The sequence below is a fragment of the Oryctolagus cuniculus genome, chromosome 7 (assembly GCF_051225735.1).
Source record: "Oryctolagus cuniculus isolate XC-2025 breed Fujian yellow rabbit chromosome 7, ASM5122573v1, whole genome shotgun sequence".
NCBI lineage: Eukaryota > Metazoa > Chordata > Mammalia > Lagomorpha > Leporidae > Oryctolagus > Oryctolagus cuniculus.
In genome coordinates, this window is record NC_142873.1 from 119,270,252 (window position 1) to 119,547,676 (window position 277,425).

The 277,425-nt window shown below is 57.1% G+C and overlaps 3 protein-coding genes across 10 annotated transcripts; 2 read left to right on the forward strand and 1 right to left on the reverse strand.

Annotated features, from left to right (window-relative positions):
- Positions 1-66,249: 66,249 nt before the first annotated feature.
- SSBP3 (single stranded DNA binding protein 3) lies at positions 66,250-220,091 on the forward strand. Of its 3 annotated transcripts, XM_008265216.5 has the most exons (18): positions 66,496-66,692; positions 67,553-67,625; positions 67,834-67,895; positions 70,179-70,263; positions 179,956-180,045; positions 200,240-200,320; positions 201,262-201,321; positions 205,162-205,228; positions 205,325-205,401; positions 209,643-209,707; positions 210,296-210,344; positions 210,860-210,895; positions 211,634-211,688; positions 212,939-213,009; positions 217,678-217,756; positions 217,873-217,901; positions 217,985-218,086; positions 218,420-220,091. In XM_008265216.5, the coding sequence occupies exons 1-18, from the start codon at positions 66,637-66,639 to the stop codon at positions 218,447-218,449; spliced, it is 1,167 nt and encodes a 388-aa protein (XP_008263438.2). In that variant the 5' UTR covers positions 66,496-66,636; the 3' UTR covers positions 218,450-220,091. The 3 variants fall into 3 exon arrangements, with proteins under 3 accessions (XP_017201764.2, XP_008263438.2, XP_017201765.2); XM_017346275.4 differs by lacking the exon at positions 200,240-200,320 and having other exon boundaries at positions 66,250-66,692; XM_017346276.4 differs by lacking the exons at positions 200,240-200,320; positions 201,262-201,321.
- A 7,675-nt stretch (positions 220,092-227,766) lies between these two features.
- On the reverse strand, positions 227,767-243,304 carry MRPL37 (mitochondrial ribosomal protein L37). Its single transcript, XM_002715967.6, has 7 exons — positions 242,891-243,304; positions 237,967-238,150; positions 237,760-237,875; positions 234,197-234,382; positions 232,337-232,494; positions 229,244-229,447; positions 227,767-227,952 (listed from the first exon to the last, which is right to left on the reverse strand). The coding sequence occupies exons 1-7, from the start codon at positions 243,234-243,236 to the stop codon at positions 227,875-227,877; spliced, it is 1,272 nt and encodes a 423-aa protein (XP_002716013.3). The 5' UTR covers positions 243,237-243,304; the 3' UTR covers positions 227,767-227,874.
- Positions 243,305-243,437: 133 nt separating this feature from the next.
- On the forward strand, positions 243,438-271,067 carry CYB5RL (cytochrome b5 reductase like). 6 transcript variants are annotated; one of them, XM_089300572.1, is made up of 7 exons: positions 243,438-243,496; positions 246,720-247,021; positions 249,536-249,684; positions 252,218-252,305; positions 257,747-257,851; positions 260,730-260,933; positions 267,444-271,067. In XM_089300572.1, the coding sequence occupies exons 2-7, from the start codon at positions 246,779-246,781 to the stop codon at positions 267,645-267,647; spliced, it is 993 nt and encodes a 330-aa protein (XP_089156698.1). In that variant the 5' UTR covers positions 243,438-243,496; positions 246,720-246,778; the 3' UTR covers positions 267,648-271,067. The 6 variants fall into 6 exon arrangements, with proteins under 6 accessions (XP_089156698.1, XP_051712413.3, XP_089156702.1 ...); XM_089300575.1 differs by lacking the exon at positions 249,536-249,684 and having other exon boundaries at positions 243,449-243,496; XM_089300573.1 differs by lacking the exons at positions 243,438-243,496; positions 246,720-247,021 and adding an exon at positions 248,164-248,421.
- Positions 271,068-277,425: the final 6,358 nt, after the last annotated feature.

Consider the following 277,425-nt stretch of genomic DNA (forward strand, 5'->3'; position numbering starts at 1 on the left):
TGGCGCTCGAGAGGTCCACACGGTGGTCACTGCGGCCGCCGCAACGCTGCGGACACAGCACCCGGGACCAGACCCAAACCCCAAACCTTCGAAGACCCCTCACCGCCCCGGCTACGACGAGCCGCCTCCAAGGGCCCCTAGGGGGCAGTGTTGCCCCGAGCTTAGGCTGCGCCGCCGCCGTCCCCGCCCCAGCGAGCGCCCGAGAATACCGAGTTCTGGGAATGCGGGCCACCCCCGGCACACTCGCCGCCCCCGCCGCGCCCCAGCCCCGGGGGCTCCCGCGCCGCGCGCAGCCCGCTCGGTGCGGGCCGGCTGCCGGCGGAACGCCGCGCGCGGGGACCCCGTTAGTGTTTGGGTCTTTATTGCAGGGCTGGGGGCACTTTGCAGCCCAGGCGGCTCGCGCGGACGGGGTGGGTATGGCTGTGCTCAGAGATCCGTGGGAGAAGCTGGCAGGGCGCAGCGGCTTGTTCTCCCGAGAACCTGTCAGCGGCCTCCCCGTCACCTCTATATCCCGCAGTGCCTCCCCCAGACCTATCTCCAGGAACCCTCCCCTCCCCGACCGCTCCGAGACGCGCCCCGGGGCGAGGGGTCCAGGCTACAGCGCTCAAGGTTCCCGACCCCACCACCTACCAGCAACGGCAGCAGCCTCGCCTTCCCCAACCCCAGAGGCCGGGACGCAGCCTCGACCTGAGGGGGCTGCAACTGGGGGCGATTTGTGCTGTGCCCACCACCCCCCACCGCTCCCCCAGTGGGGGAGCCATGGTCAGGGGCCGCAGTGGAGGCGGTCAACGGAGGGAGAGCCCCGCTCAAGTTTGCTCCAACAGTTTAGGGGGGGGGGATTTTAAAACCCCGGGCCCACCGAGCAGACTTTTTAAAAAATCATAATTGAAAACATCTCGAAGTCGGGGCCGCCAGAAGCGGGCCCGCTCCCCGCCCCCCGCCCCATCCCCCTCCCCTGCTCCCCGGAGTCCGATGAAGTCATGATAAGTAGGCTGCAGAAAGAAAAAAAAAAGTGGGGGGTGGGCTGCAGGGCCTGGGGGGCACGGGGGTCCCGGGCTGGGGCCCCGCGCGGACACAGTTTGGATACTATGGTTACGCGATCCGACCCAAACAGCGAAGGCGCACAACAATAGCGGCCGCCAGAGGAGGAAATTCCTTCCGGGGTGGACGGCGCGGGGGGAGGGGCGCCTGGCTGGAACGCCGAGGCGGCGGCTCGGCCAATCAGCGCGCGGCCGCCGGCGGTTTCAAGGTGCCCCGCGCCGCGCTGCCCCCCGCCCCCCGCGCGCTGCGCTCGGGCGCTGGAATTGCTGAGACGTTTCCCCGCACGCGCCCGGGTAACCCTGCGGGGGCTGCTGCCCGGGCCGCCCCCCGCCCGCCGAGCCCGCCGCCCTCGGAAGGCCGAGCGTTCCGCTGCAGGAGCTGCTGGAGCTCGGGGGAGGGTGGGGGGGGGAGAGAAACCCCTACACACCAGCCCCTGCCTACGGGCTGATTCCTGCACAAGCCTGTTTTCTATTTTAAAGCATGTCTCAAGAAAAAAATGAGAGAGGCAAAGAGAGAAGGGAGCAAGGAGGGCCACCCCCAACTCAGGACTCTTGTGAGGCTCTGATCCCCGGCTCGCTGGTCTCGGGGGCTATTACAGAATGAGCTGGGTTACTGATAGTGGCAGTTTTGCCCGGGCATCCGGGGTGCAGAGGTGCAAGGGCGAAGCTGACATTCGCAAGCCCCCACCACCGTCACATTAATGTGACCTGCCGTGGAAGGGGCCGCAGGAACCACGGGCTCTGCCTAGCCCCTGACTCGGGGTTGATGGCAGTGCTCAGTGGGGAGACTGTGCCCGCTTCCCCCCCACCTGCAACGGACTCTGTGCCCGAGACCCCGGCCTGGCACGCGGTGTTTTCCTGCCCCCTGCCAATACCCTAAGCCGGCCTGCTGGGCACTGGGAGCACCCGATGGGTCCTGTTCCTGTTTGAAGCTCCTGAACCAGGTTTCTGCTTCCTGCTGCTTTCTGGGCACGGAGCACCACTTCCATGAGCAGTGCGTGCCTTTTCACTCGGTGCGTAGTGAGAGCCTCTGGAAAGATCTCGTGTTCAGAAAGTATTTTCCGCCCTCCCACTTTCTCTCTCCCTCTCTTCATATATAATGGGGATAGCCCTAATTCTCCAGTTCCCCGTGTGTCTCTTTATAAATAAAGAATGAGATTTTATTAATTATGCACGTACAGTATCTGCAAGCAGATTGCTCTGTCTCTTGATGCTTAATAAAGAAAAAAAAGGGAAAAACCCTCCACACTGAAGCTGGGTTTTTTTTCCCCTGCAAGCAAACAAAAACTTCAAGGAGCCATATGTCCTCCAAGAGGGGAGAGGAAGGCAGAAGTTGGAGAGAGCATGGTGGGAGGGATGAGGAGGGGGCGCTTTGCAGGTCTTCCAGGCAGCTGAAGGCAGATTTCCAGTTGCCTGCCTCAGGTTTGTGTTTGAACTGCCCGTCTGAAAACACACCAAGGCTGGCCTGGGCATTTGTGCGCGGGGCGGGATGGGCAGCTGTTAATAGTAAACAGGAAACCAGCGAGCAGAGAGCTGGCGGCAGCCCCATTCCTCCTCTCAGTCCTGCCCCTCCTCGGAGCCCCTGAACCCCAGAGCTCTCAAAACACACTTAGTGTCTGGGCATTCGTGCCCGGCACAGTTCCTGGCACACACTAAGGGCTCGACCCCTGTTTGCCCATGGAATGGTTGGATATGGAAAAGGAAAAGGGGCAGGGGAATGCTTGCGCAAGTGGTGGGGGCTCCGGCTGGGGCTCCATGCCTAGGAGGGGCAGGAGTTGGAACTTCTCTCTCTGATGAGCCGGTCGGGATGGGGGCCCCTAAGGTTTCTGGCCAAGGAGATGAGCCAGCAGAGCACTGCAAAGCTCCAGGGGACCAGAGAGGCACAGGCACATCAGTGAGTAGGCAGAGCCCCTGTGGCCAGAGAGACACACACAGAGGGGAGGTGGGGGCGTGGCACACGGAGGGCAGGGGGTCCCGGGAGAGTTTGGGTTGAACACATTCTGGTTCCAGTTGGGAACAGGGACTGGAGTGACACAAGGACTTCTGCAGACTGGGCACCTTCAGCTGACGTTTGCAAAGCAGGGGAAAGAAATTCAGGACCCCACAGGAGCTGCCTAAAACTTCCCACAGAGTGCTGCGTCCAAGGCGATCGCAGGGCTGCCGAAGGTCAGGGGCCAGCCAGGGGTCCCGCAGCCAGGTGGCTGCTGGGGGGCCGGCGGGGGTGGGGGTGGACGCTCCATCCCATGGTTTCCGCACCACAGCCCCTCGCGGGGACAGACGGCCTCTCCCCCAGCCTGGGGCCCACCAGGCTTCCCGAAAAAAGGGTGAATGACACTGGGTGTGCGTTGCGCAAGCTCAGAATGTTTTTCTGAAGGGAAAGACTGGATGCGGTGTCTCCTGCCTATGAGAGGCCGTGTTCCACCGAGGAGCTGAAGCACACGGGCGAGATGGTGCTGGCTGTGCTTACCACACAGCAGTCAAGCTCGGTCTTGTTGCCCGAGCCCTGGCATCCGCGCTGTAATTTGGGGAGCACTTAGTCTCCCGACCGTGGGTGGGGGCGGCTGTCTGACTTCTCTATGCATCCTCCTAATTAAAAAGAACCAGGATCCTTTCGGCCGACGTGTTAAAGGTCATCTCCTGCACTGAAGGAAACACAGGCGTGCGATGCTTTCGGGGCTTGGGGAGCTGGGACCCAGATAGAGCATGAGCCCACCAGTCGGGAAGAGTCACGCCCTGATATGTGACCTTGGGCCAAGCCCTTGGTCTGCCCATAGACCGGAGGCTGGGTGAAGTTCAAGGACTTTCTTGTTCTGTCATTGTAAGTGATGGGCCCAAGGGGGCCTCGGGTCACTGGAGTTGGTGCCTGACCCCAAGCCAGCCACCATGCCTGTGTCCTGCCCCACTTCCGGTTGTGAATGGAAGTCCCAAACAGCAAACCACCTCTAGACCACGAAGGTCCCCAAATAACCAACAGGTCATTTCCCATAGACAGCGTCCAAGCAGCAACACCGTAGGGTCAGAAACTACCCAGGCTGGAAGGCCACCAGGTCCAGAGCACTGAGGATCTACCCAGGCCCTCTTCAACATCCCAGGCTAATGTCTATCCAGTCCCCTGCTTGAATGCCACAAGTGACAGGGAGCTCACTACCACCAGTTATAAACACTTTAAAAAATAGATTAATAATTTATTTGAAAGGGGGAGAGAGAGAGAAAAAAAAAATCTTCCATCTGCTCATTCACTCCCCAAATGGCTACAACAACCAGGGTTGGCCCTCTGGAATCAGAAGCTGCATCCAGGTCTCCCATGTGGGTGGCAGGGGCCCAAGCACCTGAGCGATCACTGGCCACCTCCCAGGGTGCACATTAGCAGGAAGCTGGCTTGCAAGCAGCACAGCTGGGACTCCAACGGGCACTCCCATATGGGATGCTGCCATCACAAGTGGTGGCCACAACACCTGCCCCACCTATGAACTCTAGCACAGGCCATCCCAGCTATTTGCTGCTCGCGTCTGCCAAGATGTCCTGCAAACCACTCAAAGTCAGGGTGCGCTCAGATGGAACTCTTGATGTCATTAACAGTCCTGCGTGTCCCTCTTCTTGCTAGGCGTGCTGGCTCGGAAAACTGGCACCTGCAGCCAGAAACTTGGGAGCTGTACTTGAACCCCTCAACCTCTAGCCCGCCAGTCTCCAAATCCCAGCGTCCACCTGCTTACCAAGTCCCTGCAGCTGGTCCCCATTCATCCCCGTGGCCCTGCCGTCACCCACCCTGCCTCAACTGCTCTTCTCTCCTTAGTCCCTTACAAATCATTCCCCCACTGCCTGCAGGAGGGCTCCCTCTGAAGCCTGCACCAGAAGACAGCATTCCTCTGCTTATAAATACACAATGACCCATGTTGCCCACACAACCCAAGCCCAAATTCCTTAGCACATTATTCAAGGCCTTTCTTGACCTGGCTCCAGGTACACAAGCAACCCCACTGCTCACTCTTCCCAGCTGACTTAGCCTCCGCTCCAGCCGCACCAGAGGGCTTGCTCTTCCTGAATGTTCTTTGTTCTCGCATGCCTGTGTGTCTTTGTTCATGCTGTGCCCTCTACCTGGGGGCAGCGAAGAATGAAAGAAATGAAAACTGCAGGATGCCTGCCCTGGCAGAGCCCAGCTCCGGAGTGGCCCCATCCGGTCTGGTGACGCCTACCTTGCTGGTGTGCACGAGAAATCCCCGCCACGTGGCCAGTCCAAGTGTTAGGGCCGCGAGTGCAATCCACCTGCCAGATTGCAAAGACCCAGTGTCCAAAATCATGCGGGCCAGCCTGCTGACTGTGGCTTTGTGTTGATCAGCTAGGTGTGATATTTGGGATCTGTTCGGTTTAATAAAGTCCATTATCAACAGTCATTTCACCTGCACCTTTTCTCTCTGTAAATGGTGACTGCTAGAGGATTGGCAATGACACATGTGGTTTTCTGATGTGACTGACACGGGGTCTCCAGGACAGTGCTGTGAAACCCAGAAGTTAGGCTAACAGGACAGGAGACACACACTGAGCATCAGGGCAGCAGGGTGGGGAACCAGGCTGCAGGAAGGACCAGTCAGCGTGTGCAGCGCCACCGTGAGCGCATGGAGCAGTTCAGGCCCTGCTGTTACCAGCCGCTTTCTCTGTGGAGCCTGGGCTGGGCCTTCCTGGGGCCCCAGCCCCTCCACGTCCCTGTGCCCTCACTGATCAGTCTGCGCGGCGCGCCCCTTCCCACGCTGCCCCCTGCCTGGGCCTCGAGGGCAGTGCCCGCTTCCCCGCAGCTGTGTCCTGGGGTCTGGGGCATGGGCAGAGTGAATGCCTTTGTTCGGCAAACCTTTCCCACGACCTTTCCCACCACTTCCTTCCGCACCCCCACGCGCTCCCAGGCACGCCTGTCTCCAGCCTGGGTTTCACCCTCTGAGCACCGCTCAGGGCAGCACTTAGGTGTTGGGGTATCTTGTCTACACCTCTGCATGCTCCTGTGAGGTAGGGTCTACGTGTCTCCATTTTCATACCGTGAGGAACCTGAGGCTCAGAGGTGCAGTGACCTACCAGAGGTTGCACAGCAGGCCCTGCAGCCCCCAGGCCTTTGCAGGTTTTCCTGAGGACACTCCCAGGTGACCAGAACACTCTCTGCGCACCCCCCCCCCCACACACACAAACACTGGCTCCCTGCCTTGTCCTCCCTTGAGGCCCCTTCTGCTGTGAGAGGCCACAGCTTCACTCAGACCCCAGCGGCAGGGAGGGCTCCCTGCCCCACAGGCTGTGAGGGGAAGCACCCCCTCCCTAGATGCCGCCCAGCACCGAGCACCCCGCCCCCAGCCTTGGAAGGGAGCTGGGAGGAAAAGAGAAACCCACCGGGGCCTCTGGGGCACAGCCCTGGAGGAGCCCCGGTGTTTGGTTTCAATTAGGAGGACAAATTCCAGGAAGCCAGGCCAGTGCTGGGGGATGGGGGTGCACAGAGCAGGGCTGAGAAAGGGGAAGCTCCTGGAATCTGGCCTGGGCCTTGGGAAGAGGCTCCCGTAGGGCTGAGGGGCCACACGGGGAAGCTGTGTGGCCTGTGGGGTGAGGCCGGAGTTCCAGTTCACGGTCACCACCTAATGGCACACTGCATGGTGGGAAGAGTGTGGGCAGGTGTCTGGTGCCTACTGGGCTCTTAGGGGCACCCCAGCCCTGGGGCCAGCTTTGCTCGGCTCCGCCTTAGGCTGCAGGCAACAGTGCCACAGGCTCCATACCCAAGACACACAAGCCAGGGGCCTGTGGACAGCCCAGGAGCATCAGGTGCCGACCGGCAATGCTGCGCAGTGTGGCCGGCATGAGGGCACCTGCAAGAAGCCCAGCAGAACGGGAAAGCAGACTGGGAAGGACGCCGTCTGTCCGGGTCACGCCTGGCACACAGGAAGCTCCCCCTAGGTATTTGCAGAATTAATGGGTAATCGCTCTTCTGGGAAATTTCAGAGAAAACGTCTTAGAAATGGGGGCCGGCGCCGCGGCTCACTAGGCTAATCCTCCGCCTAGCGGCGCCGGCACACCAGGTTCTAGTCCCGGTCGGGGCGCCGGATTCTGTCCTGGTTGCCCCTCTTCCAGGCCAGCCCTCTGCTGTGGCCACGGAGTGCAGTGGAGGATGGCCCAGGTGCTTGGGCCCTGCACCCCATGGGAGACCAGGAAAAGCCCCTGGCTCCTGGCTCCTGCCATCGGATCAGCGCGGTGCGCCGCAGCGCGCTGGCCGCGGCGGCCATTGGAGGGTGAACCAACGGCAAAAGGAAGACCTTTCTCTCTGTCTCTCTCTCTCACTGTCCACTCTGTCAAAAAAATAAAAAAAAAATTAAAAAAAAAAAGAAATGGGGTGCAACTAAGCAGGTTTTAGGAAACGAATAAAAGCCCAGAGACCCAGAAAAGAATGGGCATTCCACGGAGAGGGAACAGCTGAGGCAGAGACAAGGCAGCAAGAAGCAGGTGGCAACAGCCATTGATTCATTCATTCAGCAGATATCGACGGCCTGCCCGTGAGGTTCCAAGCACTGTGCTCAGCAGATCACTGTGTGGACTGGAAGGAGATAAGCTGGAGGGGTAGGCAGGGGCCAGGCCATGGTGGGGGTGGGGGCGGGCCTGTGTGTCTTGCACAAGGGAGCCCCATCTCTGCCCCCAAGCTGCGGGGAGGTGGGGAGGAGCACTCTCTCCTGGGACCCACAGCTCAGTCCTGCTTTCCTTTGCCAGGTGGCTTGGCTACCCACTGGGCCCAGCTTCTCAACTGGCCCCACCTCTGGTCAGAAATCCTGGATGCCTGGGTTGGTAAATGACCTTGAGTGTGTCTTGTCCTGGACAAAAGGGCTGGGATGGAGGCAGTCTCCCGATGTGTGGGACAGATATATCCAGCAGGATGGGAGATGAGATCAAGGAGTCCACAGACCTGGCCATACAGAAATGGAACCTCAGGGCCAGTGTTGCAGGCAGCAGGTCAAGTTGCTGCTTGTGACACTGGCATCCTGTATCAGAGCACCAGTTTGAGTCCTGCCTGCTCCGCCCCTGATTCAGCTCCCTGCTAATGCGCCTGGGAAGGCAGCACGAGACGGCTCAACTGCTTGGGCCCTGCACCCATGTGGGAGACCTTGATGGAGTTCCTGTTTCCTGACTTCGGCCTGGCCCCGCCTCAACTGTTACAGTCATTTGGAGTGAATCAGTGCGTGGACGATGTCTCTCTCTCCTTTCTCTGTCTCTGTCGCTGTGTCTTTCAAATAAAGAAATAAATCTTAACCTCAACCCCATCTGCATCAAAGTAATTCTGGTTAAGTGAAAGACGGAGAAAGGTTCAGCTTGGGCTGAGCACCGTCTTTAGCACTTGTGGCTCTGCATAACAAACAGGACGGCCTCTAGAACTGGTTCATTTTCCCTGCATTTATATTTACCTTGTTTCTAGAAATCCATACCAGCTTCCCATTTAGAGCACTGACACGGCTTCCTTGTTAAATAAAGTTCTGCAAAACTGAGTTAAAGAAAAGCTCCAGGTAGAAGAGACAGCGGACAGGGCAGCAACATCGAAGGTGGTACCAGGACCAGACTTCGGGCAAGCACCACGCAACAGCACCTCTGACTCCTCACATCCCACATCCGTCACTTTCCTAGGATTCCGACCAGAGACTCAGACTTTCTCTATCTTTTCAATTTTCGATTGTTGAAAGGTAGAGAGACAGAGACAGATCTCCCATGTGCTGGTTCACTCCCTAAATGCCCACTTCCACAGAACCCGGGCCAGCCAGAAGCCAGGAGCCTGGCTTTCAATCTGGTTGTCCAACACAAGTGGCAAAAACCAAAGTACTGGAGCCATCACTTGCTACCTCTCAGGGTACACATTAGCAGGAGGTTGGAACTGGAGGTAGAACCAGGACTCAACCCAAGCACTGCAGTACAGGATGCAGGCATCCCAAGCAGCATCTTTTTTTTTTTTTTCTTAAAAAAGATTTTTTTTTTATTTGAAAGAGTTACACAGAGAAAGAGAGGCTGAGAGAGAGTCTTCCATCTGCTGGTTCATTCCTCAATTGGCCGCAACCGTCCAAAGCCAAGAGCCAGGAGCTTCTTCTGGGTCTCCCGCATGGATGCAGGGGCGGCCCAAGGACTTGGGCTATCTTCCACTGCTTCCCCAGACCATAGCAGAGAGCTGGATCGGAATGCCGGTGCTGCAGGCGCTGGCTTTACCTGCTACGCCACAGCACCGGCCCCCCTAAGCAGCGTCATAACCACTGCATCAAAACCCCACCTAGGGTGTCTTTTAAAACAGCAAGAATATAGGCATTTCACAGGGCATTTAATGATGAAACCAACTGTTCACCAAGGAATTTTCCTTCGCAAATTTCAATGCCAGCTGCAACGGCCACACCTGCTGTGAAGCAGAGGTGAGGAAGGAACCCAAGCTGGGGTGGGGGGGCCTAGGACATGGTCAAGCTCATCTGATTCTGGGGGGCCTTTAGGGACGGAACTCTTGAGACTTCCGGGAGCCCAGAGTTGACAACAGCTGTCCGGAGGCCGCTGAGCAGAATGGCCTTCCAGGCATTAGGGAGTGGCGCTGATGACACCAAAGACCAGTGAGGACCCCCCTCACCCTGGGGAAAAGGTGGAGCTGCTTGGGTGATGGCCAGGGTTCTTTGCCATCTTCCCCAAGCTGTCTGTCACGGGCCCCATCTATCTGGCTGACTCTCTGTGGGTTCCCAGGGACCCTGAGCCGTCCCTGGCTGACGGTGTGCCTATCTTCCCCCAGATGGAGAGACAGGGGCACGAGGCCTGGCACCAGGGAGTGCTCTATGCAGCCTGGCTGAGTTGCAGAGGGTGCAAGTTGGCACACATGGGGGTGATGTCCGCTCTGATATCCAGCTTGCATGAGGGCCCGCTTCCTCCGCTGAGTCTCCTGTAGGCGAATGTGCCCCTGAAAAGCTTCGGGGGTGGGTGCTGTGGTGCAGCGGGGTGAACTGCTCCTCAGGACGCCCCGATCGCTCACTGCAGTGCCTGGCTGTCCCAGCCACCCCACACTTCCAATCCAGATCTCTGCAGACGTACCTGGGAGGCCGCAGTGGATGCTCCAGGCCTGGAGCCTCTGCTACCGCCGTGGGAGACCCAGATGGAGTTCCTGATTTCTGATTTCAGCCTGGCCCAGCCCCGTCTGTTGCGGTCTTTTGAGGAGTGAACCACAGGGTGGAAGATTCTCTCTCTCTCTCTCTCCCCCCCTCTTTCTCCCCACCTTTCAAATAAATAAATAAATCTTTTAAAAAGAGAAAAGATCCCTAAGAGACAAAAGACAGGCTGAGACCTAACACCAGGTGGATGTGGATTCGAACCACATGAGTATCTGGCTGATTCCTGAGCCAAGCATCCCAGGCAGTAAATGGCGATGCTAACCTCCACCACGGAGGCAGACTGGAGGCCGACCGGGGGTGAGGGATAAAGCAGATACTGTGCGAAAAGCAGCAGCCACAGGGCAGTGCCACACTCACTCGTTAAGTTATGCACGAGTTCAAAGTACAGAAACAGGAACTCACTCGAACCAGGGCAGGGAGGCAGGGAGGGGACCGTTCTTGCGCAGGTGCTTTGGAGTTAGGCTTTGACGAGTAAATAGGAGTTCCCCACTGGATTGCCATGAGGAAGCTGAACAAGGGCCTGGGGGTCCTGTGGGGAGAGCTCTCCCAGCCTCTGCGTGCAGCCGGAGGCTCTGTTCTCTTCCCCTCCCTCGCTCTCTTCCCTGCACACAGACAGAAGGCAGCAAGAACTCTGGAGAACAAAGCAGGGCCCTCCAGAGCTCTGGGAAGAAGTTGACCAAAGGTGTAAAGTGACCTTCGAAGAAGAGTCAAGGGCCCCTTCACCATCAATCAAAAGGTCAGCCGGTTCATCCGGTGTGGCTAAGCCGCTAGGCTCCTTCGACTCCTTCTCCATCCCCAAACCCGCTTCCTTTGTGCTAGGAGGGAGCCCCACCTTGTGTGAGCCGGGGAGGCCCCTCCCCGATTCCTGGCTTTATGTCCAACAGGCTGGGCCGTTGGCCAAGCAGCCCCTTCACTCCCCCTCCAAGGTCCTCCATCTCCCCCTGCAGCTCTGACCCCAGGGCACCAATGCCAAATTGAAAAACAAGGCCCCTTTCCTGGGCCTGGAGGGACAGAGGAGGCAGGGCCCATTTTCTAGGTCAGAGCTCCTTGCCCTTACCCCTCCCCTCGCCCATGTTTTTCAAAACTAGACCTTGGGGAGAGAGGAGGAGGGAGAGTGTGGATGCTCACGTCTGAGCCTGGGAGAGTGTGTGTGTGTGTGTGTGTGTGTGTTGCCTGTGGAGAGAGAAGGGGAGAGAGGGAGGGAGGGAGAGAGCACAGAGCCTGGGAGTGTGTGTGTGTGTGTGACTGCGTGATTGTGCAGGAGAGAGACTGTGGGGTGTGTGTGTGTGTGTGTGTGTGTGTGGAGCTGCAGCACAAGCTGTACCTTAAAGGCACAGCCCCTGCCTCTGCCTGCTCCCCTCTACCTCCACCCCCAGCCAGAGCCACCTCCCCACCAGCATGAGCCAGGAACCACAGCAGGGCCTGTCCCCAGCGACTGGAGCCAGCCGCAGGGAGGCCAGCCCAGCCCGCTCAGAACCAACCTCCCCTCCCCACTCCACGGCTGAGGCTGAGCGCTCAGGCATGGGTCCTGTAGGAGCAAGCAGGAGAAAGGGGCTTTATTCCTGAGCAAAGCCGGCCTCCCCTGAGAATGGGGGCTGGGGCCAGAGGAGGCCCAGCTCCAGGCAAGACCGCCAGGCTGCGATGCCCGCCCTGGGCTTGCTGGGGTGGGCCGAGGCTCCAGCAGGGGCACAGAGCTGCTTGCCTTCCCGTGGGGGCCCTGGAGGGTGTGGGTAGAGGCCCGGCAGCCACCAGGGTCCTTGCTCAAAGGCTCCTGCCTGGGGCCCAGCTCTAGGTAGCTCTGAAGACAGGGCTGTTTTCTTCTCCCAGCAACCCGCCTCCTCCCCTGATTCTCAAGCTGGGTTTTGGCCCCCAAGTGGCTGGCAGGAGGTGAAAGGTGGCACGCTGGGCTCCCACTCCCGGGGTGTGACCCTGACCAGGTCCCTCTACCTCTATGGGCTGCGGTTTTCCCTCTTCACTTTGGAGACTCCACCAACAAACCCAGCCGACGGACCCCGAGCCCACGGTCCCCGATCCGGGGCTCCACCTGCATCCTCCCGGCCCTATCCCAGAGCCACAACAGTAGCGTGGGCTTAAGTATCCGTGGAAATCTCTGGGGCCAAGTTCACAGCAGAGGAAACTGAGGCAGGAAGGGGCAATTGGAGGTGGTGAATTTCCCAAGAAGCCCCGGGGGTCAGAGCCCAAACCCCGACAGGAGCCCGGGTGCCCTGGCCCCAATTCCAGCTCGGCAGCGCAGCCGCAGCCGGGGTCGCACAGGGAACAGCGGGGGAGGAGGAGGAGGAGGAGCCGGGGCGCAAGGCAGGCCGACCCCGAGGGCCCCTTCCGGCCCCTCCCCCAGCCTGCGCACCGTCCCGCCACCTGCTCCCCCGCCCGCCGGGGCGGTGCCGCCGCCCCCGTCCCCATGGCAACGCGCGGCCCCGGCCGGCCCGCCTGGCCTCGCAGCCGCCGCCGGGCAGCCCATCTGGCCCCAAGCCCGACCCAGCTGGGCCACCCGAAGCCGGGCTCGCCGGGGGCCCTCACAGCCCCGTGGCGGCCAGAATCAGGGAAGCCGCGCCGGGCGTCGAGCTCCTCCCGTAGCCGTCGAGATGGCTCAGAAGCCACTCGGTCTTCTGGGACCTGGCATTCTAGCGGTGGAGACAGAGTAAGCCCGGCTCAGTGTCCACCCACTGTGGCCAGGAAGCAGCATCCCCACAAGTGTGACCCTAGGCATTTGGCTTAACCTGTTAGGTATCTAAAAAAATGGAGATGGTCTTACAAACTGCCGAGTTTGCACTCCATAAATATCTGCCATTATTATAACCGCAGGCTGCCGGTCTGCCCCTAGAGGCAGGAGTGGGAGGGTCCTACCCAGCCTGGAGGCAGCACAGGGGGCTTCTTGGAGGAGGGGATGCTGGTTGGAACCTAGCCGTTAGAAGCCAAGAAGAAAAGGAACAGCATCTGCGGAGGCAGAGAGAGGGAAAGGGGGAGGTGGCCAGGGAGCGCGGCAGAGCCTGGCGGTGTTGCTGGCGTGTAGAGGGGCTTGGCTTTTTGTGGAGGGCACTGGGACAAGAGGGATTGAAGGGTTTTACACGCAGGTGACATGCGGCCCCTTGTTTTTCCAGAGAGCATGCTGGGTACCCCATGGGGAATGGCGGGGGGGGGGGGGGGACAAGGGAAAGTGGAGACAGGATCCTACAGGAGACAAGGCAGCACCAAGACAGAGGGGCTGCAAGTGGGGTGGCCCATGGGGCTCAGGTGCTTGGTGTGGGCAGAGGCGGGGGTAGAAGACTGGGCTGGGCAGCAGGATGATGGGGGGGGGGGGGAGCCATCCAGTCCCGGGACACTTCATTGTGGAGCCGGGAGGCCTGGGTTTTGGAGATCTGCGTGGGAGATATTGAGGCTGGGTGGGGAAAAGACCCTCCAGGGGCAGCAGGGTGTGCAGGCCCTGGCCGGGTCACCTGCCACCTCCACGGAGAACAGTGCTGGCCCCTCCTGATGCAGTCGCAACCTGAGGGCCCAGTCTGTCCTGAAGGGACCCAGGAATCCGGAGCCAGCATACACATGGGCTGTTACCTCTTCCTGAGCTTCTTGGGGCTGGAGAGGGTTGCTTGGGGGTGAGGAAAGGCAGAGGGATGAGGAAAGGAGGGTTTGCTGCAGCTCAGCTGTCTGAGCCCAGACGCTTACCAGCTGCAAGGACCCAGGAGGTCCTGGTATCCCCGCCCCCCCCGGGGGGGTGGGGCTCCCTGGGCAGGGCTACTATGAGAACTAACCTGGCTGCTGGACCCTGAGCTCCCAGCCTGGCCTCCGGCACAAGTACAATGCAAGGTCCAAGATCCTGCCCCAGGAAGAGAAAGAGGAATATGGATTTCCCGAGTGGGCCCGGGAACCCAGGAGTGAGACTGGCCCTCCACTGGCTCAAAGGCTGCGGCTGCCCACCTGATACAGGCGCGCCCTGGCATGGCAGCCCGGGCAAGGGTCACCAAGGCAGCCCTCCCACCAGCTTCCCCTCTCCCCAGTGACTTCAACCTTCACATCCAGGGTTCTGTGTAGACACGTGTGGACCCTGGCCCTGTGTCCGGATCCTGGCCACATCTGTTCCTGTTCAGGCACACACCTGTGGCACAGCCCCTTGGGAAGAGTCCCAGGGCCTAGGAGTGGCTCAGGGCCTGGGGCAGGGAATTCCAGATCCCCGGTACCTGGAACATGACCTGGAATGGTGAGCTTGGCTCCCAGGAAGCTACAGCCCCCTGGCCCCTCACACAGCTCACTGGGGCCACAGTAGGCCAGGCATGGGGGAAACCCGCAACAGGGCTCAGAACACGGCACCTGCTGCTCTTCCTGGGTACCCTCCCCACCGAGGCCCTCAGGGTAGCTCACGGATTCCCAGCGGCCACATCATCGGGCTGCAAGCCACAGTGTCCCTCTGTCTGACCGGCTGAGGTCACCTCCAACTTCGTCTCTGGCTCCAGCCAGCCTTGGCTGGCCCCACGGAGGCCAGCCACCTCCCCCATTTGTCAGAGCAGTGTTATGATTCTTTTTTTTTCTAATTAATATATTTATTTGAAGGACAGAGTTACAGATAAAGAGAGGGGCAGAGGGGGAGAGACAGAGAGAGAACTTCCAAATGCTGCTTCATTCCCCAGCGGCTGGGGCTGAGCCAGGCCAAAGCCAGGAGCCAGGAGCTTCTTCCGGATCTCCCACTTGGGTGCAGGGGCACAAGGACTTGGGCCATCTCCTGCTTTCCCAGGCACTCTAGCGGGGAGCTGGGTTGGAAGTGGAGCAACCATGACTCAAACTAGCGGGCATAGAGATGCTGGCACCGAAGACCGCGACTTTAACCCTATGAGCTACAGCACAAACTCCCATTATCCCCTCCCCTTTTATTTTAAATAATTTATAGAGTTTTCGTTGCTTATACTACTTCGCACACCTGGGGTTAGTTCTCTAGTTTGCATCTAGTAGCAGATTCTCCAGGGGTTTGGGGACCGGTTACTTTTTTTTAAAAAAAATTTGTTTATTTGAGAGGTAGAATTATAGATAGTGAGAGGGAGAGACAGAGAGAAAGGTCTTCTATCCACTGGTTTATTCCCCAAATGGCCGCAATGGCCAGAGCAGGGCGATTCCAAGCCAGGAGCCAGGAACTTCTTCCGGGTCTCCCACACGGGTGCAAGGGCCCAAGTGAGTGCTTGGGCCATTGTCTACTGCTTTCCCAGGCCACAAGCAAAGAGCAGGATCGGAAGAGAAGCAGCCGAGCTCCCATATGGGATTCTGGTGCCACAGAAGGAGGATTCAACTGTGCCACTGCGCTGGCCCCTTGTTTCCTTTTTAAAATGAAGAAACTGATAGGTGTTTGGTGCTGCAGTTAAGATGCCTCTTGGAACACCACATCTCACGTGCCAGTGCCTGGATTCAAGTCCCAAGTATGCTTCCAATTCCAGCTTCCTGCTACTGGGCACCCTGGGAGGCAGCAGATGGTGGCTCAAGTACTTGGCTCCCTGCCACTTACCTGAGACCCAGATGGAGTTCCTAGCTCCTAGCCCAGTACCGGCTGTTGCAGGCCTTTGAGGGAGTGAACCAGTAGATGGAAGATATTTCTCTCTCTCTCTCTCTCTCTCTCTCTCTCTCTCTAGCTCCTTTCTTCTTTCTCTGCCTTTAAAATAAGTAAAAATAAGGCCGGCGCCACGGCTCACTAGGCTAATCCTCCACCTTGCGGTGCCGGCACACCGGGTTCTAGTCCTGGTCGGGGCACCGGATTCTGTCCCGGTTGCCCCTCTTCCAGGCCAGCTCTCTGCTGTGGCCAGGGAGTGCAGCAGAGGATGGCCCAAGTCCTTGGGCCCTGCACCCCATGGGAGACCAGGATAAGTACCTGGCTGCTGCCATCAGATCAGTGCGGTGTGCCAGCCGCAGCGCGCTGGCCGCGGCGGCCATTGGAGGGTGAACCAACGGCAAAAGGAAGACCTTTCTCTCTGTCTCTCTCTCTCTCTCTCTCACTGTCCACTCTGCCTGTCAAAAAAATAATAAATAAAAATAAATAATCAGAAAAAATAGGAAACAGAGGTTAGAGAAGGTACAGGGAGGAGCTAGCATGTTTGAGCACCTACTGAATGCCAAGCACGAGCACGGGTGCCTTTAAAGACTTGATGTGCACACCCGACAGCCAGTTGGTAGCTCAGGCAGGAGAGGGGATGCCTGTGCCCAGCAGGGAAAGGCTCACCAGCTGATAGGAAGCGGAGCTGGGATTTGAACTCATGCCAATCAGATCCAGCCTGGCCCCAGGGTCCCCCAGGAGGCCTTCAGTACGCATGGCCAGGAGTTGAACAGCTGGAACCCGGGCCTGCCATTCCCAGTGAGGTCCACGGAATGTGAGGAATGCCCACCCCCAGGGCTGGGCCGAGGACAAGGTGACCTTTGGGAGATAAAGTCGAATTCCAGGCCTCGGAAGTAAGACAGACCTGGGGTGGTACCGCCAGGGACCAGGCCCCAGCCTCCTCCCAGATGCCGCAGTTAACACTGGGGCACAGGGCGGGGGTGCCAGGAGGGGAGGATGCTGCTCACACCTCAGCCCCTGCCATCCCCGCCTCAGGGATCTGCCTCCTCCCGCTCTCTGCCAGTGACATGCCAGTTGCATGAGTCTAGCGCTGTCCCCAGCCGCAACCTGCACAGCCACACCTGGAGAGCACTGGAGAACCTCAGCCTTAAGCGACCCAGAGCCAAACTTCCCACACTCCCTCACTACCCTCCCCCCAAAGCTCCTCCCCGGGACTGCCGCCTCCGTGGCCTGCTGGACCACGAGTGGGTCCAGGTGCTGGCCGTGCCTCCTCTTCCTCGCACTGCATGACCACCCGCCATCTGCTAATGCCTGCAGGCTCTCCCTGCGCCCACCCAGCCTCCAGCCCCTCTTCCCTTGCCTGCAGCCCCCCGGGCTCCTGCTGTCTCTGGCAGAATTAGCCTCAATTTCCAGATGAGGGTGTGGCCACTCAGAAAGGAGAGGGGACTTGCCCAGCTGCCAGGAGGCCTTTAGAATTCAATGTAAAATTACATTTGAACTCAGCTAAATTTGAATTTAAGATAAACCAGGCATCAATTGTCAGTGTCCAGTGTATCCCAACCGTTGTATGGAATATACTGAAACTAAAAATGCATTTGCAGTTATCTATCTGAAATGTAAATGTACTGGGTATCATTTATTTCACCTGGCAACCCTAAGCCGGTTCACTTGAAACGCTCCTGTGGGTGGGCTGGTGTTTGGCTTAGCACTCAAGTCACTGCTTTGGATGCCGGCATCCCAATCCTAGTGCCTGAGTTCAAGTACCAGCTCCCTATTTTTTGTTGTTGTTGTTGTTTTAAAGATTTATTTATTTATTTGAAAGGCAGAGTTACAGAGAGTCAGAGAGAGAGGTCTTCCATCCGCTGGTTAACACCCCAGATGGCCGCAACATCTGGAGTCGCACCAATCCGAAGCCAGGAGCCAGGAGCTTCCTCCAGGTCTCCCACATCGGTGCAGGGGCCCAAGGACCTGGGCCATCTTCTACTGCCTTCCCAGGCTATAGCAGAGAGATGGATGGGAAGTGGAGCAGCCAGGACGTGAACTGGCACCCATATGGGATGCCGGCACTGCAGGCAGTGGCTTTACCCACTACACCACAGTGCCGGCACCCCACTTTTATGTTATTTTTTTCAAAGAATTATTTATTTGAAAGGCAGAATGAGAGAGAGAGAGCTTCCATCTACTGGTTCACTCCCTAAATGGCAACAACAGCCAGGCTGGGCCAGGCTGGGCCAGGCTGAAGCCAGGAGCCAGGAACTGCCACTTGTGTGTCAGAGGCCCAAGTACTTGAACCGTCATCTGCTGCATTTCGAGGTGCATTAGTTGGAAGCGGGAAGGGAAGCAGAGCAGCCAGGACTTGAACTAGCTCTCCCATATGGGTGCTAGCGCCCCCAAGCGGCGGCTTAACCTGCTGCACCACAGCACTGCCCCCTAGCTCCACTTCTGATCCTGCTAATGTACACCCTAGGAGGCAGCAAGTAATGGCTCAAGTAGTTGGGTTCCTGCCACCAAACGGCGGATTGAATTCCCAGCTCCTGGCTTTGGACAGCCAGCTGTTGTGGGCATCTAGAGAGAAAATCAGCAGATTGGAGATATTCATATTCTCTCTCTCTCTTTTCTCTCTGCCTTTCAAATAAACAAGTAAATAAAGCTAAGCAGTGCATGTGGGAGGATTTGGTCTACAGTTAAGCTTCCAGTTAGGGCACCTGCATCCCACATCACGGTGCCTGGGTTAGAGGCTTGGCTCTGTTCCTGACTCCTAATTCCAGTTGTTTTTTTTTTTTTAAGATTTATTTATTATTTATTTGAAAGTCAGAGAGAGAAAGAGAGAGAGAGAGAGAAAGTCTTCCATCCGCTGGTTCACTCCCCAATTGGCCGCAATGGCTGAAGCTGCTCCAGTCCAAAGCCAGGAGCCAGGAACCAGGAGCCAGGAGCTTTTCCGGGTCTCCCATGGAGGTGCAGGGGCCCAAGGACTTGGGCCATCCTCCACTACTTTCCCAGGCCATAGCAGAGAGCTAGATCAGAAGTGGAGCAGCCAGGTCTCAAATCAGCACCCATATGGGATGCCCCAGCACTGCAGGCCTTGGCTTTACCCACTACACCACCGTGCCAGCCCCTTCCAGCTTCCTGCTAATGCACACCCTGGGAGGCAGCAGGTGGGTCCCCATACGGAGCTCCTGACTTTAGCCCCACCACCCCGCCTCCTGCAGGGAAAACTCTCCTGCTAGAGCCCCCTCCCCCACTGGTTCCTCTCTGCCTATCTCCTGCTACCCTTCAACTCTTCAAAAATCACTTCCTCCAGGAAGCCTCCTGAAATGGCCCCAGGCTGCGTTATGGTCACTCTGGAATGTGTGGCTTTCAGACCTCCCTTCTCAGAGCTTTGAGTGCCCTGCCCTGCTGCCGTCCCCATCAGTGAGAGCTCTGTGCTCGCCCTGCCCCTGCAGGCTTACCTGGCATTTAGAAGAACTCACTGTGGAACCCGGATAAGCTCACTGCCCTCTCTGAGCCTCAGTCTCCCTCGAGATGAGAAGGGGGCATCCCAGATGGTCCATGAGGCCCCCTTCCCGCTGATGCCCGCTCACCTCAGCCTGACCCTGCACTTGCACCCCAGATTCCAGGCAGGGGCAGAAGACAAGACCCAGCCCTGCCTCCACGTGGCCTTGGCAAGTCCCTGCCCTCTTGCAGTCCAATTTTCTCCTGCGCAGGGCCCTGTAGGAATGGGGGTCCTGTGCATGCCTGGGAAGGCTGTTCGGAGGGGCAGCAACAGCAGAACTGGGCAGCACAGCAGCACGGGCACAAAAGCTGCTCCAAGGCCTGGCTCTTCCCACTCTCCTGCTAGCCTTAGGGTCGGGAGGGGCGCAGCCAGTGGGAGCTGCAGGAGCTCCACGGGGAGGGGGAAGGCTGGGCTGGGAGCGTTCAGGCAAGACTTTAAATCTGGTCTTCACTTTATTTATTTATTTAGTTTTAAAGGACCTGAGCATCTTCTGGGAGAGCCCCAGCGATCAAGCCCGCTGACTGGAGGAGCCACCAAAGGGATTCCCTCATTAGAAGAGTCTCCACGTTCTGCTTAATGGAGAGCGAGCAGCACTTTGGTGGAGGTGGAGCAGCCAGGGGGCCAGGGTCCAAGGAGACCCCGAGGTGAGGGCCTCTGTCCAGCCTTGGGTCCACCAGGTATTCCAAATAAACACAGAGCTCGAGTGAGAGGAGGGTGCTCACCAGCTTTGAGATGAGTTCTTCCACCTCCACCTGCTTGTCCCTGTGGCCAGCGGGCTGCCCTGCCCTGAGACGGCTCTGCCAGTGCGTGGCCAAGGCCTCCCAGGCCCTGGTCCAGCCTCCTCACCTGGGCAGTATGAGACAAGAGGGGGCCCTCCTTCCACGACAGATGGTCGGAGGCGGGAAGTGGTCTCTCCCAGGTGCAGAGTCCCCCGGAAGTGGAGTCTTGCCTCTGAACAGGGGTCTTAAAAGACAAAGCCCTGCCCTGTGCCTTTTCCTCCAGCTGGTCCCTGAGCCCCTCTCCTACCTGCCTCCCAGCCCAGCTAGGCTACTTCCTGTTAGCCGTGAAGCCAGCCAGCCCAACCCCCAGGCCAGAGAGGCAAGAAGAGGAGGGAGGGACGGAACTAACCATCACTGAGCACCTGGCCAGTGCGCCTGCCTGGGCCTCTGTGGCTCACAAGCAGAGCCCATTTACACAGGAGACAGCTGCTCTGCAGGAAGCCACGCAAGCATGGGGAGCCAGCTTTCCTGCCTTCTCTCTAGAGCTCCCAGGTGGATCCAGAAGCTTCCACTGGCCCTGGAGAAGACTTTGCCTCTCGCTGAGGCCGGAAGTCCTAGAGGTGGCTCTGTCATTGGGAGACTGATGCCACTGGGCTGGCCAGACCCTGTCCCGAACCTGCAAGTGAACTTAGGCAAGTCACCGCACCTTCCCAGGCTGCCTCTGTCCCTTTGCCCTCTGACCTTTCCCCCCAGGGTGCGGTGACAGTGCTTGGGCTAGGAGCTGGGAGCTAGACTTGATGACAGATTCCTTTCTGCTGTCCCCTGGCTGGGTGGTGAGAGTCCAGCCACTCCCCTCTCTGCATGTCACTCCTGTCCCTGTAAAGTGGGGGGATGGGGCCATCCCCACGGGCTTTTCTGAGGCCTGGGAGAGGATGGCACAGAGGGTGGGTGAAAGTGGGGAGAAACCCGAGGGGCAGTGAGTGTGAGTCAGCGCCCACTCCTAGGCAAGTGACTCTCCCCCACCCCAACCACTGCCTCTGAGGCCACAGCACGCCCAGGCCACCTCTCTAGACTCCTCCCGCCCTCCTGTATCCTGGCAATGCAGAGCTGCAGACCCTGGGCGCTGCTCTTCCCTTCCTGGGCTGGGGCTCCCACCCCCACCCCACCCCCAGAACAAAAGGGACATCTGACATTCTTTGTCACTCTCTGCAGCTGGGACCTGCCACCTTCCCCCTAGTCCTGGCCCAGCTCTCTGGGGAGGCTCTGCAGACAAGAGGGAGGGAGGGGCCTTAAAGGAGCAGAGCCTACTTTCAGACCAGGCTCCCCACCCCAAGATCAGAATTAGCAGGAAGGAAACCAGATGGGGGACTGTGGCAAGAGCAGGGGTCCCAGTCACATACTTTGTCTGGGGTTGGGTCAGGGCTAAATTGGGGCTGAACCCCCTCCTGCTGGCTCCCAGCCACACACTCGCTTCATTAACGGACTTCTCAGTCTGTTTTACAAGAAGCAGTCCTAGCCCTGTCCCTTCTTGCTATGTGGCCCTGAGTGAGTGCCTTTTCCTCTCTGGACTTTGCCTTGCTCTTGTGAACTACGGGGAAGAACCGGAAGGTCAGTTGCATGAGAGATGTCCTGAGCCAGGCCCTAGCCAGTTGCCAGGGTGCCAGAGACAAGCCGCGTGCCCAGCATCTAGCTCTTGGGGTCCAACAGAGAGAAGCACAAAATCACTCCTGAGGTCAGAGGCTGTTTCCGCTAGAGTAGGGACCCTGAAATGATGGACAGGAGCCAGTCTCCCTCTCCTGCACTCCCGGAGAATCTACAGGGCTTTGACCGCCTTCCTCTAACACCAGCTTGGGAGACAAACAAGAGCAGAGAGACAAGCCCTTACTTTTATAGAGAATCAGGCTACAGGCACACAGGGGGTGGCGCTGACCAGCCTTGGGAGCGAGGAGTCTGCCAACTGATGTCTCGTGGAACGAGATGGAATGGGGACCATGGGTGTCTTCACCCAGCACCGATGGGCTGTGGTAACGCTGGGGTGGTGGGGAGGGGAAGACAGCTGAGCAAGGGAGGATGCACAGTGCCACCAGGCTGGGCTTCAGTTTGGCTGCGGCTGGGGTGAGCCTGAGCAGAGGAGAGCGAGCGAGGAGACCCCCGGGTCTTGGCTCCTGGCTAAGGAGCTGTCGTGTGGGGGCAGAGGAGCCACGGGAGGAGTCTGTGGCCAGCAGTGTTTATTCACTTCTGTTGTGGTCCAGGCGATTGGGGGGGAGGGGGCGCAGAGACCACAGACGCTGGACAGGTTGCTTCCCACAAAGGAGCCACACGCGGCCTGGACTCGCGGTGGGGGCAGGGCGGGGCTGCACGGTGGAGCCCAGCAATATTCCTCCCGGGGAAAGAGGGGAAGTGAGCAGGGAGATGAAGCAGGGAGAGGAAATGAAAGATTAAGTGCATAAAGGCCAGAAAGCTCAGCACCGTCCAGGCCGGATGCATCCCGCTTTATAGATACATTTACGTCCTAGGAGGCCCCCCAGGCCTGATGGACCAGCGAGAGCAGCCACCCAGGGAGGCACCGGGGACCCTGGGTTACAAGGGACCCCTCGTGCCCTTGTGGTCTCTTCTTGGCACCCCCTCACCTCGCCCCAGCTCCTCCCCACTGGCTGCCAGCCCAGCTGGAAGCAATTGTGGGAGCCCCCAGCCTGGAGAGCCGCATCCCGCAAAGGGCCCTGGTAAATAGCAGCCCACACCCCAGACGGCCTGCAGCACCCCCTGCCCCCCTTGCAGCCCCCTGCCCGGAAATTTAAAACAACTGCTCGACATAGTCTTAAATCCTCCAGGAAGGCGCTTGGGTTGGCAGGCGGGAAGCGTGAGGCTGGCCAGGGCCCTGCCTGGAACTCGCTCCCCTCCCCAGCCCCCACTCCACTCCCCTGGAATAGCCAGCCCCCTTCCTAAAGTCTTGCCATGGCTCCCCAGCCCCTGGGTTTCCTGTGCTGGAGTTCAGTGCTGGGCACTGTGGCTGTCGTTTGTCTGAACCGGCAAGCAGAGCGTGAACTTTGAAAGCCCAGGCCAGCCATGGCCTTGACCCTGCGGAGTCTGCCGCAAGGATGCACAGTGTGCATATGAAGAATGAATCCGTTCTGGGACCCTGGTCTTTGGGTCTCAGCTTCCTCATCTGTCAGATGGGCACTGTAGCTTCTGCCCAGTCTGTTTCCCACCGCTGAGAGAGTTAAGGAAGAACAATTGTGCAAGCTAACAGATCCCGAGGAGGCCCACCTTCCCAGCCTCAGTTTGCCTGTCTGTACAATGAAGAGAGCTAACCCGACTGTAGCCAGGCTGCCTTCAGCTCCTTCAGCGCTAGCTAGGTGGGCGGGGGTGGCGGAGGCATGCTGTCGGGGCAAGAGTCCAGCCTGGGACTTGGAAAGCCACCGTTTTAGCTCCAGTGTGGTCCCTGACTCGCTGCGCGGTATCTTCTCTGAGCCCCAGTTTCCAACTCTGTAAAATGGGAATGGTGCACAGGGCAGGCCTGGAGCAACCTCTAGCGTTCAAGGTCTCCGATGACAGGACAGCACGTGGAGGGCAGTGGGGAGCCCCTGGCGGGCAGGGGACAAGGGTGCCTTGATCGTCCTGTTTCAGACCAGAGTCCTCACCCTGGTAAGCGTGGGACAGAGGTGCAGTATATGGGTGGAGGGGGGAGGGGTCTGGAGCCTGGAAACCAGGAAGGGGCCGTTGCCTTTGCCCAGGCAGCAGCAAATGGTTCCTGGTTCCATACTTGGTTCTCTGCCTCTTTCCAGTATCTCCTACTCTGTAAAACTCACCCAACTTTAAGGACCACCTCCTGCATGAAGTCCTCCAGGAGATCTCTGATGGTTAATCTCCTCCACTGTCCAGTTTCCCAGATGTGTACTGATATACAGGCCCAGTTCAGATGACTGAGGTGTGTGTGTGTGTGTGCGTGTGTGTATATAGACACGCATGTAGGTGCCCTGGGCTGTGGACGCTGAGGTCACCCCGTCATCTCCACCTGAGCTGGCCTCAGGACCTGTGTGCTCGCAGTCCACCCAGCCCCAGCAGAGGCTCTGTCTGGCCACCCAGGGACGATCCCCGTTTTCCATTCCCAGATCAGGACTCTTGGCTCCTTGGGCTCCTTCTGCGGCGCCTCTGCTCATACTCCCTTTCCTGTGCCCCAGGATCATGACCAGCTGTGAAGGGGTGATGCTGGCCAGAGCCCCAGCTCGCTGAGATCCCCACCCCTGGGTCCTACACAGCGGCCTGAATGGCATCCACCCCCCGCCCCTGGGGAGGGACCCGCCTCTGTCCCCTGCGCCCTCCTGCCAGGCCATCCTCCTGGGGCCAGTTTGTCCTCCCTTGAGAGGTGTGCACAAGAGGTGTCATCAGCCCCCCAAGCAGATGGATCGTTCCCAGCCCTTCTCTGCCCCAGGCAAGTCCTGGACAAATCGGCCAGGATCCCTCTCCACTGCCCCACCCCCCGGCCGGGACAGACCTCAGCCAGCAGCCTCCTAGCTTTGATCAATACAGGGCAAGCAGCCAAGACGGCTGCAGGCTCCATCCTCCCAGGAGGCCCCAGCTCAGCCGGGGTCACATGGGGGAGGGGGGCCCAGGCCTGGCTCCAGGGCAGTGGGGGGTGGGGCGGGGCAGGGGAGAGCAGGAAAGGCAGGCATCACACAATCATTCATTCCTGCACCCACTCAGTGCCGCACACACAATTGTTTAGTCCACAAATATTTAGTGAGCACCAGCTATGCACCAGGCAGTGCTGTGGGTGCTGGGTACACAGTAGAGGACCAGACGGCAGCCCTGTGGCACTCCTGTTCCAGTGGACGAAAGGGACACAAATGAGCAAGCAAACACAGCACGAAGGCAGTTTCAAAAGGCGATAAAAATCACATCGTGTGGGGGGACCGAGGGACCGGGGATGGTACGTGGGCAGGGAGCGTGGAGTCTGATCAGCTGACCCTCACGGGGCCCTGGAGCAGAGTCGGGCCCTGGCACTGCAGCGCCGAGCGGCCGCTGGAGGTGGCCGCCCCCACGGAGGGGGCTGTCACTCTGGGAGCTGTGGCTGTGAATGCTCAGTGCTGCGGGAATGAGGATCTCACCCCAAGTGCAGATCCCTGGTGGCACCCACAGCAGTGGCTCGCGTGCCACCAGTGGAGGAAAAGCGTTCTGGACAGAGGGAGCAGCCAGTGCAAAGTCCGAGGCAGAGATGAGCTTGGCCTGTCTGGGCATGGGAAGGGGGAAGGCCAGCATGGTGGGCATGGGGGCGGGCAGAGGCTGTGGCAGAAGTGCCTGTGCCATGCCCTTTCTGCTGAGCGCAGTGGGCTGCGAGAGAGTGACCCAGAGCTCCTCTCATCAGGAGTGTACCTGCTTTCTCGCGGGAAAGGGGGGTGCTATGGGGACAGAGAGAGCAGGTGGAGGCTGGGGAGGGGCTCCGTGGTGGATGGTGGTTTAACGAGGGCAGGACAACGGTGACTCAGAAGAGTGCCAAAGTGATGGGTGGCCTGGGTCCTGTGGGGACCCTCCACTTCTTGGGCTACCGTGGGATGCTGGGGTTATCAAAGCAGGTGAAGCTGGCCCAACACTGTCACAAAGTGGCGGGTAAAACTGTAGCCCATGACACCAGCATCCCATATGGGCACTGGTTCACATCCCAGCTGCTCCATTTCTGACCCAGCTCCCTGCTCATTATCTGGGAAAAGCAGTGGAAGATGACCCAAGTTTCTGGGCCCCTGTCACCCATGTGGGAGACCCGAATGAAGCTCCTTGCTCTTGGCTTCAGCCTGGCCCAGCTCTGGCCATTGCGGCTGTCTAGAGAGTGAACCAGTGAATGGAAGATCTCTCTTCTCTCTCTCTTTCTCTTTCTCTCTCTTTCTCTCTTCCCCTCTCTTTCCCTCCCCCCCCGACCCCTCACCCCTGCTCTGTAATTCTGACTTTCAGAATAAATGAATATCTTAAAAAAAAAAAAAAAAAAAAAAAAGCGTGGGCCAGCGCTGTGGCTCACTAGGCTAATCCTCCACCTGCGGCGCCGGCACACTGGGTTCTAGTCACGGTTGGGGCGCCGGATTCTGTCCCGGTTGCCCCTCTTCCAGTCCAGTTCTCTGCTGTGGCTCGGAAGTACAATGGAGGATGGCCCAAGTGCTTGGGCCCTGCACCCGCATAGGAGACCAGGGGAAGCACCTGGCTCCTGGCTTCAGATCAGCGCAGTGCACCGACTGTAGCGGCCATTGGAGGGTGAACCAACGGTAAAGGAAGACCTCTCTCTCTCTCTCTCTCACTGTCTAACTCTGCCCGTCAAATAAATAAATAAATAAATGAAATAAATAAATATTTTTTTAAAAAAAGTGAAATCGACTTTTCCTAAGCTTAAGGTTCTAGAATTCTGTGGGAGGTTCTAGAATTCCATAAGGAGGAAGCTCAGAGCTCCTGGCTCTGCCCCCCAGCCTGGGCAGGACTCTCCTTTCAGAACCAGTGACCTGAGAGCATCACCTCCGGCTGCGTCTCATGCAGGTGAGGAGACCCCTCCACCAGCCATCACCCCGCCGGGGTTCCCGGAGCGGCTTCCTCGCAGCAGCAGCTCGGGGCCCCTGCGGCGCTGTGGGCCACGCTGATCACCTCTGTGCTCCTGTCTCCACCTGCACCACACAGCATATTGGCCTGTGAGTTATTCTGGGGAGGCTCTCAGATGGGGCCCTTCCCTGCCCCAAGCCTGGCCCCTGTCAGCCGGCAAACATTGCTGTGAATTGTGTCTGGCTCCAGAAAGGTAGAGAGCGAAGTCATTTTGTAGAGTCATAAGGGAAGCACATTTTCCTCCAAGGCCTGGTGCATATGGAGGCATGAGCAGCCTGGGTGTTAGCAGAGCTGAGTTTTGTTTGTGGATATGAACTTGGACCCGTCCCTTCCCATAGCTTGTTCTCTGTTAAAGGGGGATAACCAATTAGATGATATTTTTAAAAATGTTTGTTTATTCATTTTTATTTATTTGAAAGGCAGAGCAAGAAAAGAGGGGGGTTGGCACTGTGGCATAGTGGGTAAAGCCATCACCAGCAGTGCCAGCATACCATATGGGCGCCAGTTTGGGTCCCGGCTGCTCCACTTCCAATCCAGCTCTCTTCTATGGCCTGGGAAAGCAATGGAAGATGGCCAAAGTCCTTAGGTCCTTGTACCCACATGGGAAGACCTGTTGGAAGCTCCTGGCTCCTGGCTTCGGATTGGTGCAGCTTTGGCCATTGCGGTCAGTTGGGGAGTGAACCAGCAGATGGAAGACCTCTGTCTCTCTCTGCCTCTTCTTCTCTCTCTCTCTCTGTGTAATTCTGCCTTTCAAATAAATAAAATAAATCTTTAAAGAGAGAGAGAGAGAGAGAGAGAGAGAGAGAGAGATTCCATTCACTGGTTCACTTCCCAAATGCCTGCAATAACTGAGCCTGGGCCAAATCGAAGCCAGAATCTGGGGAGTCCATCCGGGTCTCCCTTGAAGGTAGCAGGGACTCAGTACTTGGGCCGTCATCGTCTGCCTCCTAGGCACATTAGCAGGAAGTTGGAGCAGAAGCCGCGGAGGAGGCAGGACTCTATTCCAGGTACTCTGATACGGAATGCGGGCATCACAAGTGGCTTCATCCACCGCACCACAATGCCCACCCCTGGATGGCATTTAAGAGCTGTCTAGAGGCTGGCGCCGTGGCTCACTAGACTAATCCTCTGCCTTGCGATGCTGGCACACCGGGTTCTAGTCCCGGTTGGGGCGCCGGATTCTGTCCCGGTTGCCCCTCTTCCAGGCCAGCTCTCTGCAGTGGCCAGGGAGTGCAGTGGAGGATGGCCCAAGTATTTGGGCCCTGCACCCCATGGGAGACCAGGAGAAGTACCTGGCTCCTGCGATCGGATCAGTGCGGTGCGCCGGCTGCAGCGCACCAGTCGCGGCGGCCATTGGAGGGTGAACCAACGGCAAAGGAAGACCTTTCTCTCTGTCTCTCTCACTGTCCACTCTGCCTGTCAAAAAATAAAAAATAAAAAAAAGAGCTGTCTAGGACCAAAATATCATGAGTGCACATTGCCCTTGTTCATTCTTCAAAACCTGAGCCTAGGGATTTTCTGCTTTCTTTTTCTCTGACTCCTGGTCAGAGAATTCCAGAATCTTGGGCTGGAGAAGCCCCTAAAAGTCTAACCAACACCCCCAGCCCCACACCACCAGCTCTGCTGCAATTCCCTTCAACATCACCATCAGTCGATTTTCTGTCTCCAGAACTTGTATACCTCCAAGCATAGGACTCTCACTACCTTCATTAAACCGCATTGTCAGAAAATTCTTCAACGATGGGCCAGTGCTGTGGCGTAGCAGGTAAAACTGCTGCCTGCAGTGCTGGCATCCCATATGGGTGCCGGTTTGAGTCCCGGCTGCTCCATTGCAGCTTCTGTAACTCTGCCTTTCAAATAAATAAATAAATCTTAAAAATAAAGAAAATTCTTCAATTAAACACAAAGATTCTGTGATGATTCTATAAAGGACTTTGTGACTCTTTTCTCACTGTGGGTCTGCCTGTAGTACTGAAGGGAAAAGAGGTAGGAAATAAAACCAAGAGAGAGGAGAGGCCACCTGGCAGGACCACCCGGGACTGTGGAGATGGGGTGAGAGGCCCTCTGCCTGGGGCCTCCCATTGGTCGAATCCACAGGGAACCAGAGGCAAGGTGATACAGTGGGTAGAAGTCAGACTTCTGGGGTGCAGAGCAGGGAGGAGAAAGATAAAGAGCAGGTTTTGGGGAGAGAGCGGTGCCAGCCAAGAATAACCAAGGCGGGGAGGAAGGCAGTGTGTTAGCTCTCCAGGCCAGTGGGGTGTGGAGCCACGGACGTGAAGACAGAACAGTAAGTACTGTATTCACGCTTTAAGTACGTGAAGGAGGAGCCCGGGGAGGGTTTGTGGGGAAGTACTCACATGGAAAAATCCGGAGGATACACAGGCGTTTGGTGGATAGAGAAAAGCGAGAGAACATTCCAGTCCAGCACTTGCGAAGGCTAGAGGTGAGTAAGAACAGAGCCTGTTGGGCAGGGGTGAGCAGCTCTGAGGGGCTGCAGAGTACTAGGAAGATTCCAGAAGCCTATGGAGGGAAAGCTGGAGATGGAGCTCAAAACAAGACAAAGCCACGATGTGTCCATTAATTTATTAAAAATTCATGCTGATCGACCACCTGCTCTTCACCGGGGACTATTCCAGAAGACGGGATCGTGGCTGTTAAAAGCACAGTAAGGGTCCGGATCTCCTGGAACTTACCGTCTAGTTAGGGAGTGGGCAGAGACCAAAGAAGGGGCTAACTGCAGTTGTGATCAGTGCTGTGAAGAAAAATGGAGATTTTCCTCCTGTAACAAGGGACAGACATTGATGGACACTGGTAGTGTAGGTTTTTATTGCTTTTTTAAATTGAAATATAGCTTACAAACATTTGGTTTCCTCAACCTTAAGAGTGTGTTGATCTCTACCACAGTTTGAGTTTCCCGTGTTTGAAGTCTGCATACAAATGCTCCTCAATTTACGATCCAGTCACATCCCAATAACTCCATCGTACGTTGATAATGCATTTAATACACCTGACCTACTGAACCTCAGAACTTAGCTTACCTCACTTTAAACGTGCTCAGAACACTTACACTAGCCTACAGCTGGGCAAAAGTCAGGTAACACAAAGCCTTTTTTATGCTAACGTATCGAGTGCCTCGCGTCATTTGTTGAATGCCTGTGTCTCAGAAATGCTGACGACACAGTATCAGTTGCTTCCCCTGTGCTTGCCTTGCTAACTGGACGCTGGGTCGCGCTGTCGCTGCCCACATCACGAGAGAGGCCTATACCCAACCCAAGAGAAAGAGCCACGCTCCAACCTGATGTATCCCTTCTACTGGACAGGCATTGGTCTCACATCATCACGAAGCTGACAAAACCTTAAGGCCAGCCATAAGCCAGAGACCATCTGTATATAGAATCACAAGGCACAAACAGCACAAACTTGTGTGTGTCTGGCTTCTTGTACCCAGCAGCCCTCCAGGAGAGTCATCTGTGCTGCTGCAGGTAGCAATCTTCTGCTCCAGCGCAGGGCTCTAAGGTACTCCACTGTGCGGATGCACCTGCTTCCATGTATCTATTCTACTGCTGGTGGACATCTGAGTTGCTTCCGATTTTTGGCTATTAGGAATACATGCTGTTAATAGCACTGTCCATTTCTACACATGTCCCTTCTTTTTTTTTTAAGATTCATTTTATTTATTTGAAAGACAGAGTTACAGGGGTGTGTGTGGGAGAGAGAGAGAGAGAGAGAGAGAGAGAGAGAGTCTTTCACCTGTTGGTTCATTCCCCAAATGTCTGCACTAGCCGGGCTGTGCTAAGCTGAAGCCAGGAGTGTGGAATTCCATCTGGGACTGCTCAGTGGAAGCTGAATTGGAAGCTGAACCAGCTCTCATATTGGATGCTAGCATCACAGGTGGTGACTTAACCCTCCGTGCCCTGCCACAATGCCGGCCTCTTATTCATATCTATTGGTGGACAAATACACACTCATTTCTTCGAAGCTTATTGATTTATGTTTATTTATTTGAAAAGCGGAGTGACAGAGAGAGGGAGAGAAAATCTTCCATCTGCTGGTTTACTCCCTGAATGCCTCCAACAGCCAGAGGCTGGCCCAGGTCAAAGGTAACAGCCAGGAACTCCACCCAGGTTTCCTACATGGGTGGCAGGGACCCAAGGACTCAAGACACCATCTGCTGCCTCCCAGAGTGTGCATCAGCAGGAAGATAGATCAGAAGCAGAGGCAGGGCCAGCATCGTGGCGCAGCGAGTTAAGCCGCAGCCTGTGACGTTGGCATCCTGTAGCAAAGCAGCACCAGTTTGAGTCCCAGCTGCCCCTGTCCTGTTTCTGAACCAGCTTCCTGCTAATGTGCCTGGGAAAGCAGCAGAGGATAACTCAACTAGTTGGGCCCCTGCCAACCATGTGGGAGACCCAGATGGAGTTTCAGGCTCCTGGCTTCTGCCTGGCCCTCGAGGTCATTTGGGGAGTGAATCAGTGAATGGAAAATCTTTCTCTTTCTGTCTCTCCCTTTCTCTCCATCACTTTTTCAAATAAGAAAATGCATCTTTTAAAAGAAGAAGAAGGGCAGCAGAGGCGGGCTCACTCCCAGGCATCCGAATCAGCAGCTTAGCTGGTTGTGCCGCAGTGGCCCCTCCTACCCAGTCATTGCTGTTGGACGTGTGCCCGGCAATGGAATTCCCAGGACAGGATGTGCTGCGTATATATTTAGCTTTAGTGGACACTATCGGTTTTCCCAAGTGTTGCACCAACGTGTGCTCCTACTAACAAATGTATGAGAGTTCCACTTGCTTCACGTCCTTGTGAACACTTGAAGCTGTCGGCCCTTTTCATCTTGGCCGCGCTGGTGGACATAGGTAGTATAGTTCACTGTGGTTTAGTCTGCCTTTCGTTGATGAGCAGTGATGCAAAGCCTTACTGATGACTTGGGAAGTGTCTGCTCGAGTCTCCTGCCTAGCTTTTTTAAAGTAGGTTGTCTGGTTTTCTTTTCTGGATACATGAATTCTTTAAATACCCTGGCTATGAGTTCCTTTTTGAGTATCTGCATTGCAAAGATCATCTCCAGTCTCTGGCTTACCTTTTCCCTCTGAATATTATCTTTTTTTTTTTTTTTTTTGACAGGCAGAGTGGACAGTGAGAGAGAGAGACAGAGAGAAAGGTCTTCCTTTTGCCATTGGTTCACCCTCCAATGGCCGCCGCAACTGGTGCGCTGCAGCCGGTGCACCGCACTGATCCGATGGCAGGAGCCAGGTGCTTCTCCTGGTCTCCCATGGGGTGCAGGGCCCAAGCACTTGGGCCATCCTCCACTGCACTCCTGGGCCACAGCAGAGAGCTGGCCTGGAAGAGGGGCAACCGGGACAGAATCCGGCGCCCCGACTGGGACTAGAACCCGGTGTGCCGGCGCCGCAAGGTGGAGGATTAGCCTAGTGAGCCGCGGCGCTGGCCCTTTTTTTCTTTTTTCAAGATTTATTTACTTGAAAGGCAAAGTAACAGAGAAAGAAAGAAAAACAGAGAAAGAAAGATCTTCTATCACCTGGTCACTCCTCAAATGGCTGCAACAGCCAAAGTTAGTCTCCTGGAACTCCATTCTGGTCTCCGATGAGGGTGGCAGGAACCCAAGTACTGGGATCAGCACCCGTGGCCTCCCAGGCACATTAGCAGGAAGCTAGATTGGAGGTGAAGAGTAGCTAGGACTCAAGTCAGGCACCTGGCTATGGGATGCCAGCAGCCCAAGCAGCAGTGTGACCTGCTGTGCCATAATGCCTGCCCCTAGTATCATCTTTTTGTTTTTTAAGATTTATTTATTGGGGCTGGTGCTGTGGCACAGCAGGTTAGGCTGCAACATCAGCATCACACATGGGTGACGGTTCAAATTCTGACTGCTCCACTTCTGATCCAGCTCCCTGCTAATGTGCCTGGGAAAGCAGCAGAGGATTACCTGGGTAGTTGGGCCCCTGCACCCACATGGGAGACCCAGATGAAGCTCCTGGCTTCGGTCAGGCCCAGCTCCAGTAGTTACAGCCATTTGAGAAGTGAACCAGCAGATGGAAGGTCTCTATCTCTCCCTCTCTTGCTGTAACTGTACTTTTCAAAAATATAAGTAAATGTAAAACAAAACAAAACAAAAAAAAGCTTATTTATTTGAAAGGCAGAGTGACAGAAAGGGAAAAACAGAGAGAAAGATCTTTCATCCTTTGGTTCACTCCCCAGATAGCTGCAATGGATGAGGCCAGACCAGGCCAAAGCCTGGAGGCCAAGACCCCATCCAGGTCTCCCATGTGGGTTGCAGGGACCCAAGCACTGAAGTCATCATCCACTACTTTCCCAGGTGCATTATCAGGGATCAGGACCGGAAGTGGAGCAGCTGGGACTTGAACCAGCACTCTGATATGGGATGCCAGCATTGCAAGTGGTAGCTTAACCTTCTGTGTCACGACTTTGGCCCCTACCTTTTTAATTTTTTTAAGACTTATTTATTTGAAAGGCAGAATGACAGAGACAAAGGGAGAAAGAGGGAGAGAAAGAGAGAGAGCTGCCCCAAAAGCCCCAGGGCCGGGCCAGCCCCCAATCAGGAGCCAACAGCTCCAGGAATTCCATCCAGATCTCCCACATGAGTGACAGGGCTCCAAGTACTTGAGCCATCAGCTGCTGCCTCCCAGGGTGTGCATTAGCAGGAAGCTGGGTGGAAAGTGAACAGTCTAACATGGGGAGCAGGCGTCCCAAATTCTATCCTAAGTGCTGTGCCACAATGCTTACTGCAGGGTGCAGGGGCCTGAGGACTTGGGCCATCTTCTACTGCTTTCCCAGGCCATAGCAGAGAGCTGGATTGGAAGTGAAGTAGCCGGGACTCAAATGGGTACCCATACGGGATGCCAGCACTGCAGGTGGCAGCTTTACCCACTACACCACAGTGCTGGCCCCCAAGAGATATTTATTTATTTATTTATTTGAAGGGCAAAGTGGCAGAGAGACAGAAAGATCCTCCATCAGCTGGTTTATTCCCTAAATGGCCTAAGCAGGGAGCCAGGAACTCCATTTGGATTTCAAATTGGCACTCAGACATGTGCCACAATGCCAATCTCTTGTAAAAATTTTTAAATTTATTTTCTATTTGCTTGAAAGGCAGACAGAGAGACAGGGGAGACAAATCTTGCATCCCCAAATGCCTGCAACTACCAGCGCTAGGCCAGGCTGAAGCCAGGAGCCTGGAACTTGATCTGGGTCTCCCCCGTGGATGGCAGAGACCCAGCTACGTGATCGCTCATCTGCTTGCTTCCCAGGATGTGCAATAGCAGGAAGCTGGGTCAGAAGTGGAGCCGGGACTCAAGCCAGGCCCTCTAATAGAGGTTGCACATGTCCCAAGTGGCATCTTAACTACTGTGCCAAGCACCTGCCTGTACTGTGTCTTTAGGTCATTTTGAGAAGACTTGGCGCCCTAACAATACTGAATCTTGCAACTCATTAGCATGATATACCTCTCTGCTCATTTAGGTCTTCTTTTACATCCTGAAGCAATAATTTAAAGTTTTTGTTCTAAGAGTCTTACACATATTTCATTAAATTTACTCCTAGGTAATTGATGTATTGATTTTTTTTTTTTTTTTTTTTTTTTTTTTAGGCAGCATTACAGCCAAAGAGACTACAAGATCTTCTAACCGCTGGTTCACTCACCAGATGGCCACAGTGGGCGGAGTTGGGCTCATCTGAAACCAGGAACCAGAAGCTTCTTCCAGGTCTCCCACACAGATGCAGGGACCCAAGTACTTGGAGCATCTTCCACTGCTTGCCATGTTTATTAGCAGGGCGCTAGATCAGAAGTGGAGCAGCTGGGACTTGAACCAGCACCCATATGGTATGCTGGCACCGCGGGTAGTGGTCTTACCCACTACACCACAATGCTGGCCGCCAAGATAACTCAGTTTTCTAAAATGAGCAAAGGATCTGAATAAACATTTTTCCAAAGTGATACAAAATGACCAGCAAGCATGTGAAACAATTCTTGACACCACTAGTAATTAAGAAATGCAAATTGAACGGGCTCTGTGGCATAGTAGGGCTAAGCCTCCGCCTGCTATGCCGGCATCCCATATGGGCGCCAGTTCGTGTGCCGACTGCTCCTCTTCCAGTCCAGCTCTCTGCTACGGCCTGGAAAAGTAGCAGAGAATGGCCCAAGTGCTTGGGCCCCTGCATCCACGTGGGAGACCAGGAAGAAGCTCCTGGCTCCTGGCTTTGGATTGGTGCAGCTCCAGCCATTGCAGCCATCTGGGAGTAAGCCAACAGATGAAAGACCTTTACCTCTGTCTCTCCCCCTCTCTGTCTGTAACTCTACCTCTCAAATAAATAAATAAAATCTTTTTTTTAAAAAAATAGCAAATCAAAACCACAGTGAGATACCATTTTGAATCCAAAAGGGGTCCATACGGGATGCCAGCATAGCAGGCAGCAGCTTTGCCTGCTACGCCACAATGCCAGCCCTGGTAATTCATGTTCTTGATGCTATTGTAAATGCTATTGTTTTAGAATTTCATTTTATTTTATAATCACTTATAGCTAATATATGAAATGAAATTAATTTTAAGGGATAAATTTTTAAAAGATTTATTTATATATTTATTTGAAAGGCAGAGTTACACAGAGGGGGGAGAGAGAAAGAGAGAGAGAGAGAGAATCTTCATCTGCTGGCTCAATCCCTAAATGACCACAACAGCCAGGGCTTGGCCAGGCCAAAGCCAGGAGCCAGAGCTTCTTCCGGGTCTCCCACGCAGGTACAGGGGCCCAAAAATGTGGGTCATCCTCCACTGCTTTCCCAGGCCACAGCAGAGAGCTGGATCGGAAGTGGAGCAGCCGGGTCTCAAACCGGCGCCCATATGGGATGCCAATGCTTCAGGCCAGGGCATTAACCTGCTGTGCCACAGCACTGGCCCCAATATAACTGTAGGCTTTTTAAAAAAAAATATTTATTTATTTATTTATTTGAAAGTTAGAGTTACACAGAGAGAGGAGAGGCAGAGAGAGAGGTCTTCCATTCGCTGGTTCACTTCTCAGTTGGTCGAAATGGCTGGAGCTAAGCCGATCTGAAGCCAGGAGCCAGAGCTTCTTCTGGGTCTCCACGTGGGTGCAGGGGCCCAAGCACTGGGGCCATCTTCTGCTGCTTTCCCAGATGCATTAGCAGAGAGCTGGAATTGGAAGTGGAGCAGCCAGAAACAAACAGGTTTAACCCACTGTGCCACAATGCCGGCTCCAAAGAAGAAATTTTTTTCAAAAAGATTTGTCTCTCTTTGAAAGACAGAGAGACGGGAGTGGCGGGGGGGGGGGGTGATTTTCCATCTGCTGGTTTACTCCCCAGATGTTCACAACAGCTGGAGCTGGGCCAGGCTAAAGCCAGAATCCAAGAATTCCATCTGGTCTCCCATAAAGGTGTCCAGGAACTCAAGAGCTTGGGCCATCATCTGCTGCCTTCTAGGTACAATGACACGAAGCTGGACAGAAGCAGAACAGGCACTCGGATCTAGGAGGCAGGCGTCCCAAGAGGCGGTTCCACCTATTGTACCACAGCACCCGCCCTAAGTTATTTTTGTATATTTTACTTACATCTGGCAACCTTGACAAATTAATCCCAATGTTTATAAGTATTTTTGGAATTCATATGAACACAATCATACCATTAAAAAAGAATAAAGATTTTACTTCTTTTTTTTTTATTTATTTATTTATTTTTTTATTTTTTTGACAGGCAGAGTGGACAGTGAGAGAGAGAGACAGAGAGAAAGGTCTTCCTTTGCCGTTGGTTCACCCTCCAATGGCCGCCGCGGCCAGCGCGCTGCGGCCGGCGCACCGCGCTGATCCGATGGCAGGAGCCAGGAGCCAGGTGCTTTTCCTGGTCTCCCATGGGGTGCAGGGCCCAAGCACCTGGGCCATCCTCCACTGCACTCCCTGGCCACAGCAGAGGGCTGGCCTGGAAGAGGGGCAACCGGGACAGAATCCGGCGCCCCGACCGGGACTAGAACCCGGTGTGCCGGCGCCGCTAGGCGGAGGATTAGCCTAGTGAGCCGCGGCGCCGGCCTTTACTTCTTTTTTTAAAAAAAGCATTTATTTATTTATTTGAAAGGCAGAGTTTCAGAGAGGGCGAGAGACAGAGAGAGAAGTGAATGAAGAGGGTGAAGTGGGCAGGACTTGGTGATTAGCTAGATTAGAGGGCCGGCGCTGTAGAGCAGTGGATGAAGCCAGCATACCGTGTGGGTGCCACTTCAAGTCTCAGCTGCTCCACTTCCCACCCAGCTCCCTGCTAATGCACCTGGGAAAGCAGCGGAAGTTGGCCCAAGCACTTGAGCCTCTGCCACCCACATGGGAGACCTGGAAGAAGCTCTTGGCTCCTGGCTTTGGCCTGCCATTTGGAGAGGGAACCAAGTGAAGAATCTCTTGCTCTCTGTCTCCCGCCACCACCGTAACTTTGGCTTTCAAATAAAATAAATAAATATGTTTTTAAATTAGAATTGAGATTCATAATCAAATCGGAGCTTCTTATGCGGGAGTCTGAGTGGTTGATGGTGGTGCCATCCTCAGGGAAGTGTGGGTTTTCTTTGGGATGCATCAGAGGGGTGGTGGCCTTGCAGGACGGGAGCTGGGGCGGAGAGGGGGGAGATGTTGACATGGGTGATGACAGAAGGAGGATGCAGGGAGCAAGGCCTGAACACAGTGTTGTCTCCTTGTTAGCTCTCTCTTCTATCCGTGTATCTCTCTGGAGGGGCCTGGGATTGGGGACAGAATTCGGGCTTCCATTTGGAACCTGATAGGGTTATCTGTGAGTTCCTGAGCCACAAGATTCATAAGAAAGAAAAGAGATAGACCTGGCTTTGACTCCCTTTTATCTTCCCTGGCCCTCTGCTTTCTTATCTGTAAAAAGCAGGACCCTCCCTGCCCTCAGCAGGGAGTCCATCCATGGAAACCAAAGAGCAACTTTAAGAAGTGAACTTCCCAGTGATGTCAGAGGCAGTTAACAAGGCTCAGCCCCAGGAACCTTCACACCGGCAGCATGGTGGGTGCCCCCTTTCTATGCAGATCTCTGAAAAGTGGGGCATGAGTGTAAGTGAAGTGGTCGGTGGAATGTTCTAGAAGCACTAGGGCAGGGTGGCAGCACCCACATTGCTGTGTGCGGCATGCATTCCCCCTTTCCAGTGGACAAAGCCTGCTCTTCCTCTCAGGACCTACTCCACTTTACTGCTGGTTCCCGCGAGGCTGGCCAATTATCTCCCGCACAGCGACTGGTCCTGTGGTGGTCACATGATGCAAGCTGGGCCAATAGGAGAAAACCCTGGAATTCTCGGCAGAGTCGTTAGGAGAGACTTGCTGCCTTTTTCATGGGAATCCCTGGGCAGAGAGAGAGAAAGAGGTCTTCATCCGCTAGTTTACTCCCCAAGTGGCTACAGGCCAGAGTTGGGCCAATCAGGAGCCAGGACTTTCTTCCGGGTCTCCCACGTGGATGCAGGGGCCCAAGGACTTGGGCCATCTTCCACTGCTTTCCCAGGCCATAGCAGAGAGGTGGATGGAAAGTGGAGCAGCCGGGATACGAACTGGCGGTCATATGGGATGCTGGTGCTGCAGGCAGCGGCTTTACCCACTGTGCCATGGCGCTGGCTCCCTTTTTGGTCTTTCTTCAACTGCTTTTCTTGTTTTTATTTTGGTTTGGTTTGGTTTGGTTCAGTCTTATTGAATACCCACAGCAACCCTATAAGATAAATAGCATCACTGACCAATTTTAAAGAGGAGAAAACTGACATTTAGAGGAAAAAGTAACTTGGACAAATTTGGAATCCACTGACTGGAGGCCAATGTGGCATAGTGGGTAAAGCCTGTGAAGCCGACATCCATATGGGTACAGGGTCATGTCCTGGCTGCTCCTCTTCCAATCCAGCTCTCCCTAATGCACCTAGGAAAGCATAGAGCCCCTGCACCCGCGTGGGAGACCCAGAGGAAGCTCCTGACTCCTGGCTTCAGATGGGCCCAGCTCAGTCTGTTGCGGCCATTTGGGGAGTGAGCCAGCAGATGGAAGACCTCTCTCCTTCTCTCTGTCTGTGATTCTTCCTATCAAATAAATCTTTTAAAAAAAAAAATAGTAAGACAAAAGGAAAAAAAAAAAAACCATGATTGTTAATGGCTACAACTGTTCCATGATAGGACTGGTGCATTATTAGTTTATTTATGTGTAACTTCCTGTGATTAGAAACCTTTTCCTGTACATCTGTTGTGAGATCCTCTCCTGATGTGAGTGTTCACTCCGCTGGTTGTTTGTTCAGATTAAATCTCAGAAATGTACCTGGAGCCGCTGTGCCCCTCAGCAGGACTGGGCCAGGTGCGGTGCCAGCAGCACGGCCAGGCCCCACAGCCTCTCCAGCACGATTGCATTCCCTTTCCTTTTTTTTTTTTTTTTTTGTTTTTTAAAGATGTATGTATGTATTTAAATCAGAGAGAGAGAAAGCGAGAGAGAGAGAGAGAGAGAGAGAGAGAGAGAAAATCTTCCATCCACTGATTCATTCCCCAAATGGCCGCAACAGTCAGGGCTGGGCTGATTCAAAGCCAGGAGCCAGGAGCTTCTTCTGGGTCTCCTGCATGGGTGCAGGGGCCCAAGGACTTGGGCCATCTTCTACTGCTTTCCCAGGCCATAGCACAAAGCTGGATCAAAACTGGAGTAGCCGGGTCTCAAACCGGCATCCATATGGGATGCAGGCACTGCAGGTGTCGGCTTAACCAGCAACGCCACAATGCGGCCCCTTTATTCCCTTTCTCTAACGTAATGAGTGCCACATCCACACGTCCCCATCTTGTGCAGAATGTGAAAGGCCTCAGATGAGGATAGGGTGGCAGGCTTCTCACTTTCCTGTTATTTTCTTTATTGCTTGCCATTTGGGCATGGGGCCTCATTATAAATCTAATCCATAAGCTGACAGTAGATGAAAATCCAAACGTGATAGAGCAAATGGAAAAAGTAATTGAGAAAATAGGGAAGAGCAAAGAGCTGCTAGCAGAGTGCGCACTCAGGGAGGTGCATATTCAAATCACAGTTCAGGGCTGGCCTGGGGCGCAGCGGGTTAAGCCTGCCTCCTACAACATCTGCATCCCATACTGCAGCACCAGTTCAAGCCCCGGCTGCTACACTGCCTATCCAGCTCCCTGCTGATTTACCTGGGGAAGCAGTGGAAGATGCTTGGGCCCCTGCACCCGCATGGGAGACCTGGATGAGGCTCCTGGCTCCTGGCTTCCTCCTGGCCCAGCTCTAGGCATTGGGACCATTTAGGAAATGAACCAGCAGATGGAAGATACCTTTCTCTCTCTCTCTGTCCCTCTTCTTCTCTGTAACTCCCCCTTTCAAATAATAAATCTTAAAAAAAATTAAATAAATCCAAATAGTGGGGCAGGCATTGTGGCGCTGCTTGGGCTACCACTGCCCATATCAGAGTGGCAGTTCCAGGTCTAGACGCTCTTCTTAGGATCCAGATCCCTGCTAGCAAGGCTGGGAAGGCAGCAGAAGATGGCTCAAGGATTTGAATATCTGCCACCCACCCATGTGAGAGACCTGGATGGAGTTCCTGGCTTTGGCCTAGCCCAGCTCTGACTGTTGCAGCCATTTGGAGAGTGAATCAGTTAATGGAAGATCTCTCATCTCTCTCTCTCTCCCTCTCTCCCTCTCTCCCTCTCTCCCTCTGTCTCTCCCTCTGTCTTTCAAATAAATAAATAAATAAATACATCTTTTTTCAAAAATTCCAGAGAGAATCAAGATTTTGGCATAAATAATGAAACCATGAAGTCCCAGAGGAGAACTTCAATGAATTATTTCTGAATCTAGGAATGAGCAAAGAGTTGGGGGAATGGCATTAACCTCAACACTATAAAAGAAAATAATGATGAATTGGAGAGTATAAAAAACTTCAATTTCCATATGGCAAAAACATTGTAAGCAAAGGCAAAAGACAATTAGTATAGGTGGAAAAATAAGTATAAGTTATTTTGAACACAAGGCCATTTCATTAAAACAGAAATAATCTTCATAAGTTAATAAGATGAACAAATGTCAAAATGGATAAAGCATATGACCAAGTTGCTTGTATAAAAAGAAATACAATAAACATAGCAAAAGGAGGAACAATCTCACTTATAATTAAACTAATGCAAATTAAAGCAGAGATTCCTTTTCACCTATCGGCTTGTCAAGATTAAGAGGGTTGCTAGAACATACCCAGGACAGGATAACTGGAGCACTGATGCGTTCTTAGTGCTGTAGAATTTTAGAAGGCTATATGTTCACTGATATTATGGGATGCTGTTAAAAAGAATGAGCTGTGTCTATTTGTAATACTAAAAGATGTCCAGAATCTATTGTTAAGTGAAAAAAAAAAAGCAGTTACAGAACAGCATATAGAACTTGAATTTGTCTTTAGGAGTGTGGAGAAAGGAGTCTGGTGCTGTGGCACAGAGAGTTAAAGCACCAGTTAAAGTTAAAGGACCGAGTTGAAGTGCCTGCAGCACCAGAACCCCATATGGTTCATATCCTGGCTGCTGGCTTCCGATCCAGCTCCCTGTTAATGGCCTGGGAAAGCAGCAGAAGATGGCCCAAGTTCTTGGGCCCCTGCACCTGCGTGGGAGACCCGGAAGAAGCTCCTGGCTCCTGGCTTCGGATCAGCTCAGCTTTGGCTATTGTGGCCGTCCGGAAAGGGAACCAGCACATGGAAGACCACCACCCCTCCTCTGTAGCTCTTTCTTTCTTTTTTTTTTTTTTTTTCCCCTGTAGCTCTTTCAAGTAATAAATAAAATAAATCTTAAAAAGAAGTGAAAAGGAGTCAGGAGTTTGGCGTAGCAGTTAAGATATCACTTGGGATGCCAGTGCCTTGGTTTCAGTCCCTGCTCTGCTTCTGATCTGGCTCCCTGCTATCATGCACCCTGAGAGGCAGCAGGTGATGGCTCAAGGACCAGGGTCTTTGGGAGAACTGGATTGAGTTCCTGGCTCTTGGTTTTGGTGTGGTGTGGCCCTGGCTGTTTTGGGCATTTGGGGAGTGAGCCACCAGAAGAACCCTGTCTGTCTGTGTCCCTTCCCCTTCCCCTGCCCCTTCTCCTCCCCCCCTCCCCTCCACCCTCTCCCCCTCCCCCTTCCCACCTGCTCCTCCTCCTTCTGCTTCTTCTTTTTCTTTTTCTAAAATAGTTTATTTGAGAGGCAGAGTTAGAGAGAGAGAGAGAGAAAGAGAGAGAGAGGTCTTCCACTGGTATACTCCCCAAATGGCTGTAAAGGCTGGAGCTGGGCAGATCCAAAGCCAGGAGCTTCTTCCGGGTCTCCCACATGGGTGCAGGGGCCCAAGGACTTGGGTCATCCTCTGCTGCTTTTCCAGGCCATAGCAGAGAGCTGGATCAGAAGAGGAGCAGCTGGGACTTGAACCAGCACCCATACAGGATGCCAGCATTGCAGGCAGCAGCTTTACCCACTATGCCACAGAACTAGCCCAGTAAAAAATGTTTAAAGAAATAAAAAGGGAGCCGGCACTATGGTATAGTAAGCGGTAAAGCCATCACCTGTGACACCGGTATGCCATACGGTTCATGTCCCGGCTGCTCCACTTCTGATCCAGTTCCCTGCTAGTGTGCTTGGGAAGCAGTGAAGATGGCCTAAGTGCTTGGGCCTCTGCACCCATGTGGGAGACCTTGAAGAAGCTCCTGGCTCCTGGCTTGCTTCAGATCAACTCAGCTCTGGCCGTTGTGGCCATTTGGGGAGTGAACCAGCATATGGAAGACATCCCTCCCTCTCTCTCTCTCTCTCTCTCTCTCTCTCTCTCTCCTTTTCTAGTAAGCAAATCTTTAAAAATAAATAAATAAATAGGATATGCGCATAAATATGTTTAGAGAAACACGGAGCATATTTGAGGGTGTGCACAGGGAACTAAGAACTGCAAACTGTCAAGTTCACCTGTAGGATCCAACCCGGGCTGGCACCAAAGCTCACTAGGCTAATCTTCTGCCTGCAGTGCCAGCACCCTAGTTCCTAGTCCCGGTTGGGGTGCCGGGTTCTGTCCCGGTTGTTCCTCTTCCAGTCCAGCTCTCTGCTGTAGCCCGGGAAGGCAGTGGAGGATGGCCCAAGTGCTTGCACCCTGCACTCACATGGGAGACCAGGAAGAAGCACCTGGCTCCTGGCTTAGGGTTGGCTCAGGGCCACAATGCACCAGCCGTAGCGGCCATTTTGGGGGTGAACCAATGGAAGGAAGACCTTTCTGTCTCTCTCTCTCACTGTCTAACTCTGCCTGTCAAAAAAAAAAAAAAAAAAAAAAAGGATCCAACTGAGCTCCCTGACCCCTTCCCACTGCCCTCCACGCTCCTTTGTGGTTTACTTTGCTGATTCCTTGTCTACCGTCCACATGTTTCCCATCTGCCTGGTGACTCCTGCACATCCTTCCAGACCCACCCGGGCACGCCCCTCCCTGAGCAGTCTTTCCAAATTTTCCATAATAAAATCCTCCCTCCCTCCCTTGTTTCACCTAGTGTGGCCCCCACCTCAGTCCTTATAATCTCCTGTTCAACTTTAGATTCGCACCCGTCAGCTTTCCCAGACTTGGAGCCCCTTGAGGGTAGAGAAAGCCGACCCCAAGCTCAGCCGATGCTCACGGACTGAAGGCACCAACGCATGCCGTCTCATCTCCATTCTACCAGTTACCTCTTCCTGCGGAGACATCTCCTCGTCATGTTTCTCTAACAGCGACCCTTGGAAGTGTCTGTGGGCCCATTGCTGTGGAGGAGAGCTGACCCCAGTTTGGACATGTGTGAACATACATGCACATGTGCACACATACCTACACACAGTCTTGCATTTCACTGTGTGATTCCATCCTGTGCCTGTAAACTCGTGAAGCCCACCATCAGGGCCAAAAGCAGATCCCCCCCTTAGACAGTCGACCTCTGAGACTCTCTTATAGTTTGGTACAGGACTTTTGATGAGAATGCAAGTATGCCTTTGTCACTGCCAGACAGATGAGAGCAGGTGGACACTGGAAGCCCATGCCCTCATAAGACATGCCTTGGCCCTCCCATGTTGCCAGAAATACCACAGATGGCACAGGTGCTCAGAGAAGCAGTCAAGACCTACGTAGCACCGCGCCGCGGCTCACTAGGCTAATCCTCTGCCTTGCGGCGCCGGCACACCGGGCTCTAATCCCGCTCGGGGCACCAGATTCTGTCCCAGTTGCCCCTCTTCCAGGCCAGCTCTCTGCTGTGGCCAGGGAGTGCAGTGGAGGATGGCCCAAGTGCTTGGGCCCTGCACCCCATGGGAGACCAGGAGAAGCATCTGGCTTCTGCCATCGGATCAGCGCGGTGTATCGGCTGCAGTGCACCAGCCACGGCGGTCATTGGAGGGTGAACCAATGGCAAAAGGAAGACCTTTCTCTCTGTCTCTCTCTCTCTCTCACTGTCCATTCTGCCTGTCCCCCCCCCCCCAAAAAAAAAAAAAACCTACGTAGCCCATATCAGAGTGCCCGGCTTCCACTCCCAATGCCAGCTCCCTATGACACAGACCCTGGGAGTTGCGAGTGGTGACGGCTCAAGCACTTGGGTCCCTGCCACCCCTCTGGGAGGCCTGGATGGAGTTCCTGGTTCCCAGCTCCTGCCTGGCCCAGTCCCAGCCATTCAGGGCCTTTGGGGAGTGAACCAGGGATGGAAGCTCTGTCTCTCTGTCTGTCTGTGCCTCTCAAACAAACACACACCACAGGGAAAACTGGCTGTTATTGCCCTCAGCACTTTTGGAGTTCATTTTATGATGCCATGCACTGCATGCCTTAGGGTTTTTTGGCCTTAAGTGACCGAATCTGACCTCAGCTAATGCGAGCCCAAAAGGAGCCCATGGGAAGGCTGTGGTGAGGCATCCGGAACCGAGACAACAACCACACCCCTGGGTCTTGGCCAGGCACCAGGGAGCCGTTCTGGAAGGCCAGGTGGCAGGCACCAGCACACAAGCTTCCTGGGGCCCGTGTCAGCCGTCTCCGGGCCTGGCCCCACACCTCACGGCACCCCTCTTCTTCCTCCGTGGTCTCTCCTTGTTGTGTGGGAGTCAGCAGTGTCAGTGGCAGCACGTCACAGCCTGCAGCCTCTCACTTCCTGCTCCCAGCTTCCCTGACACTGCCCGCGCCGGTGCCTGTGGGTCCCGGCTGGGCACTTGCATCTGGGAAACCAGGAAAAGCCATGTATTCATCCACTGTGGACAGGAGCTGAGGAACACCCACCTCTCTCTCACTCCCACCCCCTCCAAGACGGCTCTGGGACTCAGCCTCTATTCTAGAAGTTTCCAGTGGGCCGGAGCGTCCAACTGGATAACCCCTGTGTTTGAGTCCTTGTCCTTGCTCCTCTCCCCTGCTCCCTGGAGTCACTTCCCAAATGCCCTTGCTGCTTGAGTCCTGTCTCAGGCTCCAAGTTCAGGGGAGCCCAGGGAAGACAAAGCTGCATTTGGGGATGAGCCACTGACCGTGGACAGCAGGACAACGAAGCACTGATCCCCCCGTCATGGTCTACCGTCTGGTCAGACCAATGGCTGCCCCCCCCCACCATGTTATCCAATGGCAGAGAGACAGCCCCAAGGCAAATGGAGATGCTACCTGAGGGCAATGGGTACCTGCAATGTGTCCCTCCCACGCATCACATCTAAACTCGGCTCCTGGCTCCCATAAAATTTCTTTGTTCCACTTTCTCAGTACGTGGGGCTTCCGTCCCTCTAAATGCCCAGGCCTGCAGGCGGAAGGGACCTCATCCCCTCTCTTCTCCACCATGGCCAAGGGTTGAAACTGCCAGGCTGGGGCCAGGTGGGGACCAGGAGCCTGGAACTCGATCCAGCTCTCCCCTGTGGGTGCAAGAGCCCAAGCACTTGAGCCACCCCCTGCTGCTTTCCCAGGCACTTTATCAGGGAGCTGGATCGGAAGTGGAGCAGCCACGACTCAAATGGGCACCCATATGGGATGCTGGCAACACAGGGGGCGGCCTAACCCACCGGGTCACAACGCCAGTGGCAGGCGCATGTCAGGCCCAGCAGGTCCAATAGGAGCCTGGGCAGGGACACAGGGTTTCTTGCCCTTGCTATTTGCCAGCTCGCCGCCACGGCCTCACCTTATCCACTGGCCCTCTCCCCGGGCGCCCTGGGCTCACTCGTGTGCTCTCACTCTCCTGCCCTCATTGCCCTAGCGACTAGTGTGCTCTGTCTCGGGGATCCTTTTCAACAAACCAGTGCATTCCACGTGGGCTCCCCGGTGCCCTCAACATGAAGTCCTGGCCCCTTCCATGGCACCTGCCCCCACCCCAGCCGCTCCCCTGCCAGCTCTCAGCACTCCTCCCCACCCAGCGGTAGTCAGGGTGCCCTTGGCAGAGACCAGCAGGAGGTGCACTCTCTCCCTTGGCACAGAGGCCACACAAGCCCCAAGTGCTATACCACCAGGAACTCAAAAATGTCCAGGAGCCAGCTCTTCCTGTCTCCTTTCTCTGCCCACCTTGGGCTCAGATTCATTCTCAAGTGGGATCCCCTCGGGCTTGGGAGGCCTTGGTCGCGGATTTGAATTTTAACCCGGAACCGCCAGTATCCTTCGGAGGAAACACGCAGTCTCTTTCTCAGGTCACAAAAGCTTTGCTCAGGAGCTCCCCAGCACAGTCCCCTGCCCCTCACATTGGCCAGCTGCGGTCACACACCTGGTCCTAAACCAGCCACCAGCTACGGCTGGCATTGTGGTGCCATGATCTAGGCCTCTGCTTGCAACGCCAACATCCTGTGTGAGCACTGGTTCCTACAGTTCATACTGGTTCATACAGCTGCTCCATTTCCAATGCAGCTCTGGGAAAGCAGAAGCAGATGGCCCAAACACTAGGATCCCCACTCCCTTGCCACCCAAGTGGGAGACCAGGATGGAGCTCATGGCTCCTGGCTTCAGCCTGGCCTAGCTCCAGCAGTTTCAACCATTTTGGGACTGAACCAGTAGATGGAAGAGTTATCTCTCTCTCTCTCCCTCCCTCCTTCCTACCCTCTCTCTCCTACCCATCACTCAGATTTTCAAAAAAACACAAATAAATATTTGAAAGAGGGTGACTGCATTATGGTGTAGTAGGCTAAGCCTCTACCTGCAGTGCTGGCATCCCACATGGGTGCGGGTTCATGTCCCAGCTGCTTCACTTCTGGTCTAGCTCCCTGCTTATGGCCTGGGAAAGCAGTGGAAGACGGCCCACGGACTTGGTCCCTACCATCCACATGGGAGGTCTGGGTAGAGCTCTGGGATCCTGGCTTTGGCCTGGGTCAACCTAGACCATTACAGCCCTTTAGGGAGTGAACCTGCAGATTCAAGAGCTGCCTCTTTCTCTCTCCCTTTCAAATAAGCAAATCAATTTTGTTCAAAGGAGGTGTTATCTAGATCCCCTCTCCTGAACGTAGGTGAAGCTGTGCTGAAGCGACAGCTTCTGGGGATGGCGCTGTGGCATAGTGGGAAAAGCCACCGTCTGCAGTGCTGGCATCAGGCACCGGTTCGAGTCCCAGCTGCTTCGCTTGTGGTCCAGCTTCCTGCTAATTGGCCTGGGAAAGCAGCCTAGGATGGGCCAACTGCAGCTCCTGGCTCCCAGCGTCAACCAGGCCCAGTCCCGGTTATTGCAGCCATTTGGAGAATGAACCAGTGGACAGAAGATCTCTCTCTTTGTCTCTCCTTCTCTCTCTGTGACTCTACCTCTCAAATAAATAAATACAATCTTGTTTTTAAAGATTGTATTTATTTATTTGAAAGAGTTACACATAGAGAGGAGAGGCAGAGAGAGAGAGGTCTTCGATCCGCTGGTTCACTCCCCAGTTGGCCGCAACAGCGGGAGCTGCTGCGCCGATCCGAAGCCAGGAACCAGGAGCTTCTTCCAGGTCTCCCATGCAGGTGCAGGGGTCCAACGACTTGGACTGTCTTCTACTGCTTTCCCAGGCCATAGCAGAGAGCTGGATTGGAAGAGGAGCAGCCGAGACTAGAACTGGCGCCCATATGGGATGCTGGTGCTTCAGGCCAGGCCATTAACCCACTGAGCCACAGCACCAGCCCCAATAAATACAATCCTTAAAAAGAACCAAAACAACAATAAAACAACAACCAGCCGCCAGCAGCGTAAGTGAGGTGGTGATGGCCGAAGGGGCGGGCCTCTGGGGCGGCGCCCTGCTCCAGTCATTCCTCTTCTGTTCTTCTCCGCACACAAATGTCAAGTGCTCTGGAGCTTCCTGTCTTGCATGTCTCTGCCCCGCCAGCAGTAGGCTCTTAGTGGGAGCTGCCTCTCACTGCCTCTGTCTCCCAATGCCTGGCCCCGGGCTGGCCAGCGGGAGAAAATCAGTGGCACAGACACTGGCCACCCCTGCCATGCCCTGTCCAAGGCCCAGGGAATCCCTGAATGCCAACCAGCAACAATTGGTTACACAACAATAGAACCTGGAGTAATGGGAATTTCTCTGATAAAAAAAAAAAAGTATACACATTTTAGTGGTGGGTGTTTGCTGTTTTTTTTTTTTTTTTTTTTTTTTTTTTTTTTTTTTTTTAATTTTTGACAGGCAGAGTGGACAGTGAGAGACAGAAAGGTCTTCCTTTGCCGTTGGTTCACCCTCCAATGGCCGCCGCGGCCGGCGCACCGCACTGATCTGATGGCAGGAGCCAGGTACTTATCCTGGTCTCCCATGGGGTGCAGGGCCCAAGCACGTGGGCCATCCTCCACTGCACTCCCTGGCCACAGCAGAGAGCTGGCCTGGAAGAGGGGCAACCGGGACAGAATCTGGCGCCCTGATCGGGACTAGAACCCGGTGTGCCGGTGCCGCAAGGTGGAGGATTAGCCTAGTGAGCCACGGCGCCGGCCTTTGCTGTTGTTGTTAACATGTCCCTTGGAACACCTGCTTCCCATGTTGGAATGCATGGATTTGAGTTCTGGCCACTCTGAGTCCAGCTTCCAGCTAATGCACAGACTGGGGGCTGCAGGTGATGATTCAAGTACTCAGGCCCCTGCCACCTCCTGACTTTAGCCTGGCCCAGCCCTGGCTGTTGTGGCCATTTGGGGAATAAATAAGTAGATGGGATATTTTCTCTCTCTCTGCTTTTCAAGTAAATTAATTTTTTTAAAAAATACACAGTTTTACACCTTTTGATTCTTAATAAATTTTTTAAAGATTTATTTTTATTTACTTCAAAGACAGAGCTAGAGAGAGAGATAGAGATAGAGAGAGAGGTCTTCCATCTGCTGGCCCACTCTCCAGATGGCAGCAATGGCTGGAGCTGTGCCGATCTGAAGCCAGGAGCCAGGAGCTTCCTCTGAGTTTCCCACATGGGTGTAGGGGCCCAAGGACATGGGCCATCTTCCACTGCTTTCCCAGCCCACAGCAGAGAGCTGGATGGAAAGAGGAGTAACCGGGACTAGAACCGATGCCCATATGTGATGCTGGCGCTTCAGGCCAGGGCCTTAACCCGCTGCGCCACAGTTCTGGCCCCTAAGATTTGTTTATTTGATAGGCAGAGTTACAGAGAAAAAGAGAGAGATCTTCCATCTGCTGGTTTACTTCCCAAATGGCTGCAATGCCCAGGGCTGGGCCAGGCTAAAGCCAGGAGCTTGGAACTGCTTCCAGGTCTCCCATGTGCATGGCAAGGGCCCAAGCACCTGGACCATCTTTTGCTGCTTTCCCAGGAGTATCTGCAGAGAGCTGGATCAGAAGTAGAGCAGCCAGGACTTGAACCGGCGCCCATAGGAGAAGCTGGAGTCACAGTGGCTTACCTGCTGTGCCACAACGCCAGGCCCAACTCTATAACAAATAGTAAATTAAACGTTTGTAGCTTAATGCAAGAAGCCCTTGGTGAACTTGGAGCCATCGCTCATCGACAGAAGGAAGGGGTATGTCTGGGCGTCACCTGGAACAAGCTTCCCGGCTGTTTGCTTCAGACGCGGTCCCTGCGCTGCCCTGACTGGGGGAGTCAAGGCCCAGGTGCCTGAGGAAGACAGGGTAGGACAGAGGCGGAGCCGCCCTGCGACGTCTGTAACCACGGCATACACTGCGCAGAGAGCCTGGAGTCGGGGTGGTCCTTCCGAAGGGTCCTAAGGGAAAGCAGGTTAGCAGCTGCGCAGTGCAGCCCCAGAGGAGGCATCACCGGGCAGAGGCAGGCCCTGGGAGAGACACTGACCGGAGCGGCACAGGACAGGCACCGGGCTTTGCTTACAGCCCGCCCCCCTGCGCGGCCCTGCCCACTTGCTTCTGCAAAGTCCCGCCCTTTGGGAACGGCTTCTTCAGGTCTCTGGATTGGTTTGTTGGGAGCCCAACAGAGCGGGAGGGCTGAGGCAGAGGATGGTACTGGCTGCAGAACAGACTCAGGGCCTTGGCTGATGCCCGTGGGCACCTTCCTGCAGCATGCGGCCCCTCGCCTTTTGCAACTTGCCCCGGGGAGACCCAGATCCCCAGTGGTGAAGGGGTGGGGCCCTGGGTTGTGGTGCTCCGCTCAGGCCGCGGCTGTGCTTCTTGTCCAGGTGCCAAGAAAACCAGGCCTGGTAGCAGCAGAAGGCACCATGCGTCCCCCCGAGCCTGGCCCACGCTCTCCTCTGTTCTTGTCTCCTGCGGATGCCCAGGCGTAACGACTTTCACCGCAAGGCAAGTTCTTTCCTTGCTGAAGGCCTGTGACCAAAGGGGTTCAGAATGCCCAGGCAGCAGCCGGGCTTGAAAGTTCTGTGTCCCCTGATGTGAACTGTTCCCCTCCGGGACTCCAAGACCCTCAGAGCGGGGCAGCTTTGTGTGACACAGCGGCCCCTGCAGCCACAGGCGGTTCCTCAGAGGAGTGCCCCCGGGCGGCCCCAGACACGTGCCCAGGGCATGGCCGTGAAGCCACACCACAGGGCCCACTGCACCACTGGAGCTTTTTTTTTTTTTTTTTTCTTGACAGGCAGGGTGGACAGTGAGACAGAGAGACAGAGAGAAAGGTCTTCCTTTCCTTTGCCGTTGGTTCACCTTCCAATGGCCGCCTCGGCTGGCGCGCCGCGCTGATCCGATGGCAGGAGCCAGGTACTTCTCCTGGTCTCCTATGGGGTATAGGGCCCAAGCACTTGGGCCATCCTCCACTGCACTCCCTGGCCACAGCAGAGAGCTGGCCTGGAAGAGGGGCAACCGGGACAGAATCCGGCGCCCCGACCAGGACTAGAACCCGGTGTGCTGGCGCCGCAAGGCGGAGGATTAGCCTAGTGAGCCACAGCGCCGGCCTCCAGTGGAGCTTTAATTGCCTTCCCACAAGATGGGGACACCAAGGGCCTCCTGGCACAGATGTTGGGAAGGATGTGAGCTAACGTATGTCAAATATCCTCAAGGTGAGCTCAACAGACATGAGCTTCTCTTTCCTTCATGTCAAGAGCTCCAGAAGTGATCATGTTTTCCTTTTTGCTTTGGCCTCCGGGGAGCTCATATCTGTTTTTCTTCTTTTCCTTCTCCTTCTTCTTCTTCTCCCCTCCCCCTCCCCCTCCCCTTCTCCTCCTTCTATTTTTTGGGACCAGTGCTGTAATGTAGGAGGTTAAGCCACGGGCTGCAGTGTCGGCATCCCATATGGGCACTGGTTCAAGTCTGGCTGCTCCACTTCCAATCCAATTCCCTGCTAACGTGCCTTGGATAACAGCAGAAGATGGCCGAAGTGCTTGGGCCCTCACCACTCATGTATGAGACCTGGAAGAAGTTCCTGGCTCCTGGCTTCAGCCTGCCTCAGCCCTGGTTATTGCAGTCATTTGGGGAGTGAACCAGAGGATGGAAGATCTCTCTCTCTTTGTCTCTCCTTATTTCTCTCTGTAATTCTGCCTATCAAATAATAAATAAATAAATCTTTTAAAAAATAAATAAAAGATGTCTTTACTTTGAAAGAGTTACACATGGGTGGCAGGGGCCCAAGCATTTGGGCCATCTTCCAGTGCTTTTCCCAGGCCGTTAGCAGGGAGCTGGATTGAGAGTGGAGCAACTGGGACTTGAACCAGGACGCTTTTATTTTCAGTCTGTGCTCATTCACATGAGCGTGTTCTTCCTTTCCATTCTCTTCTTATGTCCTTGGTCCTCTTGGTTTCTTTTTTTCTCCTCGACCTTGAACACAACTCCTTCATGGTGAGCTCTTTGAACTGGAACCCTGTTTGCTGAGAAGCCAGGATAAGTCGGTGCCCAGAGAGGAACTCGCTACTCTGGAGTCAGCTCCTTCTCCAAGAAGGACCAACGCCTCGCCTAGCGTGCCACCCCCGCACCCCGCCCAGACCTAGCCAAGCACTCACTCCCGAGTCTTGGATTTGTTTTGGCATCTGCCGTCCCCCGGCACCTGGGTGTGGGAATCTCCCTGCTCCGGAGCTGACTCAGTCCCGACAAGTTGGAGGAATACACGCAGGTACCACGAGGGCACTCATGTCACCGAGTCAGCATCAGCTGCAGGCACTGCTGGGGGTCTTGCTTCTCGCCATCTTCCCAGAGGTCCTGGCCGCCCTGCTGCCCGCCGTGTCAGCTCAGCCAGCAGCCCCACCCTGCTGCTGGGATCCAGCCAGCAAGGGGACAGAGCAGGTGCGGTCCAGACGTCCTGCCTGAGCTGCGTCCTCCACTCCGGGCTGCCCACTCAGTTGGCCCCAACCTCAAGGCATCCGGGGTATTCGGTTGTGGAGTTGGCAGACTCCAGGTGGGCCCGGCTGGGCCGTCTGCCTGGAGATCCCTTCTCTGTCTCCAGGACAATCCCAGGAGCTCCTGTCCCTCACCTCCACAGGCGGCCTCCGCGTGCCATGCCTGCCGCCCAGGTCCCACGGGGCTGGGCAAGATGAACACTCACAAACAACGCTCCCTGCAGATCACCTGAGCACCTTCTTCCGACGCGTTCCGGCTCTCGGCCTCCTCCACCACGTTCCCACTGCTGTGGCTCTGTGACAAGCTCAGGGCTGGGAAGAGCTTCAGCGGTCCTGGACGAGCCAGCTGCTGGGCCTCCCAGTCACCTGCTTCCTCTCGGAAACCGACACTGCCTGGCAAGAGTGAGCTCACGAGCGTGTCCAGGGGAGACTGAAGGGCTGGGCGTGGTGTCTAGGGAGAGACCGCTCCAGTGACAGTGAGGGTGCTGAGTGAGAGGCTGGAGACGGGACCAGCCCCCAAGCCTCTCTCTGCCGCCTGCTGGCTGGGTGACCTGATGAACCACACTTCCTCTCCCAGCCTCAGCTTCCTCCTCTGGGAAGTGGGTGAAATAATACATACTCTTTTTTAAATTTAATTATTTATTTGAAAGACAGAGTGACAGAGAGGGAGAGACAGAAAAAGATCTTCCATTGTTCACTCTCCCAAAAGGTTGCACCAGCCACGGCCAGGCCAAAGCAAGGAGCCAGGAACTCCACCCAGGTCTCCCACATGGATGGCAGAGACCCAGGTATTTGGGCCATCTGCTGCTTTCCCAGGAGCATTAGCAGGCAGCTGGATCGGAAGTGTGGAGTAGCCAGGACTCAAACCAGCACTCTGATATGGATGTGGCCATCCAAAATGGTTATTTAACCTTCTCTGCCCCAACATCTGCTTTGAAAACGGTAGCGGGGGCCAATGCGGTGACATCTGGAAAACCAGTACCATGAACCACTTCCTGATTACATGCTGGCTGTCATCTCGTTTAATCTGCCAGTGAACCTGAAGAGTTCGTGTGAAGACTCCCACTTACAGATGAAGAAACCGAAATTCACAGAAGGTCAGTGACCTGTCAGTGAGTGGCTGGCCCAGATCCCACACTTAGGCTTCTCCGACCCCAAAGTTAGCACCCTTAACCAGCACACAGGATGCGCCGCCAGCGCTGGTGCCAGCCTGGCACACTGCAGGTGCCTCATCCATCTTGACGCATGTTCCCTGGCAACTCCTCTGCACCTGCAGAGAACTCAAAGTGATCACTCACTGTCTAGGGCTCTGTCTGTCTTTCCCCTAAATAATGGCATCAAGACCCCCATTTTCCAATTGAGAAAACAGACTCAGCAAAGCTGAATTACTTGGTCAAGGTAACACAGTAAGAGCTGGAAGGGCCAGCCTTGTGGTACAGTGGGTTAAGCTACACCCTGGTACTGGTTCGAGTCCCAGTTGCTCCACTTCCAACCCAGCTCCCTGCTAATGCACCTGGGAAAGCAGCAGAAGTGACTCAAGTGCTTGGGCCCCTGTCACCCATATGGGAGACCTGCATGGTCCTAGTTTTAGCCTGGGCCAGCCACGGCTGTTGGCAGCCATTTGTGGAGTGAACCAGCTGATGGAAGATTTCTCTCTCTCTCTCCTCTCTCAAATAAATCAATAAATCTTTTTTTTTAAGAATTATTTATTTTATTTATTTGAAATACAGAGTTACAGAGAGAGGTAGAGACATACACAGAGAGAGAGAAAGAAAGATCTTCCATCTGCTGGTTCACTCCACAAAGGACTGCAACGGCCAGAGCTGAACCGATCTGAAGCCAGGAGCCAGGAGCTTCTTCCAGGTCTCCCATGCAGGTGCAGGGGTCCAAGGACTTGGGCCATCTTCTACTGCTTTCCCAGGCCATTAGCAGAGAGCTGGATTGGAAGAGGAGCAACTGGGACTCGAACCAACACCCATATGGGATGCCGGCGCTGCAGGCTGGGGCTTTAACCCACTGCACCACAGCGCTGGCCCATAAATTTTTTTTTTTTTAAGAGACAGAGCTGAGTTTGAATCAGGTTTCCTGTTGGGCTTTCTACCCATGCCTCCTCGTTACACTGTCTCTCAGTTCGAGGCCATCCACAGGGTTGGTTTCCAAGCCTATGCAGCCTCTTTCTCTGAACTCCCTAAATGCTGCCGCCTCTTGTTTCCGGGAACTAGAAACTTCTCTTTCTGGGCCAAAGTCTCAGGCAGGTTCCTGGAGAAGTTGCATGGTGACCAGGGTCACACCAAGGCAGCAAGGGGCTGGGCACAGCACCTCCTCTGGAGGAGTCATTGGAAGGGCTGTCCTCTGGGGTCCTGCTGCTGGGGGGAGGGGAAAGGGGGGATGCACTGGGCAGAGGGAAACAGTGACTTGGGAGCCCGCTGGAGGCATCAGAGACAAGTTGCTGACTCGGCAGTTTTGCTGCGGGCTGCCCACTGCCTGGTCCAGTTTATGATGGTGACGGGGGGCAGGGTGGGCGGCTCTGTGAGGCTGGAGCTGAAGGCTTCAAGTGAGGTTTCCTAAACCCACCAACCTAGGGAACATTTATGGAAAAGAATGCCACAGATGGTTATGTGTGTGTGTGTGTGTGTGCACGCGGGTGTGGGTATGTGGAAGAGAGAGGCAGAGCCATGAGAGAGGGGGAGAGAATGACAGAGATGGAGCAAAAGACATAGGAGACAAAGAAAGAAAAGCAGAGAAAGCAGCAGAAGTGAAAAGATCCAGGAAACAGGATAGGGGGGAGAGAAATGGACAAAGAGGATCCACTTAACAAAGGCCTGTGGAGCACCTAGTGTGTGCCGGGTGCCATCCTGGCACTGGGGTGCAACCGTGGATAAAACACAGTCTCTGCCCTCCTGGGTCTGCCTAATAGGGGAGTAGAGACCAGAGAGAAAGACTGAGCGAGACTGCACAGAGACAGCCAGAGCCAGAGATGAGCCAAAAAGCAGAGTCAGACAGGGATGCAGGCACAGAGAGCAGTGACTGCAGAGCCCGGGCCCCGGGAGCATGGGCAGTGGCATCAATGTTCTGGAGACAGAAGCAGAGTCCTGTGGACAGGGCTGGGAGAAGCTCTTGGCTGTGCACCCACTCTGGGCCAGCGCATGAGTGATCCTGGGTGGTTCCAAAGTCCTCTGAGACAGGACCCTAGCCCTCAAAGACCAGGATGTGTCTTAGGTTCCAGCGACACCAGGTTTAGGCTGTGCCAGGATCGAGTTCCCCCCAGACCCTCTACTACCACCACTCCCCAGACCTGTTGTTCTGGGCTTCCTTGTCCTGAGCGGGCAGGATCCGAGGTGCTCAACAAGCACTTGTGGACTCAGGTTCTGTCACCCGGGTAACCGGAGGCCCAGGCTAACGGGCAGAGCACAGAACTGGGCGCCGGCGATGTGCTCCATGGCGTGTGTGGCCCCACAGTGGTGCTGTCTGTGAATCTCCTGAGAGTAAGTTTCGGAGGAGACCTGTGTTTGAAAGCCGGGACTTTGACGGTCGTCGATGTCTGTTTCCGTGGAAACGGCAATCGAATCAGAGAATGTGCTTGCAAGCTCTGCTCTGGGTGCCCCAGATAGCTGGGGTGCGAGGGCTGCTGCCTGGCACACCACTCTGCTGCTCCGGCAGTGGGGCCCTGGGGTCCTCCCAGCCCCGCCCACAGCGGCAGCTTTGAGCATGGGGCTTGGCAGGGACACCCCCCCCCCACTGGGCAGCCTGTGCTAACCCCGCAGCCCCGCCCTGCACAGTGTCTGGGAGGAGAAAACCTTGCTATCTCTAGAACATCCATCCCCAGGTTAGGATGATTCTGCCAGGCTTTTAATTAATTAATCAATCAATTAATTAGAACGGCAGAGTTATATAGAGAGAGGGAGAGATGGAGGGACAGATCTTCCATCTGCTGGTTCGCTCCCCACATGGCTGCAATGGCCAGGGCTGGGCCAGGCTGAAGCCAGGAGCCTGGAACTCCATCTGGGTCTCCCACTCAGGCCACTCTCTGCTGGTTTCCCAGGCACATTGGCAGGGAGCCGGATCGGAAGTAGAGCAGCCAGGACAGACACTGGTGCTCCGATGGAATGCTGGCATCACAGGCGGTGGCTTAACCCACTGCGCCACAGGCCAGCCCCTGATTCTGCCAGACTTTGCCATGAAACGTGGAGCCTTCCTTTATCCGCACGGGTGGCAGCCAGGTCCTGGGCAGCACAGAGATCGGGACAGCCCTTGCTCCCCTCAGCTGGGCTCCAAGCCCACAGCACTCATGTAGAGGCGGCCAGCAGCTCTCGACGGCCTCACCAGCCTCACCCCTCACCACACCCTCTGGGGTCCATGCACCACCCCACCTGGCCATGGAGCTCTGACCTATGGGCTCCCCCATGCCTCTGTGCACGTATTTCTCCTGGCCTGGGGTCCTGTCACCACCGCTGCTGCCTGCCAGCACCCTCCCATGCTCTGAGTCCATTCCTTGGGGGGCCAGCCCTGCCCTGGGAGGTGAGTGCCCAGAGGTGCTGCGCAGTGAGAAGGCGGTTCTCCATCTGTGCAGGGCGGGAGGGTGGGGGCAGCGCACATGGACCTCTTGCTCACACACACACACACACACACCTGGCATCCAGGACAGTCCCCTGCTGCAGAGGGGGGCAGAGGCCCATGAAGGGCCTTGAATTTTTTTGTGACAAAAACTGGGCTTCATCTTGTATGAACTGGAAGCCAGCACAGAGGTTTTTAAAAATTATTTGTGTGTTGGCCGGTGCCGCGGCTCACTAGGCTAATCCTCCGCCTTGCAGCGTCAGCACACCGGGTTCTAGTCCCGGTCGGGGCACCGGATTCTGTCCCGGTTGCCCCTCTTCCAGGCCAGCTCTCTGCTGTGGCCAGGGAGTGCAGTGGAGGATGGCCCAAGTGCTTGGGCCCTGCACCCCATAGGAGACCAGGAGAAGCACCTGGCTCCTGCCATCGGATCAGCGCGGTGCGCCGGCCGCAGCGCGCTGGCCGTGGTGGCCATTGGAGGGTGAACCAACGGCAAAAGGAAGACCTTTCTCTCTGTCTCTCTCTCTCACTGTCCACTCTGCCTGTCAAAAAAAATTATTTGTGTGTTTTTTTTTAAAGATTTTATTTATTTAATTGAGAGGTAGGGTTATAGACGGTGAGAGGGAAAGACAGAGAGAAAGGTCTTCCATCTTCTGGTTCACTCCCCAGTTGGCCACAACAGCTGGAGCTGGGCCAATCTGAAGCCAGGAGCCAGGAGCTTCTTTTGGGTCTCCCACGCAGGTGCAAGGGCCCAAGGACTTGGGCCATCTTTTACTGCTTTCCCAGGCCATAGCAGAGAGCTGGATTGGAAGAGGAGCAGCTGGGACTAGAACCAGCGCCCATATGGGATGCTGGAACCACAGGCAGAGGCCACAGCACCACAGTGCCAGCCCCTGTGTGTTTATTTGTTTGAGAGGCAGAGACAGAGACAGATAAGCAGAGACAGCTCCCATCTGCTAGGTCACACCCCCAATGCCAAAGACAGGAGCCAGGAACACATTCCAGGTCTCCCACATGGGTGGCAAGGACCCAACTACTTGAACCACCACCTACTGCCTTCCAGGTACGCATTAGCAGAAAGCTGGAACTGGAAGCAGAGCCAGGATTCAAATCCAGCACTCCCATGAAGGATGGACAGGTACCAAGCAATGTCTTCGCCACTGTACCAAATGCCCACAATACAACGCCCCACACTGAACACCTTTCACTCAGCCTAATAATACTTGGTTGCATTTCTTTTCCATAAAAAAAAAACTGTGGTAAGAGACATGTAACATGAACGTCACCATTGTAGTCATTTAAAAAATGAGTTATGTATTTGAAAGGCAGAGTTACAGAGAAAGAGAGAGAGAGGTCTTCCATCCGCTGGTTCACTTCCCAACTGGCCACAACAGTTGGAGCTACACTAATCTGAAGCCAGGAGCCAGAGCTCCTTCCGGGTCTCCCACACTGGTGCAGGGGCCTGAACACTTGGGCCATCTTCCACTGCTTTCTCAGGCCACAGCAGAGAGCTGGATTGGAAGTGGAGCAGCTGGGACTCGAATTGGTGCCCATATGGGATGCTGGCACTGCAGGTGGTGGCTTTCACTATGCCACAGTGTCAGTCTCATCGTAGCCATTTTTAAGTGTGAAGTTCAGGGACATGCAGGGCAATCACATTGGTATGTGACTGTCCCACCCCTGTCTGCAACTCTTCCATCTTCCCAAACGCAAGCACTGCCCTCTGACCTCAGACTCCCACTCCCTCTCCCACCAACCCTGGCAACCACCATTCTTTTTTTTTTTTTTGACAAGTAGAGTTATAGACAGTGAGAGAGAGAGAGAGAGACAGAGAGAAAGGTCTTCCTTCCGTTGGTTCACCCCCCAAATGGCAGCTATGGCTGGCACTGCGCCGATCTGAAGCCAGGAGCCAGGTGATTCCTTCCGGTCTCCCATGTGGGCCCCTCCCAGGCCACAGCGGAGAGCTGGACTGGAAGAGGAGCAACTGGGACTAGAACCTGGCGCCCACATGGGATGCCGGTGCCGCAGGCGGAGGATTAACCAAGTGAGCCACAGCATCAGCCCCGCAACCACCATTCTTTTGCCTCTCTGAAGTTGAGTCCCTGGTGGATGTCACATGGGTGGGACCACACAGTATTTGCCTTTTGTGCCTGGCCTGGTTATTTCACGAGGTGGCTCCAAGGGTCACCCATGCTGTAGCAGGCATCAGAACCACATTCCTTTTTCAAGGCTGAATAGTGTACGCCACGTTTTGTCTATCCACCCATTTGTCCGCGGTTGCTTGGGTTGTTTCCATCTCTTGGCTGCTGGGAATAATGCTGATATGAACATGGAACCCAAATATATCTTCAAGACCCTGCTTTTGCTTCTTTTTTTTTTTTAAAGTTTATTTTGCTTATTTTCATCCATTTGAAAGACAGAGGGAAAGCAAGAGGGGGAGAGAGAGAGAGAGAGAGAGAGAGAAAGAATCTTCTTTCTGTTGATTACTTCCCAAATGCCTGCGCCAGCCAGGATTGGGGGCCTGTGTCGTGGTGCAGCAGGTTAAGCCACTTCTTAGGATGCCAGCGTCTCCCATCTTGAGTGTGTTTTAGAGTCCCGACTACTTTGCTTCTGATCCAGTTCCCCACTAAAGTGCCTGGGAAAGCAGCAGATGATGACCCAAGTACTTGGGCCGCTGCCATCCATGTGGGAGACAAGGGTGGAGTTCCAGGCTTCTGGCTTTGGCCCAGCCCAGCCCAGTGTTACAGCCACTGGGGGAGTGAATCAGTCAATGGAAGTACTCTCTCTCTCTCTCCATCTCGGTCTCTCCCTCTCTCTCTGTTGCTCTGCTTTTCAAATCAATCAATCAATCAAACAACAACCAAAAAGGGCCAAACGGTGCCGTGGTGCAGCAGGTCAGGCTGCCAGCTGTGATGTTGGCATCTCCATGGGAGCGCTGATTCGAGTCCCGGCTGCTCCTCTTCTTCTCCTTCTCCTTCTCCTTCTCCTTCTCCTTCTCCTTCTCCTTCTCCTTCTTCTTTTTTAAGACTTTATGTATTTGAGAGACAGAAAGGTTTTCCATCCGCTGGTTTATTCCCCAAATGGCTGCAACGGCCGGAGCCGAGCCAATCGGAAGAGAAGCAGCCTGGACTAGAACTGGTGCCCATGTGGGATGCTGGCTCTGCAGGCAGAGGCTTAGCCCACGATTCCACAGCACCAGCCCCTGCTCTACCTCTGATCCAGCTCCCTGCTAATGCACCTGGGAAAGCAGGGGACGATGGCCCAAGTGCTTGGGCCCCTGACACCCATGTGGGAGACCCATATGGAGTTCTGGGATCTTGCTTTCGGCCCAGCCCTAGGCATTGTGGCTGTTTGGAGAGTGAATCAGCAGATACAAGATCTTTCTGTCTCTGTGTCTCCTTCCCTTTAAAAGATTTACTTATTTATTTGAGAGGCACAGCGACAGAGAAAGAGGGAGAAGCAGAGAGGGAGGTCTTCCATCCACTGGTTCACTCCCCAAACAGCTGCAATGGCTGTGGCTGGGCCAATCTGAAGCCAGGAGCCAGGAGCTTCCCCTGGGTCTCCCACGTGGATGCAGGGGCCCAAGGACTTGGGCCATCCTCCACTGTTTTCCCAGGCCATTGGCAGGGAGCTGGATTGGAAGTGGAACAGCTGAGACTTGAACCATTACCCATATGGGATGCCGGTACGACAGACGGAAGCTTAACCTACTATGCCACAGTGCCAGCCCCAAGATAAATCTTTAAAAACACAAGTGTCAGGACCAGGCTAGGCCAAAGGCAGGAGCCTGGAAGTCCAGTCGGGTCTTCCACATGGTGACCAGGGCCCAAGTGCTTGAGCCACCTTGTTTTGCCTCCCAGGATGCCTTTGCAGGGAGCTGGATGGGCAGTGGAGGTGCCGGGACTTGAACTGGCACTCTGATGTGGGATGCGGGAGTCCTCAGCAGCGGCTTAGCCCACTGCACCACCACGCCCACCCTTCTGCTTTCCATCTGGCCAGTGCACACCTACAAGCAGGGTTACTGGCTGCTTCGACAATCCAAGAGGAACATTTTGAGGAAGCAGCACAGTTTTGGTGGAGGCTGTGCTATGTGACATTTCTGCCAACAGTGCACGTGGGCTCCGAGCTCTGCATCTTTGTCAGCACTTGATACTTTCTGTTTTTCAACTGGTTCTGTCGACAATAGCCATGAACGGCCAGGTGCAGAGTGGCCAGCCCGGGTCTGAGCCTGGTCGTCATTACAGTAACCTGTTTCCTGCTCTGTTACCTGACAGCACCTCCCCCGAGAAACCAGGGCAAGGGACGTCTTCAGAACTGCAGGGCACTGCTCCGGACAGGAAGACCAGCCGCGAGTAACTCCACCTGGCAGAACTCCCTCCCCGGCCCTGGACATTCCCACACTCCCTTTACAGTTCAAATGTCACCTCCTCAGGGGAGCCCTCCCTGACCACCACCCCTCCCCCGCCAGGTGAGTTGGGCTGCTGTTTGCTCTTAGGGCATCCCCTACAGATTGTTCTTAGCACTTGGCACCCTTGGTAATGGCATATTTTTCACTCAGCCTACTGCATTAACCCTGTCTTTTCCGCTGGGCTGTGAGCTCCGCACAGCGGCTGTGATCATCTGGGCGCTTAAATTCCAGTGAGGGAGAGAGGCAAGAAAAAAATAAACACATACTATGTCAGGTGGCGTTGTTGCTATGGAGAAAAACAGAACAGGATGGGGGCAGGTGCAGCTCTGGAGAGTTCCTTACTGAGGGGGTGTGGGGGTGTGACCCGGAGAGGGGAGGGGCCAGGAGGGAAGCCCTCACCTGGGAGAAAAGGCAGGCGCCGGGCAAAGGCGTGGCAGGAAAGGGAGCCAGGGCTCCTCCTGGCCTGGTTGGGAGCAGGTGGAGCACTGCCCTAGGAGCTCACAAGGACTAAGGGGAAACTCAGAGGCCAGGACCCTGGAGAGGAAGGCGTGGCAGCGCCAGAGACAGGGACAGGGTCTGGCCTGGTACTCCCCGGTGCTTCCCAGCGCCCCGGGCCTCAGGCTGAGCGCATGGTAGCTAGCAATGGCTTTCTGGATAGAACCAACCCTGTTCTCTGCCTGAAGCCTGCTGTGCTGTGACAAACGGCTCAGGACAAGCAGGTGCCAGTGGAAGTCACTGCAAACACTGGATTTTCAGCTTGAACCCACCTGCTTCTTCCCCGGCACTTCTGGCTGCCTTGCTACGGCAGTCACACCGGGAGCCCTCACTTTTCCCTTTACAAAGCACTCCCCACTTGCTGGTCTCTGCTGAGCCCCGCAGCAGCCTCGCGAGAGGCCTCCGTCCGTTGTCCAGAGGGGTCCAGGCCCGTGGGCTCAGCAGCCACTGACTGCCTGCCCACGGCGGGGCTGAGGCCCTGTCAGTCCCTCCCCTCACCCTCCCAGCCTGCCTGCGGCCCTGGCATCAACATCCTCATTGCCCGACCAGGACGCTAGGTGCAGAGAGGGGATGTCACTTGTCCCAAGTCCCTGGGGGCTGGATTCTGCCTTCTTCCCATGGAAGCACTTGGAGCTGGCAGGGAGACTTCTGCTACCAGGGGGCTCGCCAGCCTGGGCCCGAGCCTCCTGGGGGGAGCAGCCTGAGGTCTGATCGGAGGCATCCCTGCCTCTCCAGGGCTGGGCCTGCTGGGGCAGGAGGAGGACGGGCTGAAAGCCCAGCGTCTGCCCCAACAGCCCCAGCCTCTCGGCAACTATGAGGGACACTGAGACAGAGCTGCAGCCAACCAGGGACAGGGAACAAGGCAAATGCAGACTTCTGGGTGGGGCTTGCTGGCCCCAAGGCCCCTTCCCTCAGCGGCTGCCCACACACCTGCTCCGGGAGCTCAGGGCTGCTGTGGCCCCAGTTTCAGGCAGCACAGACAGGAAGAGGAACAGCCGCTCCAGCCTGAGCTTGGAATTCACCTCTCCCGCCTCCCCCCCAACCTCCCGGCCTCTAACCCTCCAACCTGGCCCCTCCTTCTGTCACTTTCACTATTGCTACTGAGCACCAGACAATAGTGGGTCCCTGACCCCAGGAGCCACCTTCCCAGGGTGGGGAAACACACAGTCGGCCCACCCCTGTGCTGTGTGGGCCAGCCCATCAGCCAGGCAGGAGGCAGGGCCAGGGCCAGGGCCGCACACCTGCTCCACACCAGGGGCCCCTGGGAGGCTCTGGGGAGATGCTCCTGCCCAGGGTGGGGTCCGGTGCAGCAGAGGAAGGGACCTTGGGCAGAGGGCTTCACCATGGCAGGGGCTCCATGGGTGGGGGTGTGTGTGGAAGGGTTTTCCTTTGGTTTATTACCCAGGTGCTGGGTACACAGGTGTACACAGTAGGTGTTCAAAAGCCAGGACCTTAAAGGAGGACAGGAAGGGAGGGAGAGAGACCCTGGTCATTCAGTTTCCAGCACCAGGTGTAGCTCAGGTGGGTGGGGCCGGGCCGCGGGGGAGCGCCTCTTCGAAGCCCTTTGTCGAGTTAGCTCCCCACGGGGTGTAGGGCTGGTTTGGGGCTCCCCGGGGCTCCTGCTGCCTACAGCGAGAGTGTTAATGTACACGCAGGTATCTCTCTCACCTGCGCTGGCGCCCAGATGACTCACCACGGAGCCTGCTCCCAGGCTGGTGGGGGAGGCAGACGGTAAACAAGTGGCGACACCATGGGCAGGAGAATGGAGAGCTGCTCCGGAGGCTCCCGAAAACCCGGCCAGAGGGCCAAGGGTGGAGGGGTGGGTTTTGCTGCAGGCGAGAGAGGCAGTGAGGTCCTCCTGGAGGAGAGCCCTGGGGCGTGTGTGTGTGTATGTGTGTGTGTGGGGGGGGGGTGGTTAGCCTTAAAAAAAGGTTCAGGCAGGGGGCTGGGGCAGGAGGTTTTGCAGGCAGAGACAAATCAGGGGCCCCAGATGTGGGAGGTGGAGATGGGGGGCTCAGGGGACAAAGGGAGGTTGGGGCCTTGAATCCTGTTCTGGGTGTTTGGATTAGCTTCTGATCCAATCACAGTGCCAGTGGCCACACACCTAGTTGGGGCTGCTGAGTGGCTCTGCTTCCAGGGCACCCAACAGCTCCCTTCTTGTGGGCAAGCTGGTGGGGGGGGGGTAGGGAAGACACCTCCCTGCTGGCTCCACTGGGGCCCATCCACTTGCCTTTTTTAGCTCCTCCTAGAACCTACCGACGCAGCGGCAGTCTCCTTCCGCGTCAAACCCCACAAAGAGCAGACCACAGGGACAAAGCGCTGGGCACAGGGTCCCTGAACACCACCCCTCTGCTCTCCTCACGCACGCACGCACGCACGCACGCCCTGGAAGGAGGTGCTGGTCCTTTTCCAGGGGTGACTGCTCCCAGAGTGGCAGGCAGTCAAGAGCACGGAGGCTCTCCTAGGCCCCTGTCCTCGCTGCTGGACGAGGAAACTGATGTGTGAGCAGACAGGCTCGAGCTGCAGCCCCACTGCCGACGGCGCCTGGCCAGCCAGAGGGAGCCAGCCCACGGCCTGTGTGCGAGGCCCGGGAAGGGCAGTGTCTCCCTTCGGCCAGGACCTAACCCATGCTCATCATTGTGGGCCTTGCAGACACACGATGAGTCAGGCTTCTGTGAGTCAGTCTGTTGACAAGCCATCCCTGGCCATTCCTAGCCCGTCAAAAATAGAAGGAAGTCCAGGGGAAGGGTAGGAGCAAGCCAATTTAATTAGTGTGGGCTCCAAGGTACCTTAAGTTAGCCCTATTAAATCAAACCGCCTAGGGGAAAAATAACTGTAATTATTTCCTTCTCTCCCCTATCGTTGTATTTCAATTCCCTTCTAACCTCCGTGCTTCCTCCATTCACAAAACAGGCTTTAAAGCAGGGCCTGACAGACACCCCTAGGCTAGCGCTCTGGGTGTGCGTTCTCTGCCCCTTCTCCCTGAGCTCTGGGTCCCCTGGAGAGCAGAGTGAGCCCAGACGGTTGGTTGGTCGCAGGGCCTGGCTGTGTTCTAATTCAGGGAGGCTGTTACACGGAGGAGAGCATTATTCCAAAACTGCAGCCAGTCTCCTTCCTGAACCTATGCAGATCCGTTTGCTGCCGGGAATTTCTTTTAAAAGCCCCTTTTCTCTCTACTACAGAGCAAAATAAGCAAACTTTAATGGTAGGGAATTATTGTTTATTTTGTTGAAATCTAGTTCTGAGTTTTCCTACTTGAAACGTGTTTTCCCCAGGACACTGACCTATCCTTTAATTGTTTGGTGCGAGGCATGTTAGGGGGAGGGGCGTTACTTGTTTATTGGAACAGCGCAGTTAAAAAAAAAAAATCAACCTAGGCTAACAGTTTCAAGGCTCCCCTAAAGATGTATCCAAACAGGCAGCCAATCAGCGCTTACACAGCTTTTTCTGCTTGACTCTTTTAAAGAGACAGTGCCGACAGTGTTTTATCACATTTAAAGAGAACCGCGCTCTAAAAACAGTCTGAAAATGGGGGAGCCTTCCCTTATTCCGCTGGTTTCAGGTTTTGAGAGTCTCCAATGAGAGGCACACAGCGTGTTTTCAGCGTGGACAGGAACAGAGTCAGCAGCAAATAGCTGGGTCACTCTACCAGCACCCCCCCTCAAATTTCCCATTGTACACCTGGGTCACTGACAATGGAAGCCTCCCTTCCCCCCACGCCTGGCTCTCGGCCCCCCGACTCCCCAATTTAGTTCCATTTATCTGAAGTTTGCGGGTACCTATGGCGCGCATTTCGCGTTGTGGGGTGCCCAGGTGACGCCCCCCGCCACCCCCGAATGGCCCCCTTTTTCCCGTGGAGAATCCGAGGGGCTAACTTGCCAGGGTTGGCAAGCCTTGGAAATTTGGGGGAGGAACCACTCTTCCCCCCCTCTGAGCCTAAGTCCCCAATCCCCTCCCTCCGGCTCCCCGAAGCTCGCCGAGGGCCATTTTCGCGCGGCTCCACTTTGGGGTTTTCCAAAGTATTTTAATGATCTAGTAAAGGAGCAGCCGCGCGCCTCGGCGCCGGCTCCAGCAGCTCAGCTCTCAGCGTGCAGCCCCGCGCCCCGCGCTCGGAAGCCAGACTGGGCGAGAGGGAGGACCGGGGGCGGGGCGGGCGGGGGGCCGGGCCGGAGTCTGGGGAGGGGGTCGGGGTCGGAGCCCAGGCGGCGGGCAGCCGAGGGGGAGGACGAGATAAGGGCTGGGCTGGCGCGGGCCGCGGCGGGGGAGGAGAGGGGCAGATAAGGCAGGGGGACGTGGCGGGAGGGAGCGAGCCGCGCGCGGCTTGGGGGTCTGCGCCCCCTCCCCTCGGACGCCTCCGCAGCGCCCCCTGCCCCTCCACCCTCAGCGGTCCACGCCGCGGGAGTGCTGGTCGGGTCCCCGTCTTCTTGGGGGCCTGGAGCTCTCCCATCCCGATTCGGGTCGCCACCCCTCCCCAATCCGCAGTGAAGAGGGGCTCGCGCCCGCGGCCACCCCCCGATCCACCCGCAGGAGCAGGGCAGCGGGGACTGCCGCGGCCGGGCGCTGACAGGGGCGTCCCTGCCGGGCCCGCCCCCGCGCGCGCCGATTGGCCGGGGCGGCCATCAATCGCGGACGTTGACGCCCGCCTCGCTCGCTCGCCCGGGTAGCCACGTTCGGTTGAGCTCCAAGTAGACCAGCGGCAGCGGCGGCGGCAGCAGCGGTGCCGGAGGCGCAGAGGGCGGCGCAGGCGGAGCCGGGCGGGCGCGCGAGCGAGCGAGCGAGCGGGCGAGCGAGCGGGCAGCCGTGCGGGCGGCGGCGGCGGCGGCGGCACCCGAGGCCGAGCCGGCGCGGGAGGAGTTCCAGGGCGATGGGGCCGCGGCCGGGGCTGACGCTTTGACAGCTGGAAAGAGCGCGGAGCCAGCGCCTGGGGGGGAGGGAGGGGAGCGCGGCGAGGAGAGCGCGAGCGAGTGAGCGAGCGCCGGGGAGGGGGCCGGGAGCGTGGGGCAGCTCGGGAGCGCCGGAGCGGTAGCGGCGGCGGCGGCGGCGGCGGGGCTCGGCGCCCTCTTCTCTGCAAACCATGTTTGCCAAAGGCAAAGGCTCGGCGGTGCCCTCGGACGGGCAGGCTCGGGAAAAGTAAGCCTATTTTGCAAGTGGCGGCTGTGCCGCCGCCGGGCTGAGGGCGGGCGGGCGTGCGGGCGGTACGAGGCAGGTGGGCGGGCGGGGGCCGGGCTGCTGCGCCCTCGGGCCCCGGGCCCCGCGCCCTGCGCCTCCTGCCTGGCCCCTTCCCCGAGGCCGCGGCGGGGCGGAGTGGGAGCGCCCATTGTTGGGAGCCGGCGGAGGCTGGGGCGGCGGGGGAGCCGCCGGGGAGGGGGCACTTGGTGGCCGCGTGGAGGGGTGGGCGAGGTCCCGCGCGAGAGCCCGGGCGCCCGCCGCGGCGGCCGCACTTTGCCCACCCGGCGCGGGCAGGGGGGCGCGTGGCTTCTGCAGCCCCACTGGCTCCTTTTGTCCGCCCGCGGCGTGAGGAGTGCGTGCCGGGGGCTTTGTTCGGCCGGGAGCGCTCTTCCCTTTCCCTGTCCTTGGCCTCGGCGCCGGGCTGGGCAGGGACGGCGGCGCCGGCTTGGCCCCAGGCTCGGGGGACAGTTGTTTGGGGGCGGTGGCGAGGGTGGCGCTTTGCTGCCCTCTCCAGAGCGCGCCGAGTCTCCGTGGACCCCCGAAGCTTGGGTAGCGCGGCGGCCGTGGGGTCGGGTGGCTCGCGACTTTGAGAGACCCAGGTGGGTCTGGCCCTCACACCTCTTGGAAGTTCAGGTTGGGGGCTGCTTGGCGGCTCCACGACTGGAGTGGACGCGTCCCTGGGTAGCCACCGCGAGCCGTGGGCACCCTGCAGCCCGGCCTGCGGTCGGGGCCCACAATGGGACGGGGCTGGCGGGGCTGGGAGCCAGCGCCCGGTGTGGTCTGACGCCTTCCGTCTCTCTCTGCCTCTGCCGGCTCTGCAGGTTAGCTTTATACGTCTACGAGTATTTGCTGCACGTCGGAGCACAGAAGTCTGCACAGACCTTCTTATCGGAGGTGAGTGGGGCTCCCCCCCCAGCGCCCAATTTCCTGACACCCCCCCTCCCCACTCTCCTGGAGCCTTTGTTTTCGGGAGCTGCCACTGTGGCCACCATTTTGAATTTTTATCACCTTTTGGCATTTATTGTTAGTTGGTCTTCACAGCCTTTTGGCCCGGCCCCATGCTCTTGGCTTCTCTAAGCTGCCTCTGCTCTCTGCTTTGCAGATTCGATGGGAAAAAAACATCACTTTGGGAGAACCGCCGGGGTTTTTGCACTCGTGGTGGTGGTAAGTTTGTGTGATAGTTGTGTGTGTGTGTGTGTTTTGTTCTGAGCCATGAGTCCAAGGGAACAAAGAGGGGAGGCCCCTCTGCTCCTTGGCCCCCCCGCTTTGCCCAGAGCTAAGCACCACTGGACCCTCAGACCAGGGCTGCTAAGCAGAACGGGCAGAAGCGGCTGCTGCCTAAAGTTCTTTCTTTCTCTTTCCCATCTCGTTGAGAACCCGCAGAACCTGTGAGGCGTCTGCCTGGGATGCCTTGCTTTTCCATCGCACTCTGAAAAGTTCTGGGAGGACTTTTGTCAATTGTGCATGTTGCTTTAATTAGAGGGGTGGGGGCGGGGCTCAGGGGAGGGGGTACTGGGTTTGTTCTGCAACCGGCCTGTCCCTTTTTCTCCTGTGAGCTCAAAACCTTAGAAGGCTTCCTGGAGCCTTTTCCAGGCAGCCTGAGAAAAATCCAACAAGTACTGCAGGCTGCGTTACAGATTCTGATTCGGACTCCCTGGACCTTCCTGTCCTCCCCGCCAAGCATCCCTGAAACCACAGAGCTGAGAACCTTAGCGGGCCCAGAGCCCGCGGTGCAGAGTGCCTGCAGTTTGTGGTTGGGGCCCCCTGTCCAAGTGTTGGGGCCGGTGTGGGTCTGGTCTCAGTGCTGGGTTTGTGGCAGGCTGGGGCGGGGGGCTCTGAGTCGTGGGGAGGGTTTGTCACGCGTGTGTCACTGGGTGATTGGTGGGACATATCGCCGAGGTCTCGGACATCGTTTTGAGAAGGATAATGAAGCAGAGTGGCTTTGGTGTTTCGGTGGAGTTCAGGAAAGCAGAGCGTGGTGTGGAAGGGCTCTTACAGGTTTACCTGGCCTCCAGCTCCGGTTGCTGTTTCAAATCTCTTTGAACAGCAGGAGGATGAAGGGTCTGTTCGAACTTGCGCGGAGAAAATGAGTTTTTAATTACTTCTGCCAACCTCTGAGCTGCCGGTGTCGGAGGCAGTTGGTGTAGCTTAAGGATTCCACCTGTAGGAGTGGGTGATGGGGTTTCCTGCCGTGGCTTGTGGAAGGGAGCGTGTGGATGGCGTGGGCAGGGCCTGAGAGCCCTGGCGCTTGGAGGAACGTGGGTTTGTGAGAAGTTACTTACAAGGGGCCGGGGAATTTGTAGTTTGGAAATCCTCTGCCGGGTGGAGGGCTCACCCAGCGGGTGCAGTTCTCTCTGCCCTGGTGGAAGGCCCCGATTTCCCTGTTACAGCCAGGTCCCCTGAGACTCCTCTGCTGTTGCCTCAGCCCCCAGCAGGTAGAGGCTGATGTGTGGGCTCAGGCCGAGGCGGCCCTGAGAGGCTGGGATCCTGCTAAAGGTTGCCTGGTGTGGTCTGACTGTGGCTGTGGAACTGGGCAGCAGTGTGATTCCTACCCCTTGAGTCTGATGCTTGTCTGGTGGCTGGCAGAGCTGGCTGTTAGAGCGGGGCCGGGAGCCCTGGACCTCAGCGTGTCGGTGTCCACTCCACCCTGCCAGCAGGCTCTGTCTCTGGGCATTGGGCTCCTGGTCTGGAGAGTTTCTAAGGCTCCTTGTTAATGCCGCGAGTGCTATGCGTTTGTCGGTTGTTCTTCTGGTTGATTCAAAGCATTGGAGTGACCACACACAGCTACAGCGGGGGTGTGATAGCCAGGCCTGCTCTCCCCTTCCCCACAGGTGCTCTGAGGAGGGCTGTCTGATTGGGAGAGGACAGGGTGCTTGTGGCTGATTGTAGGGTGTTCCTGGGGGCAGGCCGGGGAGGAGTGGTTCCTGCCCGAGACTTCCTTGGGGGAGGACCTGGGTGCAGTGGGGGTGAGGGTGTTGGCTCTGAGGTTAAGAACCAGTAAGGTTCCTGTGACTGCCAGAGTCAGCCAGATTGCTGTGCCTGTGAACCGTGGTTGCGTCCTGCCTTGGGCAAGTTAGCCTTTTGACAGCATGCAGCCATCTTGGTGTGGGGTGGGAGAAGAAGACCGGCAGGGCCTCCCACCCAGGTCCTGGCCTGGTCCACCTGGGCACCCCTGGCAGGGTTGTACCCACCTCGCTGAGGAGATCCCCTGTGTCACCGAGAGTGGTGGTGAGGCATCCAGCTCCCAGAGGGCACTGGGGGTGACAGGTTTGCCGGAAGGGTTTGGACCCGTTTTGTGTTGGAGGCTGAGTTTGCCCTGGGAAGGCTGGGAAGGCGGGATGGAGCCTTCGGGGACCCTGTGCTCAGCGTTGCATTGTGCACTTGCTGTTGTGTACCCAAGTGATAATTAGTAACCCGATCTTATTTTTTTTTTTTTTTGACTTGCAGTGTATTTTGGGACCTCTACTGTGCAGCCCCTGAAAGGAGAGACACTTGTGAACATTCAAGTGAAGCAAAAGCCTTTCATGATTACGTGAGTAACAGATTTTTAATCCTAGCAGTAATTACGGGGTTGCGTAGCTCTGTCTTCTTTCCTACCAGAAGCAAGTACACAGCCGGTCGGCAGTGGTCTTTCTCTTCTCCCTGCCTTTCTTCCTGTTCCCCTGCCCACCTCCCCGCGGCCCGCCGGGCCGGGCCCTCCTCCTCTGCCAGAGCTCTAACTCGGACTTTCATAATGTTGTCGTCACGCAAAGGAACAGAGATCCCTACCTGGAGAATCGTCACAGCTGTGACTCCTGGGAGGGTAGCTGGGAGCGGGCTGGGCCTCATTGGTTTTGGTTTATCGCCTTGGAGGTTGGGGTGGCAAATGCGAAACTTGAGTCCTGGAGTAGAAAGTTGGTTAAGTGAGGAGTTGGCGAGGCGGGCTCTTGCTTGACTTCACGGAGTCCAGAGCACGCGCGCTCACACCATCGGGGTGAGTGTGAGTGTGAGTGTTGCATCCACGCAGACGTGCGTGCTGAGAGCCTCAGCCAGTCCGTACTCGGATGCCCTCTCTTCTTGCTGGTATTGTATCACTTTCTACCTTGTTGTGCAGTTTGTACGTGGATGAATTTCTTAGGGGTTATGTATAATTATTACGAGCTGTATCTGCCACGTGTTCATCTCTCAGTCTGAGTCTTCCTTCAAAAAAAGGGCTCCAAACCTGGGCGGGAGTCGGACTCCGTGATCCCAAGGAACAGGTGTTACAGCCTGTGTGGGAGAAGGAAGAGGAAGTATCTGTAGGTCCTCCACGGCCTCCTTCCACTTCCACTGCTTCCTGCTTCTGTGGAGGGCTGAGCGTGTGCGCCTGCACAGCAGGTGAGCTCTGGTCTTGCTCTCCTGCAGGAGGCAGGTGGGGGTGGGGCTCACACCCAGGCGTGGAAGTGGTTCCTTGAGCGCCCTCAGGCCCCATCCTCTTGGCCGAGTGCCCTGAAAACGGCCTCGGCGATCAGGACCCTTTCGGCTGAGTGTCAACGGTGGTCAGATGGCGGCGGGTGGAGCACCGAGTGTCGGCGACTGCGCTGGAGGCTTGGCGGTTTGAGAGCAGTCAGCGCGATGATGCAGCGTGGCGTGACGGGAAGGCGAATGCCCTGGAGTGCGCCATGGAGGTTGCCGGCCAGTCCCGGCGCCTTCTTCACGGCTGGCACAGAAGCCGGGGACCAGAACGTTTGGCCTGGTAGCGTTTGAGAGGCAAAAGGAGGGGGTGACCCGTTTGCTTGTGATGTGGTCTCCTGGGAAAATCCCGGCGCTGATGGGAGGGCTGGAGGAGACACAGAGGTGCAAGAGTCATAAAAACAGCTGGTGGTTGTACCTGGCAACTATTTCCCTTAAAGCAGTGGTTACCCAGCTTACTGACAGCTGACCCCAAGTCCCCAGCGGTTGTTCAGCAGTGGTTTTGTGTTAGCGTGGGGGCTGGGTCTGCTGCAAGCGCGTCTCTGGGTAGAGGCCACCTGTGCTGTCCTTTGCAGGGTGCCTCTCGGAGAAGTTGCTGGTTTGTAGCCGGGTTTGGTGCTCGGGTAAATCGTGAGAGATCCCGTCTGGCAGTGGTAGTCTGGTCAGCCTTCTGGAACCAGCGTGATGGCAGGGAGAGTTTGCACGCAGGCGTGCTTCCGGCAGTCGGTTGAGGATCGGCAGTGGAGTTGGGTGGGGCTGGCAGTGACATTTGGAGGATGCTGCGGGGTGGGGGATGAGGTCACGGGGAGTGAGTTCTGTGAGTCACAGTTTTGGGGCTCCCCCTTTTGTGGCCTGGCCCGGGCGTTGGGTCACAGCATGGGGATGATGAAGGTTTTGGAGTAGCATCTGGTTGGAGGGGTGGCAGATGAAGAAATACTTCAAACATTTCTAATGGGAACCCTCTTTCTCTTGGTGCTCAGTCCCTCTGGTCCGTGGCCCCAGGCCCCGGACTCGGGCGCCCTCATTTCTCATTGCTCAGTGACTGCGTAGTTCCTTCCTGGACTGCCTCCTGCCCGGGACACGTTCGCTCCCACCTGTCTGAGCCCTGTCTGTCCTCGAAGGACTGTGACGACCGCACTCCATGCACTGTGGCTGCTGCTTCCTCTCAGTGTCCGTACAGCCACCTCTGCAAAGCTGGGCCACTGCTGTGGCTTCTGTCCTGCAGTTCACTCACCCTGCCAGTGACCCTGGGAGCAGGCATGCTCTTAGCACCATCTTGCAGGGGAAGAAACTGAGGCAGAGAGCTGCTCAGGGGGCCAGCTCGTCACTGACTTGAGTCCATGTTGCCACCTGGCACGGCCCCACAGGCCCGTGGCAGCCATTGCTTACTGCACTTTTCTGGCTAACTTCTTTTTTTTTTTTTTTTTTTTTTTTTGACAGGCAGAGTGGACAGTGAGAGAGAGACAGAGAGAGAAAGGTCTTCCTTTGCCGTTGGTTCACCCTCCAATGGCCGCCGCTGCAGCCGGCGCACCGCGCTGATCCTGGCAGGAGCCAGGAGCCAGGTGCTTTTCCTGGTCTCCCATGGGGTGCAGGGCCCAAGCACCTGGGCCATCCTCCACTGCACTCCCTGGCCATAGCAGAGAGCTGGCCTGGAAGAGGGGCAACCGGGACAGAATCCGGCGCCCCAACCGGGACTAGAACCCGGTGTGCCGGCGCCGCAAGGTGGAGGATTAGCCTATTGAGCCACGGCGCCGGCTCTCTGGCTAACTTCTCATGTGGGTTTGTAGACTGCGGCTTAACCCTCTGTGGCCCGGTGCCAGCTCTGGTGCCTTCTTCAACTGCCAGTCATCCTTTTCTTCCTTTTTTTTTTCTTTTAAATTTTTATTTATTTATTTAAGAGGTAGAGGCCGGCGCCACGGCTCACTAGGCTAATCCTCTGCCTAGCAGCGCCGGCACACCGGGTTCTAGTCCCGGTCGGGGTGCCGGATTCTGTCCCGGTTGCCCCTCTTCCAGGCCAGCCCTCTGCTGTGGCCAGGGAGTGCAGTGGAGGATGGCCCACGTGTTTGGGCCCTGTACCCCATGGGAGACCAGGAAAAGCACCTGGCTCCTGGCTCCTGCCATCGGATCAGTGTGGTGCGCCGGCCGCAGCGCGCCGGCCGCGGCGGCCATTGGAGGGTGAACCAACGGCAAAAGGAAGACCTTTCTCTCTGTCTCTCTCTCTCACTGTCCACTCTGCCTGTCAAAAAAAAAAAAAAAAAAAAAAAAAAAGAGGTAGAGTTATAGACAGTGAGAGAAAGACACAGAGAGGTCTTCCATCTGCTGGTTCACTCCCCAGATGGCTGCAATGGCCGGAGCTGGGCCAATCTGAAACCAGGAGCCAGGAGCTTCTTCTGGGTCTCCCATGTGGGTGCAGAAATCCAAGGACTTGGACCTTCTTCTTTTTATTTTATTTATTTATTTATTTATTTATTTATTTATTTTTTGACAGAGTGGACAGAGAGACAGAGTTTAGAAAGGTCTTCCTTTACTGTTGGTTCACCCTCCAATGGCCGCTGCGGCCAGCACACCATGCTGATCCGAAGCCAGGAGCCAGGTGCTTTTTCTGGTCTCTCATGCGGGTGCAGGGCCCAAGCATTTGGGCCATCCTCCACTGCACTCCCGGGCCACAGCAGAGAGCTGGCCTGGAAGAGGAGCAGTCGGGACAGAGTCCAGTGCCCTGACCGGGACTAGAACCCGGTGTGCCGGCGCCACAGGCAGAGGATTAGCTTATTGAGCCGCGGCGCCGGCCGGACCTTCTGCTGCTGCTTTTCCAGGCCATAGCAGAGAGCTGGATCGGAAGAGGAGCAGCTGGGACTCAAACCGGTGCCCATGTGGGATGCCAGCGCTGCAGGTGGAGGATTAACCTACTGTGCCGGCCCCTTTTCTTCCTTGTGTTCACCAATGTTGCTTTCCTTCTGGTGGCACAAAGTGAGTGGAGTTGGTGAGGTCCCGAAAGGGCTTGAGTGCAGTGGGGGGTCCTTGCTGTGTCTGCTGCACTTTGTGTGACACGCTTGCACAGACGCCGTGTGGCGGCCTCAGGCTGCCTGCCTTGTTGGGTGGGTTCATTCCCACTTCACAGCTGCGGAGACTGAGGCCTGGACTTCGGGTGTTGTATCCTAAGAGCGTGTAACCAGGAGGTGGCAGAGCTGGGACGAAAAACTCCCCATCTTGGAAGCTTCACCTCCCTGCTTTCCACTGCACGTGGAATCCTGCTCGGCTGAGGGAGGGTACCTGCAGGGGAACCGAAGTGTGCCCGCCGCCTGCTCGGTGCCTCGCACGTGCTCAGCGAGGAAATGAACGCCCTGCAGTCAGACCGAAGCCCCTGGGAGGTGCATCGCTGTCCCTGGCCTAGGTGAGGCCTGAACCCCGGGAAGGGAGGCTGCGAACGATGGCTCAAAGCTTTTGGCTGGGAAGAGGTGATGAAAGCTCTGGCCTCGCCTTCCAGAAACACGTGTGTCCTATGAGAGACTTTGCACCTGAGCCTTAGGGGTCTGAGGCCCACTGCTCCAAGCCCCACGCCCCTCTGGGAGCACCAGTGAAGAGCCCAGAGAGTACAGGAGATGTGGAGTCAGTCCCATGGCCTGGGCAAGTTCCCCTCACTTGCCTGCAGACCTGGGGTTCCCTTGCAGCTCAGCGGGGCTGGCTCGCTTACCCGTGTGCTGTCCCCAGCAGGACTGCTGAGCCCTCCCTGCACCCGCGGCTGGGAGACTGTCTCGCAGGAAAGCACCCCAGAGTCGTGTGGGCAGGAGTGAGGTATTTGTGGCTATGTGGCAGGGGTCCAGCATCCTTGGTGGGTTTGAAATAGCAGAGTGATATTTGAGAGGGCTCTCCTTGGATGTGCTGAGCCGAGGTTCCTGGCAGGCAGGGAGTGTCCTGCCCTCCAGAACCCTTTGGGGGAGGGGATGAGAGGGTGTAAAGGGTGGGAGGGGGGGTGGTGGTGGAGGAGGAGGCAGAGGCCTGCAGCTGGGCTGCAAGAAGCTGGGGGAGCGCTCTCCTGTGATAGCCACCCAGAGGTCCTGGCAAGTTCACGACGTTGCCTTTGGCTCTGACCCTTGGCACCCTTATGTGGCGGATTAAAGAAACAACAAAGCACACGCGTCTTTTTCCTGCCCGACTCCCTTCGGGCAGCGTGTTGAACCCCGTCTTTGGGCTCCCACCCTGATTTCTGCAATTCCTCTCAGCCCCCAGAGGCTGCCACCTCCTCCAGCGGCCGCTAATGAAACGTGAAATGAGGAACTGGAGCCGCGTTTTGCCAGAACCAGGGCAGTGTGGCCACCTTAATGGGTTTCAAGTGGCGGCAAGACCCCAAATTACAAATCCTTGCCCTTTTATTTCAAGGCGGGGGGGGGGGGAGTGTGGGGACCCAAACAAAGTTTTTGGCAGTGGTCACTTCATTTGAACTCCCAGGCCAGCAGCGTGCTTCCAGGCTTCTGCATAATGCCATCTTTGTTAGCTCAGCATTTGCAAACTTGGCTGGCGAGTGAGCTGTGTGCCGGCCAGCTCTCGGAGGCCGTGTCCCCTCGGTCAGATGGGCGGCAGCTTCCGGAGCGGGGACCCCAGGCCAAGGGTGCCCGGCCCCCTGCCCTGTGGAGGGAGAGAAGGCGGGGGGCCGTGCCTGAGGCCTGGCAGCCGACACCACGCAGTGTGGCACTAGCTGCAGCCTTTACAATAGCGGCTGAGGGTTTAGCGTATTTAGAAAAATTAATCTGTCTTAGCTCGGCAGTGATTCTGACCACCGCACCAGAGCATTAGGCGGTTCACAGAAACTTCGTGAATACGTGGAGCTGGGAGCTCGGAGCAAGCAGACATCACGATGGTTTGTTTTTTTGATTCACAGGGTAACAGGGTTTTCTGAAGCCCCGTTGGGGTGAGTTTTAGGAGCGTTTCTCTTATGCTTTTCTCTTCCCCTGCACTTTGAAGGGTTTGGGTGTTGACGGGTGCCTTGGTCCCCACTCTGTCACTTCCTGGCTCTGCAGACTGGGTGCCTCAGTCTCCCTGTCTGAGGACTGGGGAAATGGCGAGTCCTTTGCGTGTTGTGAGGGTTTAGAGATTTTGGGATGTTTCCTAATGGAGGATAAAATTAAAGGACAAGTTTATTTTGATGGAAACATTTTTGAAGTCTGTGCTTTTTTTCTTTTCATGTGCACGAATCCTGCGAGTTCTCTGAAGACTTTATGTACAGTGCATGTAAAATGGTAACTTTTACGTAAACACCTGGCTAATGCTCCCAATTTATTTTCCTTGCTCTTTATAGTCCTGAAGTTTTCCTAAAACACCCTCAGCATGGTGGAGAGGTAGCGGCATGTTCTGGGAGAGCAAGTGGCCCCCACGGGCAGGACCCTGGGCCCTCTGCCACTCACACCCTGCTGTGTCCGCGCACCCCGATGTGCCGTGGAGTGCCCTGTCCCCATATCCCAGCTGTCTTGCTTCATCCCCACACCCTCTCGAGGGGCAGAGCTGGCAGTCCTGCCACAGGCTGGCACTGATAAACGCTCCCCCGAGATACCAGCACCCCTTATCCGTGCTGGGCAGAGTGGTCCAGTCCCTTCCCCATCCCCAAGTGTGGCCACTGCACAGCTACATGGCAAGGCCCTGAGGGCTTGTGACTTGGCAGCAGTGTTGAATTTCAGCTTGGCATCCTGTGTTAATGGGGGAGGGGGTGTCCCCGCTTCTCAGGGGCCATCTCCTCACTGTGAAATGGGCGTAGGACAGGTCCAGGTCCCTGTGCCACCCACCATGGGAGTGGCCATAAGGAGGGCCTGGGAAGCTGTCCAGGGAAGTGCTGTGTGGCTGTTAGCAGGGACGTGTGGATGGAAGTCCCTGGATGAGGGGTATGTGTCTTCCTCTTTGGTTTATGTCCTGCTCTGGGCTCACCTTATTTGCTCTTTGTGTGAGGGACCCCGAGAAGGTGAGGTTGGGAATGGGAGGGTGGGCCAGTGCAGGCCCCTGGAGGCTGGTCCTGTGGACTTCTCAGTTGGCCCCCAGGCCAGGAGCGCTGCTGGATTTTGCGGTTGGCTCGCTGTCTACTTGAAGAGACAGGTGCAGGCCAGGATGTGAGACGAGCTTTAAAAGAACTGTGTGGAATGATTTTGTTCTTCTGAGAGGCTGGGACGTAGGTGAGGTGAGCAGGTGAAGAACCCCACCCCTTGTGTCAGTGGGACATGGTTGTGACACAGATGTGAGTAGCACTGTTGCATGAGATGGAACTGGAGGCCATCTAGCCATCTTACAGATAGGTAGACTGAGGCTTAGAGAGGCAAATGCTCCCCTCTGAGGTTGCAGTGGAACGGATCCAGGATACTGTCCTTCGTCACGGGCTGCCCTGCTGTGCCGACAGCTGCATGAACGCTGGGCACCTTAATTAACCCCTGTGCCTTGGTTTCCTCAGGTGGAGAATGGGGTTAATCACATACACCTACCTTATGAGGTTGCCATGGGGATTAAGTGAGCTTACACATGCACGGTGCATACATAACACAGTCGTGCCTGGCACAGTTCAGTGCTGTATAGATGTCTGCTCTTCGTTTTTCTTACCTTGAGTCCAGTGTGAATCCCCTGGCTTGCTTTTTAGAGAAGTTTTATTTATTTGAAGAGCAGAGTATCACAGAGATCTTCTATTTGCTTTTTCCTTCTCCAAATGCCTGCAACAGCCAGGACTGGGCCAGGCTGCAGCTAGGAGCCTGGAACTCCACCTCACTCTCCCATGTTGGCAGGGCCCCAAGTACTCGAGCCATCAGCTGCTGCCTCCTAGAGTGTGCATTAGTAGGAAACTGGACTAGGAAGTGGAGCCGGGACTCAAACCCAAGCCCTCTAAATGGGACGCAGACATCTTAACCACTGAGCCAGATGTTCACCCCATAAATCCTGGAGTTCTTAAAGATCTATCTATCTATCTATCTATCTGAAAGGCAGCATGACAGCGAGAAGAAGGGAGAGGGACAGGTCTTCATCTGCTGGTTCTTTCTCCAAATGGCCACAATGGCTGGGGCTGGGCCAGAGGGAAGCCAGGAGCCAGGAACTCCATCCAGGACCCTCACGTGGATGGCAAGAACCTGAGAACTTGGGCCAGGGCCATCCTCCTCTGCTTTCCCAGGCGCATTAGCAGGGAGCTAGATTGGAAGCTGAGCAGTGGGGACTCCAGCCAGCGCTCCAGTGTGGGGTGCTGGTGTAGCAGCGGCCCCATTCCTGGCGCCGATTTCCTGCGTTTGCAGGGATCGGCGAGTGTGCCTGGGAAGCAGAACCTTCATCTGCTTGCTCACCTGTGCTTTGCTCTGGGTCCTGGGCTCTCAGGCATGCCTGAGCTACTAGCGGGGCGGTCACCTGTGGAGCCCGTGTGCTGAGCGTGAAGGGAGGTGGCGGACGGGTGCCCCTGGCGGACTCCTGGCCTGTGCATGTCCCATCAGCATCTGTTGTCTCCTCCTGCAGCTGCTTCTGTCCTAGGAACCTGGAAGAGGCCTGTTTTCCAGCCGCCTCCGACCCTTCCCGCCTGGGATGGGGGTCTTTGCTCCCCTGCCAGGTGGTCCTTGTGCAGAGCAGATGGCAGCCTGGACCGCGGCTGCTCCCGCCTGGTCCACCTCTGTTTCCCCCCAGGGGCTCTGTGGCTTGCTGCCAGGTGGGGAGCTGCTTCTCCCCTTCTGGACGGAATGCTCCTTGAGGGTAGACACTTTATTTTTCTCCCCTTTGCCGTCCCCATCCCTGACTCTTGAATAAATCCCAAGGTTGGGGACCAGCATTGTGGCTGGGTGGGTTAAGCCATTGCTTGCTTTGCTGGCATTCAAGATAGGGAGCTGGGCTGCTCCACTTCCAATCCAGCTCCTTGCTTAATGTCTGGGAAAGCAGCGGAAGATGGCCAAAGTCCTCGGGCCCGTATCACCCACGTGGGAGACCGGGATAGAGTTCCTGGCTCCTGACTTTGGCCTGGCCCAGCCCTGGCTGTTGCAGGCATTTGGGGAGTGAACCAGTAGGTGGAAGGCCCCTCTCTGCCACTCCGCCTTCCACATTCACACATACATAAATGGATGTTCTAGAAAATATACCGAGGTCAGGGAACAAGACTCTGAGCCGCTAGAGGAGAGGCGGGTCTGCTCCCTGCTCAGGCCTTGGGCGTGTTAAATGCATGTTTTAATGAAGATGGGCAGGCGGCACGTGGTGAGGCGTTGATTGGCCAACTGTGCGTCGTGACCCCGTAGTGCAGAAATCAGCTTAGGGCGTCATGTCTGGCAATTAGGGAAGAAGAAACAAAAACTGTGTGGCACAGAGTAAACAGAAGTAGTGCTTCTAGAAACGTCTGCGTTCAGTGACTGATGCGTGTGTAGACCCAGGCGTGCCCTGGCTTTGCCACGTACCGTCTTCCTTATTGTGGGCTCTGCATGAAGTTGGCAAGCCCTGGAGCGCTGGGGCTGAACCCTGGCTCCTGTAGTTGGGGTGACTCCGTCAAGTGACAGGTGGTCGCAGAGCCTTGGTTTCCGCGTCTGTCACACGAGGGAAATGAGTGTCACCCCAGAGTTGTTGGCATACCACTCCCCCCGGTCCACGATGGTGCCGTTGTCCCTGTGGGTCACTGCCATGGCAGTTGAGCACACAGAAGGCGCTCAGCAGTTGCTTGCTGAGTGAGTGCTGAGTCAGCAGGCGCTCCTTCTTGGCTGCGTGGCACTGTAGCTGGTTTACCCCAAGAGTGGGTATGGCATCGTGTACCAGTGTTTCTAGGCCAGGCCCAGGAAGGCAGCAGCTTGTCCCTGCTGGCGGGCCGTGTGGTGGCCCCAGCATCCCCCGCGCCCTGTGGATGGCATTGTCTTATCAATGAGAATGCTGAGACTAGGTCTCAGGGCATCCTGTCGGAGTGAGGTTGGCCCGGCCTCCCAGATGCCCTGTCCCCTCCTGGGGCAGGCTTGGTGTCCCCCACTGTGTGTGTGTGTGAGTGTGTGTGTGTGTGAGAAGCACCTGACATTTCACTTCCACTGCTCAGTCCTCTGACCTTAAGAAGCACGCTGCTCTCCGGGGCCACGTCCGAGGCTTCCCTCTGGTCTTCCTCTCCCCGGTCACAGAAGGCTGTTGGGGAGGGGAGGCTGCAGGACTGCAGCCCGCCCCGTGCAGCTTCTTCTTGAACTCTTGGGATGGACAGCATAGGGTTTTGCAGGCTGGATGGGCGTAGCGGTTGGTCGGTGGGTGCCAGCGCCTGCCTGGCTCTGTGCCTTGTGGTGCTGGGACTGGCGCAGTGTCAGTGTCATGGACACAGGTCTCTGCGGTACGGGTTCCGAGTCTCTTCCACGGCCTGGGGGAGATCGCTCGTTTGTTCATATGTGACACGCAGTGATGGGAAAGCCGGGCCGGTGTCGCGGGCGTGGAGTGAGGGCGTGCGAGGGAGTTGGGAGAATCATGGTCCCTTCTGAGAGAGCCATTGCAGGTTGGAGCAGACTCTCAAGTCCTGGAATATGAAGGGAGACGGAGCCTCACAGTTTCCAGAGGTGGAGATGAGGCTTGGAGGGGGCTGATGACACGGCCACAGGCTGGCCGCCCGGTCCCCAGTCCCCGGGGGCGGCCACTGGCTTGCATAAACCTCCACCTAGGGGTTGGCCTCTGTATGCGTGTGCACACACACACGTGTGCCATCCTTCAGGAACGTGGCAACTTTGCTTGGGAGAGGCTGAGAGCTTCCTGTGGCTTTGACTGGCGTGCCATGCCAAGGGCGAGGGTGCGGGTGTGGGTGCAGGCGGCCGTGCACGCGTGCCGCCTTCCAGGACAGAAAGCCGTGTGTTCTCTGGAGGCCTTGGCTCCTGGCAGCGCCGCCGCCCGCCAGATCCCGCCCCGAGAGCCCACTTGTGTTACACGAGGCCGTTCTGGCGCGCGAGCCGGGGAGCCGCTTCAAAGGGGATTTTACAGCGTGCCGGGGAGTTTCAGCCACCACCGCGTTATCTCCGAATTGGCCAATTGATGGTTTCAGCAGCGCGTTTCAGCGTCGGGGAAGCCAATACAATTTGAGTTAGTCGTGACGGCTGCCACTTTAAATACCGCAGTGGATTTCTGTCAGCGAGCTAATGCGCGGGATGGGGAATTGCAGAAAACTTGATCACCGGAGCGCGCCAGTCGATGGTGACCTCAAGCTACAGAAAATGAACTGAAATCGAGTTGACTGTCGCCACACACTTTCCTCGGCATTATTTTGCTGGCAGCGGTGTGGGCGTCACAGGGAACCCGGAGGGGTGAGGGTAGGTGGGAAGCCCTTCCTCCGTGCCCCGGGCCCCTTGGCGGGGGGGAGGTTGAGTGGCGGCAGTCAGGGGTCCTGGCTTCCCGGGGCGAGGGTAGCAGCTGTAGAGTGCCAGCTGCACACCAGGCCCTGTTTTCGGTGTGTTTAGGTTTTGTCCTGTGCCTGCACGTGAAGTTCTGCTTTTCTTCCTGGTTTGTAGACAGGGCAGTGGAGACCCTCAGGGGAGCTCAGGCACGTCAAGAGCAGACTTGAGCAGTCTGTTTGCTGCGATGCCACGTGGCCCCCCCCCCCCCCAATAGTCGGCCCCAGCCTTCCCCAGGGAGCTGATGACCCACTGCCCGACTGGGGGCTGGCAGGACGGGGAGCCCTGCTGGGGGGTCAGAGGGCTCCCGGCTGGCGCTGTGCTTCTCTGTGACATGGAGGACTAGGCTGGGTTTTAATGACCTCATCTGGGAGGAAGATGTCTTGCCTTGGGCCTGGGTGCCTTAAAGAAAAGGCTCCCCGTGTCTTCACTCACACGGTCCCTTTTATTAATCCCATGCCACCTCCTGGGCATTCCAGTCTTGAAAATATTTTATTTACAAAGAGAGTGCTTGCATGAGTCACTGTTAATTTTAATGAAGAGAAAGGAAAAGCCAGAATTATAGATGCTGATTAGAGCTTCTGTTTGTTTGTTTATCTAATTTGAGACGTGGTCTCCCATCTGTTGGTTCGCTCCCCTCCCAGGGTGTACAGTAGCAGGAAGCTGGCATCAACGATGAGAGCTGGGACTTGAACCCCAGCACTCTGATGGGGGTGTGGGAGCTGCACTGGGTGCCTGCCCCTGATTCGAGCTCTGGGGATGGGGAGTGCCAGGGTTGGCCCCTGCGTCCGCAGCATGCACTCTGCTGAGGTCCTGGAGCCCCCCAGAGCCTGCTCATCAGGCAGGGTGTGCGAGACGTGCCTGTGAGAACAGGGGGTGCGGGACCCCCGCCTCCTGCCAGACCCAGGTTCTGAGCTGGGCGGCATCCGCTGGAGGAGCTGCAGCCCCTGGACAGCGCTTTCACAAGTAACTTGCTCAGGCCACCCCCACTTGCTGGCTGCGTCCCCTTCACGGGATCCTCGCCGCAGGTCCTAGTTCCTGTGTGGGCACTGCGAGGGATCCCATTGTTTTCTGAAGCAGCAGTCACCAGCATTTATTGCCCGTTTGCCCTGGGTCATGTGTGGCACGTGAACCTGACCTCCAGTCCCTGACACACTACAGGGCAGGGACTGTTGGCCTATTTCTTGGATGAGGAAAACAAGGCTCAACAGAGTGAAGTGACGTGTCCCTGATTATCAAATCCTCAGTAATGGAGCCAGGATTTGACCCAGGGCCCTGTTTTTAGCCTTTGACCCACACTTCTGTTTTGAGAAACTTTGGGAGACGGAGATGTTGGGGTGTGAAATACACTTGAAAATAATTGGAGATTTCAGTAGAAATTTATAAGCGTTGTCTTTTTTTTTTTAAAGGAAAAAAAAATATGTCAGCGACAGTTTGCTTCCCAGAGAGATGAATGCAGATAAACCTATTTTGACTGTTAACTTATTTTGTTGCTTAAAAGCCAGTGACATGTAGCATTGAATTTATTCTTCTTTGCAACATGTAAACGTTTGCCACCTCTTGAGTGACGTGTGTGAGTTTGGGGATTGCCTGTACGTCGGGACGGGGCGCCGCTGCTTGTGGCTGATCCGTGTGCCTGTAGTCGCCGGGGAGCGGCTCATGGGCCATGTGGGCGCCCGTGTGAGGACGGCGCTGGGGCCCAGGCGGGCCCTGAAGTTGGGGTCACGGTGGAGAGCCGCTCGCAGGAGTCTTTGTGACTAGAAGCCTAAATATTTATTCTGTTCTGTCCCTAATGAAAACAAATTGTCAACAGTTGTTCAGTAACTGACTAAATTAAAATCTGTAATTAGTCAATTAGATTAAAGAGTTGGCACAACCTGATTGTATCATGCTGGTTAGGTTATTAAGAGAAAGGGTGTGATTTTTAATTACTGAATGCTAATTTTGACAGTTTCAAATGGAAACAGACGTGTTGTTCCCCCCTTTCCCTAATTCTGAATGGTTTGGAAAGTGAAGACACTCACCGTGTAGATGATGGTTTTTGGGAGGGAGGGAATGCTTGAGGGCCCTTCTGTAGCGGGGCGGGGAGGATTTCCTGCAGGGCCGGTGGGACCCCTCGCTGGCCGGGAAGACCTGTGGCTTGGCACGTGCAGTGTCCTCTTTGCCGGCCGCGAGCCGCTGGAGTTGCACTTTGCACATTTGTGTCACTTGAGTTCTTTCTAAGGGTCTCCCCCGGTCTCTCACTTTCGGGGTTTTTCTGCCCAGGACCCACGTTGACCCTGGCAGACAGAGTCCAGGGAGGAGGTGGCCGTGGCTGGAGTGCGGCAGGATCCTAGTGACAGCCCGTCTGTGTGGGGTGCCTTTTCAGTGTGGCCTCCCAGAGGGGGAGGGCCGGGCGCTGTGAGTGGGTATTGAGTGGCCAGGTGCTCTGGGTCACAGGTGGGTGGGGAGCGGGGAGGGCTCCTGCGCATGGTACTGGGCGGCCTCCAGGGAGGCCTCTTGGCCTGGGCAGAAGATTGAGTCTGGGCATAGGCATAGGGTGGTTGATAGTTACAGGTGTCTGCCGCCGGCCAGGGCAGTGAGCAGTGGGGTGAGCCCTGCCTGCTTTCTGTTGCTCCTGTGGGGGTGCTGTGTTATCACCTCCCCCGCAGCACTGGAACTCAGGACGAGAGGAGCCTGGCAGTGTCCTCACGTGACCTCAACACAGCATGGATCCAGACATGGGCCAGAGGGGCTGTCCTGGCTTCCGGCCGCTCCCCAGGGGGTGGGAGTTGACGGGCTCCCGTGCGGTGCAGTGCACAGGACCGTCTTATCTTAGATGCTTGCATTGTGGGGAACGAGGGGGTGAGAGCGGCCCCTGCCCCAGCACCTCCCCGTCCTGGGGATGAGTGCCCTCCGTGCCCATGTGCACGCCCTGCGCGCCTCTGGGTGCCTTTCGCAGGGCCAGGTCTTCATGGCCCTTTTTGAAGTGCCAGTTAGAAGGGCCTTGAGCTTTCAGCATTGAATATTTAAAGCCGCTGTTGATCCAGAATGTATCGTGCTCCTTTGATAAAGTGACTTCAGCTATCTTGTGTCTGATGGAGGCGGCGCTGGGGCAGCACGAGGAGTGCATGGAGGTGAGCAGCCAGGTTCCAAGCCCCAGCAGGGCGTCCCCCACCGGGGAACCGGCACCGGGTGCCTCCCTTCGCAGCCTGCGTGTGACAGCCTCGCGTGGAGCATGGAGCGTGCACTCCGTGGCGGTGCTGATTTCAGAGAAGGAAGCGGAGAGCCTCAGAGGATGAAAGGGGAGAGAGGCAGCCGGTGGTCTTGGGAAGGCTCCCTCCTTCAGCAGCTGCTCCAGGACACGTGCAGAAGCGAGAGGAATCGAATGAAAGTGGGGGGTATGGAGGGGTGGCGGGTCGTGTGCGTTCCACATTCAGAGTTCTCTCACACTCAGGACCCGCCGCCCAGACTGATCCCACGGGACATGGGACGGAGGTGTGCACGTGTCTGGTGTTTTGGGGGCTTAGGGGTGGTGGCAGTGCTGGGAGAGGGTCTATCCTAAAAGCTGCCTCACGGACGGGTTTGTGGCCCTGGGTAAACAGGGAAGCTTGTAAAACTTGATCTGCTCTCTTCCTGGAGTCAGGTTTTGGCGAAGAGCGGGGGTGTGGACAGAGGCAGCCGAGTGCTTTCGGGCTAGAAGTGTGTGTTCCCGGCACTCGCCATGTCCTTCTTCCTGCCCGCTCTGCCTTCCTGGGCGCCCGCCGCCCTGGCCAGTGCCGGGCAGGGGTGCCTGTGGCTTGTCGCGGCGGCTGGCGGGCGAGCGCGAGGGTGTCCGCGCTCAGGATGACTGTCCACTCCCTTCCTGGCCTACAGGCCACTCTTAGCTTATGATTAAACACATCCTCCTCGTCTCTGCCCCGGAGACCCGGGCAGGCAGCAGGGGGGACCCCTGGCCAGCGCGGAGCTAGACTGTGTCCTGAGCTGTGTGCCCATGGGAGCCGGTCAGGAGCTGGAAGCTCCTGCCCCAGGGAAGCCCACTGCAGAAAAGGAAAGGTTGTGGAGAGGCATGAAGGCAGTGGACCTTGCGCGTGTGAAAAAAATACTTGAGGGAAATTTTGGGATGTTTCTGTGCTTGTTTTAAAATTTATTTATTTATATATTTATTTCAAAGGCAGAGTTAAGGGGGAGGAGGAGGGAGACAGAGAGAGGGGTCTTCCATCTGCTGATTCACTCCCCAAATGGCTGCAACAGCTGGGGCTGGGCCAGATCAAAACCAGGAGCCAGGCACTTCATTCAGGTCTCCCACATGGGCCATCTTCTGCTGCTTTCCCAGGTGCATTAACAGGGAGCTGAGTGAGAAGTGGAGCAGCCCAGGCTTGAACTGGCGACCGTGTGGGATGCCAGCACTGCAGGCAGCAGCTTTACTGGCTGTGCCACAACGCTGGACCCCGTTTCTGTGTTGGGGTGGAGTGTGAACCAGGAGACTTAGATAAGAAACACTGCCAGGCTATAGTTAAGGAGGAGAAGGGCCAAGCTCCCTGCCCCAGGGCCTTTGCACAGGCCATTCTCCCTGCCTGGAGCTCTCTCCCATTCTTTCTCCCCTGGGGTACCTTATTCAGTGTTCCGGTTTTGACACCATTCAAGTCTGAGAAACTTGTCCTAATCCTCTTTGAAGTCCTAGAGGCTGGGCTCCTGGTGGGTCTCATAATACCTGACGGCTCCCGTGTGTCGTGGGGAGGGACCCAGAGGCTGCCCACCTCCCGTGCTGTGTGTGTGTGCAGCTCCCTGCCTCCCTCAGGACCGAGTGCGGCAGCTCCGATCAGCCCTGGCCTTGGTGTTTGCCTTTCTCTCCTCAAGTGGGCCTTTGACGTATCGATGGAGCTTCAGACGTGAAGGGTCCTCAGAGGCGTGTAGGAGAACGCTCGGGGTGCGGGGCGCCCAGCCTCTCGCTGGCTTCTGAGGCCTCTTGGCCTGGAGGCCCCATGACTCTTCTCCCAGCCGGGTACTGCTGCTCATGGAGGAGGTTGGGAGTGGGTGGGGGTCAGGGAGGCCCCGGCACTCAGCCCACATCGGAGGAAGGCAGGCAGGAAGGCAGCCGCTTCTAATTCCCTGGTCCTCGGGCTCGCCGGCCCATCCCTGCAGAGATCTTTGATTGCCGGCCCCCTGTCAGGCAGGACTGGCGATGCTATCGGGCCGTACAAGTCTGCAGTTTTTGACCTTCGCATTATCTGAGCGGACTCCCGTGTGCCGAGCCAAGGATAAGCAAGATTCCAGTGGGGGTGGCCAGGGCCTGCGGCTGCGGCTGCGGCAGGTTGGCTCTGACTGGGAGCAGCTCTTATCTGTTCTCCAGGGAGGGTCGGGCCACACCCTGCTGCAGGAGCTTGTGTGTCTCGCCCAGCCTTCCTGAGGGCCTGGAATGCCTGCCCTCCCTTTAAATGACCACTTTCTGGGAGGACAAGAGGGCATTCTGTCCAGGACGCGCCCCTGGGCGCGCGCACAGCTGCCTGCTCTTCTCAGGTGCTCACAGTCTGGTGGCTCGCTCATCCCCCCACACCGGCAGACCCTTTGCCCGAGAGCTCGTCATCACCCTTCGCCGACTGTGCCCCAGGAAGGCACAGGCACGCTGCCTGGCCTCACCTCCCCCGCGCCCCTGCCCCCGCCTCGGGGTCCGCTGTGGTTTTGGGGTCCCCTGACTCCTGGCTTCCTTCTCTGCAAAGCTGTGGTCAGTGACCCCTCTTGAAGGTCCCGGCCCGGAGGATGGCCCAGAGTGGGGCTCTGCTCCATCGTTCTGGGTGGGGTGGGGTTGGGGGGAGTTTGGACGAAGTGGTGGTCACCGTTGGAGAGCCACAGAGTGGAAGCAGACGGGGCCTGGCCAGGCTCCTGTTCTAGCGGAGTTTTTCAGAATTGGTTTATTGGAAACAAATCCACAGGCACACAAGCTAAGAGAAAGCTTAGGGTGCTCTCAGAGGCCCACGTTCTGGTAGACTTGAGGTAATTTTTTGTAGACTTCACACAGAATTCCCCCTCCCCGTGGTTGGGGGTGGGGTGCACAGCCAGGCTGCGGTTACCTCCAAGGCACAGGTGCGGGCCACAGCGGGCCCCCCTTCCGGTGAGTCAGCCGGTTTGTCCTGGAATGTCCCTCCCCGGGTGAGCGCTGGGGTCATGGGCTGGGGCCTCCTGGGCCGCAGCTTCTCAGGAAGCTGGTGCTGGCCCCGACCAGCCACACCGCCCCCTCCCCCACCCCCGGTTTTTTTTTTTTTTTTTTTCCTGAAAATGTTCTTAACATGGAGCATGTGTCACACAGCGGGGAGACCGGTTCCATCCCAGAGCTGAGTGTGGCGTGATCCTTGGTCTCATTATTTGGCAGGCTGGTTGCCGGGGCCCTGTGCATCCAGGCTGCAAGCCAGACTCAAGCGTTTGGGCCTGGGGCTGAGGAGGAGCCGTGGGGCCGGAGGGAAGGGGCTAGGCTTGCTGAGACAGCCTGTGCCGACCAGAGTGTGTCATGCCCCTCGCTCCTCTGGGCAGCAGTGTCTGCTGCTCCGTGGGGAGGGATCTGCCTGTGACCCTCAGTAGGAGCTGAGGCCAGCACCAGCTTGGCCACCAAGGCGGGGGAGGGGCCTGGAGCAGCTTCTCTGGTTCTGTTGGCTGTGGTGAGAGCCCGCTTCCTGGGGGCTTACAGGCTGCACCTGTGATGGGACCCTCCCCACGCCTCCATTGCAGCACTGACCAGTGGTACCCCTTGCCAAGCACCCGGCCCAGCCCCGGTGCTCACCCGTGTGTGTCACACAGTGGGCAGCGGGGACTTTGTGTGTTCACATGGGACTGGGACTCAGGAGACTCGGAGGGGCTGTGCCTGGCTCGCTGTTGAGCTCAGATGTGTGGGGGCATAAAGAGGCAACAGGAGGAAGCAGGTCCTTGACATGGGCAGGGGGACGGTGGCTGCAGGCAGGGTCGTGGGCTGCCCCGGGGTGGTGACCGCCAGCTTCCCGGCCTCACCTGGGACTGACTCCCCTCCCTCTGCTTGGCTGGTTCCTGGTTGCTCAGGCCAGGTTCGCCCTGTAGATGTAAATCATGATGGGCTCCTGTCTCTCCCTTACTGAAACCAGACCAGAATCCAACAGAAATGGAGACGGATGGCCCTGAGCTGTCCCCTGCCCCGGCCCAGGAGCTGGGGCTGGCCTCCCCCACTCTCCTATGGGCACTGTCACCTTCCCACCCTCTGGAAGAGAGAGCAAGGGACTTAAGGAAAGAAGAGTGCTGAGCGTGGCCCGCCTCTCCTGGGCGGCAGGTACCCTGGCTGTCACTGGCTGACACTTGCGGGCTTTTCTTTTCTCTGAGTAAATAATTCTTTGTCTCTGTTCAGGGTGGTGGAGTGGGGCTGGAGAGGGGTGGCCGATCAAAGGCTGGGGAGAGAACCTGGACGGGCAGCAGGGGCCACTGGGAGAGCCAGGGTCCAGCTGAGGTGGCCGACGTGACACCAGAAGCCGCCTCTGAAAGCGCGTGGCGTGGTGGCGGGTTTCTTGCCAGGGATGTGCGAGTGAAACCTTAGACTGGATGGGGAGTTCCTTCCTCCTAGGAGAAAGCAGGCGCCCTTTTCCTGTCCCTTTGTCTCTTGTCCCCTTTGTCCCAGCCCTCCAGCTCTGCGGCCTCCCCTCCCCCAGCGGTTCCTTCCTTTGTGCCGCGGCCACTCAGCAGCGAAACTTAACTCACCCGAGGCCCGTCCTGGCTTCCAAGCAACAGCCGCGAGTCCAGGTGGCCGCCCCACCAGCTACAAGGAGCCGCTTGGCCACCCTGCCCCGGAGGCGGCTGAGTCCGCAGGTTAGGTGCAGCTGGGCCGAGGCCTCCATCAGGGCCTGAGTGCTCTGGCAGGGGAACAAGGAGAAACCCAGCCCGGGCTTCTGGGGAGTGGAGTGCTCAAATTCATCACAGGGAGGCCTGGCCACCTCCAGGTTCATGGGCAGGCACAGCTTACAGCTTACACAACTTCCAAAAGTCCGTAGGAAATAGAGTTGTGAGTTGATTTTGTTGCAAAACCGTTTTGAAGCCTAGGCATATGGTAGGATCTTCAAAAACTCAAAAAGATTTGTGTGTATGTGCACCCCTAAATGAGCTCACCTGTTAGCCCTGTCGTTTCGGGCGAATGCTTGGAGGCCCTGGCGGGCGGGAGCCCAGAGGACACACTCCTGGCAGAGCCCTGGGCATCTGGTACACTTCACTGTTGCCCGGAGTACCTGCCCCCCACTTCAGACGTTTCTTTTCATTAATTTAACGGTGGCTGTTTAAAATCATATATGATAGGAGCTAACATGCAGACTTGGACCTGCGATGCTCTGCCCTCCGCTCCTGCCTTCCTTCCGATAAGTGCTCCTGACGTCAGGGTCTTACGTGCCGCCGCCAGAGCCTGGTGGTTTTTCCCCCACGGGACTCCCATCCCCACGGTTTCCATCTCAGCCATGGTCATCTGTTGTTCAGCATTGTGGATGATGCTGTCACTGGAATTTGGTCCCTAGCCACAGGAACCCATTAGGACACCGTGACAGTGGCTGTAAAAATGTGGCTCGCAGGTGTCTGTCACTGGAGCTCTGGTTCTCTCGTTCTGATGCTGTGGAAGGCAGGGGCGGGGGTGTGCCAGGTGCTGGCCAGTTGCGTGACCCTGGCGTTTCTCCCAGCCTCAGTATCCTCTCTAGAAAAAGCAGGTGACAGCAGTGCCTAAGGCTCACCTCTCAGGGTTAAGTATGTGAGGAATTCAGACCAGTGCCCTGTATACAGCAAGCACTCAGCACGTTGTTCACCTGGGGAGGCCAGGCTGGTTGGAGCACTCCTGCCCTGAGGGGACATCAGGCCAGGCCTGCAGACCATCCTTGGGGAGAGCCAGGACCAAAATGGGTTTCCATTCTGGGTCTTGGCTGGAGGAGCCGGTCCGGCTTCAGACGAGGGCGCCTCGGTAATGACATAGGTGCGGCCTGTGGCCCCAGCCGGCCGTGGATTGGCCGCCTTCTGAGTGCAGTGCCGGTAGCCCTCCTGGGGACCGTGTATCCAGCAGGTGAGAGAGGACTTTACCAGTCCAAAAACATTGAGGGTTCATCTCTACACGACTTCGGCCTCACAGCTAGCGAAGCCTTGACTGGAGCTGAAGCACAGGTGTCAGGTTCTGCGCGTGTTGCTCACTGTCGTCCTGGACTTTGTTGGCTGCAGGTGACAGATGACACTGGATGCCCGGTCCTCGGTGGGGAGGGTTCCTTGTGGGATGGACGGCATAGCAGTGTGCCACCAGGATGTCCACACTGGCTTGGCCGCTTTGAATATCCACCTGCGACAGCCTGGGTTGCAGGAGCTGGGATTCCCAGTTTAGATGCTTGATGTGACCTGAAGCTGAAAGGCTCAAAAGGGCACCTCAGAAGAAAGGTAGGGCGGCGACAGCGCCTGCAGGAAGCTGTCACCTGGTCGAGACTCCGTGGCCTGTGTGGGCGTTCAGAATGACCTCGTGGCACGAGGGTGTTGCTTGGACCAGGTGTTGCCCTCAGAGTCCTCCATTTCCTGATGGAAAAGAGTGAAATGGACTTGAAACAGGCCTGGTGTTTGGTTACTTAAGCAGCTGTGAGGCCTAGGCAGCCTCCTCCCACCTGGGAACCCCACCCTCGGGGAACATGCAGTGGGTTAGGAGGCCGGCTGAGCTGGCAGAGCAGAGAACCGGGTAAACTGCGTTTCCAGGTGGGATTGTGTGGACCACAGAGCTGGCTCCTAGGAAGGGATGGGGAGCAGGGAGAGAATAGGGCAGAGGCTTGCTTGGGGGAGGGGCCCCGGGAGTGGGTGGCTAAGCCTGGGGGGCGGGGTCGCTATTTGCATAACTGATTGTAGCTGGGGGAGGGGTGGGCCAGGTCTGCACAAAGACTCTGTCTTGGATTCTCCTCTCCCAGCCCTCCTCCCACTTCCCCTGCCTGCCTCCCCTCCTCTCTCTGCAGCCCACCCGCTGCCTGGCCCCTGAGCCTGGCCTGCACCGCCTTGTGGCTTCCCTGGCCAGCCGGTGGCCCTGGGCTGGCCATGCCCTTGGTTCCCTGCAGGCGCCTGAGCCCCAGCGGCAGGCAGGGCTACCGCAGCCTCCTGGAGAGTCCAGATAAAGGCCGGAGGAAGACTGGCTGTGCGGCTCAGGCTCACTGGCTCACTCCCGCACTGTCTATTTCTCTGAACTGGGGCTTTATAAAAACAGTTTCTGTGTGAGCTCCAAGGTGCTGGCTCCTAACAGTCCTTTCTACCTCGGTGGGTTGGAGCCCTCTGGAGGGGCCGCTGGCTGTTGGCCCTTCTGAGGGTTTCCGGGTCAGGAGCAGCAGCTGAGAACGAAAGCAGGAGGGGCTGAGGGCGTCCTGGGGCTTTCTTGGCTGGGGCGGGGAGGGCGGGGTTGACGTGATGGAGAGAACTCAGACCCTTGGCAGCGCCATCTGCTTAGTAACAGTCCCCCACTCCGCCCCCCACCCCTGGCCTGCCAGGTGAACGGACGCAGGCGTGCAGGGAAGAGCCCAAACAGGAGTGAATGCTAAGCGACCTTCATCCACCGCTGGACTTTTCCCTCTGTTTCTCCCGTCTGTGAAACAGTGGCAGTGTGCCTCCGTCAGGCTGTTCTTGATCGTGAGCGCCAGTGTGCTGGGCACCTTGAGCCCCAAGGCTCTGACCAGAGGGTCCTGCCAACATCTGGGGACGGGGAACAGAAGCCAGCGCTGGACTCATCTGCGGGTTGGTGGAGAAGGGTGGGCCATGTGCAGCAGCCAGAGGCGCTGCCTGGAGCCTGCTGTGCTGGGGGGCCGGGTGAGGCGGGGCAGATGGCTCTGGTTGGTCTTCCCCAGGTGCTGTCCCTCCATTCCTGCTCCCTGGTCCCTTGTCCCTGGTCCCTGGCTGTCTCCTTCCCTGAACTGTGCTTGTTCTTAGCCCGGGGCCTCATACTCCTGGTGGGTCCTCTTGGGGGGAGCGTGACTTTGGCTTTGCCAGCTGGCTCCTGCTAGGTGGGCAGGGGTCTTAGGGAGCAGAGAGGGCGAGAGCTTTATGACTGCTTCATTGAGCCCCTGCTCTTCCCCTGCGAGATGGGCATGGCAGTAACAGCCATCAGAGAAGGTTGAGGGCGGTCTGTGAGCAAAATTCACTCCGGGAGGTATTAGGAAGTCTGTATTGATGGTCCCAGAAGGACTTGGAGTAGCGGTGGGAGCCTGGCCTTCCTGCCACGTGGCTGCCAGAGAGACAACTTCCACCTGTTGGTTCACTCCCCAAATGGCCACATAGCCAGGGCTGGGCCAGGCTGAAGCCAGAAGTCAGGAGCTTCATCCTGGTCTCCCACGTGGGTGCAGGGACCCAAGCACTTGGGCCATCTTCTGCTGCTTTCTCAGGCCATTAGCGGGGAGCTGGATCAGAAGTGGAGCAGCTGGGACTCCAGCTGGTACCTTTACTTGCTACACCACGATGCCAGCCCCAGCTTTGGTACTGTGAGACAGGCTGCCAGCACTGTGGGGGAGGGTCTGGAACAGCCCGCCTGTCCTGTGGTCAGGGTGATGGTTTAATAGGGATGATGGGAAGCACACATAGTTGTAATAGGCAGAGGCCACATCTCCAGGATCAGCTGGGACACTCGGCTCAGGCCCCACTCCACCCTGTGGCCAACCCTAGGAGTGCGTGGGGAAGGGTGGGGGTGGGGGTGGCTGCTGAGCTACGTGTTGACATCTTGGGAGACATTCCTGTGGTTTTTTTTTTTTATTATTATTATTTTTCATGTATGCTTAAAATACAGAGTGTCCCCATCCCCCAACCCTTCAACGCCCCTAATATTCCATCCACTGGCTCATCCCCAAATGCCACATGGAAGCCGGGAGACCAGAGCTCCATCTGGGTCTCCCACACGGGTGGCAGGGGCCCAGGCACGTGAGCCATCACCTGTCGCCTCCCAGGGTGCGTGAGCAGGAAGCTGGATTGGAAGCAGGCCTCCAGTGTGGGTTGTGGGTGACCCGAGAGGCAGCGTCACGTGCACCACAACGCCCACCTCCAGTCCTGGGTTTGTAAAAGAGCCCTTTGCTAACTGCCGGAATCCATCCAGGGCACCCCGAGAGGCCCAGACCGGCTGGATTCCCTTCGCCCTTCTGAGCTCTGTAGGCAGCATTGCGAAGGGTGGTACCTGCTTTTTATAGAAGAGGAGACCGAGTCCCAGGCCAGGAAGAGGCCGCCCTGGCTGACGGGAAGGGGCCCCAGAGGCTGCAGAAAATTTCCCTTCGGCCCTCAGTGGCAGGCTACTAGGTCTCACCTGGCTCCCGAGGCCGTTGCCATTAGCAACCAACTTCCCCTGTAGGTTCTGGGGGCCCTGGAGGGGAAGAGGAAAGAAGGTGGAAGTGAGGCTGTCAGGTGACAGTGTGTGAGTGCTGGTGATGCTGCGAGGGCTGTCTGGGGTTCGCTGGGAATTCTTGCCAGTCACAGGGAAGTTACGTGCAGGACGGCTAACACGTGCAAAATCGTGCCCCTGCCCAGGGATGGAGAGGGAGGACAGGGAAGAGAGAATCGCAGGCGGTAAGGTCTACTGGAGTAGCCTTTGCCACCTTCCTGGCTTGGCTGGTCTCCGGCTGTGTGGCCTGGGCCTCAGTGTACCCATCAGTGAAAGAGAAGTCTGGGGCCGGTACCATGGCTCAATAGGTTAATCCTCCGCCTGCAGCTCCAGCACACCGGATTCTAGTCCCGGTTGGGGAGCCGGATTCTGTCCTGGTTGCTCCTCTTCCAGGCCAGCTCTCTGCTGTGGCCAGGGAGTGCAGTGGAGGATGGCCCAAGTGCTTGGGCCCTGCACCCACATGGGAGACCAGGAGAAGCACCCGGCTCCTGCCTTCGGATCAGCGTGGTGCGCCGGCTGCAGCGGCCATTGCAGGGTGAACCAATGGAAAAGGAAGACCTTTCTCTCTCTCTCTCACTGTCCACTCTGCCTGTCAAAAAAAAAAAAAAAAAAAAAAAAAGGAAAGAAGTCAGGATTCAGGGGTGTGATGCCCGGCACCATGCCCGCCACTGCTGAACCCTCGGAGAAGGATGGCGGGCGGAGGAAAGTCGGGAGCCCGTAGTGGGTGGGTTTCCAGTCTCTGGAGTCGTGCCAGAGGCGCGGTCTCAAGGGGGTGCAGAGGGGAGCAGGGGTGGTGTTGACTGTTGTCTAGAAGGGCAGGTGCACTAACCGAGTGCTGGGAGGGAGCACAGGCCAAATCTGAAAGGACCCTGGAGAGGGCGCCCGCGGGCTGCTTCAGGGTCTGCAGAGGCTTCCTGCAAGGGGTACTGCCCCAGGCCACCCAGGGTGAGGAAGAGAGGCAGAGGGGAAGCAGGTGCAGATCTCTGTCTTGGAGGACAGGTATCATCCCATTTTGCGGTTGGAAAACCAAGCCACAGAGAAGTGGAGCCGTCTGTCTCTCAGCATGGTGGACCCCTCCTTGAAGCTGCAAGAGTCAGGCTCCAGAGACCACGCACAGGCGCAGCCACAGGGTCACTGCCTTGCCTGACTCTTGCTGGGAGATGATCATTAACTATTGAGTTAAGCAAATTGGTCTGTTCGCCCTGCCTCACTTCCCTGTAAAATGATTGTGACCCGCATCGTGAACCAAGGGGGGGTTTGTGGACAGCCCTTGCTCTCTGCTGTGCTTTGTGGGAGGGGAGCAGCCCCAGTCTCCCTCACCAGGTGATGGCTACAGGTGGGAACATGATTCATCTTTGTTTTTTTTGTTTGTTTGAATATGTATTTATTTATTTGAAAGAGTTACAGAGGCTGGCGCCGCGGCTCAATAGGCTAATCCTCCGTCTAGCGGCGCTGGCACACCAGGTTCTAGTCCCTGTCGGGGCACCGGATTCTGTCCCGGTTGCCCCTCTTCCAGGCCAGCTCTTTGCTGTGGCCCGGGAGTGCAGTGGAGGATGGCCCAAGTGCTTGGGCCCTGCACCCCACGGGAGACCAGGAGGAGCACCTGGCTCCTGGCTTCAGATCAGCACGGTGCGCCGGCCGCGGCGGCCATTGGAGGGTGAACCAATGGCAAAAGGAAGACCTTTCTCTGTCTGTCTTTCTCACTGTCCACTCTGCCTGTCAAAAAAAAAAAAAAAAAAAAAGTTACAGAGAAGGAGAGTGTGGTATCCTCCATCCAGTGGTTCACTCCCCAAACGGCCACAATAGCCAGGACTGGGCTAGGTCGAAGCCAGGAGCCAGGAGCCTCATCTGGGTCTCCCATGGGGGTGCAGGACCCCAAGCACTTGGGCCATCCTCTGCTGCTTTCCCTGGCACATTAGCAGGGAACTGGATAGGAAGTGGAGCAGCTGGAATGTGGACTGTGCCCTTATAGGATGCTGGTGCCTCAGGCCACGGCTTTCACCCACTGTACCACAGCGCCAGCCCCACTGTTCTGTTCAGTCTTTTTTTTTTTTTTTTTTAAGAGAGATTTATTTATTTATTTGAAAGTCAGAGTTACACAGAGAGAGAGCGGTTTTCCATCCATTGGTTCACTCCCCAATCGGCCGTAATGGCCAGAGCTGCGCTGATCAGAAGCCAGGAGCCAGGAGTTTCTTCCGGGTCTCCCACACAGGTGCAGGGGCCCAAGGACCGGGCCATCTTCTACAGCTTTCCCAGGCTGTCGCAGAAAGCTGGATCGGAAGTGGAGCAGCCGGCACATAAACTGGTGCCCACATGGGATGCCGGCACTGCAGGCGGCGGCTTTACCTGCTATGCCACAGCACCCGCCTCCCTGCCTCCCCCCTGTTCAATCTTAAGGCAGTCATCATCCTCCCCACTCCCCTCCCCCCCAACCTTCCTGTCCCCTTTTGGAGGCCGGGAGGCTGTGGGGCTTGGGCAGGATTAGATAAAATGTGGGCAGAGTGCCCAGCATGGCACTGGCTCTCACTCTGCCCTTGTAAACAGTAGTCATTTTCATTATTGTGCCTTATCTGTCGATAGTAGCAATTATTACACGCGGTCCTCTCATCAGTCCTGCAGGCGACTTTAGCTTCTCTTTGTGAGCGTGGAAGTGGCGTGGAGCATGGAGCACCCGAGCCACACACGGTGGGTGTGTCACAGTGCAGCTCCCACGCTCCTGTGTCACATCCCAGGAAACTGCGCCAGGCTCTCCGGGGTGTGTCCTAAAGATAAGGCGTGCTTGAGATGGCCTTGCAGAGCACGCCAGCTGTTCAAGATGAAGCGTGCTGACGCGTGTGTCTTCCCCCCGGCCGGGCCGTGTCTGTGTCGCCGGCAGTGCAGTGGTCTCAGTGCTGTTGTGTTAACCCACTCCGCCTGTTCTTGACTCTGAATAGCTTGGTCTTGCAGGGGCATTCGACTCCTGTCCAGGGAATTCCGGCAGTGTTTGCCCGCAGGGTGACCCCTGTGGCTCTGGAAGTGATGCTGTGGAACAAGTGGCTGCAGCTCTGGGGACGCCTGGAGACCCTGCCCCGGGGCCTTCAGCCCGTCCCCTTGGGTGACCTCCTGGCGGCAGTGTCGCTGCTCTTCCCCCAGCCCACCGTCACGGGAGGGAGGCGACTGGCCCCGTGGCATTTAACGCTTGTGTGTCTGGGCCACGTGTGCCTTGGCACGATGCCAGGTGCCATTGGGAGGAGCCACTGAAGACACAGGGATCCCTTTATGCCGCATGACGGGGGACGGCGAGCGCGGCTCCGCGCCCGCCCCCAGGTTCGGTATGGAACCAACCGCGCAGCACTGAGAGCTGCCCGCATTCACAGCCGGCATGCGTGTGCATGTCCTCTGTGGATTCGGAAGCCCCTTCAGGGTCGGGTGGAGCTGCAGGGCCACTCCTGGGGAGGAGGACTGTAATCCCTTAGATAGAATGATCCCCAGCCCCGGACACTGTCGACAGTGGTCTCCCATACCCTCCAGCGGTCCTGGGGGTGTGACAGACGGGACTTATCCCGTTTTGTTGATGAAAAGGCAGGTGGCCCGAGTGACTTTGCAGAGTCACACATCCAGTGTACGATGAGGCTAAGGGTGAAAATCCTGTCTGAAGGCTGGTCATGGTGTGCGAGACAGATGGCCGACGCCTGGCGCACGCTCCCGTGTCCCTCCCTCGCTCGTGTCGGACGCGGCAAGTCGGTCACCGCGACTCCCTGCCTGCCGATGCAGGCTCAGTTGTTTGCGTTCTTGTCAGCCATTATCAGTTGAATAGCATATACGTGCAAAGATGGGCCACGGGCGTCCGTAGCACACCCCAGGCTGGAGGCTGGCCAGCAATGTTGTGTGAGTTTCCTGGTGGTTTGGATTTCCAGATAAGTGAGTGTTGGCTCCATGTCACTGGTGAAGCACATGGAAGCCATGTGCCTGTCTCTGGCAGAGCCAGCTGCTCGGGGACCTGCGTGGTGTCTGATGGAGGGAGGGCTGCTGGACGGGGATCGGGGCGTGGTGTAAGGGGGGGCAGGCAAATTGTGGGGACACCCCGCTCTTCACCCTGACTCCTCCATGCATTCGTTTCTCTTGGGCCACCCCAGGGGTGGCTTTCCACCCCGCAGGGGACCCCCATGGATTGTGGCAGTTCTGAGAGTTGGTGGACTAAACAGAGACCAAGAAGTGGCATGCCCGGGATGCTGTGTGTGTGTGTGTGTGTGTGCGCGCGCACACGCGTGTGTGCCATCGCTGGGATTCCCACTGGGGCCACAAGGACGGGGCGGAATTTGCAGACCGCGTGGCAGGTCTGAGCATCTGATCCCCTCTGGACGTCTTCCTACCCCAGGCTTGAGCTGGTGGTTGAGTTTGAAGTCCTCATTCAAGTTGAACCTTGAATTCTGCGCCTGCCCTCGTGCAGGCAGCCCGTGAGAACAGATGACTGTGGAGCTACTTCCCGAGTCTTCTCTGCGCATGCAGACAAAGAAGCCCCGTGCCGTAGTCGCCTAACTCGTGGCTTTCTCTTTTGATCACATAACTCTTCAAACGCCGGCCGATTTCTTGCTGTCAGCCTCTGCGTGGATCTTCGTGACCTTGGTTTTCAGGATGCCTTTTCATCTGTCCACCCAGCTGCACCGTCGCTCTCATCTCCCCAGCGATGGTCACCCCGGCTCCCTGCTGTCCTGCCCACAGGCAGGCCTCCCTGGTTCATCCCCGGCGCCAGTCCCATGCGACTCAAACCTTCGTCTCTTCCAGGAAGCTGGGCCTGGTCCCCCCCGACTTGAGAGGACCTTCCCCTCCACGGGAAATGCAGATTTAAAGAAAGACAGTTGTACTGGTGAGGAGGACCCACAGAGGAGGGTCTGGCTTTTTCTCTCCTTTTATGAAGGAGCCTTTCTCACGTGGGAGCCCAAATAATAAAACAGAGAAGTGGAGCCCTCTGCATGTTCAAGGGGCCTGGGGCACAGAATGCTGCCTTCCGAGCTTTCTGCCTCCGCCCCCAGGGGTTTTGCCAGTGAGGGAGCACAGCTCAGGGTACCGCCACATAGGAGGCAGGATAGGGAGATGAGTCCCTGGTCAGTGGGCTGTGAGGGTCCCCGGGAGGTCCTGCCACCCCCAGGGGGCTTTGTCGTCTGTCGGCATTTCCCAGCTCTTCAGTGAGAGGTTCAGACACGTCTCAGCCAAGGGGGCCACCGTCAGATCTTCGTGGGAAATGTGGGCCAGAGCATTGCCTTTTTTTTTTTTTTTTTTTTTTTAAATTTTTATTTATTTGAGAGGCAGAGTTACAGATAGAGGAAAAGACTGAGAGAGATAGGTCTTTCATCTGCTGGCTCACGCCCCAAATGGCCGCAACGGCTGGAGCTGTGCTGATCTGGAGCCTGGAGCCAGGAGCTTCTTCCAGGTCTCCCATACGGGTGCAGGGGCACAAGGACTTGGGCCATCTTCTGCTGTCCTCCCAGGCCATAGCAGAGAGCTGGATCAGAAGAGGAGCAGCCAGGACACGAACCGGCGCCCATATGGGATGCCGGTGCTGCAGGCAGAGGCCCAGCTCACTACACCACAGCGCCGGCCCCAGAGCGTTGTCTCTAACACAGGACAGCTCAGCTAATAGCTGTTAGCGCCCTGGGATGCGCTGCACATCTCACAAGTGGAGGGGTCGGGGCGAGGTGGCCGAACGGCGTCAAGGACACTGACTCCAGAATGACCACACTGGTTGAGAAGTGCTGGGCAGGGAGCTGCACGGGTTCCGGGTCGGTGCCCGGTTCTTCCCCGAGATGAGGGAGACCGTGGGTGCAGGCGCCAGTGCAAGAACAAGCCCCTTCTCCATCACTCGGACCTTCTCTGCGTCCCTCACCGGGCACCTGTTTTGGTGAAGGGCTCCCGCGGGTCCTGACGCATGGTTAAATGTTCTGCATCCTTTTGAGACTGGGTGCCGTGTCGCTGTTTCCAGTTTTCCCGTTGAGACGTCTCCCATTAAGGTCATTTCCAGTTCTCTCCTGCGGTAAACAGCCCTGTGATGAACATCCCCTTGGCATAGTGCACGCGCCCATGAACGTGCCGCGGTGCTCGGGTGTGGGATGCTTGGGTCCTGCGGTACACGGAGCACACTTGAGAAGCCGAAGCCCGTCAGAGTTGCCAGCACATTGCCTAGCAGTGAGCCGAGTTTTGCTTCCCAGTGTTGTCCCTGGCCAAGGTACTAACAGGCTGCACCTTCCTAGAACAGCCTCGGCCCAGGTGCCCGTACCAGGGAAGTCAGACAGGGGCCTCGTGTCGGTGGCTGTGCTGCCTCGTGTGGCCAGCCTGGCCCCCGTCCCTCTCCACTCACTGTTCGACGCTCGGCTCAAGCGGGGGGGCAGCAGCCTCTGTGGGGACTTGGGACGTATTAATTGATTTAGATTTAGAGGTTTTTGCCTGGGTAAGAGCTCAGTCATGGAGACCCATTTATCTGAATGCTTTTTCTATCCCTGAAACCTTGTGTGAGAGCGCAGATTGGACTTCAGAGACAATAGGGCATCGGGGACCTTGTTTGCAAGAAGGTTTCTGTCTCCTGTTTTATTGCCTGACTTCTGAGTGATGGCTCCGTGTTCTCAGAAGGGGGTTGCGCGAGTGGGGGTGGATGCACAACAGGGGTTGGTGGCATCTTCCCCCCCTTCTTTTGCCCAAGTAGATCGCTTTGGGGAAAGACTTTAACTCATAGATGCAGAATAGAATTAACCCTTGAACACCAGCTGAGGCTCTGGCAGCAAAGGGGGAGCCCAGCCCTCCATGTGTGATCGGTCATGCTGTGTGTGGTTCCCTTCCCAGCACCGGGACTCCGAGGCCCGGAGAGGGTTGCTGGCGGGGCCGTGCCGTTGCCCACAGAAGGGCGGCGACACTAGTGAGCCTGGAAGCCAGGTCTGCCTGAAACCAAAGCCAAGCTGAGACCCAGCTTTTGGTCCAGGAAAATGGAAAATCTCCAGAATCTCACTGGAATTAAGTCTAAGTAGTTTCCACACCTTTTGCAGAAGGTGAGTTTACCATGATTCTTCTTACTAAGCTGTTTATTTTTAATTATACAAGTGATATCCAAGTAGGTTTTGTGCTGAACATTGCCAAAATTTGGAGGTATATAAAACAGAAAAGAAAGAGAATCCTCTGTCCCTCAGTAAGTCCTCTTCCTGCCACCAGGTGCCCGCGCCCTTCCAGACCCCGTCCTGTGCTTTTATGTGCATTCGGATCTTCTTTTCCTTTCCTTTCCTTTTCTTTTTTTTCCTCTCAAGAGGCAGACACAGAGAGCTTCCGTTTGTCAGTTCACTCCCCAGTGCCCACAGTAGCTGGAGCTAGGAACCAGGGACTCCATCCGGGTTTCCTACATAGGTCGCAGGAACCCACCTGTGCGGTCAGCCTTGCCTGCCAAGGTCTGTGTGGCAGAGAGCTGGAGTAGAGAATCACAGCCAGTCACTCTGATGCCGGGCGCAGGGGTCTTGAGGGCCAGGCAGAGCGCACGCCGCACCCTCTCCGTCGGAATCCGGCCCTGACGGCGCTGTCAGTTTGCACGGGGGTGCGGCCCGTGCTTTACCTGCTGTCTTCCATCGCAGCGAGGGGTGATTCGGCGGCAGTGAGCTCTGGGCTGGTTGCCCCTGCTTGGGGCGGTGAAGCATCAGATTCGCCGCGTGTCAGGGCTTTCACCCGAGGGCGTCATGCTGAGAGGAGGGACAGGTGGCTCCGTCTCTCCAGAACAGGGGACGACTTGGGAAACGGTTTCCTGTGACTGCCCGCCGTGCAGGATACCGGAGTGGATATAGTTAGTACCTTGCCTTCACGATGATCGTGTAGGCAACAATGATATAAATAGCCTCGAGTACAAAGCAAGCTGCAAATGCCGTCAGAGGTGCCAGCAGCAGTTGGAGCTCCAGGGAGAGCAGTTAACCCTCTGAGAGAGTGAAGGAAGACTTTCTGGAGGCAGTACGCCCCCCCCCCCCCCAGGGTGTCCTGGGTCCCTACTGATGCTCACATGCATAGCTCTGACTTTGTGCAGCATCCTAAGTACTCTGTTTTCTAACTCGTTTAATCCACATGAGTGACTCCCTGAGAGTAGAACTGTGGTTCGTTTCTCAGATGGGGAAACTGAGGCAGAGAGCAGTCACACAGCTAGGAAGTGCGTGAACCAGGGCCGGAGCCAGTGCTCCTACAGCCAGTTGTGCAGCCCACTGGGTTTCAAACAAGGTCTGGTCCGGAGGAGTGTGGGAGCTGGGGAGCAGGGTGGAGGGCTGGCAGCTGCTGGCAGGCCCAGGAGCTGCCTGGTGTCCAGGTGAGGGGCGATGGTTCATGCCCCAGCCGAAGGTGATAGGTGATTGCTTGCTTGCCACAGATAAGGGAGCACCCTGAGTCACTGCTGTCATGGTGGCAGGCCTCTTCCCAGCCTGTTCTGTCAGTTGAGTGGGAGAGCACCTGCCCACCCGCATACCCACCTGCTGCTTCCTCTCACGGGCCACTCAGTAGCTCCAGGCAGGCTCGTGTTGCTTGCCAGTTGTTTCCCTCCCTGAGCTTCTCAAATAGAAGTTACTATTATTGGCATTTTGGTTACTTCTTTTTAAATTAAAAATCAATTTAAATTAAAAATTTTACTTAGCGTATTTGAAAGGCAGAGATAGATAGATCTCCCATGTGCTAGTTCACTCTGCAAATGCCTGCAGCAGCTGGGGCTGGGCCAGGCTGAAGCCAGGAGCCCAGGACTCCATCCGGGTCTCCCACATGGGTGGCAGGGACCCAGTTAGCTGAGCTGTCACCTGCTGCCTCCCAGGTCAGCAGCAGCAGCAGCAGCAGCAGCAGCAAGATGCTGGAGTCAGACGTGGAGTTGGAACTGAGCCTGTGCGTCCTGATGCAGGATGTGGGTGTCTCAAGTGGTGTCTTAGGCTGAACACCGCCCGGAGCTGGATTGGAGAGCACCTGTCCCTAGGCGTGCCTTATCACCAGCATCTGCCGCACACGAGCGTGCATTCCTTCGCTTCAGGGAGCCCTGCGGCGGCACGACAGAGCACGCCCTCGCCCTCCTGTATCTGGGGCTGCCAAGACCCGTCTGACGTTGGCAGCGCTGCCCTGGCTGCGCCGGTGCCTCACGGCGGCACAATGGGGCTTCTGTCAGGGCGCCAGCTAATTAGCGCTCACCTGGCGGGGCCGCACGCCCTCCTGGTGCAAGGGAAGCTCGTGGGTGCCTTTGTCTTGTGTTAGAAGTGGAGGAAATGTGTTCCATCCTCCTTGCAGCCCCCGTCCTGCCTCCTGAATCCATGGGGGCCCGTGTCCTTCCCGTCCGCACACAGCCTCATATTCCCCGGCTCTTTTTGGGAGAGGTCTGGTGTGTTAACATTTAGCACAAACCTCACTAATTTGGACTCCTGGGGGCAGGGTTGTGTGAGAACCAGGAAAGCTGACAACTGGGAAAGAGAGGCTGCTAGGGTTTGGTCCTGCCAAGTTCGCCGTGGCTGCTGGGAGGAGGGGTGACCATCTGCCGGGCCAGGGAGAGGCGGGATTTGTCATTAGCACATGTGCTTTGGGGTGCGGGGCAGGGGTATTTGTAAAGGGCTTAAAATAGTCTGTTCTTCCAGACACGAGTTTGCGCAGACCCTCCCATGTCCTCTGCCTTCCACCCCCGTTTTTCACATTTCTGATGTTAAACCTGACCCAAGCATTGTTGTGTGTGGGACTTAATTTTGATTTTACTCCTCTCCTTTGTTGGTATTTTTGTTTTTGTTTTTGTGTTAAAGATTGATTGATTTGAACGATAGACAGGGAGAGACAGAGAGAGAGAGATCGGTCTTCCATCTGCTGGTTCACTTCCCCGAATGGCCACAATGGCTGGGGCTGTGCCAGGCCAAAGCCAGGATCCTGGAAGTCCTTCTGGGTCTCCCATGTGGGCCGCAGGGGCCCAAGCACTTGGGTCATCCTCCACTGCCTTCCCAGGAGCGTTAGCAGGGAGCTGCCTCAGAAGAGGAGCAGCTGGGACTGGCGCTCGTATGGGATGCCGGTGCTGCAGGTGGTGGCTTCAGCCCCTGGTGTTTCGTTTCAAGGAACCTCCCGCCTTGCTTTGCGTTAACTACACTGAGCGTGTTTGACTTGCGTGGCGTCCAGCAAAGGTTCTCTGTAAAGGGCCAGGTGGTAAATATTTTAGGCCTTTTATCGGCTGAGTGGTCTGTTTTTCAGCTGCTTGGCCCTGCCACTGTCGCCCAAGATGAACCGCTGATAGTACAGAAGTGAATGGTTTCGGCTGTGTCCCAATAAAGCTTTATGTAGAAATGGACGTGATGGACTGGCCCTAGAGCGTTCTCTTTGCTGCCCCAGTGTTTTCTCGTATCAGGCTTATCTGCAAGGAAGTTCTTCTGTGAATTAGGGGCCAGCCCCCAGTCTTCCTGAGCCCTGAGCTTGCCTCTGGTAGCTGGGAAGGTGGCCTGGCCATCCTCTAGGGAACAGGTGTCCCTAGCTTGATCCACACCTCCCAGCTCCTGAAGAGTTATGAAATTTTAGGTAAATTGCACTTTAGATCTAGTTAAGAAAAGTCTACCAAAAAAAAAAAAAAAAACAAACAAAAAAAAAACCTCTCCCTACATATTTTTCCTATAATATAACTTTGGGAGGGAAAAAAAAAGATACAACTTTGGATGCTTTTGTCAGTTTGAAGGTTTCTTTGTCTTTTCTTTTAATTTTTATTTGAGAGACAGTCTCCCATCCGCTTGTTCACTTCCCAGATGTCCACAATAGCCAGGGCTAAGCCAGGCCAAAGCTGGGGAGCTGGGAATTCAATCCCGGTCTCCTGGGGGTGGCAGGGACCCAGCCCGCCGCCTCCCAGAATACGCATTCCCAGGAACCTGGATTGGAAGTGCATCCAGGTCTCCAGTCAGGACTCGGGCAGGGGATGTGGATGTTCCAAATAGTTCTTAATCACTGAGCAAAGACACTAGCCTCAGTTTCTTGGTTTTTATTTCTATTTAAATATTTGTTGTTTGTTTGAAAGGCAGAATGATAGAAGAGAGAGAGAGAATCTTCCATCCACTGGTTCACTCCCCAGGTGCCCATAGCAGCTGGAGCTTGGCCAGGCCACAGCCAGGAGCCAGGAACTCCATCTGGGTCTCCCTCTGGGGTGTCAGGGACCCACATACTTGGTCCACCACCAGCTGCTTCCCAGGTGCTTCAGCAGAGAGCTGGAGCAGCCAGGACTCAACTTGGCACTCAGATATGGGATGCAACTGTCCAAAGTGGTGGCTTAATGTGCTGCGGCGCAACGTCTTGGTTTCTAAGAGGTCATTTCTTGGAGGCGGCCGAGAAGACAGTGGTTAGTGGTGGTGGTGGGGAAATGGAGTGTGAACGAAGGGAAAATCTGGGTGCCTCTCTCATCTGTATCTGGCCTTGTGGCATCAGATTGCTGATTGGGGAGCAAAGCGGTGCTACCTTTCTCTGAATTGTGCTGAGTGCTTTTCCTCCGGGGGAAGAAATGCTTGTCTGCCCCATTGCCGAAGCCTGTAAGGTCCTACCCCTTTGAGCTGGCCAGTAAGGAGAGGGACTACTTGTCCCCATTTCCTTGATCTGCAAAACAAGGCCCTGTGCAGTTAAGAGGTTTGCAGGTCTGAGTTAAAAATTTTACATGGCCATGACACATGGAAACCGAGAGATGACTCAGCAGACAGCACCCGGGCCGGGCAGGGTGCTGTGCTAGGTGGACTTTTTTTTTTTTTTTTTTTTTTTTTGACAGGCAGAGTGGACAGTGAGAGAGAGAGACAGAGAGAAAGGTCTTCCTTTGCCGTTGGTTCACCCTCCAATGGCCGCTGCGGCCGGCGCGCTGCGGCCGGTGCACCGCGCTGATCCGATGGCAGGAGCCATGAGCCAGGTGCTTTTCCTGGTCTCCCATGGGGTGCAGGGCCCAAGCACCTGGGCCATCCTCCACTGCACTCCCGGGCCATAGCAGAGGGCTGGCCTGGAAGAGGGGCAACTGGGACAGAATCCGGCGCCCCGACCGGGACTAGAACCTGGTGTGCTGGCGCCGCTAGGCGGAGGATTAGCCTAGTGAGCCGCGGCGCCGGCCTGCTAGGTGGACTTTCTAGGGCCTGGGTTCTCCTTTCTGGAAATGCCCTCCAGGTGGTGGTGTATTCAGACTCAGGAGGATGACACCCCGCTTTGCAAGACCCCTGAGTGCACACACAGTGTGAGCGAGCAGCCGCATGCTGTGCGAGCCACTGGGACCACGCTCGTCCGTCCCGCCCCCACACAGCCGTGGACGTGCACAGCAGCCCTGTGATCTGGGGGAGAGCAGAACTAACCCCCAGGGCAGCTGGCGCGTGGCAGAGACACGCGGACAAATGTTTGGACAGCTTAAGAGGATAAACTAGAACTTAAATAAATAAAACCAACTACCTGGTCTACGAAGAGTCAGGTTTGAGAGCCCTGTTTCCTGCAGCTGTCCAGGCCGGGAGTATATATGGTGGGGGATACCCCACTGGGTGCCCCTTCCCACGTGAGTGACTTCCTTCCTGGCTTAGAGGAGCCTGCCCCTGTGGAGGGCCACCTCTGGGGAGCAGGGTGCCCTTCCACCTGGTGGGGTCCTCACCAAGGGGGCTGCCACCGTTAGTGGCCCAGATGCCCCTCTCTCTCTTGTCTGCTGCGTTAGCTGTTCCCCAGAGCAACCCTGGGCGGCCCCCACCCTGCCAGGCTGTTCTGGGGGAGAAGAGAGGACTGTTGAGGCGGGGGAGACCCTGGGGGAACTGCATTGGGACCACATGTTGGGTCCGAGAAGCGTCGCTCTGCATTGAAGGCATGCTTGGGTCTGGGAAGGGCCAGGGCGGCAGCCTGGGAGCTCTCCGGGGGCTCCTGGTCTGAGTTAGGGAGCAGATGAGTGGTGAGAGCGGGAGGCTTGTTTCTTGGCTGTGTGTGTTTTCCTTCTCCTACACTTGTCCTTACCGTGGAGGTGGAGACGAGGATGAATTTTGCCTTTGCCCTGAGATACCCTTAGAAACCTTGGCCAGGTCTTGCACCCCTCTTTTCCTGAGCTCTATAAATTGTATTCCTGGTCTCCTTCTGGGAGAACTCCCTCATTGTTTTTGTTGTTTTAAAAAATATATATTTTTTTATTTATTTGAAAGACAGAGTTACAGAGAGAGGAGGAGAGACAGATCCTCCGTCTGCTGGTTCACTCCCCAGATGGCCACAACAGCCAGGTCTGGGCCAGGCCAAAGCCAGGAGCCTGGAGCTTCTTCAGAATCTGCTCATGCGTGGCAGGGACCCCAGGCTCTTGGGCCATTCTCTACTGCTTCCCAGGAGCATTAGCAGGGAGCTCCCTGTGGGCGGGAGGAGAGGGCGGCTGTGCTGCTGCCGCCTGGGAGTGCGGGTATCCACGAGGCCCTGCCTAGTCCCTGTTCAGCCTGGGAGGGCCTTGCTTGAAAGAGCACAGCGTTTCCCTCCTGGCCACACACCCGCCGTGAGAGGGGGTTGCATCGCAGCTCCGGAAGGGCCCCTGTCTCCTTTTCGGGGTGTTGACTTTTTTCAGATGTTTCCCCCTTCTCTGCTGTAGACTCGTCATCTTGAGAAGGGAGCAAAAGGCTGGAGGTGAATTGCATCATAGAAGAGTATGTGTCTCTCTGGTCAGGACAGGCCAAGCTCGGGAGTGTGGACTTTTGCGTACGGTTGTTCTGTGAACTGGTCTTGATAATCCCTCGTGCTGAATCGGCGCCGTCTGTAGAGGGCAGAAGTAATTGTAAGCAGGTCCCTCTGCTGAGGGTTTGTGGGGCTTGGTCTGCACCACCCCCTCCCACAAGGTGCTTTTGCATGCATCACCGCACAGTCCAGGTTGAACCTGGGAAGGGGGCCAGGCATGGCCTCCGACTTTGCACATGAGGACGTTGAGGCTCAGGGAGGCTCAGTGACTTCTCCAAGGTCACGTGTCCAGGCAGAGCTGGGCTCGGGAGCCTGTGTTTTCCCTGTAACACCACACTGCCTCCTAGCTTCCTCCCTTGTGGAAACACCCAGGGGTGGTGCATGGTGGCTTGAAATCATCAGAGCCATTCACTCCCTCCCAGGAGTTTACCTGGATGACTGACTTAACCTTAGAGCCAGCCGGGGAGCCCTGAGCCCCCAGCACTGTCGCGAAGGACGGCTTGCAGAGAGAAGCGACGGCCGAGACGGCTCAGTTCTGTTTGCTGGCTCCTTCGTGATTCGTGGTGAGTGCCCCCTGGTGCCAGTGTGATACCCACGTGAAGCAGGGAACCGAGCACAAAACCCCTGCCTCTGTGGGACTCAAACCGAGGCTTCTACATTCCCGTGCTGTAGCTTTTCTCCTGAGCTCCCAGACGTCTCTTTTATCCTGCTGTGGACTCAGGGAGTGCAGAATAATATTAGTGGAATATTTTGAGCCGAACGCAAGGAGATAGGTGAATGAGCTAGGGAGAAGTTATGTAATTGATTTTAACACAGAGCAAAAAGGCACCTGGTTTGCTTGTTTTTAATATCCACTCTTTCTGCAAGCGTTTTTCTTTTATTTACGATTTATTTATTTATTTGAAAGAGTTAGAGAGGGATAGAGAGAGATAGAGAAATATCTTCCATCCGCTGGTTCAGTCCCCAGGTGGCTGCAGTGGCTGAAGCCAGGAGCTGGGAGTTTCTTCCAGGTCTCCCACTTGGGTAGCAGAGGCCCAAACGCTGGGGCCATCTTCTGCCGCTTTCCCCAGGCCATTAGCAGGGAGCTGGATCAGACATGGGGCTGCTGGGACACAAACCAGCGCCCATATGAGATGCCAGCATCCCAAGGCAATGGCTTTACGTGCTACGCCAGGACGCTGGCCGCTGGAATTATTCCTTGAGTGTGTGTGGTGTGCCGAGCACTGTCCAGGTCTCAAGAGTTCAGCAAGTGAATGGAACTTTGCAGGAGCTAGCATTAGGAGGTACTCGGGGTCACACTGGCACCCAGCGGTGGCAGGTTGGACTCCCTGGTGCTCAGGGATCTGCGATCCACCCCTCCTGATGAGGTGATGCTGGTGTGGGAGCCAGGGTGGCGGCGTGTCTGCCTAAGATGACCCCGACCTGCCCTGCTTCTTGTACAGGGTCAGCTCTGTAAGACCTACCTTCCGATCCCCCGCTCCACGGAAGCACCTGGAATATTTGAGTTTTTACATAATGGAGCTTTTCTTACTTACCCAGCGTTTCAGTCGCAACTTTTGCCACAACAACACAGTGACCTCTGCAGCTAGGAGAAGGGTGGGCGGAGTCTGAGTCTGACTCGGATGGAGGATGCCAGGGCACTGGTGTGTGTGAAACGTACTCTCGGGCGTCAGGACCGGGCATGAGCTTTTCCATGTCCTCCTCCGGTGTCCCGGACTACTTTTTTTTTTTTAAAAGGTGAGGCTTTTTATGATTTTTTTTTTTGGACAGGCAGAGTGGACAGTGAGAGAGAGAGAGAGGGTGCTGTTGGTTCACCCTCCAATGGCCACCGTGGCCGGCGCACTGCGGCTGGCGCACTGCACTGATCTGATGGCAGGAGCCAGGTACTTACCCTGGTCTCCCATGGGGTGCAGGGCCCAAGCACTTGGGCCATCCTCCACTGCACCCCCTGGCCACAGCAGAGAGCTGGACTGGAAGAGGGGCAACCGGGACAGAATCCGGCGCCCCGACCGGGACTAGAACCCGGTGTGCCGGTGTCGCAAGGCGGAGGATTAGCCTAGTGAGCCGCGGCGCCGGCTAAGGTGAGGCTATTTTAAAACACCAAGCCCTGAATGCTCCCCTTTGTATTTTTCCTCATTTGTATCCTACTCATTGGCAACCTTTAAAGTCCCTTCTGACCATGAGAGTCTCCCGGCCGCCGTGCTGTCTCCGGTGCTGGGGAGCTCGCCACCTCAGAGCAGCCCAGTTCTGTTGTGGACGTCTGCATCCCGGGTGTCACCCCCACCACCTGGGAAGGCTTCTCCCCGTGACCGCCATTGCAGCTCAGACCCCACGGCCGTGTCCTGCCTAGGATGCCCCCGCTCCAGCAGTGGCTTCTGGTGACCGGAACCCTGTTCTGTCCTGGAAGGTGCCTCTCAGGCTTCTGGCTTGCGTGTGTTTTTCTGAAATTGGGGCTTCTGCAGGTGACCCGCAGCCCCCAGTTCTTGGCCCGGCTCTTTCCAAGTGTCTGCCAGAGGGGGAAGTGTCGCTGGGGTGGAAGATGCTGGCGAGCCGGGAGCTGGGGTGATCCGCTCGGCTTTGCACCGAATAGGTATTAACTGCGTTCCCGGGCCAGTTCCTGCTCCCAGGTGCCAACATCTCTGCCTCTTAAGTGAGGTTTAGCTTAATCCCCAACCTTCCTTCAATGTGACTTCTATTATTACTCAGCGCTGTGGGCAGAACTCCGCGTGCGCGGAGTGCGTAGGTGGGGACGCATCGGGATGCCTGCCCTGCCTGCCTTCCTCCCTCTGCACCGCCTCCAGCCAGGCGGCCACCGGCCACCTAGTGACGTCCAGCCTGCTATCTTGAGAGGTCAGCAGGAGAAGCCAAGGCCGCAAGGGCAGCGGGAGGTCAGTCACCACCTCTCCCCCTGCCTCACAGCTCGAAGCCAGACTCCTTGCTTCTGTCCCTGCTGCCCGCAGCTCACCGTGCCCTGGAGTAAGGTGCATGGTCTTTGAGATTAGGGGCTGTGGAAGTGCCCATGAGGCTTTCAGTGGGTCAGGCGGTCCACAGGCTCCAGGATTTGCACAGAAACCCTGCGATTCCGCCCTCTGCCAAGCTGAGACACTTAGGGAAAACCCCAGGGTCCCCTGGGCGTCCGCACTGAGGTCCCCGCCTGCAGGGCAGAGATGAGAGCTGCCAGAGTGCCGTTGCCAGGGGAGGCACTCCTTGAGGACAGCCAGGTGTGTTAGTCTTATTTTTGTGTGTACCTGGTGCCTAGTAAGTGGCCAGTGAGGATTTGTTGAATGAACCAAACGATTGGGATGGAAAGAGATCAAACAATGGCTACGCTTGGTGGCAGTCTGCCCATCCGGTGGGTTAAAATGAACCAGTGCATTCCTTTTTATACGATGTTGGAGCTACAGCCCTACACTGGACACTGGGTGGTATGTCAGGTGCCCTGGGAGCAGACGCTGGTCACCTACCTGCTATGCCTTGGAAGAGTCCTCCCCTAAGGGGCTGCTCCCACTGCCTCTGTGGGTATTTCATGGGTAATACACTGGCCAGTCCTAAAACTCCCACTGGAAGCCCCTTTCTCCCTCTCTTGCTCCTACCGCATGCCTCTCTGTAGCCCCCATTATTTAACCCAGCTGACCCTTCTGTTGGAGAAAGGGCTGGGTGATGGGCCTGTTGCAGTCCATCTGGTTAGTTACCCAGCACTGCTGGACTTAGGACTTTAATCTGCTGGACTCAGTTTCCCCCAGGTGTGCCTTCTGCATAGGGGAGGGGTGGAGGTGTCCCCACTGGCTGGGGAGCAGCAGCATGAGGTGGCAGGGACGCGCAGAGTCCGCTTGTCTCCATTTTCTGCATTAATTGTGCCAGCACCTTCTGTCTCTCCCACTGTCCTGAAAAGATGGAGGCATTGCCCGCCCAGCTTCAGGTGTCCCGAGCTTCCTGTGGGAGTGGGGCTGTGGGTCTGTGCACAGCGCAGGGACTCCCGGCAGAGGTGGGCAGCTTCCCCAGCCCATCTCACGGCCTGCAGTCAGGGTCCTGGACAGCCCGGCTGCCTTTTGCCTTTCTTCCTTCTCTCCTACCCAGTTTGCCTTCCTCTCATCTCACATGGGGCGGGGGTGGGTGGGTCAGTCTTTCTCAGCCCCTCTCCCCTTCCCAAGGACCTTTTCTTCCTTGGGGGAAGCTGCATGGTCCTGGCTGGGCAGGAGCACCTGCTCCCCTACCAGCCCCATTCCCTCCAGCCAGTGATGGGGAGGCTGCGGCTGGCCTCTTCTACCCAGTGGGGTTTTGTGAAGGCTTTGGTCAGGTCTGAGGTTCCTAGAAGACCCCCATGGGCTGTGGTGTCTGAACACCAAGCAGGTAGGACTGGGGGCTTCCCTCTGACCTGCACAGAGCGTGAGGCTGGCAGGTGGCGTGGACATGGCCTGCATGAGACTTGCAGGCATGGCTGGAAGTGAGAAGCGGTGCCCGCAAGCTCCCGCGCCCGCTTGGCCGGCGCCGTTCCCAAGAGCTGTGTTTGGGGCGGGAGCTGGCTGCGAGGAGGTGGGGGGGCCCGTTTGGCAGCAGGCGCCTATCAGACAACTGGAAAGTGCCAGTGCTCGCGTGGCCATCTGTCCCCTCCGCCTAGCTGCCGGCCGCCTTCTGCTTCCCGCACAAGGGCCCAGCGCATCGTGCGGCGCCTGGCCGGGAGGGCAGGCAGAGTCTGATCCTGCCTTTTGTGGAGTCCCTGGCCTTTCACTCCGGTGCCCTGCAGTCACCACAGGTGTGAAAAGTTTGGCGTGCAGTGGCCCGGGTGGCGGTTTTGTGGGCCGCTGGTGGAAGGGAGAGTGGATGTGTGTGCAGCCAGTTGCCTGTCACTGTCTGCTGGCCCAACAGTGGACTGTCCCCACCCCTCCTGCCCCTCCCCCACCGTGTTTCACTTCTTTCTTGGCTTTGTTGGTAGAAGTGCAGCCAGAGCAGGCCGACTCTTCGAGATTTGGTTCATCTGCTCGCCACCCTCCCCTAGCTAGTTAAAGGGTTAAAAATTATAGGGAAGTTCAGCCGGCACTTGCGAGATATGGTTGCCGTAGCAACAGGCCTTCTAATCTGGTAGGTGACCTGAGAGACTGGGGAAGATGTAGGGGTTGGTTTGGCATTTCATTATTTCATGAGGCTGCCTCTCCAGCTGGTTTCTCTGCTGAGCTTAAAGCTTGCTGTTCCTGCCACTCGAATTACTGGCACATTCCAAAACAACAGTGTGGATGGCTCGAGTGCCGTGTTCATGGGGGCTGGCCAGGCGCGGTGGGTGCAGGAGAGGGAGCGGGTTCCAGGAGGCTCGTGGTGTGGGCACGTCCCCTGGCACAAAGAGGGGAGGTGTGGGCAGAGGGGTGTGCCCACAGGTTCATTCTCACGCAGGCGGTAGCCACCTTCTTGAAACACCACCTCGTGCAAATGGAATCCTGTTTTGTTTTTTTTTAAATCACCGAGAGGGACTGCTTTTTTTAGGAGGATTTTAAGAGTGAGCCAGAATCCTCCTTCAATTTGGGGGGCAGCAGCTTTAAGTAGGGCAGACCCCCATGGCAGTGTCTGTGGTTGGTGCCTGGCAGGTCCATGCTTCCATTGAGCTTGTTTGTCATCCTGGGATCTTCCAGGCACGCAGCCCGGAGAGGAGCAGGACACAGCCTGGCCTGGCTCCTTTACCCTGTGGGCGAATGTTTGCAGGCCTCACCTGCAGAGGAAGGGCAGATCTCTCACCGTGCTGGCCGGAGAGCTTCCCACTGCACGAGGGGCAGGGGACAGGGAGGGAGGGACCCGGCCAAGCCCTCCTTCCTTCTGGAGGGACCTTGTCTCCAGGGCAGTGAGTGGTCCCTGGGCCTTGGGCAGGCGTGAGGCTGCTGTAAGTTTTCCTCCCACTGCTCTGTCTTCTCCCCTTTTCCTTGTGGGTGTGATTGCTGGGATGCCCCCAGGGCCCAGCTAGTGGCCGGCACCTGTGGATGCCATGTCCTGAACCCTGCTCCTCCCTAGGCACCAGCTGCGTGTGAGATTCTGTTAGGTCAGCCCTGGTTCAAAGGGGTTTCCAGCTGCTTGGCCTCCTGGGTTCCTTGTTTTCCTGGATTTCTTCCCTGCGGAGTCGTTGGCCTCCTGGGATTTGTGAGAGAGGAGGAGGAGCTGCATCCTTAATGGGATTTTATGCGGCCAGTTCCTCTCCGCAGCTCCGTTGTGAGCTCTTGGAGGAGAGGGTGTGTGTTGGCCTCGCAGGTGGTGGTGCACGTTCCTTGCTCTTGTTTCATAGATGTAAGCACTGGGGCCGAAAGGGGCAAGGGCACAGCAAGGCTGACCGCTCGTCCCCTCCTGGGGCTCTGGATGGGCTCCACCGGGTCTGGGTTGTTGTTGGGCGACTGTCGGCTGTGTGTCTGGCAGGTGTGCGAGAGGGGTTGAGCTAGAATGAAGGTCTCTTTTTTTCTTAAGATTTATTTATTTATTTGAGAGGCAGAGCTAGAGAGAGGCAGAGGCAGAGAGAGAGAGAGGAATTGAAGTCTTCTATCCGCTGGTTCACTCCCCAAATGGCCACAACGGCTGGAGCTGAGCCGATCCGAAGCCAAGAGCCTCAGGAGCTTCTTCCATGTCTCCCACACAAGTGCAGGGGCCCAAGGACTTGGGCCATCTTCTGCTGCTTTCCCAGGCCATAGCAGAGAGTTGGATCAGAAGTGGAGCAGCTGGGACTCCAATCAGTGCTCATATGGGATGCTGGCACTGCAGGCGGTGGCTTTACCCGCTACGCCACAATGCAAGCCCCAAGGAGTGAAGGTCTTGATGGGTGGGAGTTCTGTAGTGCCTCACTGGTCCTGGTGAGACCAGAGAGGCCCCCAGCTACAACACTGGCTCCTGGCTCTCTAGAATCAGAGAAGATAAGGATGGGGTAGTGCATTGGGCGTCACGTCCTGTGTTGAGTAGTCTAGTACAGCCCTGGGATTTGACACTGTTCTTGGGAGGGGACCTGGGCAGCCACCTGCAGCCCAGGGTCTGAGCCCAGCCCAGCTCCTAGTCCCTGTGTGATTAGGAGAGTCCGTCCTCATCTGTGAAATGCAGGAATTGACGCGATCCTCCCAGGCGCCTCCGTCTGCATCAGGAGTTGGAAAGACAAATGGCAGCCGCATCTGCACTGCCGGACTTCGGGCCGGCTTCTCGGTGCACATGGTGGCTCCGGGCGCTCTCCAGCCTGGGTGTGACATTGCCGCATTGGTGCGGCTCCGGCTACAGCTCCAGGATAGTCTGCTGAGTGCAGCCTCCCTTGCCCTGGGCTGCAGTTGTGGGAGATGGGGTCAGAGCACACCCTGAGAGATGCGTGGGACCTTGCTCACGCTCAGCTGACCTCTACAGAACTCACAAAAGAGGGCGAGGGTGATCAGAGATGGGTCCCGGCTCTGCACAGGGTCTATTTGGCTACTCACAGCCCATATTTCCCTGGAGGGAGAGAGATTGACCTGGAGCTGGGGTGAGCATGGAGCCTGGCTGGGTACCTGGTTTTTTTTTTTTTTTTTTTTTCTTTTTTTTTTAATTTGAGAAGCAGAGTTACAGAGAGAGAGGAAGAGACAGAAATGTCTTCATCCTCTGGTTCACTCCCGAATTTGCTGCAACAGTTGGAGCTGCGCCAATCCAAAGCCAGGAACCACCCAAGCACTTAGGCCATCTTCTACTGCTTTCCCAGGCCATAGCAAAGAGTTGGATCAGAAGTGGAGCAGCCGGGACTCAAACTGGCGCCGATGTGGGATGCCGGCGCTGCAGACTGAGGCTTGGCCCACTGTGCCACAGCACTGGCCCCACCTGGGGTGTTTAAAAGTGGAAGCATCTTGGAAGTGCAAAGGAAGAAAAATCCGTGGAGGTGGTGGTGGTCGCATGGTGCTGGGGGGCACCATGGGGGTGAGAACGGTAGCAAGGACTGAACTAAACGCCTTCTGGGCCCTAGGGGCTGTGGACGGAGAGGTGACCGTCCTGTTTCCCCCTTTATCTTGGGTTTAGGCTTCCCCTGCCAATGGCCCCGGTTTCTGTGGAAACCTTGGGTCTGCCCTGCTCTCGTTAGGGAGCTGAGGGCTCATTGGATGCAGAATAGAGAAGGCCGTGTCTCCAGTTCTGAAGTTGGCCCAGGCGCTCTGAGAGCTGCCCTCCCGGGGCAGGCGGGCATGGGCACCAGTCATGGAGCACCTGCTGCCCGCCAGCACCCCCCTTCCATTTGAGGAGACCGAGGGTGTGGGATGACTGTCCAAGGACACAGCCGCCACCTCCCGTGTCTCCTGTAGCTCTTGGACTCAGCTGTGTGGTGCCCCTTGGAGCTGTGAGTGGTGACCGTAGCCGTGGGGACAGTGCTGGCCGTGCCAGGGGCTCGCCAGGTCAGAACAGGAGTGAGATGCAGCAGCAGTGGCCCCCCATGGGACGAGAGCCGCCGGGGTTCTGTTTGCCTTGTCGGGTCACAGTTGCCAAAGTGAAGACAGGGACACAGGTCCTTCCTACCTGGAGAGTGGCGTTGAGGGCAAGGGGAGATGAGATGGAGCTGCTTAGGACCGGGGGGAGCCGGCGAGGCAGTGTCTGGCCACGGCGTTCCAGAGTGGTCTAGTGGGTGATTCTGACTCCTTTCTGATGTCCTGTTCAGCCCAGCAGTGTGGACCTATCTGGATCTTTGGGAGAGGGCCCTTCCTGGGTAGCCTGGTTGATGCACTCTAGCGAGGAAGGGCTGGAATCCATTTCAACTTCTAGAGGGTGGGGTTCCTGGTCGTGCTGTGATCCCTGTGTGGCCCACCCCATGCAGGCTGAGGACACTGGCTGGGTTTTACTTTTTGGGACAGGGTAGAAGCCTGAGGCTTTGCTGGGAGTCCCCTCTGCGGAGGTGCTTGGGTAGATGGATGGCAGAAACTGCTGATGGTGGGCAGGTGGATGAGCAGGCCCGTGAGGACCCCTACAGCTGGGCGTCCCGTCAGGGCCCCGCCATGCTTCCCATCATCGCCTGGGAGGCTCCTTCCGGGAGCGTGGTCTGTCGAGGAACGCTGCCTTAGGTGCCTATCCCCGATGCCGAAGGAACGGGCATGATGAGAGAAGAGCACTTGAGAGGTTTTCGGTTAGATTGTTACTGCGTGATTCTGTGCATGTTAGCATTGGTGGCTTCAGGGCTTCTCAGGTGTGGCTGGCAGAATTAGAGTCCTTCTGCATATCACTTTGAGTCTCGGTGTGAGAGGCAGGCGGGCTCACCTGCACCACCTCGCCATTCTCCACTGGAGAGAGCCAAGGAGGCTGTGTGTCCTGTGTACCTGACCTTTTCCCGAAAAGTGGAGGAGCTGAAGGGGAAGCCGCTGTTGCTTGCATGGCCAGCACAGAGCGCTCGCTACCTTTGTGCAGACTGTCTGAGGATCTCTTTCAGGCTGCCTCCCTTTCCACCAGGTTTTTGTTGCATAGTCATACACTGGTCCGATGTTTTTTTCTTTCTTTTTTTAAAAAGATTTATTTATTTGAAAGGTGGAATTACAGAGAGGCAGAGAGAGAGAGAGGTCTTCCATCTGCTGGTTTACTCCTAAATGCCTGTCACAGCCAGAGCTGGGTCAATCCGAAGCCAGGAGCCAGGAGTTTCTTCTGGGTCTCCCACATGGGTGCAGGGGTCCAAGGACTTGGGCCATCTTCTACTGATTTCCCAGGCCATAGCAGAGAGCTGGATCAGAAGTGGAGCAGCCGGGACTCGAACCGGCGCACATGTGGGATGCCAGCACTGTAGGCAGCTGCTTTACCCGCTACGCCACAGCGCCGGCCCCCGAGGTTCTTGTTACACATGGGCGCTGAAGCAGCAACGTAGGCATCAATTCTGTTTCCAGGTTCAGATCTTTCTGTGTTGCTGCGGAATTTGGAGGGTCTCCGTGTGGGGTGCTCTTCGCTACCGGGGCTGTGTCCTGGCTCCCGCTCTCAGACCCTTTGTGTCTACAGTAGGAGTTGATTGGAGTGCTAATGAATCAATTAGAAAATTACTTGCTGCTGAGAGCTGCAGCCAAACCAGGGCTGTGCACACATCTTAGAAAAACTGCTGCCGGGCCACACGCATGTAGACCTCTCTTGGCTGTGGCCCTTGTACCGAGCGCCACAGCCTTTCTTGGACCTGTCAGTCACTTGAGAAGAACAGAACAACTTCTGCTTTGCAGGGCGGCCTTGTGCTTGGCACGGCCTTCCAGCTCGTACCTTGGTGCATTCTTGGATTGGCGAGAGAGGAGACTGGAGTTCCTGGTAGCAGCGTTTGTACCAGACTGAAGGAGAGAAATCACGTAGGGGCTGCTGTTGTCTCCTTTCTTTCTTCCTTCCTTCCTTTCCTTCTTTCCTTCTTTCACAGGCAGATTGGACAATGAGAGACAGACAGAGAGAAAGGTCTTCTTTTTTCCGTTGGTTCACCCCCCAATGGCCACTGAGGCCTGTGCACCACACTGATCCGAAGGCAGGAGCCAGGTGCTTCTCCTGGTCTCCCATGCGGGTGCAGGGCCCAAGCACCTGGGCCATCCTCCACTGCATTCCCGGGCCACAGCAGAGAGCTGGACTGGAAGAGGGGCAACCCGGACAGAATCTGGCGCCCTGACCGGGACTAGAACCCGATATGCCGGCGCCGCTAGGCGGAGGATTAGCCTACTGAGCCGCGGCGCTGGCTTGTCTTCTTTCTGTTGGCAGCCGTGGTGGGAAGTACCGCATCCCTCATCAAAAAATTCAAAATCTGAAATGTCCCCAAATCCAGCACTTTCTTTCTTTTTTTTTTTTTAAAGACATGTTTACTTATTTGAAAGAGTTATGGAGAGAGGGAAAGAGTCAGATTTTCATCTGCTGGTTCATTCCCCAAATGGCTGCAACAGGGCTAAGCCAGGAATTTCATCTGGGCTTCCCACATGGGTGCAGGGGCCCAAGCTGCTTTCCCAGGTGCGTTAGCAGGGAGCTGGATTGGAAGTGGAGCAGCCAGGACATGAACCGGTACCCATTTGGAATGCTGCATCACAGGCAGTGACATAACCCTCTACACCACGGTGCCAGTTCCAAGTCCAAAACTTTATGAGCATCGTACTGATGCAGTAAAAGTGTCGGATTTCATAGCATTTCAGATTTTCAGATTGGGATGCTCAACCAGTAAAGTCTATGCACGAATATCCTCAAATCCAGTCCCAAGCATTTTGGGTCAGGGATACCCAACATGCCCATTTTCGCGGCTGGCTCAGAAAGGGTTAGTGACCTGTCGTGAAGTCTCAGGTAAAGGAGCCAGTGCTGGAGCCTTCGGATTCCCCCACCTTCGCACTCCGTCTGCCGTGCTGCCTTTCTAGGTGGGCAGCTCTCAGGAATACGGCTCAGTGGGCTTTCACAGTCACATCCCGGGGCGGAGATGGTAAAGGCCTTTCCAGCTAAATACCCCAGGTTAGGGTTTGGTGGGATTTGTCTGGGGTGGAAGGGATAGAGGGACAGCTGAGGCCGGGGAGCCCTGGATGGGAGTCCTGGGGTCTCTAGCAATTTGTGTGATGTGTACTGGGACATTCAGGTGTGTTTGAACCCAAAATGGAAGTAGAGAAGAGAGGGAAGGTGAGGAAAAAGGTTGGTGTGAATCCCGCTTGGAAGACAGCCGGAGTGGGTGTGGAGCGCAGTGGTTGAGGCGCCGCGGAGGACTCTGGCATCCCACATTGGAGTGCCTGCATTGAGTCCTGGCTCCGCTTCTGATCCAGCTTCCTGCTCACGCACGCCCTTGGAGGCAGCGAGTGATGGCTCAAATACTTGGGTCCCTGCCGTGTACGTGGGAGACCTGTATTGAATTCCAAGCCCCTAGGTTCAGCCTATAGTCCAGGCCCAGCTGTTGAAGGCATTTGGGGAGTGAAACCAGTGGTTGGAAGATCTCTAACAATTAAAAAGAAAAAAAAAATTTTTTTAAGATTTATTTGTTTATTTGAAAGGCAGAGTTACATGAGGGAGGGAGGGAGGAGGAGGGAAAGAGAGAGAGAATTTCACCCACTGGTTCGTTCCCCAAATGGCCACAGTGGCCAAGGCTGGGCCAGACCAAAGCCAGGAGCTTCATCCAGGTCTCCCACATGGGTGCAGGGGCCCAAGAACTTGGGGCATCTTCTACTGCTTTCCCAGGTCATAGCAGAGAGCTGGATCGGAAGTGGAGCAGCCAAGACTCAAACTGACACCCATATGGGATGTGGTGACATTACCTGCTATGTCAGTGCCAGCCCCAAGAATACTTTTTTTTTTTTAAAGACGGCCTCTGTAAATCAGTGGCATAGGATTTTCTGGTCTCTCAAACCTGTTTCCTCGTTGGAGAGCCATCTTGCGTGGACTCTAGCCTTCAGTTTACAATTGGGAGTGAGCAGCTTGCCTCGTTGCGTGGTGTCTCCTGGAGAAGTCATCGTGTGTTTGTGATGAACCTGTGCTGATCTTTTTATTTAGTTTCGTTCTGGGGGAGCTGTTGGTCTTCTGGCCCTTTTGTTCTCTGGAAGGCTGGGGGCAAGCCCCTTGGTGCTGCAACCGCAGATTCTGCCTTGTTTGCAAGATGGCCAGTGTATCCTACGGTTTTGAAGTTTCTGCACCCACACCCAGCTGTTGATTTGCTTGCATGATAAACATCAGAGTGTGTGTGCTAGGCCCACATGGGGGCATCCTGCATTTCCTTGGGGAGCTGAGATTCTAGCCAGCACTTGGGTCCCAAGCTCTAAGTTGGAAGATGTGACCAGTGTCACTCAGCTTGCTCCTTCATGGTGGCCAGCGTTGCGCTGGGAATTTTCTGTCTGCCCTGTGTTCTTATTAGGGCAGGTGTCGCTGCCCTAGTTGTGTAGACTGCCGGGGCATAATAGGTGCTCAGTGAATCCTCACCGAGTGGATGAATGGCAGCAGCTTGCAGGTGGTGGAGCTGGGTTTCTCACCCAGCGCAGGCTCTCAGCAGGACACCTGGTTGCCTCTGCTGCGCCTGTCACCTGGGGGCCAGCTTCACTGGGTGGGTGGGTGGGTAGGTGGGACTTGCTTTCAGTTGGGCGAGTACCAGAGCCTAGGAAGGTTGTGGTACAAGGTCCTGGTTTGGTCCGTAACCCGCCGAGTCTGTGCGGATCGTCATTGCCACTGCTTGGAATCTCCTTGTTTCTCAAGACTGTTGGAGGGGAGCGGAGATTAAGCCACCACTCACTTCCATGGCCCTGCAGGTGTCCTGGACACACAGGTGCTGCCATCTGAGCTGTGAGTGTGGTAGGGGAGGGCGGATGGGATCCTGGGTGACCTCACGCCATCACACGTGAGGCTGTGAGTGGAAGCTCGCACGCCATCTGCCCAGCCAGCTCCTTGGCTTTCTGATGTTGACTTGGCCCCACTAAGGTCCAGGTATTGAAAATCCAAAACAAATAAAGCCCAGCCCGTGGACGGAAGTGCAGCAGCTGTGTGGGTAGAGGGCTTGCTGGGTGTGAACCTGTTGGGCAGGCCTGTGGAGTAAAGACCTAGGCAGGCTGCGGGTGTGTGGCAGAGGGGGTCAGAGGCATGGGACTGGCCACGAGGGGCCTCGCGTCTGCTCCTCCACCTTCAGTGTCCTTTCTGAGCCGTCTCCCTGTCTCGTTCCTCTTTCTGCCAGCCCTCTCCGGATCGCTGCCTGCTCACGTCTTCCGCTCTTCCTCATCCCTCACTCTCCTTAGCTGCAGTCTGTTGGCAGGCAAGGGGCAGAGTCCGACACCCAGTAGAGAGATGACTGTGTCACCGTGACCTGGACAGCAGTGGGGACTCTGACCTGTCCCAGACGGTGTCCGTGAAGGCTCAGGGTTGGTTGCACTCATTTTGGCCACATCACCCTGCAGTGGGAGCGGTGCAGAGGGAAGGGGGTGGGGTGAGAGTGTTGAGAGGTTGGCAGGAACTCAAGGGCCTGTTAGTTCCCGGGGCTGCAGTCACCAAGGTCCACAGCCTGGGTGGCCTTCCACGGCACAAGTCTGTCCTCCCACAGTTCTGGAGCCTGGAAGCCTAAGACCAGGACGCCAGCAGAGTTCTGCTCTAGAGGGAAGCCTGCTGCATGCCTTTTTCTTGGCTTTGTGTGTCGCTGGCGTTCCTCGGTGCCTGTCCCCCCGTCCCCACCCCTATGGGCATGTGGCATCCTCCTTGTGTGTCTCTGTAGCCAGATCTCCCTCCTGAAACAAGGACACACCAGCCAAGTTAGGTGCAGGAGTGGGGAACCTTTTTTTCTGCCAAGGGCTTGTGACATCATTCGAGAGCCATGCAAAATCATCAGCTTTAAAGTCAGCCTGTTCCAGCGGTGCAGTGCAGCAGGTGGCCTGTGACGCTTTCTTCCCATATGAGCTCCAGGTTTGAATCCCGACTGCTCCACTTCTGATCCAGCTCCCTGCAGATGCACCTGGAATGCAGTAGAAGATGGCCCAAGTCCTTGGGCCCTTGCATCCACATGGGAGACCCAGATGAAGCTCCTGGCTTCTGACTTCTGCTTGGCCCAGCCAAGCAGTTGTTGCAGCCATCTGAGGAGTAAACCAGTGGATGGGAGATTGTGTGTGTGTGTGCATGTGTGTATGTGTATCTGTCTGTCTCCCCCCCAACCCCATTCTGCCTTTCAAAGAAATAAAATAAATCTGTGAAAAAAATATTAGCCAGCTGTAGATTTATTGAATTTTGAGTTGTGGTTGCCTTGGCAGGGCCAGACGAAATGATCACCCAGGCCCTATATGGCCCACGGACTGGATGTTCCCAGCTCCTCGTAGGGGTAGCCTCATCCCTTAAGACTTTGTTTTAGCTTGATCCTGTCTGCAAAGGACCTGTGTCCTAGCATGGCCACAGTCATAGGCACCTGGGGTTAGAACCTGAACGTGGTTTTTGAGGGGATACAATGTAGGGTACCAATGCCAGGCACCAAATCCAAAGTTTGTGTTTAAATTCATGTTACAGGAGACCTTAAAGATCCTACTGAGCCACTCTGTCCCCCAGTAAATCCAGTGAGGAGCCAGCCAGGGGCCAGGGGTCGGGGCCAGGCCACTTTGGTGGAAACCAGAGTGCTTTGGAGAAAGCTTAGGGGAGATGTTCATGCGAGCACTTCAGGGGTGGCCTTAGGAGCAGGGACAGCAGCTGGCTGAAGCCAGGGTTTACTGTCCTGTGTGTCTGAAGGACAGTGGTCGGGGGTGGCCTGCCGTGCCCTGCACCTGAGAGTCCTCGCTGACAGCACTGGGCCCTGAGTGTCGTCTGTCCCGGGCAGCCCTGGGAGCTGACAGCTGCTGTACTGGAAGGCCACACACTGTGTCGTGCCAGTAAGGGTGTTTCTTTAGGGACTGTATGTGGTTTTGCCATGGGTAACTGTGGAGAAGCCAAGTGCGGGTTAGTGTCAGCATCTGGCGGCTGGGGCCGGCTCCCCTCTGGGCAAAAAGGAGCAGCTGGAGGGCCCCCCGCCTCGCGCCACGCGGGAGGGTGCTCCCCGCCACTGCTCCCCGCCACTTCACGGCCTCCCTGCCTCTGAGAAGGCTTCCACGTGGGTGACAGCAGTGGATGGAGCAGAGAGCGTTCGCAGCTATTGTGTGGGTGAAAACCAGTGTAATGTAAATAGGAAGTCTGGATTACACGTCTCCCCTCAGCGCTGCCGCCAAAAACCACACCAGCCAAGCAAAAGTCACAGCTGTGTGCGCACAGAGTACAGGGCCCCGCCTGCAGGCCACAGGCATGGCAGGGCGAAGCCTTGTGCCCTGTCTCCGTCCCCATCGCCTCCTCTCACCCCCCCCGCCCCGCCCCAGCAACGGCATCAATTGGGCATCCCTCCCCCGCCTTTCCCTGTTGGTAAGGCTGTGACGTTAACCAGCATAAGAGCCAGGGGGTGGGGGTGGGACACTGCTTGGGATGCCCACATCCCATATCCGAGTGTCTGGATTTGAGTCCAGCATTCTTTGCAGTGCGTGTCCGGGGAGGTGGTGGATGATGGCTCTAGCAGTTGAGTCCCTGCTACCCACGTGGGAGACCTGGATTGAGTTCTGCGTCACAGCTTCAGCCTGGCCCAGCTGTGGTTGTTGTGGTCATTCTGGGAGTGAACCGACCTCTGGATGGCAGACCTTTCTGTGTTGTGTTGCAGCTGACAAGCCCCCCTTTGGAATGCATGGCCGAGTGCCTGCATGGCAGTCTGGCCTCCACTTCCGATCCAGCTTCCTGCCTGTGTCCACGGTGGGAGGCAGCAGATGAAGGCTTTGCTAGTTGGGTCCCTGTCGCTCCCCCTCTTCGTGGAGGAGCAACACAGGACCCTGCGCTGTTCTTTCGTCTGCTCGGCCCTCCCCGGGTTTGCTGCTGGTTCTTCCCGGGTTGGCTACTATCCCTTCCACCTCCGTGGAAGGGCAGTTCCCCCTGGCCGCATTCCCCACTTCCGCAGGGGAGCGGCACACCGCCGGCCGGCTCTCTGGGGGCTGCACGGGTTCCCTTAGATGTTCCCCATAGATCTTCCTGGTGCATGCCGTCTCTCTCCTCCTTTATAGTCCTCCTCCGCCAATCCCAACTCGGCTGAGTACGCTGCTCTCCAATCAGGAGCAAGTCCTACAGTTAATTGGTTGAACTGGAGGCAGCTGTGCGGAAGCTGTTTACTTCTCTCCCAGCGCCATATTGTGGGAGAGCAGATGCATAGAATAAGTCCTAATTCGAGTAACTTAGTCTAGTCCGGATTGCTCCCCACAGATCCCCCTTTCTTTTTATTTTTTAGCGTTGATACGCGCCTGTCTTCGGTGTCCCGCGGCACACACTCTGCTCTACTTGCTAGAGTTGCCACAGGCTCTTACAAGTCCTATCAATCAGGAAAACCGAATCCGGGTCCTCTCTTCGCCATTGTGAGGAGGTTTTTAGGCGCTGATGCATGCCTGTGTTCGGTGCCCTGCAGCGCATGCTCTGCTCTGCCCGCAGGGGCTTACAAAACCTATCAGGCAAACCGAATCCAAGCCTTCTCATTGCCTTATTGTGGGGGAGACTTATTAGTGTTGGTTCGTGCCTATCTTCGGTGACCTGCAGCTCATACTCTGGTCGAGCTTTGCTGGCGCTTACCGCCTTGAATCAGGCAGACCGAATCCAAGCCTCCTAATTGTTGCATTGTGGGGAAGCTTTACTGATGTTAATTCGTGCCTGTCTTCGGTGACCTGCGGCTAGCCGCCCAGGTGCTCATCGCCTCACTAATCGGGCAGACCGAATCCAAGCCTTCTAATTGGCATGTTGAGGGGAGGCCTTATTTTTCTCTATTTCTCTATCTCCGGGCATTCCTACCTCTCCCATTTCACTTCTATCTTCCAGCATTCCCATTTCTCTTTTACTTCACTTCCAAACTTCTGTTTCTCTTATCCCCGCAGCTTCCTGGCACCTCGCCGCTTCAGCCCGCGCGCCTCTCTCATCTGCGCAGCTTCCCGGCTTTGCGCGGCTCTGGCTTCGCGCGCTCCGCGGTCTCCACGCTTAACCCTTTCGCGTCTGAACCACGGCCTACGCCAGCCCCGTTCCCTATCTACTCACGCCCCGTGCTCTCTCTGCACGCGGCGGCTTCCGCGAGTAACACAGCGTAGCTTGCGTCTCCACCACTAGCATTCAATCCAAGTTCCCCGGGCTAGCCTGGCGAATTCAACCCAGCGTACGTCTCCGCCCCACGATTTGGCTTCCCGTCCTTTGCTCCCCGGGCTAATCAGACGGATCCCAATCTGGCTTACGTCTCAGCTTCTGGTTTCAACTTTTCGCCCCCTATTCCCGGGCTAACCTGAGAACCCCAAAGTGGCTTTCGTTTCCGCCTTGGCCTGCCCCCCGCGGCTTCAATTTCCCTAACAGTTTTCTCTACCCGGTATGTTTCCCCAAGCTTTCCTCCAACGATATTCCTCCCTCATTTCTCCTGGCCTCTCCCCACAGTCCGCGTCCGAGTCTGTTTGTTCTAGCTTTCACTTTCGCTTTCGACCTTAGAGATTTCTCCCAGCTTCCCCCCGTAGTCCGTATACGAGTCTATGCCTAGGCTTTCAATAGCTTCTTCCGGCACCCTTTTCGTCCGGCTTTTCCCTAGGCTGTTTGCTAGTCTCTCTCTCCGGTATTTTCCCAGTTCTTCCCGTTTCTTCCCTCCTAAGTTTCATATCCGTCCTAAGTTTCCTATCCGAGTCACGTTTCTTCCCTCCTAAGTTTTCTATCCGTCCTAGGTTTCCTATCCGAGTCACGGCACCATTATGTCGCTCCCCGTCTTCATGGGGGAACGACACTAAACCCTGCCTAGGCTTCATATCCGAGTCACGGCACCATTATGTCGCTCCCCCTCTTCGTGGAGGAGCAACACAGGACCCTGCGCTGTTCTTTCGTCTGCTCGGCCCTCCCCGGGTTTGCTGCTGGTTCTTCCCGGGTTGGCTACTATCCCTTCCACCTCCGTGGAAGGGCAGTTCCCCCTGGCCGCATTCCCCACTTCCGCAGGGGAGCGGCACACCGCCGGCCGGCTCTCTGGGGGCTGCACGGGTTCCCTTAGATGTTCCCCATAGATCTTCCTGGTGCATGCCGTCTCTCTCCTCCTTTATAGTCCTCCTCCGCCAATCCCAACTCGGCTGAGTACGCTGCTCTCCAATCAGGAGCAAGTCCTACAGTTAATTGGTTGAACTGGAGGCAGCTGTGCGGAAGCTGTTTACTTCTCTCCCAGCGCCATATTGTGGGAGAGCAGATGCATAGAATAAGTCTTAATTCCAGTAACAGTCTAGTCCGAGCTGCTCCCCACAGATCCCCCTTTCTTTTTATTTTTTTAGCGTTGATACGCGCCTGTCTTCGGTGTCCCGCGGCACACACTCTGCTCTACTTGCTAGAGTTGCCACAGGCTCTTACAAGTCCTATCAATCAGGAAAACCGAATCCGGGTCCTCTCTTCGCCATTGTGAGGAGGTTTTTAGGCGCTGATGCATGCCTGTGTTCGGTGCCCTGCAGCGCATGCTCTGCTCTGCCCGCAGGGGCTTACAAAACCTATCAGGCAAACCGAATCCAAGCCTTCTCATTGCCTTATTGTGGGGGAGACTTATTAGTGTTGGTTCGTGCCTATCTTCGGTGACCTGCAGCTCATACTCTGGTCGAGCTTTGCTGGCGCTTACCGCCTTGAATCAGGCAGACCGAATCCAAGCCTCCTAATTGTTGCATTGTGGGGAAGCTTTACTGATGTTAATTCGTGCCTGTCTTCGGTGACCTGCGGCTAGCCGCCCAGGTGCTCATCGCCTCACTAATCGGGCAGACCGAATCCAAGCCTTCTAATTGGCATGTTGAGGGGAGGCCTTATTTTTCTCTATTTCTCTATCTCCGGGCATTCCTACCTCTCCCATTTCACTTCTATCTTCCAGCATTCCCATTTCTCTTTTACTTCACTTCCAAACTTCTGTTTCTCTTATCCCCGCAGCTTCCCGGCACCTCGCCGCTTCAGCCCGCGCGCCTCTCTCATCTGCGCAGCTTCCCGGCTTTGCGCGGCTCTGGCTTCGCGCGCTCCGCGGTCTCCACGCTTAACCCTTTCGCGTCTGAACCACGGCCTACGCCAGCCCCGTTCCCTATCTACTCACGCCCCGTGCTCTCTCTGCACGCGGCGGCTTCCGCGAGTAACACAGCGTAGCTTGCGTCTCCACCACTAGCATTCAATCCAAGTTCCCCGGGCTAGCCTGGCGAATTCAACCCAGCGTACGTCTCCGCCCCACGATTTGGCTTCCCGTCCTTTGCTCCCCGGGCTAATCAGACGGATCCCAATCTGGCTTACGTCTCAGCTTCTGGTTTCAACTTTTCGCCCCCTATTCCCGGGCTAACCTGAGAACCCCAAAGTGGCTTTCGTTTCCGCCTTGGCCTGCCCCCCGCGGCTTCAATTTCCCTAACAGTTTTCTCTACCCGGTATGTTTCCCCAAGCTTTCCTCCAACGATATTCCTCCCTCATTTCTCCTGGCCTCTCCCCACAGTCCGCGTCCGAGTCTGTTTGTTCTAGCTTTCACTTTCGCTTTCGACCTTAGAGATTTCTCCCAGCTTCCCCCCGTAGTCCGTATACGAGTCTATGCCTAGGCTTTCAATAGCTTCTTCCGGCACCCTTTTCGTCCGGCTTTTCCCTAGGCTGTTTGCTAGTCTCTCTCTCCGGTATTTTCCCAGTTCTTCCCGTTTCTTCCCTCCTAAGTTTCATATCCGTCCTAAGTTTCCTATCCGAGTCACGTTTCTTCCCTCCTAAGTTTTCTATCCGTCCTAGGTTTCCTATCCGAGTCACGGCACCATTATGTCGCTCCCCGTCTTCATGGGGGAACGACACTAAACCCTGCCTAGGCTTCATATCCGAGTCACGGCACCATTATGTCGCTCCCCCTCTTCGTGGAGGAGCAACACAGGACCCTGCGCTGTTCTTTCGTCTGCTCGGCCCTCCCCGGGTTTGCTGCTGGTTCTTCCCGGGTTGGCTACTATCCCTTCCACCTCCGTGGAAGGGCAGTTCCCCCTGGCCGCATTCCCCACTTCCGCAGGGGAGCGGCACACCGCCGGCCGGCTCTCTGGGGGCTGCACGGGTTCCCTTAGATGTTCCCCATAGATCTTCCTGGTGCATGCCGTCTCTCTCCTCCTTTATAGTCCTCCTCCGCCAATCCCAACTCGGCTGAGTACGCTGCTCTCCAATCAGGAGCAAGTCCTACAGTTAATTGGTTGAACTGGAGGCAGCTGTGCGGAAGCTGTTTACTTCTCTCCCAGCGCCATATTGTGGGAGAGCAGATGCATAGAATAAGTCCTAATTCGAGTAACTTAGTCTAGTCCGGATTGCTCCCCACAGGTCCCTGCTGCCCACGTGGGAGACTTGGGAGAAATTTGTGACTCCGGGCTTTGGCCTGGCCGAGGCTGGCTGTTGTGGGCATTTGGGAGAATGAACCAGTGGATGGAAGATCTTTGTCTCTGTCTCTCTTTCTGTCACTCTGACTTTTAAATAAACACACACTAAAAAAAAAACAACCTTCAAAGAGTCAACTGCGTTAGCCACCCTTTATAGTGGTCACCACTAGAAAAAAAAAAAAGGCAGAGCACTTTTTTTTTGTAAATTTAAATAGATTTATTTATTTATTTGAAAGGCAGAGTTACAGAGAGGGAGAGACAGAGAGAAAGAGAGGAGATTGATTGATCTTCCATCTGCTGGTTCACTCCCGAGATGGCCTCAATGGCCAGAGCTGGGCCGATCCCAAGCCATGAGCCTCTTCCAGGTCTCCCACATTGGTGCAGGGGCCCAAGGACTTGGGCCATCTTCCACTGCTTTCCCAGGCCATGGCAGGGAGCTGGATCGGAAGTGGAACAGCCAGCACCCGAACTGGAGCTCCAATATGGAATCCTGCATTGCAGGCAGTGGCTTAGCCAGCTGTGTCACAGCGCCAGCCCATACAAGGAGGTATCTTGAACATACTTTACGTATTTTAAAGATTCATTTATTTGAGAGGCAGAGTTAGAGAGAGACAGAGGCAGGGGGTGCAGTCTTCACTGTGCTGGTTCACTCCCCAAATGATCTCAGTGGCCGGAGCTGGGCCGATTAGAAACCAGGAGCCAGGAGGTTCTTTTGGGTCTCCTACATGCGCGGGTGCAGGATGTGGGTGTCCCAACTGGCGTCTTAACCACTGTGCTTCACGCCTGCCCCTTAAACATCCTTTAATCTCCTCACTGTCCCCAGTATGACACCTTGCTGGGAGTGGCTGGGATCAGCCATTCCCGGAAGGGCTCTGCAGGCGCGTGCTTTGTCTCAGGTTGTGTTTGCAGAGTATGTGTGCGTATATGTTCATTTGAAGGAAATCAGGTCATGAAAGTAACCAGAACTCCAGCAAGTCCACTACTCAAAAGACTGATATTGTTCAGGTCCTGCTTTATATACCATGTTGGATTGGGTGGGTCAAGTCTAGTGGAGTGATGCCAAGCCACTTGCCCGCCAGAGCCCGGTGTCTGGTCCCAGGTACTTCTTGGCCTTTCTGCCCTCCCCGCACCACGTGCATCCTCTGTTGCCAGGGGCCTGGCTTCCTGCCCGCATCTCTGTCCCCTCCCCTCCTTGTCTTCTGTAGCCTGTGGAGGTACAGACCACCCTTCCTCAGTGAGGCGAGCTGCCTGTCCTCTTCCAGAATCCTGGAACCTGCGTTAGTGCGCCATTCCCTTCCGGGGGCCTGTCCTGGAGCTGCTGCCGTGGGCTCTCCTGGGCCCTTCCTCCAACCTGAAGCTCTTTGTGATTGATGTTGCCCAGAACCCATTTCCTGCTCTGGAGGTGAGGGGCGGAGCATAATGCTTGCTGTAAATCCTAGAGCCCAGGTCTGCTGTGCTGTGCACCCTGTGGTGTGTGGTGCAGACAAGGCCCCGTGGAGCCTGCTGGGACTGTGTGTACCTGAGACTGATGAAATTCCTAGCCCCCTCTCCAAACACTGCACCTTCATCCAAATGAGGCCCTGTGGGCTTGGGTCTGCAGACCCTTTCAAGCCCACCCTGAGGCCCTGCAGGGGCAGGTATGGGGTGGCCCAGGTGAGCGGTGTGGTCCTCGTGTGCATTTTGCCTTCCCAACGAGGTGCTCACGTCTGCTGAGTCCAGCTCTTGTCCATCCAGTCCTCACTGTGACCCAGTGTGAGGGATGGGTACTACAAGCCCATTTCACAGATGGCCAGACTGAAGCACAGAGAGGTAAAGTAACCCAGGGTCATACAGCAAGAGCCGGGATTGGAGTCTAAGCAGTGTGGCTTCAGAGTGTGCATCAAGCACCCAACATACACCGAGAACCGTGGTAGTGGCGTTACAAGTAGTAGAGAGCGTCCGGGCGCAGCTGCCCCTCTGCCTCAGGTCCACACCTGGCCTAGGAACCCCCTTGGTGCAGGATCTGGCTCTGGGGGAGCTCCCAGGAGCTCGCAGGTGGTAGAGGCAGGCGCAGCTCTCCACTGCTGGGAGATGTGCAAATTCCTCTTCCGAGAGCAGGCTGGGTTCTCCGAGTGTCCCGGCTGCTGTGTTTTGCTAGTCACGAAACATGATCCATGCGCTGTATTTTAGGACTCCCCATCTGTCAGCGGCGGGCTCGTGGTGTGCCAGCTCAGCGGGAGGGGCGCTGGCCCCTGGGGGGCCGGGCGTGGGAGGGGTCCTTCCCAGGCTGGGCCTCGTCCCTTTCCCATGACTTCATTGCATTTCTAGACCCCTGCTTGGTTGCAGAGGAAGCGGGACGGGGAGGCAAGTTTCTCTCCCTTCAGGGTCTCCAGGCAGCTGAGAGGCCAAGCCGCCATGGCTTTAGAGTGTGCATTGTTCAACCCTGGCCAGGCACCTGCCCTGTGGCGAAGGGGCAGGGCACAGGGACAGGAGGGGCGAGCCTTGCACTCAGCGTGCCCCGGTGGCCGGCTGCTGGTAGGGAAGAGAAAGGCCCAGGGTGCTGTGGGTCAGCCTGCTCCTCCCAGGCAGGGGATACCACAGCACAGCCACCCCTGGCTTTTTAATAATGTGCTAATCTGACCGTAAGCAGGCCCCCGTTCAAAAATATAAAAATGAGACAGCAAACCAAGTGAGGAGGCAGCTTTGCGATTCCAGTCTGGGTGCCTCATCTGGACCCCAGGGCCTGTAACTTCTCTGCCCTCTGTGCCCTGGGCCGTCTGTTATGTGCTGGCACCATCTGGGCATGGAAGCATTCCCCAGATTCAGAGGGCCCAGGAAGCCCCTCGGGGGTGCCATGGAGACCCCGGTTTGAAAGCCGGGTAGGCCAGTCGTCCTTTCCACTCCCAGTCGTGCCAGCCTCCGCTAGGTTTTGGCAGCGCCCCTGCCTTTGCTCTGCCGTCCAGGTTAGCACCTGCTCCTCTTGCAGGCCTCATCCTAGGGCACACGTCACCGGTCCCGAGCCTAGGCTGGCTCAGGCCTCCTGACTCATACACCCAGTGGCTCCCAGGGCTTCTGTTCTGTGGCTGTCAGTGCAGTCCTGCTGAAAGGATTAACTTCCACTTACAGCGTGCACAGCGAAGCTCTGGGAAGGCAGAACTGGTCCTTGCTCCTGGCTGTGCTGTGCTGTGCCAGCCCAGCGCCTTCCATGGGGCTCTCGCTGAGTCCTGTGGGCCGCCGGCACAGCAGGTCAGGGTCTGTGCCGTTTGGCCCGTGGGTGCAGTTTGGTGAAGGTTGAGAGAATAAACACTCTGATCCAAACACCCCCCTCCCCGGGATGTCCTAATATTTTCTGAGATGTGGGCTTGTGTGAGGTCAGGATATGGCTTCAGAGTGGGCCCTCTCCCCACGGAAGGGGAGGACTTCTACCCGGAGCTCAAAGGTTGCTGCTGCCAGGCTATGTGTTTCCTTCGTGAGTGAAAAGACACGGAGACCCGGGAACAGAGAGACATAGCCATGACCACACAGCCACGCGGCAGAGCCTTGGGAGGCCTGCGTTTGGTTTAACTGTGAGGAGGTAATTACCAGACTCGGGTTCCGGGTCCTGGCCTGCTCCTGCTCCACAGGCATTGTCGCTGGCGTGGCCCGGCCCGGCCCGGGGGTACAGCCCTGAGCTGTGCACTGGGCCTGGGGAGCTGGGCCCCATGTTTCAGGACACAGCAGAGGTAGACCTGGGACTCAGGTCTTTCTGAGCCTGTGGCCAGGCTCTGGACGCTCTCGCTCCCTCCCAGCAGGGTGAGGGGTGAGGTGACGTGACAGCTGTGCTGGGGTCCCTGTCCCTCCTGTGGACCCAACCTGTAGGAGCCTCCCTCGCCCCTAGCTGTCGGCCTGGGCCCCACGGAGGCGGAGACCACCTTGTCTCCCCACCCTGGTTTCTCCTCCTTTCTCTGGCTCTTCCCTCTCCACCTTCGGGAGGGCCTCAGAAATTCCTTCCGTCCTCCTGGCCACTGCCCTGGGGAGGCTGTGGGAATCCTGGAAAGGCATTAGGGGTGATGGAGCAGAGCTCGCACCATTGCCAGAGTCACTGCATCACGGCGGCTAACAAGAAAGCGCGACCTTACGTCTTCACGCCGCCTGTGGGTTTTCTCTCGAGATTCCATGGGAGCCCCTCGGCCCTCTGTCCCTCGTCCCCACTTCCCATCGGCAGTGGCAAGGGTGGGGTGGGGGTGGGTCCCAGGACCTGCTAATGTGGGTGGACTGAGAGCCGAGCCCCCCGGGTCTCTGGTTCTCTGTGGCAGCACGCAGCTGCACCCGTGGCTCTGCCCTTGGCCCACGTGGGGATGCTGGCTCCCTTTGCAGGTAGGACGGCAGCCGGGAAGAGACGAGCCACCTTCAGAGAGGACTTCTTTTGTGCAGCCTGTTCCTTTCTGATATCTGGAGTGCGCAGAGGCAAGGGAGATGCGAGAAAATTAATTTGTTCAATTAATTTTGTAAATATTGACTGAGCAGAAGTTTTATGCCAAGTCACATGTCAGGGACCTGAGAGCTTACCGAAAAGCAGTGCGACGCAGTCCCCTCCTGGAAGGCGCTTATGCACCAGCTAGGGAGGAGGACTGGGTGCCTTGGGACCGAGGGAGGGACGCTGCGCCCTGGGGTCCCTTGCCCCGCTGCTTCCCTCTGGCATCAGCCAGTGATGCTCAGTTGTAGGTGTTGCCTGTCCTCTTTCAGTGTCTTCACTTCCCTGTCTCGCCCAGTTGTGTATTTCTCCCTGCGGAGTGCCTACCCGGGCGAGGGCTGGGCGAGTCTTTTATTTGCATGCATTCTGTGCGCTCCACGTGAGCCCGTGAAGTAGCCACTGTCCTTCCTGTTTTCCAGTTGCTGGAACTGAGGCCCAGAAAGGTTCATTAACTTGCCGAGAGCTCCACAGCTAAAATGCTCCAGTCTCGGTTCAGATCTGTGCAGGCTGATTCCAGAGCCTGTGCACCTAGCTTCATGCCGTGTAGACACGTCTGCACCAAGAATGCGTCTCTCACGATCCACTCTGAGCCCAGCAAGGGTGATCCCAGAGTGGCGTGTTCTCTTTAAAAATCTACTCTGTGCCTGCTGGTTACTCTTTAATATTCCTGGCAACCCTGGGGGGGCGGGGTGAGAAGCCCCTTCTTTCCCCCTTCCCCATCCTTGTGTTTTGCAGATGGCACCGGGTGGTGCCGGGGGAAGTGGCTTGCCCTGGGTCTCTGGAGAGGCTGGAATTGGACCACACCGTCGTGATCACAGTCTGTGACCAGGGACAGCACTGTGCAAACTGTAGAGTGCTGCGGGGAACGAGAGGCTGTGAGGGAAGGTGTGTGTTGAAAAGCCGAGCTTGTGACCCGCAGCTCGTGCGCCCTGTTTGGGGATTTCTTGCACCGATCGTCACGATCTGGTTTCAGGTACCTGTGAAAAATTATGGTAATTAAAATGTAATTTGGAATCCCCTGTTGGCTCAAGCAGCTGGTCCAGATGTAGGCGGCTGGGGCTGTCCGTGCAGCAACAAGCTGAGGCTTGTTAGGGGTGTCATTTTGTCCTGCCCTTTGTGTTGCTGGGAGAAGGGTGGGGGCAAAGAGACAAGCGCTATTTTTACATCGTTCACGTCATGTTCAGAATTGCTGGAGGCTTGCGGTCGGGTCCTTGTTTAGCCTCGGCCGGGGAGAGATAACTCCCTTTGCTGCCTGGGTCTGCTCAGAATCTCAAGCTCACCCACCTTGGGTGCTGTGAAGGCAGAGGGGGCCCCCAGCCACCGTGCCGTCACCCTGCAGAGTTCCGTCTTGCTGTTGGGGCTTCTGGATTCCAGGGGTCTTGGGGAATCTTCCCAGAGGTGGGCAGCAGCATGCCTGTGGGAGTGTCTGTGGGGCAAGCCCGAGGCTATGTGCTCATCCGTTCCTTTGTTTATTCCACAGTTGGTTTTGGGGTTTGAGAGCCTGGCTATGTCTTTTGCCAGGTATTTGCAAAGTGAAGTCAAATAAAGAATCATCCTTCAAAAGCTTTTGTGTGTGGCTAGAGAGTAGAAAAGTCCACCTTCAAGTCAGCATGTATGAGCTGGGCTGTGTCACAGGTGCTAGCCGTGCTGTGCCGGCATGGTAGTTGCAGGGACCAAGGGAATGCCGAAGAGGTTCCTGGATCAGACGGGGTTGGTCAGAGGAGGCTTCCTGGAGGAGGCGGCTGAGTGGCAGGAGCTGGCTTAATGAGTTGAGGGGTAAGGGGATTCAGGTATGTACTTTTGGCTTGTTTAGTGTTGAGCATTACAATATATACATGATATTTGAGTGGGTGTAGTATTTATAGTCTATTATTGTTGGTGTCCTAGGATTTTGTTTTTATACCCAAAGAGCACAGTGTCTTTGCAGAGTTTGAGAAATGCCTTGTGCCAGCCAAGCCTTCACTGTTTCAGCGGTCAGAGAGCTTGGCCGCACATAGCCTGCCCTTGAAATCTCTGTGCCTCTTCCCTTTTGAGAGAGCAAGCCTGAGTAGAATGCTACAAAGTAGGGGTGCCAGCAGCCAGCACCCCGCTCCCCAGACCCTCCTGTGGTCGTGCACTGCCTGTGTGTGGGACTGGGATGGGCCCGGGGCCTGCCTGTGTGCCCTGCTAGTTGTCTGTGCCAGCGGAGGGATGTGACCTGGGGTAAGGGGGTGGCTGGCACATCCCGTGGTTAAGACCAGCGGGGGGATGGGCCTTTCGTCCAGCAGTTAAGGTGCTGTTTGGGACCCAGTCCCAGCCCCACTTCTGATTCCCAATTCCAGCTTCTTGCTGATGCATACCTGGGGAGGCAGCACTGATGACTCAAGCATGTGGGTCCCTGCCGCCCGTAGGAGAGACCCAACCTGAGTTCCTGGCTCCTGGCCTTTCAGCCTGGCCCAGCCCCAGCTGTCTTGGGCGTTTGGGAAGTGAATCAGCAGATGGGAGATCTCTTTGTCTCCCTGCCTTTCTGGTGAGGATGAGGTGGGGGCGGAGAAGAACCAGTGGCAGACTCAGGGAGGAGGCAGCACACCCCACCCCAGGGATGGGGGTACAAGGGACCTCTCCTTGGCTGTACCTGGGGCAAGGTGTTGAGGAAGTCAGTGAATGAGGTGCAGCCTTGCCCTTGGAGGGTAGCCGGCCCTTCAGAGTGGTCACTGCAGGGGGGTGGCAGAGGGGGTTGGAGGGGCCAGCCCCTGCCTCTGGTGTCAGCATATAGCTGCCCTGTCCCCTCCCCCTGCCGCTCTCCAGGCCCTGTCTTTGGCCTGGGATTATTTGCAGTTAGTGTTCCAAATGTCAAGTTCCCCTTGACTTGAGTGGAGCAGACGAAACAAAATGGCAGCGGATTTAGAAGGGGCTCAGAAGCCTTTTAGGATTTGAAAACCTGACTTGGTTGGCGTTGAGAAGCTGCTGAACCAGGCCCATCTGCGGAGAGGTGGTGGTGGGCGTCATCTATTTGTTGCTCATTGGCTCCACGGCTTGGGGCCTTGCAGCCTGGAGGAGTTCGGGAGCTGGGTGGCCTGCTGGGAGGGATGGGGCTGGGGCTTCAAGAGGGATTTGGGTGGGTCCCCCAGAGCAGGGGCCAAGCTAGTTGGTGTGTGTTGGACCAGAGACTCTGTCGGTTAGATTAAAAAGTTAGGACTCACAAAGGCACAGAAGCCCCTCACTAAGAACCTGGGTGTTGGTCCAGGGTAGCCTTGGAGCTGGTCCTGTTTTATCCCCCTCTTTCTGCAGATAGAGTAGCTGAAGCACAGAGAGGCGAAGTCATCTGTCTGAAGCCACACAGGAAATGGGGGAACTGGGATTTGAGCCCGGCTCTCTGGCTTCAGTGACCATACTTGTCCCATGACATCACGTTGGCTCCTGCTGTTGGCCCACCCTTCTTAAGAGACTCATTTCTCCTGCCCTTCCCCCAACCACTTCCCTTTCCTGCCTGGATTCCCCTGGAAGCCCTGTGTCCCTGCTGCCTCATCCCGCCTGGGAACACCGGAGCAAGGCCCAGCCCCTCCCTGCCCGTCTCATGGCGTCCAGGGAGAGAAGCCTGTCTTACAGGATAGCGCACGCGAGGCCCTCTCCTGCGGACCTGCAGAGAAGAGCCTCACGCCTTGCTGGGCCTCCGTGCAATGGCGTGTCCGGGCATGGGGGAGAAGGGCTGTAAGCGGTGTGGGACTCGGAGCCGGTGGCAGGCAGGTTGTGAGTCTTCAGCCCCAGCCCTAAATGCACCTGCCTCCTCTTCTCCCCGGCTGCTTGGTGAAGGCGCTGAGCGTGGACCACAGGTGCTGGAGCCCAGACTCAGGAATGTGGTTTTTACCTTTCCTGTCTCTCTGATGTGTGCACTTGTTTTTTTTTTAATTTTTTTTTTTTTTTTATTTTTTTGACAGGCAGAGTGGACAGTGAGAGAGAGAGACAGAGAGAAAGGTCTTCCTTTGCCGTTGGTTCACCCTCCAATGGCCGCCGCGGCCGGCGCGCTGCGGCCGGCGCACCGCGCTGATCCGATGGCAGGAGCCAGGAGCCAGGTGCTTTTCCTGGTCTCCCATGGGGTGCAGGGCCCAAGCACCTGGGCCATCCTCCACTGCACTCCCTGGCCACAGCAGAGGGCTGGCCTGGAAGAGGGGCAACCGGGACAGAATCCGGCGCCCCGACCGGGACTAGAACCCGGTATGCCGGCGCCGCTAGGCGGAGGATTAGCCTATTGAGCCGCGGCGCCGGCCTTGATGTGTGCACTTGTGAGGCACAAGGGGTTCTCGTCCCCAGAAAACGCTGCTTTCCCGGTGCCCGTCCTAGAGACATCGGACGCATCTGATTGTGTTTACGTGGACGCAACACGTGGCCGTGCGAGCAGGAATGCGGGGCCGCGTTTGTGACAGCAGTTTGCACGCGTGGCTTTATCTGCCCTCGGTAGGACTCTGGTAACAAGAGCTGGCTCTCGTGCCCGGGTGTTGGGCAGACAAAGGGCGAAGCTGGCTGAGGCCCTTACAGCTGTGGCTGCCGCTTCCCCAGTCGCGGCCCCCATCACTTCTTAGATCCGCAGCCCTTCCAGGACAGTGCCTCTGTGCCGGTTGAGTCAGAGCTGATTAGCGGATCCTCCTGTTCCCGTTTCCAGGGCCAGAACAACAGGATGAAATTTAATCGGCATAAATGCACAGCCCCGAGTGTGGGTTCAGAAAATCAACTTCACAGCCACAGGATGCGCAAGAGTCACTGTCACAGTGAGCGCGAGAGCCGCGCACGTCCGGTCCACGGGAGAGGGATGATGTCACTGTGCATCATTAATGACGAGAGCTGGGCGCTGTGCAGATCAGTGAGCCTCCCACCTTAACACCACCTGGGAGGCAGGGCATGGGACCCTCCTGTTTCAGAAGAAGAGACCCAGGCTCTGAGAACTTAAGTTGCTTACCCTGTGGTGGCTGAACTGCCTACGGTCCAGGTCCCATGCAGAGCCTGGGCCGTGTGGGAGGAGCTGGAGGGCTGTGGATGGTGGGGATTCTGAATGAAGAAACAGCAAGGGAGAGGACAGCGCTTAGCTTGACAACAGCTGTGATAGTATCTGGCTCGCTGTGGCTCTCACTGTGTACCAGGCCCCCTTCTAGGCAGTTTCTGTCTCCCAAGGCTGTTACCATTCCCATTTTACAGATGATGAAACTGAGGCAGAGAGTGACTAAGTTGCCCAGGAAGGATTGCTTGTACGTGATGTAGTTGGGCTTCAGACCTGGATGGTGTGGCTTGAAGTTCTCGATGACCAGGATGTGCAGCCTGAGAGAGAGCAGACTGCTGGGGTGGAGGGAGCCGCGGCTGTGTCCTCTGGCAGGGCCGCAACTGTCCTGTTGGCTTCCCGCGAAGCACAGGCTGGGCCTGGACACGTGGAGGGGACAGGTTATGGCTCTGCTTGGGGGAAGTAGTGACCTCTGCCCCCAGGCAGGCGTGTCCACAGAGGCAGGAGGGTGGAGACCGCCTTCTCCCCAAAGAGTCCGTGCTGGCAACAGCCTCTGTGTGCCTTGTGTGGGGCTGAGAGGCCTTCAGGCCCCACCCGCAGAGCTGGCTGCCCCCCAGTGCGGCTGGAGGACAAGCCCAGCTTCTCTGGCCATCCCCCACCCCCAGGCCATGGCATGTTTAGCAGTGATGTCCCTGTGGACCCCTGGAAGGGAAGTGACCGGGTGTCTGCCAGGTCCAGCCTGGCCCTATTAGGAAGCTCTCTGGCTGTCAGACCCGGCAGAACTGCTGACGAAGGCGCAGGCGAACAATGCCGCGTGGGAGGAGTATGTGTGTGTGTGTGTGTGTGTGTGTGTGTGTGTGTGTGCGCGCGCTCACCTCCTGACCCAAGTGCCAGCAGTGATGCACTTCATTTGTCCCTCTGCTCCTCCATGGGTGCTCAGCCGGACTGTGCGTGCATTGGACTCTGGCTGCAAGCTGCAGTATCAGCTGCAGAGCATGGCGACGTGGGGTCCCCTCTGGGCTTCTCAGGGCTGTCACGTCCTTGTCCCAGGTCAGGGAATGGACACACAGAGAGGTGAAGTGGCTTATTCAAGGCCACGTAACTGGCAGGGACAGACTGAAGCTATAATGGGACCCTGGTGACTTGGAATAGGGGCAGGGGAGTCTTTGAGATGATCATGTGCATCCCTTTGATTTTGCACAAGGACATGAGGCTTTGATTGGACATCTCAGGGCGTCAGCAGCCGAACTGGAGCCTCCTGGTCTCCTGGCTTTGGATCCCCTGTCCTCCCCTCTCCAGCCGGCACCGGCACTTTGGTTTCTTTGTGTCTCATTTCTGTTGCTGCTGCTGCTCCCGCAGGACTGACGCGAGTGACTGTGACTCCGGGCAGGTGTCCATTCACCTGCTGCTCCCGCCGCCTCCTGTGCTTGCCAGTATCTGATTATCCCAGTTGTCACTTCCTTGGCCTCCCAGGAGCTGGGAGCAGCAGCCGGAGCTGAGCACAAGGAGTGAGCGCATAGCCAGGCATGCAGCTGTGGGCTCCAGTCCTGGCTGTCGCTCTTGGGAGCTGTGCAACTTCAGGCTGGTCCTTTAACCCTCCTGAGCCCTGGGTTCTCAATTGGGAGACAAGACGATGCAGACCCGATAACTCCGTGGACTCTTGGGAGTCCACGACGAGGGGTTTTCAGGAAAGCGTGCGTGATTGGAGGCATCCAGAGGGAAGAGACGCGTTGAGGGGTGCAGATGTGCGAGGAAAGCCCTGGCTTCCCTGGAACACAGCTGCCGCCGGGGCTCTGGGTGCCAGTGGGCGACTGGGACAGGGGGCCTCACCGTCCTTGATCCCTCTCTGGCACTTCTGGCTCTGCACTGGTGCTGTGGGCACAGACAGTGGTCTTCCTGGGGGTGCGTGCTCAGGGCAGAGAGGTGGCCGGTGGGTGTGTGAGCAGATATGCTTGGCCAGCTGTTGGACCTGGCCCGGGCCAGGGCCCGGCTGACAGCTGGGCACAGGCAGGTGCCAACTCCTGCGTCATCTCGGGTTTTGTCGTGAGAGGAACCCAGCCCCCGTTATCAAGCCCAGGGGACCCTCCCCACTCCCACCCCCCAATCAGATCACAAGAATGGGATGGAGCAAGGGGGTGTCGGAGCAAAACCAGGAGCCCTGGCCTTTGGTCAGTGTCTTCAGCCTCGCCGTTGTGTTGGCTGTGGACACGGCTTTCCTCCTTTGGTTTTTGCCTTGGCTATGAGGTTTTTTTTTTTTCAACTAATCCCGTTTCACGTAACCTGAACCCAAGTTTCTGGACTTGAGGGCTGAGCTTTTTTTCTCCTCTTCCTTTGTTAAGGCCTGGACGGTGGCATCTGGAAGTGATTGGGCATCGGGTCTGAGAGTGTGGCTGTGCATGTGCCCCTGTGATACGCACAGCGTGCCTGCCTCCAGATAAAGCGCCTTTGTCTCCCCAGCCCGGCCCACACCTGTGCGTGTCTGCGTAGGTGACTCGTCACGTGCAGGTCATTCTGCTGGGACGTGGGCGTATGCAGCGTCCACACTCGCTTCTGCCCAGACTCAGGACGTCTTCAAGGGTTTTATGTGCAGAAAAGCATTTGCGGTGATCGATGTTGATGTATTTTTCTTTATGAAGTTTAATAAAGCATTTAACAGTGTCTTCAGTGGCTGTAATTAGCATCTCCTCATTATTCCCCGGCTCTGCCGTAACACCCCAGGCGTGGCAGCCCCCGCCCGCGTGAGGAGTGCCGCAGAGGCAGCACGGTGGAGGGTGGCCTGTGCCGGCCTTCTCTTGGCTGTGTCTCCTTGCTGCCCGGTTTTGGTGTGGGCGGCAGCCTGTCTCCGGGGAATTCTGGACCGGCTCCAACCCTGAGAGCGCGGCTCAGAGAGGCGATTTTTTTTTTTTTTTTTTTTTTTTGACCGCACAAGGTTGGGAGAGCTGCTGGTTGTGTTGAGCTTTGGGTTGTGTCAGCAGGGGGAACCTGTGCCCTCACCTTGGGGGGGGGCGGACAGGGAGTGACCGGGAAGGCGATGACCGATGTGGTGGAGAAGGGATTGCTGTGAACAGAGCCGTTGCCCTTGCTCCTGTGCGCCCCAAGGACTGCTGCTCTGCTGATGGCTGGGGCGTTTTAGACTCAGTGCCGGGAAGGATATGGCCGCAAGGGTGGGTGAGATGGGAATGGGTGGACAGCCTCGCAGAGGGGCGCCTGCAGGCGAGGCTCAGGCTGGACAACCCCGCGGGCATGTTGTTTGCCCCTGTGTCACCCTCTCCTCTCGTCACCACCCTTGGGGAGTGGTCCCTGCACGGAGTGGCAGTTAGGTTTATCAGTTCTTGCTGTTTGCTGTTGACAATGGTGTTTGCTGCAGCCTTCCCGGTGTGTGTTGGGGGGGGGGGGCAGGGTGGTGAGCAGGACTGTTTGTTTTCCTGGGCTCAGTGCTCTAGTGTGAGGATTAGGACTCCGTATACCATCTCAACTGGGGTACAGGGGTGCTGGGGCAGCAGGTGTCAAGTGGGTTGTCTGGGATGTGTGGCCCCCTGAAGTAGAGGCTCTCTCTCCAGCTATGGACCTCGGGCTAAAGTCTACCCGAAGGGCTGCCCTAATGTGAATTGTGGGGTGAGGAAGACAAACCCGCCCCAACCCCTCATGCAGTTCTCCATGGGGTAGCGTGCTGTTGCCCTGGCTCCACATGGCTGAGAAGCCAGGGGCTCCCTGCCTAGGGTCACGTACCTACCTTGGAGCAGTTGACAGGGAGCTGGATGCGTGAATCAGCTTGGGGAAATGTCCTCTGCTGGTGACCCCTTGCAGAGTCTGTGGCCTCCTTGAGTCTGATTGAACATCCTGGAGCCTGGAGCCCAGGCCCTGGCCATGGGCCGCGTCCCCGTGGGCCATCCCACCACCTCCCAACACACAGCTCAGTATGGATCGAGCAGGAGGCCGCAACTGTCACAGGCGGTAAGCCTCGCTCCGAGACAGACACACTCCTTAAAGGAAGAAAGGAAGCGGTTTTGTCCCTGATCTAACATCCCTTTAAAAATGCACCTTGATTTAAGATTCAGCTTTTTGCAGCATATTTTAAAATGTCAGAAAGATAAATATGCAGCCGTCTTAATGTGTCTGCCTTGAACAGCCCTTTAAAAAAGTCCATCATTCATCTTCAGGGCCGCGGGCTGCTCGGCTCCCTCCCGCTGCCCTGCCTTTGGTCTGTCCACTCTCCTCCGCCAGCAGAGTTTTGGTGGGGACTGGAGAGCAGATTCAAAAACACGCCTCCTTCCGGAAGTCCGTGGTTTTGAGGCTGGCCAGGAAGTACCAAGCGTTTCTAGAGCTTTGCCGCTGGGCCTGTGAAAGCTGTTAGTTGCCCCCATAAGGATGCCCCTCTCGTTTCCCGTGAAGCCCACCCGCCAGAGGCTCAAAAGAAAGAACACGCGCCCTGTCTTCCAGTAGAACAGGGAGGAAGCTGGGCTGGCGCCAGGGGAGCCTGCACTCCTGCTGTGTTGACCTTGGCCGGCACTGCGCGTCCAAGGCTGAGGACGATGGCCCCTTCTACACTGGGGCCCTGGACAGGGGCGGCCTGTGGGCTCGACAGCTCACCGTCACTAGTAGTGGCTTTTGTAAAGATGCCTGGCAACCTGGATGTTGAATTTTCTCCCAGAGGGATTCGGCAGACCCTTAGGGTTTGCCAGGATGCAGGTGATGATATCAAAACATGGATTCAGCGGAAGAGGATGCTGGTGGACGGGGCAGCCTCCTGCCTTGAAAGCAGAGGTGTTGTGGGGCACGTGGGTTAGGCTTGGGCCAGCCTGTGAGCTAGCTGCACTGAAGACACGGAGGCCCAAACAAGCGGCCACTGGGCCAGGGTCACACAGAGATCAGCAGTAAAACTGGACCTTTCCCCTCTGACCTCTCCCTGCTACCCCCGGGCGGGCTGTGCTGGCGACTCAGGGGTCCTGAAGTTAGCGCAGGAACAGGGCTCTGCCAGACACCTGTGCTGCTCTGATCAGGCAGTGGGGTGGGGTGGGGCTCTGTCCCCTTGGTGTTTTGAACACACTGGACAAACAGGGTCCTTGCGTGGGCCCTTTCCTCCTCTGCTGGACCCCCTTGGCCTGCAAGGTGCGGGGAGAGGTGACAGGTGGTGGACACCGCCTTGGACGTGAGCCCCCTGGGTAGGGGTCAAGCCAACCCCCCCCCCCCTTGTCGGTTGTCTCTCCTGCTCCTTCTGGTTGCCCTGCCTCTTCCCCTAAAAACCATTTTGAGGATCATAACATTTATCATGAGCTTTATTATGGGAGACTCTTCCTCGTGGTTAAAAATAAGCGCTGGCTTACAGAACTATATTTGGAGTATGGAAGTCGTTTGCATGTAAATGTGCTTAAAGGACAACTGGCTTTATTTAAGATGCAGAGTGAGCCCCAGCTAGAGGGGCGTGGGGGAGGGGAGCACTCCCCGGGGCTGCCGTGCCCTGGACAGTGGAGTTGTGCCTCCAGTCTGGACTCTGTCCTGCTTTTCCCCAGGGACAATTGCAAAACAGGAGGACTGGTACTTAAAAATTCATAGAAAATGCTTCTTATCGCAACGTCATAATTGTTATGACTCAGAAGAGTAGAATTGCCATTCCACTCTGCCTGTCTGCTCTCACTTTTGTTGCCTACTGCCGAGTCCCCAGCAGCAGCTGCAGAATCATTAAAAAAAAAAAAAAGGGAGAAAGCCAGAGAGAGAGAGAGAGAGAGAGGGAGAGAGAGAGAGAGAGAGAGAGAGAGAGAGAGAGAAATCCAGGGCAATGCTTTATTTATGTTAACGGCTACATTTGACTTGAAAATTCTGTCCCCTGAGCCTTGAGGTCAGCACATTCCGGAGTGATTGATGGCTGTCAGGAGCGGCCAGGCGGCAGATTGCAGTGGGGGAAGTGGACAGATGATGCTGCGGCTTCCAGGGGCTTAGCAGACCCCAGGCCTTGAAGGGAACATGGTGGAAAACAAAAGCAGATGGAGAGCTCCGCCCCAGCCCCCTGCCTGTTCCTTTTTCCTTTCCTTCTCCCTCCCTCTTCTGTTGACCATTAGGAGGCTGGGGGGGTGGTGGTGGTGGCGGGCACCCTAGGATGTGTCACTTTGGGGTGTGACACAGAGGTCAGGACCTAGCTAGCGAGACACCAGGCGGCTCGGCTCTTCGCCCGGTCGCCTGTTCTTGAAAACCCCAGACACACCTCAGGGCCCTTTTCCTGGGTCTGCAAACCAGGCTGGGAGTTCTGGCTTCGGGGTTCTTCTCACTGGTCGTTCCTGCCTCTTGGTCTGGGCTACTTAGGGTTATGTTTCCAAAGCGCTTTCTGGCTAATCCTTGTGTATTTCCAATGGTGGAAACAAGTGGAATTGGGCCCACAGGCCTGCTTACAGATGGAGAGACACAGAGATGACGGGAGAGCTTAGAATTTTCAATGTTATGAAGTTACAGAGGAGGGCAGCCATGGACGGGCCTTACACAGGCAGCACGCAGAGCAGGGTCGGGGGCAAGAAGGGCAAGCCCGGGCACACGTGTGCTCCCCTTCCTGGTGCCCGGGGCTACTCACAGTGAGAACTGTGTGCTTTGCCCAGCGTGTCCTGGCCCAGAAAAGCAAGAGTGGACACAGGATCAGAGGGGCTATGATCAGGGGCCTGTGTGGGCAGAGGGATGGCGCCCTAGAACCCGAATGAGGAGAGGGAGGGCCGGGCTGGTGCCTACAGAGCCGGCTCCGAAGGAAAAGGAAGCTGCCTGTTGAGGGCAGCTGCCAGGCATGAGGGTGCTGGGAAAGCAGGAGGTGACACTGCGGCCGCCTGGTCCCTCGAATGGGCAGGACCACCAGGGCTGGGATTTGTCATTTCCCCGGCCTCTGCCTCCCCCTCTCGTTGCCATGCCACGTGCAGTTGTGTCAAAGATGGGACTGGCTGTTCATTCATCTGCTAATTGTTTTGATAAGAGACTCTAATTATCCACTGTGATCATCAGATTACCCTGAGCTCCAGGAGGGAGATTGGAGAGTTGGAGCCACCGCTGCCGCCACCAGCACTACCACCCCTGCTGCAAGGGGCCCACTCGTGGCGTGGCCCACCGTGTGCCTGGCTCTGGTGCACAATCACTCACTGGTTTGCCAGGCCATCGCGGGAAGGTGTCCCAGGCCGCCAGGGGGGCCGGGGCGGAGGTGGGGGCTGCCTGTGAAATCCACCCAAGAGGCGATCCCTGGTGCAGGCAGGATTTTCCCTTTGATTATCTTTGCCGCTGTGCTAAGTCCACAGATAAGAGGTTTGGTTCTAGGGATTTCAAAATGGGGTGGGGGGGGACCAGAGAAAAAACAGCCATGCCTCTAATGAATTGACATCAGCCGTCAGGACGGATTCACATGCCTTTTGGGGCTGTTCAACTTCTACTTACATGTGATTTTAGTGTAAAGAGAGCAATAGGCAAAAAACAACCAGGAAGGCAGATTATAGATTAATCCAATAACCGAGTCTCCCAACAAAGGTAATGGGGAGTGATGGCGTCCTAATTGATCTGATACGGATTCTTACATCAGCAGGAGCCGCAAGGGAGGGTGCACCGTTGGGATCTGATGTGTGTGTCTGTGGCCTTGGCCTTGGCCCTGGCAAGCTTTGGGGTTCAGGGCTGACCTTTCACATGGGGTGTTGGGGGTGGGGAGCCCCCCGCCCCCCACCATTTTCACTTGTTCAGGCAGCGCTGGTGGCTCCTGGACACTGATGAGTCCCCAGAGACCTTCCCGCCTCCTCCCTGCAAGCTCAGAGGCTGTGAGCGTCTATCTGGTTGGTTAGCATGGCTCTCAGGGAACAGGACCGCCCTCAGCCGTGGGTCTGATTGGGGTCTGGAGGAGTGGGCAGGGTTAAAAATATCGAAGGCTTGGGTGCGGGAGTGACCCTCCTGCTGGCGCCCTGGTCCCAGACCTGTCCCCTGTAGCACCCAGCTCCGTGTCCTCAATTAACACCGAGGTGCAATGGGTGCTACGGAGGTTCCTTCGGGTTTCTTTTCTCCTCAGTTTTCCGTTCTTGGGCCCCACCCTCCTCTCAGAGCAGAAAGCTGAGGATCCCAAGGCCAGCTCTCCGTGGTCCCGGCACCGGCTGCTTCCAGATGGGGACGAGCAGGGCCAGCTTTCTGCCGGGCACACTCCCATTGTCTTCGCATCTGGGGCCTGGCTAGCCGGCGAGTTTGGCCACGCGTCAGGCCGTGTTTCTTGAAAACCACCCTCCAGAAACCACCTCGTTGAGCAGATTTACCGACGTCTTGGACCTGCCTGTTCCCGGGGACCGGCGTACTAAATCACAACTGGGCGGCGGGACTCGGCCGCACAGCTTTTCAAAAAATCTCAGGCAGGATATATCACTGCCCCATTAACTCCCTGCCATTAATCCGCTCCTCCTACAAATCCTGGAGTTCTCCCAAAAGGACTGGAACATGGTGAAAAATGGACCCATTTGGTAAATTCTGTAAATCAGGCCGGCCCTCTCCTCCTCTTTCTCCCCAGTGGCTCTGCTGCCGTGGCCTTGGTGATGGAAGGCCACGTGGGCTGCTGGAGCTGTGGCCTTGGAGGCTTTCGAGGGAGCATCCCAGGGATGGACATCAGTCTCCGGGCGGCCAGTCTTTATCCTGCTCCGCCCTGTGGGATCCCTGGGCGAATGCTGTTCTGCAGGTGGGGGGTTGGGGCTGTCATTGGAGGGGCTTTGGAAACTCTGGGGAGGAGCCTCTTGATAAGCACCAAGACTGGGCCAGGGACTACACAGAAGGATCTGGAACCTGACTCAATTATTCCAACTGTTGCAAAGGGGGATCTTGTCCATAGCCCTAGAGGCTGTGGAAGGAGTCGGTCTCCACGTCTGGTTTCCTTGATCTGAAACCTTCCCGCTCTGGGAAGAAGGCTTGAAACCTCAGCTTTCTTGGTCACCAACCTTGGGAGCCTGGGCAGCAGACTCCTAACCTGCTCCTCTGTGCTGCCTCCTACACAGCGTGGTAAAACACACCGTCCAGTGACGCACAGGAATTCCGTGAGATGATTCTTTTTTTTTTTTTTTTTTTTTGAAAGGCAGAGTGGACAGTGAGAGAGAGAGACAGAGAGAGAAAGGTCTTCCTTTGCCGCTGGTTCACCCTCCAATGGCCGCCGCTGCAGCCGGCGCACCGCGCTGATCCTGGCAGGAGCCAGGAGCCAGGTGCTTTTCCTGGTCTCCCATGGGGTGCAGGGCCCAAGCACCTGGGCCATCCTCCACTGCACTCCCTGGCCATAGCAGAGAGCTGGCCTGGAAGAGGGGCAACCGGGACAGAATCCGGCGCCCCAACCGGGACTAGAACCCGGTGTGCCGGCGCCGCAAGGTGGAGGATTAGCCTATTGAGCCACGGCGCCGGCTCGTGAGATGATTCTTGTCGAGTGCTTCCGATGCCTGGCTCGATGTGGGCTTTCTGTACACAGCAGTCAGTCTCGTGGTGGGGAGTGCACACAGGATACCTGCAGCACCCCAGTGAGCGGCCTGCGGAGGCCGGCCCGTGCTGGTCTTCGCTGGTCCCCTGGCTCCCTCCCTGTTCAGCCGCACCTGATGGGTAGGACAGTGTCTGGGTCAGAGCCGCCTCTGCTCCTTCCAGGGTTGGTCCTTTTCACCTCCGGAACAGATGGGAATTCAGCTGCTGTTGGAATCTAGACTTTTGCAATCTTCAGGCGAGCCCCCCTCCCCATCTCCCATCCTCCTATTACCTACTGCCTCCATGGGCCTTTTCCTGCCCTTAGCTTGCCTGAGGGCAGGTAGCATGGGAGGTGCGGCCAGGAGCCTGCCTGTTGGGACAGGGTCTGGCAAGCAGGCCGGGACAAGAGGCTTGGGGCAGCACCTCCTCCCGGGATGATGGAGCCTGCTTCCAGCAGGAAGCCCTGGCATGCTGTCTTGCTGGAGGAACTGGTTTCCAGGGCCTGACTCCCAGCCCCACCTGCTGCAGGGGGCCGGGGAGCTGGGGCTGGGGGCATGGATCTTGTCTGTGTTTGCCAGAGTAGTTTACTTTCCCCTACCTTTTGGCAAAAGTGCCTGTTATCTGTGTATCTCCTGGATTTTTTTTTTTTTTAAACCAAGCTAATTAAGCCCTTGAGGTAGACTTTTGGGGCCTAGGCTCTTTTCTTTCCTGACTGAAGAACAGTTGTGGGCACTCTGGGATTTTGATTTGCTCAAGGGCCAACCATTGGCCCTTTCTGTTTATTTGAAAGATTTATTTATTCAAAATGCAGAATGAGACAGAGATATCTTCCAAACACTGGTTTACTCCCCAAATGACTACGATAGCCAGGACTGGACTGGAGCAGGCCAGAGCCAGAAGCCAGGAAACCGGTCTCCCACGTGGGTGTCAGGGACCCAAGCACTTTGGGCCATCGTCTGCTTTCCCAGTCATGTTGGCAGGGACCTGGTTAGGAAGCAGAGCCACCAGAACCTGAACCAGCGCGCCTGTGTGGGATGCCGTGTCCCAAGAAGTGGCTTAACCCACTGTGCCGTTGATTCTTGGAGCTGGGAGCGGAAGGGGAAAGAGCTTCTGTGAGTGCCCGCCACAAGAAAGTCTTAGTAATTAAAGATATCCCTTGCTTCCCTGGCCTGGAGCCGGGCATCGCAGGCGGGGAGTTCCGTGACCAGACCCATGGAGTGTCCCTCATTGCTGGTCAGTGGGTTATCCCCAGCCCCCCACCAGTGTGGGGAGCCAGCCGTTGCGTGGGTGGCTGCTTTATGTCAGGTGCTGCGCTGGATTTTCCAGAGTCCCCTGGTAACACCAGCTGACGTGTTAACACCTGAGGCGTAAGTGGGTTAAGGTTTTGCCGGAAGCTGGCTTAGCCGACGGGGGGCGGGGGTTGCAGGGAGACGCAGCTGACTCGTTTCCTGAAGAACATAGCTGGTGCTTCTTTTTCTCGCTTCTGCTCCTGCTCTGGGGAAGCCCTTGCCTTCCTGGGCGCTGCAGTGCACGCCCTGTGTTCCCGCCTGCCTTGGCCTGGCTGCTGGCACATTCTTGGTAGGTCTTGTCTTGAGGTTACATGCCAGACGGCGACAGCTAGAAGAGCCGTCGTGGGTCCTGGACTAGGTGCAGAGGCTTCCTGCTGGGCAGAGATCAGAGGAGACTGACTGTCATCCACACTGGTGGCTGCTGGCTATGGCTGTTGACCTCACACACACTTCGTCCGCCACAGCCTTCCACCTCCCCAGGCTGTGGACTTGGACTTGGACTTGGCTGGCTGTGCTGTGTGGACCGCTCATTCCGGGTTCTTTTGGTCCTGAAACTCCATTACTCTCACTTCCCTGGCCTGCTTGTCCCCGTAGCCAGGCAGGCATGAAAGGGACAGCAGAGACTTGAGATTAAACCCAGCCCCGTAGACCCGTGGCCTCAGACCCCAGCCCCTGCCGTGGAGGGTTGGGCTGGGGGTTGTATGCATCTTGGGCTGGTGAGCTTCAGTTCCCTCTTCGTCATCCTGCCCGTGGTAACCAGAACGGTACATAGTTGGCACTGGTGTGAGTGGGCGGTGACGCTGGCCTGCCAGTCAGCGTGCTGTGGTTGTGTGCATGTCTTTCATCAGATTTGCACAACTTGCACAGCACTCCCTGGGTGTCACGTCCATTCCCCCATTTTCTGCCCGAGTGTTGCACGGCTTGCTGGTGCGCATTCACCCAGGGAAGCATCAGGGCATTTGTGGGGTGTTGAGGCATGCGGTGAGGGTTCCAGGACAGGACAGTAACGGGATGTGCTTAAAGCAGCCATGGGACGGAAACCATGCAGCCCCCTGACCTCTGGCAGGTGCCAGCCCCGCTCAGCCCTGGAATACTGGGAGCGCTGAGGCAAACCTGCCACCTGCCAGAGGTCTCTGAAGTGCAGCTCTGGCCTTGCTGCACCGGGTCTGCATTCCCCAGGGGTCGCTCTCCTCTCCCTCAGGATGAAGCCCGCACTCCTGCCTTGGACCACCAAGATGCCATGGGGTCAGCACCTTTGGCCACAGCATCTTCTGTCTCTGTGGCATGAACAGAGGGCCCTTGGCTGTGCCACGTGCCCTCAGGCCACTGTGCCTTCGCATATGCAGTTCCCTCATGCCCCTGGCTCCTTTGGCTTGGAGGGCAAGTTTCCCTTTGCAGCTGGGCTCCCAGCCTCCTGCGTGGAACAGGCTGCTCCCCTTTCTGCACTGCTGTTGGTTCATTCCGCAGGTGCATTAGTTGGATGCCTGCTGGAGGCCAGGCAGTATGCTAGTTGCAGGAGTTACTGAGGCAGCCTCGGAGCTTAACCTCTGTGGTGGAAGTCAGCTGTGTGTTCTCCTTCCCCCGGAAGCCAGGGCCTGTCTCTGTGTGCTGCAGGTTCTTAGCACCTGACCAGGGGCCGACCAGCTGCCCGCCTCTCAGGGCCCAGGGATTCCCTATTGGCCACGACCTCTGTTTTTGAAGCCAGACGGCTCCCCTTCTTGCCCTTTGTTTTTGGCCTCTGCAGTCTGCGGCTTTTTCTTTCGTGTGTGTGACTTTGACCTGGTGCTTTGCCACCCCTGGAGGTCACTGGCATTGGTGTCCAGTCTCTCCCACTGGACTGGAAGCTCCTGGAAGACAGGGATACCCACGACCTGCTATAGGAAGCAGGTGCCTGTTGCTGAGCGGTTGTGAGGGGAACCCAGGGTTCCCCAAGGGAGGGTGCGGGCGAGTCGCCCCCATCACTGGGCTTTGCGGTTGGCTTATTCTTCAGGCCCTCCCAGGCCACCTGCCTCCTTCAAAGAGAGGAGACCAACAAAAGAACAATAAAAATACTGGAAGCACCCGCCTCAGCTGCTGGTTTTCCTTTCTTTCTTCAGGACCCTTCTTTTACAACCCACTAATTTGATACCCAAACTGCTTCTGGCCATTTTTCCTGGAGGTGGTCATTGTCTCCTTGGAAGGCTGGCGCCTGCCTGGACAGTTAACCATTAACAAATTCAGGGAGGGTCCCCGGGCAAAGCAGTGACTTCTGAAAAGGGGACTGGCTTGGGGTGAGGGTGGGGTGGGGGCAATGCTGCGCAGCTTGCAGGCGCCTTCCTGGAAGCTGTGTGGTCCACCCCCACCCCTACCCAACTAGCACGGCATTCTCTGACACTTGACCCTACCCAACTAGCAGGCATTCTCTGACACTTGACCCTGTGTCTGCCACCTTTCTCTGCAAGCTGAACAGCATCCTGAATACCTCCAGTGCCCGCTGTAACCTGGCTGGGAGCTGCAGAGGTGCCTCACAGCCCTGTTCCTGGACGACCTGTCGTTGAACAGTGGGAGCAGGGAGAAGGCGAGTCAGTGGACACACAGGGCCGGGGTGCAAATCTGGCTCAGAAGCGGCTCATCTGTGAGCCTCCATTTTCTCAGCTGGAGGTTGGGAGTGGGAAGGTAGTCCCTCCTTCTCTCGATGGTTGCAAGGACCAGGAAGAGTAAACGTAGAAACACCACCTGGCACCTACTCCGTGCTCAGTAGGAATCGTTTCTTCAGAGGGGTCTGCGGGGCTCAGTGTGTCGCCGAGAGCCTGGAGCGAACACGCAGGATTCAGCCACAGAACTGCAGTGTTCCCAGGCCACAGCGTGCTGCTCTGCAGGATGGGAGTACCCACTCACTGGGTTGCTGGGGGGAGAAAATGGATTCCTGGGCAGAAGGGGTCTGGGACAGGACGGCCTTTCTGTAAGGATGCTCTGCCTCCCACCCACCCAGGGGAGGGGAGGGGCCGATTCCCGGAGGCTCCTGGGCAGGGGGCCCTGTCTCTCTAAGCCTGAGCCACCGGGAGGTGAGACTCCGCCAAGGGTTGCTTGGAAAGCTCATTCTCCCCCAGCCCCCAGCGCTGCGGGTGTGAAGACGAACCGGTGTAACTATAGCTTGGTGTTTTGGTGTCTGTGAGAAAAGCAGAATTGGCTCAGGCTGCTTTCTCAGTTAAGGGGATTTAAGAAGAAAAAAAAATTTAATCCTACCCTGGTGATCAATCTGACACCTTCCCTTTGAGCCCCAGATGGCTGCTTGGGGTAGAAAGTTGGCCAGTGATGCCGTCAGGGAACGGAACGGAGCGGTGGATCCGTCTCTCTGCCTTGGAAAGCGTGGCACTCGGGTACCCGCGTGCATGGTACACGCCTGGAGCCCGCCTGGCTGGTTTGGATTGTTGGAGAGTATTTAAATAGTCGCAGAAGGTGCCTGCCTGTTGATGAAATGTCATTGTTGGAGGTGTCCCGTGGTCACGGCCTGCAGCCCCGCGCATTGGTCTTGGTTCAGAGCCTCCCCCTCCCCCCGACAGGGGAGTCACAGGCGCTGCCGTCCCCCAGCTCCAGGGCGATGGTGCCCCTGTTCCTTACAGACCTCTGAGTGGAAGCGAAAGGAAAACCCTAGCCCTGCCGTGACCCTCTCCGCGGCTTCTAGCCTCGGACGGAACGCGTCAGGGGCCGTGCAGGTGTTTGTGGGCCACTGCCTTGGCTGATCAGTGAGCTTCCGGTTGCTCGTGACTCCACTTTCACAGCGGCAGGGGCCTGCCTTTCCTCTGGCCCTGGCAGCTCCTCCCCGGCTTCTGCCTGCCCCCGCCACGGCGCCCGACATGGCAGTGAGCACCTTCGCGTTGCATTTGGATGATTTCCCTGAATAGCTTCCAGAAAGTATGGGCCCCTCCTCGCATGACCCTTGAAGAAAGGCGTTCCCTTGGTGGGTACCGGCGCTAACAGTGGGTAAATGGGCTTTCCAGCTACGTGTTTACTTTTTTGAGTAACCCTGGCTTTTCTACATTTTGTACCACTCACCCACTTCAAGACCTGCATGCCCTTGGTAGTGCCTAGTGGTTATGCGGCCGGTTCTCTATGTTCCCCGGGTGGCCCGAGGGAAAGGAAGGGTGGGCAGGTGTGAATCCTGCGTTGGGTCTGGGAGGAGCTCCCTATGCTCTCGGTGTTAAGGAAGCGAGTGGCCCACGCGGCCTTGGCCTTGAGGAGTGGGTCCAACCTGTGCTCACTGTGTGCCCCAAGGCTCTGGCGGTCACCCTGATGGGCATTGTTTTGTTTGGTGGCGTTTCTGGGGGCCTCCTGGGCGCCGGGCTCAGCGGAGATGGAGAGATGGCTGAGAGCCAGCAGTCTCCACAGGCAGACAGAGTCGCACACAGGGAATTTCTGTGTGATGTGACAGATGGCTGGATGGGGAGCCGTGGATGATCAGGGCCGGAGGGACAGCTCCGCCGTTCTTTTGTTCATGGGATTTTCGACTCCCTGCCCCCTCCTCTGCTCTTGGAGGGAGGACGGGCAGATCAACAGGTATTCCCTCCATGAGCAATGCTTGTACCGCGCCCGTCCTGACCCTGTGGAGCAGCGCCCGGGGGTGGTGGGTGCCTACAGTGCTGGTGGGAGGCAGCTCCAGGGCCCCTCCAGTCTTGTGCATGATCTTGGGACTTGATCCAGGGTACTTGACCGTCAATGTCACAGGCACGCAGCTGGCTTTGGGGTGCCCCCTCTTCCTGGCTGGGAGCAGGAAAGCCCTGAGGCAGAAGAGCAAGCAGGACCCCTAGACTGTGTCCAATGTGGGGGAGGATCCCAGGACCCTGCTCCCAGCTGTCTCTCATTGTCTGGTGCGGCAGAACTGCAGCCCCTCCCCTGGCCCTCCTTTTGAGGGTAAGCCTATCAACAGGATTGATTACCCGGACTGGTCCCTGGGCAGCTGGCCCTGGCCTGCATCTGGAGCAGATTCTCTGCCCGCGTGCACCCACTGTCTCAGACCGTGCACTCCCACAAATCAGAGGTCAGCTCCACCGCCCTAACCCTACCACGACCCCAGATGCTTGTTTGTCGGTCGAATGAACACTTCCTGCTCAGTGAAGAAAAAAAAAAAAAAGCGTGACGCCCACGTGGGCAGCGGGAGCCACCTCCCCTGCTCTGATGCAGACAGGATGTTCCTTCCTGTCCCAGCCCCTCCCGGCCTCCGTCTCTGAAGTGCACTCAAAGTGGAGGAGACTTTCCCAGGAAGCTGGGGGCCTGAACAGGACATCTCTCCCCGAGGTGGGACCCACGGGGCATTGAGGCCCAGACCTGGGCACGACTCAGGGGGTCTGATCTGAACACTGGGCTCAGTACCTGTGCCCTTGGGATTGGGATAGCCTCTTCCTTTGGTCCCAGAGTAGGGGCTGTGAAGACCTAGACAGGAGGGTGTGTCTCTGCTCCCCTGTGACATCCTGAACAGCTCCCGAGACTCAGGGCCAGCCACACACACCCTCCTTGAGATGGGAAGCCCTCTTTGATTGACCATGCACCCCAAACCTCCGTCCTTTGAGATCCTACAGCGCTCAGAGCCAGTGCTGGGTGCTGGAGCCCTTTTCCCGGTGAGGGTGTTTGGTTCGTATGTTGGCTGATGGCCTTGCAGCTTGGGTGCTCCGCTCTGTGCAGAGCCAGGGGGTGGGAGAGAGGGGCTGTTTGTTCATTTCCTCCCAGAGTGGAGGTGACACAGCAACCAGGCCTGCTCACTGGCTCCTGATGAGGTCGGCGGGACTGACTTGGTCTTGCGCATCTTGGTGAGATCCTTTAATAGTTTTTCCAGTGGTTTTACTTTGGCTGTCCGTGGGAGCCCCTCCACCAGGCAGGCGTCTGCCCAGAAGGTTCCGGTCAGCCAGGTTGTCCTGGGGGGCTGGGCCCAGCGCTGACTTCACAGGCTCTTCACACTGCCCTGTCCTCCCATATGGTATCTTCAGCCACAGTCCTCAGGCATGCGAGGACCCCGGCCCTTGCTCAGGGCTGTGGGTGGGTTTCTACCCTGAGCTCAGAGGCTGCCCACTGCCTGGCCTTCACTCTGCTGCCCCCTTCTGGGATGGTCAGTTCTCTCCCCGTGCATTGTCTTTCTGCCAAAGAATCAATCGGCTGTGTCCCGAGCAGAGGCAGGAATCTGTCCTCACTGGTGTCAACGGAGCAGGGTCGAGAGCATGTGGCTTGGAAAACCTTAGGCCACGGCCTCCCCACTGCCTCAGCACCCCAGAGAGAGGTGCAGGTGGGTGCCCGTGGTCCCCACTGTGACCGGATCCCACAGCGGCAGGCAGCCTTGTCGCCGCTGCGTCGTCGGTGGCTGTGCCCCACAGAGCAGAGGCGGATCCCCTCCCTGCCGTGCACAGGGCCCAGGCTTTGCAGTTGTCAGAGTTGTCTGGCAGCCCAGCAAGTGAACGCGCTGTGATGTGCAGAGTCGTGCGGGAGGAGAGGGCAGAGCCAGAACTCCAGGCCCATCTGTGGTTCTGCCCGCCCGGCCCCGCTTTCTCGCCTGGCTCTTGCTCTGCCTGAGTACTTTGCAGGTTGCATCAGGGAGCCACTTACCCCAATTAAAACTGGGAGGGGAGGGGAGGCGGAGATGCGCCGGAGTGGGCCAGGAATGTCGCTGCTAATGTACCGGTGCTTTTTAGAGAGGCAGGTGGAAAACTTTTTTCTCTTTATAGATCAATTAAATACCCTTCTTAAAATTAGCCCCTGGGCCTCTGTGTTTGCCCCTGGGTGACCGACTCTGCAGCCCGCCAGTAGGAAACATGCACTCCCTGGGCCGTTAGAAATTCCCGTGCAAGGTGACCCAGGGTTTCCACTAAGAGCCCTCCCTCTGCGATAAATGCCAGGTAGTGGCTGAGCCCATGGCCTCCTGGAGAGAGAAGAAAACCTGGCTGAGAGCGAGCGGCTGCAGAAACGTCCCAGAGAGGGCGAGGAGGCCGCCTGTGCCGCCCGCGCCGCCCGCGGTCCCCACGGCCTGCTGGCAGCAGCAGGCACGAAGTCGGGCGTCTTCGTCAGAGCCAGGCAGATGGCGCTCACCTGCTCGGGACGTGCTCCCTGGCGCTGGAGCCCGCGGAGCTGTTGGGATAATAACAGACAGCTGCCAGCCCCGGACTGAGAGCGTGCGGGAGCAGGAGCCGGCGCGGGGCCTCCCCACCCGCCACGTCCCGCCTTTTGTTTGGGGCTGTGCGCCTCCCTCTTGTCCGCACCAACACCCGAGCAACAAGAGCGTGTTAATGGAGGACAGTTCTGTTTTGGAGCCGACAAGAAAGCACTCAGCGACTGTGACCCGGCCGCTCCTTTGTCCTGCCTCCCTGCTTTGTGTGTGTGCCCGCACTGGGTTTTGTTCTAAGGGGCAGGGGAGTCGGACATGGATTTGGTGTGTCCCTGGGGCTTCCTTTCTTTCTCCTTTGTGTGTGTGTGTGTGTGTGTGTGTGTGTGTGTGTAGGAGGCAGTGGTTAAAGCCTTTGGTTATTTCTGAGTGCAGGGCTATTGGGGAGTTAGAGATTTGGGGGGCGCTCCACGGTCTTTGAATTACTGAGTGGGGGTCTTTGAATTATGAGTGGCAGGGAAGTCCACTCTGCCCGTGGAACGTGTGTGAAGGACAAATAATTCCTGGTAGCCAGGCCACCTCCCCCCAAGCAGCACAAGGCAAGACTGGCTGTTGCGGATGGAGCTTCACTCCCCTCCTTTGCTGCATGGAGAAGGGGTGCTGGTGCTGCCGGGGTTTGTTGTGTTACTGCATGGTGACTGGAGTCTGTGCTGGCCGGGGTCAGCTTGAACTGGCTGGTCTCGGCATCATCAGCTCTCATTTGGCTACTGGGGAGGATTGGGGGATGGCTCCCCTTGTTGGGGCCTGATAGAAATTGGTAACCAGGGCTCCTGCCTCACTCATTCAGGCCAACCCCAGAAAGCAGATGTTTGCCAATCAGACAAGTAGTGGGGACAGTTATGAAGCTTGCTGGATGATTTTTTTTTTTAAGATTTATTTTATTTGTTTGAAAGGCAGAGTTGGGGGAGTGATACAAAGAAAGATCTTCCATCTACTGGTCCCCTCCCCAAATGCCTGCCACAGCCGGGGCTGGGCCAGGCCAAAGCCAGGAGCCAGGAGCTCCTTCTGGGTCTCCCACGTGGATGCGGGGACCAAGCACTTGGACCATCTTCCACTGCTTTCCCAGGTGCATTAGCAGGGAGCTGGATTGGAAGTGGAGCAGCCAGAAAATAAACCAGCACCCATTTGGGATGCCAGTGCTGCAGGCAGCAGCTTCACCTGCTATGCCATGATGCCAGCCCCCGGATGATTTTAAACTGCTCCACAGGCCTGTGTTCTGACTGCCAACCTACCAACCAGCAGTGACAGGTGACCCCTGTTTAGTCACCAAAGCTGTGTTCTCTGTGTGCCCCGTACAGGGGATCAAAAGAGCATTTTAGTGTTGTCATAGTGATGAGTTGGACTGCTTGTTGTCTTCTATCCCTGATTATCACACACCAGTAAGATTTTTCTTGCGTGCACCCACAGCAGAGATGGCCTCTCTCTTAGGTATTCTTAACAAGTTTCAAGTTTTCACAGTTGACCTTGGCAGAAATCCCTGCTTTCTCAGTGCTCAGTGACCCGGCCTACCTCTGTGTTGTCTTAATTGTTGGGGAACATCTTGATGAGAGGGATTGGGATGTGCTTGGATCCATGACTTAGTGTGTTCTGCACACCTTAGGGATACAGAGCCAGACAAAGCACTGAGCACGGAAGCTGGGGTTGCTCCTCTGCAGGCCTCGAGCCAGCACAGCCCTGGGGCTGGGTGTCAAGGTGGGAGAAGGTGAGCCTTTAGGGTCCAGAGTGTCAAAGTTGTCAAAGTTGGTGGGCCCCAGTGGAAAGCACCCCGTGGCAGGTGGCTGCCTCCTCTGGAGAAGCCCTAGCAGTCGAAGCCTTAGTTTCCTGCCCTGTGGAATCCAGAGTTGGTATGGCCGTTGGACCACAGGAGGCGTCCACACGGAAGTGCCCGGATAAATGCTTACTATAAGTCGACTTGCTTTGCTTAGCCGGCCGCTTTCCCACTCACGGCGGGGGTAGCGCAGGCAGGAGGTGAGGACCGTTTCAGGTGAGGCTGAGCTGTGGCAGTGGCTTTTTGTTTCTCTTACACACTCTGGTTTCAGATAACCTGGCGTTTGCCAATCGTGAGCCTGGTGCCCTGGCCTGAAATTCTATGCCTGTTTGGACTCGCGGCTTCCCCGTCTTCTAGTGGATGGGTTCTCTGACACACGGCTGACACCAGCCTGGGCTTATCGCCCCGAGGTGTGTGTTACCATATTCTTCCCACTCCTTGGGCGGGAGCCTGTGGTTTCGATGCTAGCAAGACTTGGGCTCAGCCTGGAGGGGCTGCCAACGCAGGGGGAGGAATAAAATCCAAACCCAGGAGGGTGCCAGGAGGCGGAGCTCCTTTGGTTCAGGGAAGTGTGGGATGGGCTTTTGAGGAAGCAGGTGTGTCCAGGGAGCTGGAAGGGTGGGAGTGTTGGCATTAGTGAGGATGGTGGAAGGGTCTCACTGTGGGCTCAGTGGCTCAGCCTGAGAGAGACAGACAGCAGGCGAGGAGAGGCTGCTGGCCAGAGAACCAGGAGGCAGTGCCCAGCGAGAGTTCCTTTGCCCCTCTGATACATCCTTTATTGCAGTGTCCCCCTTGAAGTCCTGTGCGGCTGACGTCACAGTACCTGGTGTGACAAAGGAAGCCAGGGGATTCCTACCTAAAGCTTTCTGGAGCCAGCACAGCCCTGGGGCTTAATAAGTTCCTTTGCCAGGTAGAGGGAGAGACAAAGACCCACCTGCTGGTTCCCTCCCCAGATGCTTACAGAGTGGCTGGGGCACTGAAACTAGGAGCTAAGAACTCAGTCCAGGTCTCCCACATAGGTGGCCGGAACCCAGCCCCTGAGCTGCCTCCCCGGGTCTGCGTTAGCAGGAAGTGGGCGCCGGGAGCAGAGCTGGGTACTGAACGCGAAACTCCCACCCCGCTTCCTCCCGTGTTAAGGCTGCTGCTCGCCCGTGGCTGCTCAGTAAGGTAGCTCTGCTCCCCTCCGTTCCACCTGCAGCCAAAGATGGGACTGAGTAGCTGTTTGCTCAGCTGTGACACCTGACTGAGAATAGGAAATTTGCCATACCCTGACCACCTCCCGGGTGCTGCCTGCTGTTCCAGGCAGGTGCTGCGTTCCACTGGTGACACTGGGAAGGGACGTGCCTGGGTCTCTGCTGTGGAATTCAGGACTACTGAGTCTGTTCCTCACGGGGCCCTGGGGTTAGGGCAAGGAAAGTGAGCCCCCTTTTACTCACTTGAGAAGCAGCCTGGAGTTGCTCAGCCAGCAATGCCAAAGATGAGGTTTGTCAGCCCTGGCTATGCCACACCTCCTCCCAGGAACGCTCAGCCCGGCCTTTGGACAGTGGAGAATGACCTGTGTGCAGGGAGAGCAGCGTCAGCCCCTTGCCCCTTCATGGTGGTGGCCATGGTTTTATGGCTGTTGCTGATAAACTTATCTGTGATTGTTCCCAGGGATGGCAGCCATGCCCAGCCTCACCTCAGAGGACAGCTGGGGGCCTTTGTGCCGGGTCCAGGGGCCTTTGTGCCAGGGGTGAGGACGTGTCCGTTCTCTGTGCCCAAACCTAACACCCAGTCTTGCTCCAATAGCATTCCCTCTCGGCGTGAGGTCTCTTCTGTCCTGTGTGCCTGTTCCCTGGGCATACTCCACACCTCCCGCCTGGAGCAGCCTCTTGTTCAGAGTCCATCTCTGTTTGCATCATTTCACCCCTGTTCCCTAACCTGTTGAGCCTCACCTGGCCAGCGCCTCTTATTCTGAGGAGCCTTCTGCCCCGACCTGCAGTAACCCTGGCCCCATGCAGTCTTCTGGTCAGTGCCTGGTTGGAACCAGTGTGTGCTGGCCCTCAAGGAGGACCCCATCCAGAAGAAGGGAGCCAGGGGAGTGACGAGTTCTAGCTGCCCGTCTCACTCAGAGTCATCCCCCTGCCCCTGTGCCCTCCTCCACCAGGTGGACAGCCCAGCTGCTGCTCTCCTTACGCCATGTCCTGGCCTGGAGCCCTGCCCTGCTCCCTTGCCTCTGCCACCTGGTGCCGCAGGAGCTGACCAAGTGCTGCCTGGCTGTGGTCATCGCCACACCTGTGTCCTGCACAGGCTCGGGGCTGCCCTGGCCTCAGTGCCGCTTGTCCACCCTGTCTTCATGCCTGCGTCCTGCCCACTCCACGGCCCATCTGGCAGCCACATGGAGGCACCACCCCGTGGAGCAGCGCGGCTGGAGGACCTGAGCCACACGGGTTTATGTCGGATCGTCATGCCAAAGTAGAGAGGGACAGGTGAGGGTGGCTACCGGGCCTAGAGGTTAGGCCATCAGCTGGGGCGTCTGTACCCCATACCAGAGTGCCTGTTTCGAGTCCCAGCCCTGGTCCCCACTTAGCATCCCTGAAGGCAGCAGGTGATGGCTCTGGAGGCTGAACCCCTGGTGCTGGATTGAGTTCCCAGTTTCTGGCTTTGGTCCCAGCCAGGGGCTAGTTTCAGGTATTTGAGAGTGAGCCTTTCAGATAAATAAATTTTTAAGAAATTGATAAATATGTCATCAATACGCCGCTGTTAGTGAGATCTTCTACATTCTTTTTCCGTACTGAATCTTCAGAATCCCATGTGTGCCTGTTAGAATGGCCCCTGTTTCATGTCCTCGGTAGCCACTTGTGGCTGGGGCCTCCTAAGCAGGGCCATCTGGGCACAGAGACCGAGAGCAGGGGGTTCGTGATGTGATGGGCCTGCTGGCACTGTCTCCCGGCTCTGCCGCTTATCGGCCTCGCCGCCCGGGGCAGGTGACTTGCCCTCTCTGAGCTGGGTGGTCATAGGATTGGATGAGTGCACAGGGGGCGCTACTCTGCCCCTGCCCTCTGCCCCCTGAGATGACTGTCAAGGTGTTCAGTATCAGGCCTCCTAAACAAAGGCAGCTAAGGGGTAGGGGGTGGCAGGAGCACCAAGACAGGAGTGGTGGTCAGGAGAGGCTTCAAGGTGGAGGCGCCCCCACCCCACCCCAAGCTCACCTCCGGGCTCGGCCTGCAGAGTCTTCCACGCCGGCACCAGCGCCCCACGGCTCCGTTAGCTAACTCTTTGTCCTGTGTAATTAGTGTGGTGCGCCTCACTCTTGTCTCTCATTGTGTGGTACAGCGTGTACTTTATTATATCGGGGTATAATACCGACAGCCTGGCACTTATCTTGTTCACTAATTGTTTCACGTGTCTGTCTCATCTGCCCCTCCAGAATACCAGCTCCTTCTGAGCAGCAGGCGCTGTCTTCTGTCTCTCCCCGGTGGGCCCAGCGCCTGGCCAGGCATCAGAAGCCTGGCATGGGAGTGCAGGTTCGAGTCTCGTGTCCACTCCTTGGCTTGGTCTGTGGCTGCAAATGTGTCCCTCTCCTCATTACAGACAAGCAGGGGGCCAGCAACGGTTTCGCTGTAACGCTGTCTCCTGCAGTGGGCACTGCCCCATGCAGCGATCACCAGGGCTCTCTAAGGGGCCAGGCGCCACCTCTCTGCATACTGAGTGCGCGGGGTTGGGCACGCAGTGATGAATGAGATGCCGAGGGCTTCTGCCCATCGGGTGCTCCAGGGCTGGAGAAGGAAGCGACACTGGTGTCAGTGTCAGGCTGCGAGCTGTGCATGCCGCCGTGCGGCAGGTGTTGGAGCCCGGTTGCACAGCCTCAACCGTGCCGAGCCGACCACAGAGCACAGACCCGCGTGGGAGGGTGCGCTGTGGTGAGAGTAGCAGGCTTCTGCTGCTGGCAGAAGAAGGTCTGGAGAGGATGCCCAGAGTTGGCTGCTGCCGCCACCTCCTCCTTTCCCCTCCCCCAGGCAGCAGCACGGCTGGAGGGCTGGAGGGCAGCACTGCTGCCTTTGCGACTGTGATTTGGGGGAGGCCGAGAGAGGATTCTAAACCCAGACCAGATGAAGGTGGTGCCTGGGAGCAAGGGGGTGGCCCTGAGAGGCTGTGGCTGGGGGACCCCTTATAATTACACCCTGTCGTGAAGGCCCCGGGGTGCCTGGCTTCCCATCTGCTCAGCCCCGCCTGGCTCCCAGTGGATTGGCCCTGCCCGGCTGGGAGCTGCCTGTGCTTTTAGCCTCTCCTGTGCTGGTTCTTTCCCTGGCCTGGCGCCTGCTCCTGCTCAGGGTCGAGGGCCTTGGGAGTAGCCAGGGTCCCGGCGTGGGAGGGAGCACTGTGTAGCCATGGTCGTCCAGACGAATTACATTCTGCTGGGCCTCTGAAAACCAGAACGTGGCTGGCGGGGTTGCTGAGGCTTCGTGAAAGTGGGAAGGTGGGGTGCAGGCTGCAGAAACTGGGGGTACAGTGTGCCCCTCGTTAGTTGCTGAACTGGGGTGGGGTGTCACCAGCACTTTGTTGCAGGTGGGATTTCTGAATGGGCACTGAAGCCTTCCTGCCAGACCGTCCCGGCGAGGTTGGCTGGCAGAGCTAACATCGCAGGCGGTGGGGTGCGGGTCTGTGCCCAGCCTTGCCAGGTGACCTCTCCGAGCCTGTCTGTCAAGTGGGGGTACTGGGGGTGGGGATGGATGAGGTGTATGGGAGACAACTGCAGGTGTTCTGTGGGATCCAGGAGTGCCCAGGGCTGTAGGGCATGTGGGGTGTCGGACGGGCCTGTGGGTTTCCTGATGGAGTTCTGAGAGCCTCTGCAGGGCCAAGCAGGCCAGTGCGCTCCTCCTTGAAAACCAAAGGCACTGTCCATCACTCTCCTTGGGGTTCCCTCCGCGTCTCCAGGAGCCCTGCTGGGGAAGGCACATTTTGGAGAGCGGGGCTGGGGGAAGGCGGGGAGAGCAGTCACGATCTTGGCCATCTCAGAGTCTGCATTCTCGCTTGAGAATCAAAATTTCACACATGTGGAACAATTAGAGAAAAGGAACAGATGGCGTCTGATCAGATGTCGCCGCCCCCCCCGCCTGCAGGAGCGACCCCCTCCTTTCCCTGTGTCCTGGAGCCGAGTCCAGGCCGTGCAGTGCTCAGCCCTGTGCCGGTTTGCAGTCGGCCGTTTGTGCCGCCCTATCAGGTGCCAGTCGAGGCCTCGGCGTGCCAGGTACCACCACCCTCAGCCCTGCCCCGCGTCCTGGCCATAGCGGAGCCGATGGATTCTCCTCCTCGGGGCTCGGGAGCCTGCGGCCAGCTCGTGCTATGCCACCTCCACACCTCTCTAGGGGCCTCTTTCTTGGCTTTTGGTCCTCTCCTGGGTTTTCTCTTTTCTGTAGGGCTGCTGAGTTGGGGTGGCCACTGGGAGCCCGTCAGTTAGGACTGCAGCTGCTGCCAGCCCAGCGCTACCCAGCAGCTCCCTTACCCACTCCGGGCCTTGGTTTTCTTGACTTTGGAGCACTGGGATTGGCCTCAACGTTGTCCCTGGTGTTGGACCTGCAACCTGACGTCCCTTTTAGAGTGTGTGAGCCCAGCAACGCCTTGGCTGTGCCAAACCCCCGGCCCCTGGGCCGGCTCCAGAGATGGGGGAGCCGCCAGCTGCCTGCTGGGGCCTGCGTGTGGGAAACACGGATGTGAGCACGTGATGAAGGCGGACCAGGGGTCTGGTCACCGGGGGTCCTACAGGAAGACCTTGATGGGCCCTCCCCAGAGGGCAGAGAAAGGAAGCAGGGACTGGGGGGAAGCGTGGGATGAGGCATCCCAGGGTGAGGAAGGAGTCTGCATTCAGGCCAGCAGCTTGAAAAGGCTTGCTTGCTTGTGCAGGGAGGAGGATGGGTGTGGGTGCAGCTGGAGCTGGGGGTTGGCTCAGGCCAGGTTGGGAAGAGCCCAGCCAAACCGTGCTGCGGCAGAGAGCAGAGACTCCCGCGAGGCCATGAGCCTGGCTGCCCGTGGCCCGGATGGGTTAGGGCCGTCTGGAGGAAGGAGCCAGGCATGAGGAAGGGCTGAGGCAGGTGAACCAGGAGGTCCAGGTCCAGGTGGCCGACAGGGAGGACAGGCCCTGGGCTGGTTGTGTGGGACCTGGGAGCCTGGGTCAGCCCCCTGGGAGCTGTTCCCAGCTCCTGCCCTCCTCTGACGTTTTCCTAATAGTTTCCTAATAGTGTGGCATCCCTGAGCCCAGCACGGCAGCCTGTATTTGCTGGTCACAGTGAGAACACCAAGCCTCTTTCTCCAAGTTGTCCCTGGATTTCCCCCCAGGGGACAGCCTGTCCATGTAGGAGGCATCCTAGCCGGGGTCTGAGCGTCTGTCTCCTGCTGTGGGCCTTGGTTTCCCCTTTGGTGAAAAAGCTGGGGGCAGGGCGGCAGCGCACACGTGCCTGAGGAGTGCTCGCAGGCCCCCGTGACTGCCGCCTTTGTTTCCAGGGGTTGAGGCTTGAGCACGCAGGGCAGGGTGGCTCCATTCTTGGCAAGTGGAGTGGAAAATGCCAGTGTCTTGCAGTGAGTCCCAGAGGGCGTGGGGATGGGTGTGTGTGTGTACTTGGCTGGGTGTGCCCCATAACATCGTCCTTGGACAGGGCATGTGTGCTAGCCTGGCTTGGAACCCGCTCAGGTCTCTTCCCTCCTAAAAGACTGTCTTCTCTGTTCAATAGTGAGTAATGACCGGGCACAAACCCTGGGCGGACGCAGCCCCCACGCATCCCGGGTGGTTGTCGCCTGTGGATGTTTGTGTCTCCATGCCTGTCCGTGGCCCCTCGTGGCCCCCGTGTGCGTGTGTGTGTGTTTTGTTTTGTTTTTGTTACTTTGGAGCCGCTGCAAATTTCTCACGGCTGCCAAGTTATTTCCTTGGGATATATTTAGATAAAGCGAGATGATGGAGAAGTGGGCGATGTGTTTGCACAGGGATGTTTGCACACGTTGACCAGGGTGTTCTCGGAGATGGCATCCAGGATCCGGATCCTTCCTCGGCCCTCCTGATAGCCGGCTGGAGGAGGGGCTGCAGTGTCTCCTCTCGGAGAGGGTGGGAGGGGTCCGAGAGAATCTTCTCTCCAGAAAGCAGCTGTTGGGCCCCCCGCCACACCCCTGCGCCACCACCGCGTCCCTATCTACATGAAGTTGGGGCCTATAGCCACACACAGAAGGCGAGAGGTAGCCAGGAGTCCCACCCAGAAGGGCAGCTGTCTGCTGGGCAGGGTCCCTCTGGTGTTGCACCTGTTAAGATACCAGCACAGGCTGCCCCCTGCCCCCTCGGCCCTCCTGGGTGTGCTCCCCTCCTGCCTGCGCCCTCATCAGCATCCCTTTCTCATTGACTCGGGATTTGTGCCATCCGTGTGACAGCCTAGTGTGCTAGGGCAGAGGGGTCCAATTCAGGCCTCCCCAGACCTAATCAGCTTACAGTGGGGCAGGGCAGTGCGCTTCTTTTATTAAATTCAGAGCCTCGGTCCGCATGAGGGAGGCAGCTTTAATGAGATTAGAAAGCTTAACTGAGAGGCCAATTAAATCTGGGCCCGTACCTGTTCGGTGGCTGTCTCAGTCCTGGCCTGCACCCGGAGGCGTCCTGCAGGCCTCCCGGGCGCCTGGCTGGGGCAGGTGAGGAGGACAGAAGGAACCTGCCCATCTGGCCCCACTCTGCTGGCCACCAGCATGTCTCCCTGGTGGCTCAGGGCCGCGGTAGAAGCCAGAAGGAATCCGATGGGACTTCTGTTGTGGGAGCTCCCAGGGCTGCTTCCCTGCCACGGAGGTCAGGGGGAGGTGGACAGGGACAGGCAGCTGCAGTCCCAGAGCCCCCTAGGTGGCTTGGGTGTGTAGCCAGGCTTGGATGTTGGGAAGGGGTCCACGCCTTTTGTTTGCTAGATGAGGGCAGGGCTTCATGGGGGCTGCCGGCCAGGCCCAGTCACTGCAGCAGACCCTGCTCTTCTGATTGCCTGGGTGATGGGGTGGCCATGTCGTCCTCTGTTTACCATTTTTGTGCTTATTTCTTCCTTTCCTGCTGTTTGAGGTCCAGCTGGGTGAGGAATGAGGACTTCCCCTCCCCACCCTGTTTTTTTTGTTTTTTTTTTTTTTAAGATTTCATTTATTTATTTGAAAGGCAGAGTTACAGAGAAAGAGAGGGAGGGAGGGAGGGATCGTCCACTTGCTGCCAAATAGCAGCAACAGCCAGTGCTGGGCCAGTCCAAATCCAGGAGCCACGAGCTTCCTCCTGGTCTCCCACGTGTGTGCAAGGGCCCACGCACTTGAGCCATCTTCTGTGGCTTTCCCAGGCACATTAATAGGGAGCCGAACCGGAAGCTGAGCAGCCGGGGGTCTCAAACCAGTGCCCATTTGCATCACAGGCGGCGGCTTTACCCGCTACACCGCAGCGCCAGCCCCATGACTTCCCTTTTTACAGATGGGTAAGTTAAGGAGGAAGAGACCTGCCCCAAGTTGGTGACAAAACCCCAAATCCTGATTGTCAGGGTGAGGTGTTTTCTTTCGATGACTTAAGTCTTCCTTCTGGTACCCACTGGAGGTGGGCTGGGTGGTGTGTGGGTGTTTGGCCCCAGCCAGAAGGAAAACCCTAGCACCTGTTAACCGTGACCTTACACAGGACACTCAGCCTTTCCGATGGTCACCGGCCAGAGAGATGGTTGTGAAATGAAGGTGTGGATCGCCCGACCTGGGCAGGCCGTTGGGAGGACCAGGCGAGATCAGCCTCCCCTGGTGCCTGCACAGAGGACGTCTCAGGATGAGGAACTTAATGCTGTTAGTGGTGGGCAGAGCTGGAAGCTTCGGGGGCAGCAGTGCCTGGTGCCCCCCCCAGGGGGGGCGGGGGGCTGGGCCTGCCTTGTTGGAGAGCCGGTGGAGGGGAGGATTTAGTGTGTATGGACCCTCCCCACCGGGTGTTCTGGGGGCTGAAGCATCAGCTTCACCCTTGCAGATCCTGTGAGGCAGGCAGGGTTTAGAAGCTGGTTTCTAGGTGAGACAGCTGAGGCACAGACGTCTGGGGAGCCCAGCTTCTGGATCTTCCCTGCCTGTGAGGCTGACCTGTGGGCAGCAGCCCTCCTTCCTGTTCTGAGGTTCTAGATTGAGAGTTTTCAAAGGCCGTGTCTTATCCATATTTGATTTAAACTTCCTGCCTTGGGTGGAGAAGGCCCAGGCCATGGCCTTCATTGAATGGCATTAAGACAGAAAACCAGAAGAACATTTTGTCTGCATTCAGACAGATTGGCAGCAGAGCGGGCGGCTTGGTCATCTGTCCAGACCAGTTCTGCTGTCTCCACCTGACTCCCAGGCTCCAGAAACAGAACCAGGATTCGAACTCAGGTCTCCCCTGGGGCCGCTGTGTCCGCCTCCTCCCTCCCTCAGCCTCCGGGAGTCAAGGCTGCTCTTTGCCCCTTTCAGGAGCCCAACACTATTTAAAGGCATTTCCCAGAAGAGCCAGGCGGAGCTGTGTCCAGAAAGCTCTCTCACAGTCCCCAGTCATCTGCTGTTTATTGATTGTCGGAGGAGTAAACATCGGAGCCTACCTTTTCAGGACGGACTGTCCTACAGGGAGATGGCCTTGGTTCAGGTGACGAGGCCAGAGGGAAAATGCTGGAGGAATTGCTGGTCCCACGTGAACCAGAGAATGATTGAAACGCCCTGTCCACTGCCTGTGACCTGATGGATGTATTGGAGTGGCAGACGCCCACAGAGAGGGAGCAGAGGGAGCATTCAGATGGGGGGACCAGCAGGTGTTCCCCGTGGGTGAGGCCCAGGGCGCGAGCAGGGAGGGAGGCTGGAGTGTGAGGAAGCCAGAGGGAGGGAGGGGACTTCACAGCCCTTTCCTTATCTACCCTTGTGTTCTTCAGCCCTCACAGGGGTTGTCCTGTGATGCAGCACGGATCCCAGGTCGGGGGGTGGGGGGGCTATCTGCCTGCCCGAGTTAGCCAGGGAGCCAGGGCCAAGGCTCCTGCCCGAAGTCCAGTCTGCTGTCCCAGTGAGCTCTTTGCCTTGGGCCCGAGGAGCAGACGGCTGTCTTCAGGGCATCCAACCTGTCAGAGTAAGCAGCAGGATTTGTTTTGGAGATGGAAGGAAAGCGGAGTGTGGAGGGCCTGGAGAAGTGGCCAGATGTTAGCAACCCATGGGGAGCACCGCGCCGGGTGGCAGCTTCTTCCCGAGTGGGCATGACATGGGGCGGTCAGCTCCTCTAGGCCACCCTGCTCTCGCTGGTGGCCTGCCTGTCCTTGGAGCCCCAGATGCTTTTCCCAGTCACCTGCTGAGGTTGTCTTCTCTGGCGTCTCGGGAGGGGCCTGCAACGATGACACCCCCTCCCCCAGTATTATTGATGCATCTGGTGGCTCAAAGAGAAGTGGCCTTCCCAGGTCACTTAGCCAGCACAGGTCAGTGCCAGTGTCCAGTGTTCGGAGTACTCCGAGCTGGGGTTGTACAGGCAAAGGGGACACATCCCAAGGCGTGTGCACGTGCATACGTGTGGTTGTATTTCGAGGGGAGGGACTGATTGTTGGGTGCAGCCAGAAGGTGAGTGAGTTAGCTGGTCTTAGAATTTGGCCTCATAGACCAGGTGCCTACTCTGGAAAAGCAGATTTTCCGCAAGAGATCTGCTCATCCGAAAGATGGGTATTGAGCCCACAGCTTCTCTGGATTGTGCTCACTGCGCCTGCCCCCATCCCTGGGAAGACAACTGGCTGATTTAATAAGGAGTTAAGCGTCAGGTGTGACACGTGTAGCGAAGAGGAATGCACAAAGTGGCAGGAGGGGTGGCACCAGTGTTCCCAAGCAAAGGGCCGTCTTGAGTGGACGGTGCGTGGTGCACCCGTCAGGTGACTGGGTGGACGCGAGGCCTGAGCACCGAGTGTGTGTGATAACAGGCGGTGCTTCTGGAGTGGGGCTTGTAGGACTCTGCCCTGTTGGACCCTCTCTGGCACTTCATGGAGGGAGTGGGAGGGTCCTTCTTGGCGCAGGAATCCTGTGTCTGTTTCAGAAGCCGAATTTGGGTCCACATGCTTGGTAGATGATGACCTGGTCCAATGCGTTAGCAGCTTTCTCCTGTGGATCCTTTAGGAAGTGTGTGTTTTTGGGTGCCCTGGACACTTCTTGGGGGGTGGGTGCTGACAGTTACACCCTGCCTTGTGCACCTGGCTGTCGCAGCAAACGCCTGTGGACCCCAGTGTGGGGGAGCTTGAAGCAGTAGCCCTGCCTTGCGCCTAACTCCAAGCTCCTGCCAGACCTCAGCCAGTCACGGCCTCGCAGCTCACAGGCTGGGTCTCGGTGGGCGCGTTACCCACCTGCCTCCTCACCTGCTCTGCATCCCTCCTGGAGCAAGCCAGGCACCAGCCTCCGAGAGCCTCTGTGCTGTAGAAGCCACTGGGTGAGGACGGGATGAAGGCAGAATAGGGAGGCTGATAAGTACCCTAACAGAATGTAAAGTCCAGAATGGGTGTGTTCAGCCACTCAGGGGACCAGGAGTCAGCTAGAGCTGGTACCTTTCCTGCTCTGGAGTCAGAGGGCATGGACACAGAGTCTGTGACCTTGTGACTCCTCTCCGGAAGTGTGAACGTTAGGCTCCGCGGTGGGATGGTGGGAGGGTCGCCTCTGTGGTCTGCCTAGGTGAAGCAAGCTGCCCTTCGGGTGCACCTGGTAGGGTGTGTTGGCCAGCAGGGGCCCGGGGTGGGAGGCCCAAAGCGTCAGCTGGCAGGGGAGTCACTGTGCACCTTGGCACTGTCATTTCGTGAACCAGGCACTCGGGGCTCCCAGAAGAGAAAGGCTGGCCTAGCTCTTGGTCACCCGACTGGTTTCTGTCCAGGTTTTTGTTGGGGCCAAGCTGTAGGCAGAAGGCCCTTTTGTGTCTGTTGGAAGAATTTGGTAGAGGGTAAGGGATGTGCAGACTTGAAGTCAGGCAGAGCAGGTGTGACTTCCAGGACTGTCCCTTCCTGGCCAGCTCTCTGAGATCACAGGGAAGATAAGATAAGTACACAAAGGGCCAGGCGTTAGGAAGCTGTCAACCGTCACTCCCCTCCTCCCCCCCCCACCCAGGCCAGGCAGAGGGAGAGAGCACTGGTTGGGCTGGAACACATGGCCTCCAGGGAACCAAGCCCTGGCCCAGCCGGGTGCTCTTCAGTGCCCACCCTGGTGCAGGGGGTGATGTGGATGTCTCTCCTCTCAGTTCAGTTGTTGGTGACCAGTTCTGGCAGGTGCCAGGAGCCAGCTTCCCAAGGCCCTGGACAAGGTTCCCTTCCCTCTACATCTCTGGCAGAACCAGTACCTACGCGGGGGGCAGGCTGGCACCTGGATTTCAGGCAGGGGAGCCAGCCAAACTGGCCCCCGCCTGACAGTGGGGTCCTGCTGGGCCGCCCGAGTGGACAGCAACAGACACTGTGAGTGCCCAGCCCCTCGTGGCGTTGTTTGGTCCAATTTCCTTTGCGTTGTGACCTACATCATTCTTTATTTGCTAAACCCTCGGAGCAGGCAGCAGTAATAAATCAATTAATGACTCCGATGAATCGTTTAATGGCTGACAAAATAACACTAAAGCCAACAGCTTGCATCTCTCCAGCAGTACCAAAGGACGCTGGTTGACTCAGGGCGGGGGCCGGAACAGAGACTGTTAGCTAAATTAGCGCAATTAGTGCGTGCTCTAAAGGCTTAGGCGGCATCTGCTCAGCTCTGGGCCCGTGTGTCAGCCGCGCGCTGGGGATGGCTGCGCACACCATGGCGTTCGGCTGTGCGCCCGCTTCCCTCCACGGGTTCCCACCCATTCGTTGACACCGGCCAGGCAGTGCCGGCTTTGAGTGACAGCCCCCCGCCCCGCCCCCAGGATAAGCTTCGGGGCTTTGATATGGGGGTGTGTGTGTGTGACCCGGGTGAGCTCCTCAGGCTCGTTGGCACAGCAGTGGGTCAGGTGGGGAAGCGTGGTTGCGTCCACCTGACTGGATGGCAGCTGAGGGCCGCCTGGGCTCCCATCCTTGAAAGATGTTCTTAGGCTCCTGCCTTTAATGATTTCTTTTAAACTTAGAAGAAGGCAAAAAGCCCACGAAGTTTTTAGAAGCGGGTGGTTTTCTGTTCTCTGCACACCTCGATCCTGGCAGGATTAAGTTGTCATTGGAACCGCGCGTGTGTGCAGGTCCACGCCAGGGAATTTTCCACTTTGCAGAAGCAACTGCCAGTGATCTTGCTAAGGAGCTGTCACTGGCCTCCTCTGACATGTTTGTGGTTGTAAGTGGCTCCGTTAAGACAGTGGGGAACGCGTGTGTGTGTATTGCTAATGGTGTAAACCGGGGCCTAAAGCTCGTCTTCTCTTTAATAACACCGGTGCTGTCTGAGCGGTGTGCTACTGATCCACTGCCCAGTGCTCCCAGCGTGGCGGGGGCGGTGGGGGGACCTCTTGTCCTTAACCTCACTTGCCTTGTGCACCCTGGGTCTGGAGCCCTGCTGGGGAGGTGTTTGCACATGAAGGAGGCTGTCCTGGCTGCGATCCCCAGTATAGCCAGGTATTAATTACCAGGGACTCCACCTCTTACCCAAACGTGCCCTCTGATCCAGTTCTCAGAGGCAGCCATCGCTGCCCGGATGGAAGGGCAGGACCGGCTGGCGTGGGGGCCTCAGGCTCCTTAGCAGGGGGAAGTCGGTGCCTTTCTTTCCTTTGGTTAAAAAATTAGCAGTAGAGTCTCAGGTAGCGCAGCGTGGGAGACCACATCCGAAGCTCCGACCCCTCTGTCCCTGCCCCAGCCTGCTGTGTTTGAGGCATCACATAAAGTAGATAATGTCCATCAGGGCCCAGCCGCCATGCTCAGAGCCTCAACTCCACAAGGCAGGCTGGGGCCTTGCCACAGAGGGGTCAGGGGCTTCTTTCTCTTGGACACGTCCGAGCACCCAGGTCCCCGGCTCTGGTGAGCAGAAGGGACTGGGCCTTGAACCAGACCTCCGTGTTGCCCGGGAGCTGCCCATAGCCAAGAGCTGGAGCTGTGGTTTTAGCACGTTGGGACCTGACTTCAGTTCTGCCGCTTACCGGCTGTGTGACCTTGGATGAGTCTCTCCTGTGGGAATGGAGTGACTGTGGGATCGTTGGGAGGATGGGGGCGGGCAGAAGCTGCGTGGATCCCTGGGGTGAGTGGGGTCAGAGGCTGCAGCAGCTAGGTCTGGGAGCCCTTTGGTGATGGGTTGGCACCACACACACATACAAACACACACACCCCACACGGCAGGGACACCAGAGCCCCGGGCCCCCGGTGGAGGTGGAGTCCTGCAGGATCCAGCAGCTCTGAGCTGGGGAGGGTTAAGATGACAGCGGTAATCTCTCACCCCTGTATCACTGCCCGCATCTTCGAGCCCTGCCATCCTGTAAGGCCCTGGCTTGAGTGCCACCTCTCCCACAAAGCCTCCCTGATCCCTCTAATCCCTGTCTCGCAAGCGCCCGCCCCAGCACCTTCCCCCATCTCGCAGCTCCCTGTCACCACTGCTCGGCTCAGCCTGCAGACCTGCAGGGCAGAACTGTGCCGTCGCCCCTGGCCCAGCGGGCGGGGCGCGGTTCCGGCGGCCAGGAGCAGGCGTTGGCCGAGGACGTCCGAGGTGCATCAAGCACTTAGGACCTTTTTCCATCTCCCCAGCTCCCTGCTTCCTCCTCTTCTGGGAGGTGTTGAGCCTCCGGGATACAGCTCTCTCCCATGGGCGCACACACACACTTCTGCTCTTTGGCCTGGTTGAGAGAACTGATCAGAAGGAGCGGAGGTAGAAGGTCAGCCTAGCCTGCACAGGGGAGAGCATGGCACACGGATGATCCCAGGCAGAGAGAATGGGCTGACACCCGATGGTTTCTTTATTTAAAAAAAAAAAAAAAAAGTCTTTTTTTTTTTTTTTTTAATTTATTCTTGGCTGGCGCCGCGGCTCACTAGCTCACTAGGCTAATCCTCTGCCTGCGGCGCCAGCACCCAGGGTTCTAGTCCCAGTTGGGGCGCCGGATTCTGTCCCGGTTGTCCCTCTTCCAGGCCAGCTCTCTGCTGTGGCCCGGAGTGCAGTGGAGGATGGCCCAAGTGCTTGGGCCCTGCACCCCATGGGAGATCAGGAGGAAGCACCTGGCTCCTGGCTTTGGATCAGTGCAGCATGCCGGCCGTAGCAGCCATTTGGTGGGTGAACCAACGGAAGGAAGACCTTTCTCTCTGTCTCTCTCTCTCTCTCACTAACTCTGCCTGTCAAAAAAAATTTTTATTCTTTTCTTTGAAAGTCAGAGTTACACAGAAAGAGGAGAGGCGGGGGGAGAGAGAGAGCGTGCAAGCGATCGAGCTCTTCCATCCACTGGTTCACTCCCTAATTTGCTGCAACAGCTAGAGCTGTGCCTATCTGAAGCCAGGAGCTAGGATCCTCCTCCAGGTCTCTCACGTGGGTGCAGGGGCCCAAGGACTCGGGCCATCTTCTACTGCTTTTCCAGGCCATAGCAGAGAGCTGGATCAGAAGTGGAGCTGGATCAGAAGTGCAGCCATCTGGGGAGTGAACCAGCAGATAGAAAACCTTTCTCTCTGTCTCGCCCTCTCACTGTCTGTAACTCTACCTCTCAAGTAAATAAAAATCTTAAAAAAGAGAGATTATGTATTTATTTGAAAGATAGAGGAGGAGAGACAGAGACAGATCTTCCATCCACTGGGTTATTCTCTAAGTGGCCACACTGGCTAGGACTGGGCCAGGCCAGAGCCAGGAATTCCATGCAGATCTTGCTTAGGGTGGCAGGGGCCTAAGCACTTGGGCCATCTTCCACTGCATTCCCACGTGTGTTGGCAGGGAGCTGGATCAGAAGTGGAGCAGCCGGCTCCCAACAAGGGGTGCTGACACCATGAGCCACAGCTTAACCTGCTACGCCACAACACCAGCTCCTATTTGGGTTTCTTGAGCCCAAGATCCGAGGTGGAGAGACATAGGGACTGAAGTTAGAGCCACTCGTCAGCTGTGTGGCCTTAAGCTGCCTCTCTCTGCCCTGGTCTCCTTGGTGAAGCAGGAATGCCAGCTCCCCAGGGGTGTTGGGGAGCGTTTCCCTCCCCCTTTCTCCTGGTTCCCGGCAGCAGGATGCTTGGCTGAGGAGTTAAGTGCAGCTCCTGTGTGGTGGGAACAGCAGGCCCTTAGCTGCCTTGTTTGGGGCTGGGAGAGACCCAAGTCACCCACTGGGTGAATTGCAGCGAGCACTGGACTTGATCTGGGGCCTGCAGTCCAGGGTTCGTTCGTTCGTTCTCTCTCTCTCTCTCTCTTTTCTCCTAAGAATCCCCAGGAAATGTCTTCTCTTAATCTGGTTTCTGCTGTGTCATGGCAATGAGTGACCCAGCTGGTCACTGCCCACCCCTCCCCAGACAGCCTGTTCTAAGGTTCAGATCAGAGGAGCGTTTTGTAGTTCAGGGCTCTGCTCTGGGACCCAGGGAGGGGCCCAGAGCCATCCCTCGGCACTGGGAAGGCGTGTCCACCCCTCCTCCCCCGGGGTGACCCCCTGGCTGTTTGAAAGCAGGGATCCTGTGTCACGGCTGTGTGTCATCCGAGCCTATTTTTAACAGCAGCTGGTTCTGTCTCTCCACGTAGCGAGAGCTCTGTGTTTTGTCAGAGCTGCAGAGTCAGAGCCCCCCATTCACCACCACGGGTTATGTTCTGTGGTCTGTGCATCACAGCCTTTAGCCCCGCCCCTTCCGTCTTCCCCCCTCTGTGGGTGAGGGTCCACCCGCAGTCACGGCCTCTCGACCTGGGTGCGCCCCTCCCCGTGCATCTTCATCCCCTGTTGACGTCACTGAAATCCCCTCCCAGAGGGCCCAGGCCACGCCTGTGTTGTGCGCGGATTCCCGATGCCCCTGTCTTGCCCACAGCAAGGACCCGGGCGGGCACCACTCTAAGGCGCTCCATTCTCACTGGCCCTGTTTATGGGGTCATCTGTCGCAGGAGTGCCCCTCGCCACTTAGTGACCTCCACGTCCCAGCCACATGGCACGTGGCCATACCCACAGCACCTGCCACGCACTCCTGAGCCTGGAGCCCTGGGCCCTGTGGTTATGTGGCCTGGGTTGGGTTTGTCCAGGAAGGCTGCCCTTGGCCAGGTCATTTGTGGCCAGTGCTGCTGCACACCAAGGCCTGAGAGTTGGGGCGGGGTGAGGAGGGGAGGGGATTTGCAGAGCAAAGCACCATTCTGCAGCCTTGTAAATGAGTTGGGAGGGGCTGGCCCTGCAGATGCACCTTGTGCATTCATGTCTACTCAGTTTTCTGGAAGCTTCGTGTGCATAGAACTATTTCTTTCTCTTTTTACAAAGATTATTTATTTGAAAGATGGAATTACCGAGACAGAGATCCTCCATCTGCTGGTTCACTCCATAAATGGCCGCAATGGCCAGGGCTGGGCCAGGCTGAAGCTAGGAGCCTGGAGCTGCATCTGGGTCTCCCAGGTGGATGCAAACACCTGGATCATCCTGTAGGGAGCTGGATCAGAAGCAGAGCAGTCAGGATGCAAACCAACACCCATTTGGGACGTTGGCATTGCAGGCTGCGGCTTAACTCACTGTGCCACAATGCCGGCCCTGCATAGAACTATCTCTAAAAGAGTCCAGATGGGTGGGGAAAGCCACGCTGCCTTGCGAGTGAGGATAACTGAAGCTCTTGGGGTGAGGCCCGAAGAGAGTGTCCTGTAGGGACTGACCCTGCACCCTTGCTCCCAGAAGCAAGCAGGAGCCCAGGTGCCTACTCCGGGAAGCTCCTCTTTCTGGATGAGAGCAGAGGCCTGTGTTGTGTGTTCTGGTGGGAGGGGGCGGGTTTGTCAGCAGTGCGTTCATATGCTTGGCGTGGGGTAGGGCAGGGTAGGACTCCCCAAGGTCATGGGTCACTCTTCTGCTTAGGGGCAGGAGAGGCAGGTTAAACCTCCACCTGTGACGCCGGCATCTCGTGTGGGTGCCAAGTCAAGACCCAGCTGCTGCACTCCTGATCCGGCTCCCTGCTTAACGCGCTTGGGAAGGCAAGGGGTGATGACCCAAGTGCTTGGGCCCCTGTACCCACCTGGGAGACCCAGAGGAAGCTCCAGGCTCCTGGCTTTGGCCTGGCCCAGCCTGAGCCGTTACAGTCATCTGGCGAGTGAACCATGGATGGAAGACCTCTCTGTATCCTCCCCTCTGTCTTTCAAGTAAGTAAATTGAGAGAGAGAGAGAGAGACCGACCTTCTCCTGTCCAGAGCAGAGGGCTGAGCTCCCCAGTTGCCCGGACTCGGGGACTACGGGTTTGAACCTTGCTTCCTTTCCTGGGAGCACCGGGGAGGATCTCCTCCTGCTGGGATGGGGCTGCTGGCGAACCAGTCGAGAGCCAAACGGGCTTGGCCCGCGCGGGATGCCTGTGGTCGCCGTGGCACGTGTGGGTCCCCTTGTGGCTCACCAGTGAGGCGGAGGCACTGGAGGGAACCCCGCGCCTGGTGGCTATGTTCTTAGCCAGGGATCCCCAAGAAGCCCTGTTCTTCAGAGAGAAGGCCGGGGATGGGGATGGTGGGAGGGGGTTGGGGGTGCGGTGGGATGGCCTTGGGGCGGCACTCTGTAGGGCCACGGGCCTCAGTGGACTGTACCTCCAGGGCCTGCAGGAGGCAGCTTTCTGGGGTGGGCCACGTCATCCTGCGTGAGGCCTGTTTCTGTTTAGAAAACAATTTATTTTATTTTTTTTTTAAAGCCCAAGTTACCCAACTGCTGCCCTAGTTGTCTCGTGCTTTTATTCAGTCCATGTGCGTATGTGGCTGTGCATACACACGGGGAAGGGGGGCCCCGGGCGGCTGGAGCCCAGGTGTCGGCTGCTGCTCTCGGCGGGCCAGCTAACACACTGGTCTCTGGGTGCCTTGTGATCGTGACCCCGAAATGTCCTGCAGTGGAGAGAAGAGTTAGATCCTGGGTCCTCTGGAAAGAGGATTGCCTCCTGCCCCCTTGCCCTTGGGTGTATGGGGACTGGGCTGGGCAGAGCAGCTTCGAAGAAGGGCCCCAGTGGTCACCTCCTCTAATGCCGTTTTTGGACTCCTGGGGAAACTGAGTCCCCAAGTGAGGAGCATGTTGTTCCTGGGCCCCCTCCCTGTAAGACCCACGCCCCACATGAGGCCTCTGGTGTCTGAATCCAGTGCTGTTCCCTCTCTTGGTCTGGAGGCTGGTGTGGCGTCCTGTCCTGTGCACCTGCCACACCCCCAGCGTGCTCTGGGCCTTCATGAATGTCAGGAGGGTCAGTTTGGATTTTGTGTTTTAAAGAGACTCACAAGACATTTGCTGGGCACCTTTCTGGAGTTCTACCTTGGAGCTGGAGAGAAGGCAGGGAGAGGCAGAGTGGAAAGGCCTGGCCTGGCCCTTCCTGGTCAGCCTTGAGCAGTTCTTGGAAATAATAGAAATAGTAGTCATGTATTGAGCACCTGCTGTATGCTTCACATTGTGCTGGGTCTTAGAAATGGGTAGAACAGCCTGTGCTGTGAAGGTACAGGAGGGTAGGGGCTGGGATCCAGTGTCGTGGTGACTGGGGTGTGTGTGTGTGTGTGTGTGTGTAGGGGCTCAGAGTGTATATGTTATTTTTTAGCAGTGGTTATTTCTGAGTTCTTACCCCATTTGGGCTGTGAAACACCGGTTGTTTCTTATCCCCCTTGTAAAGATCCGTTCTGAGCCCACGTCCTCTCTGTCATCCACGGGGAGCAGGATAAGCTGTCATCATTCGGGGTGCACATTCACCATGCAGCTATTAGGGTGTTGCTGCTGGGGAGTAAATGCTGTCTGCTTAGCTTCCTGCCCCCTGCCCTGTAGTCACTGCTAACCTGGCCTGCCTTTGTTGTGCTAAATTGGAGAATGGCAGAACTCCATCCTCCAGCCTGGAGTTCAGAGAATTCACCATCCTTCCCCAGAACCGTGGTTGCCCTGCCCGTTCCCTTCAGACGTTCACAGAACTGCCACGGGTTCTCCTGATTCTGTTCCTAGAACCACTGACTCACCCCTGGCTTCCTGGGAAGACCACACCCCTCAGGCGGAGGAGCCTCCTGTGCGGTGCAGCCGGTACCTGCGCACTGGTGTGCTCGCTAAAGGCTCTCTTAAATCAGCACTTACTCCTTTTCTTTTTTTGTTTTTTTTTTTTTTTTTAAGATTTATTTATTTGAAAGGCAGAGATACAGAGAGGCAGAGGCAGAGAGAGAGGTCTTCCATCTGTTGGTTCACTCCTCAAATGGCCACAACAGCCAGAGCTATACCGATCTAGAGCCAGGAGCCAGGAGCTTCTTCAGGTCTCCCACACGGGTGCAGGGGCCCAAGGACTTGGGCCATCTGCTGCTGCTTTCCTAGGCCATAGCAGAGAGCTGAATCGGAAGTGGAGCAGTGAAGACTTGAATTGGTGCCCATACACCCACTACACCACAGTGCCGGCCCCAGGACTTACTCTTAATCCCTGATGTACTTAATCCCATGTCCTCAATATGTAAAAGGTCAAATACCCAAATATCAAAGGATGTGAATATTTTATCATGAAAGTAGATTGACAAACGAAGTGGGGGGTGGGGGGAGCCATCTCCAAAGGCAGTGATCCGAAAGCTAAGACACCAAAGACCAAAGAGATGCTAACTACTAAGTTAGCAAATCCTGACCTCATGGTGTTGTTCAGTGGCTCATGATAATCATACTTCTATAAAGGATTCAAGAGTTAAAGGAGTCGGTGAAAATAAAGGTGGACACTGACTTTAAAGCTTCCTGCACCTACTGTTGTGCAGTGGTTGTTAGCCGCTCATCCCTAGAGTTGCGTTTACCCAGGACCCCTGAGAGCCAGGAGGCAGCACTGCAGCCCACGGTGGTTCAGCTAATGGATTACCTGGCAGATCTCCCCAGGGGATCCCACCAGATAACACTGCGGGCAGGGGCAAGGGCTGTGGGATCTCTCCCCCCTTCCGAGAGGGCCTGTGGTCTGACCTGGGCGCAGGGAGGCTGATGTTGGGTGATACTTGAAGCTCATGAACTTGTAGCACACATCACGGTTGGCGGAGTCTCTTCCGTCACACAGACTGGTTTTTCCGTAGGCGGAATCATTTTGAAAGTAACCTGTGGCTAGCCCATTCTCTGTACCTGGCATCCCACGCACTCACCACATGCCACATAGTGCTTCTCGGCCTCTGCGTTTCCATAGTCCCAGAGCTCCCGGCTTAGCGAGCGCAGCCCCTCCGCAGCCGTCCCGTCACTCAGTCCCCCACAGCCTAGACGAGAAGATGGGACAGTAGCTCTCCTACTTCTGCAGGAAACAGGTCCAGAAAGGCCGAGGGCCTGGCCCCCGTGGTCGGCCCACCGGCTGGTGCAGGTGACAGAGCATGAAGCCAGCGTGTTGGGCCATGTGTTATGGGATTCGCACGTGTTCTTGTTTCCTCCCACCAGAGTTGGAAGTTGGGGATTCTGGCTTCTATTTTAGGGCCGAGGAAAGGGAAGACGTGGCTTTTTGAAGGTGGTGACAGGAAGCTGTGACTCTCAGAGAACCCCTTAAGCCCTGCAAGGTGGCCCTGCACCCCACTACCCCCACCCCAGTTCTCGGTCATGCTGGGTGGCAAGGGGCAGTCCTAGGGAGCACTCTCGGGCCTGAGTCTTCCTGTGTGAGCACGGGGCCAGGCACAGAGGCAGCGACCTGTGAGCCGGTGGGCTGCCGAGTATTTGGAAGGGGACCAGGGGGCCAGGCTGCAGAGACCAGTCTGTATACCCCCACCCCAGAGGCATTTGCTGCTGCAGAGGCACCAGTAAACACTAGCATCCTGCGTTCCAAGAAGAGGAACAACAGCCCTCCCATTGTGCACCCCCCTTCTCGTGACTCACCTGGAGCCCTGGGTGCGGGTAGGGGCCACGAACGTGCCCTGCCCTCCTTCCTTCACCCACTCCAAGGGCATTCCCAGTTGGTTGGTCCATGTAGTCATTGAGTTGTGGATAGCGCTTGATCTTCTGTTCCATCTGACATTCAGCCACTCGCAGAGCGCTGACAGGTACCCTTCACCGCACCTGCCCTCAGAGAGCTGCTTGGAGTGGCTGATGTGGGGCCCAGCAGTTAAGACTGTTTGGGACGCCTATATCCCATATCTGAGTGCCTGTGCCTGTGTCTGAGTCCCTGCTGTGTTCCTGTTCCCGTTTTCCTGCTAATGTGCACCTTGGGAGGTGGCAGGTGATGTTGGCTCAAGTGCTTGTGTTCCTGCTGCCCATGGGGGAGACCTGGATTGGATTGGGTTCTGGGCTTCGGCCGGCTCATCTCAGGCTGGGGAGTGAGTCAGTGCATAGAAGATCTCTCTGTCTTTCTCTCTGTGCATCTCTCTGCCTCTCAAATAAGTTAACAGATAAGTAGAAATCTTAAAGAGCTTAGAGTAGGGGGGTGGGTCAGGCAGGGGCATCCTGCTGGTAGTGCAGCTGCCGCGTGTTGGTGGCTCAGTGCCACCCGGCACTGCGGCAGGTGCCTCCTGTGCCTGTCTCAAGCCATTCTCGGAGCTGCTTCCCCAACTGGTGGACGTGGCGCCCCTACTTGAGAGGTGAGGGGATGGGAGCCCAGAGTTGGTTACTTGCCCAGGGAGTGACACCCCTGGGGATTGAGGCAGGCGTCACTATCAGACCTGTGCATGTCCTGTCTGAACTGGTGGGCAGGAGGGGCTGTGGGGATGCGGCCAGACCCCGGGTCTGGGTCTGTCTCTGGTCACGGGCTTGGCCACTAACCCTCTGCCTCCTGTTTCCACAGAGCGCAGCAGCTGCCCCGAGCCCCGTGCTCGGCAACATTCCCCCCAACGACGGGATGCCGGGGGGCCCCATCCCGCCCGGCTTCTTCCAGGTATGTGCTGGGCCCCGGGTCTCGCGCCCTTCCTTGCATTTGGGCAGGGGCGAGGTGGGGGAAGGAGGAGGAGCTCAGTTTGCCATGGTCCAAATACCCAAGTTGCTTTCTGCTGGCTCAGACCCCACCCTTCCCGCCCTGTCCCCACCGCCCTCCCGTGCTGCCGAGGGGCCGGAGGGTTGGGAAGCGGGCCGCCTCCTGCGCTGCGCTGCTCTCCTGAGGCTCCCACGGCCGGCCCCTGCTCTGTGAGGTGGTGGGGCTGCTGCCAGGCCAGCGTGGAGCTTGCTTGTCACCAAAGGCGTGTTCTGGGCTTAAGTAAGTCAGCTCTTCCTTGTTTCTGTTTCGTTGCTGCTGTCGCTGTCATTGTTCATTTTGCCTGTCCACACGACAAACCTCACACGGGCTCTGCAATGCAAAAACCCCCTCTTCTTGGTGGCTCTTGGGGTCCCCCCGCCCCGGCTAACCCCTCGATTTTTTTTTTTCTGGGTGTGCTCACCGGCAGCATCCTATAGGCATCTGTGCCCACACTCTGCCTGCCACAGGCAGGAGCGGATCCCACCTGGCGTGGGAATCGGGCCTCCGTGTGTTGGGCATTTCCTGGGGTGTGTGTGAGGTTGGTCTGCCTCTCTGTTTTGTCAGGGTTGGGTGTGGCTGCCTGTCCCTTGCCCCCAGCCTGCCACCTTCTCCTCCACCCCCACCTCCCATTGAGGCCGGGAAATGCCATGTGAGGCGTCCCCGTGCAGGGCTGCGAGGGGGCTGGGAGAGGAGGCTCGTCCCCGCCGGATAGCCTGCGCCTCTGGGAAGTGGACACTCACCAGCTGAGTCTACGGAAGACCTGTTGTGTAGAAAAGGAGGCGCTGATTGCGTCTGTGCAGCCCAGCAGTCGAGAGCTGGCACCCGCGAGGCCGAGCCCAAGTCCGGGGGGACTCCGGCCTGGTGGGAGTCAGAATTCAGCTGCCCTGGGGGGTGAGGAGATCCGCACAAAGGGTCAGGCAGCTCCTAGGCACGGTCAGGGGTTCTCGAAGCTGCTTCCACTGCCGCTTTTGGTGCTTCAGTGGAGGCTAACTCCCAGCAGAGGAGGGTCAGGGCGTGCCACTGCCAGCCACCGAGGACATCAGTGTTAGGTGGTCCTCAAAGACAGCGGTGGCTCAGGGTGTCAGAGGGCCGCACGCAGACCTGTGTCAGCCTCCGCAGCATGCTGCCAGGACCACACGTGTCCAAAGGGCAGAGCTGGATCCGGCCTCAGGAGTAGGCTTGTGAGGCTCCGCAGATGCGAACAAGGGGGCTGAGAATGAGACTGCAGGATCCCGGGAAACACACGGACCCGAGGGAGGCAGGTGGATGGCACAGAGGAGAATCCTGAGAGCGGCTGGCTTAGAAGGTCACCCCCTCCAGGGCAGCATTCTCGCTGGCTGCTGCAGACGGCTGCTCTGCCCCCTGCCCACTGGGGCCTTCCCTTCCTGCTCAGTTCTATCCAGTTGGGAGTTCTTTCCCAGGCTCACGTGTCCTCACCCGTGACACCATGGATGCCCTTAATCCCGTGCAGGTGGGGCTTTGTGCGTGGTGGACAGAGCCCGCTGAGGTGCCACGGTCTGCCTCTGCATGTCCATATGCACCTGGCTGTCCGCCACAGGCCACTCTGCTGGGCGGAGGCAGGCAGTAGCCAGTCAGCTCTTTTAAAATAGTCCATCCACTTGTATTTTGGTCCGAGCCCAGGCCAAGGTGCAGGTCCGAGCAGTCCCCAGCTTCTGTGACTGCCCCGGGGAAGGCCTGATTCCAGACATTCTTCTCGGGCTCTCCCTGTGATATTGGGGGTGTGTGGTCAGAAAGGCCAGCCTGACTCCTGGCCTTATTTAGCCACTACAGCCACCACCAAGCAGAGGTAACTTTGGGCCCTCTTGACTTGAAAGTTGTCTGCTCTGTGTCCCAGTCAGGGTGTCCTGGCCTGTCTGTGTCCTGCGCACTTCTGGACAGCTGGGGTAGGCCGTGCTCAGCTGGGTCGCTGCTGAGGGGAGAGGGCACCTCCGTGGAGGAGGCGGTGGCTGCCCATTTGCAGAGCAGGCTGGCTCGCGGCAGAAGCATTGGCTGTTGGTTGCCGCTCATTTTTCACACGGCGGCTCTGAGATTAGCAGGGAAATAGAGATGGTATCGAGGGTTTTATCTGCTGCCTGCAATTGCACTTCTTCCTCTGCTTGGTCCCCGCCCCCGGGGACAGCTCTGTGCAGGAGGGCGTGGCGCTGGGGAGCCAGCTTGGGGGGCCTGACCCAGCTTTGCCCGGACCATGGTCCACAGTGGCTGGCCCAGTTTTCAGGTCGGATTGCACCCCAGTTTGTCCTAAATTTAGAAGAGCTGGTAGGGCCTCCAGGAGGGTGGGAGAGAGCAGCTGTCCCCTCCCGTACCAGCCCCTCCGAGAGCAACTCCGCCGTTGTCCGATGGCCAGACTGCAGGGCTGCCCCTGGGCTGTCACTTGCTTTTTCTTCTTTGGTGTTCAGGTTCCCCAGGTGACTGGTGCCTGTGGCATAGATGTACACGGTAGCAGGCTAAGGGCCAGCTGGGAGGGGGTTTCGAAATCAGCCTTGACCACACCCCCTGCTTGGGGTTGCGGGTCTGGAGTCTCGGTAGAATTTAACAAGGGCATTCTGATTCGCGGTCCTTGTGGTGTTGTTTTTTTTTTTTAAATGCCCAGATCTTGGCATGTCCAGCCCTGGACATGTTCTCAGGCCATGATGAATGTTATAAATGTTGGAACTGAGTTTATTTTGTGTTGTCACATTGTAGGAGGGGGCACATCCCGCCCCCACAGTGTGGTGGTCTGGGAGTATGGAAGGGGAAAGGGCGTGGAGGGCCTGGCCACACGTGTGCTGCGGTGACCCTGGGCACGGTCCCCCCCCGCCGCCCCGGCGCACAGCCTCCGTTTTCTCACCGGTGGATGGAATAGGCTGGACCAGATGGTCTCTGAGGGCCCTTCCAACATTGATTTTCTGCTTTGGATCCAGATGGATTTTACATAATCAAGCAGTGGCCCTTTTTTTCATGAAGCTTAACTCAGTTAGGCTGCGCATCTGGCAAACCCAGCTTGGCCGTGGCTGGGCCTGCTGATCTGGGTGGGTCCCCTAGTTCCCGGGCCCTAAGGTGGCGCTAAGGGGCCGCCGTCCAATAAGAATTTCCAGGTCCAGAACCTGGGGAGAAACAGAAGAGCAGAGGTCGCCGAGAACAGTGCTTCTGTTCTTGTTTTGTTTCTAAATTCCTCTCATTGTTTTGAGTTCTGTAGCATTTTTAAACATGCAGCTGACTGATTTCCATCACTGTTTCTGCAGAGGCCTGACGGATGGGGCAAGTGAGACTTGGAAAGGTGAATAGTGCGCCCCCAGTGGTCAGCCAAGGGCTATCGTGAGATCCTGAGCCAGTGTTCCTTCAAAAGGCAGATGCATGTCCGCTTGTCCAGAGACAGGAGAGAGAACAAGAGGAGAGGACAGAGAAACGTAGCCATCTTCTCTGGAAAGAAGCAAATGAGCTTCCGTTCCGATGCCACCCCTGGTGGCGGCTGCCCAGGACACATGTTGAGAATGATTCTGACTGTCCACGCTCAGCAGATCCTGAGTGGTGCTAGCCACCGTGTGAGTGCGAGTGCCTATCCTGTACTTGCCATCCCCAGGCTAGCCCTGCCTTCTCCCTTAGAGTTGTGGAAGTGCAATCCCAGAGGGAGAAGGAACTCAGTGATGGTTGTCTGCTCCCCCGGGGTGGGAAAGGCACAGGCTTGGTTCTAGGCTCAAAGTGATTCAGCTCGGGGTCTGCCCGTGGCGGCGGCCAGCCTGCCGGAGGGACTGTTACCAGCCACGCCTGTGGCGGGACAGGGGAGCAGCCTACCTGCCACGAGGAGCCGTCAGGGAAGGCTGCCTGGAGGCCGCGCCAGCCGAGACAGAGTCTTGGATGGGGTGGGTGACAGGTGCCCAGTGGGAGGCTGGAGATGCCGTGGGCTCTTGTTGCGGAGTGTGGGCTTCATCTAGCAGGCAGCGGGCTTGGGCTGCATGAGGCCGGAACCAGGTCTGTGTTCCAGCACGGTTACTGTGCGCTCTGAGCAGGCAGGGACTTGGGTGCTGCAGCGGGTGCTCAGGGATGTGGGTGGGGAGTTCCTGCTCCCTGGGCCAAAACCTCATTCAAAGCTCTCGGCACTGCTCCGAGCTCGTCCCGCAGGGGAGGGCAACAGTATGAGTGATCGATATGTCCCTTCCAGCCCGGTGGGTCCTCGTTCTGATGACCAAGCCCGCCTGCCTTAGAGGTTGAGGTCTTCTTCCACAGCCACTACTGGGGAGAGGAGGCAAAGGAGCCAGTGAAAACATAGCCAAGGAATGCAGAAACAACCCAGGAAACAAGGCCTGTGCGCTTCTCCGGGGAGGGCAGCTGGGAGTCTGAAGGAGCACTCTGCGGGTGAAGGCACTCACCTGCCTCCGCACGGCAGATCCTCGGGGGGCGAGGGAGGCCAGGCCCCCTTGAGCCTTTGTGTGGAAGACATTCCTACCCCCACCAGTCGAACCGTGAAGCCATGAGCTTGGGGGACCGTGAACCTTTGGGGGTGGGGGTGCAGTGGGCAGTGTGTTTCCAGGGCGGGTCAGAACCCAGGGAGTGGTGCCGCCTAGCACGGCTTTGGGCCCAGGGCTGCGTACTTCCTGCCTCCTGCAGTGGGAAGCAGGCATCTTCCCCGGGGCCAGGACCCACGGCTCAGGAAAGACTTCTTGGTACTGACCAGAATTGAGTTTGGGAGAGAGGAGACTTGGGAAGAATTAAACCTCCTTGATGTTGTGGCCTCCAAAATTAGCTGCTAGCAAGGGCTTAGTACGTGGGCACCAGGCGCCCCGTTTGACAGATGGCAGGGACCTGGCTGGGCAGGTGAAGAAGCTGGAACCTGGCCGGGCTGGTGTGTTCCTCCCTCAGCCATAGGCTGTGAGGGTGCAGGGAGCTCTCGGTTCCCAAAGCCACAGACCCTGCCCCCAAGGGGCTCAGTCTGGTGGGGGAACAGGGATGGCTGTGTGGGGAGATGCCACGTGAGGCCCCCCAGCAGGCGGGGCCCTGCCGGGGCGGGGGGTGCCGGCGGAGGGAGCAGCCAGCCCTGTCTGGGCAAGCTTCCCCCAAGGGGCTGACATTTGAGCTGAGAGACCAGGGAAGGCGGCAGGGGGAGCACCAAGACTGGATGTGAAAGGGCAGGTATGGGATGGCAAGAGGCATGGCTGGCTGGGCTGGGCCATGGGAACAGAGCCAACAGGTGAGCCAGGAGTAGATGGGTGAAGGACTTGAAATGGAGGAGAGGGGAAGAGCACCAGTGACCCTGGGCTGGCCACGGTGGCACTCGACCCCCACCAAGCCATCCCTTTGCTGGTGGCTTTTGGCCCGAGCTGGAGCAGTGGCCAGTGCTGGAGCTAGCCCCAGGCTCCAGGCCCACATGAGGCCACACTGGGTAGGTCAGAGAGATGGGTTAGTAGGGGGAGGCCCTGGGGGAGGAGCAAAGACCCGCAGGGGTTCTGGAGCTGCCAGCCTGGCCAGCTGCTGCTGGGAGCACTGTCCACATGAGAGAAGGTGCCCTCTGCTCTGAGTTCATTTGCGCCTGTCAGGTAGGCCCAAGAGCCAGCAGCACTCCTGCTGCGTAGACGCAGAATGCTGGGCTCCAAGTGGCAGGGAGCCGCTCAGGAAGACGGTCTAGACTGGCAGTGGGTGGGACGGAGCCCAGGCTTCCTGAGGACCCTCTGTGGGTCCCACCCTCCGGCCTCCCGGTGGGTGGAGGGAGCCAGCCTGTGGGAGACAGGACCAAAGCGTGCCCACCCCTCCCAGAGACAGAAACCCCGCCCCTCACCCTGCTGTCTTCCAGCAGACTGACAGAAGGCAGGGTCACCCCTGCTGGGAAGGATTAGAGAGGAGGCGGGGCACCCCAACTGCTGGCTGGGGCCTCAGTGGGAGGTGGGGAACCAGCGCTGTTCCCCGCCCCCAGCCCCCACCTGTTACAAACCCACTTGGCCCGAGCAAGCCAGCAAGCGAGGGCAGCCCCTCCTCTGCCCCTCCTCTGCGTGCTGCATTGAAGCCCCGTGCAGGTTCCATGCCCCATGTCCAGCACCACTGTGGGCCCTCAGGACCCGGCACACCCCCTCTGTCTGGTGAGGGGTGCTGCGGGTCTGCCCCCCCTGGCCGCCTGGCCTGTGTGAAGAAGCCTGGGGCAGGAGAGAGGAAGCAAGCCTTATTTTTCCTTGCCAGCACCACCTCCACAAAGGTCAGACTGTACTCCCGCCCGGCAGCCAGCCTGGTGCCTAGCGTCTGCCCAGCGGCAGATGACCGCCCCCAGGGCTCCTAGCAACGGTGGACAAAAGGTTACTCCTGACGTGCCAGGCTGCCCGGCTGCCGGCTCAGCCCCTCGCCCTCCCCTCCCCCCTCCCCCTTGGAGAGGAGGGAGAAGTTGCCGGGGCGCCGGGGCGCGTGCCTGTGTGCACGCGTGTGGACACGTTTGGGTCTGGGCACTCCAGCCGCCTCCCCCTCCCCCTCTGAAAAACGTGAACTGCACATGGAGCGCCGTGACTCTCACTGATGAAATGGAAAGTTGAACATAAATCAGTGTCTGCCGCCCGGTTAGCTATGCATCAGCAGGCAGTGCCTAGGAGATTTGCTCGGTAACAAAGCACCCGGCGGCTCCATGGGCCTCGACCGCCCCCTAACGTGGAGCCAGCCCCGCACCGCAGAGCCAGGCGGGACTGCACACCGGGTCCTTCTGGCCACCTGCCCCTGCCTGCCCAGCGGGGAGGGGACTCGCTTTTCCATGCCTCCCCTGCCGGCCGAGGCCCCTCTGTGTCCCTTTGAGGGAGGGGCGGGGGAGTCCAGCCCTGGGCTTTGTTGGTGCCACTGCTGCCACCCCTCTCTGGGCCTCCTTTGAGCCCTAACGGATTCCCTGGCGCTAATGGACCTGATGCTGGAAGCCCAGTGTCCACAGCTGCCCTCCCCTCTTGTTCGTGAAGCACTGGGCTGGCCCCCTCCACTTTGGACCTGCGCTTTCTCGTGTTTCTTGGAGGACTGAGATTTCCCCGTGCCTAGACGCCACTCCGGGCGTGGGGTTCAGCTCCCCCAGCCCTGTCCTGGGTGGGGATGTTTTGTTTGCCTGTTTCTGGCAGACTGGGGAGCTCACCCTCTGCTCCCACCCCTACCTTCCCTCCCTGCAAGTTTTGCTGAGGTTTTTCTCCTTTAAAGAAAAAAAAAAAAAAAGGTCACATTCCTCAGCCCTTGCAGCAGAAGAGGCTGAGGGAGAGGGTTCCAGCAGAATCCTGTAATAACATGCCTCGGCATTGCGTGCAGCGGGACGGCCCCCTGAGCGAGAGCGCGCCACAGGGCGCCCGCGCAGAGCGCCTCGGCTGGGGTCAGGGACCACGCACAGATCCAGCTCCGTGGGAGGCACTGCCCTCCATGCTGGGGATGTGGCAGTGGGTTCCCGGCTTGGGTCCTGTTTCTCTCCAGATCAACCCCCCAGGCACTCTTTCTCTGGAAAGCCCCTCCCACCCCCAAAAATGCTGGCATTGGCATAAATGAGGCCCCCCCAGGGAAGGAGACTGGAGCTGGGTGGGGTCACAGCCTTCAGGAAGTGCCAGCTCTGTGCTGGGGGCTGAGCTCCCCGCCCCGGGCATGTGGTCTCCGTGCAGTGCAGGGCGGAGGCGCAGTGGCTGTCAGGGGCTTCGGCCGCCTGCCTTTCCTTGGTGCTGTCGTCACACGTCTTCCTTGTGGAGCCGTGGGAGGACTGCTCATTTTTGCAAACCTGCCGTGTCCGGTCCTGGTCTGTTACTGCCCTTGAAGGGTGCCCGCTGTGGCCTCAGGTTCCATGTTGACCGGCACGCCTCCTGGCCCAGCTGACACCTCTGTCTCGAGTGGAGAGCTGCTGGGTCCCCTCTGTCTGCACCCCCTCTGGAGGAAGTCCCTCCTTCCTGGCAGCTCTGGGGTCGTGCAGTGCCCGGGTGGGCTGAGAACTGGGGGCAGTGATCGCCGTGGCCACCTAGGGACACCATGAGGATGCACGCGTGAAGTCCTGCCTGGGGCCTGTCAGCTGTCAGGGTCACTGCTCTGTGTCCTGGGCTGTCTTTCCTGCAAGCCCCAGGCTGGGTCTCCCAGCTGCCCAAGAGCAAAGGGTGCTGGAAGTTTACCCCTTTCCCAGGGTCTGGTGCTGCCTGGGTGGCGTGGCGTGTGGGGCACTTTCCGGCCGTTCCCTGGATTGACTGGCCTCTTTAGTGCGCGCCCCTAACGTTTGACTGACAGCTCAGCATCTGCCAAGCCCTGGGCCCCGTTTGGCTCTTCAGGTGGTACCTTGCTGAATCCTGCCCACCTCCTTGGGTCGGGTCTGCCACCTTGACTCTCCCACCTGATGGGAGCTCCCACCAGAGGTGGTCGAAAGGGAGCTAGTCCAGCTGTGTATTGTCCCTGAGCTGGCGTGTGTGACCGGAAGGGAAGGCAGAGTGGACGAGCTGCACAAGGCTCCTTCCCAGAGGCACGCATTCAGTGCTGTGTGCATTCAACTCCCACTCACGAGAGTGGCCCTGCTGGGCTCCATGTCCCCTCGGTGGTCATAGGCCGTGGGCTAATGGCAGGTCGTTCCCCACCAAGCTTTCTTTCTGTCCGTGGTGTTCCTTCATTGAGAGAATAGGGTCCAAGCTCTTGGCAGGGCACTGGGAACTCTCCCTGGTCTGGCCCCGTGACCCTCACCCCATTGTTGCATTGCCCGTCGGTCCCTGGGGCCAGGGCCGGCCGGAGCTGTCGCTCTCTGCCCCCTCCATTCGTCTGCTGGGATTCCTCTACAGGCCGCAGAGTCCTCCCTGACCCATCTTGAAGCTGCTTCACTCTCAGGTCAGTTTTTTTTGTTTTGTTTTTTGTTTTTTTGTTTTTTCTAAGAAGACTTTAACAAGTCTTGCCCCAAGCTCATCAAAGACATGCTCGTGCCACGGATCTGATGAAGTTCCTCCTCCTCAGGTTCATTGCAGTACCAGTCCCCGGAAGCTCACCTGCAGGTGTAGAAATGGCCAGAGTTGAGAAGCGGGTGACCTGCCCCAGAGGAGGGCCTGGGTCACTGGCTCCCTGCCTGTTGGCTTCAGCAGGGACGTGGCAGGTGCAGTGGTGGACAGAAACCCAGCCCTTGTCCTCTGGGGCAGCAAGGACTTCTGAGGCCAGAGGAACAGAGGCACTTCCAGGGCCAGATCCTCCACGACTCGGCTGCAGGGGAGCATCAGGCGCATTCCCCACGGCTGTTGGGGAGGCAGCTCCCGGGGAGCGGGATGCATCCAGGAAGATGGTCTCAAGGCTCGCAGAGGCAGGGAGGCGCCCGAGCCGCAGCTTGATTTGGTAGTAGCCACCTTTAGTGAGGGGCAGCTCCTGGCGCTGGGCAAAGGACTCTTGGTGTTTGTAGCCTGCGTTTCCCTGCAAGGCTGTGGGGCGTTGAAGCGGGGGCAGCCCCATTTTACAGGGGAGACAAGTTGAGTTTCCACAGGAACCAGGGACTGGGCTCCTGGCTCTGTGATTCCAGGGCCTTGCAACAGTGCCACGGAGCTGCTCCTTGCGTTCGCACTGAGGCTTTCCCCATGGCCCACGTGTGTCCTGTGTGGCCGTGGGCTGGGCTTCCCAGCCCTGTGCTTCCGCCGGGTGCTGGTTCTTTCCCTGCTGCATCCTCCTGCCTCTCGTTGGCCGAGGAAGGAAGGAGAGGCATGAGACAGCACCCAGGCCCCCAGAGCGCTCTACGAGCAAAAGCCACGGCCAATATGCCGTCCTGTTCCCAGCCCTCTCTGCTCAGTGGACAATGGGGGCCGGATTCCGGGCATTTTGGGGGTGTGGCCTCCAGGGTCCGGCAGCCCCTTGCTCGTTGGATGTGATGAATCGTTGCTGTTTAGAACTGTCTGGGTGTGAAAGGGTCGGGCAGGCGTGCACGTACGTGTGTGGCTGGAGAGTGGGAAGTAGAGCAGGAATTCTCTGGGTGGGTAAGGCAGTGCTATTTAATATGCGCCTCACCTTCGCCGTGTTGTCGTGATTAACAGTGGAGCCTGGAGCATGAGCACCAGCGAGAGGAGGCGTGGGAGCCGGCGGGCAGGAGGGCTGCCTCTTTGCAGCTGGAGAGGATGAGCCTCCCTCGGCAAGGCAGGCTCGGTGCCTCTCTGCTCCAAGGGACCCGCATGGTTCAGGGTCCCGGGTCCACCTCTGCCTGCACCTCCACCCACCCACAAAGCTGGTCTCTTCTGCAGTGAGTGGAGGCTGCGGGGGGAGAGGTGCCTCTCCCAAACCCTGCCAGAAACCCACTCACAGGGCCCCTGGTTCGCAGCTCCTTCATCAGCGTGGCAGAGGGCTGGCTTCGCGGCTGGGGGTGTGGCTTAGTGGGGCAGCCAGGAGGATGGAAGGGCCACTGCCACTTAGGAACAGGCTGGGAAGGATTTCCTCGTTGCAGGTGTGGTCAGCAGGAGATGGGAATCAGCGCCCTGGCCACCTGTGAAGCCCAGGTTCCAGTGGCCGCAAGTCCCGATTTCTAAGCTCAGATGCCAAAACATCTGTGGAAAGGAGCGGCATGGCTGTGTGGTTCCCAAGATACGGGTGTGATTGCCACTCCCTGCACAAGCTTCCGAAGGCTAATGCCTGCCCCCTTAGCTTAGAGGCCCCAGCCTTCTCCCTGATGCACCTGTTACCTGCCTCTGCTGGCGTGTGGCTCCGGTGTGCTCACAGCTGGTCTCTCCACCTGGCCTGAGCCACTTTGTGGGGCAACACAGGGCGCTACTTAATCAAGTGTCTCTAGCACTTAGCATGTACTGCTGCCCGCAGCCTGGGTGGGCTGACTTGCCAGGTAGATGTTCTGGGTGTTGATGCCTTTTCCCGTGCCCCCAGAAAGAGTGCCCGGTTAATGGACACAAGTGTGCACGCACACACAGCATCTGCAACAGGGAGGCCCAACAGTGTCTACATGCAACATTTGCACTCTTATCCCCTGTGCTATCCCAACCGCAGCCACTCGAGGTCAGCCCTTTCCTGGCCGAGGCGACCTTGACTCTGGAGAAGTCCCGGGGCCCTGACTCCACAGGGAACGGTCCTGACTGTTTGGACTCACGGCTGGGAATCGAGCCCCCTGAACATTCTCCTGGCAAGCAAGAGAGCAGCTCAGTGCCCAGCATCAGGGCAAGAGGGAGACCAGGGAGATGGTCGACAGAGAGGTCCCCTGGCACCCGTGCACTGGCATGAGCACCAGGCCCGCATTAGGAGGATGCACTGTCATTTTGTCCTCACAGCAGTAGCTGTGAAAGCCAGGACTCCTTGACCGGCCACGTGCCGTGTTGGTGAGAGAACCCGAGTTCAGGTTTCCAGTCCGCACCAGTACTCAGTCTGTCTCAGTGGGCCCAGTCTTGGCCCTGATAGTTAGGACCTTAATGTCACCGGACGTCAGTGTTCTCCTTTGTAAAGTGGGCTGAACTTCGGCTTCATTTGTGCCATAAGAAAGGTGGAAGGTGAGGATCAGAAAACAGACACGGGCTCAGCGGCCTAGACCAAAATGTGCAGCTCTTGAGGGTTGCGTCGCCATTGCCGAGGATTCAGGAGCATTTTGGATTTTCAGGTTAGAGAACCAGCCAGTGTAGTCTGTGCACATGTCCCCAAACTGAAAGCTGACACATGGATGGCCCCTGGTGTTTCAGAGGCAGGAGGCTCAGTCTGCAAGAGTGCAGCTAGATCTCTCCCGGGCTCCCCCTCGTCTCTTGAGAACGCTCATTCCGCACGGGGGTCCACTTCCTTCCTGGAGGTCCAGCTAGGAGGTACGTCTTGGCTTGGTGGGGCCGCCTGGCTCTGTGGCAGCCACTGGCCTCCGCTGTTGCAGTACACATTAAATGAGTGTGTAAAATCCTACGTACACCACATCCCAATAAAACCTGACGGGCCGGGTTTGGTCCTGAGCTTCCTCTCGCTCAGCATGGCGGCCATGCTCTTCAGGGTCCCCGCTCTGACACAGTGGGATGCGTGATGCAGGGGACTGAGCCTGGACCTAGACCAGGGAGGTCACAGCCCCGAGGAACTCCGCCTCGGTCCTGCAGGCTGCTCTCGCTTTGCTTTGCCAGGTTCCCTCGCTTTGTTTTGGAAACTGTCGCCTGCTGGTTCTGCACCCCTGGGGCGCAAGCGTGCCTCGTGCCTGTTACACAGAACCTTTGTTGAGTGCCCCCTGTTTGAGGCTCAGCAGGGTGCATCTGGGGACACCAGATTCACAGCTGTGCAGACCTTGCGCCCTCCCATCTGCCCAGCACGTCCTAGGTCCTCAGGGAGAGTGGCGGGGAGGAGGGGAGGTCAGCTGGGGCCCTGGCTCAGATAGAAATCAATGAGTCTTTGGCCAGTCTTTGCACAGCCTGGCCTGGGTGGCTGTGAGCATCCCTGATGTTTATGTGGAGGTGACCCTGAGGGGGAAACGTGGCACTTTCCCGCTCCCTCCAGCTGGTGACTTCCCCCCCAGGAGTAGGGTCCGTCCCGCTGGCCAGCCCTCTAAGCCCCCCACCCTGTGCCCATGGGGAGGGCTGTGAGTGCTGCGGGCTCACCTGCTGGGCAGCTCGGAGCCTCTCCTGACTGTGAGCTCTCCAGGGGCTGTGCCAAAACCTGCGTGTTGGCCCCACCTGGCTGGGCCCCCTCCTTCACTGCATGTGGGCCAGGCCCACCAGGGTGTGCAGACAGACCCAGCTCCAGGTGCACCTCACCTGCACCAAAGTAGTCTCTGCCTCAGACGCAGACTGAGGTGCAGCCGTGAAACAGCTCCCCAAGCCGTACTCCAGGATCCCCTGACTCTCCCTTGCCGCTCCCCACCAAGCAGCCAGCCTCCGCCTCCAGGGAGGCCGCGGGTGAGGCAGCCTGTGTCCACAGACTTGGGTGTTGGTGGCACGCACACACTGTGGCCACCTTCCCAGTGGGGGCACATGGTGTTTCCGTCAGCACCAGTATCCTAGGAGCAACTCGAGTTGTCTGCCACATGCTGTTTGCCCTGTGTATAATTACTGTAATTTTACATTCACTTGGTTAAAGGGACATAGCTGCCAGGCGAGGCCCACCGGCCGGCGGCACTACAAGCCCTCTGTGTCCCGCTACTAGCCAGTGACAGCCTGGCCTCTCCAGCGGTGTCTCCTCAAGTCGACATCTGTGAACAGAGTCTGTCACTTAGTGGCCCAAAACCTCAGGTCCCTTTCCTGATGGCCTTCTGCAACGACAAGCAGGTTTGTCCTGGAAGACAGCGCTGCTGCCTTGTGTGTGGGCTGAGTGCCCCAGTGAGAACACAGCCCGGGCCTGCCACCCCACTTCAGGCGCATGCACGAGGCCAGGCCTCCATCCCTGGTGCCTCGGGCGTGGGGGACCCTCGGCCTGTCCTGCGTGCTCCCTGCCCACAAGGCTGGGGCTCGGGCCCAGCTCCACGTCTCTGCGGGTGCCTTATACGCAGGCAGAGGAAGGCAGCGTTGAGCAGTGCGGGCTGGCGTTTGGGAGAAGTGCAGGGATTGGGGAAGCATTTAACTTGGCGCTTGTTTGGATTACTTTACTTCTTAAGGTCAGTGTTGCGTTGTTATTCTTCGTAAAGATGGTTTTTAATATTAGGAGCTGACACTGGAATCTCCAGCTTGGCAGCTCAGCCTGGTGGTACCAGCTTTTTTTTCCCCCGGTTGCTTGAGCCCACAGGCGTGGGATATGCTGACTATGGCTGTGTGGTCTCCTGTGGGCCCAGCCTCCCTGTTGTGCTTGGGCCCTGCCCTGGCTGTTTTCCTCTGGGGTGCACAGAGCACTCACAGGTAGGGCAGAGTGTCAGGAGTGCGCTGTTGGGATAGTGTTAGGGGGTGTGGCTTTCAGAGGTCCCAGGGGCTGTGCCCTGCAGCAGGTGCAGGAGCCACAAGGCCACGGGTGACACCTCTGCTTGCCTTATCAATGGCAAGTGCATGGCTACAGGAGGGGGCACAGGGCAGGGGACCGCACCTGTGATATTTGTAGGAGGGTCCCCATTTTCCTTATGAGGACACTGAGGCCACAGCCGTCAGGGAGCTGGACTCCTGGCGTGCCCTTGAGGACCTGGGCTTGGACCCGGGGCCATGGAGCAGCACAGCCTTCCCATCACACCACAGCCCAACTCCTGAGTCGAGGATGCTTCGGATGCGTGAAAGGTGGGGGTGGGGGGGTGCTGCTGATGGCTCTGCGATGCATTTCCTCCGAGCCCGGGGGTCGTGGGGCTGTGGGAACCCTGTTCCCCACTGTGCCGCTGTCATGAAGGCTTTGCCACTCAAGTCTCAGTGTCCAGACAGCGACAGCACGGCTCAGGCCTCGGTCACCCATAGCAGAGCTCTAGGCTCTGCTTGAGTGGCTGTTGGAAGCTGCTGAATGGGACACTGGCCAGTGCTGGAATCACAGAAGAGAACTGAAAGGAAGTGCAGGAGTTGAGGGTCTCCAGTCAGATCCTGGGGCCAGCCGAGACAGACCGGCAGGGCCATTAGCAGGGTCTGGGGCAGCATGGAGGCTGGGCAGGAAGTGGATACGTATCGTTTGCTGCCTCCTTTCCCCGGGGTCAGGAGCAGGGATTACTGTGAGCCAAGCTCTCCCCCAGGATTCGAGTCCCCTTGTAGTCGGCCTGCAGAGGCAGTGCAGCACAGTGGAAAGAGTTGAGACCAGCCAGGGGCTGGGCAGGGGACCCTAGTTCTCATCCCACCTTGCTAGTGGCTCCTGGAGGGACTGGACCTACACTCTTTGGCTGCTGTAGGCCTCAGTTTACCTAGCGAGACATCGCCTCCAGTTGCAGCCCCTGGCAGTTAGGCCAGCACTCAAGCTTGGTTGTCGCTGTGCCCTCTTCCTTCTCCCTGGGAGCCCTTCAGGGAGAGCCTGATGTGCCTCTGCCACCCCAGCCTGGGGCTGGTCAGACACAGGTCAGCGCCCAGGTCCTTCGGTCGCTCGGGGCCCTCTCGTTGTTCTTGTCTCCGTGCTGCCGCAGGCTTGCAGGGTGGTGTGCTCCCTGGGACCAGCTCGAGGTCCAGAAGCAGACTTTGAGACCCAGCTGCACCTCTCCATACTTAGGCAGGCCTAGTGAGCGTCAGGGCAGGAGCTGTCCATGGCCCTCACTTGGAGCAGCCCAGGACTCAGTGCGCCGTCACAGGTGGAGGCCATGGTCACTGCAGGGGAGGCGAGGATGGAAGTGCAGTCGGGGGCAGAGCCGGCTTTGCAAAGCCAACTTTTGTGTCTCATGTAGAAGTGGACAGGGACGCGGCGGCGTGAGGAGAGGTCTGGGCCGCAGCTGCGAGATGAGGCATAGCCGCCAACTTATGCTCTGTGGCCTTGGACAAGTCGAACCTCTGTCCTGGGCCACTGTCTCCTCCCCTGCGAAGGGAGGATGTGGGAGGAGGAGATGACAGAAACCTGCCAGACAGGCGTGGTTCTCCGTGAACTGTTAGTAAGGACGCCACATGTCCCTGCCTGGCCAGCTGCTCTGCCGGGACCTGTGGCAGAACAGGAGGGTGAATAAGTAGCACCTGCCACGGAAAGTGGCCCTTGGTGAGTGGGTGGGAGAGGGTGGTCTAGGGGAAGCTGTGCTTGTGGGCTCATCCTGGCCAAGCAGGCTTCTAGATGCTCCCTCTTTTAACAGCTGGGAGTCAGGAGGGCCCCTCAGTTGAGTTGTGTGTGAGACAGTTGATCAGTCCTCATCCCCTTTGAGGCCGCCGCCTCTTGCCTCCCTCCACCTGCACGCCGGATCAGTGCAGAGTTTAGGGAGGAGCCAGGCTCCTGTTCCCTGCCAAGGGCGCGCTCCCTGGCTGAGATCCTTTTTGGTCACCTCTGGCCCATGTGGGTAACGGATGGAAAGTGCATCTTCCATTTCCCCCAAGCCTACACAGAGCCTCCTCTTGAGCATGCAGGCAGGGAAGGGAGACACCACTTTTCCAAAATCCGGAGAACGCAGGCAGCGGAGTGGAGCCCGTGCCTGCAGGCAGAGATGGGCCGCACGGCTGTCATTTTCTTTGTGGGCAACCACGGCCTCTGTTCTTTGCCCCTTAGTGGGGCCAGGCTGTGTAGGGTTTAGTCGCAGAAACATGCCCTCGACCCAGAGTGTACTGAGTGCCCCAGACTTGGCATAAACAGCAGGGACATCGAGACGGAGCCTTGTGTGGAGGTAGGGGACCCACTGGGCAGCGGCAGGGTTTGCTTCCCTGGGGGAAAGGCTTGTCCCGCTCTCGTGGTGCTGGGGCTGGCCAGGGGCGTGCAGGCAGAACCTGGATTGGATCGCTGGGGGGGCAGGAGGTGAGCTGGGGAGGTACTGAGCTGTCTTGAGCTGTGTCCTGTCTTGGGGGGCAGCAGGGAGGATTTGCTCCTTGGCTTCAGTGTTCCAAAACACAGCATCGAGTCAGAGAGGAGGCTCCTGGCCTCTGCTCCCTCCCCTGATTGCTCCCTGCACACGGAGTAGCCGGAGGAGTTGCCAGGGCTGGGCTGGGGCTCCGTCTTCCTGCTTCTTGGCCTTGGTCTTGAAGCAGCTGCATTGAGAGCGAAGGTGTGCCGCGTCCACCTGTTCGTGGTCTGATTACCGCAGTCGGACAGGGAACTTGTGCGGGAGGCCCAGGCCCAGCAGTCAGGCGCGTTCTGCCGTCACTGGAGGCTCTGCTGGACACTCGGGGTCCTGTACCCGTGTTTTCTCTCAAAATCAGCAAGCCGGCTGCCGCGACCCTCCATGACCAGTGGGGCACACAGGTGCGAGGGGCCTGCCTGGAGCCGGGCTGCCCGCCCCAGGGAGGGAGGGAGGCGAGGCGAGGCTTGCACAGGAGGGGGTGCTGCCTTCCCGCCGCGGCGCTTGCACCGGGCCTGTTGCCCCCTCTTGGCAGCTGGACCTCACCCTTGAACCCTCCTCCTCCCCCTCTCCCTTTTTTCTCTTTTTGGGGGTTGGCTTTGAATTATCTTGTTTTGTTTACATTACACCCAAGTTCCGTGGCACAAAAGACTTGCAGGTGCAAATATGTCCCGCCTTCATTAACTTCCCCTCCCTTTTTAATTTATGTGATTTCAGTTTCCCTTCCCTGTGCTGTTAATTAGGGGACCCTCTAATCAGTGCCATTATCACAGTGGTATTCATGTTTAGGAAAGCCGCTAAACAAATGCTTGCAAAATTGCTAAATGGCTAATTAATGTCTGTTAATTAAGAAAATTGCTCATGGTAACAAACCATGCCGTTGCTGGCAGCCGCTAGAAAGACACACACTTGTTGAAATTAGTAGCATGGCAGGTAGGGGAACATCTGCTCCTCAGAGCTTGCCGGAAGTGAGCAGCCCCTCGCTTAGCCAAGAAATTCCCAGGCCTGTCCCCAGCGGCGCCCTCAGGTTCCTGTACAGCCCTCAGCGTCTGGTCCTGCACACCTCTCCTCTGGTCTCCGTGTGCCCCAGCTCGTGTCCTCCCTTCACTCCCTCCCCAGTTCTGGGCTGTCTCCTAAGTGAGCAGGTGGCCTGGCTGAGGGGGGACCACGGAGGAGGAAGATCCTCTGCGTGTGTCTCCCTCCCTTTTTCTTCTGAGGGGTGGTGAGACCGAGACGCAGAGTGCTCCCCATCCACTGGTTCACTCCCCAAATGCCCTCAGTGGCCCTGGGCGGAGAACTGAAGCTGGCAGCTGGGAACTCAATCCATGTCTCCCACATGGGCGACAGGACCCCCGTTATTTGAGCCGTCACCATCGCCTCCCAGGGACGCTGGAGTCAGGAGCCAGAGCCAGGTGTCAAGGCCAGGTCCTGCAGTGTAGGATGCCGGTGAATTACCTGGCACGGGAACCGCTAGGCCAAACGCTTGTTCTGCTCTCTTTTCTTTCTAATTTAACCACACTCATCCCCCGTGCGTGTTTTGAATTTTTCTCAAAAGCGGCTTCCAAGGACAACAGAGTGGGGAATGGGGAAGGGTGGATTGGGGCGTGGCTCCTCCCCCAGCTCTTGTCCAGCTCTGCTGGCCTGCACTGGCCAGGAGTCGTTTCCATACTGTCTAGTTCCAACCCTTACAAAACCCTTTGGGCACTGAGATCAGTCTACGCTCCCGCCCATGTGGGCACCTCAGAGAGTTTGTGGGAAAATGGAATTAGAAGATAAGCTTATTTTGATTCAAAAAGTTGAAATCTGTGCATAGTTCATAGTGTCCCCAAAATGCATTTTCCACAAGCTTTTTGAAGACCTGTGTGTGTATATATTATTTGTTTTTAAAGATTTACTTAATTTTTTGAAAGAGATCTTCCATCCACTAATTCTCTACCCAAATGACTGAACAAGTAGAGCTAGGCCAGGCCAGGCTGAAGCCAGGAGTCAGAAGCTTTTTCTGGGACTCCCACATGGGCGCAGGGGCCCAAGGACTTGGGCCATCTTCGCTGCTTTCCCAGGCCATAGCAGAGAGCTGGATCGGAAGTAGAGCAGCCAGGGCACAAACTAGTGCCTGTGTGGGATGCCAGCATTGTAGGCAGCTGCTTACCCCACTACGCCACAGTGCTGGCTCCGAGTGTGTGTTATTTAGACATGAAGTATAATCTGCTTCAAACGCATAAACCTCTAATTCTTTTTTAAATTGTGTTAGGTTCCTTTTTTAAAAGATTTATTTATTTATTTGAAAGTCAGAGTTAGAGGAAAAGACAGAGATCTTCCATCTGCTGATTCACTCCCCAGATGGCCTCAACAGCTGGAGCTGGACCTGGACCAGTCTGAAGCCAGGAGCTTCTTCCAGGTCTCCTATGTGGGTACAGGGGCCCAGTGACCTGGACCATCTTCTGCTGTTTCCCCAGGCATATTAGCAGGGAGCTGGGTTGGAAATGGAAGAGCCAGGATTCAAACCAGTACCCATGTGGGATGCTGGCATTGCAGGCGGTGACTTTACCTGCTACACTACAATGCCACACACTCCCCTCCCCCCGTAAGTAATGATTGCAGCCCACTGAATTGATGTCAGCATTCTCTGATGGTTCCAGCCCATAGCCCTTTGGTTTAAGGGACTTCATCTGCCATATCTTTTTAAAAAAAATTTATTTGTATATTTGAAACGCAGAGAGAGAGAGAGAGAGGAGTCTTCCATCCACTGGTTCACTCCCCAAGTAGCCACAGCAGCTGGAGCTGGACTGATCTGAAGGCAGGAGCCAGGAGCTTCTTCCGGGTCTCCCACATGGGTACAGGGACCCAAGGACTTGGGCCATCTTCTAGTGCTTTCCCAGGCCATAGCAGAGAGCTGAATCGGAAGTGGAGCAGCTGGGACTTGAACTGGCACCTGTAATGGGATGCTGCTGCTGTAGGCAGCGGCTTTGCCAGCTACGCCATAGCATCGGCCCCCAGCCCATCTCTTTCCAGGGCTATCAAGTCAGAACGGGCCAGGGCTTGGGACTCAGGTGGCTCTCTGCTGACTGGTGTGGAGAGCCTGGCCTCGATGCCCACCTTCCCACTCAGCAGTTGTGGGTGGTCCCTAGGCCTGTCTGCCAAGCCTGTGCTTGGCTGTGGGCTGCAGGAATGGGGGTGGGCCTTGCCGCCGTCCAGCATCTCATCTGGCTCAGCCACTTAGCCAGTCGTATCCGTGGCCAGGTCCCTGCATCGCTTGAGGCTCGGTTTCCTCATCAGTAAAAACGGGAAGGAGAAACCCTACCTGCCGCAGAGCCCCTGCACACCAGCTGCGCCGGGCGGCCACTCCAGGACTGTCCGCGCCTCTCCTGCCCCATTCGTTCCATCTGTGGCTGCACCTGCTCCTGCCGCCTCTGTTCTTATTCGTGCATCACTGTCCCCCGTTACCTGCAACCCTGTCTCCGGCCCCTAGACTGTGAGCTCCTCGAGGGCAGGCCCCCTCCCACCCCTGCGAGCCGCACACAAGTGCTCTGCCCATGGGTCTGGGGAGCATCTAAGGGCCCTGTTCTGCGCGCCATTGCGCCCTCCCCGAGCCTGTCTCCACCAGCGTATTTGACGTGGCAAACTCCGCTCCTGCGCAGGCGCTGTGTCCGGGGCCTGTGACCAGCGTGCCTCCTTGTACTTTGTCCTGCCGAGTCCCTGCGACCGCACTGACCAGCTTCTCCCTCCCCAGCAGCAGCTCCACCACCTCCCCCCCAGCCAGAGGCCCCCCCCCCCCGCACGCCCGCCGCCACCTCCGTTTTGGTTTAAGTTTTGTTCTTTTGAGCTTCTCCTGCGCTTCTCCATGTGCCGTGATCTATAACCTGCCTCTACTGTCTGGCCTCACAGGGTCCTCCGGGGTCACAGCCCTCGCCGCACGCACAGCCTCCACCTCACAATGCTAGCAGCATGATGGGAGCCCACAGTCAGGTAAACGCACTGTGGCTCGCCCGCCGCCGGCCGGCCGGGGGGCGCGGGGCGCGGAGGACGCAGAGCCGGCAGAGGAAAAACAAAACTGACAATGTGCTCTAGCCATTGCCTTGCGGTCTCTACGGACGAGCTGATTAAAAAACAAAACAGACCAAAAAAAAAAAAAAAAACACCTTTTTTTTTTTTTAACCTAAAGATACTCCTCATTTTTGGACCTCACACCCAGCTGGGATAGAAAACCAAAAGAAAAGAGAAAAACAAACCTATTCCTGTGACCTTGTCAGCGGCCTTTGCGTTTTTGTTTTTTCCTCTCTCACTTTTGGTTTGGTTTTGCATTTGGTTAACCATTCGTTTGTAAGCGAAGCTGCATCCCGAGCCTCTCTGTGCACCCTCGCTGCTGAGAAAGCACCCTCGCCTGTTCTGCATTAGGCTAGGGCGCCTGCTCTCCCCTCCCTGTCTTCCATCGTGTGTCCCTCCTGAAGTCCTCACTGCCCTCCCCACCCCGCCGCCCCGCCGGGGGGGTTCTGTGTGTGTGCACACGCGCGTGTATGTCCAGCTCTGTGTGCAGCCCCTGCAGAGGGGAGGCGTGAGTCCTTTCTCGTACCTTCTCACTGCCCTTGCTGAGAGCAGAGCTCTCCTCCTGGGCCCTGAGCAGGGTTAACTGTCCTTCCGCATCCTGTGCAAAGTCTCGGCCGCTGCCCCACTGCCCGGAGTAGCTCTCCATGAACACACGTGGAGTTCGGGGGCCCCGTGTGCCGTGTGGATCTGTCATCCCCTCTGCCCAGAGGAAGTTTTGCCTGGAGGGACGAGGCCACCAAGAGAAAGAGAGCTTAAAAGATCCGTAGTTGCCACAAGACTGGACTTTGTGGAGTGGAGAGCATTTGTGTTGGTCACTGCAAACTGGCGCAGGCTGTCATTGAACTAATTCCCTGTAATTGCAGCCTTTTATGTCACCGCGATACGCAGGCGGCCCCAGGCCCCCGATCAGAATGGGAAACCAGGTACTGTACCTTTTCATGTTCTCTCCCCCCTCGCTCAGCCATCCGATGCCCCAGGTGGACTGGGGCTCAAAGCAGAACTGGGGGAGAGCATTGAGGGCTGGAGGGTCAGGTTGTAACATGCAGGGTCGCTTTCCCGCGGATCCCCAGGAAGGAGTCCGTGTCCGCTGTGTGCCCGTCATGCCGCCATTCACCTGCCTGTCCCAGTGGCTTGGGGCAGCCCTTTCTGGGTTTCAGAGGACAGCAGCAGGAGCAGCCGGGGTAGTACAGCAGGGTTTGGCTCCCCTAGGCGCACCTTGGTGATGCCCTGTGACTTCAGCCTGCCTGCTAGCCCCCTCTTGGAAGGAGGATCGTCTTCCTTAATGAAGTTCGTTGACAACGTGCATTCCTCCCCCCTACCCAACCCCGGCAGCATTTGAGACTTGCCAAGGCTGGTAAACAGTCTTGCTGTTGGTGGAGAGGGGGCCCCCAGGAGAGCCTAGGGCAGGAGCCAAGGTTGCAGCCAAGCCAGCGGGGTTGTGAGTGATGTCTGCCTGGTTTTCCAGGCCAGCTCAAAACAAGAAAGGATTTGTCTGTATGATTGGCAGAGGGGTCTGCATACCAGGAGGGCTTTGCAGCCTGGGGCCCTGGGGCCCTAAGTTGGGGATTGGTAGTTGGATGTGGCCTGGAGAAGTCCCCCAGCCAGACAGAGCAGGAGGGGTGACGGTGGAAAAGGCACCCATTTTGGAGATGAGACGGACTTAAAAACAACTTGAAAGAAACGTCAGGGAAATTTCTTCCCATGCTAAGATATCTTTAACAATTCTTCCAGTGACTTTTGACAAAGCCCTTCAAAAACTTAGACACCGCCCCCAGGGCATCCAGCCCCTGCTGCGTTTGAACTTGGAGGTTAGCCACCAGCCAGACCGCTGTTATCTGGTGGGCTTCTTTCCCTGAGCGAGATGCTACAGGGATGTGGACAGACACTGGCACCCAGGGCCTCCGATTCCAACGTCAGGTTGCCTGTCAGGTGTCCGGCTCCTTTGTTTCCTGTTTTTGTCTGATGCGAAGGAGACAGATTTAGACGAGGAATTAGAGATCCAGCTCTTTGAGCAAAAAGGGACCCTTGGGCCATCGCAGATGAGGAGACAGAAGGTCAGAGTGGAGGAGCTGGGCTCAGAGCCGTCTCCAGCTCCTGGCCCTGTCCTCCACCCCACCCTGCTCCCTTGCCTTTCAGAGCCCATCCAGGGAGAGCAGATACTCTGACCTGTCCTCACGCGGCACCCTGCTGGAGTTAAGGGACATAGCGAAGGGAGTGTGTGTGTTTCTCTTTCACAATTCAGCATGAGTAGACGCGGGCCAGTGAGTGGAGGGTAGGAGGGTAAAGCCGTCATCTCTACCAGGCAGCACAAACCAGTTCCCCCTCCCCCCCATCTCCCTGCCGCCTCTGTAAGTTAACTCTGAGTTTCCAGCTTCTTGGGACCCCCAAAGAGGGATGTGCTCCTGTCGCACATGGTCCTGGGCTTTCTCGGAGGGCGCCTCAGTCGGGGGCTGTGTGCATCATCAGCTCAGCTCTCTCCGGCGGTAGGTGGAGGAGGAGAGGCGCGGGGGACTTGCCCGTTATAAGTGGGCCCCCCACATGAGGGCAGTGAGAATGCACATTACGCTGAGGGCCACCGACCCTGCCTCTGGGTTTTGCCAGGCCGGCCTCCCTGGTGCGGAGTGTGGGGCTGCATCCAGGGGGTGCAGGTTTGCAGCGAGCTGGCTGCATCGCCAGGTCGCCTTCCATGCAAGTCCCGCCTGCCGGTTGTCCTGGCCAGGCAGGTGAGTGAGCCTGCAGGCACGGCTGGGCTGTGTCCGTTTCCTGGACAGACGCTTCCTCCGCTTTGTCCCGCAGTGCCGTGGAGCGAGCTGGCCCACTTCCAGGAGCCCTGCGACAGCCCCGCAGCATCTTTGCCCCGCAGGCCAGGGCGCAGGTGCCACACGGGTTTTCATGCCCATACACAAGCCGTGGTTTTTCTCCGTCCCTGTGTGTGAGGGCTTCCGCTTTCTCATCGAGAGCCCCTCCTTTGTGTGATTTGGGACTCCTGGGGCCTGCACTGTGGCTCAGGGTGCCAGACCCTGTGCCTTTGAAGTGCCTTAGACCATGTGCTGGGACCTCAGACCAGGGCAGGCCCCAGGAATGCCAAATCAGGTACCTGTGGGCAGAGTTTCCTGTCCGCACCCAAGGCCACCCTGGGGCAGGGGGAGGGGAGCTACTCCCCAGCTTTGCTGTAGAGCCCCAAGGCACTGCAGGAGCAGGGGCAGATTTCTACAGATTTCCCTTTAGGTTCTCTGTTAGTTCTCATAGCCTGCTCTGTGAGACAGGCATCAAAAGGCCCCATGACCTCAGCATCCTGGGATCGCTCAGTCCAGACAGGCCTACCTGGGTCTCCCCAGAGTCCCTGTAACCCCAAGCCCACAGGGGGCAGACCCAGACCAGCAAGGTGGCTCAGAGCCTGGGAACTCGGGGTGAGGAAGCAGGGCTGTGAACGAGTGTGAGGTTGCAACAGCCGAATCCCAGGGAGAGAGAGAGACAAAGCACCCCCAGGCACACCGAAACAGCCAGCGCCAACTGTTGTTCTTGGACATGAGGCACTGCGCAGGCCTGGGTGCCTGGGCCCCCCCACAGCTGCCCACGCTCGCTCCGTGCTGAAGCTGGGGGGAGGGGGACAGTGGGGTTGTTGTCTCTTTGCTTCCCACCGCCTCCTCTGAAACCCGTGGGGCAGAGGCAGGGAGTGCCCTGGTCGGCCCGCTGTGGAGGCCTCCCAGGTGCCCTGGCACCCGCAGGGGAAGGCCTCTGCTCTCAGGGCAGGAGCTCCTTCTCAGTCCCCAGAGCGGGGGCCTCTCCCCAGAGGGGCGGTGACTGCAGTCTGGAGCGCAGTATCTGGGATGGGTTTGCCAGCAGTGTGCCAGGCCTCCCCTCACCCACACACTGGTGCTGCAGGGCTCCCCTCACCTCTCCGCTCGGTGCCCCTCTTTGGCCCTAGGGCCTGAGGGGGTTATTTCAGGGGTGGAAGCCAACAGGAGGTCAGACACCGGGTGCTCATCCTGGCTGTGCCCTTCAGCCCCTGGACCTGTTTCCCTGGTCCTGGTGTTTTTTGTTTTTGTTTTTGTTTTTTTAATTGAAAGTCAAAGTTATGGGGCAGGGGCTGGGGGGTGACAGAGATCCATCCGTTGATTCACTCCACAGATGGCCACAATGGCCAGCACTGGGCCAGGTGGAAGCCGGGAGCTTCATCCGGGTCTCCCACGGGGGTGGCAGGGGCCCAAGCACTTGGGCCATTCTCCACTGCTTTTCCCAGGCCATTAGCAGGGAGCTGGATCAGAAGTGAAGCAGCCGGATGTGAACCAGCGTCCATGTGGGATGATGGAGCCACAGACAGTGCCTCTACCTGCTATGCCCCAGAGCCACCCTCCCCTCCCTGTCTCACCCCGTTCCCTGTTGAAAGAGACTCCTGTGGCAGGATTCTAGCCGTCTCAGTCCCCATGGTTCGCAGGGGAGGTACACTGAGTTACATCTGCTTGCAGCAAAGAAAGATGGGGTTCAGGTAGCTCCTGACGGCCTCATTTCAAGGCATGCAGACCCATGGGGACAGCAGGACAGAGTGGGGTTCCTCTGTTGCAACCAAAGCTCCAGCCCCACCCACACTCCAGTTTTAGGGGCTGCCAACTTGGGCTGGCTGTCACGGTCCCCCGCAGCCGCAGGCAGCAGGAATGGCCAGGGGAGGGCCCTGCGTGGCCGCAGGCGGCAGATGGGGACGTGGCGGGACAGGCAGAGCACCTGGGGAGCAGCTCCCGAGCTTGTGTCTCCGTCTCTTTCAGCCTCCAGGAGGAGTCCCTGGGACACAGCCGCTGCTGCCCAATTCCATGGATCCCACGCGGCAACAAGGTAGAGAGGCTGGGGCACACTGGCTGTCAGGAGGGCCTCTCTCTCCCCTTGGCAACCCACAACTCACCTCGCTCTTTCTCTCTCCCTCTCTCTCAGGCCACCCCAACATGGGAGGATCGATGCAGAGAATGAACCCTCCCCGAGGCATGGGGCCCATGGGGCCTGGCCCACAGGTAAGCAGCCCTGGGCCTGCCCTGCGGCTCCCCGGCTACCTGCGCACCTGCCTTCCCCCCTCCCCCGCTGTCTGGCATTCAGTTTCCCCCCGCCTCTCAGCTCCCAGGGCCGAAAGGAAGGGCATGGCTGGCTCCCGTCCCTGCCTGTGGCAGCTGGCCCCACGCACAGCTCAGGGCAGCAGACCTGGTAGAGGGACCCCAGGGTACCTGGGGAGGCTTCCGGGGGCAGACCTCCTTGTGGGGTGGGAGAGGTCCTAGCACGTGGTTTAAGGCTTTTGAAAGGCACAGGGTCTGGAGCCCTGAGCCACCTCCCACCTGGCTGGGGTGGACTTGAGATGGCTCAGGTGCGGGATGAGTGGACAGCGGTCCCCCTCTGCATGCCACTCCCCACTGGGGTATCTTTGGATCTCTGTGGGCTTCAGCAGGCCTGTTTCCCCATGTGCCAGAGGACGGTGAGTCTGCCTGTAGGTGTGGTTCTCCATGAGAGGCCAGGCTGCCGGGTCCCAGCACCCACTCCATGCCCAAGCCTCCGCCAGCTGCTTCACGTACTGGCTCGTGCCTGACCAGAGAGAGGGCTCTGTGACCAGCAAGGGCGTTCCTGAAACCTCTGGAAGAAATTATCCCTAGTACCCCATCTGCGTCTTGTTTCAACCCCACAGCTGCCCCGTGTGGCCAGCCCCAGACCTCAGACCCCAGAGGGAAGGACCACAGGGTACGGCCGACAGGCCATTCCTGCTCTGGAACCTTCTCACAGCGGCTCCTGCCCCTCTGAGATTGCAGAGGACCCCTAACAAGGGGGTCCCGCCCTCTTATTAGGAAACTGTCCAGGACCCGACCATCTATAGGAACGGGGAGGGGAGTCACTCCCTGGCTGCCCCTCCCTGTGCTGCCTGGGGGGTCTGCTTGGCTTGGCTCTCCCTCCCTAACTCTTACGGGTCTGGGATTCTCTGCCCCCCCCCCCTTACTGGTTCCCCTGGGGGCGGAGTCGAGCGGGAGCGGCTCCTCTGTAGGCGGGGCCTTGAGACCCTGCCTGCCCACCCACCCCTCTTGCTCCTTGGGGGTCTCAGGGAGAGCCTTGCCTTCCGCCGGCCCTGGGCTCTTGTTTCTTTCTTCCGCAGCGCGTCCCCCAGTGGCAGTCACATGCTGGCTGTGTGTTTAGAAGGCCGTGGAGCATGGGGCGATGATTCAGGCTTGGGGGAGTCCAAGGAGGGAAAGTTGGAGCCTCAGGGGCTCAGCAGCCGCATCTGTGAAATGGGAGAACTGGGCAGGGAGGAGGATGAGGTTGTTGGCGTGGTGCCTGGTGCAGGGCAGCCCCCTTAGCTGGCAGTTTCCGTTCCCCCGTGCTGGGGACGTGACACTGATGTTCAGGACTCCGGCTTCTCGGATTAGATGACTGCTTTTCGTTTCTTTTGCTTTTCATTTTTTTTTCTTTTCTGAAAAAGTCTACATGTAACAGTTTGTTAAGCCTGTACTTCACAGGTTGTGAAAGCTCTCAGTGGCTGTTAGAAGGCTGTCTGATGAGAGCACAGTGTTCCGAAGTTCAGGACTTCCTCCAGGCACGGCACGGGTCTCATCGTGTCTGTGTGCTTGGCTGGCAGTCGAGCTGCAGAGATGAGAGCCTCCTGGGCCCAGTGGGGGCTCTCCTGGCCTCGCCCCACTAGGGTCCCCACAGTGGGAGAGAGAGATGCTGGCCCAGGCTGAGAGAAGGGACCCATCCTCTCTTCTGCTCTGCAGTCTGTGGAGTAGCCCAGAGATCACACTACTGAAAAAGTTCTGGAGCGGTCACTGGCTAAGAGCAGTGTCAGTCCCCACTGCAGATCCCACATGGGCGTCAGCACGGGGACCCCGAATGCCTCCTTGCGCGTGGTTCCCCGGGCCTGCATGCGTAGAGTGCAGTGTAGGGTTCCACAGCCAGGGGCAGCCTTCGGTGCACAGTGACCCTACTCGGGACACCCACATCCCATAACCAAGTGCCTGGGTCCCGAGTCCCAGCTCCACTGCTGATTCCAGCCTTGCTAATGTGTGTCCTGGGAGACAGCGCTGGTGGCTCAAGTTCTTGGAGCCCTGCCACCCACGTGGGAGACCCAGATTGAGTTTTGGGCTCCTGGCTTCAGTCTAGCCCAGGCCCAGCTGTTGCAAGCATTTGAGGAGTGAACATTCAATAAATTAATTAAATTTTAAAAAGTAATACGTAAGGAAGTAAGTAGTAACTCTCTGCTTTCAAATAACGAAGTATTAAAAAAAATAAACGGAGCTCCTGTGGTTTCCCACTTTTGCGTCTGATTTCAGCACACAGTGGTGCTCACTACAAGCTTCCTGAAGGCCATCCTTGCTGCTGTCCCTGGGTTGTGCATAAGGCAGGCTCACATTCTGCAGGAAGGGGACACAGTCCGTGGGAACTGATCTTCCATCTCCTGGTTCACTCCCCAAATGACCACAATGACCACGGTTGGGCCAGGCCAAAGCCCAGAGCCTGATGCTTTATGGGTCTCCCATGTGGGTGCAGGGGCCCAAGCACTTTGGCCATCCCCCACTGCCTTCCCAAGCACATTAGCAGGGAGCTGGATCAGAAGTGGAGCAGCTGGGACGTGAACCAGCAGTCATATGGAATGCAGGCATCGCAGGTGGCAGCTTAACCTGCTGCACCAGGACACCAGTCCAGGTTAGCTGGCTTTAGCCAGGGACCACTCTAGAACTTTCTAAACAAGAAATAGGTATGACGTAGTCTCAGGACTTTCTTTATAGATTTCAAAATTGATTGGAGCAACCTTGCAATTTTTCACCCCATGTTGTGTTTCAGCCCAAATGTCCCAGAGGGGTCACCTTGTCCGTTGCTGTCAGGGCCTGGGACAGGCTTCACTCTGGTTTTGTGAAACAGCCAGTACCCAGAAGGAGACAGTAGACACTGGCGCTTGCTGAGCCAGCTCTGAGCACTTTGCGTGGCCATCAGTGTACAGCGAACACTTTCCTGTCCTAGTGTGTCAGCGTGACTTGTGCTAGAACGAGGCTGGCACTGCAGGGGCTGCTGGCCGGGCTTGAGTGGCAGGAATACAGAGATGCTGTGGCTCAGGCGGCCACGGTGCTGCTCCCCAGTGCCGCCAGCCCCGCCCTGGCCCTGGTGATTGGGTTGGAGGCTTTGGCCCAGCCGAGGGTCAGATCGCCCCCCTGGCTTGTCTGCAGGTACAGGAGAACCTGTGGCTCCCAGGGCAGCGCTCGGTCAGGCCATCAGAACCCCTCCAGGTTCTCCTAGGAGGGCAGAGCTGGAGCACAGCCGGGCTCGCTTTTCCTCTATGCACTCACCTCTTCTCACCTGCTTCCGTCACCGTACTGGGGGCCAGGCTGTGCTGGCCGTGCACAGAGCGAAGAGGGGGTGAGGTCGTTAAAATGCAGTCCCCACCTTCAAGGGACACCTGGAGTCCAGCGGGAGTGAAGATGGGAGACAGACTTGTGGCCAGGAGCATAAGCCAAAGGACTGCTGGCAAGCCAGATGGGACGGCCTCATGGGAAGTGTGGGGGTGAAGGCTGAGCCCCAGGGGCGGGCGTGCAAGGCCTCCCTGAGCAGCCGAGCAGCCGAGGGCAAGCAGGAGCCCGCCAGGGCAGGAGGGAGGCCCTGTGTGATGGGAGAGAGGTTAGGGGCGCCTCTGGCCCCAAGTCTGCCTCCGTGGGGTGTGCTGTGCCAGATCCCACTCTGGAGTTTCTGAGCCCTGTGTAGACTAATCTGTCAGACAGAACGGTGACCCCACACGCAGAAATGGGAGTTTCCTCCTGCTCCCCCAGCTCTGGGATGCACAGGCCGGGGTGGGGCGGGATGCCCTGGGCCGGAGGCTCCGGGTAGGGGGAGGGTGCTGTCTGCACCTGCCCCACCAGGCCTTGCAGGAATGCACTTCTTGTTGCACGTGCAGGTGGCCCCGGGCCGCACGCCTCCCTGGCCTGCTGCGGGCCCAGAATGGGGGCGGCCAGCTTGGCAGCTGTGTGTCTCGGAGATCAGGGTCTCAAAGCCCCTGGCAGCATGGTGCACATGCTGCCCATGCCCTGTGCTGGCTTGTGCGTGCGCTCTCCTCCCTCCGCCCTCTGCCCTCTGCCCTCCACCCTGCACCGCGGGCTCAGAAAGAATGTGTGCTGTTTTCTCAGCGGCTCCTCGTCACAGACTAACCCTGTGGCTTCTGTTGTCTGTCTCGTTTTCCTCCCCTCCTCCGGCTCCCTCCTCCTGCTCACAGACTGACCCTTGGTTATCGTTGCAGAATTACGGCAGCGGCATGAGACCACCACCCAACTCCCTCGGCCCCGCCATGCCCGGGATTAACATGTAAGGCAAACCCTTACCCTCAGAGCCCCTGCTGTCCCCGCGCCCTGCCGGGGTGCCATGGCGGATGCTCTCTGGGCCTCCTTAGTGGAACAGGGCTTGTGTCCTTGTGATGAGAGGTGCCGTGCGGCCTGGCCAAGCCCACCCCGGCCTGGGCCTGCTGCCTGGCTCAGCCCGTCCCATCTTCACAGTGAGCCGGTGAGGCACTTCCTTGTGCAAGGAGGCCGTGGAGCACAGAGAGGCGCAGCCACTTGCCCAGGCTCACACCGCTGTGAAGGGCGCAGTGAAGACGTGAAGCCCTGGGCCGTCAGCCTCTGGGCTGCTTGCTTTAGTGATTTCTAGTCTTTTGTGGGGATCTGGACTCTCCGGGAAAGTGCGCGCGCAGGTTGGGTCTGAGCATCTGAGACCCGTAAGTGCTGAGTGTCGGCCAATCGTACACCCGGTTTAGAGGAGTCCGTAGATCTCTATCCGTGGAACGACCCGTGGCCACCCACAGGCCGCTGCCCTCTAGGCTCCTGGTAGTGGTCTGCTGCCTGTGGAGGACAGAGCGTCTTTTTCATTCGTTCATACTCTGTGTCTCTCTCTCTCCAGGGGCCCGGGAGCTGGCAGACCCTGGCCCAATCCCAACAGTGCTAACTCAGTGAGTACCCAGCCGGGGGTGAGGGGTGGGGTGCAGCAGGGAGAAGGCCATGTGTAGGTGCACGCCTGGGAGGAGTGTGTTGGGACAGCAAGGCTCGGCCGCTGCCCACCCAGCACCCTGCAGAGGCTCTCGGCCAGCAGCTGGGAGCCCGGGCTCAGGGAGCACTGTTCAGAGGAGAGCTCCCATGGGTGTGCTCCCCGCCGACATTCAGAGGAAGCGGGGAAGGCCTGCTGTGCGGACGGTCCAGGGGAGAAGGCCGTGGGCGTGGGGGAAGCACCCCCTTGTGCTCCCCCAAACTGGAGAGCCCCCTACACCCCCTGCCTCTGGGCTCCCGCACAGGCTGTGGGGAACGGCAGGCGAGGCCCTGGGGTCAGTGTAGCAGAGGACTGGGCTGGGCTCCCGACCCTGGCCCTAGGGAAGCAAAGCCGGCAACTGGCTCACTCCTAGGAAGAGTGGGGGCACTGCCTGGCGGAGGAGGTGGTTCTGACCGGGGTTCTTCCGCATCTTGTTTCCAGATTCCATACTCCTCCTCGTCGCCCGGTACCTACGTGGTAAGTGTCGGGCTCTGGGGCCCCGCGTCTGGCCACATGTGACTGCAAGTACAGGAGAACCATCGAGGCCCTGCCTCTGCTTTTAAAACACATTCAGGCCGGCACCACGGCTCACTAGGCTAGTCCTCCGCCTGTGGCGCCAGCACCCCGGGTTCTAGTCCCGGTTGAGGCGCCGGTTCTGTCCCAGTTGCTCCTCTTCCAGTCCAGCTCTCTGCTGTGGCCTGGGAGTGCAGTGGAGGATGGCCCAAGTGCTTGGGCCCTGCACCCGCATGGGAGACCAGGAGGGGGCACCTGGCTCCTGGCTTCGGATCGGTGCAACACGCCAGCCGTGGTGGCCATTTGGGGGGTGAACCGACGGAGGGAAGACCTTTCTCTCTGTCTCTCTCATTGTCTAACTCTGCCTGTTAAAAAAAATAAATAAAACACATTCAGATGAGCCCAAGATTTAGGTGGCCCAGAAATCTCCAAACCAGCCCTGGGAGGCCGCCATCCCCTGGGTTTCACCTGCTGGGCCGTGTGTGAGCACACATGTGCACACGCATGCCACGGTGCCTCTTGGTTTGAAGAAAGGAAGGGGGACCCGGGGCAGTTCCCCCAGAGCTGAAACTTGGTGGCTGGGCGAGCACTGGAGGGGTCTGGTGAGGGCCGACTGCCAGGCAGGCCCCAGGAGCCCTGGCCATGGGCTCCCCCCACGTCTTAGCGCCAGGGGTCTGATGCCAGTGTCTGTCTCGTCTCCAGGGACCCCCTGGTGGTGGTGGCCCCCCAGGAACGCCCATCATGCCTAGCCCTGCAGGTAAGAGGGTTGGAGGGTTGGTGGGTGGTGACATTTGTCAGGGTCCCTGGGGGCTTGGGGACCAAGCCAGGGCTTGATGGCCACTCCTTCCTGGGCAGCACAGCCTCCACCAGGCCATTGGGTGTCCAGTGACTTGGGAGCAGGACGCCCCCAGTGCCACCAGCCCATGTGGCCTCAGCCAGATCACTTTCTCTGGTTCTCGAGGGTTGCTTCGTATAGGAAAGGGCCGGGCAGAGCAGCCTGGGGACAAGGGCTCCCCTTGCCCTTGGCTCCCTTTCGCTAGGGCCAGCCCGGGGCCTGGGTAGCCATTTCCCCGGATGGCTGCAGAGGGCCTCTGGGATTCTTTGTTCTGGGACCAATGTTGTCCGGCACAATAACCACTGGAGTTTCTGTCGCTCAGGGCTCCTGGTCCTCTGTGTAGGAGGTCCCTTGTTGTTTTTTCTGTAAGAGGGCACATTTACACACATGTGGGCATGTGCGCACACACACACATGCACAGGTGCACAAACTCACAGCATCACATCTTTCCCAGCTAAGAATAGTAAGGCAGCCAGCTAGAAGGAATTCAGCATACAACCCTTACCCACCCCAAAAATGAACAGTGAGAGGTAGTCAGAGTTCTGAGAAAGCACAGCACCTGCTCCTGATGTAAACTCTTAGCAGTGTCCTAAGGAGGCTCCGCCGGCTAACTGGGGAGTGGAGGGGTCCCTCTCGGCCCCTGTCCCGTGCAGCTGCTCCGGCTGTTTCTCCTGCTGCTGCGTGTTGATAAGCTTCCTGACCGACACTCAGACTGGGTCGCACTAACCCGCTCCACGTGGGAACGTGTCCTGCAGCCAGGCAGGGCGGTGCTCGGTGATGGGCGGCATTGCCCTGACCCTGACCCTGACCCTGACCCTGACCCTGACCGGGTCACAGTCCCTGGGGCTGCCGGCTCACTGCCCCCACCATGTGTCGGGCGGTGTCCGGGCACCAGCATTGGCTTGGGGTGGGGAGCGCCCCGTGCCACATCAGCACGGCCATCCAGACGCCCTGGGATTCCTGGTTTCGGGGTTGGGTGGTTTTCACAGTTGAATTTTCTGTGATTAAAAACTTTGTGAATCTTCATTAAATACAAATTAGCCAGAAAATGGTGGTACTTAGAGGAAATTTTAAGTGATAAAATACAAAAGAATGAGTTCAAGTGCCACGAGTTTGTTTTAATTAAGAAACGAATTAATCACCTCCACTTGCGGGTTTGCACTGTCCTACAGATTCCACGAATTCCAGTGACAACATCTACACAATGATTAATCCGGTGCCGCCTGGAGGCAGCCGCGCCAACGTAAGTGCGCCTTCTAATAATTTACATATCAGATACCATAACAAATCATAATTAACTTCATCAGCTGAGGGGAAAGCAAGTTTAATTGATTTCAGCCATTTGTTACCAAAGGCGAATAAAACAAACCGTCAGAAAAGTGATTACCTCCGGGCAGCCCAGCTCGGGGTGGGGGAGGACGAGGCGGGGCCCAGTACAGTCCCTCTGCGAGGGCTGCCGGGGAAGCCCTGGGCCACAGTGGCCTCTGGGCCCCAGGCCCTTCTCCTCTGACCGAAGCACCACCCTGGCAGTCCCTCACTTTCAAGCCTGTAGGAGCCATGGGTGGAGACAGTAGGAGCAGGGCACCTGCCTGCCTCGTGCCCCTGCCGTGAGCTCTGTGACCCCTGGCCCTGGTGGCAGCTGGCAGGGCTGTCCCCTCCCTTGCCTCTGTGAGGGCAGCTCTCGATGGATGTGGCAGCTCCCCCTCCACCTGCTCTGGCTCTGGGTAGCCACCACTCCCTCCTGTGCCGCCTGGGTCCTACGGGTGTCTTCCCGCAGACAGGACTGGTTGGAGTCACCTTGTGGAGGTGACACAGCCCTTGGAGCCCCACGCAGGCAGAGGGGAGCTGGAGAGCAGGGCAGTGGGCTGCGGAGCCAGGGGATGGGCTTGGGGCACTCGGTTTGGTTTTGCTCGCGAGATGACACCCGAGCCACCCTATGTGTTAACCCTCACGTGTGGGCTGCATCTGCCTTCTTAGCTGGGTCACGGGACCAGCAAGTGTGCAGAGTGGGTACTGCACCTGCCATGTTCCGTCCCAGTCCCCAGCCTCACCGCTGTCCCTCACTAGGGCGGCCAACCGCCCGATTTTAGCACTAACAGTCCCGGGTGCTGCGCAGTGCCAGGACACACGTCCTGGTCTTTGACGATGGCTGCAGAAGGCTGGTGGGAAAACAGAAAAAACCCACACAGAGCTCCAGGCTGGGGCTGCATGCAAGTGGCCCTGATCACCTGCCTCCCTCACTGGCAGTGGAGGCTCAGGGTCATCCACGGAGGCTCGCCCGCCTCACATGGTCACGGACAGTGGCCGGCTCTGACTTTCCCTCTATGGCTGGTCTCCCGCTTCGCTTCGGGCCGGGACGGTGCTGGCCTCGTTTGTGACGAGGTGGATGTGATGGCTGTGTTCTCTGAGATCAGACTGAGAGGATGAAAGTGTGACGCAGACAGCACCGAGGAGAGGAGGAGAGGACCGAGCAGCTGAGTGGTTTCAAGGGCGCACACAGCCGGATCCAGGTAGCAGGCCGTGCCGTGCACCTGAGGCTCGCAGAGAGGGGCCAGGGACTCCCACCGGAGACAAAGGCCCCCGAGTGAGGGGTGACCGAGGCACATCCTCCTAAATCGAGACTCGTCCCAGGAGAGCCTGGGCTCACTGGAAACCAGCAGTTGCCAAATGAGCTCGGGCGCCCTGGCACCGACACTGTCAGCTGCTCCTTCCCTGGACTGTGCCGGAAGCTAGGAGGTTCCATTTCCTGATCAGAGGCGGAGACTGGAAAGGCTTGGGTGTGAACAGAGGAGAGCGGTGTGGCAGTGACCCACGCTGGGGCTGCTCGCGTGGGGCGGGCTCTGCCTGAGCTTCCGCCAGCCGCGCTTTCTCAGTGTGTTGGGCGACGCCTCGGATTGCAGCAACAGACTGCCAGCGGCTTGAGGGCGCGGGGGCTCGAACGCCGGAGCGGAGCCTCATGCCGTCATCCTGACTCGCGTGCAGCTTTTAATGAAACTGCGGAAAACGTAGATGCTTGTTCTCCTGTCCAGATGCACGGGGACTTGGCTCACCCTTCACGATTCTGGCAGGCAGGACACAGTTCATCTGAGCCGATTTCATTTAGTCTGTAGGCTTCTTAGCTTTGCCTGCTGAATGTCCCGCGCACCTTGTGCCCGACACAGGAGGCCTGATGGGCCTCCCTGTGATTCCAGCCTTTTCCTAAGGAGCGTTTTCCTTTACTTTGCCACTTCCCCATTTGGACCACAGGCCAAAATGTCAGGACCAGCACCACAAAACCAGAAGAAGAAATGGGAAAGGTTGGCTTAAGCAGAACCAACGTAGATACAACACCAAAAGCACAAGCAACGAGGAAAGACTAGATAAATTAGACTTCATCAAAATGTAAATAAGTCGTGTGTTCAAAAGACACCATCAAGAGAGAACAGACAAGCCACAGAAAGGAGGAAGTATTTGCAAAGCATGTATGTGACCAGGGGCTTGGATCCAAAATATGTAAAGAACTCGCACAACTCAGTAATAAGAAGAACCTAATTTAAGGATGGGGCAAGGGCAGCCATGCTGTGGTTCAGTAGGTTACACTGCCAGCTGTGATGCTGGCATCCCATATGGGTGCCAGTTCGTGTCCCAGCTGCTCCACTTCCGATCCAGCTCTCTGCTAATGGGCCTGGGAAAGCAGCAGCAGATGGACTCCTGCACCTACATGGGAGGAGGCAGTTGGAGTTTTGAGCTCCTGGCTTCTGCCTGGCCAAACCCCGGCCATTGTGGCCATTTAGGGAGTGAACCAGCAGATGGAAGATACCTCTTCTCTCCTTCCCTTTGTAACGCTGCCTTTCTAATCGCTCAATGTGCAAATAACCGACGAGCGCATGAAAAGATGAGGCGATAAATACCCCGTGCACCCACTAGGATGGCTTCCATTGTGAGGACGTGAGACGCTGGAGCCCTGCTACACGGCCTGTGGGAGGGTGGAACAGTGCAGCTGCCTTGGAAGCAACAGAGCTGCCGGAGATGTTAAATGTAGAGTAGCCGCCTGCCCAGCAAGACTGCTGTATGATGTCTGCCGGGGACAAGTGAGGACCTGCACCCAGCGCAGTAACTGGGACACGCACGTCGAAGTAGTGTCAGTGACAACGGGCGAATCAGAGAAACAGCCTGAGTGTCCCGTCAGCTAATGCACGGGTAAGTGAGACGGGGTCTGCCCACGAAGCCAGCTGGGCTGCTGTCAGCGAGAATGAGGACAGCACTGTTCACACAACCTCACGGATGAACCTTGAAAACATCTCAGGGAGGAGAGCAGGCCACGGACGGCCAGGGGATTCATCCACGCGGAGTGGCTGGAGACAGCAAGTAGATGCGGGCGGACGGCTGCCGGGAGTGTTGTCGGGCTGTTAGTGGCGACAGTTGTGACCCAGGGCGTGCACTAAGAACTGTTACGTCATGTACTTTAATTGGTCAGGTGGACCTTGCATGGATTATCTCTTAATAAAGCCGTTTTAAGATATTTAAAGTGCACAATAATGTACATCAGATACCTACTTCCAGATAACATTTAAGTACTGACACTGATGTTTGTATAATAGCACACACGCGTGTGTGATTGTACTGTCAGGTTTTGGGGGTTTCTTGGCTCTGGTGTAGCAGCATCCTGGGTTGGTGCCCTAAGAAGTTCACTGCCTTCCTCACATCACATGGGGGAATCAGCATGAAATTTGCTACCACCTGGCAAATTCGCCCCAAAGCCTGAGCTGCCTTTATGGGCCATGGGGGACACAGGGATGGTGCTCCTCCCCCGCCACGTGGTCACTGGACAGCTGTCAGCCCCGCCCCCTCCCCCCTGCTGTCTGGCTGGGCCTTACTGTGCTCACGCAGGACCGCTATCCAGAACGACTTCCGTGACCAGCTCTGCTTGCCCACACCCCTCTCCTCTGTGGTGCTGGACTGTTCTGATTGCTCTGTCTCCCCGGGAAGCCGCAGCCACCTTTTTTTTCTCTCTTAAGGTTTATTTATTTATTTATTTGAAAGGCAGAATGAAAGATCTTCCAGCCACTGGTTCACTCCCACAAATGGCGACAACAGCCAGGGCTGGGCCAGGCCAAAGCCAGGAACCAAGGATGCCCTCCTGGTGTCCAGCATGGGTGCAGGGGCTGAAGCACTTGCGCCGTCTCTGACTGCCTTTCCAGGCACATCAGCCGGAAGCTGGACCGGAACCAGCACTCTGGTGCAGGACGCCGCCACTGCGAGCCGCGGCTTACCCCGCCGTGCCACGGGGCCAGCCCCTGCACCCGTGCTTTCTCCACAGCCCTACACAGCCTGTGTATCTGTGAGCGCCTTCTCCAGGCTGGGGCCCAGATGTGACTCAGCTCTGTGTCCCCACACCCAGCCCACGAGCCAGCCAGCCCCAGTTCTGTCCCCTCCACCCCCTTCCAGGGTGTATGTGGGGCCTTGGCTCTCCAGAATGGCCATGGCTGTGGAAGGGGCCCTCTGGCCCTGAGGATGGAGGTGGAAAGGATTCGGCCTCTGAGCCTCTGACGTGTCTGTCCCAAGGCCTAAGGTGTAGTACCCTAGCACCGCCACCCCGCCCCTCAGCAAACCCCAGAGCATGGAGGAGGCCCACCTGCGAGTGGGAGGCTGGGCATCTGGGCTCCAACCCCAGCTCCTCCACCGCCTACCCAGGGGACCTCAGGCAGAGCATTCCCCGCCTCAGCTGAAAAACGGCCTGTGCAAGGCCCAGGCTGGTCTGGCTCGGCCGCCGCCGGAGGGAACAGAGCCCTGCCGGGGTCTCAGGAGGCTGTGTGGGGCCAAGCGGCCCCTGTCCGGAGCCCCCATCCCCATCCCGCGGGTCCTCACGGGCAGGCCCCCGAGGTGCTCCGCTGGCCGTGCCCGCTGAGCCGCGCCCCTGCTTCTCCCTCAGTTCCCGATGGGTCCCGGCTCGGACGGCCCAATGGGCGGCATGGGCGGCATGGAGCCCCACCACATGAACGGATCATTAGGTGAGCGGCCTGGCGCGGTGCGCGCGGAGGGCACTGCCCGGGGTGGCCGAGGGAGGCGGGCGCGGTGCCCCAGGAGCCCAGGGCGCAGGGGACTGAATGCTCTCTTCTCCTTCCAGGGTCAGGCGACATAGATGGACTTCCAAAAGTGAGTGCCCCCGCGTCCCCGCCTGCACCCCGGCCGCGTGGGTGGAGCGGGACCCGCGGGCTCACCCTGTGCTCTCTCCACAGAATTCTCCTAACAACATAAGTGGCATTAGCAATCCTCCGGGCACCCCTCGGGACGACGGCGAGCTGGGCGGGAACTTTCTTCACTCCTTCCAGAACGACAATGTAAGCCCCGGCCCTGACCCTGCCGCCTCCCGGCCCTTGTAGGGGCAGCCGCGGGCGGGCACTGACCGCACACCGGAAGCCCGAGGGGGGCCCACTTCCGGTCGTCCCGGGAAGGGCGGTCTGCGGCCCCGTGTGGCCCAGGGGTCCCGTCACCGAGGCCTGGCCGTCTGCCTTTGCCTCCAAGAAGCAGCTTTTGGGTCAGGCAGCTTCTGCGGGAACCCCAGCTGCCCGCAGGCCCCGCTCCTCACGGGGGCTCCTGGCCCCTGACCTGCACAGGGCTGTCGGGCCCCCCCAAGCGCTCACCGCCACCCCTTTCTGCTCCTCCCCTTCCAGTACTCTCCAAGCATGACGATGAGCGTGTGAGCCCCTTGTCCGCGACGCTGAGAGCCGGCATTGCAGGCGGGAAGACGCCAGGAATTATGCAAGAAGAAGTGAGGTGTTGGTGCCCAGGAGCCGGGGAGGCCGCTCCCCACCCCCGCCCCGCCCCCCGCCTGTCCCTGTTTTAGTTTCATGCAATAAAAAGGCCGAACTTTTTATTCCATAAAACGTGAAGGACAGAACTCAAAATAAAAATATATTTCAAGTCAACACCAGAAAAACCCTGCCCCTCGCCCTTTCCGATGGGAGCTTTTCTGTACATGACACTTTTATTTTTGTTTTTGTTTTTGTTTTTGTTTGGGGTTTTACCGTTATTGGGATTTTTTTTTTAATTTTCAGGGGGATTTTTTGGGGGGATTTTTTTAAATGGAAGCTTCTAGCAAGCCCCTCACCCCACCCCACCCCAGTCAACCTCTTTTTTTCTTTAAAAAAAAAAAAAAGGAAAAAAAAAAAAAACAACCAAACCCACCAGCCCTGCCTCTGTACCCAAGCCCTTCCTTCCACCAGGAAAGCTAGTGTAGGTGTGAAGCCTACTACACTGTCTTTGTAGCCATCCAAAAATAATAATAATAAACTGGACAGTTTACAATTGGTGGTTTCTTTCAAAAAGCCTTTTTTGGAAAGAGAAAAAAAGGAAGTCACCTTTTTCCACTTGGGGTTTTCGGTTTGGGCGATGCTTACGGAGGGGTGTTCTGGCCAAGCGGGCAGTGGCCGCATCCTCAAACCCAGAACCCGTCTCATCGTGGGGCCTGGCCGCCCGCCCTCTCCCAGGATCGAGCCCCGCCGGCGTGTACTGCGACCCAAGGACTGCTGCCGGCCCCTCTCCCGGACCTCTCCTGCCCCTCATCAGCCCTCACGCCACCGTCTTCCCAGCGAGACTCCTGCCAGCAGGGTGGTGGCAGCCGGCGCAGTCGGAGAGGCCGCCGCCGCCAGGACGGCTATGACCTGGGATGTGGAAACTGTGACCTCCACTTTCTGGTCCCAGGACCCTCGGCTCCTTGGCACAGGCACGGGCAGGGTGGGCTGGAGTTTGCATTTTCTTGTTTTTATTTTTTTTTCGTTTGTTTTGTTTCGTTATTCTCTTCGTCCTTCTTTTGAAAGATGGGTTGTTGACCAGAATTGCTGTGTATATGCTTAAACTGGAGGGGGAGACTTGGAAAAGCTGTGGGGGGTGGGGGGACACCAACAACCAAGCGGACGTGCTGTTTCCGGTCCCGTCTTTATTTTGCAGAGCCACCGAGCCTGCTGTGGCCCGTGCCCTCCCGGGAGGGGTGCCAGCAGCCACCTCGCCTCGCCCACCATTGGAACCTCTGTGTCTTGCCCTAAAGACACCCCGATTCTTTGTACATTGACACTCCCTCCTGCCCGCCCGCCCGCCCGCCCCGTAGCTGGTCTTTGTTTTGCCCCGCCCTTTCTGATCCATGTATATCATATTCTGTGCGATATCATCTGCCTGAAAAAAGACCTTGTGCGGATTATTGGGAACATTGTAGCTGTTTCTGTGTTTTTCTTACCTTGTAGTCTGGTTCTGAATTAAGAGAGGAAAAAAAAAAGTAATTATGATACATTGTAGTTTGTGTACGATATATGTTGATACGTTTTATTAAAGGGACATCTTTTTCCGCAAGCCCTTCCTGACATGTTTGGGGATCGCGGGTTGGAGTTGGATTTGATGACACAGATTACAGAAGGCAAGGTGGCTCCTTGGGCACAGGGTTCTGCTCTGGCTTCTTCGAGATGCTGCCCTGTCCCTGGGTGGGTGTGGCTCTTCTCTGGAGAGCTGAGAGGCCTGGGGTGGGGAGGGAGGCGGCTGGGAAGGGAGGCCCTTGAGGGCCCTCTGAGAGCCGCCTCCGAGGCGGATGTGTCTGATCCTTAGAGTGTGATAAGGCCCCTGGTGTCCCGGCTTTCCCCTTGGGTACTGGGACACCGGGAGGTTGGGTTTGTTTTTGGTGAACGTCCCAGGCCGTGAGGACTCGGCGAGTGGCACAGTCTGGCTTGGACTTCAGAAGGTTCCCGCAGGCGGTGTCCTGGAAGATGGTGGGAGGGGCCGGGCAGGATGTGGGGACAGCCATTCCCGGCCAGCAGCCAGGCAGGAAATGCAGAGGCTGGGGGAGGTGGCCGCCCTGGGTGCCGACTTGCAACATAGAAAGTGGAACTGCTTTGCTTACCTGGAGCTCTGGGGCCTGTGGGGCGTGGGGCAGCGCACACGCCCCCAGCAGAGAGTGCATCCGGTCCAGGGGTCTTGGGACCACATGGCTGACTGCCTGGCTCCGATCCGTCCTTTGCCAACTTGCTGTGTGCTCATGGGCAAGAACACATCCCTGCCACACACGTGGGGAGACTGGCCAGGACTGACCTGCACTGAGAATGCCCCAGCACAGCTTCCTGCCGCTAACTGCTGCCAGTATGCCCTTGGCTGCCACCTGTGCTCCTGGAGCAGGAGACAGCCCAGGCAGGAGCCCCGGAGGGGGTGCCCTGGTGCAGGACAGGAAATGGCCAGGCCCTAAGAGCCCTACCACTGTACACCCCACCACCCATCTCTACCAATACAGCACTCCCTGCAGCCTCTCAGCCTGCGGCCTTCGGCGGCCAGCAGCTGCCTGCACCGCACAGATGGCCCTGGTGAGCGTTGGGTCGGGCTCAGCCTTCCCCAGGGGCAGACCTGGAGGAGAGGGCTGTGTCCTGTTCACCAGTGTTTCCATGATGCGGCCCCGCCGGGCCTGGCAGCTCGACACTAGATTCAGCCAGCGGTGAGGGCAGGAGGAGTGTCGCACCACTCCTTCCACACGAGGCCACGTTTGAGGCCATCACTGGAACCTAGGTAGGAGGGGAGGGGCCAGACTGAAGTCTGCAGCCACAGTTACCGCTCTCCCAAGTTGCCCAATTCTAGGAGGCTGTGGACTGGCTGTCTCCCACAACCCTCCCCCCCCAACACATACATACACACAGCCTTTCCCTGGAGCCAGGGAAGCCAACTGGCTGACAGCAGCACAGCCTGGGGGGTTCTGCAGCTGCCAAGGCCCGGGGACTCCAGCAGGGCTCGCTGGGGGAGTCTGAGGAAACCCCGCCTTGTCCCCCAGCATCTGCTGTCCCGTGACGGGTAGGGATTGTGTGCAAAGAATCCAGACATGGAGTGGACTTCTTAGGGCTCAGGCCTTGTCCCAGAGCTGGTCTGCAGAGCTCGAGGGCCCTGGGTTTGGGTGTAGCAGCCAGGCAGACAGGAAGAAGTGGAGGCAGCGGTGCCTGTCTCTGCCAGTACTGGGCTCAGGTGGTGCAGCCGATGGGCCGCAAGTTGGAAACAAAGGAGCAGCCCGAGGACTGGGTGCTTAAAGGTGGACGGTCCGCTCTGCCTGAGGCTGGGGCTGCTGCTTCCATTCCCAGGCAGCTGTGGGTCTAAACATTTAGCCACTGCCTTGGTTTCCTGCCTTCCTCTCAGCCTTTCCAAGGCCACAGAGCCCACACTCCTGCGCCTCCGTAAGCCCTTCCTTCCAGCCATCTACCCATCATCCATCATCCATCATCCATCATCCATCCACGTGTGTTTTGAGCTCCCCATAGATGCCAGAGATCACTCTAGCACTGGGGACACAGCGTGAACCAGTCAGTCGGCAGGCTGCAGGTCGGGCTCAATTTGGGAGGCCAATGTGACAGCCAGTGCTGGTATCACTGGGCAGTCTGGGTGGAGGAGACTTGGCATTTGGATGCTTGGACACCATGAGGCTGCCTGAGGTCATCCAGGGAGTGAGTTGGGGAGGCGCCCCAGGACAGGCCCTGCAGCTGTGAGCAGGGAGAGATCTGGGCAGCAGGAGGGGGAAGGAGGATGGGAGAGCAAGGTGCCCTGGGGGCCGAGCAAGAGCACTGAGCAGGGCATGCCGTCTGCTGCTGAGGCGCCCTGGGGCAGGTGCTCCCTCCTCCCTAAGGCTGGCCCTGCCAAGGCTTCTTTTCGCACCCTTCAGCACTTCCTGCTACAACTCTAGCTCCGTGCCCACACGGAGCCTTTGCTCCTGGCATGCGCTCCAACTGCCCTTTCAGGAAGCTAGGCTGGAGGTTCTCTGGGGCCCCAGGGCCCCTAGGCTGTCAGGGTTCAGTGTCTGCCTCCCCTAATCAGGCTGGGAGCTCCTCTAACCAGGGGCCGTGTCTGAGCTGTCACTGTTCCCAAAAGCCCCAGCACACACACAGGGCCCGCGGCAGGAGGTGTGCAGGAAGTGGTCGCGGAGTAACGGATGCTGGCGAGTATAGGCACCCATGGAAGGCGCTCAGTGCTAGCGCCCCGGCCCATTACTGTCACCTGGGGTTAGGTGCTTGGGTTTAGGGAAAGGGGGACTACCACAGAGCCGAAGGAGGCTGACCACTCCGTCCTGTGTGGCCAGCAGCCTGGGAGGACTCCCTCCTGGATCCGTAGCTCCGAGCGCACCAGGCACAGGGAGTACTTAGGAAGTGTGCTGAATTGTTGGGTTGTCCCTCAAGGACGATCTTGACCCTTGGGGGTTCCCTAATTGGCCAGCTGGCAATGAGGAGGCCCACTGTGTGTCATGCGTGTGGATGGATGCATTGGGGTGGGGGGCACGGCAGTGACAGGAAGCTGGGAGGGGTCAGTCGCTCCTGATAGGCTGGGCTCTAAGGCATCGATGCGCAGCAAGCCCACCCCCTGGATGTGGCTTTGAGTGGGGAGATGTGGCCCACCTGGGCTGGCTGGTACAGTGTCAGGAGCGGGGGGGAGGGCTGCTCAGCCCAGCTGAAGAGTTAAGTCTCCCAGGCTCCACTTTGCGTTCACTGTGGCCTGCAGAAGCTGACTGAGGTGGACCCTGTGGTGGGAAGCAAAGCCGAGCCGGGAGGGAGGTGGACAGAGCTACTGGGCTTTGAGGCACATAAGCCCGCCTCACAGCTCTACGGGGCAGTGGCCCCATTGGGAGGAGAGATGAGTGGGGTGGCCTCACGGGCAGCTGGGACCTCGAGTTGAAGCTACAAGGACTGACAGAAGCCAGAGTGGCCAAACCAAGGGGCTGCATCCAAAGTAGTGAGGGCCCGGCCACCAGAGGCGGTTAGCCAGCTCAGGGGAGGAGAGGCGGTTAGAGTTGGTGGGGGGAGGCTTGGGTCCTGGAGCTCCAGTGGACCTCAACGTTCCTCCCCTGTATGGGGCTGTGAGGTCCCCACAGACTCAACTGGTCTGCGGCCCAGAGCAGCCTCAGCTTCCCTATCTGCCAAACGGGAACGCTGTCCCCTGGGACCTTCCCACCCTGCACTGAGTTCCCATTCAAAGCCACCTTTTCACAGAGGCCCTCCCGACCCTGTGACTCAGGGCAGTGCGCCTTACCCCATGAGGTGAAGGCCAACACCCCTACCCAGCTGCTGACTCTCACACTGTGCCCCTTCCTGGCAGCTGCCCGAGGCCCGGGGAACTGCCCACCCAGCCAGGGGCCAGTGGCTGACGTGGGACTCCGAGGACAGCCCTGAGCTACACACTTCTCTGCAGGGTAATGAAGACTTCAGTTCCCCTCTGCCCCCTGCACCATCCTTGCTTTCCTACAGGTGACTCTCGAGAGCGCTCGCCAATAAAACGCGGGCCACAGCTGTCCACGACTGCCCCCAGGCCACTGCGGTGAACACCCCCAGCCTCTTTCCCTCCTGTCTCTCTAACACCTACTTGTCTTTTAAAAACCCAGGTCTCAAAGAAGGTTCTGGTTCCTGGCTTCCACCTGGCCCAGCCCCAGGTGTTACAGCCATTTGGGGAATGAGCCAGCAAGATGGAGGATCTCTCTCTCTTTCTTTTCAAATAACTAATTTAAAAGGGGAGGGGGCCTGGCGCTGTGGCATAACGGGTAAAGCCACTGTCTGCAGTGCTGGCATCCCATGTGAATGCCAGTTCAAGTCCCGGCTGCTCCGCATCTGATCCAGCTCTCTGCTGTGGCCTGGGAAAGGTGGAAGATGGCGCAAGTCCTTGGGCCCCGGCACCCGTGTGGGAGCCCCAGAAGCTCCAGGCTCCCGGCTTCAGATCAGTGCAGTTCTAGCGGCTGTGGCCATCTGGGGAGTGAACCAGCGGATGGAAGAGCTCTCTCGCTCGCTCTTTCTGCCTCTGCCTCCCTGTAACTCTGCCTTTCAAATAAATAAATAAATCTTTGTGGGGGGAGAGATGATTTATTTAATTGAAAGGCAGAGTTACAGCAAGAGGAGAAGAGAGAGAGGAGCAGCTGGGTCTCGAACAAGCACCCATATGGGATGCCAGCATAAGAAGCAGAGGCTTAACTATTTGTGCAACAACGCCGACCCCAATAAATCAATCTTACCAAAGAAAACAGAAGTCAACCCGAGACTCCCAAGTGGGTGGCAAGGATGCAAACATCTGAGCTGTTATCTGCTGCCTCCAAGGGTGTATACCAGGAAACTGGAATCAGAAGGCAGAGGAGCCAGGACTTGAACCCAGGCCACTGATACAGGACATGGGCATCCCAAGCAGCAGCTTAACCACTGCACCAAACACCTGCCCCTAACGCATACCTCATTCCAGTTGTCCTCCCTCGTATGGCAGACCCTATGGCGCTGCAGGTTAGGCTGCCACCTGAAACACCAGCATCCCATAGGACAGCCTCAGTTCAACTCCAGGCTGCTCTGTTCTTTCCATCCAGCTTCCTGCTGGTGCAGCTGGGAGGCACTGGATGATGGCCCGAGTACTTGGGTTCCCACCACCCCCGTGGGAGACCCAGAGGGAGTTCCCGGCTCCTGGCATTGGCCTGTCCCAGCCTTGGCCATTGTGGGCAATTGAAGAGTGAACCAGCGTATGGATGCTATCTCTGTCACTCTTTCAAATAAATTAATCTTTTAAAAAATAAGTTAGGCCCAAGAGGAGCCTGTCCTCTTCCTGCCTCAGCCTTAAATCTGCAGCCGAGACACAGTCCTGCCAGTCAAGTCACAGAGGAAGTACCTGTCTGGGGTCCAGCCTGAACTAGCCTGGGGAGAGAACTGAGGGCAGCCTATGAGAGGTCCCAGAGTGCGGCCTTAGCACAGCTCCTGGAAACTCTGAACCGGTCCATGGACACCTCTTGGTCAAATATGACCTCCAATCCACAGGTGGGGAAGCCTGAAGGAGAGCTACTGCGGCCCCACGTGGCCGGTGGGGAAGCTGAGGCTGAGCAGGCAGCTGGAATCTGGAGGCTGTGGGAAAGGCGGGCAGGACTGTAACTCCCCAGGGCTGCGGCCTGCTGAAGTGAACCAGGCGCTGCACCGTGACGGGAGGTGCGTCTCGCAGATGAGCTCCCAAGGGGAGGGCCCCTGCTCCCACCTGCTGCTCCTGCTTCTTCACTCCAGGCTCCTCTGGGCGGCCTGGGGCCTTCATGCCACCCTGTGCTTCCTCCTTGCTAAGTGTGAGGAGGAAAGTAGGTGGGGAGGGCGGACAGTGGGCTGTGGGGAAGTGGGCACATCTGTGGAGGGGCAGTTATCACCACATCCTGTGGTCTCTGAGCCCAGCTCCCCTCTGGGAAGGATAAAAGCTGCCAGCCCTGCCAGCCCTGCCTGCTGTCTGCAGCTGGGGAAGTGCAGTGGGCGCTGGGCTCCAAGGCCGGCCCCGCCCCGGGGCAGGGTCCACTGGCTGCCCTGCTCAGAGCCTCTGTGCCTCTGAATCAGGACTCAAGTTCATTACCCCCTCTCACCCCAGTTCAGTCAGTCTCCTAGGGATCCGGCCTGCTCAGGACCCTTCAAGTCATCACTGCCACCCCAAGGACACCACAGTGGCCCCCTCGTCCCACCAGCTCATCCTCTGAACTCCCACCAGTGGTCTTAAAAATCCCTTCCACTCAGCGAGTTCTGCAGGAATTTTGCCGATGGCTAAGATGCAAGAACGAAGATGCTCATCGCAGCAGCATCTGTAAAAACTACCCACTGGATGCCCGAACACCCACCCACGGACAAAGCTGCTCCAAAGGGCAAGGCCGACCCCGTGCTGATTCGGTACGATCTGCACTCTCCAGACCCCAGGCGAGCACATGCCGCGGAGGCACAGCCCACCCAATACCACCTCAGCACCTCTCCGCTGTGGCTGTCCTTAGGGAAAAGGACTAGGGCTGTGCTGCGGGTGGGATAACGGTGATCCTTCTCTGGATTTTCACCTATGTAAATGTAACTGTTCTCACCTTTACATGGGAAACAGGGCTCACCGCATGCTCCGGCCCCAGATGGCCTCCCTTGGGAAGCCTGGGGTGCGGGTATTCAAGGCCCCTCATGTGCAGGTCACTCCAGCCAGAGCCCTGCTCCTCCTGCACCCATTTCCAGCCACTCCCCGACTCGCTTGGCCCCCTCACCCCTCTGCTTTCCTAGTGGTCACCTCTCCTTGCCATCCCTCCTGCTGCTACCCCTGCCCTAGCCCCTCAAGGCCTCCTCACCGAAAGGGACAGTGTGAAGTGGGGACAGCGCGAGCCTGGGCAGCACACACAGGCCACACACAAGGCAGCCACTTCCCGGCTGTGGGCCTGGGGTGCTCTCAGGGCTCTCTTCAGTTCCTCCAGCTGCTGCTGGAAGCTTCCGCTCTAACTGCTCTCAGCGGTCCCAGCCCAACACAGCCACCTCAGCCAAGGCATCCCCGCAGTGGGAGCAGCACGCCCAGAAGTGGTGGTGGGCCAGTGGCGCTGTGGAGAAGCTCAGGCAGGACACCAGCTCCAGGGCCTGGCAGAGGGCCAGGGCAGCCCGACACCGCCGTCTCTCCTGCCCGGGACTGCCGCCTCCTGCACAGGCGCAGGTGTTTCCCTGAGAAGCTGACCTGAAACAACCGTGTGACACTGGGCAAATTCCTTAAAGCACCTCTTGGGCCCAGGGCTGTGTCTGGCACGTCCCAGGCGCTCAGTACGGGCCTTGAATACGGAAGTGACATTTACCTTGCAAGGGCTATGTGGAGATTAAATAAGTCTGCCATGAGGTGCCTGACACAGAGCAGGGCTTGGTGTCACTGGTGCCAACACAGGCAGCAGAGCCAGGGGCGGGCGCAGACCATTCCCTCCCCAGGGCACTAGGGAGAGACCTTCAGGGAGTACTCCGTGCCTTTCTGCAGCTACTGTGTGGTGTGTGCACGATCCAACTCCGGAAGAACCTACCACCCACGGCCAAGCAGTGCAGAGGCAGACACCACATCTGCATCATCTGTGGTCTCCAGGACAAGGCCAGTCACGCAGGCCCCAAGCTTCAGATGAAGCAACCGAAACTCGGAGGTGAGACACTCATCTGCAGTCACCCCAAGGGACCGAGGCAGAGAGGCCCACGGCACGGACCCATGGGTACCACAGCTGCTCCCTCCAACAGCGCTCACACCCGACACAGGCTCCACAGCAATGCAAGACCTCTTTATTGCCATGAGACCCCCGGGCCAGGCTGCCAGGCCACCAGGGTGCAGTTCTTCAGGGGCATTCAGGCCGCAGGGTGGTCCTCACTCACACAGCACCATGCAAGTACAGAGCTAAAAACTTCCTGAACGTCTCTGGCTGGAAACCAGTCGGTCCAACAGGTTCCTGAAAGAACACAGCTATTAGGATCCTACCACCATGACAAAGCAGATAAAACAAAGGTTGGTTTTATGCAGCCTTCTCCAACCCCACCTTTCTCCAGGCCCAGGCAGGAGCAGAGGAGCTGGCACCAGCTACACTGGAGAAGGGGGCAGGGGCATCCCAGCACCTGCAGCTCAGCCCCTGCTGAGAGCCAACCCCCCCACTTCACATGTGAGGAACAAAGGGCCTGGCTGCCCACTCCCCGCAGTGCTCTCCTCCCTCCCTCATTCCACGTCCATCGGTTAGGCAGCCACTGTCACTCTTGGCCCAGCCTGTGCCCAGTGCTGAAGACCCAGCAGAACGTGAACCTGGTTCCTGTCCCCAGGGAGCGTGGAGTCAGGTTCTCCACAGCGACGATAAGGTGACAGACCTCACTGTAAGACAGGAGGAGGATACTAAGAAAGCCCCCCTCTCCCTCACAGGGGGGCAACCAGAATGGGCCAGAAGGAAAGGAAGGAAGTTCGGAGACGGCATCACAGGCACCGTTATGGAGGGACACAGGAAGTCGGGAAGAGCAGGGGCAAGCGGGGGCCAGGGTGCAGTCGGTGGGCGTGGAGCAGCAAGAGGCAGAGTTGGGGAGTTACGCAGGAGCAACCTGGCCAGGCCAGAATGGGCCTGGCACCAAGTCAGTATCCTGCAGAGAGGAGCTGCAGACAGAGGGTGCAGGAGAGGGGCCGATCCCGCTTCACATCTCCACCCAGCCCTGACGTCGACAACACCGCTGCCCACTGCACCAAAAGCAGGCCTGGGCTCCGTCCACAGAGCATGGGGTAGCAGTGACCATGCCAGGGCACAAGTCCAGGACCCGAGCGAAACCAGTGACTGCATCACTGGGGCACTGGCTGGGCCTGGAGCTCGGTGTAGGGGAGGAGAAAACACGCACATGGGTGGCGACAGCTGCGGATGGCGCCATCAGGGAAGGTTTCCGGGAGTGAGAAGTAAGACTTGCAGGATGAAAGAGAAATGGGGGATGGGGAGAAGGGAGAAGGCTTCCCCACAGAGGGCACAGCCCAGTTCATGAAGCAGCAGAGCCCAGTGCAGTGCTGTAAGGAGCGAGGCATGGCTGGGGGCTGGGGTGCGGTGGGCAGCAGTGGCTGAAGTGAAGGGCGGGGCCAGGACGTGGGGTAACGTGTTGTGTAGGAGGTGACGGGCAGGACTCTCCTCCCGGAGCACCGCTTCAACCCACCCCAGGCTGGCCTGGGCAGGACGGGTCATGGCCCTGTTCCAGGCATTGGGGGGCTGCATCTGGACTTACCACAACCACCTTCTTTTTGATCACTGGCAGACACCAAAAATGCTGATAGAGGAGCTGGTCTGAGTCTACCCAGACCAAATTCTTGATGCCCTCATTCGAGTCAAGATCTGTGGTGTTCAGCTGCAGCACCAGGAACTGGAAGAGCCGCCCATCCGTGCCCACGCTCTGCACCACTATGGGCTGCTCCAGGACCTTGCTGTCATTCTGACAGGAAAGGGGACAGTAAAATCCATCAGAGACTGTAGACTGCAAGGAGCAGCAAGGACAGGCCGCTTCTAGTTCTGTCCTTTAGAACACTTATCCCGAGGCAGGTGTCAGGCCTAGTGGCTGAGACACCCATGTCTCACACTGGAGGGCATGGGTTCAACACCCAGCTCTAGCCCGAACTCCAGCAGACCTAGAAAGCAGTGGCAATGGCCCAGGCGACTGGGTTCCTACCACACAGGTGAGAGATCGGGATTGAGCTCCTGGCTCCCAGGTTCAGCCTGGCCCTGCCCCAGCTCTTGCAGGCATTTGGGGAGTGAACCAGTGGATAGGAATGCACTTTTTCTCTCTTACTGCAAAAAATAAGAAAAATTTAAATAAATAAAAAATAAAACATCTGCTCCCATTTAACTGCCACCCTGGGCAATAAAAAACAGAACAAGTTTCGAGTTGAGGGCACTGTCTGGGGCCAGGGCTTCCTCACAGAGCCTGGCTCTGCCTGGCCTGCGAGGCCTCAAGGCCCCAGGGTGCCTGCTCTTCCACGTGAGCACATGAGAGCAGCAATTCCCGCCACTGAGACATGACCACTGGGAAAGCTGCAAAGGTCAGTTACGCAAGCTGGGAGGTTAACGCCGGGAACTCCTCAGGGCCCCCAGCATTACCTGATGGACACAAGTGGTGCCGGCTGCCAAATATCATCTCATTCTCACTCCATCTAACAGAGGAGGAAACTGGGGCTCACAGGAGTGAAGTGACTTGTCTACGGTCACAAGGCTGTGTGGCCCTCACACTGGCTCAGGCTCCGCTCTGTGCATGCCCCACTCCGCCTTGCTCGGACCCAAGCTCCCCACGCTCACTGCAGCTCAGCATGTGGACTGGCCAACACCAGCCACGCCAGCGCCAGAAGGTCACCACTGGTGCAACCACTGATGAGTTCCTACCACTTGGTGGTAGGAATAACACTAAACCATTACAGAAGGCCTCTAGGGTTGGGTGTCTTGCCAGCTTGAGAGTCACCTCTACTCTCAGAAACCTAGAGGTACACTCCCACTTCGCAGATACAGAAACTGAGGTCCAGAGGTTACCCACGAGGTGTGAGCCAAGATCAGACCTCAAGTGCGAAGTCACTTGAAATCCTACTGTTTGGGCGACACCTGGTGTCCCCATGAATCCGAGAGTTGGGACCTCTTTTCGCTCTCACCAGTGTCCCTGTGGTTAAGCTACGGAGAGCCTCTGCAGCAATCCCGTCTAGTGACTGCTGCTCCGGAACAAAGAGCCCACGAGCAGGCCCCAGTAAGCAGGCCATCCGCGACTCAGACCACAGCCGACGTCCACCCCTCCAGGGCTGACCCAGCATCAGGAATTGCTAATGTCAGACCTCACTGGGAGCCACACTGGGGCTGTTGGCCTTAGAAATACCTGTTCTTAGCTGCATGAGAAATAAATAAAAGGAAAAGTGCCTGTGAGTGTTAGCCGAGAACTCTGTATTGACTCTTATCTCCCTCTACAGATCAATAAAACTGCAGGTAGTACATAAATTTCTCAGCAATTTTACCTTTTACAGAGAAGCTCTTCCCGTAATTGCTCAACTTCACATCACCAGGAATAATTTGTACCTGGAGGGGACCGGGGAGGCCTCCTCTCCTACCCAACTGGGTGGCAATTAGTGGCAGTGTCGCTACCCAGGCTCTGCTGGCAAAGCTGGCACAGAGATGCAGTGAGCCCGCGAACTTGGGACGCAGGCGTGTGACTCTCTGCCTCCTTCCACAGCAAGTTGAGACATGCACACCTTTCAGAGCTAGAGCGATCTCAGACCCAGTCCTTGTTCCCCATTCCTTAGCTGTGGGACTGTGGGCAAGTTACCCAACCTCTCAGGGTCTTCCAGCTGAGAATCGGAATGATTCCTCCGAAGACTGAGAATCGGAATGAAGATAATCTTCCCAAGACTGCAAAGACACATGTCGGTCACATGAAGATGAGCCAGCTGCTTAGCTGTGTGACCTTGGGCAGTTACTTAGCCTCCCGTGTCTCAGTCTCCTCATCTGTGACAGGAAGCTGATGATAACAGCCACACAGGAGTGCTGTATTAAATAACGCAGCTGCTCTCAACGTTCAGGGCAGTGGCTTTCAAGCTTGAGCCTGTACCAGCAACACCTAGGGACTTGTGAAAACTGACTGCTGGACACCAACCCCAGGGTTTCAGAGCCAGCAGGGCTACAGTGGGTCTGACAGTCCGTGTTTCTCACTGGTTCCAGGTGAGGCTCTGTTGCTAACCCAGGACTATTCTGAGAACCCACTGATATAAAGAACCCAAATCCAATGTGTGTCTGCTCCCAGGCCAGCATTCCCCCAACCGCAGGACAGCTTTCTGTGATAATCACTCAGCCTCCATCCTTCACCATGGGACCCCTGGGAACTCTTCTCAAGATCAAGGGGCTACCATCAAGGGACCCCATCATGACTGGCAGGCAGGCCTGGGCCACCTCTACTGCTTCTCTTCCTTCACCTGCCATGGAACCTTCTGCTGCCTGTCGTCAGTGTAGAACAGACTTGAGTGCTAGTGCACCCAGCTGAAGCTTCCAGTCTGGCCACAGTAGCCCAGGCCTTCCTCTGCCACTTCCTGCTGGGGAGTGCTGGGCACGCTGTGAGGCGCCCTGTGATGCAGAACCTGGGAGCCAGGGATCTCACTGAAACCTGAGGCTACTGTATGGAGGAAAGCACAGGCACGGTCGGCCCTGGGTGGACGGCAGTGCCCCTCGCCAAGGTGACCGCACGTGCTTCTCCCAGACAACACAGTTAGCCACAAGCACTTATTTCTCTGAATGGCGCCCTTAAGGCAGGAGACCCACACCATGGAGAGCAGCTCAACAGTCTTCCCCACACACCTACCCCATAGAGGAGCCGGGCCTGAGCCAGGGCGCTGCCGAAAGCAAACAGGATCATCTTGGCCCGCAGCTGATCTGGTTGAAAGCGGTGGGGCCGTAAGTTGGCTCTCTCCAGGAAATACAGGGTATGGGAATGGGGGTAAGGAGAGTCCTTCTGGAAGCCTGCAAGACACACAATCGTGTGGAGGAACGGTGAAGACTGGGAGCCGCACCAAGCCTCAGCACAGCCCCTCACCTGAGCCCAGGGGCAGGCACCCAGGACTCAGTGGAAGGACACATTGTCAAGACAGCTCTCGGCTGGCAAACTCCAGCCTGGCAGCTAGACCCAGCCTCTGCCTCTGCCTGTGTTTGTGAAGAACATCTTTGCTGGAGTTCAACCACTCTCACTGTTTCCGGATGGCTGTGGGCAGCTGTGGTGGAGTCTACACGTGATTGCAAAACCTTAAAGACTGACTGTTGGCCTCTTCGCAGAATGCTTGCTGACCTGCTACAGGTGCTTCTTGCACACTAGCTCCACCCCACCTCTTTCTGTCCCATGCAAGCACACAGATGACAGTGATGTTAAGGGGGGGGAGAAGTTCAAAGTCATGGTAATCATTAAAAAGAAAGCAAACCATTTGCAAAATTCAGTTCCAAAATATTAGTAACAGCATTTGACCTAGCAGTTAAGATGTCCACATCCTATACTGGAACACCTGGGTTTGATCCCCAGCTCTGGCTCCTGATTCCACCTTTTAGCTAAAGCAGACCCTGGGAGGCAGTGCTGAGGGCTCAAGTAACCGGGTTCCTGCCGGCCACATAGGAGATGGAGCCCCAGCTGCTGCAGGCATTTAGGGTGTAAACCAGCAGATGGGAGCTCTGTCTCTCTTTGTGCCTCGTAAATAAATGAATAATTTCTTTTTTCTAAATGGAAGATACGAGGTGAATCAAGGGACTGTGAGAGGCCCCTGCCGAGACTGGAAGACCACAAAGCATTTCTGGGAGGAAATGACCGCCAAGGGGAATTTTGCAAGATGCAGAGTTAACAGGCTGGGACACATGGGAATGAGGGGCAATAGTCCCAGGCAGGAGGACGAGGCAGTACCGAAGCAGGCTGCTGGGAAAGAGCACAAAGTGCTAAGCACAGATGGACTACAGGCGGCAGAGGGCAGGAGGAAGAGATGAAGTAGGAGAGGGGCAGCGGCCAACCAGGAGCCCTCATATGATGTTCCAACTGTAGCCAACAGGCAACGGGGAACCGAGCGTGGAGAGAGATGGGATCAAACTGGTATTTTCTAGAAAGGCTACTGTGGAGTCATCAACCAGATGGACCAGACAGAAAACAGTCTGGAGTCAGGCTGATCTGTGGGGCTGTGGCAAAGGCTCAGGAAGAGCCTGAGCTAGGCTCATGTTGTGAAGATGGAAAGGTTTTCGAGGAAGACACCACCACGCATGACACCACCACGCATGAGGTCAAAACGGGCAGCAGAAAAGGGGCCCGTCTCGGCTTGTCGTGTCCTGGCTGGCTGAGCGGGTGGTGCTGTTTGGATTAACAGTGTCCAGGGGCTTCCTCAGTTCTTGAAGGAGGTTGGCCAGAGGTCGCAGGGTGGAGAGAAAGAGGGTTATCTATCAAGGGACCAATGAATAAAGGAAAAGCCCCTCAAACCACCCATTAAAAACTGTACTGCTCAGGGTCAAAAGCAAAGTGAGCCGTGGTGCAAACCACTTCACCTCCCCGAGTGGCAGCCTTCTTGCCTTTGGAGTGGGGACAACAGCTGTTCTGGGGCTGCCACTTAGGATGGGCAAGGTGCCAGGCACCTGGGAGTTCTTGTAGCTCTGTCCCTCCATTCCCACCGCACCCAGGCCCGAAGGCCTTGCTCCTCACCTGTTTCATCTTTCGCATCGTAAACATGGCACTCCTGCAGATCGATCGTGGGAGATATGGGATAGAAGGTCTCAAGGGTGTGATCCTTAGTAGCTTCCACCTCCTCTCTGGAGGCAATGGGGGGCAGAGGATCCTTGGCACTCAGTTGGGCTCCCCTGGAACCACGTATCCGAAGGAGAAGAGACTCTACAAGGGAGAGGTATGGTTTGTCTGATGCGGGCTAAAGCCTTTTCTGGACTCAGCAGTCCTAAGCCTTCATGCCCCCACACACTTCAAGCCCTCTATGCTTTCCTACATGATCGGCCCAGTCACAGAACCAGTGCTTTGCTTAGGACCATAACCCTGGATCCTCCCCCATGGAGGCGCCCATGCAGCCTACATGCTGCTTCCACTCCCAATAAACCCTAGGGCCTGGTGGCCTCTGGGGGCTCAGATCCGCATCTGCTCTAAGGCGGGGGGACCAGAGGGAAATGAATTTCTCTCTGCTTTCCAGGGAGTAAAAGTGTTGCAACAGGCTGGCACCGCGGCTCACTAAGCTAATCCTCCACCTTACGGCGCCGGCACACCGGGTTCTAGTCCCGGTCGGGCACTGGATTCTGTCCCGGTTGCCCCTCTTCCAGGCCAGCTCTCTGCTGTGGCCCGGGAGTGCAGTGGAGGATGGCCCAAGTGCTTGGGCCCTGCACCCCATGGCAGACCAGGATAAGTACCTGGCTCCTGCCATCGGATCAGCGTGGTGCGCCGGCCGCAGCGTGCCAGCCACGGCGGCCATTAGAGGGTGAACCAACGGCAAAAAGAAAGACCTTTCTCTCTGTCTCTCTCTCACTGTCCACTCTGCCTGTCAAGAAAGAAAGAAAAGAAAAGAAAAGAAAAGAAAAGAAAAGAAAAGAAAAGAAAAGAAAGAAAGAAAGAAAGAAAGAAAGAAAGAAAGAAAGAAAGAAAGAAAAGAAAGAAGGAAGGAAGGAAGGAAGGAAGGAAGGAAGGAAGGAAGGAAGGAAGGAAAGAAAGAAAGAAAGAAAGAAAGAAAGAAAGAAAGAAAGAAAGAAAGAAAGAAAGAAAAGAAAAGAAAAGAAAGAAGGAAGGAAGGAAGGAAGGAAGGAAGGAAGGAAGGAAGGAAAGAAAGAAAGAAAGAAAGAAAGAAAGAAAGAAAGAAAGAAAGAAAGAAAGAAAGAAAGAAAGAAAGAAAGAAAGAAAGAAAGAAAGAAAGAAAGAAAGAAAGAAAGAAAGAGTGTTGCACAAAAAGAGTCATATTCAGAAAGAGCAGAGGTGGGGAAACTGACTCCAAAGAAGCAATGCCTTAAAACGACACGTGAAAGATGGAAAAGAGCAGGGTTTTTTTTTTTTTTTTTTAAGATTTATTTATTTATTTGAAAGTCAAGAGTTATATAGAGAGAGAAGTGGAGAGAGAGAGAGAGAGAGAGAGGACTTCCATCTGATGGTTCACTCTGCAGATGGCCGCCACGGCTGGAGCTGTGCTGATCCAAAGCCAGGAGCCAGAAGCTTCCTCCTGGTCTCCTACAGGGGTGCAGGGGCCCAAGCACTTGTGCCATCTTCACTGGGTCAGAAGTGGAGCAGCCGGGTCTCGAACTGGCACCCATATGGGATACCGGCACTTCAGGCCAGGGCGTTAACCCGCTGCACCACAGCACCAGCCCCAAGAGCAGGGTTTTTAACTCTGGCACTATACATACCTTAAACCTTGTGGGAAGGGGGGGTGGGTTCCATCCTGTGCATGGCAGGATGTCAGGTGTCCTGCACCCACCAGAGACCAGCAGAACTCCCTCCTGTCCCTCCCCAATCCTATCTGAGTCATGATGATGAAAAATGTCTCTAGGATTGGCCAAATGTCCCTAAAGGCAAAACTGTCTCTCGCTGAAAACCACTGGGCAAGAACTTTGCAGGCAAAAAAGGGGGGGAAGGAACTTTCTGGCTGGGGGCGGGGGGGTGACATGCAGAAAGGCACAGGAGCACCTGACTCCATGGCAGAGTTCAGAGAAATGACTCCAGAGGCCGAGGACAATGTGGTAGGGAAGGCGGGACACAGAAGCCCTGAGACCGGGGGCTAAGGGGAACTATTAAACCCAGGGAAAGGGTAGGGCCGATCTCAACAACAGAGGGAACAAAACCAGGCTGCTCAGAAAGCCCACCAAAGTCGGGTCAGCTTTTACACTACCAGCAATGCAGGTGGTTCGAGGTAAAACACTCCCACGTGGCTGAGCACTGAGCCCGCCATCGTGCACATGTGGACACACTGGACAGGGGTCCACAGGTGGCCACAGGCCACCACCAGACAAAATGTGCCTGTGAAGACTCCTTGAGTTTGGCCCAGGAGAAGTCTACATGGAGGCTCAGCCTCCTCTGAAGGGGCTTGAGCTTGCAGGTACAGTCACAGCACAGTGTAATGGTGATGGATGAAGGTGGTTTTCTCCTACACACAAAAAATGGGTTAGTCAACAAACTGTCACCTAATTAGTACATGTTCTCCCCCACTGTGTACTAAAAAAATGGATACGACATCTGTGGATGCATAAACTCTGATCTGTTTGTTAAGATACATCCCATAGCAGTAGAAGATGGCCCAACTTCTACACCCACGTGGGAGACCTGAAAGAAGCTCCTGGCTACTAGCTTCATATCAGCTCAGCTTCAGCTGCTGCCGCCATCGGAGAGTAAACCAGCGGATGGAAGACCTCTCTTTCTCTGTTTCTACCTCTCTCTGTAACTCTGCCTCTCAAATAAATCTTAAAAAAAAAAAAAGGGTCTTGAATGCCACATTAAGTGTTTTATGCTACTGGGAGACAGTGAAGGATTTGAAATAGACTAGTACTATAAAAAGACCACTCAAGCAGTGATGTTGGGGGCTGGTGCTATGGTACAGCAAGTAAAGCCACCCACCGCCTGCAGTGCCAGCATCCCATATGGGTGCCGGTTCAAGTCCCAGCTGTTCTACTTCCGATCCAGCTCTCTGCTATGGCCTAGGAGAGCAGTGGAAGATGGCCCCAGTGCTTGGGCCCCTGCACCCACATGGGAGACTCGGAGGAGGCTTCTGGCTCCTGGCTTCAGACTGGCGCAGCTCCGGCCACTGTAGCCAACTGGGAAGTGAACTAGCAGATGCAAGATTTCTCTCTCTCTGCCTCTCCTTCTCTCTCTCTGTAACTCTTTCAAATAAATAACTAAATCTTTCAAAAAAAGAAAGAAAGAAAAAAAATGGACTTGGAAGAGCAGAGAAGCAGGAATGGGGACAGAAGGCTGCTGCGGCAGAACACGAGTGCTGTGAGGGGCGGAGACCACGTGTGCTTTATTATTGTCTTCGCCATTTAGGCACGCAAGATAGGGCTGAATGCTAATGGCCAAATTAACGGTCCTAGAAAGAAGTAATTAAAAACAAAAAAGACAGGGCTGAGGATGTGTCCGAGCGTACAAAACTGGATCCTGGACGAGTGAGGATAGGTATCTAGAAAGCAAGCTGTTGGGGGCGGGGAGGGGAGAGTTAAGAGCTGGTGGTGGGCCTTAGAGCAGGAAGGGCAAAACCGCACCGCGGCTTTCTGGTGTCAGAGATGACCAACCTCGATTCCAGGTGGCAGACAACGTGTGGTTCTTGGTATAGATCCGTCTGGCCAGAGAAGGATGCTTGAGGATCTGGGATTTACACAGCTGGATCAAATTGTCCACAATGACTGGGCTTGGAGAAAAGCAGAGACATTTGGGGAATAAAGCAACAGCCTGACTCCAAGGTCTGAGCTGGACATTTGGGTGACTTGAGGGAAACTTACCAGTAGGTCTCTCTCTTGGGGATGTCCTCAGTGGAGTGCCAGAGACGGGCGTGGGAGATCACGTTCAGCACACGCTCATCTTGGTTCTCTATGTGGTTCCTCGGATCGCCAGCAAGGCTCAGCACTTTCTCAGGAAGGCCTTCTATGAGCTTGGCCTTGGTAAGCCAGAGAGCCTGCTTCACACCTTTAGGGTTATCAGCCACAAAACACAAAAACAATTTAGAAAGCGTTGCTTATGCCTGCCTGGCAGCATATTAGGGAAAGGCTGCCTCAATAGAGACCAGAGGGACCGGCACTGTGGCACAGGGGGTAAAGCCGCCACCTGTGGTACCAGTGTCCCATGTGGGCACTGGTTCGAGTCCTGGCTGCTCCTCTTCCAATCCAGCTCTCTGCTATGGCCTGGGAAAGCAGTAGAAGATGGCCCAAGTATTTGGGTCCCTGCACACACATGGGGGACCCAGAGGAAGCTGCTGGCTCCTGGCTTTGGATTGACTCAGCTCCAGCTGTTGTGGCCATTTGGGGAGTGACCCATCAGATGGAAGATCAATCTCTCTCTGCCTCTCTGTAACTCTGCCTTTCTTTCTTTCTTTTTTTTTTTTTAAAGAGTTTCTCCTTTCTTCTTTTTATTTTATTTTTTGACAGGCAGAGTGGACAGAGAGAGAGAGACAGAGAGAAAGGTCTTCCTTTGCCGTTGGTTCACGGCCGGCGCACCACGCTGATCCGATCAATGGCAGGAGCCAGGTGCTTCTCCTGGTCTCCCATGGGGTGCAGGGCCCAAGCACTTGGGCCATCCTCCACTGCACTCCCTGGCCACAGCAGAGAGCCACAGCAGAGAGCTGGCCTGGAAGAGGGGCAACCGGGACAGAATTCGGCGCCCTGACCGGGACTAGAACCCAGTGTGCCGGCGCCGCAAGGCGGAGGATTAGCCTAGTGAGCCGCGGCGCCGGCCTGTAACTCTGCCTTTCAAATACATAAATAAATCTCAGCCCAGGCCACTGTGGCCATCTGGGGAGTGAATCAGCAGATGGAAGATCTCTCCCTCTCCTTTCTCTATCACTCTACCTTTCAAATACATAAATCTTTAAAAACAGAGAAAAAGAGAGATACTAGATTTGTTCTGGGTCATGTGATGGGGCAGAACCAAAAATGAGAGTGGAAGCTAGGACAGTCTGATTTCAGTTCAACTTCAGGAATGACCATCTACTGCAGGGTGGTTATAGCTGAGTGAGGTACAAAGCACCTGTCCTAGGAAGAAATCAAATAAGTAGCTAAGACAGCTGAGATCACATGACCGAATTCCACAGGCACTGGATGGACCTGAAGCTATGGGACTAGATAAATGAATGCCAAATACCCACTCAAGATCCCTTCTATTAATTCATACCCTAACCCCAACTGGAGAAGCTCATGCCTACCAAATACACTGGGAGTACACTTAGTGTACACTTAGTGGTAGTGGTCACACTGCCTTATCAAGGGAAAGTAGCTTTTGGAAATAATGGGTATAAACTGTGGTTCTCCATGAATACCCTAATGAGCCCTGAATCTGAGACCACTTGAATAATTTTTCACATCTCATTTAACCCTGATTCTATGATGAGCTATTTCACCAATTTTTGTATGAAGCAAACATTTTTGTATGAAGCAACCCTGTGAAACATACATACAGCCATATTTGGCAAGAGGGTCATACGAGGGCTGTCAGTCCACTTATTACATGGGGCGCTCTGAGACCTTCAGAACCTCTCTCTGGCCTTGGCACAAAAAAGTTGAACTTTTCTTGGCAATAATAGTTCTGCCCATGAACACAGTGAACGGCATAACTGAAAATGTTTTTTTTTTTCTTTACAACAGGGGTCAACAACCATTTTCTTAAAGGGCCAGATAGTAAATATGTTCAGTTTGTGGGCTGTACAGTCTTGTCACAATTAGTCAACTTAGCCTTTATGGCATAAAAGCAGTCACTGTCAATAATTAACAAGTGAGCACAGTTCTGTTTCAATAAAACTTCATTTACAAAAACATGGGGGCCAGCATTGTGGCACAGTGGGTAGAATTGTTGCCTGTGACGACAGCATCCCATATGGGCACTGGGTCGCGTCCCAGCTGCTCTACTCCCAATCCAGCTCTCTGCTAATTCATCTAGGAAAGCAGCAGAGGACAGCCCAAGTGGTTGGCCCCCTGCATCCATGTGGGACAACTAAAGAAGCTCCTGGCTCCAGCCCGGCCCTGTCCTGGCTGTTGCGGCCATCTGGGGAGTGAACACGGGCTGTTGGTTTCACATGAGTGCAGGGGCCCAAGCACTTGGGCCATCTTCCCCTGGTTTCTCAGGCCATTTGCAGGTAGCTGGATCAGAAGTAGAGCAGCCAGGACTCAAATCCCATATGGGATGCCAGCACCGCAGGCAGAGGCTTAACCTACTACGCCACAGCACAGGCTCTGTAAATAAACTTTTTAAAAAATCAGGCAACTGACCTAGTCAGCTGATTCTGGCTCTGCACCATGTGCTGACTACTAACACACTTACTGCCATGTTTGGGATTCACCTTTAGCAAGAACCCCACAGAATGAATTCTTGTGTTCATCTCACTGTTTTATTACTATCTACTTTAATCTGGTTGCACTGTAAAATTTGTGTAAGCTACCCAAACTATTTCCTAGGAAAAGATAGTATATAAACTAAAATAAAATCCATTTAGAATGACTGAGTCTCTAAACGTTAAGGTTAGCCCAAAGCCCATGGGATGGGCTATGGTGCCCCAGAAAACCTCCCTACATTCACTTTCCCCAAATCTGGCTTCCTTAAGGGAGGAATAGGCACAGACCTAGATACCTAGGCTCTAGACCAAGTAAACATAGCAGTCCTCCACATTCAGCTGAAAGTCAACAGTAGATTCTTTCCAATGGTCATGCTCACAGTTGACATACGGCTGGTGACAGCTTTGCTTGGCAGGCACCTATCCCAGCTGGAAAAATACCACACTAACGCAGGGACATATCTTCATTTGAAAAGCTATGTCTGGGATGAAATCTCTTATAATAATAAATGGCAGCAGGGGTCGGTGCCGTAGCACAGTAGGTTAATCCTCTTTCTGCGGCACCAGCATCCCATATGGGTGCCAGTTCTAATCCCGGCTGCTCCTCTTCCAATCCAGCTCTCTGCTAATGGCCTGGGAAAGCAGTGGAGGATGGCCCAAGCCCTTGGGCCCCTGCATCCACATGGGAGACCCGGAAGAGGCTCCTAGCTCCTGGCTTTGGATCAGCGCAGCTCCAGCCATTGCAGCCATCTGGGAAGTGAATCAACAGAAGAAAGACCTTTCTCTCTGTCTCTCCCTTTCTCTGTCTGTAACTCTACCTCTCAAATAAATAAAAATAAATTTTAAAAAAATCTTTAAAAAAAATAGTGAATGGCAGTGAACGAAGAGACCTCAATTTAAGACATCACAATAGAAACAAATGTTCAGAAATGCAACTTCTGGGTTATGCGGTTCAGGAGAAACAACTTCAGAGTCAGGTAAGCTGAGTTCTAGTCTTCACAGTGCCACCCTTTAGACTTGAAAATGGACAAAATATTAAAACGTTATGGTTCCCTATTTCACATATAAATACATAATAATTAGAGCTGCTGTGTACTGAACCCCATGCTAGCTTTACTTACAAGTGTGTTATGGAATGGAGGATGGTACTCTGAGACAGAGGAGTTTGCTCAAAGTCACATTCTTTGGAAGCAGAGGGGCTGGGAAGGTAGCCCAAGTCTGTGTACCCTCAAATCCACAATCCCCCACCAATGCCCCAGTCGCCCTCTCTAGCACTGCACCTTGCAGTTTTACTGCAGACTTTACAGAACCGCTCTGCGAGCTGTCAAATGCAGGAGACAGGGTACATTTTCAGTCTAGTCAAGCGAATGTCACCTTAACTTCTAAAATAATGCATCCAGCCACTTGGTGTTCCATTACCGGGTCACACAAGGGTGTCAAGTCTTGGAAGATCTTTCACAGCACCCCGTGAGGACACTGCAAGTGTTCAAAGGCTAGAAAATCAGCTTCCAGGAACAGGAATGAGCAGCTTAAGAGGTTGCTCAACTAAGTTTTTCAAAGGCAGGATTGAGTCTCCAAAGCCTGCCAGGTCTCTCGCTCTCCTAATCACCCCTTCAAAAACACAGCTGCCACACAGCTTGACCGCTTTGTTTCCAGGATCTCCCTAAACCCGCCCTGATTTTGGTGGGAAAGGAAGACAGAATGGGAAAGGGGGCTCTCAGTAAATAAGCCCCCACCCCTGGGCTTAGGAAAATTATTTCTGATACCCCTGTAGCCAGACCTGTGATCTGTTCTCAGTGAAACCGGCAGGCTAGAATATTTCCCAACCCCGTCCTGTCCTTGAAAACATCTTAGCTCTGACTTCTGACAAAGGACCTGACCTAGAAAACCAAGAGTCGCAGTGTTGGTGTCACTATTAACACAGCACTTCTGTGGGCTAATCAGTTCCTCCCTGGTTGCAACTACCAATCAGGCCTGGAGATAAAACACTATCTCAGCTGCCTCTTTCCCGCCGTAATCTCCCTCCATCAATGTCTTAAATGTGCGGGTAATCTCCAGGATGTCAGATCTGGAAGGGTCAATACGGACTGTTTCATCGAAACCATCCAATTCACAGGAAATGGGGGCTCAGGAAAGTCCACCATGTGCCCCAGATCAGAGAGCTGGAGGCAGGGCTCGGCCTAGACACCAGCTCTTTTCACTTTGGCGTTTGAACTCCCTCACACAAGCACAGCAATTCACGTTCCTCTTAATCCTGACAACTCTCAGAAGACGGCAATGGTCCCTCTTCGCACACGAAGAGACCGAGCCCCGGAGAGTTCCCGTGTCTGGTCGGGATCAGGGCTGGCCAGAGGTACGAGGTCCCCCCTCGCCGGGCCTAGTCTCACCCTCAAGGAGCCGGCAACGCTGGTGGAAGATGTAGCAGGCTTGGTCCTTGTACAGCGGCTGCTCGTGAATGGGGGGCGAGCGGTAGAACTTTGGGTGAGTCCAGCCGGGATCCCAGGGCGGGAAGACGGGCCGCGCCAGGCCGGGCGTGAAGTGCATCTTCCCCGCGTAAGTAATGGGCTCCAGTCCAGGAATCTCGTACACTCTATCGAGAGGAGGGGGCTCGGGCTTCCGCGTGGAACGCACGCCCCACTCGTAAGCCCCGCGTCGAGGGGCCCCGCATCCTCCGAGGCCGAGCTGCCCAGAGCTAGCCAGTGCCCGCCAAGCGGGCCACGACACCAACGCCATACCAATCCCTTTTCCTCGAGACCTCTACCTGGGCGCCGCCATTTCCCCGCGAAGGGCCTGATGGGAACAAAAAGGGCTGGACGCCAAGGCTCATTTCATGAATGGCAGAAACCTCAACCAATCACAGTCAAGATGTTCACTTCTTGTTACCACCCCGCAGGCCGTTCCGCTTTCCTATAGGTGAGAATCTCTAAGCGCTCCCCGCCTCCCAGGGGGCGGAACTCAGGGGATCCTCACTTGAGGGGAGCTCTGGAGTGTAGGTGAGTGGTCGCAGTAGGGGCTGGGGCGGGTCGTGGAGAAGAGCGGCAGGACTTGAAACCTGGATTTAGAACATCCTTGATCTGTCTGAACAGCTGCACAGGGCGCTGTCTGAGCCCCAGTGTCCCTCGCTGTAAAAGTAAGGGTGGAAAAGCCTAAACCGGCGCAGGTGTCCAGCGCCCGCTGGGAGGGGCCTCGGCAGGCGTCTCCTTCACCCTCCCCCCACGTCTCACTGCTGCGGGCACTTTCCGGAGTGCTTGCCCCGAGTCCCAGGGTGGCCACACTAGCTCCGCCTCAGGCTGACTGCTCCACCTGCACGCTCTCCCGCAGAAAGCGAGTTACTGTCCCCCCTTCTCCTGGGGATTTCCTTTTGCGCCTCCTGAAAGCAAGGCCGTGCTTTGGAGCTGTTCCTTTGCCCACTGTGTCTCGGGCTCTGTGCATCATCGGTTGGTGTTGGTAGACAAAAACGTGTCTGAGGTGGATCACAGTTTAGTGCAAGATCCAGACAACGCAGACAAGCGCCGTGAATAGGTCCACAGCAATACACATCTTGTCCCTTTTCTCTAGTTACTTTTCTCTTTAGCATTTGACTCTCGTCCTGTGTGTGCTCCATTCTGACTCTGCTGGATGACTGTGTCTCCCACTAGGGGTTAAGCTCCACAAATGCAGGGATTTGTTGTAGACCCTGCGCCTCAAACACTGCGGACACACAGTAAATACTCACATATGTTTAATGAATGAATGCAAAATAGAAACAAGTAAATGCTTAATAGAAAATAAGGTGGGGGAAGGACAGGCATTAAGACACCCCCACCCCCCCCCGTGTCCAGGCTCCTGCTAATGCAGACACCCCAAGGGAGGCAGGGTGGTGGCTCAGTAATTGGGTTCCTGCCTTTCTGGAGACCTGCACTGAGTTCTTGGCTCCTGGCATCAGCTCCTCACTGCCATAGGAGGCTTTTCAGGAGTGAACTAATGGGTCGGAATAAAAGGGAATGAGAAGGGGGAGGCTCACTGAAGACGTCTGAACTCTGACCTTTAAGCTCGATGAGTGGGTAGAGGCATCCAGGCAGTCAGCACATGTCAAAGCCTGGCCTGAAGGTGGTGCTTCTCCCACATTGGAGAGCTGCCACCTGTGAGGCCAGCATCCCATGTGAGCGCCGGTTCAAATCCCCACTGTTCCACTTCCGATCCTGCTCCCTGCTGATGCTCCTGAGAAAGGCCGCAGAGGACAGCCTAAGTGTTTGGGCCCCCCTACCCATGTGGGAGATCCAAATGGGGGTCTAGGCTGCTGGCTCAGCCTGGCCCAGCCCTGGCCGTTGTGGCCATTTGGAGGAATAAACCAGTGAATGGAAAGTCTCTCTCTGTCTCTCCCTCTCTCTCTGTGTAACTGTACCTTTCAAATAAATGAAAATAAATCTTAAAAAAAAATACGCTGCCTCTTAGAAAAGATAGAGGCCTAGGGGCAAGCATTTAGCACAGTGAGTTAAGCCACCACTTGTAACACTGGGGCATCCTTTGATTCAAGTCACAGCTGCTCTGCTTCCAATCCAGTGCCCTGTTAATGTGCCTGGGAAAGACAACAGATGATGTCCCAAGTACTCAGGCCATTTCTGCTGCTTTCACAGGCGATTAGCAGGGAGCTGAATTGTAAGTGGAGCAGCTAGGACTTGAACCGGCAGACACTGGCTGTATCCGCTTTGCCGCAGTGCCAGCCCCATACATTTTTTAAAAAGCTTTATTTATTTACTTGAGAGAGTTAACAGTGAGAGAGAGGGAGAGACAGAGAGGGGAAAGAGATCTTCCATCTACTGATCCACTCCCCAAAAGGACTGGGCCAGGCCAAAACCAGGAACCAGGAGCTTCATCTGGGTGTCCCATCTGGGTCTCCCACCTGGGTGCAGGGGCCCAAGCACTTGGGCCATTCTCTTCTGGGCAGGGAGCTGGATTGGAAGTGCAGCAGCCGGGACTCGAACCAGCTCTCAAATGGGATGCCAGCACTGCACACAGCAGCTTAACCTGCTGCATTACAGCACCACTCCCCTCACGCACATACGTAATTCTTAAAAGAAAAAGAGGCCTTTAAAAAGGTGCCATGAACCAGTGGACTCTCAGATTCATAACTGACATGGCAACTTCTCTGGCAATTCTAAGATACCAAAGAATGGGGCTATTAAAGCTCGTGGAGGGGGCCGGCACTGTGGCATAGCGGGTAAAGCCGCCGCCTGCAGTGCTGGCATTCCATATGGGCCCCGGGTTCAAGTCCCAGCTGTTCAAATTCCAGTCCAGCTCTCTGCTGTGGCCTGGGAAAGCAGTAGAAGATGGTCCAAATCCTTGGGCCCCTGCACCCATGTAGGAGACCTGGAACAATCTCCTGGCTCCTGGCCTCAGATTGGTTCAGCTCCGGCCATTGTGGCCATCTGGGGAGTGAATCAGAGGATGGAAGACCTCTCTCTCTGCCTCTGCCTCTGCCTTTCTGTAATAACTCTTTCTAGCAAAGCGAATAAAATCGTAAAAAAAAAAAAAAACAAAAAAAACAAAAAAAAAAAAACAAGCTCATGGAGAAGGAAACTCTAAGGAGAAAGGGATGTAACTAGCCCTCACTGTGTAGCAATTTAGAGTTATAGAGCTCTTTTGCGTTCCTCCCTTTAGCCCAAGTGGGTAGTAGGAAATTGATGTATAGAGGGGACCAGACTCTTTCATTCGTTCACCCAGGCAGCATGCCTAGCTTGCACATAGTACAGCTAGGCTGGGTTGATGTAACTCCTTGCTAGGCCCCTTGAAGTTAGGGACCATGTGGTCTTCCCCTCCATTGCATCGCACACCTAGCATGTGCCCGGTTCCCAGACTGTGTGTAAACTGAATAAGCGCTCGCCACACACTGGGAGCCTTCCATAACCAGGCTGTGATTGGTGGTAGAACACAGAATAAGACAGCAGCCTTGTCTTCGAGGGGGTCCCAGCCCTGAACTTTCCTGACTTCATAGAACTTGTGAGCCGTAGAACCAGTTTGCTGAAGACAAACCCTCTTGAAGACACATTTCACACAGAGGGGCTGCGCTTCTGTAGCTCATGGCAGGAAGTCACGATTGCTCCCCCTCCAGACTGCAAACTCCATGCTTGATCTGTCTCTGTCCCCTAGTGCTTGCACAGAACCTGGCACCTGGAAGCCTTGGGGAATGCAAGCCCTAGGGAGACCAGAGTATAACCCCTGTGTTTTCTCTCCTAGGCCAGCGAGGGAGGAGGGCCTGGGGCCTCACGGAGCCTGGCCTTCTCTGGGAAGAGTACATGGTTGCCCCCCACCCCCACCCTCAGACTGCCCAGGCCCCACTGACCATGGACGAGGAGGAGGAGGACAGCGACACTGAGGAGGCCTGGCTGCAGCTGCGGCCCGTGGAGCCCTCCCCCTCCCAGTGCTGTGGCGGTGGCTGCTCACCCTGTGTGTTTGACCTCTATCACCTAGACCTGGCAAGGTGGGAGGCAGCCCGAGCCAGCAGGGACAGGAGCCTACTGAATGGAGAGAAGTCGCAGGTGAGAGAGGCTGCTGCTCGGACCAGAGGGCCGGGGTGGCAGAGTCGGCTTGGCCTCTCCCCTGCTCTGAGACGCTTTCCCTGACTTCCCCGGCAGGGAGAAGAGAATGTGTCTAATGGAAGCGGGGAGATTAAGGCCAAAGCCCAGCCCTGGAATGAACTAATTAGCAGCCATATGGTTTTAGGCCAAGTCCCTTAATCTCCTTAAACCTTAGTTCCCTTGTCTGTAAAATGGGGCTAAACACATGTGATGTTTTTGTTTTTGTCTTTAAGATTTATTTATGTATTTGAAAAGCAGAGTTACAGAGAGTATCCTTGTGGGAGACTCAGATGGAGCTTCAGGCTCCTGGCTTTGGCCTAGACCAACACCAGCCAGTATGGCCATTCAAGGAGTGAACCAGTGGGTGGAAGATCTCTCTCTTTCTGTCTCTGTCTCTCCCTCTGTGTGTTACTGAGGCTTTTAAATAAATAAATCATTTTAAAGAGAGAGAGAGAGAGCAGGCTCAGTCTTGCTCGCTGTTCTGTCAGCACCTTGAACCTGGTGGTGAAGTAAAGATGGTTTACTTGGTGAAGGCCCCAGTCTACAAAAAGCTCAGCTGGCAGGACAGAGAATCACAAGGGTGTACTGGAAAGGGGTGACCCGAGGCCCGGTTCTGCTCGTCCATCACAAGATGTTGGCAGGTCACTTCGGTCTGCCAAATGAAAATGGGGATGGCACCACTTATTGTAGGTTATCATGAGGACTTCATGGGATAAACAGGCACACAGTAGGTCCTCCATAAATAGTGGCCATTGTGGCAACTGTTATAAGAAATGAAGAGTTGAGTTATATTGTAAGATTTTGTCAGTCTTACACAATAGCATATTTTATGAATGGTCATGGGTGGCGGGGATCTAACTACTTGGACCATCATCACCTGCTGCCTTCCAGAGTCTGCTCTAGCAAGAAGCTAGAATCAGAAGCTAGAGCCAGAGTTGGGAAGTATGCCTGGGCACTCCAACAGGGGATGCAGGCATTTTAACCACTAGACCAAGCACCCATACCCCAAAATAGCATACTGTAAGCTCATTTTTTAAAACTCTGGGGCTAGTACCTGGCACTGCAGGTTAAGTCACTGCCTGCAACACCGGCGTCCCACACAGATGCTGGTTCAAGTCCAGCTGCTTCACGTCCAATGCAGCTCTCTGCTAACGCACCTGGAAAAGCAGCAGAAGATGGTTCAAGTGCTCGGGCCCCTGTGCCCAGTTGGGAGACCTAGATGAAGCTCCTGGCTCCAGGCTTTGGCCTGGCCCAGCCCTACCATTGCAGCTATTTGAGGAATGGATCAGTGAATGGAAGATTCTCTCTCTTTCTCTTTCTCTGCCTCTGCTTCTCTCCAACTCTGCCGTTCAAATAAATAAGTAAGTAAATCTTTAAAAGAATAAAACATTTTAATGGATCAATAACAGGAAGGAATTGTACATTACACTTCCAGAGCAGTTTACATTTTGTAAAATCCTTTGACATTGTTATCTCATTCATCCCTCGTGAGCAACTGCAAAGTGTCAGAAGTGAATGGCCCCTTTTTACAGATGAGGAAACTGAGACCCAGAAGATCAGATGATTTGCCTGAGGCCCTGCAGGCAGGCAGCTGCTGAGCTGGGGCGAAACCTCGTTCTTCTTCCAAGTCCAGTGCTGTTCTCCGAATACCAGGAGACTGACACAGGGTACCCTGGTCCTCTGGCTGATGACAAGGTCATCCAGGCCTGGGGTTGGAGGTGGTGTGGGTTGGAGGCAGAGCCTGAGTGTTTCTGTCAGTTCTGTGACACTGTCAGCACTCTCACAGGTAACTGGGGTTCCAGAGCTGGGCAGGGCCTGGGCAGGGGCAGTAGGCCGTGTCCCAGGAATGAGCTGTATGTGGGCATTTTCTAGAAGAGAGAGTCAGAGAAGGCTTCCTGGAGGAAGTGCAGGTGGGAATGGAATGTTAGGGGTAGTGGAGCGAGATTGAGCAGACATGAGCTTGTGTCCCTGCTCAGTGTGATCTTGGAAAGGTAAGCCAGTTTCCTGGTAATAAAAGGACGTTGAATAAGGTCATCGTTAAAGTCCCTTCATTTCTCAATTCAGAAATTGCAATGTAGCAGGTTTGCAGGATGAGTGGGTCTTTTGTACCTTGGAGACAAGTGTTCTGGAGAGAGGGCACGGCTCGAGCAGTGAGGACACAGAGGAAGGAGGCGGCAGCCTGGGCTTGAGAAGATGGGAAAAAGCACGGGAGACGGCAAGGGGTTGAGGGTTGTCCCCTGGGCCCTTGAGCGTCCTGTGGTGCCTGCACTTTATCCTTGCCCCCAGGGAGCCAGGGCTGGCTTCAGAGCAGGGTAGGCCCTGTGTGAAGTGCTCTGGCATTCTTGGATCAGAGCATGAGAGGGAAGGGGGAGCCCGTGGCCGAGAGGGCCTCTCCAGGGAAGTGGGTGGCCTGCCGGCGGCTGCTGGCGAGTCCTTGAGCCCTGGCCCTGGCTTCCGGGTCTTTTCTGGTTGCAGAGCCGCCCTTTCCAGCTGAACCCGGAGACCTTCGTGGGCTTCTGCATCAGCGCCATGGAGAAGGTTACTCAGGACACCTACCGCGTGCGGTTTGCACTCCCAGGGAACAGCCAGCTTGGCCTGTGGCCAGGGCAGCACCTCATCCTGAGGTACACACAGGCAGCGGGAGGCCCCCAGCTTTGCAGCCCATCTTGCCACTTGCTAGCTGGGGCCCAGGGCAGCTGACCGACTTGCCTGCAGCCTCCGTTCATCAGCCTCACTGTTGATGTAGTAGCCCGTGGTACAGAGCATTCTGGGAGTGAAGTGGTTAATGTATGTTCACAGGAAGTGCTAACCTGGGGAGCTCATGGCTGTGACCTGGAGTCACCCTCACCAAGTCTATTGTCATCCCCCAGAGAAAAGTGAAGTTGGAGAGGTTCAGGAACTTGCCCCTCATCACCCAGTTAAATATGGGAGCCAAGATGTGAGGGCAGGGCGTCTGGCTCTAGATCCCATGTCTGAGCGTAATTGGATTAGCACCACTTGGTGGAAAGGACACTGTCACCGAGAATAAGGAACCTGCCCAGCATCACATAGCTGCTAATTCATTGAGCCAAATTCAAACCCAGACAGCCTGGCTCCTGGGTTACTCTTAACCACTGCCCTGGGCTTTAGCTCACCCCCAGCCCCAGCCTACTTTGGCTCTTCTCCCTCCTGATCCCCACCCCCTCCTGCCCAGGGACAGGACCCCTGTGACGCCCAGGTGGAGGTGTCTGCCAGGCAGCTGAGTCTGTGGGCTCTGAGGCTCCGCGGAAAGATCTGAGTGGCAGACATGGCCCCAACCCGGCTGGCATTTGAGGCCGCGTGTGCATGGGAAGAGGAAAGGGCATAGGACAAGCCCTGGAGCACTGGCATTTTCAGTGTTGGCAAGAGCAGGAGCCAGCAGAGGAGGCAGAAAGTACAGCCAGAGGGCACGGAGAGAACAGGAGCGAGCTTCTGAGCAGACTCCACTGTGCTTGTCCTGGGCCCTGGTGTTTGTGTCCCGCTCGTCTGGCCTGTGGCCTGACGGCTACCATTCAGTGGCCAGGAGGAGCCACAGGACAGGTCACGGCCCCACAGAGCCCTCTGTCCGTATAATGGGATGCCCAGAACTCCCTGTTCCTAGACCAAATCTTCTCCTGTGTCCTGTCTGCTACTCCAGTGACTTCCTCAACATGGACCTGGCCGTATCACCCCTGCCCACATGCAAACAGCTTACTGCCTCCTCTTACCCTCCCTTCCCCCAACCAAGTTCTCCTCCCTCCCCCTGCCCTTGAGCCCCGCCTCCTCGTCTGCCCACCATTTCCTGACTTGCCCACATTGTCCTGTCCCTGAGCTGCTGCCCAGCTATTCCCTCTGCCTGGAATTACTGACCCTCCTGTCCCCGCTGTCCCCTGTCCATCCTCAGTACCCAACTGCAAGAGCCTGTTAAGCTTCCCCGGATGAGGGTGGGCACTCCGCCTCCAAGCCACGGCATGCATTCTGTTCCGTATTCCCTTGCTTGTCTCATAGACTTCATTACGTATTTCTGTCCTGCTTTCCAGCTTTCGATGCATTAGGACAGGGCTTATAAATCTTTGCGTGCTGCAAGGAAGAGTTGTGCACACTGCAGCCTTGAGAGGGGAGTGTTTGATGTTCCTGGGAAGCCTTGAGGAAGAGGACCAAGGAACGCGACTCTGGGTCAGACTATGGCTGGATTCTGGCTGTGCAAGTGACTTCTCTTAAGCACTGGATTCCGTCTTTGGCTTATTTTTTTAATTGAATGATTGAGTTCATCCTGTGTGTTTGGTGCACTGTGGGCCCTTAATACAATGTCACTATTACTCGTGTTGGCTAACCTCATTGCTGATAACATTGTAGAGAGAGGATTCCTGCAGGCCACAGGGCTTTGGACTAGGGCCCCTTTGGCCCATGCTCCTGGCACATGGTAATGCCTATCTGATACATGTCAGCAGGGGTTCTTCTCTTTGTCATTGTGTGGCCAACAGGAGGTCAGGAGATGCCACAGTCACGGCCGCCAAAGAGCTCACATCCTCAGTGCACTTGTGAAGCACTTGCCCATCTGTAATGCCAGAATAGCCACACGACCAGGACACAGGTGGCTGTCCCCTTTGTGTGTGTGTGTGGGGGGGACCAGCATGGTGCCACAGGTTAAGCTGCTGCTTGCGCTGCCAGCATCCCATACAAGAGTGTCGGTTTGAGTCCCTGCTGCTCTGTTTCCAATCCAGCTCCCTGCTAATGTGTCTGGGAAAGCAGCAGATGATGAGCAGGTACTTGGCCACTGCCACTGATGTGGGAGACTGGGATGGAGTTCCAGGCTCCTGGGTTCAGCCTGGCCCAGCCCTGGCTGTTACGAGCATTTAGGGAGTGAATCAGCAGATGAAAGATTGTGTGTGTGTGTGTGTGTGTGTGTGTGTGTGTATCTCTGTAACTCTGCCTTTCAAATAAATAAATCTTTGAGTGGGGGCAGGAGGGGTTAGATGATGTGCTGGGTCTCGTGCAGTCCTGGGTGAGGCCCGTGCCTGTTTTCTCTGCGCTTTGCCTGCCCCTCAGCGAAGATGCCTGGGGGTGAGTGGGCCCTCTTGGCTGTCACCTTCCTGGTGGGGCGGGTAGCTGATACGGATTTGGTGAACGACTGTCTGACTCAGTGCCGGTCTTTCCCAGGGGAAGAGTAAATGACTTAGAAATTCAGAGAGCCTACACACCCATCAGCCCCTCCAATGCTAAAGGATACTTCGACGTTTTGATTAAGGTGAGTTGACTGCTGAGGGTGCCCAAAGATGCCAGGGGCTGGGGCCCCCTTTGTCAGCTGAGTTAGGATGAGGCCATGTCCACGGGTGGGAGAGAAGCCAGTGTTTGTGCAGAGGAGGCTGACCTGAGGGAGAAACAAGGCCGGGTGAAGCAGGCCTTCTCCTTTATCCTTTCTGAGGGTCTGCCAGACCACAGCGGAGGGCACCCTTCTGGCAGATTTTTGGAAAGAGGAAAAGGGACTCCTTTCTCACTGTTGTACCTATCCCAGGGGGCGAGTACCAGGCCAGCATGGCAACAGGAACCAAGGCCCCCACACCTGCCGTGTTCTGGGTTTCGAGGTCCACAGGTGCATCTGACACAGCACCCGCCCACCGGGGACCCACCCCAAGATGAGTGACCAGACCTGGACAAAGCAGTGCGATGGAGGTGGTGACAGAGAAGTCCCAGCCCACCTCAGGGAGCAGGGGTGCAGGGAAGCGAGGCTGTGTGTACAGAGGAGAAGTGGAGCGAATGAGAGTGGCGTGGAGCGAATGAGAGAAGGGTGCTGGGGACAGCAGCATGAGAGGCATGGATCGGGGACGTCGGTCCTTCGTCCTGGAACAGAAGGAGTGTGTGCTAACAGCGTCTGGTGGCAGTGGATCGTGGAGGACCTGGTGGGCTGAACCAGCCAGACGTCCCCCCTCGGGGCGCTTGAGTGGGCCCTGGAAGAAGGAGCAGAGCCTGGCAGTGGTGAGGCCTGGCATTCTGGCCAGAAGCAAAGAGAAAGGATGTGGGTTCCCTGGGAACAGGAGGAGGTGGTGCTTAGCAGCCGCAGGTGGAGAAGTTGGCAGAGATGAGGGGAACCAAGTGGGTTGGATAGAGGACACTCTAGAGTCCTGAGCAATAGGCGACAAATGTGTGTGAAACCTCTGCCCAATGACGTGGAGAGAATGGGTTGAACTAATGAAATGGCTGATAGTCTTAAGCATTCTTGACTTACAGAAATAGCAGGTGGTCAGCCTGCTGGATAGCCCTAGACCATCGTTTCCCTAATGGAATCCCAGGGCACACCAGTATGTAGGAGTAGTTTTCACATTCCAATTATTCTTGCTGCTTTGATAAGCACCTGGAGGCCCCAGGAGGCCCCAGGCTACAGGGCGAGCAAGCAGTGCCGAGGCGGTGAGCCTGGCCCCTACCCCGGCCCGCGAGGCCCCCAGCCCTGGCTCTGGCTCCTGTCTTCCCCAGCCGCCTTCAGAGGCTGAGCGCTTCTCCTGACATACATGGGTTTGGATGCAATCCCTTCTCCACGCAGCTGTTTGTCTGGGAGATCCCACAAATCCTCTCCAAATGGCCTGCCGCCCCCGGCTGCTGCCTGGGTGTCTGCTGCGCAGTTCTTCAGGGCGGCTGGATGGCTCCCAGCTGCAAGGCTGATTTTCTCCTTCGTTTACCAGAAAGCCTCACTTAGAGAGATGCTTAATTACCCCTAAGCCGCTGGCTAGCGAGAGCCAGAAACGTCTCTGCAGCTCAGGGAGGCAGCAGAGTTTTGTGCGGTTGCCTTCCTCAAAGGCACCTGGGCGCTGAGCACTGCTTCTGGCCCTAACCTCATCGCCACCCTGCAGAGCAGCTCTCGTTCTCGCTGTTTTCCAGAGGAAGACACTGGAGCTCAGAGACAGGAAGCCCTTGTCCCAAGGTCGGATGATCCCGAGAGGGAGGCTGGAGTGCAGTGTCTGTTACGTTTGACAAGTGTGGACTGGGCGTCCCTGCGGTGCTGGGCTCTGTGTGGGTGCTGGGGACACGGGAGATGTGGACTGGGCATCCCTGTGGTGCTGGGCTCTGTGTGGGTGCTGGGGACACGGGAGATGTGGACTGGGCGTCCCTGCGGTGCTGGGCTCTGTGCGGGTGCTGGGGACACGGGAGATGTGGACTGGGTGCTCCTGCGGTGCTGGGCTCTGTGTGGGTGCTGGAGACACAGGAGATGTGGACTGGGTGCTCCTGTGGTGCTGGGCTTTGTGTGGGTGCTGGGGACACGGGAGATGTGGACTGGGCATCCCTGTGGTGCTGGGCTCTGTGTGGGTGCTGGGGACACGGGAGATGTGGACTGGGTGCTCCTGCGGTGCTGGGCTCTGTGTGGGTGCTGGAGACACAGGAGATGTGGACTGGGTGCTCCTGTGGTGCTGGGCTTTGTGTGGGTGCTGGGGACACGGGAGATGTGGACTGGGCGTCCCTGCGGTGCTGGGCTCTGTGTGGGTGCTGGGGACACGGGAGATGTGGACTGGGTGCTCCTGCGGTGCTGGGCTCTGTGCGGGTGCTGGGGACACGGGGGAGCCCTTCCCTTCTCCAGCACTCCCTGTGCTGCAGGTCTCCGAGGCCACAGCTGCGGCCATGCCGCCCCCTAGGCACAGGCGCCTGCGAGGCAGGGCACAGGCGGACCCTCCCTCCAGACCGCTCTGGCTGAGCCCGGGACCCCCTCCCTTCTGCAGGGGTGCCCGAGGAAGTCAGGGTGGCAGCGGAAGGGGCTGCGGGTGCTGGAAGGCGGGTGTGGGCAGCAAGGGCCTGGCTGTGCTCTCACTGCACGCAGCCTCCTGCGCCTGTCTCCCGCGGCTTCCCCGAACCCCACCACATCCACTTGCTCTCCCCAAAACATGACCCACGCAGTCCCGCTCCTGACTAAAATCCTCTCTGCACTGCCGCCCCCCATCCCAGTGAATTCCTTCCTGCCTGTCCTTCAGGGGCCACCCAAACACATCCTCCTCCATCCTTGACCCCACTCTGAAAGTGCCTGCCTCCTCAGGATTCTAGTGCTTTCTCTTTCTCATGGGGTGTTAGGTAGTGTCTCCCTCCTAGATGGGGAGCTCCGTCAGGGGAGACACTAAATCCAGATGGCTTTGGTTGGTTGATTCATTCCTTCAGATTGTTATTAAATCCTGTCTATGGTTCAGACACTGACTGCCTTCCTGGAGCTTAAGGCCCATTCTCTACCCTGCAGCATGGTGCCCAACACAGTGGGCAGGCCCTACCCCATGGAGGAATCCCTACTACAACTTCCATCTTTTGTCCTGCCAGGAAAGGGTACAGGATGACACAGGGATTGCAAATGGGTGGCCTGCAAAGCCAGCCCACGCTTTTTTCTTTTTCTTTCTTTCTTTTTTCTTTTTTTTTTTTTTTAAGATTTATTTGTTTTAAAGGCAGAGTGACACAGAGAGAGGGAAACACGTATCATCCATCTGCAGGTTCACTTCCCAAATGACTGTAACAGCCAGGGCTGGGCAAGGCCAAAGCCAGGAGCCAGGAGCCAGGAGCCAGGAGCTCTTTCCTGGTGTCCCATGTGGGTGGCAGCAACCCAAGTACTTGAGCCATCTTCCTCCACTGTCTCTCAGGCAGAGGGAGCTGGATCAGAAGCAGGGCAGCCAGGACTCAAACCTGGTACTCTGATATGGGATGTGGGCATCCCAAGCGGTGGCTTAACCTGCTCTGCCCCGACACCCACCTTCCAGCCCACACATGTATATGGCCTGCACAGTGTTTCTTTTTTTTAAAATGCTTTGAGCATCTTTTTTTTTTAAAGGCAGAGTGGACAGTGAGAGAGAGAGAGAGACAGAGAGAAAGGTCTTCTTTTGCCGTTGGTTCACCCTCTAATGGCCGCCGCAGCCAGCGCATCGTGCTGATACGAAGCCAGGAGCCAGGTGCTTCTCCTGGTCTCCCATGTGGGTGCAGGGCCCAAGGACTTGGACCATCCTCCACTGCACTCCCGGGTCACAGCAGAGAGCTGGCCTGGAAGAGGGGCAACCAGGACAGAATCTGGTGCCCTGACCGGAACTAGAACCCGTGTGCCAGCACCGCAGGCAGAGGATTAGCCTATTGAGCTGTGGCGCCGGCCTGCACAGTGTTTTAAAATTTAAATTAATTGATAGGACCAGCACTGTGGTATAGTGGGTAAAGTGGCTGCCTACAGTCCTGGCAACCCATGTGGGCACCGGTTCAAGTCCCAGCTGCTCCACTTCTGATCCAGCGCTCTGCTGTGGCCTGGGAAAGCAATAGAAGATGGCCCAAGTCCTTGGGCCCCTGTACCCGAGTGGGAAGGCCCAGAGGAAGCTCCTGGTTCTCTGCTTTGAATCGTTGCAGCTCTGGCCATTGAAGCCAATTGGGGAGTGAATCAGCAGATGGAAGACCTCTCTCTCTCTCTGCCTCTCCTTCTCTCTCTGTATAATTCTGGCTTTCAAATAAATAAATAAATATTTATAAAAAGTAATTAATGACATTTCAGGCCAGCGCTGCAGCTCAATAGGCTAATCCTCCACCTGCGGCACCGGTACACCGGGTTCTAGTCCTGGTCGGGGCGCCGGATTCTGTCCCGGTTGCCCCTCTTCCAGGCCAGCTCTCTGCTGTGGCCAGGGAGTGCAGTGGAGGATGGCCCAGGTGCTTGGGCCCTGCACCCCATGGCAGACCAGGAGAAGCACCTGGCTCCTGGCTTCAGATCAGCACGGTGCGCCAACTGCAGTGGCCATTGGAGGGTGAACCAACAGTAAAGGAAGACCTTTCTCTCTGTCTCTTTCTCTCACTGTCCACTCTGCCTGTCAAAAAAAATTAATTAATGACATTTCAGAAATAGGAGATTTCAAGTAAAAATAGGGATTCCCTGCCTGTCTTGGAAAGGTGGATGATGCTGCATCACCAGCCCCCCAGCCTGGACCTGAACCTGCCCAGTGGCTGCACCATCAGAAGGAGCATCCACTCACCGGCCCCTCATGGTCCCCTCCACTCCCTGTTGTCTCCCAGACAGAGGCAGAGCATGAACTGCCATTAATCATCGTGACCTGGCTCCTCCCTCCCTGCCGTTACCTGCATGGGCTCTGAAGGTGTTTGGGTTTGAGCCCCCTGTACAGACGCGCAGGTCTTGTGCATGCTCATCCCAGCCTCTCCACCTACTTCCTGTGCAAGCTCCTGGGCTGCATCTGAAAACGGATAAGGACGATACCAGCTTCACAGGGTGACAGAGGAATTAAACAGGACAGTGGTTTGTGGTGGAGGTGGAGGTTACTGTGCTGCAGCAGGTTGGGATGCTCACATCCTGTAGCCAAGTGCCTGATTCAGTCCCAACAACTCTGCTTCCAGTCCAGCTTCTTACTGGTGTGCGTCCTGGGAAGCAGCAAATGATGACTTGAGTGTTGGGCCCCTGCTACCCACAGGGGAGACCCTGACTGAGTTCCAGGCCCTTGGCTTTGACCTTGGACCAGCCCTGGCTGTTGCTGGTATTTGAGGGAGTGAACCAGCAAGTGGAAGATCTCTCTCTGTCTGTGTCTCTGTAGCTCTACCTTCTACATAAATGAACAATGAAAATAAATTAAATAAATGAGATAACACAGGTCGAGCAGTTAGCAAGCAGGACAGGCTCCCCCTTGATGGGCAATGTGGTCTGTTGACCATGTGCCCATCCCATCGAGGTCTCCCTGTGTTTTCTTCCAGTGCTATCAGACCGGGCTTATGTCCCAGTATGTGGAGTCCTGGAGACCAGGAGACACAGCTTTCTGGCGAGGACCTTTCGGAGGCTTCTTCTATAAACCAAACCAGGTCAGTGCCCAAACCCTTGGTCCTGAGCAGCCCCATCTTGGCCTATCTTCCAGGCCTGTGCTGGTCATGCTTCAGGCCATGAAATCTCCGACCCAGCCCTGAGCATATCCTTGGAGCTGGACAGAGGAGATGGAGTAGGCACTGGTGGACAAACTGCCTGCCCGGGCTCCGGGACTACCCATGGCTGCCCATGGCTTAGGAAATCAGGCTCACATGCTTGGTGTTTAGGACATCTGACCTTATACCATGAGACCTCAGATCCCATTCCTCTCCCTTTCGCAGCCCTAACACCAAATACACGGCAGGGCTCTGTGCTGAGAGCCCACCGCTTCCCAGCTCAGAGGTTGCCCCGCTCTGCTCACACCCCTCTCTGCTTTCCCAGGAGACACTCGCAATTCCGTAGCAGCTAGTGCCTGTCTGGAAAGTGGTGTGGCACTGGGTGCTGGGGGCCTTCCCAGTCTTCACATGGCCTAGCCCAGGGCTGCCCCTTCTGTGAGTCTAGCCTCCGGGAAGGACCCAGAGTGCCGGCTCTTTTGTACACCTTTGTGGTATCTTTGTTTCTAACAGCACAAAACTGGAGCAACTTCATGCCCAGCAGCAGGGTAAAGGTTAAGAACACAGGGCTGCGGGTACCTGGTAGAATATTACCCTGGGCCGGCGCCGTGGCTCACTAGGCTAATCCTCCGCCATGCGGCGCCGGCACACCGGGTTCTAGTCCCAATCGGGGCACCGGATTCTGTCCCGGTTGCCCCTCTTCCAGGCCAGCTCTCTGCTGTGGCCAGGGAGTGCAGTGGAGGATGGGCCAAGTACTTGGGCCCTGCACCCCATGGGAGACCAGGAGAAGCACCTGGCTCCTGCCATCGGATCAGCGCGGTGTGCCGGCGGCAGCGTGGCGGCCGCGGCAGCCATTGGAGGGTGAACCAACGGCAAAGGAAGACCTTTCTCTCTGTCTCTCTCTCTCACTGTCCACTCTGCCTGTCAAAAAAAACAAAACAAAAAAAAAAGAATATTACCCTGGACTTCAAAGGCATGTTTGTAAGTGATGTGACATGTTTGTGCTGTGAGAGCCAGTGACAAACACTGGGCCAAAAAACAATATACAACAGGTTGGAAACTCACTTAACAAGCACAGAAAAATTATGAAAGGAAAATGCCATGACATGTTAGCAGCTCAGGCTGGTGGAGTTACGAGTGATTTTATTTTCTTCATTATACTTTCCAAATGATATGCATGGAACACCTATTACCTTTAGAATGAGGAAAACAAAGCCACATGAAAACAAATGGGGAAGGGTGAGTCACGCTCCCCTCGCCATTCTTTTTGTATGATTTAAAGATAGCTTTTATTCTTTCTTTCTTATTACAAATGCGGTACATGTTCATTACCAAAAAGTCAGCAGGTGGAGAGAGACAACAAGAAGAAAATAAAAAAACACACCGCTGGTCATCTCCCCACCTAGACATGCCAGCCGTGTGACCCTGGTGTCTTCTTCCAGACCCTCTTCTGTGCATGGGTGTGGATAGAGACACGCATGCACACACGTACACACCCGTGTGTGTAGTGATACCGAGTCCATACGTGGCACCTCCTGTGTGCCATGCTCTGCCCTTGACACTTGCTGTGAGGAACTCATTTAATCCTCACAGCAGCTCACTGGTGCCGCTGCCTCCGTGCACACGTACAACCATGTGGTGTGCATGTGCTGACCCTCTCCCACAGGCAACTTCTAACACTAACCAGGCTCAGCCTTGCATTTTAGCCATGGGGGCCTCAGTGTCCCTCAGGCCCTTGGGTGAGAGCAGGACATGGGAACTGTCCCTGTGTCCTCTTGGCCTGGCACGCCCATGCTGGATAGATGTCTCGGCCGCCACGTCTCAGCGGGAGCCCTGCTGCCTGTGGCTGCTCGTTTGCATGCACAGGCTGCTGGAGCGCCCCTGATTGCTTCTCAGAGGAGGCTGTGGGCTTGGCTGGGAGGGAGCGGAGAGGGCGTCTCACATACTAATACTTGCCCGCTGGCACAGGCGCGAGGCTGGGCCTTGCTCCCGTGAGACTGCCGGGTGCTGCTGCCCTCTGCCCAGACCCGTGTTGCTGCTCTGTGGTCCTCATCACTGCACATGGATCTCATAGCAGCCCTGGGCACTGGCTCATTAGCATCTCGCTGTGCATCCATTCTGCTGACCTATACCAGTGTCCACCCAGGGCCAGGCCCATGCCAGACTCTAGGGACCCAGACATGGGCCAGACAAGCCCCCCATCCTCCAAATGACAGCAACACAGAGTGACCACTGTCATGCAGAGCGATGCGCTGGGAGCTGTGGGAACACAAAGGAAGCACCTCCCTCCTGCCCCCGGCCCAGAGAAGGCTTCCAGGAGAGCGACCGAGTGAGCTGGAGAGGAGGAGGAGGAGAGCCACCAGCCATTGCCTGCAGGGATGAGCCTCGGGCTGAAGCGGGGAAGGGGCTTGACCAGATAAAGCCCAGGGTGGGAACTGGGCGCTTTGTGCCAGCTCACCCCTCACGACGGCTCTCATAGCTGCTGCCGTGGGGGAAATGCTGTTCTTTTTCATTGATGAAGAAACGGGCTCAGACCGGTGAAAGACCTGGCCCGCATCACACAGCTGGGGGCTAACGCTAGAATGTGGAAGGTAAGTGCCTTTGCATGGGTCACGCGCTAACCTCTGAGGCCCCAACCTTGACGAGGATCGCCCCTCTGTAAGAGGCCGGGAGCCGGGAGGTCGAAGGGACATGGATGGGGACATCCAGGAAGGACAGCGCTGTCCAGTTCCAGCGTTCCAGCAAGCCCAGGAGAAGGCCACGTGATGGCATGGGGACATGAGGCCACCCATACACACACGTCCTGCGCCCGTTCTGTCCCCAGCACGGCGAGCTCCTCATGCTGGCTGCGGGCACGGGCCTGGCCCCCATGGTGCCCATCCTGCAGAGCATCACGGACAATGCGGAGGACGAGACCTTCGTCACCCTGGTCTGCTGCTTCAAGACCTTCGAGGGCGTCTACCTGAAAACCTTCCTCCAGGAGCAGGCCCGCTTCTGGAACGTCCGCACCTTCTTTGTGCTCAGCCAGGTGAGCCCAGCACGGCCACTTCCTTCCCTGACCGGGACTCCGCAGCCCCCTGGCATCTGTCCTGGGCACTGGCTAGGGCATTCCTGGCACTGAGGCAGATGAGGACGCAGCAGCTCAGCGAGGTGACGGTGCCGGCCCTGGTGTGGCCAGGGTTGGAGCCCAGGGCTGGCTGACGCTGGAGCCCCAGCTCTGACCCACTGTGCTTTGCTGCCTCCCATCTGCCCCTGGGGTCCTTAGTTATGCGGGGCTGGGGGCAGCGGGTGGGGGCCTGGCTGGGGAGTCAGAGGAGGGCAGGTCACAGGCTGCGCTGGGTTCCCAGAGACTGGGCGCACGTGTGGGAGCCTCATTGCTTGGTGCTTAGTGCACTGCCAGGTTCCAAGCAGGGGCTGTGTCTGCTGCTGCTGGTGTCCACTGCGTCCGGTTCCCTGCACTGGGGAGGGTCCTGTGTTGGTCACGTTTCCATCACAGCCACGAGGCGGGGTGACTTTATCAAGGAAAGAGGCTCATTTGGCTCACAGTTCTGAAGGCTCCAGGGTGTGGCACCAGCATCTGCTGTGCTCTGGCGAAGACCTACTGGTGCCACAAAGGCAGGGGTGTGTGCTGGGGGCAGAGGCAGGGGCGGGGCAGGGGAGGGCAGTGCTGGATGGTGCCCAGCTTGGTCCTCTTTTTTTTTTTTTTTTTTTTTTTTTTTTTTTTAAGATTTATTTATTTGAAAGAGTTAAAGAAAGAGAAGGAGAGACAAATAGAGCTTCCGTCTACTGGGCTGATTTCACTCCCCGGATGGCCACAACAGCTGGGGTGGACCAGGGTGGAGCCAGGAGCTAGGAGCTTCTTCTGGATGCAGGGGCCCAAGCACTCAGGCCATCCTCTGCTGCTTTCCCAGGTGCTTTAGCAGGGAGTTGGATTGGATTTGGAGCAGATAGGACTTGAACCAGCATCCATATGGGATGGCGTCACTGCAGGTGGTGGCTGAACTACAGCACTGGCCCAGCCCGGCCTGGTGCTTTGCTTTGCTTTTCTTTTCTTTTTTAAGATTTATTTGAAAGACTTACAGAGAGAGGCGGAGACAGAGAGAGAGGTCTTTCATCTGCTGGTTCACTCCCCAGATGACCACAACAGCCAGAGCTGTGCTGATCCAAAGCCAGGAGCCAGGAGCTTCCTCCAGGTCTCCCACACGGGTGCAGGGGCCCAAGGACTTGGGCCATCTTCCACTGCCTTCCCAGGCCATAGCAGAGAGCTGGATCAGATGTGGAACAGCTGGAACTACAACCGGCGCCCACACAGGATGCCAGCACTGCAGGCCAGGGCTTTAACCTGCTGTGCCACAGCACTGGTCGCTGTGTCACAGCACCAGTCCCTGGCTTGGTGCTTTTATTTTTTTCTTTTTTTTTAAATTTTTTTGACAGGCAGAGTGGACAGTGAGAGAGAGACAGAGAGAAAGGTCTTCCTTTGCCGTTGGTTCACCCTCCAATGGCCGACGCCGCCGGCGTGCTGCGTCAGCACACCGCGCTGATCCGAAGCCAGGAGCCAGGTGCTTCTCCTGGTCTGCCATGGGGTGCAGGGCCCAAGCACTTGGGCCATCCTCCACTGCACTCCCTGGCCACAGCAGAGAGCTGGCCTGGAAGAGGGGCAACCGGGACAGAATCCAGCGCCCTGACCGGGACTAGAACCCGGTGTGCCGGTGCCGCTAGGCGGAGGATTAGCCTAGTGAGCCGCGGCGCTGGCCTTGGTGCTTTTCTCACAACACTGTCTTAAGAACTAACTCAAGGGTTCCGATAGAACTACCTTAACCCCTTCTGAGAGCAGTGGCCCCAACAGCCCAGCCGTGTCAGCACGCCCCACCTCTCAAAGTGACCCTAGCACCCTCGCCCTGAGGGCCAGGCCTCCAGCACATGAGCCCCTAGGGGACAAACCATGCCCAAAGCAGTATGGGTCCCTGCCAACGCCTCACTTTGTCCCTCCTGGGGAACAGCTGTAGCTGTATGCAGTGCTACCTCCTGACCCTGTCTCCCTCCCTCCAGGTGTGAGGTGTGAGGGCCCCGCTCCGCTCCTCAATTCACACTAAGCACTCAGCTGTCGTCATTCCCTGCCTGCCCTGGTTGGAACCCCTAGTCTATAGCTTTACCTCACCTTCCTGCAGCCGCTGGCTGGGGGTTCCCCACTTGGCCTCCTTTCTATTCCCTGTCACCCAGGGTCAGCCTTGGCAAGCCCTGTGGAGCACTCATTCATCAGCACCCTGTGTGAGGCAGCCTGGAGTGGGTGCCAGCCACCCTCACAGCGCTTGTCTTTGTGGCTGGGGACAGGTGCTAGGAAACCACACTCCCCTCCCCATGCCTGAGTTCCTGGGCTCCCCAGGGAGCACGGGGGTGAGGGGGACTCTGGGTGAATGTGAGTGAAGTGTCCTGGGCAGGGCAACGAAGCTAGTGGCCAGCGTGCGGCCCCAGGAGTGGGACCAGGGAGGGCCACGGTTGCCAGCAGGAGTCAGCCCTGCCTAAGCGCCTGGCCCGGGACAATGGGAAGAGGGGCAGGTGGACAGGCGCCTGCAGGTTGTGGGCCAGCCTTCCTTCCCTTCTTCTGCCCCTGACCACATGCTGGGTGCCAGGCTGGTCAAACCCCTCCTGCCTCAGGACGCTGGCCTGCATGAGGGAGACAGCCACAGGGGCTCTGACAACAGCTCTCTTTCATCCATCCGTGCTCTGGGCCAGCTTTGCTCTTTTCACTTGACATCTGTTAACTCATTTAATCTCCACACCAGGCCTGGGAGACCCAGTCATGCCCCTTTTACCAGCATGGAAACCGAGGCACGGAAATCTGGGTGGTGAACCCCACTGGCCCACTCGGGGGCCATGCTGTGGGCACCCGCCAGCAGGAACAGGGCTGGGACTTCATGGCGCAGGTGGCATTGGTCTCTGGGCTCCAAGCTGAGTTTAGTTCACCACCAGCAGCAGACCTTCCGCCTGGGCCTGGGACTCTGAGCTGGCCTGGCTCCGTGGGCTGCCGTGGCCGTGGGTGGCAGGGAGGCTGTGGTGGCTCCTGCCCCACCCCCCTGCTCCTGTCTCTCGGGATGCTCGTGCCCCTGCCTGGGCCACCGCAGCAGCACCCCCAAGGAGCTCCAGCCACTCCCTGCTGATCTGGCCTTCATCCTACAGCCCGAAGGCATCTGCCCACACCGCCACCCACATGCAGCCCTCCCCTGGCTCCCACTGCTGCTCGGTGTCCAGGCCCGGGGCCCTGCCGTTCTCTGTGGCCTGTCTCCTGGCCCACACTCCTGTGTGCTCTGTCCCAGTGTCGCTGACCCACTGTGGGTGCCGGATGCTGTGCTCTGGCCGCAAGGCCCTTGCTTGTGCAGTCCCCTTTTCTTGCCTGACACCTCCCTGTCCCTCGCATGTCTGCTGAGGTGCAGGTCCATCCTGGAAGCCAGCCTGGAGCCCTAGGATGGCACTGGTGTTGTTGCTGTCCCAGCCCAGGCCCCCTCCTTCCTGGCCCCCACCTGGGCAGCCCACCCAACACTGCCCAGGGTATGCACTCAGGGGACTCAGCTGGACCCAGCTAGCTTGAGGGCACTGGGCAGTGTGAGGGAGAGGCAAGGCCAGGTGTGCTTTGCAGCCCCTCAGATGGGTCAGACTGTGGGGAAGCAGGAAGATCCAGATCAGTGGGGCGGTGTTGTGGCATCACAGGTAGGCTACTGCTCACGTTAGACCCTGGCGTTCCATGCGGGAGCAGTTATGGTTCACAGCCCAGCTGCTCTGCTCCTCATCCAGCTCTCTGCTAATGTGCCTGGGGAGGCAGCAGAGGATGGCCCAAGTGTGTAGGTCCTCGCACCCACATGGGAGACCCGGATGGAGTTCCTGGCTCCTGCTTCAGCTTGGCCCAGCCCCAACCATTCTGTTCATTTAGGGGGTAAACCAGCAGATGGAAGATGTCTTTCTCTCTGTCTTTCCCTGCCTCTGTTACTCTGCCTTTCAAGTAAAAAACAAATAAATAAATCTTTTTAAAAAGCAACAGATCGAGATCAGCAGAGGAGACTCCGCTTGTCGGCAGCAGAGGCCTGCAGGAGGAGGCATGCAAGGTGCAGCCGAGGCCCTGGGAGTGCAGGCACCGGACTGCAGAGGCCCTCCTCACAGGGCCTCTATCGGGTTACCCCACCGTGGCTGCTCCTCTGACGCTGGCTTCCCACAGCTGCTGCCCTTCCCACAGTAGCTCAGAGCAGTCGCTGTCACTCAGACAGAAAGTGGGGCGGGGGTGGGGTGGTGAGGAACCCGGCTCCAGCCCCTGTACCCCGACTCTCCGCCCAGCGCCACGCGTGAGCAGCTCGCCCTCCAGGATCTGCAAGAGCAGGGCCCTGTTTGGGTTTGCGTGTGTGTGTGTGCGTGAGTGTGTCTGTGTGCTGTTTATATGGTTTCTTCTTTTCACTTAAATTCTTCAAACTCTGTATATACTTAATGACTTTTCTACTTTTCTAGGCACATGTTCTTTTCAAAATTAATTCATTAATTTGAAAGGCAGAATAAGAGTGAGCTCTTCCATCTGCTGTTCACCCCCAAGTTTCCCTACAGCCAGGGTGGGCATAGCTGAAGTCAGGCCCATTCTGGGCCTCCCATGTGGGTGGCAGGGATCCAAGTACTTGAGCCATCCATCACCCTGCGCCTCTCAGGGTACTTGTGAACAGATGGGAGACCAGGATAAGTACCTGGCTCCTGCCATCGGATCAGCACGGTGCGCCGGCCGCAGCACGCCGGCCGCGGCAGCCGTTGGAGGGTGAACCAACGGCAAAAGGAAGACCTTTCTCTCTGTCTCTCTCTCTCACTGTCTACTCTGCCTGTCAAAAAAAAAAAAAAAAAAAAAAAAAAAAAAAAAAAAAAAAAAAAAAAAAAAACTGGATAGAAAGCAGAGGAGCTGGGACTCCAGTGTAGGCCTCAGGTGTTCCAAGTGGCGACTGTACCCCGGTTCCCCAAGGCCACCCTGTGCATGTTTACCTAAGGGCTGGACATTGTAGCACAGCACATTAAGCCCCCATCTGGGACACCCATACCCTGTATCAGTGTGTCTGGGGTCACATCCTGCTGCTCCCTCCATTTCCATTTCTGTTGCCTGTTAATGTGACCCTGGGAGGTAGCAGGTGATGACACAAGTACGTGGGCCCCTGGTATCTGTGTGGGAGACCCAGACAAAGTTCCCAACTCTTGGCCGGCACTACAGCTCGATAGGCTAATCCTCTGCCTGCGGCGCCGGCACCCTGGGTTCTAGTCCCGGTAGGGGCGCCAGTTTCTGTCCCGGTTGCTCCTCTTCCAGTCCAGCTCTCTGCTGGGGCCAGGGAAGGCAGTGGAGGATGGCCCAGGTGCTTGGGCCCTTCACCTGCATGGGAGACCGGGAGAAGCACCTGGCTCCTGGCTTCGGATCAGCACGGTGCACTGGCCGCAGCGTGCCAGCCGCAGCGGCCATTGGAGGGTGAACCAACAGTAAAGGAAGACCTTTCTCTCTGTCTCTCTCTCTCACTGTCCACTCTGCCTGTAAAAAAAAAAAAAAAAAAAAAAAGTTCCCAACTCTTGGCTTCAGCCTGCCTCAGCCCCAGCTGTTGCAGACATTTGGGGAGTGAACCAGAGGATAGGATCCCTCTTTCTGTCTGTCTTTTTCTGTGACTTTGCCTTTCAAATAAATAAAATTAACACATAAACATTTTCAAAATGTGCGCTTAAAAGGACAGCTGGGTGGTGAACCCTGCTGGTCCACTTGCAGGTCACGCTCCGCAGGAGCAGGGCTGGGAGGGCTTCATGGTGCAGGTGGCATTGGTGTCCACGTTTGAAGCTGAACTCAGTTCCTCCAAGTCCGCTGTAAGTGGGGCTTTCACTTTCTGACCCCAAGGAAGAAAGTCGCAAGCCAAGGTTGGCAGGGCGGAAAGAGAAGGAGCCTGGGTCCCTTGGGGCGGCCTTTGTCCCCAGGGAGGGAGGAACCCCTTTGTTGGTGAAGGTGCCACTACCTGGGTCACACGCGCGCAGCGAGAACGAGGCCCAGAACCTTGTCTGGGGAGCAGCTGCCAGGTACCCAGGCCTCCTGCTGCACCTGCGCAGAGCGAGCACTCAGGAAATCTCTGGGAATGAGTGAATGAATTCACTGACACTTGACGACAGATGAACAAAGTGACAGCCCAAGGGTGCTGGGTAACCTTGGGAAGGTTCTGGGATCCCCAGTCATGGGAAGAAAGCATCGCTCACTCGGCAGCAGGTGCAACAGCTGCTGGGAAGCAGTGGAAAATGGGGGCCCAAGTTCTAGTCCTGCTGCCGCCCTGGCCTTGGCATGTGCCCTGGGGGGGTGCCCCTTGCCCACCCCGGCCTGCACTGGGAAATGGCCTCCACCCAGGCTTGTTGTGCGGGTGCTGAGAAGTGCCTGGGAGGGCCTGATCAGGTTGCCCTCCCGCCCCCTCTGCCTCAGTTTCCCCCTTTGGCAGAATAAAGCTGGCTGTGTGAACCCCGAGGACCCCGATCATCACATCGCTCTTTCTTGTCTTCCCAGGAGAACTCTGCGGAGCAGCTGCCCTGGAGTTACCAGGAGAAGACCCGCTTTGGCCGCCTGGGCCAGGAGCTGGTGGAAGAGCTGCTAAGCCACTGTCGGAGAAAGCCCTTTGCGTTGGTCTGCGGCTCCGCTGAGTTCACCAAGGACATGGCCAGGTGTTTGCTGGGCGCCGGCCTGGCCCAGGACTCCTACTTCCTCTTTTAGGCCTGGCCTCCCTTCCAGAGCCTGGGCACACACAGGGAGCGGCACAGAGCAGCATCGGAAGGCATGCAGGGCAGGCCTGGTCTCCTGCTCATGTGTCAGGTGACCGTCGGCGGGGCCTTTACCTCCGGGAACCTGCACTTTGCTCGCCCCCTGAGGCTGATTGGGCCCTCCTGGCGTCCTCTGTTGAGAGAGGACGGGAGGCTGTAGGGGGACGAGGAGGCCTGCAGCCAGCCCAGGAGTCAGAGAGGACCAGGCGGGGAAGCCAGGTGCAGGCCGAGCCCGCTGAGGGGGAGGGGTTGTGCAGGAGAAGGGGCGGGAGGCGCTCCCCTGGGCCCTCCTCTGAGAGGGGCTCCCACAGTGGCCTCAGCTCTCCCTCAGGTGAGGTGCCCCCTGCGTATTTGGGAACGAACACAGGAGAGGCCGCAAGCCCTGTGAGGAGGGCTCTGCCTTGCACACCTCCAGTGCCATGAGCCCGACATGCAGAAGGTTCTGGGTGCTGTGATAGGGCCGCGTTCGCAGGGGACAGTGGGCCCCAGGCACTCTCAGGTTCCCTTCCCTGGCTCAGGAGCCCAGCACAGTGTCCTCTCTCCCAGCAAGAGAAGAGGCATGGAAGGCAAATGCCCCTCCCTGCTGCAGGCAGCTGGCTCAGCCTGTGCCTTCAGCTCGGTGCCCTGGCGACGGTTGCTATGGAGATCTAAAGATAGAGCAGGAGTCAGGAGACCTGGGTTCCTCTCCTGGCTCTGCCCAGTGAGCGGCTGCCTGCATATTCCAGTCCACCCACTCCGCCCCCCGCATCCTGCATAGGGCACACCCACCCAGGGAACCGGCGCCCCTGGGCAGTACGCCCCAGTTAATGAATTCCGCTTTGCGCAGCCTGGGCTTCAGCGTGCTGCGGCGGCTCAGGCCGGTTACAGGCAGGCCTGGAATCGGAAAATGAAACTGTGCAATCTTAGAGTTAGCAGTTTTACATCATCGACTCACAGCCCTCATCATCTCAAAGCTGATGGTTCCAGACTCTGAAAAGCATCCAGTCTAACACATGGGTGTGTAAGTGGAGACACTGAAACCCGCGAGGCCGCGTGCCTGGCCCGTGCTGGAGTGACTGACGGCAGCGCCAGCACTGGAAGTCTCCTCGTTCCCGTGCCGTGCTCATGGGCCTGCGCCCGTGGTGTTCAAGCCCCACACGGCACCAGTTCCTTGCCTGGCAGCAGCGAAGGCACAAGGCAAGGGATGTGCAGGTCCCCTAATACCAGAGCAGTTCTGCCTTTATCCCCTGTGGTATCCTGGGACTTGGAGTCATTTCCATTTGTGAAAAAGGTTCCCCCCCTCCCCGTCCCCACCCAAAAAGTTGCAACAGAAATCTCTGCTGTGCTGTGCTGTGCTTGGTGAATAACCATGACCCACGGCCGAGGATGGCGGCAGGGGCTGCAGACTGTTCCCCGGGCAGGATCTCGTGGGGCTACTGTGTGCGGCTTCTGCAGGAATCACGCGTGTGTGAGCCCCCGGGGGCTCCGCAAAGACTTGGCCTGAAGAAACTTTGCTCACTGTCTCCCCCGGAGGCTCCCAAGCTCATTGAAAACTATCAAAGACTTCCTCGGGGTTCCAGAGCCCACACCCCCCCCCCCGACCCCGGCAGTGCGTGCAGTTGGAGTGTTCTGTTTTGTGCAGCCTGGGCTGTGGGGTGCTGCGGCAGCTCAGTACAGTGTCATGAGTGCGAGAGGCCCTTACAGAGTCAGGGGGCCCCGGCAGGAATCTGCGTGGCCTGTGACCTGGGCAAGACCCTTTCCGCAGAGCCTCTGAAACCTGCGCGGCTTCTCCACACTCTCCCCTTCATGCTACTTGCACATCCAACGGGAAGGCCCGTTATGAGCCCGGCTGTGCCCCGGGCCCCAGGAAATGGACAGCAAACACAGCAGGTGCAGGGCTTCCTCTCGGGGAGCTCCTGGCCCAGCAGTACGGGGTACTTACAGGCAGCCAGTCGCGCATGCCACGTAACAACGTTTGGTCACGGTGGCCCCGTGCGTTTCTGTTGCCCAGTGGTGTCTGTGATCACAGCGATGGCTCTGCCTGTCGTGCGTTTCCTGGAATGTCCAGCCCTAATTCTAAAAGGCACCTGTGCACATAAAGGAGGGTTGGAGTGCTGAGACTGCTCCGGCCTAGCCTCTGGCAGGGCCAGGGCCACCCTACTGTCTCCGAAGCTCGAGGCCACAGGGTCTGGGGTAGTTCTTGTGGCTCTCTCTGCCCGTTAGGGCTATTTGACATTTCGATATCGGACAAGGCCCCCCTAGTGGTCCTTAGAGGCCCCCCATACTAGTGTCGCCCTCCGCCTCCCCTGTGCCACATAGGGTCTGTGCACACTGGCTGCTGCTGTCACTCTTGCCGTGGGACCTGGGTAAGGACCCAGCCATGCTCTTGGTACCATGGTGCCAAAAGGGCTCCTGATGTCTGGACCCGAGGCTGGCGGCTGGGTGCCGTGCCTCACGGGGGCTGAGATGTGGGAAGGCAGATTGGGAGTGAGGGTCCCATCCATTGGCCCATCCCTGCCATCTCCCCTGCGGATGGCCCTGTCACATGTCATGGGGGCGATGGCCTCTGTGTGATACTGCTATGGGGAAAAGGAGACTTGCGACACAGGCATCAGGAAGTCTACAAAGTGTCCACAGTTCCCTGAGCTGGACAGGCCTCCGTTCCTGTGCACAAGTCCTAAGCTGCAGGAAGACCGCCGCCACAGGGTGCGGTGACTGCTTTCCTCATTGCGTTGCAGCCGCGTGGCCTCAGTGTCCACCTCACTGGTCTCCCAGCCCCCGCTCTGCGGCCCCTCCGCACCAACCAGGCTGGTTGTCCTAACGTGCAGAAATGAGCCTGTCGCTGCTCTGCTCAGAGGCAGACATTTAAGCCACCACCTGTGACCCCACGTCCCGTATTGAGTTCTGGATCCTTTGCTTCCGATCCAGCTCTCCGCCAATGCACCTGGGAAGGCAGCAGATGATAGCCCAAATACTTGGGTGCCTGCCACTCGTATGGGCAACCCAGCTGGAGTTCCTGGCTCCCAGCTTTGGCCTAACCCATCGCTGGCTGTTGCAATCATTTGGGGGAGTGAGCCAGAGCGGGGAAGATCTGCCTCTGCTTCCCCTTCCCTCTTCCTGTCACTCTGCCTTTTACATAATTCTAACGCAAAACAAACAAACAAAAAAGGATGGGGTAATCTCTGGTGGTAGGTGGAAGGGAATGGGATGTGGTGAAGCCCGTTTGGCCAAACTGTGTTTGTATTTTGTTATAAAAATATTTGAAATGAACATGGCAGCAATCCGAACATCTAGAAAGTCTGAGTGGTGGGTTCTCTGATGTGTCTTCCATGTTGTTTCCTGTTTTTTCCGTGTTTGAAGTCATTGCATAATTAAAGAGGTTTTTTTACTTTTATGTATTGATTTTTATTTTATTTGAAGACAGAGGCTTTTCATCTACTGGTTCACTCCCCCAAACCCCTGCAACAGCCAGGGCTGGGCCAGGCTGAAGTCAGAAGCACAAAATTTAAGTAAGGTCTCCCATGTGGGTGGCAGGGACCTACCCACTCGAACCATCACCTGCTACCTCCCAGAGCGCCTTTAGCAGGAAGTTGGAATCAGAAAGTGGAGCTGGGGCTTGAACCCGGGCCCTCTGGTATGGAATGCCAGCATCCCAAGCAGTGTCCTAACTGCTTCACCAACCACCTGCCATAATTAAGGTTTTTTAAAATATGTATTAAATGTGACTTAGTCCTCTTAGAGACCAGGACTTAAAGGCATTTATTCCCTCTCTTCCACCACACAACAGTGCCCCTTTTTGCCTGCAAGCTGCTCAGTCATTAATTTAAGACTGTGTGATGGGGCTGGCGCTTTGACATAGCGGTAAGACTGCCTGCTGCAGCGCCGGCATCTCATGTGTACGCTGGTTTGTGTCCTGGCTGCCCCACTTCTGCTCCAGCAACCTGCTAATGGTCTGGGAAAGCAGTAGAAGATGGCCCAAGTGCTTGGGCCTCTGCACCCATGTGGGAGACCCAGAGGAAGCTTCTGGATCTTGGCTCCAGACCAGCCCAGCTCTGGCCATTACAGCCATGTGGGGAGTGAACCAGCAGATGGAAGCTCTCTCTCTCTCTCTCTCTCTCTCTCTCTCTGTAACTCTTGCCTTTCAAATAAATAAACAAATAAATCTTTTTTTAAAAGACTGTATGTGAGCACCTGCTGGATCCAGGCCCTGTTCTGGGTGTAGAAGACACAGCAGTGGATAGTGCAAATCACTCCCAGCGCTCACGGCTGACATGCTGGTCCCTCCACATAGCTGTCTCCCCTGGAGCCACAGTGAGTTGCCAGGCTCCAGTGTTGGGCTCTTTCTTCTTTCTGTTGTGTTTTCATTTTTTTTTAACAACAAAAAAGATTTTTTTAAAAATTATTTGAAAGAGGTACACAGAAAGAGGAAGAGACAGAGAAAGGGAGATGTTCCATCCACTGGTTCACTCTCCCAAGTAGCAACGGCCAGGGTTTAGTCAGGCCGGAGCCAGGAGCTGCATCTGGGTCTCCGATGGTACAGGGTCCCAAGGACCTGGGCCATCTTCTGCTGCTTTCCCAGGCTATTAGCAGGGAGCTGAATCAGAAGTGGAGCAGCCGGGACTCGAACTGGCGCCCATGTGGGATGCTGGTGCTGCTAGCTGCAACTTTATTCACTATACCACAGCACCAGCCCCCATGTTTTTCTTTTTAAATGAAACAGACCTAAGTTCAAGTCTCTTGTTGATTCTGTGACCCACAACAAGTAACTTAGCCTCAGTTTGCTCATCTATAAAATGGGGATGGTAGCACTCTATTGAGGGTTGTATGAAGCCTAGGGTTAGCGTGCGTACCCCCCAAGCACAGCACCTGGCTCTCAATGTGCATGAGATCCTGTCCCCTCCTCCTTTCTCTCCCTTGGCTGGTGGCTGACTCTGAGGACAGCGTTTGTTCCAAAAATTTTCACTATCAAGAATTCTCCTTTTTATTATTTCTCCCATGCTTTGGAAGATTTTGATCCCAAATTGCATGTATTAAGTCATTATTAATTTATCTCCCATTTTTTATTAATCAAAGACATAGATCGCTGCCCCTCGGAGCTTCTGATCTGTACGCCCAGCTGGGAGCTGCACGTGGTTGACATAATTCCAGCCAGAGGCAGAGGAAGGCGGAAGTGTGTGTGGTCCAGCCGGCCAGATCAGGGAGAATGGAGGCAGGTCTTGCTCTTCTTTTTAACTGACCGTGAGTCGTGGAAGCTGCCGGCCTTGCCCAGGTGGGTGCAGCTGTCACAGGTGGCCACTGACTGGTGAGCTGGGGGCTGTTTGGCACCAGGCTCTAGTAGGAGCCCCCTTGCATCCCAGAGCTCCCATGCCCCGGGGTTCACTCCAAATAGATGGCGTGCACCAGTGCCACACAGAAGAGCATGGGCTTTACTGAGTGGGAGGTGGCAAAGCTGTCGACATGCAGGCCCCCAGGCCGTGCTGGAGACCGCCACCTCGTCCTGCCCTTTGCCCTGGTGCTGAGCACGCCAGCTTGCAGCCGGGCAGGGTGACAGCCTTGACCAGGTCCTGGATCTCAGTGCTCGGGGCCGCAGCCAGGTGGCCACATTGTACCCAAGGGAGCTTCACCCCCAGCCTGGCTGACCAGAGGGAACCTGGAAGGAGGAGGGGAGTGTGCAACAAAGACAGGGTTTGCGCCTGAAGCCTACTACGTAAATACAGAGCCCTGTGAAGGAGCTCTTGGTTTGGAGCAGTGGGAGGGAGTGCAGAGCCTGGAACACAGGGACAAGTTTTGCAAACTGCTAGAGCTGTGTGTGCAGTTGCCAGGCGGCTCAGCCTGCAGACTCCTGCCCTCTTACAGCGCCCGGGCCACTGGCCCCTAGCTGCTCCTGGGTGATGCTCACGGGCCGGCCGTGTTCTCAAAGATGGGCGCTCCTGGGAGAATGGAAGCGAGCCCCGGGTGAACATTGGCTGCATGTCTGCAGAGCGCCGGATTTTAACGTGCCGAGGTTTTAGGCTGGGCTTGCCCCCACCCTCGACTGTGAGCAAGGATCTGGGGGAGGTGACTCAGGGAAGTGGGTGAGAGAGCTGGGGAGCCAAGACCGGGAGGGGGTGGGCGGTGGGCACCGCGGCTCATCCTGCCGGGGCCCGGCCAGGAGTGTGCACAGAGTGCGCTGCAGAGGCGTCCCCTGGCTACGATGAGGAAGCTGGGGGGTCTGTCCCCACACAGCCCTGCCCCGGCTGGCTCGGGGCGTGCACCCAGCGCTCCTGCCTTCCCCACGGGCTCAGGCCTGGCAGCAGGGATGCCTCAGGCGGAGACAGGGCAAGTCGCCATGCACATACACCTGCTGCGGCACCCGGGGTGAGCAGGTGACCGAGGTAGCACCTCTTGCTCATAGCCTTGTCAGGGCACAGCCACGGCTGCGCGAGGGTAACGGAGCTGCTGGGCGCAGGTTCCTGTGGGCTCTTGGGGGTCCCGGCCTGCCGTTCTGCAGGTGCCCACCACCGCCTGAGGCTACAGATGCTTGTTGGAACCGACACGAAAGGCCTGGCCCCTGTCCTGCTTCTCAGGGGACACTCAGTGAATGTGTGGTTGTCTTTTCCCAGTGCCCTGTGGGCCTCAGTTTTTGCAGCCTGAAAAATGGGTAGGAAGAGGGCCTCGGACTGTCTCTCTCACAGCTCTGCTGGTCCAGGGCCCTGACCCACCCTGCTCGGGCTGCCCGCCCCCGCTCCATCCGGAGCCCTCCCCATCCACCGTGAGCTGCTGGTGAGCCCGTGCGTGTCCAGAGGCCGTGGAGCCTGAGTGTGGCAGCGTCTGCACTGGGGCTCCCTGAGGACCTGGATGGGGAGCGCTCCTCCCTGCCCTCAGTGGCCAGCGGCCTGAGGGGGACAAGGGCGGGCAGTGGCAGGCGGGAGGAGGCCAGGCCTCTTGTGAGGGACTCTCCAGGACCCTGGCCGCCAGCTAGCCGCCCCCGCCCCGAGTCCGCACCCATGGAGCTCCGCAGGGTAGAATTTACACCACGGCAAGAAATAGGCTTTGGGACTGGTCAGAAGTCAAATCCTGGCTCGGCCGCCAAGCCGCTGAGTGAGCTCGGCGATGAGACTGTCTCTGGGTGTCGGTTTCCGCGTGGTGAACCGCGCGTGTTTTCCTTTCTTCTCCCATCAGGTGTTTATTGAGAACTGAAGCAGTGCCACGTGCTGAGACGCCGCAGTGGACATCGTGGCATTCCTGCTGTCCTGGGGCTTGCCTGCGGTGGGGGAGGCAGACCCTAGACGGCCAGCCAGGGCTGGGGACCAGTGTGCCACTGCCCCCAGGGTGTGTTTGGAAATCCTCAGGGAAACCAACACTTCCTCCTAGAGCTGGGGCAGTTAGCTGAGATAACGTGCGTAAAGCAGCCAGCCTGGGGGCCGACGCTGTGGCTTAGCAGGTAAAGCCACCACCTGCAGGGCTGGCAGCATCCCATATGGGCGCCAGTTCAAGTCCTGGTTGCTCCTCTTCTGATCCAGCTCTCTGCTATGGCCTGGAAAGCAGTAGAAGATGGCCCAAGTGCTTGGGCCCCTGCACCCATGCGGAAAACCTGGCTCCTGGTTTTGGATCGGCTCAGCTCTGGCTGTTATGGCCATTTGGGGAGTGAACCAGCAGATGGAATACCTTTCCTTCTGTCTCTCCGTCTCTCTGTAACTCTACCTCTCAAGTAAATAAATAAATCTTAAAAAAAAAAGTCCCTGGACTCCCAGGGCTTGTTAAAGCCCCAGCTTGGCCACGGGAAGGGGAGGAGAGCGGCTGGAGCAGTGGGGGGCTTCCTTCGTTGCCACCCTTGTCCCCAGCCTTGCACATCTTCTTTCAGGACCCTCCCTCCCCAGCCACCTCTCCTGCTGGCTCAGAGCACCGGCATTGCAGCTGGGTAGTCCTGGGTTCGAATCTTGCTCCTGCCGCTTAAAGGACATGGGGTACTGGGCACCCTGGTTTCTTCGCCTGTGCGATGGGCAGTGATGGGACCTGCCTTGGGGTAGAGGTGCAGATGAGATGAGGCGGCCTAGGTGAAGCGCTGGGTGGGAAAGCCAGCTCTACTCTCTGCTGCCCTTGCACCCAGCGGTGAACACACACACGCACACACACACGCACACGCACACGCACACACACGCCTGCTGGTGCCCTGTGCTTTAAAGTCTGCAAAACCCTTTCTCCTCCAGGACCTCACACAGAACCCCCAGCAGCGCAGCGAGGTGCAACAGGAGCAGCAAGCCCACTTGACACCTGTGGAAACAGGCCTAGAGGGCAACCAGATGCTGAGGTTGCACGGCACGTTGGACGTGGTAACCAGACCACAGCTGTGGCCACTGGGCTACGGCCACAGCAGGGACCAGCATTGCTGGGGACAAGCAGCTCCCATGAGGGGGACCGTGCTTTGCCCCCAGCTTTGTCCTGTCCCGGGACTGCTCTGCCCAGCCTCGGCTCCGGGGGCAGCCCTTTGCCGGGTTTCCTTTCCGTGACATGGGGCCGATACCCCTTCCCCGTGGGGTGAGGGGGCCCAGAGTGGACAGGCCTACAGAACGGCCATGGTTCTGGCCCCCTCCTCCCTTTCTTCCCGTGGGCTCTGGGAGGCTGTGAATGTCACACCCTTGCCAGGGGCTCTTAGGAAACCTTGTCCTTGGTCTGGACTCCGGGTCATCAGGACATCGAACTCCAGCCTTGGGATCAGGCCCAGGGCAGAGTGACTGCGAGAGGGGAGGGAGGAGGAGGAGATGGGGCTGGGTGTGAGGAGCCGGCGCCTTCCATGCGGTGTCCAGGAACCGCCCCAGCCCCCGCCAGCCTGCCCCCCCCCAGCTCTCAGCCTCCCTCTTCCACCCTGCACATCCCCTCCCTCCTGCACCCCTGCCTGTTCTCCGCCCCTTCCCCATATGGCAGGGGTGGGGAACCTATCGGCTGCCAAGGACCATGTGGATATTTATAACATCACTCGCGAGCCATGAAAAATTATCAGCTTACAAATTAGCCTGCTATAGATTCATTGAATTTCAGGTCCCCCCTGTGGTTGCCTTGGCAGGGCCAGACCAAAGACTGCGCAGGGCGTCGTAGCCTGTGGGCTGGGTGTTCCCCTGCCCCACACTCCACACTGCACTGACCATGGCTTTCTACCAGCCTCCAGCGGAGGGATTCTGGGGTGTAACATGCGGCCCAGGCTCAGCTGACTTCCGGGAGCAGAGTGGGTGCTGCTCCCTGATGCACCCACGGCACCCCTGTGGAGGGAGGGGTGTGGTCCCTGGGGCCTCACCGGAACTCCCCAAGGCGGAGCCCCTCCCCGCTCTGCCACACCCCTTTGTCAGCCCAGCCTCTGTGGAAAAGGAAGCACTGGGCATCACACTCGTGTCCCACAGGCACCAGCCCTCTCCTGGCAGCCAGTGACAGAGTACAGACACGAAGAAAAAACTAGCTGTAGATGTGCACTCTCAGAGAGTCACAGGGTGCGGACGGAATAGGGCGCGCTCATGGGATGTCCGCTGGGCACAGATGTGCACACACACATCTGTGTGCACACCAGCAGAGACTGCACCGTGCAAACAGATGTCTGCAGACAGAGGGTGCACAGTCCCGGGATAACCATGCTCACACCCAGCCATGACCTTGCACATGGACATGAGTGCATGCACACTGAGGGACATCACTCGGAAAGAGTTGAATGCAGCCCGCAGGGGGCATATACACACTGACATGTGGTCCGCAGTTACGCACAGAGTACTGTGCGATCCAGGTGT

What these genes read in the sequence shown, in the direction of transcription:
- SSBP3 (XM_008265216.5), top strand. Translation starts at nt 66,637, where the DNA reads ATGTTTGCCAAAGGCAAAGGCTCGGCGGTGCCCTCGGACGGGCAGGCT. An exon ending in TGATGGGAGCCCACAGTCAG is followed by an intron (nt 200,321 to 201,261) that starts GTAAACGCACTG and finishes CTGTAATTGCAG; the next exon opens with CCTTTTATGTCACCGCGATA. An exon ending in CCACATGAACGGATCATTAG is followed by an intron (nt 217,757 to 217,872) that starts GTGAGCGGCCTG and finishes TTCTCCTTCCAG; the next exon opens with GGTCAGGCGACATAGATGGA.
- MRPL37 (XM_002715967.6), bottom strand. Translation starts at nt 243,236, where the DNA reads ATGGCGTTGGTGTCGTGGCCCGCTTGGCGGGCACTGGCTAGCTCTGGG. An exon ending in GTCTGCCACCTGGAATCGAG is followed by an intron (nt 234,383 to 237,759) that starts GTTGGTCATCTC and finishes TCTCCCTTGTAG; the next exon opens with AGTCTCTTCTCCTTCGGATA. An exon ending in CGATGCGAAAGATGAAACAG is followed by an intron (nt 232,495 to 234,196) that starts GTGAGGAGCAAG and finishes TGTGTCTTGCAG; the next exon opens with GCTTCCAGAAGGACTCTCCT.
- CYB5RL (XM_089300572.1), top strand. Translation starts at nt 246,779, where the DNA reads ATGGTTGCCCCCCACCCCCACCCTCAGACTGCCCAGGCCCCACTGACC. An exon ending in TGAATGGAGAGAAGTCGCAG is followed by an intron (nt 247,022 to 249,535) that starts GTGAGAGAGGCT and finishes TTCTGGTTGCAG; the next exon opens with AGCCGCCCTTTCCAGCTGAA. An exon ending in CCTTCTTTGTGCTCAGCCAG is followed by an intron (nt 260,934 to 267,443) that starts GTGAGCCCAGCA and finishes TTGTCTTCCCAG; the next exon opens with GAGAACTCTGCGGAGCAGCT.